The sequence below is a fragment of the Molossus molossus genome, unplaced genomic scaffold (genome assembly GCF_014108415.1).
Source record: "Molossus molossus isolate mMolMol1 unplaced genomic scaffold, mMolMol1.p scaffold_m16_p_16, whole genome shotgun sequence".
NCBI classification, from domain to species: Eukaryota; Metazoa; Chordata; class Mammalia; order Chiroptera; family Molossidae; genus Molossus; species Molossus molossus.
The window spans coordinates 67,665,664-67,954,021 of NW_023425351.1; the positions used below are offsets into that span (position 1 = coordinate 67,665,664).

The 288,358-nt window shown below is 47.4% G+C and overlaps 1 protein-coding gene across 2 annotated transcripts; it reads right to left on the reverse strand.

The window, feature by feature from the left end:
• Window positions 1-10,716: 10,716 nt before the first annotated feature.
• Window positions 10,717-169,641, reverse strand: ADCY8 (adenylate cyclase 8). Of its 2 annotated transcripts, XM_036263950.1 has the most exons (18): window positions 166,663-169,641; window positions 140,490-140,639; window positions 116,956-117,086; window positions 110,257-110,368; window positions 105,466-105,593; window positions 94,725-94,883; window positions 89,400-89,670; window positions 72,132-72,329; window positions 58,956-59,056; window positions 54,049-54,250; window positions 51,734-51,823; window positions 44,842-45,014; window positions 36,868-36,946; window positions 30,359-30,517; window positions 20,180-20,326; window positions 15,634-15,726; window positions 14,124-14,238; window positions 10,717-11,290 (listed from the first exon to the last, which is right to left on the reverse strand). In XM_036263950.1, exons 1-18 carry the CDS (start codon window positions 167,620-167,622, stop codon window positions 10,806-10,808), a joined length of 3,753 nt encoding a protein of 1,250 aa, XP_036119843.1. In that variant the 5' UTR covers window positions 167,623-169,641; the 3' UTR covers window positions 10,717-10,805. The 2 variants fall into 2 exon arrangements, with proteins under 2 accessions (XP_036119843.1, XP_036119844.1); XM_036263951.1 differs by lacking the exons at window positions 51,734-51,823; window positions 54,049-54,250; window positions 58,956-59,056 and having other exon boundaries at window positions 10,806-11,290; window positions 166,663-167,622.
• Window positions 169,642-288,358: the final 118,717 nt, after the last annotated feature.

A 288,358-nucleotide genomic window follows, 5' to 3' on the forward strand; every position in this document is an offset into this window, starting at 1 on the left:
ATGCGGGCTCCACCCTCGTCACCCAGTTACCACCTAAGGGCTTTGTCTCCAGATGCCAAACCACTGGAGATTGAGGTCCCGACACATGAACTCTATAGGGCACAGATGTTCAGCTCATTCAGCACATTCAGGTCATGTGGTTGTTGGCTGAGGACAGTTCCTTGTGGTTGTGGGACTGAGGTCCCTGCCTTCCCGCTGGCTGTCAGCCTGGGGCTGACCTCAGGTCCTGGAGGCCACCACAGTCCCTTGCCTCTCACAGTGTGGCTCTCGGTTCCTCAAGGCCAGCAGGAAGCCTGTGGCTCCAGTCTGCAGAGATGGAGCCTCTCTGAACAAAATGTCTCCACAGCTGTGGCTGCCCCACCACCTTTGCCCGGTTCCACCTGTATTCAAGGAGGGGCGTATGCAAGGATCTAGTGAAATGGAGGTCACCTTACGGTGGATCCGCCACATGGATACGTGCTTAAGATTTTAATTTTTTCACAGGAAGGACGTTGTGTATTATATTTCAAAACAGAGTCTGTCGGTTGGGCTGGATTTCCAACGCCAGAGTTAACCCCCTTTCATTTCAGGGGGCCACGTCGCTATCAGGGTAGGTCACAGGTGAAGGGGCGCAGGACAGGTGAGAGCTGAGCTTGATGGGCCAGTGGAAGAGGATGGTGCTTTGGACAGTTTTCTCCCACACTGTCTGGGTTCCTGACCATCTGGGTTATTCACTGATACAAAACAAGCTTCCCTGCACAGCTCACGCCTGTGTGATTCAGCTCAGTAGCTCCTCTGGCTTCAGCAGGCTGGCCCGTCGGCCGGTCGCTAGGCAGCTCTGCTTCTGGAGGTTGGCTGGTGTCCCTCCACGTGGGCTCCCACCCCCAGCAGGTGCGCCTGGGCTTGTCCATACAACAGTCACAGCTCCCAAGGGAGAAGGAAGACGTGCTAGGGCTTTGGAGACCTGGCCCAGGACTGGTAGCAGCTTCCAGCCCATCCACTGGCCAAACGAGTCGCAAGGCTAGCTCAGACAGAGCGCGCCGAGCACGGAGCCCCTTCTCTGGACGGGAGGAGCTGCAAAGTGACGGCGGAACGTGCACTGATCCGCTGATAACTGGCAGCTACTTTTGGAGTTGACGCCAGTAGATAGGTGTGGTTGAGGCTGGCTGACTATAGGGAACCTGGGACAGGAAGGAAAGTTAGATAATTGAAAAAAAAATTTAAGGTTATGCAACGCCTCGTTCAATAAAGGTAAAACTGCTGTGTTCTTCTTCTACCATTTCTTCTGCATCCCTAGGGCCAATCTGGGAAGGGCCTGGGATGAAGAGGCAGGTTTCACCCACCTTACGGGAAGCCTGTGATAAGGAGACATTCAGACTCAGGGTCAGAGCACGGGTCATCAGGTAGGGTGACACTTGACGAGGTTGAAGGCTGGGTTTGTGTAAACACCAAGCAACCACCCTGTCGTTTGCCCTCTCTGGCTTGTAGCATTTTGCCGCGCTGGGGACACTATCTAAGGTTCCAATGTGATCCTGGATAATAATTCGGCAATGAATTGGAGAGACATTTCAGTTGTTTTAGAAGGTGTATTCAAGTTCTTAACACAGTGCCTGACCCATTGTAAGCTTTTAAAAATGATAGCCATTGTGTTGTTATTGCTATTTTTAGTTTAGCCTCAGTTCTGTCTATCGGATGTTTTGGGTTTTTATCCCTCTCCTCACCTAGATGCCCGGGAGCTGCTGTCAGTCAGGTGAGCGACCCCAGCTTGAGGAACCCTCTGGAAGGGGGCGGAACAGAGGTGGCGGAGTAAGAGGCAGTCTGTGTCCTTCCTAACAATGGCTCTCCTTGCAGATAGTTACAAATCACTGCCATTCTTTTGCATCCGGTGTTAATTATTCCAGGTAAAGGATGCTATAAATGAAATGTAAATGCTTAATTTAGAGTGCTTGGGTGTGTGTGTGTGTGGGGGGGTGTTCATTTTATCAGTCACTACTGAAAGAATTGAGAAGAGCAGAAGTTTTGATGTGAAAGGAGATGGCTAACTGAGAAGGGTTATGGCAGTTTTCTTTTAACACCCTTCCCTGTATTTAGAAATGGCCGGGCCCCTCCAGGTTTGGTGCACTCTGACATGAGGGAGGAATGAGGGTAGGTGACAAAGACAAACTTCGTGGTTACACGGACTGGTGCAGTACCTTCTAGTGGCCTGCCGCTTCCTCTTGACTCGCCTCCTATCCGTTCTCCATATGGTAGCCGGAGTGGTCCTTTAAAAATCAGATGTTGACACTTTCTCGTCCAAAGCAAATTTCTGTTAGATCGGGTGAAATCCCATTCTCCCCTTAGGCCTGCAGAGCATGGTCTGCTTGTATCTTCGGATGTGTCTCTTGTCTCCTCTTTGTTCACTCCGCTCCAGCCATGCTGGTCTCCTTGCAGCTTCTTTCCGCACCTGCTGTGCCCCCCTCAGTACTTTGTCAGCTAAGCTCGTTGTTGCCAGAACCAGCACGCACACTGGACCATCGTTCTTTAACCCGCCCTGCAGGATCAGGGGACATTAGAGTTGGAAGAGAGTATCGTGTCCAGTACTCCTACTTGTACAGATAAGAAAGTTGAGGCCCAAAGCAGTTAGTTGGTGGCCCAAATCTTATGAGTGAGTTGGTCAAGGAATTGGGATTAAAAATAGGACTCTGGCTTCATGTTGTCATGTACTTCCCATGGCATCAATGAAACGGACCTACCAGCTACTCTTCCTGGTCTCCTGGAATAGAAGCAAGACCAGTAGAGTAGCTGAGAGGAAGGGGCAACAGCGAACTTCCCCTGCCTGACACCTGCTCTTTTCACACCTGTGCACGACTTCATGGTTGAAGCATCGACGCTCCATGTTTTGGGCTCAAGCCTTGGGGCCATCTCAGAGTGACGGTGTGTTGGCATGTCCTAATTAAGACCCCCTGTTGGGAATCAAGAGAACATTATTAATAGCCTCAGCTATATTTTGGAATACTGGTTATAAACCAGCGATTTATCATTTGTACCCTTTGCTACTTCGTGACATTTGTATGAGGTGAGCACTGTGATGATCTCACTGACAAGTAAGAATCCGAGGCCCAAGGTCACCCAGAGGGTAAATATTGGAGCTGGGATGTATCACTGGTGTTTCACCAAGTCTTCAACATCACTACTCGTGCCCAGTCAGGAGCTGAAGGGAACCTGTAGGGAGAGGGGGGAGCAATCGTGGCCCCCAATTCCTCCTGTAAAATGGTCACACCAAACACACATGTAAAATAAACGTATGCCCCAGAAGCAGTGCGATGTTAGGGGACACATGACCTGCTCTGCCCTCTTTTGCTATCTTTCCTATTTTTGATGATGAAAATAATCGCGCACTTTTAAAAACACCTAAATGCGAAGTGCAGTAATTGATGCTCTGTTAGATTTTTAAAAACTGGGAGGAGCAGGCGCGGACGGAAGTCGGGCTGCAGAGTCGGCAGTGAGAGGGGGCAGCCGGCTCCTGCTGGAGGCATATCTGGGCAGGAAGGACACAGAAGTCAGTGCCTTAAGGGGACAGTGGCAACAGGGATGGAGAAAGGACAGACCTGAGATAGAGTTAGTAGGTAACAGGAGGGTCTGAGGAATTTGGAAATGAGGAGCTCCTGATCAGCCTGGTCTAGCTGCTGGCGAACACCTGGGGTGGAATGGGGGAAGTAGGAGCCCTTACCTTGGCCACAGAGACCCTTGAAGTGCAAGGACGTGGGGACAGGAGGACGCAGCCAGAGTGGGCCAGCACCTTAGAGAGCAGGAGGAAAGGTGAGTGCTAGGGAGTTGGGAGGCCTGAGGCTGTCTCAGTGCAAAAGGAGACTGGGGGTGGGGGGGGGCAGAATCAACCAGCTTCTGGCTAGCTCCTAGGTGTTCAATGAGTGTTGGCGGCGGAATGAAGAAAACATAATGGGCTAATTAGCTTTTGTGACTCCTATTTTGCAGATGATCAGAGATACTTTGTATTTTGCTAAAGGTCACACAGCCAGAAAAGAGCCAAGACTCACACTCGGGTCTCCAGGGTCCTGGCCCCAGGGTCTTCTCTGAAAGCACATCACTGCTCTCTTGGGCTTTGCCGTCTGGCCCGACTCTGAGCCAGCCTCCCGTCCTTCCGCCGGACTTCTGGGAAGGCAAGAGGGCGCTGTGCCGAGCAAGGAGTTCTCAGTTCAACTTTTCCCCTTGCAAGCTGTGTGTCTGGGCAATTACTTTCCCTTGTCATCTCCTCTGTCAAATGGGAATGATTCAGCCTTTACGTAGCTGCATCTGATGCAGCCAGCTGGAACGTAAGCTCCGTGAGGACAGGGGATTTTGTTCGCTTTGTCCACTGCTCTACATCCAGCACCAGGGCGCCGAACAGCGCCTGGTTACCTGGGAGTGAGCAACCTTTGTGGCCAGTAAGAAGCGACGTAGGTACCACACTTGGGCTGTTGTTCCCATACTCGACCACCAGATGGCAGCAGAGGAAAGCAGGTCCCAGTGACAGGACCTCCGGTTCTCAGGTCTTCTCCACACTGCTGGTCTCCCTGCCTCCCGAAATGGGGGCTCACTCTGCCCTCTGAGCTGCCCCGGCCTGGGGGCCCATAGGGACACTAATTACTATTCCTCTCTGAAGTGGCCTGCTGCTGCTCAGATGTGAAGGGTGCTCTGTGGCCCTGGTCTGGAGCTGTGGAAGCGGGGTCGAGGAGGGGCCTGGGATCTTGTGTCGAATTGGTGCCCCCACTGGGCACTGGGCATGGGGCGAGCAGTCGGGGGGTGTGCCCACAGGGATCATCACTATTTACATAGCCGCCAGTGAGCAGTCCCGACACTTTCGCCTCATTTTGAGACAGGTTGTTGTTTGACTGCTGGCTCCTTCAGGTTTCAGCCTAAGTATTTCTTCCTTAGCAATGACCTGCCCCCCACTTAACTGGCCCCCACTTTCTATCACACTTCATTGAAGCACTTGCAGTACCAGGAGTGTTCCGTCTTTATTTCCTGAGTTGCTCCGTGTGCCTGTGTTCCTCCGCCCCCGGGAACATCAGGGCAGGGGGGGCCGTGAGCCTCCTGGGGTCTCCAGCGGGAGCCGGCCGGCACCCAGGTTAGGGCTCGGGCAAGAACGGATGAAGGTGTGACCACTGTCCCCACCGTGCACCTATCACTGTCGCTGCTCATGACCCGCCGAGACTTTCCGACGATGCCGGGATCACACAGGTGTTAGGGGGTTTGGCTGTTGTTCTGCCCGCCGCAGGTCTGCAAGCCCAGTGAGGGGAGGAACAGGCCTGTCTCATCTGGCGCTGTCCCCAGCTCCTGGCAGAGAGTGCCTGGCATCCGAGCTGACCGATAAAGGTCTGGGGACTGAGTGGGACATGGAGATGGTAAGGCACACACTGTAAAAGTCAGGGTGCGACCAGCCTACGCTTCTCTTTCTGTCCATGGCTGTTTCCCCGCCCATGGCCGAGGGCTGGGAACCAGAAGATCCCACCACCCACCTTGGGAGCCCAGGAGGCAGGGCGTGGCTTTCTGCAGGGATCCCATGGAGGTGACTACCAGCCTTATAAAGGAGAGGGGCTGGTCCCTTTCTACCTCTGTGGGACTCTGAGGCTCAGAGAGATTAAATAAACACCCCGGGCATTGCAGCCCAGGAGAGGGGAGCAGCCTCTGACCCCGGGCATTGCAGCCCAGGAGAGGGGAGCAGCCTCTGACCCCGGGCATTGCAGCCCAGGAGAGGGGAGCAGGCTGTGACCCCGGGCATTGCAGCCCAGGAGAGGGGAGCAGCCTCTGACCCCGGGCATTGCAGCCCAGGAGAGGGGAGCAGCCTCTGACCCCGGGCATTGCAGCCCAGGAGAGGGGAGCAGCCTCTGACCCCGGGCATTGCAGCCCAGGAGAGGGGAGCAGCCTCTGACCCCGGGCATTGCAGCCCAGGAGAGGGGAGCAGCCTCTGACCCCGGGCATTGCAGCCCAGGAGAGGGGAGCAGCCTCTGACCCTGGGCATTGCAGCCCAGGAGAGGGGAGCAGCCTCTGACCCCGGGCATTGCAGCCCAGGAGAGGGGAGCAGCCTCTGACCCCGGGCATTGCAGCCCAGGAGAAGGAGCAGGCTTTGACCAGAGATGAAGGAGATAAACAGAAGAATTCAGCTCAGTGTCCTTTTTTGGTTCATTTTGCTGTGTCTCCCAACCTCCTTCAATCCTGTTCTCTGCAATTCGGCCTCCAGGGATGATTCCCATTGTCCTGTCTCGCAGGCATCTTCATCATGACCCCGGCACCCCCGTAACTGGCAGCGGCACGGTGCTGGAAGTAGCCTTTTCCGGCTGCCGCTGTCTCGTGTTCTGTGCCCGTCATGAGTGCCCCGCCAGCGCCCACTCCCCGCCGTCCTTGGGACTCGGGCTCTGCCCAGGCTGCCCTGTTCCCTGCTGGCCCTCCGCCCTCCGCCTCGCCAGAAGCCCGGCCGCAGGTGAGAGCCCGGCCCCTTCCCACACGGTGGATCTGAAGCTAGTGGCGATTCTCTGCCACTTCTGGAGCTGTGCCAGGCCCCACGCTGCTGTCAGCCGCCTCCCTGCCCAGCCCCCACCGCCGCAGATGAGGAACAGACTGAAACGAGGTGAGCAGAGAGAGACTAATGAGCAGGAGAAAGACCGGAATCCGAGACCGAGGCTTGTGCTCCGTGGGGCTGTGGGATCCGTAAGCCACAGAGCTGAACCCCTGAGCGAAGCAGCGGAGCGGACTCAGGCCTGGGGCGGGGAGTGGGGTGTGGCCCCCCCCCTTGCCCAGGGCAAGAAAGAGTTTGGGATCCACCTGTCATTGGAACCACTGGAAGACTGTAGTGCGTGGTGCAGGGCCCTCTGCCCCTCCTCCCTGTCCTTAGCTCTCCAGTCCCCACGGTCAGGCTGAGGACAGTCACCGGGCAGTGACCGCTTGTTGGCAGAGTCGCCAGACCACAGTGCAGTGGCCAGTCTCTGCTCCTGCCTTAGACTTCCTGTTCCTGTCTATGCCGCAGAACTGGTAAACTGAGTCAGGACCCTCCCTGCCCTGCATCCAAGTTGAGACCTCACTGTATGTGGGGAAAAGAGGGGCCAGAGCTGGGGTGCTGGTGGTCAGATGTCGACTTGGCCTTGGTTTTCCGATATGCAACACGGATGATCTTTAAGCTTTTTCCAGCCTTAGCGCTCTGTTTTGGATGGAGCTTTTCAAACGTGTATTTTTATTAATTTTTGGCGCCTCAGCGGGCTGGACAACTGGGATAACGATCTCTGTCCCTGGGGGTGGACCTGGAGCCCATCTGAATCACGTTAGGAAGTGGACTTTGCAACTGTAAACCCCAAGACCTTGGTTCTCACGGCCGGTATTGTTGGGACACTGTCAGGATAGGGGTCCAGTGTTAGGAAAAGACCATATTTGAAATTATTTCCGAACAGAGACTGATGGCAACCAAGTTCTGCGTCTGCTCCCCTATTTACACAGCCCGCTGGTGGGCATCTGCGGAGACTTGCAACCTTTCTGTAATGAAGGTCCCTCACCCCATCACAGGGCCAGACCCCGATGTTCAAGGGCAGGACTCACCAACCAGGCCACCTGTGTCCACTCCCGGGACACTGCATCCTGGTGGTAAGAGCTGACCGCGAGAGCCGCTCCCGCCCCCTGCCCCCCCCCCCCCCCCGCCCCCTGGGCCCCGCCCCCTGGGCCCCGCCCCCGCATCCAGCTGTGAGGCGCAGGTGGTAACCGTGCTCCCCTCCAGCTGGGCTGGGCGTGCACACAGGGTCCCTTAGGCAGGAAAGAAGCTGTGGAGGGGGGGGCGGGTTCGGAACTCGAGGGGACCTGCCTGCCTTGATGGGGTGGAGGGTTGGAGGCAGCAGCTCCTCACACCAGCCCGAGGACGAATGCCCCAGATGCCCTGGTCCGCTCTCTCAGAGGGGCTGTGCCTGTCTCGAGGGACGGTGCCTTCCCTGTGCAGGGGGACAAGGGTGGGGGACGCCCAGGCTCAGGACCCAGAAGACACCAGGTCCGCAATCCAGAGCTGTTGACCAAGCCTCTCAGTGAGGCCTGACCCACGTAGACGAAGCCTCTCATCCTTGTTTCTTGTTCTTTTTCTCTATTCTGGGCACTGGTCCCCGCGGGTTTACACTGGACATTTCTGAGGTCAAACCCCAATCTCACAGGCCGAGTTCAGAGGGCAAGGGTGAGGTGGGAGCCCCGGCTGGGCACGGGGGAGCCATGCTGCTTAGCAGTCAGCCGCAGGCCAGCGTCCGGTCCTAGGCATGGGAAGGCAGCCCCGGGAATGATGAGGCGGCTGGCCTGGAGGGCAGGGACCGGGCGTGGGGCTGGGCTCCAGGAGTGGGGGCCACGGCTGCCTTGGCGGGCTCCTGATGACCCGATGGAAGCCCTCGGCACCACTGCCCCAGCACCTCCATCTGCTGCACCCCAAGGCTCGGGTCCTGAGTCAGCGTGGGTTCTGGGTGACGCCTCAGAGAGCGGCCCCACCTTCACCCCCGAATGGTGGCCCCACGGGCCTGGGATTGGCCCTCCTCCCTCAGTTTCTGCCCAGCTGTCTTGCTTAGGACCACACTCTGCTTCGAGTCCAGGGATTTGTCCTGAGTCCCCGCTCAGGGGTCAGGGACAGTGTCTGTCGCTGGGGCTGGGTCCAGCCCAGCAGGGTTTCCCTGCTCACCGGAGCCGCCCCGGACCCTCCAGATGCGCCTTCCATGCTGGACTACACCAGAGCTGCACGAGCCACGGCCATTTGCTCTGTCTTCTGGACCCTGTGCCTTCCCAGGCTGGCTGCCTTGCCACGGCCCGGCTCTTCGCTGGGGAAGCTGCTGAGTCCCCGACCTGCCTGAGGCAGCTGCCGCCTGTCCTGTGTCCCGTCTCCACAGGCTGCATTGCATCGCGGGCCAACGTCTTCCTCAGGCTGGACTGAGTGGCCTGGGCTCCTGCCCAGCCTGGGACCCTCTGAGTCTGCGGGGAGCACCCCTGGCCTTGGTGGAGGGGTTTGCAGCTTCGGGGCTGTCCAGACGTGTCCCCTCACAGTCCATCGGGACCCAGTGCCTTTCGTTCCCCCCTGCGTCATTCCCAAACATGGCCCAGGTTCAAAGTCCACCCAAACCTCAGTCCCGTCTGTGCTTTATGCTCTTGAGAGAAGACAGTTTCTCTCCCACCCTTGGTGTGTGTGTGTGTGGGGGGTGTTCTCACCTGAGTTGGTATCTCAGCAGGTGTTTCTATTATGGATCCACTACCTGGAGCTAAGTATCCAAGGATTTAAAGATTGATTGAGATTCTTACTTCTTTTTCCATTTCTTAAACCGTGTACATTCCTCCAACACAGAACGTGCCAGAAGGACCTGGAGTTGGCAGACGGGGCCCGGACAGGTGCTGGTTCCTGGGAAGAGACTGAGCTTCTCGTTACCTCTCAGTTCCTCTCGCGAACAGACACGTCCGCTCCCAGCCTCCCTCGCAGTGAGGTGGGCCAGGGGCCGCGCTGTCGGGCAGAGCAACGATGTCTGTGACGTCCAGGCTGGTGCCCAGGGCCTTCTGAGTGAACCTCCTTTCTGTCCCTCCCTTCTCGTAGCTGGCTGGGCCCAGACGAGCAAGCAGGGGCTGCAGGTCTAAGTGGGAGGAGGTCACGTCTCGACGTCATTGCATGGAAGGCCCCTGCCAGGCACCCAGCTGGGCGTGGAAGAGGGGGAGCTCCCGCTGTGTTTAGCCACCAAGGGAGGGAGGTGTTTGTGAGAGTGGGCAGCCTTCAGTGACCAGCGTAGTTCTGATCCCGTATGACTCTGGGAAAACCCTTCCATTTTCTGAGCTTCCTCATCTGCATGAAACTTTCGGGTCGTCTTTGTGGTCACTTGGGATGTCGTCTTCCCAGGAAACGGGGTGCTTGCCCACAACCGCTTCCTACCCACTGCCTTCCTTTAAAAAATAATTTTTTTTTTCCTTTTAGAGAGAGAGGAAGGGAGAGGGAGAGAGAGAAACATCGATGAGAGAGAACATCAACTGGCCGCCTCCTGCACGCCCCCCACTGGGGAGCAGGCCCACAACCTGGGCATGTGCCCGGACCGAACTGGCGGCCTCTTGGCACAGGGTCGACGCTCAACCACTGAGCCGCACCGTCCAGGTGCCACTGCCTTTCTAACTGCTCCTCCGACAGGTCAAGTGGGCTGGTCCCACTGCAGGGCCTTTGCACTTGCCGCCCTTCTGTTTGGGCCACTTCCTGCCTGGTCCTGTGAGTTGCTTTCTCGTCTAGGGCCTTCCCAGGTGACTCCCACTGTCCTCCTTATGTTCCCTACTGCATCTGCGCCTGCCTGAAAGGAGAATGTTTGTGTACTGGCTCGCAGGACTATTCTCCTCTATACCCCCGTCCTGAACACCTGCTCCCCGAGGACAAGACTTCCGCCAGGACTGTCGGAGCCCAGGGGAGCACCGGAGCACTGCAGGCGCCCGGCGCACCCTGGCTGAACGACAGACACGGTGGGACGTGCGGTCGTTGCATCGAGCTTGGCACTGGGCTTGGTGCATGACAGGCGCTCGGGGCAGGGCAATTATTTGTGATCCCCTGGTATCGAGTCTCTGCCCACCTGTCCTACTTTTCACGCTCGGTTGTGACCCTCTCAGGATCAGGGGCTGGTTTTATTTTGGCCTCTCAAGGGACCCACCGAGAGGTGATCCATGCGTGCTCCTGACCCAGCACAAGCTCAAATCGTGTCTTCGATCGAGGGCATCCAAAGACCAATGAAACCATCCTTGTTCTAAAAAAAATTAAACATTTTTATTAGTATATTTATTTTATATATAAAAGAAATACAAAAAAAAGAAACACAAAGAAAATGCTTTTATGGCAAATCGGACTTGGTGCCCTCGGCTTGGGTGCCAGGCTCTGACCCGCCGGGTGTCAACAGAGTCCGCCGGTTGTAGTGGCCCTTGATGATGCCTGTGTTGTTGTTCTCGTTGAGCAGCTGCTTCTGCCTTTGCCGGTTGAGGGACTGCACGAGGCCCAGCACGACAGCGGCCAAGGAGTACTGCCCCGGCAGCCTTCTCGGGGGCAAGATGAAGGGGTTGGGCTGGACTCTTCCCAGCAGAAAGTACGTTTTGATTTTCCCTTCCTGTTCACTGATGCCCTTCACGTAGATCTCCCCGCGGTAGTCAAAGGCAAAGCCCTGGTCCTTCAGGATGAGATAGGTCTCCTCTGGGACTTGGATCCGGCCGCTGACCCCCGTGCTGTCCATTCGGCTGGCCAGGTTCACGGTTTTGCCCCAGATGTCGTACTGTGGTTTCTTAGCGCCGATGACGCCGGCTACCACCGAGCCGTGGCTGATGCCTGTGAAGGAACCAAAGGAGCAAGAGATGAGAGAGGGGGACAGCCGCGAGGTGGCTGCACCCTGCCCGGGGTGGCGAGCATCAGGGTGTGATTTCTGCGGATAAATTCCAGGGGCCTGATCCTGCCTCCATCACTCATCAGATGTGTGACCTGGGTCACTTATTTAACCGATTTGGACCTCACTTTTTTTTTTTTTTTAATCTGTAAAGTGAAAATAATAAAAGGAAGATGAAATGAGATGATATAAGCTAAGCCACTGGCAACACCTGACAGCCAGTGGGTGCTCAAGAGGAAAGAATTCATATTGTCACATGGATGCTGATTTATCTCAGCCCACGGGACACTGAGGTCTCCCCCTGCCTCTGCTGTTAGTACTGAGAGCTTGGGCCGCCTCTTCCCTCTCTGGTGTAGTTCAGGTCCCGGGCATCATTCCCTTGGGCCACGGGGCAGCCTCCCAGCGGGCCTCCCTGTCTGCCCCCTCCACCTCCTGCAAGTCATCCACACTGCTGCCGGAGCAGGAGGGACACCGATGCCCATCTGACCACGTCACCACCCACATGACCCGGCCGTGGCTCCTCCGCCTTCGGGATAGCGCCGCGCTCCTGGCGTCAGGCTGGGGCTCAGACCTGGCTGTAGCCTCCGCACTCGGCTCTGATTCATACTGAAGTGCGAGTCCCCTGCCTGCCGGCCACGCCCTGTGCCTTCGTCCCCGCCTCTCTCTCTGCTTAATTCCTCCCAGCCCCGCAGTTGAATTGGCGGATGCTTTCTAAGACAGCTCCAACGGCCTCCTTCAGGAAGGAACTCCTCTTCCAGAAATGACAGCACGTCACTAAACAAGGTGGTGGGCGGTATGTCTCCTTCAAATGCAACTTCTCATCCACTCTGCAAATGTCTGCCTGGGCACCTGCTGTGCCCAGGGCCGGCCGGACACTGGGGATCTGAGGGGACAGAAGAAGCCAGCCCTGCCCTCCGGGCTTACCTTCCATGGGGAGAGACGGGAAAGAATAAAAATGTAACGTATCAGTGGACGTTCAAGTCTCTCAGGGAAAAACAATCGGGCAAAAGGGACAGAGAAATACGGGGTGGGTGGCATTTTGGAGAAGGGTGGTTGGGAACAGCCTCTGAGCTGAGATCTGAAGAATGTGACAGCACAGGCCATGTGCTGGGTTCGAGCACTCTCAGCAGAGTGAAGAGAAGCCCCCCCACACACACACACCCTGCAAACACGTACGCATTATAAGGTGCAGTCGGCTGTGGGGTTTGGAAGCAGACCTTGCGGAGTGCACGGGATCACGGGGACAGTGAGCTCTTCAGAAATGTGCCCTTGCACGGCCAACCCGCTGGCTTCTGTGACCACCATGGCGCAGGCGCAGGCGCCGCTCTCACACCAGGGTCACCCCCGGGAAACCCACACTCAGAGAGCGGGTCCCAGCGGGCCCACAGCTCACACTGAATTGCCCCATCTGGTCGGGGAAATAGTTGTCCGACCCCTGAACGGTGCCAGCAGATTCATACATCACACCAGGGTTGGCCCTGACCCCAGCCGCAGTCCGGAGTTCATGCAGACGACCCTTTGTTCAGGGCTCGAGTTCTGTTCTGTTTTCCTGCTCAGATTCGGTCACCAGTGATTTCAGAAAGGACACGCGAAGTCAATGGGAGATGTTGGAACAAGCCCTGAATATCCCACCCATAGATCAAAAACATAAAATATTCTTTTAGTACCACGAACAAAGGCACGTGACAGTCCTCAGATCTGACGAGTCAGATGTTGGCATTTCTTGACCTTTGTTTCTTGAAAGCTGCTAACGGGAGAACCAGATACAGTCAAATGGCACAGCATCCAGAGGGGTCTAACAGGGCTGCGGCAGAGACGGCTTTAGATTGTGCCCTGGCGTGGCTGCTGTGGCTCAGTGGATGGAGCATGTCCCATGGACCAAGAGGTCCCGGTTCGATTCCCGGTCAGGGCACATGTCCAGGTTGCGGGCTTGATCCCCAGTGGGGGGCGTGCAGGAGGCGGCCGATCCATGTTTCTCTCTCATATTGATGTTTCGCTCTCTCTCTAAAAACCAATAGAAACATTAAAAAAAAAAAAATAGATTGCACCCTAGCTGCCAGAATGTCACTGGTCTCAGAAATCCGGAGCTTCTACCAGGGCGACTGCTGGCTGTGTGATCTTCAGTTAGTCACCCCTTCTCTGGGCTGAGTTTACGCACCTGTGACATGAGAATGCGGACTCCAGCAGGGGCTTCCTAGCGCTGTAGGAGGCCCTCAAGGCTCAGCAGAGATGCCCACGGAGTCGGCACGTTATACAAACGACAAGGGCATTATTCACACCGTGTGACTCGCTCTGGTGCCCTTTGCACAAGGCGTCTCGGAACGGAGGAAGGGCCAGCTGTGGCCGAGGGAGGTGCTCTGCGGCTCTGTGCCTGGCCCTGTCCGACTCCCTGCTTTTCACTGTCCGGAAGGACTGGGTGGATACCCTGCTTGTCTGCTCGGGTGACACGGAGTCGGGAGGAAAGACTGGTGAGCGAGCTACCCCTCGGGCAGGGCCTGCGTGGGAGGGTGGTGGACGAGGAGGTGGCTGTGGTCGAGGGCTCGCTTTGCGTCTCTGCACACGGGCCAGTGTCCTTCCCTGGCCTCCAGCTTCTTCTGTGAGAGCAGCCAGAGAGGCCTGGGCTAACCCTGTCCCTGTCCTTGGCGAAGTCACAGTAAGCCTGCTGCGTTTTGCAGGAAAAAGCTCCCCTGGCTCCATCCCCAGGGCGAGGAGGGCCTGATGGTACAAGGCCAGGCGGCTCCCAGGGGTCCCAGGTCGCCACCACCTGCTGCTACTCACCAATCCGGAGTTCGAAGTTGTTGAAGGAATGCTTGTTGATCTCCTGGATGCTTTCCGTCAGGGCGAGCGAGAAGTCGGCCAGGGCGCACAGATGTCCCCACTTGTCCTCGCATTGCTGTAGCAAACGGGAGAGGGGCTCACTCTCTGCAGCAAACGTGAACGTTTCAGGAGCGGGGGCCCGCTCTAGGTCCTAAGCCCACCCGCAGCCCCTTAGGGAAATAACCAGGTGTGTGGCTCCAGGTGCGCTCAGCCCGCAGTGTCCGGAAACACGGGGCCAGGGCTTTGCTAGGAGAGTAAGGTCTGTGTGTGGTCCTCACGGTCCTTTCCCACACTGACACCTGTCCGTTCAGGTCCCACCCTGACACCTGTCCGTTCAGGTCCCACCCTGACACCTGTCCGTTCAGGTCCCACCCTGACACCTGTCCGTTCAGGTCCCACCCTGACACCTGTCCGTTCAGGTCCCACCCTGACACTTGTCTGTTCAGGGTCCTGAATTCCTGACCATGCTCACTGTTGTGTGTGTGTGTGTGTGTATGCGTACACACATGCGTGTGTGTGTGCATTATGTGTAGTGTGTGTACACATGCTCCTCTGTACACATGTGTCGTGTTTCCAATCCAGGAAGCCCGAGGCTTCCAAGCAGGCCCAGGGAGGGAGCAGGCAGCAAATGTCTCAGGCCTGGCGGCCCATCCCTGGCATGACTGCTCAGCTCTGCCATCGGAGCTGGAAAGGAGCCGTCGGCAAAGTGCGAATAGTGAGTGTGACTGTTCCCATACAATACGATGGACAGAAGCAGGTGGCTGGCCAGACCTGGCCCACAGGCTGTCCTTGGTGGGCCCCCTACGGAGCGCCAGGCACAGGTACCCGGTTCCTAGCATGAGTTTCTTGCCAGACAGTTGCCCTTATCCTAGTCCTAGGTTTCTTAGATGGAAAGGAAAAAGGAGGGGCGAGAAGAAGGAATGAGGATTTCTTCTCCCCAGTAACTTAGACTCATATCCATGTGACCATAATCGAGGACCTACTAGGGCAAGGCATGCGTGGGCATGACATTATCGTGGGTGATTCGTCCACTAACCCCGGAAGGTAGACATTAGTGTTTCTGCTTAACCTGAGTGCCTGGTGCACAGACCACACTCAAAAGAGCAGGAGCTATTATTATTATTATTATTATTACTCCATATTACTGTGGAGGAGAAAACAGGCTAGGATCAGGGGTTTAGTAACAGCCACAACTAAATCATAATCACACTTCTTGGCCCTGATTTTGTTCATCACGTGGACAGTGATGTTCAGAATGAAGCCGAGAGGGTTCTCGATCATAAAGGCGCATCGGTCCCTCCAGTAGACTCTACTTAGCTCGGGGGCATCACACAACCGAACACCAGTTCGTCAGATTTTCTCCCTAACAGTCTCCAAGCCTCCTGGCAACGGGGGCCTCACCACCTCCCGCAATGGGACAACAATGACGCCCCTGCCGTCGGTTGTGGCTGAGGCCAAAGGGTTCCTTTACCTGCTTTTCAGGTGACAGGCCCGAGACAGCCATGTAGGTGCTGCCAATGGTCTTGATCTTTTCAATGTCTTGGAAGCGGTCTTCACCGAGCAGCTGAAACAGACCCGGCAGCGGTGTTAGTGCTGGTGTGTAACCCCCAGCAGCCTGGGTTCCTGAATACAGCCCCCGGTTCACGGGAAAGATGCCCTCCGACCAGCTCAGCACCCTTCAGGCAGTTACGTTTCTCTCTGAAAACCATGCGTTCAGAGTCAACATACATTTCCTGAGCACCTGCCAGAGGCCAGGACGGGTGTGACCAGATATTCTCTTTTTTTTGGGGGGGGGGGGGTACGTGCGTGCCCCTAGCCGCTAGGACCCAGCGGGAACTGAACCCGGGACTCTCTGGTCCGCAGGCTGATGCTCCAACCACTGAGCCGAACCGGCCAGGGCGTGACCAGATATTCTTTCAGGATAGGCCTGTGTCTATGAATCTTCGCAATAGACAAAGCAACCTTATTAATTTAAAGAAGAAATCACCAATGTTCCGCAATCCATCAACACATCTCTTTGGCTTTATTTTGAACATGTATTAGGAATCCTTCTCTACCAGCTCCCTGGCCTCTGCCACTGTTAGCGTCTACATCGTTACTTTATTGCCATAACTTACCAGCCCCTATCCTTACCCCACATGCCCAACATGGAAGCTGTGTGTGTGTGTGTGTGTGTGTGTGTGTGTGTGGCCAGATTCACAGCTGAGGTAGCCTTTGGTCATTACTTCTGTTTCTTGCGCTAAAGAGAAGCCGCTGTTCTGTGCTCTGCGGAGTCTGCCGAGTGCGCCCAGGGCAGGAAGTAGCTGGAGCAGCCTGCTTGTCCTCAGCCTGAGATCATGTCTGACAGGTGCCCTCAGACACCTCCAAGCAGAGTTAGTCTCTGAGCACCCCTTTGGCTGTTAATATTCAGCTCAGAGACCTGGCATGCCCTCGGCCGCCCCCTCCCACCTCCTTACAACTGCGTTTCCCCAGCCTCCGTGGGGAGGAGACCCTCCCCTCCTCTCTTCTCTTCCGGACTACCTGGCCGAGGGCCAATTTCAGGCGCAGGCAAAGCTGCCTCCTCCTCTAGAGATTAGGAGGCAGCAAGAGTCTTCATTATTTCATTCAATGTCCACGCAGCGAATTTATCTACTATACAGCTCAAGGCGTCTGCGGGCACAATAGCTTCCTAATCGCCCCTTTATTGATTCATTAGTCTGCCTGGAGCTGGGAGATGGGAGAGGACTCTCCAGCCTTCACTGGGCGGGGGCTTGGGGCGCGGACCCGGCACTGCTGCAAACCCAGCCTTGCAGCCTGTGCTCCGTGCAGTGTCCTGCTTTCCGGAGCCGCGGGTTCCTGCAGTAACTGTGACAGCAAGACAGTGTCGCTGTGCTGGAGCCTAGCCAGGGCAGAATCGAGAGGGCCACGCTTGGCCCAAGGAAAGAAGGCATGTCTGGGTAACCCAGGAGAGCGGACAGTGCTTGGGGTGGCAAGACAGGGGTGTCTTTTCCTTATTGAGGACGTTTTCTTCCCTCTTCCTCCTCCTCTGCCCTTTCTCTTCGACTTCCTCCCCGCCCCTCCTCCAAAGCCTCTGTCCTAGAGATGACAGCCTTCTGGACCAATCCCCTTCTCTTAGCCACCAACTTCCCTCTGCAAGCGCCCATCTCTGCCACTAGGGGCGCTGTCCCCTGTCTCCGTTTTTTGGAAGACTCCAGGGTGGTTACAGTTTGGGGCACCGAGATGTGCATTTAGTTTAAATGTATTTATTACAATTTTAAACCATGGCAGTGAGCACCTTCAGGAGACGGGGTGCTGTAGAGTTTAAAATAAAACAGCGCCTCATGTTTCAACCTTCATTCAGACGATGGTTAATGGAGATACTTTTATTTCTTCTGTTTGAGAGTAGGTTTTGGACTGTACTAGTCCATCACCACCTTACTGTCTGCCACCTGGTTTCTGGCTCCCAATATGTAATTAACCAATAAAGCATCTCTTATGTTCCAGGCACAGTGCTAGGCCCTGGGGCCGGCAGGACCCGTGAGAGTATAGTTTCTATCTTCACGAGCTGATGGCCTGGCCTGGATGATGGGAATAAAGGTGCTATTCCCACGAAATCACCCTCCACTCCCCGCATTAAATGCCGCTTAAGTGGGAAACAGCGCCACACCACAGCTAGAAAGCAAAGCAGGCGGACCTGGGTTTGAATCCTGGCAGTACCATGTTCGTGGTGTGTGACCCTGGACATTCCTGGTGCTTCTGAGACTGTTCCTCACTTATAAAATGAAGGCTAATGATTCCTGTCCTGTGGGTTTGGTGTGACGGATAAATAACAACTAAATGTGGTCATAGTGGAAATGGCAACATGTGGTGGACACCTATAGAGATCAATACGCTGGGTCTCTGCCCCAGAATGCTGTGGTTAGTGGGGGAGGAGAATCTGTACACTGAAGGGTTTCAGGCTCTATGATGGAAGGTGTTTTTGGAGTATAATTTTTCACTGAAAAATGAGAGACTAGCCCTGGCTGGTTTGGCTCAGCAGTTAGAGCGTGAGCCCACGGACCAAAGAGTCATGGTTCGATTCTGGCCAAGGGCCCATCCCTCGGTTGCGGCTCATCCCTGGCCCTGGTTGGGGTCGTGTGGGAGGCAACCAGTCGATGTGTCTCTCCCACATCATGTTTCTCTCTTTCTCTCCCCCCACCCCTCCCACTCTATTTAGAGATAAATGGAAAAAAAAAATATATCCTCGGGTGAGGATTTAAAAAAAACACACACAAAACAAAACAACAACAAAAATGAGTGGCTACATGTACCTGACTGGGGAGGGGGGTTGGGGGAGAGGTCACAAGTAGAGATGCTGTTTGAACTGACTGTTAAGTGACTACCAGGTCTTCCACGGGCTCTGGAGGCGAGGGCGGGAGGATGGTGTGGTGAGGGAGGAGTCACTTCTGGGCAGAAAGGGCGGCGTGTGGAGTAGCGAGGTGGGCTCGGTGGCTTGTAAGTAGCTAGACGGCGCTGGGCGGCAGGCTGCGGGCATGTAGTGGGAGGTAAGGCCGGAGAGGGTACAGGGACAGCAAGGGCAAAGCCTCAGGTGACCTGAGGGATTGGCAAAGGGGAGCCACTGAAAGTTTGGGCTTTCAAAGGGATGTGATGAACTATTTCTGTTTTAGCTCTGGCTGGTTTGGCTCAGCGGTTAGAACATCGGCCTGCGAACCAGAGAGTCCTGGATTCGGTTCCCGCGAAGGGCATGAACCTCGGTTGCAGTTTGTCCCTGGTCCCGATTGGGGTCATGTGGGTGGCAGGCACTCGATGTGTCTCTCTCAACACCGATGTTTCTCTCTCTCTCTTCCTCCCTCTTTCCCTCCCACTCTATCTGAAGATAAATGCAAAAGTGTCCTCAGGTGAGGATACAAAGAAAAAGAAAAACAGTCCTGCTTTGGTTCGTTGCTGATGGTGGAGTGCAGGAGGGATGGCAGTCAGGAACTGACTGTGGCCGTCCAGGTGAGAAATGATATGGCCCAAAGCAAGGCTAAGAAGAAGGACGTCGCACGACTCAGTAGCCAGATGGAGTGTGGGGACTGAGAGAGGACGTGGTCCAGGTGATCCAAGAGGGGCTGTTGGTGCTCCGCCCAGACCTGCTTCCTGGGGCCACCGGCAGAACGCCATGTGGGCTGGCTGCTGACCGCGCATGGCCGTGCGCTTTCTCCGAGGATTGCCCAGGCAGCGGAAGCCCCCTTGCTGGAAATGTGAGGGTAATGCACCCCAGGGGGCAGCCACAGCCAATGGCTCATCAACACCGGGGTACAGAAGCCCAGCCCCCTTGTCTCAATGGGAAGCAACTCCGTGGTCCCACGGGGTCAGGCTGAGGCTAGACGGTAGTTGCACGTGCATCTTTGCGTGGCTACTTCCCCAGCATTTCCCCAGGTAATCATTTACTCCCCTCCTCAGGCTTCGGCGAATCAGCGGGCACCGGGGCCCTTCTTCAAGTTGCGGGGTGGGAAGGAGAAGGCCCACTCTTGCCCAAGTCTGTTAATGTAAATAAACTGCAGCCCGGGTTCACCTCCCCCCTACCCTGCGCCAATGTTCTGTGTTCTTTGGGCTCATGGATGCTGGAAGAAGACAGTACTGTCTAGAGTGTAGAGTATATTTACCCTTGTGTCCAGGTCTTTGACCAAATACTAGTGGATGGCGTTATCTCTGGCACTTTGAGCAGATGGAGAAATGTCCCCATCAGTGCCCAGTGTCTGCGAGGCTAGGGCCTGAGTAGTAGGCCTCCAACCAAGTCTTGGTTTTGCCATTTGCTGGCTGGGGGACATTGGGTGAAGTTACCTAGGCTCTGAAGTCATGTTCTTGATCCCCCCAAGGGAGAAACCACAGCATTTATCTCATGTGATCATTGTGATCATCAGATTCGACAATACATGTTTGTGTTTCTAACGCAGCCTGGAATTCTGTAAGTGGGAAAAATGGCCACTGCTACATAATGCCGTGACCACAGCGACGGCCAGTTGTGCCTGGAAATGTCCGCGGCTTCGGCTTACCTCGTCGAAGTCGGCAATGATCTCGTTCAGCAGGCGCAGGCACTCCACTCCTTGGTTATTCATTTCGGTCTGGGAGTAGAAGTCCGCGAACCCCGGGATGGAGGCGAACATCACCCCAACGGCGTCATAGGACTGAGAATACAGCTCCTGAGCAGAGGGACACAGAGGGAGCCAGAAACAGTCGTCAGAGGGAGGCTCTGCAGGGATGCTCCCTCTGCAGGGATGCTCCCTGAGCAAACACACCCCTGCACCCGAGCACCGGTACCCACCGAGAGGACACTGCCGTAACCACAGTGCCATCACCGTGGGAACTGGGACCATTGACGTTCAAGGTCTCCAGCCTCAGAGTCCTCAGGGCCCATCCCTTTGTCCTCCGCCTCCTTTTCTGTTGTCCTCAAGGCCACGCCCTCACCGTGCTTCTTAACGTCACCCTCACTGATTCCTCCAGTAGGTGACCTTGCCTCTTCATTGAGAAGCATGAGGCTCTCGGTGTCCCAGTCCTCATACATTTGTCCACGTTCATGTTCATTTCAGTCTCTTCCGCTTCAACTCCAGAGGATGCACTTTGCCTTCTGCTGAAGGTCAACACTTGTACCTGACCTCTTGACCCCCTTCTAATCCCTCCCCCACAGTGATCCTTTTCCTTCTTATTTCTTTTTCCTCTCCTCCTCCTCCTCCTCCTCCTCCTCCTCCTCCTCCTCCTCCCCCTCCCCCTCCCCCTCCCCCTCCCCCTCCTCCTCCTCCAAGTGTCTCCTAGAAGAAAAAGTCTGGTGTGCCCTGCATCCTGAAGGCACTAGTGACTACCAACCATCTTTCTCCACCTTTGTCCAAATTTCTCAAACTAGTTTTCTCCCCAGCCTGGTCCCTCTCTGTCAATGTCCATTCACACGTCGGGTTGAGATGAAATGACTGGAGCAGGGCAGACTGCCGGGCAAAGTGGAAGAATCACCACGCAAGTATCAGCACACATCTTCCTGAGGCCTGTGCAACTAGCTGGGGTAGTGACCTCCTCAAAGGTCTCTTCTATGCTTTAGTAACACTGCCTCTGTTTTTCTTGTGTCCGGCCCCTTCCGTGATATTTTTCTTTCGTGCTCATCTGCCACCTTAAATATTGGTGACTGCTACGTTCTGTTCTTGACTCACGGCATGGCTCAATGTTGCACCCCCATCTGGGCCACCGTGCCCCTCCTAGCCTTTCACCAACATTCACGTGTGAGAGTCTAAATCCTCGGCCCCAAGTCCGTTCCTTCGGGCTTCAAACCTCTGTGTCTCGTGCTGGGTTGCCCCCGCTCCTCCCAGAGCCAGAGCCTTAGCCTTGTGTCCCCAAATGCATCTTCTTCCACCTGAACCTGCTCCTCCTCCTCCATCCTCCAGCTGAGCCTGTGGCACCCACACTGCCGAGTCACCGAAGTTACAGACGCTGAGTCATCCTTGACTCCTTCCCCGTCAGGTCCAGATTCAGTAAATTGCCACATCCTGCTGGGGTCCTTTTTGTTTCCCCAATTTTTTTTTTCTAACCCTCCCACCATGCTTTCTTCAGGTCCTTCCCATTTTCCCCCTTTACCGGTAATAGTTCCCTGACTTCAGTCTTGCCTACCCAGGGGCACGTTCCACATGGCAGCCAAGGTGATCTTTTAAAGATACAGGATTGACCCTACTTCTCCCGTTCCCCACGCCGCCAGGAGGAAGCTCAAACGCAGTGGCGTGACAGATATTCATGTATTCTTGCCCTTGTCTCCACCTCTCCTCAGCCTCACTGCCCGCAACTTAGTCTCCGTGTCGTGTCGGACCTTGTGTTCCAAAAGAGCGAATCCTTTGTACTTTTGTGAGCGCATCGTAGCAGATGCTGTAGCTGCAGGCCTTGTCACTCAAGGGCGAGCCCTTGCGTTTCTCTGCATGGAGTTTCTTTCTGGCCACAAGAGGGCACTCTGTTTACGGAAGCAGTGGGCTGAACCCTCCAGGAAATTAATGCTCCCACCCACAAGAGGAGCTGTCAATCAGTGACGGATAAGATCTGGCTGTAGTCTTAGCTCCTTCACCTCTTGGGTCAGATAACTTTGAGGTAATGTTTTCGACACCATTGTCCCAAATTCCCCAGTGGGATTAAGCTCCAGTCACCCACAGAAGTAACTCGTCTGATAATGCTCTCTTGCCTACCTGGGTTTCCTGGACCACCTCTGAGCAAATTGCTTGTACTCGAACCCTGGTCACAGGTATGCTTCTGGAAGAAGCCAGACGAAGACATATACTCTTCAGCTTCATGCTGTAATGTTTTTATTCTTACCGTCTGTCCCTTGATGGGGCCTAGCCTTCCTTCCTGCAGGCATCTTCCCTAAGCAGGCTAACCCTTGTTTGCTGTCTTCGGTAACCACGGAGATAGCATGTCTCTCAGCCAGGCCCTGTGCTGCGGCCGCACCCTGAGCGCACCCTAAGGCTCTACACCGCAGCCCTCGCCGCCTGTCCTAGCACCAAACGTCTGTCTCTTCCCGTCCGCGTGGACTCTTGTAGGGCGAGGGCTCCAGGCCGTTCATCTCAGTACATTCAGATCACCCAGCTGGTGTTTTGGGGGTGCCTGTGGTGTAGTGCATGCCCCACGCAGGATCTGGGGCAAGGCGGATGCTCACGTCAGTCTGTTGAGTTACTAGCCTTTGTAGGAAACATTAAGGCTCACAGGTGCTTCCATGCGAATTCAGCGACTTAGTCCTTGCAACAGTCCTGTGAAACAGGTACGACTATTACCCCCACTTTACAGAAGAGGAACATGAGGCAGAGGAGTAGGTCACTGTCTGGGCTCACACAGTTTTCGGAGGTTAGAAGACCCCCAGGGCCTTCCCGTCTGCTCATCTAGGCTCGCCTTCTCGGCCTTTCGTGCATCCGTCTCAGAAAGATGTTCCCGAGTCTTGATACGTTGGTCTTGAGCTGTGAAGTGTGGGGGAACCTGAACGGATGCCTTCGCCAGCCCTCGTCCAAAGGAGCATGGGCAGCTGCCGACCGGCTGGACTGGGCTTGGTCGGGGGTGAGGCACACTGATTGCAGCCCAGGGGCAGTTTGAGGGAGGGGGGGCCTCTCACCTAGGCCTTGAACCAAGGGGTTGATACCACGGGGGAACGCGACTCTGCTTCATGAGTCAGAGGACCTGCATAAGCAACTCACAGAACTGTATCCTCCGAATGGCGATGATCTGGAGGGCAAAACCTCTATTGCCTTTTGTATTAGTTTTCTCAGGCTGTGTAACGAGGTGCCACAGACCGGGGGCTTTAAACAACAGAAACTCATTTTCTCATAATTCCCGAGACTGGAGGTGGGAGACCGATGTCGGCAGCGTTGGCTCCGAGGCCTGTCTCCTGGGCTGGTGGATGGTCTTCTCCCTGCGCCCTCACAGGGTTTTCTTCTGTGTGTGTCTGTGTCCTGACCTCCTCTTCTCACAAGGACCCCAGTCACATTGGATTAGGACCTGCCCTAGCGGCCTCATTTTAACTCAGTTACCTCTTTAAAGACCCTTTCTCCAAATCCAGTTGCATTCAGAAGTACTGGGGTTAGAACTTCCAACTATGATTTGCGGGGACACAATTCAGCCTACAGCTCCTGTATTTCTATTTTCTGTTTAAAATAGGGGAAAAAGGAGAAAACCTTACCCAGCCCTCTGAAACCCTTTCCATAATTACTGAGGTACCCAAGGCCCCTCCCACTTCCTTTCTGCCTGGTGACATAAAGGCCTCTGGCTGAAGAATGGCTGGTCACCGGGGTTCATAACAATCACCTGTCTGCTCGAGTGTTCTGATGAGCCCTGGCAAGCCGCGCTCCCCTAGGGCCACGGCTCTCGGCTCTCTTGGTCCTAGGAACGGCTTTAGCCACTGTCCCTTTGGGCCTGGGGTGGTGACAGCTTCCTGAGACCGCTGACCTCAGAGGCTTCAACCCCCTCTTTATCACTGTTGCCTCCTTTAGGGACCCAACAGGAAAGAGGTGGACACATTCACATGAAGGCAGTTCAAGGAAGGTTCACTTAGAAAGGGCTTCATTAGGGAGACGGGGACAGCGGGGGGAGGACACCGGAGAAACCCCTGGGGAACCAGGGCCGCAGCAACAGCTGCCATCCTGGCCTGTGAGGCCCGAGAGGAGCCCACGTGGGTGGGTTGTGTTGACCCTGGAGGCAGCACAGCAACGGCCTTGAGCGGAGCTGTCACTTTCTGAGGAGGGACAGGGACTGCCTCGGAGGATCCTGAGAAAGAGGGCCGAAGGAATAAATATCCTGACCTCGTTCTCATTCCCTTCCCTCTGATCTATCCAGCATCCCCCATTGATGACTCTCAACTGGGTGCCACAGGGTGTGCGGGTCCATTGATGCAGCCCAGGCAAATCAGGCCCCGACTCCCCAGCACCCAGGGAGAAGGGGGCGGGGGGTTGGAGGGGCACCCGGAGGACCTCCAGCCACCTGCCTCCACCGTCAGAGATAGCCCGTCATTCAACTGGCTCCAATCAACTGCTTCCAATGTGCCATCTGTTCCTTGCTATTTGGGGCTCAAAGAAGATAAAAATACTGTGAACTAGGGAGGGAGCAATAAATATAGGAAAGCTATTATTGTCTTATTGTCATCCTTCTCTGGCTGGATGTACAGGTTTGGGCTCTGCAGAGGATTTGGAGCATGCACACCCCCCCCCCCCCATGCCAACATAAAGACTTTGGTTTCCTCTTCGCTTGGAGAACTATAACTGTTCCTTCCCCTGCCCAGGCCTGCCTGACGCCACATTCTGTGTTTCTTACATGAAGTTAAGCCCTCTCTCTGCAGGGAGAAGCAAGGTCTGAGACCTGTTGACCTTATTAGCATCCTTTCATGATATTCAAGTCTCTCCTCAAATGTCACCTCCCTGGAGAGTTTCCACAACTCCCCAATGTCAATGCCACCCCTTTTCAGTACTGACTCCCTTATTTGGCTTCTCCTACTCTCATAGAACTTATTAACGGGCACTATGTTGTATAGTTATTCAGTTTAATGTCTGCCTTCCCATGAAAACACATGCTTCATGTCAGCAAGGATTCTGTCTTCTCTGTTCACTGAACACCAGCATCTAGAACAATGCTTAACACATGGTTGGTCCTCAGCAAATATCTGCTTAACAAATGAGCAAATGAATGGGTGGGGGTGGGGCTGTGAATGGGAAGGAGCAGAAAAAGTAATGACAGCTCACATTTATAAAAAATAACTACAGCTAACAATCTCTGTGCTCTGAGAATGTGCCAAACGCTTTATACCTAGTAACTCATGTAAATATTGTAACAGTCGGATACAGTAGAGAAGTTTGGTTACTTTGTGGATGAGGAAGATGAGGTCCAGAGAGCTTCATCACTTGCCCATAGTCACAGAGCAAATGAAAGGAGGAGTCAGGATTGAACCCAGGGCATCAGGTTTCGGAGTGCACTGTATGGCCTTTCTGTACTGAACCCGCCAGGTACCCAGCTGCATGGGCACCATGTGTGTGCTAACGCAGTTTAGTTCTCACACCAGTTCAGCAGGGGTGGTATTATTTCCTCATGAACTGGGTAAGGAAATGGACTCAGAGAGGTTGGGTAAGCTGCCTGGGTCACAAGCTAGTTAGTTAGTGGCAGAGATGGAATGTGTGGACGGACTGTTCAGCACCAGAGACAGCTGCCCTCACTAAGGGCCCTCCAGCTGCTCTTAGTGACCCCATGCTGAGCGAGCGGTTTCCAGGGACTCGGCGACAGGCTGCCTGGCACTGATGCCCCAGCCCAGCTGGGCTTGTCTGCAGGAGAGCCCCTGCCCAGAGGTGGTGAGAGCTATTCTAAGCCAGAAGCCCAGCAGAATAGTAGAAGCTGCCAGCACCCTTGTGGGGGAGACACAGCTGGATCAGCCTTGGACAGCATGTTCCAGAAGGGGAGGCTCTGTCCACCACCCTGTGTTTGGATGGGTTGAGTCACTGCTTGCCACTGCTCCCCTTTTTTGCTCGTTTGTGCCCTAATAACAGGGTTGAGGATAAAAAGCACAACATTTGGCTTTGAAGTCCAGCTCACTACTCACTAGCTTTGTGACCTTGGGCAAGTTCCTTAACTTCTCTGAGCCTCAGTTTCTTCATCTATAAAATTGGGATAATCATTCTTTCTTCTGTGAGCACTGCTGTGACCCTGTGATAGCGGGGACCCAAACTCACAGATGTCCCCCAATCAGATTTCCAGGAGTTTGCATCATAGTTCAGCTCAGTGGCAAGAGGAGAAGCTAAAAATGCCTCTTACAGTAACGGAGCATGAAATTGGGAGTTTTTGCAGGTTCCAGCCATCCTGCCTCTGCCCCTGTCGCCGCTGCTCATATGACACTACTCTGTCTTCTGCCTGTCTTTCTCCTATACAGGTACATGCACACACAGACACACACCAACACCCAATTCTTCCACATGTACATTCATGTTTACATGCACGTATCTCAAATTCTTCTAAATACTGCAGAGTATAAGCCCCCGCCACACACACATACACGTACACACATACATCCTCATCTCGCCACATTCCCAGGGCCGGCGTGGGGAGCGGCATGGTCAGGGGGCAGTGTGGCCCAGACGGAAAAAATCCAAGGGACTGGATTTGAGTCCGGCTTTGCTGAAATAAAGCCAAGTATGCCCTGGACCTCTCTGAGCCCCCGTCTCTTCATCCGTAGCATGGGCTTGACAAAGCTCCTCTTCAGGTTGTGAACAAAACGAAAGGTCATGTTCCTCAATGGCCTGTCTCCGTACCTGGCACAACGTAGGTGCTCAGTAAAGGGGACTTCATCCTAGGGTGAAAATTCTCTAGGCAAGGTAAAAACTTTCTGGTTGAATGTGATCTTTTAAAATATTTTTAAAGCTTCAAATAAGCATGATAAGACATTTCATGGAACATGTCTTACACAGGCTTTAAGGCTGAACCTGCCATTTGTTTTGCTCAGTAGGGGTTTGGCCTGGAGACAGGTGATGACCTGGAGTCTCAGCATCCTTGGTTTGCTCCCGTCCTTCGGGTGAGGCCGGGGTGCTCCTGCTCCTCCCCACTGGTCCCAGATCCCTGTCGTGTGCTGTGTTGATGGAACAGCAGCTGTCCTCCCCGTTGTCCTCGGGTTTTTCTCGGAGGGCTCCTGCGTTCCATCCGCTCCTGGTGGTTGTGGTCGGCGCGTACCTACATTCTCTCTGCTTTCTTGGCTTTGTCAAGCTCTTGCAACAAAGCCCCTGACCCGAGGGAGCCTTGGAGAAACCTGGTCGGAGCCTAATTCCAGAGAACTTCATCCGCTGAGGATGGTGGGCAGTGCCTTGATCTGCCAGACCCTGCAGGGCCCGAGTTCAAGAGCTGACTGTTCAAGCAGCTCTTGAACTCGGGCCCTTCATCTGCTGGTCACTCATCTGCTTGGCTTCTTTCCATGGTCTTCCTGTGGCAGCCTGGATAGGAAAGGGACCCCGTAGGTCTCACCTAGTTCTCTCCTAAGGCAAGGGACACAAACCCAGATGTCTTTATGTAACATAAGTGGCGGATACAGGTGGATACATTGGAGAGCCTGTTCCATGACTCGAGGCATCCAATCCACAAATTAAAACAAATGAGCAAACCAACCAGCTAACCAGCCAACCAGCCACTGAGTGGTTCCCCCTGACCACACCTGCCCTTGTTAGTCACTGACGAGCAGGTGACCTGTGCCTGCCCATCGGAGCACCGATCACAACAGGAAGTGCCCTCGTGTGTTTCTGTGCTTGGTTGTTATCTCTGCCCCCGTTTGAATGTAAGCTGGGTGATGGGAAGTACTTGTCTGTTCACCAGGTGTGTCCTGGGACCTTGTATGGTTCTATTATGATGCCTATTGCACAGCCCCTGCCATGTAAATATTTGCTGTTACTCAGGTCCCTGGAAAAGGGACTCTGCTTCGCTCAAAGTTGCCCTTCTGTGGCCAAAGGCTGAGGGTTGCAACCTGGCCAGGCATCTGTCCACCAGTCAGCTGTACACAGCTAAGCATCCCTTCAAGACTGACTCCACATCACCATATTGGTTCCTGCCCATCGGTAGGGCACAGTGGTCTCTTCCTGACCTGGCCCCTGCCTGCTTCTGCAGCTGGGTCCCGGCACCCCAGCTTCCTCACTGTGTCCTGGCCACACGGTGCAGCCAGCTCACACCAAGCGTCCTCTGCCCTCTGTGCTTCAGCACACCATCCTCTCTGCTTGGAATGCAGGTGCCCGGTGCCCAGGTGCCAACGCATAGCAGGTGCGAATCCATGTCTTCCTGAGGACTGTGGAACAAATGGTTATCTCCTCATTCATCAGTCAGAGTGCAATTGGGGACCTTCCAGAAAGCTTTCTCTGATCTTTTTACTTTTATCCTATGGAGGAGCTGAGCTATTTCCTCCGAGATTCTGTCTCATCTGCGAGATGGAGTAAAAGAGCAGCCGTTCCGGGTCACTGTGAGAATTAAATGAGCGCATGCCTGCCGAGTGACTGGCCCGGGGGGCATTTGCCGGGATGGAAGTGCCTTCTCCTCCCTCAAGACAGCCGGTCCACTGCCACCAAAATCTACTTCGGGAAAAGAGATGATTAGCTGACAGTTTCCATAGTTCCCATTGGCTGGAGGGTCTCAGAACGTCACTCGGCCAATTTCCAACATGCTTCCCTCCGTGGCCCACTTCTGACCTGGCTCGTTGAGTCCACGGACCCACGAGGCTCTTCCCGCAACCCGGCAGCTGTCCACAGCTGTTCCCAATACCACAGGGGCTGCCGAGTAAACCCTACAGACTACTGAGGAGCCGCGGGCCTTCTCTTCCAACAATTAAGTCCGTCACATGACAAGGCAGCCCCAGTGGCTGCGTGACTGATGCTGCTTCAGCCCGTGTCCTTCAAGCCTGGGTCCTTCATCAGACTGCCCCCCCCACTCCCGGGGTTTCCCAAGGAGTTACCCTGTGCCTCCAGCTGGGAACTCTGTGACTTCTGACAAGTTACTGGACCTCTCTGAGTCTCACTGAATCCATTTGTAAGGTGAGGAAAGATATTACATCAGTCAGGACCCCTGTCCCTACCCACATCGGACTGTGCTCTAGGCATGTGGCTGCTTATTTACTGCGGTGCCCAGGCTGGTGCCTGATCAGAACAGAGGCCAAGGCACGTGGTTCTCTGAGATGCTCACTGCTAAGCAAGGCTCAGAGAAGGAAAACAGTACAGGTGGCTGGATGCAGTTCTCTGAGCGACCCTTCAGGCATAATATAATAACAAAAACCATTGGACGTAATAAAGGCATTTGTGAGTACCAACTACATGGTAGGCACTGTGCTAGGAAACTATCTATATACACACACATATCTATGTATAAACAATATGTATTTTTATTATAACATTGAGTTATTTTTAAAATTGTGATCAAGTACATATAACATAACTGACCACCTTAGCCATTTTTAGATACATTTCAACGGTACTAGGTACATTCACATGACAACCGTCCATCCCCAGAACTCTTCATCCTGCGAAACTGGATCCATCCCCATTAAACACTGACTCCCCTTACCGTCTGTCCCCCAGCCCCTGGCCACCACCATTCTACTTCCTGCCTCTGTGAATCTGACTCCTAGATACCCAGGGAAGTGGAGCCACACGGTACTTGTCCTTCTGTGACTGGCTCACCTCACTGAGCAGCTTCAGGAGTCCCCATGTTGTAGCATGTGTCAGAATTTCCTTGTGAAGGCTGCCTAATATTCCATGTGTATTACACATTTTGTTTATACATTTCATCAAACCAGCTGGACACTGGTCTGCTTCCACCTTTAGGCTATGGTGAATACTACTACTACGAATATGGGTATATGAATATCTTTTTAAAACTGTGTTTAAAATTCTTTTAAATTATATATATGCATTCTTGGAAATTGTACGTCCGTAATTTAAAATATGTGCACTCACTATATAAATCTTTGCAATTCCAATGTGGTCTTGCAATGGATGTCTTAGTATGTCCATCTTACAGAGGTGGGGCGTGAGGCTGCAGAGACTGCGTGCAAGTGTCACAGTGCTGGGCAGTCTGGGTGGCCTGGCACCATGTGGTAGACATGGTCTCCGTTGTCACATGCTCACAGGAGGACAGTGGAATTCTCCCAGAGCTTGGGATCCATGTGTCCAACTCACCCCAGCCACTGCCACCCCTTCTCCCCGCCCAGACGAGCCCGGGCTCACCTCGTTGTCTCGGTCCTTCTCCAGGAAGTGGCGGGCCACGTGGCTGGGTAAGATGTTCCGCAGCATGTTCTCATTGTGCTCCCGCAGCTCCTTCATCTCGTTGATTTCCTCTTTGGCCTGAACGCGCCACAGGAAGTCCAGGCGGGCTGTGTACTCCAGCTGCAGTGCAGGGGGAGGGGGGGGGGGAAGGAGACACGAGCAGAAAGACTCTGGGTACAGGCTTCAGGCTCGTGCGGCCGGCGAGGAAGCTGCTCAGGAACCCTTCACGAACCAGACAGAGCCCCATCTGAACATTTTGGGAGGCATTTTGCCTGATAGCAGGAGATCAGAGGATTGGATTTCAGAGGATTGGATTGTTCATCCCCTTGCTAGCACTATGGCACCTGTAATTTTACAATTGTTTGTGTGATTATTTTATCACGGTCAAATTTTCTACTAGTTTGCAGGTGCAGAGTAGGGGTCCTTTCCCCTGCTCAACATTACATCCTTACCATGTAGCCACCTGCTTGGCACAGGGCAGGTGATCAATCAATATTTATTGATGCAACAAAGAAGTTATAATAATCAAACCCGCTAACACTCAGATGGTGCTTATTATTATTCCAGGAATTGTTCTAAGAAATATACATATCTTTGCTCCTTTCATTTATATAAAAATTCTGATAGGGCCCTGGCCAGTTGCTCAGTGGTTAGAGCGTTGGCCTGCAGTCCAGAGAGACCTGGGTTCGGTTCCCGCTAAGGGCACGTACCTTGGTTGCAGTTTGTCCCCGGCCCTGGTTGGTCGTGAGGGTGGCAGCCACTTGATGTGTCTCTTTCACGTCGATATTTCTCTCTCTCTCTCTCTCTCTCTCTCTTCCTCTCTCTCCCTCCCACTCTGTCTGAACAAAAAATGGAAAAATGTCCTCGGGTGAGGATAAAAAAAAAAACAAAAAATGCTGATAGGCATTATTATGATCGATCCTTATTTTACAGATGAGAAAATGAACAAACATGGCCAACGTCACACACTAGTTAGTGGGGAAGCCAGGATTTGGGCGTAACTCCGGAGTCCAGCTCCGGAGTCTGAGCTCGTGATCACTAGGTGACAAAGAAAAATGACTGAGCTCATAATGGCAGGGTTGTGCTTTTAGTTGTGAGACAAATACGGCTTAGCACCCTGGTCCCACTTCCCACACTGTGACCTGGGCTTCATCTCTGAAGGTAGGAGGAACACAGTGACCACGCAAGACTGGGATAGGAACCACACAGGAAGTCAGAGATAAGCATGGGGCACATAGTAGGTCCTCAATACACATTCGCTCCCTCTTGGCCTGGCTCCCCTGTGTGGCGCGTGGGCAGCTTCCTTTCTGAAGAATCTCACCTATTCCCAGAGCTGTGGGGATGTCATTCTTTCCAAGTCTTTAACTGTTGAAATGAACAGTGTGCCCCTCCGGGAAGCACATGGTTGGATGCTCGATTCAAGGGTTTAAAACCTCCAGCCCTCTCCTTTCCTTCGTCTTATGTGAACGTCTCAGTGGGTCGCAGATGTGCGAAAAGACAGAGACAGCAGGTTCTGTCTTCAGTGGGACCAGGAATAGCAAAAGCTGGAAACAACTCAAGTGTTCATTCTATTGGCTGAACGAACTAGTGTTTGCAGCTATAAAAAGAAACGAGGACTATGTCTCTGTACTTTGAAGGGCTGTCCCTGAGCTGGAGAAAAGCATGTATAGTAGGCTACCATTGATATATAAAGCACAATGATTTGATGACACATTCATAGAGGGGAACACTCGGAGGATGACAAGAGCTCAAAGGTAATCTTCAGCCCTGGCCAGTGTGCTGTAGACGGGCGTGGTCTGCGTCCCAAAGGTTCCTGGGTCGGATTCTGGTCAGGGCACATGCCTGGGTTGCGGGCTTGATCCCTGGTGGGGGGTGTGCAGGAGGCAGCCAGCCGATGCTCTGCTCTCACGTTGATGTTTCTCTCTCTCCCTCTGCCTTCCTCTCTCTCTAAAAATAAATTTAAAACATCTTTAAAAAACAAACAAACAAAGAATATTAAAACTGTGTATAGCCATCCTGCTGTAGATGGTAGTGTTCGTGTTGTTACTCTTAGACTGTTGTTTGGGAATGTAGGCCAAAACAGATGAGTGTGTGTCGGTGTCACCGAGAACCGGGATTTGGGAGGAGGGAGGAAGGATAATGATATAAGGTTGATGAGGTTAAGTGAAAAGCATATAGTCCTGGCTATGAAGAGAAGCCCAAACTCCTAATGTGTGTGGACATTGCCCAGCTCTGCCCGCTGAAGTTAAGTCCGAGAATCAACAAGAACTCCCTGTGTCCAGACTGGGATCTCAGCGTACCAATTTCTACCCAAACCACCTTATGCCCTTTGCAGAAAAGGCTGAAATTTAGGGAAGAAAATGTGCTAGCCTGGAACAGCTTTACATAGCAGACAGCAAGGAGATTACTAGGATGTACTGGGGTTAAATGGGAAGACTGAGAAGCCAATTGCCCAACTCCTCACAGACAGAGGCACTCGACTCGGGGCATCTGACTCCAGCGGTGGCTCTTAACCCCTTCGCTCTGTATCCACGACCTCATGCAGCTGTTGTCCAACTCTTGGCAGGTCACTACTGTCCTTTTCATTTTATAAGTAAAAAAAGAAAATAAATGAAGAATGAGCTTGAGTCTCTCAACGTCCCCGCTCATCCAGTGGCGTTACTGGGACTCACGCCTAAGAATATGTGGTTCCGAGACCGGGGCTCTTTCTAAGCGGCACGATCCCAGTGCCTACCTTTGTCAGACCCAGGAGTCAGTGAGTGACTGATGATGTGACCTCAACAATCTGTCCCCAGGTGTGGCTTCCTCTGCCATAAACAGAGATGCCGAGCAAAGCCCAAACCTCAGGTCTGCAAGGGAAGGGGCACGAGGCGGGAGGTGCCTTGTCTGCTCTCCTGTCCGACGTTCAGAACATCCCCCTGCCTGGGGAGGAGGGTGTTGGGCATATTCCTCCACACATGTGTCAAGTGAAATCTCCCAGCTCGTCAGTTATTATGTAACCGCCTCCGTCACTCGGGAGAGGCATAGTTACAGTGCTCCCGCCGGGAGGCGTCCGAGTGCCAGGCGCCAATGGGCGGTCCTGACAAACAGAGGGGGCCTCGGAGTCACCCAGGGGAACCGTGGAAGCAGGTGGCAAACCCAGGACTGGACAGGCTTGATCAGGAAGAACAGGACGGGACAGACGCTATGAATAGATGACACCTGCCCTGACGTCATTCTGCAGGAGCCTCTCCTAACAGGGGCAGCACGTGGTGGGAAGAGAATAGACCCCTTTCTGTCTGGCTTTCCTTCCTGGCTTTGTAACCTCCCGTGACCTGAGTCTCTGCTCCTTCCTTGGGACCAGATGGCTAACAATGCTTTCCCTGCTTGTTTTCAAAGTAAACTATGAAAACTCCCATTTTCGAGCTTGTACTCTGTGCAAAGTACTAGGATAAGTGTGTTAGAGTTACAGTCTCTTGGTACTGCAACAACCCCACAGGACCTGTTATTATCATACCCATTGTGCAAGTTCAGTAAATTACTGGAAGTCTACTAGGTGGCAGGGTTGGGTCTGAGCATTGTCTCCACTCCAAACCTGTACCCAAAACTGCTGCAGTTATGGGGTGTGATCGTGGAACTTCAAAGTCTTCTGAATGTTAAAAATAAAAAAGTAAGATATCGGATGTCATTTACATACTCAGACCCTCACTGCACTTCTATACTCTTACTTTATACACACTCTTTATTTATTTTATTTAATTTATTATTATTATTTTTAATCTTCACCCAAGGATACTTTTCCATTTATCTTCAGATAGAGTGGGAGGGAGAAGTGAGAAAGTGAGAGAGACACGTCGATTGGTTGCCTCCCACATGACCCCAACCAGGGCTGGGAACCAAACCGCAACCGAGGTACGTGCCCTTGACCAGAATCGAACCCACAACTCATTGGTCCGCAGGCCGATGCTCTAATCGCTGAGCCAAACCAGCCAGAGCTCTTTTTTTTACATTTTAAATTATTATTATTTTTTGTTAATCCTCACCCAAGGGTATTTTTCCATTGATTTCTTTAGAGAGAGTAGAAGGGAGGGAGGGAGAGGGAGAGAGAGAAACATCAATGTGAGAGAGACACATCGATTAGTTCCCTATTGCATGACCCTGGCTGGGGCTGGGGAGCTAACCTGCAACCCAGGTATGTGCCCTTGACTGGAATTGAGCCCATGACCCTTCGGTCCATGGGCCGACACTCTAACCACTGAGCCAAACCAGCCAGGGCAATACACACTCCTAAGGTGAGTAGGTGACCTGCTCTCCCAGGACGGTAGAGGATGGAATAGGTTCAGTAGGAGTGTTAGACACGTGCTGAGGCAGGGGCGTGGCGGGGCGTGGCGGGACGGGGCGTGGCGTGCAGCCATTCCTCAGGGGACAGGACACAGGGACATCTTCCTCATTGTGGGGCGAGGCCCTTCCCTTTGAACTCCACCTCCCTCAACTTTCTCTAAGGATTTCGCACTTGTCGGTTGAAGCCTGGCTGCTGGAATGTGCGTATGTTCTTCTCAGAATTGCCTCATCTGACCGTGTCTTCGTGGCCCTCCAATGGGTTGTCATTGGCATGTCAGCCTCAGGAGCTGTCCCCTGTAACTGGAAGCCATTGAGACGTGCAAGACGTGACCCCGGCTCGCACAGAGTCGAGAGACCTAAATAGAGGAATGCGGGGAGTGGCTCCACTTGGACACTCGGCTTATTGTTTCACCATCAATTCAGCTAAAGTTGAAAAACAAGTCAGCGCTGTGGCTGTGCGGCAGGATTGCCAGCCCTGGGGCACTGTGTTGCTATGAGACGCATGCTCTCCGGTCCTCTTCACTTAGAGTGGAAGGGCCCTGGCTGGTTTGGCTCAGTGGTTAGAGCGTCAACTCGCGGACCAGAGAGACCCGGGTTCGGTTCCTGCTAAGGGCACATGCCTCGGTTGCAGTTCGTCCCCGGCCCTGGTTGGGGTTGTGTGGGTGGCAACCAGTTGATGTGTCCCTTTCACATTGACGTTTCTCTCCCCCCCACCCCAATTCTATCTGAAGATAAATGCAAAAATGTCCTCGGGTGAGGATTTAAAAAAAAAGGGGGGGGGGCTTGGGAGACAGGGCTGGGTTTGAGATCGAGTTCTCTCACTTCCTAGCTGAGCAACCTTACTTTCTCCTTCTGTAAAACAGGGTTGATAATGACTACCACTCCGGGCTGTGGACGTTTGACTGAATGAGATACTAGAGGTCACGTGCCAGGCACTTAGCAGGAACTTGATACATATGAACTCTTTCCCCCTTGTCTTCGCTTGCCAAGTTCTATGTTACTCTTTTCTCCCCTGTGCCTACATTTTACCGTCCCCTTTATTAAAAATAATTTATTTATGCATCTCTAGGTTCTTGGGGTTTGGGGCTGTTTCATCCCTGGTTTCTCAGGGTTCATTACCTCCCCGTTTCCATGGTGACTTCTCAGTGATCTGTTTCTATTTCTGCTCTGGCTATTTTGTTTTTCTCCTTTTCTAGTTACTTTTTTTGAAGTGTGCACAGACCAAAGAAAGGTGGACAGGGACCAGGACGAAGCTGTGGAGCCAGCAGTGTCTGGTTTTGCCGGGAAAGTCCCCCCAAGGGGACGGACATTGCCGAATTCATGGTCTAAATTCACATGGAGATGTCCTACTGGGGACAGCGGGTGACACCTCTGGGGTGAAGCCTGGTATGATGTTCCTCCAACTCCTGAAGTCCTTGGACAGCCTGATCCACACATAGCACCCCCCTGTGGCATTATTTGGGGTCTGCTCTCCCCCAGGAGATGGGAACTTTGGGGCCAGGGATGGGGTTTTGTACCATGCCATCCACAGTGCCCACCCAGATCCTGGCATCCATATAGTGGGTGCTTTATCTGCTCACGGCACATCAGTCACGAAACGCTTCCTGTACTCACGTAAGGCAGTGATCAAAACGCTGCACTCAAAAACGAAGAAAAGATTCTTCAAAACAGCCCCGCTTAGGTGTTCCTCCCGCATTTTAGAAATGAGGCAACTGAGGTTCAGGGAGGTAGGCAACTTGCCCAAGGCCACAAGCTGCTGAGAGGCAGAGGTGGGATTAGAACCCTGGCTCTGCTGATCCTGACACCTGAATGTTTACACACACAACTTTGATAGCAACCATTTCATCCAGGCCACAGAACTGGGAGAGATCTGTTTCCCTCAAGCAGAAGTCGAAAGCTCTGTGTTGTGTTTTTTTTAAGGACAGTGGTCTCTTTGAAAGAGCTAAACCTAAAGGGAGTCAAAACCACATTGTTTACCAAGTCTTCTCCAGCTTAGTTCTTTGTCCTGTAGTCTGTGTTAGGAATTGATTCGTTAAGAATCACAACTTGCTGCGAGCAGCTAACAGTCAGTTGCTGCAAACAAGAGGCAGTTTTATGGTGATGGAAGATGCCAGGCAACCAAAGGTAGTCAGAGCAAAAGGTCCCATTACCTGCTGTCCATGGTAGAACACAGCAAGGAGGAACATGGCCATCAGCAGCAGCGATGCCTCCTTGGTCCCCAGGAAATCTCTGTTGGAAGAAGAAATGCAAATGGCAACCACGGAGGGACTTGAAGTACACTTGATAGGAAAAAGGTTCAGACAGGAGAGGGATAGAAAGAAAGAAGCAGTTGTTTTCTGAGCTCCCACTAGGTGCTAGGGCCAGCTCCGGGAGTTTTCACGTAGGCTAATTCAGAAATCAGTTGACCCCAAGGGCATGCGGTCACCTAGGTCATACCTGGTGGACGATTCTAGAGTCTAGCATTAGACAGTGCACTCACATTAATAATGAAGTGTTCTCTCAAAGATGCCGAGAACATTTTGATGGTTGTTGGAGGGGGGCTGGGGGGCTGGGTGAAAAAGGTAACGGGATTTAGAAGTACAGTGATACCTTGGTTCTCGAACATAATTCGTTCCAGGAGGACGGTCGAGAACCAAATTGTTCGAGAACCGAAGCCATGAAACCCAATAGGAAATAATGGAAACTGGATTAATTCGTTCCAAGCCCCAGAAAATGCCTATTTACTGGCCTAATTTGTATATAATATGTAGAAAAACATAAGTCTCAACAAGAAATAAAAGTGTACAGTATGTCTAAGGGTTAAATTCAGTGTAAAGCGTGACTCTCTCCACAAAGCGTGACTCTCTGCACTCACACTGGTGACGCAAGCAAGGCGCGCTGGGCCGAATGAACGCCATTCGGCTCAACTCGGCTCATCTCGGAAGTTCGAGTTCCAAATATTTGTTCGGATTCCAAGACAAAAGTTTCTCGAATCTCCTGGTCGAATACCGATTTGGTCGAAATCCGAGGCGTTCGAGAACCGAGGTATCACTGTACAAACTGGTAGTTACAGAATAGTCATGGGGATGTAAACCACAGCATAGAGAATATAGTCAATAATACTTTAATAATTATGTATGGTGCCAGATGGGTTTGGGAAATATTGGGGGGGGTCACTTTGTAAAGCACATGATTGTCTAACCCCTATGCTGTACACCTGAAACTGATACAAAATAATATTGGGAAAAAATGTACTTGCAGGACACTCTTTCTAGATTTCAAAGAGCTCTTATACTTTCTTGTCATAAAACTTCATGTGAAGACAGGGATTCCCCTCTTTTTTTCTTAAAAGTTACCCTGTTTGAGAGACAGATTGAATGCTTGCTCTGTGCCAGGCCCTGTTCTAAGTGCTGTAAGATTCACACTTACATTTTATATCAATTCAGTCAACTGGACGCTGTTTTGATTCCATCAATTTTGAATTCTTACATCAAGTCTATGAGTAGGACACTGTTGTTACCCAGATTCCAATTCTTGTATCTTTCAATGATTCCAACAAAGGCTCAGTCCCATTGGGTCATCTTGTGCTGGAGTGAACCCCCAACACTCCCCTCTGGGGGTGCAGGCTGCTGACCCGACCTGTCCTGGGCTCTCTAGAACCCCAAACTGGAGGGCAGCCTGCAGTGGCCAGTGTATATTTAAATGCTGATGTGATTTTCAGCCATCAACTTCAGAAGAAGGCCAGGGAATCCCTTGTTTGATTCTAAATGCTTCCTCTTTCATTCTGGTGCCGTATGAAGCCTTTCTCAGGACACCTGGGCCAGGAGGCAGAGAGTTTGGTGGAAGCAATGTCAGGCTTTGAATGTGAGCACAGGTGTCTCATGGAAATAAACAGTTCCCCCTGACAGGCTTCCACAGGCTGAAGAAGACCAAAACCAAAACCCAAATAACAATGCTCTAGACTAGACAAGTCATTTCTGTGGATGTTGTGACTTGCTTCCCATCACCTCCTGTTTTATCCCTCAGGTGTCTCTACATCAGGCAATTACCCCTCATCCATTCACCAAGTGCTTGAGCCAAAACCACAACCAAAACTAGAAGTCAAGCATCACCACTGTTATCCCGATCCATCCACTCTTCCACCAAAATAGATGCTCACTTCTCTCCATCTCTACCTCTACCACCTGGGTTCAGTTACCATGGTTCCCAATAGCCCCTTAATGTTACTGTCTACAGTCTATTTTTTAATATGGCTGCCAGAGTTGTTTTTTTAATCCTCACTCGAGGGTATTTTCCATTCATCTTCAGATAGAGTAGGAGGGAGGGAGAGAAGGAGGGAGGGAGAGAAGGAGGGAGGGAGGGAGGGAAGGAGGGAGGGAGGGAGAAAGAGAGAGAGAAGGAGAGAGAGAGAGAGAAACATCAATGTGAGAGAGACACATCGACTGGTTGCCTCCTGCATGACCCTAACCAGGGCTGGGGATGAACCACAACTGAGGCATGTGCCCTTGGACAGAATCAAACCCATGACTCATTGGTCCGTGGGCCAATGCTCTACTGCTGAGCCAAACCAGCCAGGGCTAGAGTATTTTTTATGACTAAGGCTAGATCATGTTACTCCCTTGTTTTATTGCCTCCCAGTCACAAGCACACAAAAACTCAGAACGCACTCAAAGTAATTTAACTCTAGTATGGCTTAAGGATGCAATGGAGCCATCACAGATGAGACGCCGTGTTTAGAGGGAGGAGTAGCGAGCGTTCATATGGCTGCCCCCCGGGCAGTCTCCAGCTTTTCCTTATATGTTCTTGCTGGAGACTAGCTGGAGTAGCAGGGGGCTCAGGGAAATGGGGGTATGAGTCCAGCTTCTAAGACCAGCTTCTTGCCAAGCTTTATGCTTATACAGGGCCCAGTTAAGTTCTCCAGGTAGAATGTGGACTTAGGAATGGAAATATGCTTTCTCTTGGGGAGGTATTCAGATTTATGAATTTCTAGTTCCATCTGTTTTTTATCCTGGAGATCAGATGCTAATAATAGATGATACTCCTTATTGTGTTTCTTTTCTATAGCCCCAGCAAAGGACATAATTATTGAGCATTTACTGTGTGCCAGGCACATGCTGGGATACAGAAATGAAGAAGGCACATTGTCTTTGCCCTCAAAGGAGTCTATTTAAAAAAAAGAGAATCAAATAGACAGATAATTTTGTAACCACATACTCCATAGTAGGGATACATCCTTGTTGCCATGGGAATGAAGAGAATGTAGCTTGGGTTGGATGTTCAGGGAAGACTCAAAAGCTTAGTCTTAAAGGATGGCAAGTCTTGGGACGTAAAGGTGGGGTGGGCTGTTATAGGTATGGGACATATCTTACTTATCTAGTGGTTCACACGCCTCTAGAGTAGGGACGATAAGTAAATGTCACATGAAGTTTGAGGCCACAGGCAGTGAGCAGGCAAAAATGCTCAGCTCTGTTGGAGCTGTCCACAACAATCAGTGCTGAAACAAAGAGTGTTGGACTCTGAGCCCCATACTGTCATCCAGCATTTTAGGACCAGGATTCATTCATACACTCACTCATTCACTCACTCATTTATTCATGCATTCACTCACAGTCACTACAGTGCTTATTTTGTGTGTGTGTGTGTGGGGGGGGTAGACATATTTTAGTACCACCCTTTTCTCTGTGTTACTTAATTTGCTGGCCCCTGAGGTTTGGGGACTCCTGAAAAATGATAATGACAGAGCAGACCCAGGTTCCACTCTCAGCTCTGTTACTGTTACCAGCTGTTTGACCTTGGACAAGCTGCTCTCTACCTCTGAGCTTCCGTTCATTGCCCATTGTGGAAGACTCTAATAGCATTTACCTCCGTAATTGGAGGATTAAATGAGCATATCTTGATAATGTGCTTGGTATGGTGCATGGCCCACATTTTCCTCTCTCCACCCCACAGAGCTCCCAGCTCATAATCTTTCTCCTGATGGTGGTGCTTTAAGAAATATAGCTGGATCACATGGGAAGTGTCATTTGTTTAGCTACTGCTGAATGTGGCCCGAACTCTTGCTCTGACAGGCTCTTCAAATACCCTTCTTTTTGTGATACAGATGCTTTTTTAAAGCCCAGAAATTTAGCACTTAAAATGTACTTCCAAGAGGAAACATAAATACCTCTTAAATCATTCTGAAAGCAGTGGTCGAGAAGAGAGAGAGAGAGAGAGAGAGAGAGAGAGAGAGAGAGAGAGAGAGATGACTAAGTCAAATTGAGAAGAAAAGTAAAAGAAAATTATGAATGGTCTTCGAGTCTTTCTCAAAGATGTATTTCAGGTGAAAAAAATATGGCCTAAGTAGACTGAAGAATATGCAGAGTAAGTCTGCCCAGTCAAGGAACATCCAGAAAGAATTGTGATTTGAATTAAGAAGAAATTGGGGTGTTTTTTGTTTTGTTTTGTTGTTGTTGATGTTATTATTGTTTTGGTAGCTTATGGTTATTTAGAAAACTTCCAAAGGGAGCCAAATGGCTAAAAGATAAACAAAATTATAATACTTTGCTTGATATTGGGTGGCAGAGACTAAAACAAAGAAAATTTTGAATTAATTTATTTGTATTAATAAAATAATTGAATTAATACTGCCATCTCCCTATATTAATAGAAAAAAAAAGTAATGAAGTGAAAACACATGTAGGATAATGTAATTTTCAGGGCTATCACAATCTTTGAAGATATTCTTATCAGATAGCTCATAAAAATTAGTATTTAACTTGAGTGTTACTCACTATAGAAATACTTATGCTAATTGTAGTGAGTTTGGAAGTTAATGAAAATTCACAAATAGAAAAATAAAAGTTGTCCTTAAGCCTACCACCCAGAGAAAACAATGGTTAATATTTTGGGGTCAATTACATGTCATTTTACCCTTGTTTCAACAATATGTTTATGTTTACAAATTTGGGATTGTATGGTTTATACTGGAATAATGTCATGCAACCAACTACTTTATAATGTGAGTTCAATGGACACATTTTATTCTGTACTAAGTGAACCATACATGCTATAATATTCCGCAAGCCGTTAGTTTTCATAGGGAGAAGACCAGGCCCAGAGAGAAGTTGCTTTTTCAAGGTCACACAGCTGATCTGTGTCCAAGCCAGGATGAAAACTCACATTTCAGGCCCCAAGTTCAGGGGTTTAGCCACCGTGCACCTGATGCCAAATGTTTAGTCCAGCTATTATTTCCCATTCTCCCTCCCCCAAGAAACCTAAAGAAAACCAGCCAATTTGAATGTATTTTTTATTCTGTGGCCATGCTAATGACGGCATTTGCTAAGTGTCGATTAGCTGCCATACTTTCTTTAACAACAATATTGCCTGCTAGAATTGCCATATCAACAATGAAGATACTATTAACCTTACTGTAGTAAAGAAAAAAAACAAGAAAGAAACTGAGCCACTGATGTTGAATGACACGCTCCAGCCCACAGCTCTGTGAGTGGTGAAGGCTGGCTGTCCATCAAGATCTCCTGATGCTCCTACAGTGGCTATCATGCCCTCCTACATGCACTTGTTTGCTCCTAAGCGCCTTGAAGGTGGAAATAATGTCTCACTCATCTGTGAATCTGTAGGGCCTAGTATGCAACATTGTGACACTTAAGTCCAAAAGCAAATTGTACTTACAGGATGGGGAACGCATGGTACACATGGTTTATGGGCATTGGCGAGCAAAAATCGAAGGGGTTGCAGATAGACAACAGTTAGCTTACTATGAGTCCGTGGTGAAATGTGATTCCTAATGAGCTAATATTTCTGTCAGTCACTCATTCATTCCATGTTTCATTCAACAAATATTTCATTGAACACCTGCTGCCAGACTTTCTACTAAGTGCCAAGACCATGAGGAATGGCCCTTGCTCTCAAAACCTCTTATCCCAATGAAAGAAGACATGAAAATTAATGTTTATAACACAGAGAAGCGAGGGTAATGAAACACAATTTACAAGTGGGCATTTGAGAATGAGGAATAATCAAAGAGCGCTTCCCTGAGGTCTTGTCCTTGAGTTGACCTTGAGAATGATGGGCTGGAAATCGTCAGGGAGATGGACCTATCAGGCAGAAGTATGTGCAGACGCTCGTTTGGGTTTTCATGACTAGAATACAGGCTACACATGGTGATAAGACTGGAGGAGTCCCTGGGGGTCAGACTGGGAAGAGCTCTGAAGTCCTTGATAAACAGGTTGAACTTTTAATTCTTTGAGGCAATGGGAAGCCATTTAGGGTTTTAAAAAGGATAATGAGTTGACCAGATGGCTTTAAGAGAGCGGCTTGAGAGTGGAGGCTGGGAGACCAGTTAGGCAGGAGCAGTCCAGAGATGAGAATAGGGTCTTTCTAGAACAGCAGCATTTGTGGTATATAGGGGGCGTGGCTAATAATAATTGTTAGTATTAATTAAGTACTTAGTCTATGCCAGGCCTGTGCTAAGTTTGATCTCATTTGATCTATTATATATTCCTACAATTCAAGAATACTATCCCCACCTTACAGAAGAGAAAAGCAGGGCTTAGAGAGGTTATGTCACTTTAATGAATTTGTTCAAGGTCACACAGCTGGGTGATGGCTGGGATTTGAACCCAGGTGGTTTAACTCCTAAACTTGTACTTGGAAGCATCATGATATAGTGCTTCCCTGCAGGGGATGCTGAGGAAGGTGAATCTCTAGGGACATATGAGATTATTGAGGTTGAGGGTGTCTCACCTGTTTTGGGCTCAATGTCATCCACTGAGCCAGGGGGGTTCTGGAGGGGGACTCATGAATAGATAGGGCGACACCAGTCTAAAATCTTTGGGACCATCTCGGAGATGCAGCCAGCCTGCCCTGTGCAAGGTTCTCTGTACTTGCCCAGGTACTTGGCCCCCAGGAACGACCAGTGGAAATGCTCCTGAATCCATGTGCGCTCCTGCAGTGATATTGAAATCCCCAACAGCAAGAGCAGCCCCTGACCATTGACCTGCGGATTCTTATGCAGCGAGAGACAAGGCTAAATCAGCGCTTCCGTTCCTTATTAATTTAACTCTGCTCATAGCAAAGTGTGAGTCAATAACAGACTAACCAGTGATTGACCCTGAGTCAGGAAGAAGCACTTGAACGTCGGCAGCAGTGTGCTTGGGATTACGCTGCCTTTCACGACCCTGCTTAGCGATTTAACTGCAAGCTTTTCCTCAAGACCTCACAACAGAAGCAGAACCGCGCTTCTCCTGTGAAGGAGGGAGGGATGGGAATGAGCAGTGTCGATCACCTATATGCCAGGCACACCGGAGCCTCATCGCCCCGCACCCGAGGCCGATCGCCACGTGCTCAGTATCTGGCTCCCGCCACCTGCAGCTCAGAGGAAACTCCACAATGCAGGTGTGACGTCTGGTTTCCCCTGGGGCTGTCATCAGAAGGTTCATCCAGAGGGTGAACTGTGACTAATGGAAGAAGGGAGAAGGAGGCAGCGAATCCCTCTCCTCTGTGTGAGATCCTTTTCCCCGGCTCACTACCTATTCAACTGACCAAATGAATGGATCTTGCAAGGCGTCACCTGACTCTCTTCACAGCTACGTGGCCAGCCTACTATGGCAGGAGGTCCGTGGCCAGCCTACTATGGCAGGAGGTCGTGTCTGCCTCCCCTACCTTTCTTCACTGACCTTTCCTCGCTCTGCTGCCCTGGGGTTGCATTTGGACTCTAGGCTCATCTCAGGCTCTGCTCTCTAAGGAATCTGGGCTAAGACATTATTCCTTTTCTTGTATTATTCCACACTTCAAAAGTAATAAAACGCAAAGGTCATAGTAGGTGCTCAGTGAACAGTGCCCACTAGTATCGACATTGCTACAGCCAAATTGTAATCACACCCTGTAAGTCTTGGGTCGGTTAAAGGAGAAGGAGTCCTAAATTATTGGGATTAGAGGAGACCTGAGCCGTGATTCGGTCCGAACTTGAAGTCAGTGATTATTCAGTAATGAATGTAAATGATAAAACTGAGAACTAGAGATTTTGCCTGGACTGGGGAGTTAGCGCCTGCGTTGAGAAATACACGGATCTTCCGTCGGTCCCGGGTTTCCGTGCCCGCCCCCGCTCCCCACTGCAGCCGAGCCCTGTCCGAGGGCGGTGGACTTACTGTCCACTGTGGTTCAGCTTGTCGTAGCGCAGGAAGAGGCCTGCGTAGATGGTCTCGGTGAGCAGGGCGTAGACGGCCGTCATAATGAGCAGCACAGCCAGCTTCAGCACCGAGTTCAGTCGGAGGAACACCGCACAGGTCACCATGGCCAACACCCCCGTGAAGACGAAGTACTGGAAACAGAGAATTCAGGTGGTCAGATTCAGCGGGAATGTGGGGGTTCACGCTCCCACTCACGGGTGCCAGTAGGTCTCCCCATCCGGATGGTCGTGAGCATCTCCCTCTGGAGGTCTCAGCCATCCTCAGTCCATCAGGTCCCAAAGTGAATACATCATGTCCTTACCACCTCCCCAGACCTCTGTGCCCTATTGGGGGAGGGGGGGTCACACCATTCCTCAAGCCGGAAACCTCGTCTCATCTCGAATGCCTTCGCCTCGCCCACATTCCACAGCCAGGTCGTCCTCAGCGGGAGCCTGCGTCCACCCTGGACCGCAGCCGGCCAGCTCTCTCCTCCCGCCTGCTTCCCTTCTCGTTCTCTCCTACAGTCATGGGGCGGTGCTCTGGCAGCTCTGCCCGATTCTTCCCCCCGCCCCGAGTACAGATGATCCTCCCACCCAGTATTTCTAACACAGATCCGATCATGTCACCCCTCAACTCGCAGTCCTGTTATTGCTCCCCGTTCCTTCACATTATGTCTCCTTTCTGGAGAGCGAAGCTCTGAAGACTATCATGTAGCGACGTCTCCCACTTTCCAAACCCCAGTGTATATTCCAGCCTCGTTGCCGGCCAGCCAGTCCCCGTGCCTCAGTGCTGGGCACCCCCGGAGAGCGATGCTCAAATCTCATCCATGGGGCTAAGCCTTACTCCTCCAACAAACTCAGGTGTCCTCTCTGAGACTTTCATGTGTATCTCCAGCTGCTTCTGGACACAGCCCCATCCTGCACAGCACCCTCAGAGCCCCGCATGGCACAGATCACCCTGCATCAGAAACAGCTGTTCGAACGGCCAGTTTGAACCGCTGAAGGGCTGGGTCACGCCAATGGCTCCCATGTATTGGTCTGCCCAGCCAGCTTTCGGCCTTCTGCAGAAAGTGCCTCGGTCTATTTCCCTTACAGAATACCCTAGCATAGCATTCTGGATGGCAGGTTTGGATTCTGACTATTCAGTGGGAAAAAAGAATCCAACTTGTATTACCAAAGACTCATTTGGTGGCAGTACTTTGCTCTTTGTACACATTTTCTCTTACAATTTTCAAAATAATTGGTCAAGAGGAGAATCATAATTTCTATTCTACAGGTGAAGAAACCGAAGCTCATAGAGCTTAAGTAAATTGTTTAAGTTCTCTTAGCTAGAAAGGGACACCAAGAACACCTGGATAGAACCTGTCCTTGCAAATGTGACTCTGGTAGGTATACTGGGCTTGACCACTTCTAAAATCCATTCCAGGCTTGGACACGGCTCTTTGTAACAACAGTCTTTTCTCTCCTACTACGCAGAGAGGCAGTTTCTGTATGGGCAAAGGAGGTGGGTAAGAATTTCCAGGAGCTCCCTGAGAAATGACTGAACACGTGTTTATTGATTTCTTAAAGCAAACAGACTCATTCATGTATACTTGCAAGAAATATTGACATCAACAAATACAGATCGCACCCTGGCTGAGTTCCAGGTGAGGGCAAAGACCTGTGCCTTCAGGGTGCACAGGATAGACGCAGAAATGAATGACTGTCCCTGCCTTCAGAAGTCCCATGCCTGGGATGTCCTTTATTCTTGTCTCTTCCTTTCCCAGTCAATTAAATTATGTCCTATCGCAAATGGAATGATACGCTTTCCTCAATTCTCCTTTAAGATCTTGCCTTGGCAATATTTGTAGGCAACTCATTTTGGTGCCTTTGGGCAGGAAGTGGTGGGTGAAGTGAGCAGGTGATGAGTTCATTCTCGAGTTTATTGTTTCATCCGGAGAAACCTCTAAGACCTTCCGTTTTCCACATGGAGGAAAGAGGAACAGGTCCGAGGGCTTCTGTTCTGCTCATGGCTTTGTCAGTTTCAGTCGTGAGTCACTTATTAGGTCAAGAGCCATAGAAGTGGCCATGCCCTTAAGCAAAAAGTTATTAAATTTTAAAAATGTAGTAAGTATTTCTGGAGTGCCCGCTGTCATCAAGGCAGGGTGGTAGGCACCGGGAACTCAGAGGTGAGCAGGAGATGGCCCGGGCCTCGTGGGTGAGGCAGGCAGGAAATGCCCACAGCAATGCACCGGCGACAATGTGAGCTCATGTGATGGGAACACAGAGGCAGGGGCAGACGTGAGAATTAAAGTGATGAGAGAAATAAATGAAAACTAAACGTCTATGGGGTATGGTCCTCCATGAATACCTATATGCTTCATCTTATTTAATTCTTAAAATGACCCGAGGACAGATGCTAGGGGTAATTAATTATTGCACTCTACTGAAGCAAGGCCCTTCTGATTATCCTTCCTAATGCCTCTGGATTATGATGTTTTTCAGTCTGGCTGGTGGGGAAAAAAAACAGTTTCCAGCACTGTGTGAGCGCCAGGCACGAATCCTCTCCATCGGCTCGTCTTCCAGCACCAGGGGGCTCCGCACCTGCTCTGGTGGGACCCTCGGCAGGTCTCTGGGTTCCTCTCCGTGCAGCTCTCTTCACTCAGCCCTGCAAACCGAGCCGCCTGGTCTCCCCAGACTCTCAGCTGTGCCTTCTCAAATCAGGGAGTCCACGGGGTTCCAGCGGGGTGCCCCCAGCCCGAGCCACGGCCTGAAAACTCCTGTAGGCCAGCCAGTCCCGGGGCTTGCTCTACCGCTTCTGGTTTTCCGGGATCACTGACCTTCACTGCCTGACACCGCGTCTTCAAAACGATTGCTGCATACATGTGGTTTGTGTGCTTTTAGTCATTTTGGGTGGGAAGGTAAATCATTTCTCTGCTTCTTCCTTGGAAATATGCCTTTTTTATTTGTTTTTTATCCTCACCCAAGGACATTTTTGCATTTATCTTCAGATAGAGTGGGAAGGAGAGAGAGAGAAACAAACATCGATGTGAGAGAGACACATCGAATGGTTGCCACCCACATGACCCCAACCGGGGCCGGGGACAACTGCAACCAAGGTACGTGTCCTTAGCGGGAACCGAACCCGGGACTCTCTGGTCCGCAGGCCGACGCTCTAACTGCTGAGCCAAACCAGCCAGGGTGGAAATATGCTTTTTGAAAAAGAAAAATAACTAAACACACACTGTGGGCTCTGTCCCTGGAATAATCTTGAATACCTATACAGTGTTGTAATCTGAAAGAAAATTACACATTTGGAGGTCTGGGAAGAATGTTCTAGTGAGATAAATACGTTACAGGAAGGACAGAGTGTGAGCACTGAGATGCTCCCAGAGGGTGCGTGAAACGGCAGGAAGGGTCCGAGGGACTGGCCCTCCGCAGGATTCATTTTCACAAGGGAAGCTTGAAGGCTGGGCAGGGCCTGAAAACACGGAGAAGTAGGAGAAAGCGGCGGGGTGCGGAGACAGGCAATCACCCCACGGGAAGCAGCCTGGGGACCTTCACAGCCGTAGACGACTCCGAGTGCGCCGGCAGCACGGCTGGCTGCTCGTCCAAACCTGCCCGAGCTCTGACCAGGGGCCTGGATTCCAGAATCGTCTTCCTGCCAAGCGCCCGAGAACCGCGCTCAGGTGTCTGAGTTACCGACAGTGTGGGTTTGTGCGTGTGATCTGCAATCATTGTGCAAACCTGTGTCTCTCCCCCCAGCCCCACCCAGGCTACTGCTGGAATCACGATGGAATATGCTTCCTTCAGGGTCCTTCCCTTCCCTTCGCTCGTTCTTTCGGTAATTGCTAAGCTCCGGTTCTGAACTAAATTCTCCTTTAACCACATATGGTAACGACCGCTTCCGTTCATATCCCATCCTCTGGTCTAATGACATGCCTTTGAACTGAATGCCGTTTCTCATGGGGTGAGGTCAGAGGTCAGAGACACAGACGAGGAAGCCGATGCTCAGAGAGGTGAAGCCGTCTGCTCGGGGACACGTGTGAGGGATGGGAAGGGTGCGCAGATCAAGCCTTTTAGAAGGTCTGGGTGTCCGATTCCTTCCAGTTGGCTGAACGAATCCTCAGGGAGGGAACCACAAACACAGGATGGCAACTGGTGGGGCAAACTGGGTTGTCATGGTAGCCGGTGACGGACACAGTCCAGCTCCCCATCTTTTAGACCAGTGGGATCCCTGCCCCAGAGGGCAGGTCAGGAGCTGGCATCAGTATAGGGTCTAAAAGAGCCAGACCGTAAACACCTTTGGCTGAGTGGGCCACGCCATCTCTGCAGTAACGACTGAGCTCAGCCGTTGTAGTATAAAAGCAGCCGTAGGAAACTGGTAAGAACTGGGTGCGACCGTGCCCCGATAAAATTTTAGTTATGAAACAGGTGGCTGGCAGAGTTGGGCCCGTGGGCACGGTTTGCTGACCCCTGAACAAGATGATCCCTTGGTTGTGGAGGGGCAATAGAAAACCCTGGTTCATTTCTCTCATCTCCCTTTCTAGCACTCTCTTCGGTGAGTGCTTCACAGTGCACGTGGTGTTAGCGCACTGGCCCAGGCACGCGACTTAGCGTATACTGGCCTGCAGGCCCCACCGCTGTGTACGAGAAAGCACACAGCACAGCGGACGTTTAATGAGCTGATACTGGGCCAGGGGCCGCTCTCAACACTTCATGTGCGTGAATTCGCTTCATCCTCACAGCCCCCCCGCGGACGGTGCCACTTTCACCCTTCAGGTGACAGACGAGGAAGCGGAGACGCAGAGATGGAGCTGTGACCGGAGACCTTACCCGCCCTGAGGGCCGTAGTCCTGAGTCCAGAGTTCAGGTGGGGGCCCAGGCCAGACAGTCGACTGAGAATACACCGAGGCCCAGATTCAGTAGTTCATGAGCATCCACTTCACGTGAGATGTCATGTTACAAACTCCGCCTTCGCTAGCTCACCTGGGCAGTCACCCCGAGAACGTGAGGTTCCTTACCTCCGTGACAGCCACGGGGAGAAGGTATTATTTCCCCCATTGTACGGGTGAGGAAGCTGAGGTTCAGAGAGAATAAGAATCATTCCAGATTCTGCTGCTGGCAGTGAAGGGGCGCATTCAGCTCTTGCCTGGCTCTAAATATCTGACTCTTGGCCCACTTACTGCCTCTGGGTCCTTCCTCATGCCCTCCACACCAGTTCTCAGGGAGCTGGTGTCCCACAGAGTCCACGACACTGGAGCTCACTCATTACTTGCTGGGAGAGCCCGTGGCCTGTCCCATGCAGCCCTGGACTTCCTTAAGGGCCACTTCTTCCCTAGGGACTGAGCCTGGTTCAGACACACGGGCCCACGAATAAGCCAGATACCGTTTGCGCTGCAGTACCAAGTCTTGATACAGAAGTAGGAAGAGAAGGATGGAAAGAAGGAAGGAGGAAAAGGAGTGAGGAAGGAGGAGGCAGGCAGCAGTGGCTCTGGGCATGTTACTTTCTGAGCCTTCGTTTCGTTATCTGTGAAGGGCAGATGGTCACAGCCCGCACCCCAGACATCCTGAGGACCTCATGATGTGATGCATGTCAAGTAGAATGATGCTCTACGCACGGGGTGGGGGGGGGTGAGGCTTTCTCTCCTTTCCAGACATTTCTCACACCAACTCTGGGCCTAGGTCCTCCACCCTCTCTCTGTCGGAGAGGGTCTCAGAGAACAAGAGCCCACTCAGCGTCCTCAGGGAATAGCCTTGGTGGGGGTCTGCTGGGATGTCCCAGCTGTCCTCCCTCCCCACCAGCACTCTGTCCCGATGTGCAAAGGTCTGGACCCTGACTAGTCCTTTGCCCAGCCCCGTAGGCTGACCCTGAGGGCCAGGGCCAGACCAGTGGCTCTGTTGCCAAGAGAGGGTCAGACTTACATGACAACGGTAGGTGTCCTCTTGGGGCACATCTGACCCTGTAGTGTTCCACCCACTGTCCACACCACTTCGACTGAAGTTCAGTTATTTCCTGCTTTTGTGAGTCACTAGCCTCCTTCGTTCTTAATCCTTCCTTCCTTCCTTCCTTCCTTCCTTCCTTCCTTCCTTCCTTCCTTCCTTCCTTCCTTCCTCCCTCCCTTCCTTCTTCCTTCCTTCCTCCCTCCCTTCCTTCTTCCTTCCATCCTCCCTCCCTTCCTTCTTCCTCCCCTCCTTTCTGTTTTTCCCCTTTCCTCCCTTCCTTCCTCCCTTCCCCCCTTCTTGTTTTTCCTCCCTCCCTCACTTCCTTTCTTTTTCCCTCCCTTCCTCTGCTCCTTCCTTTTTTCTTCCTTCCCTCCCTTTCTCCTTTTCTTCCTTCCCTTTTCCTCCCCCTCCCTCCTTTCCTTCCTTCCTTTCTGACTTCCTCCCTCCCTCCCTTCTTCCTTCCTTCCTACCTTTCCCCTACCTTCTCTGCTCCTTTCCTTCTGTCTCCCATCCTTCCACCCCTCCGTCCTTCTTCCTTCCCAGCTTCCCTGTGCTTGCAGCCATCACCCTCTGAGCAGTAACTGCGCTCTGCCCTCTGCTGGTGACAAGGGCACATCTGCTTTGGGATCTAGGAGGAGCTGGTGGGAATGACGGGAGGAGAATGGAGAGGGGACGGTGAAGAGAGAAGACGTGGAGGGAGGAAGAGGCAGAAAGAAGTGGGGAAGGTCAGCAGTGGGAAAGGCAGAGGAGGGAGCAGGGAAGAGAGGGGGAAGCGGAAGAAACAAGGAGAGCAGGAGAGGGGAGGAGGAGGGGAGGAGGAGGGCGGAGGAGGGGAGGAGGAGGGGGGAGGAGAGCGAAGGAAAGGGGCCTCCCGTGCCTCTGAGGCCCGTCCGGGAGGAGCTGTCGAGGCCCCAGCCTGCCAAGGGAGCTTGTGAATAAATAAATACCTCTGGGTAGGAGCAGATATCTGTAAACACAGCTGAGGAATTGAAAGTCAGGTTCTTCAAGGGTATCGACTTGTCAAAATCACACCACAGCTGCGGATTAAAAAAAAAAAAGAACAACAACAAAAAAACACAGGAACAACAAAGTCAGTGTGCAGCTGGAGAGGAGCGTGCTGTCAGCTGGGCTGGGGCGAGCGGGCGCCGGTGCCAGGGGCTCGGCTGGGCTGCAATGGGCGCTCCCCTCCTCCAGAGGGAGGGCTGGCTGGGCTGCAGTGGGCGCTCCCCTCCTCCAGAGGGAGGGCTGGCTGGGCTGCAGTGGGCGCTCCCCTCCTCCAGAGGGAGGGCTGGCTGGGCTGCAGTGGGTGCTCCCCTCCTCCAGAGGGAGGGCTGGCTGGGCTGCAGTGGGTGCTTCCCTCCTCCAGAGGGAGGGCTGGCTGGGCTGCAGTGGGCGCTCCCCTCCTCCAGAGGGAGGGCTGGCTGGGCTGGCAGTGGGTGCTCCCCTCCTCCGGAGGGAGGGCTGGCCAGGAAAAGCTCTGGGAGCCAGGGAGAGGCCGGTGGAAACTACTCCGCTGGTGCCACCACACAGGAGCCCAGGAGTGCCCTCGGGCTCGGAAGAGAGCAGGGATGGCAGAGGAGAGGGCCGAGTGTGTACGCAGCCTGTGTCCACCCGCCGCAGGGAGGATTTGAGGGACCCGAGGGGGCACTGGGGTGGCGGGCGATTCTCAGCCCAGAAAGTGCCGCAGGGGATTTCTGTGGTGCTCAGGAAAGAACAGCTCATTGGCTGAAGGCCTCCTCTGTGCCAGACACTTCATACGAAAGAAAAACAAAACGCAAAAAACCCCTCACAGTCACCTTGTGATGTCGCTACTGTTTTTATCCCCATTTTACAACTGAAGAATAGGAAACTCTGAGAAGTAAAGTAACTTGTCCAGGGTCACGGAGCTGATAGGAGCTGAGATTTGAACGCAGGTCTATCTGACTCCAGCGCCTCTGAGCCCCCTCCCCCCCCACCGTGGTACAGCTGCCCGAGGTAACCCCGCCTTGGAGTCGCTGGGCTCCCTGCCAAATCCCACACCCCAGAGATCTCCGACTGTCCTGGCAAGATCCTGGCTACCACCCTGAGCGCTGTGATCAAGGGTCCCATGTACTGCCATGTTCAGGTGCCGCCATCTCTAAAACATGCATCTGATGACAAGTCTAATTCGACTATGATTTCCCTTTTTTTTTTTATCCCATAAAGTCCTTTACTTCAAGGCCTACAGCAGAGCTTGAGCAACACAGACTCTAAGTAATTACTGGGCCAGTTTGCACGATCGGTTTCACGTAGTGTGATCCTGCAGCAAAAACTGACACTGTGGGCCCCTGAGCGCGTGGAGACCCTCCTTCAGACCCAGGGGGCACAGTGATGGTTTCGGTCACCAGGCGAGGCCTCCACTAGCCCCTCTCCATGTGCCAAGTTCAAAATGTGGGGACAGATAAACCACTCCTACCCTCCACTAGGTCCCTAGGTCCTGAGTAAACACACAGACAGCGCCTACGGCTACTATGTTACCATTCCAGAGAGAGAATGACGTCATTGAAACATGGATCACCCGATTCAAAACCACGATAAATATGGCAGTTGGAGAGTCATCGCAGTTCGATGTGTCACATCCAATAGTAACTTTTAGAAAGTCACGGGCAAGATGCTCAACCTTCCTGAAAAGCGGTTTCCTCGCCCATTACATGGGAACAGCAATACCTACCTGTGGCCCGTGGCGATGCTCAGTAAGTGATCGCTACTTATTTCCGTTCCGCCCACTCCCATTCCCGGGGGTGCAATTTAGCAGATGAGAATGAGCAGGAGTCATGGAGTCAGACAGACCTTATTAGCAAGTTATTTCATGTCTCTGAGCCTCAGTTTCCTCAGCCATAAAGTGGGGATAGTGAGACTTACCTCACGGGGTTTATGTGAGGACTAAATAGGAAAAATGCGCACGGCCCCCCCTCCAGTGCGTGGCACACAGCAGGTGGGGGCTGAGTGAATGGCAGCTTTGAGTTACCATGGCAACGGATGTGGCAGGGCTGGACCATGAGGGACTTTGGAGCTCCTTTGCAGCCAATAACCCTTCCCACTGGGAAAAACAGTCTGCCACCGGTAAAATGCCCAGTTCTGACAGTAGCCACATTTTGTGCCCTGTCCCTAAGCTTGGGGCTGGAGCAGGCACATGAAGGTCCCTGGTACCCAGGAAGTCAATGCACGAAGCTGCAGCTCCACAAACTCTGGGCTCCCGAGAGCACCCTGGAGGCCAGAGGGCGGGCGGGCTTGGAATGCTTACGATATTGAGGATGGCGCCCAGGAAGTTAATCAGGATGGACGCGAAGATGATGACGTTCCGGGCCAAGTAGGTCTCGTTGATCCAACAGCAAGTTTTCCGGAGCACGAGGGGCAGACACTTGTAATCCTCAGCCGTGGTGATGAGGACCAGGGCCGAGTGCAGCATGATCAGGATGGAGAACTGGATGGCCATGGGCATAGCCCTGCAGAGAGACACAGAGTGTTGGGTCATGGGGCTTCCGTCCTCTGACTCCCCACTGGCTGGGCGATGCTGTCAGTCACGTCCCTACCCCTTGGTTCTAATCATTCCTCTGAACCCCTATTTGTTTAAGAAAAGGGCTCTCGCAGGAGGTATTTTTTTGTTGCACCCATTCCTGGAGTATTCTCCTGATTGGGAAGCTTGGCCGCGAACATCAGCTATTTGGCTTGCTGTATCGCTCCTGCCCAATTGAGCCACCTTTGCCGTTCAGCTTTTTCTCTCGGCCAACCACCACCAGCAGCAGAACACTGGAATGTTCTCAAAACTCTGGGTGTGGGAGGGACCCCCACGCTGTTTCCCCTTTGGGTGGGTTTTATGAAACATGTTCCCTCATGGTCTGCTCCGATGCCAGCCACCAAGCCTGGGACCCGTTCCAAGCTGCCCAGCTCGGGGAGCAGTCACCACGGTGTGCGTGGAGTGTACCATGTGCCGTTTGGGATGTGGGTGGGGGTGCCCTTGCCCAAGGCCCATCACTCCCAACTGTACTGTACATCTTGGGCCTCAAGCTCCCACCGAAGCTCTTGCCACGGTAACTCCTGTCTAGTGGCTATGTCTGCTGGGGGTCGGGCTGCTTCTGGTGACTCAGTTGACCTAAAACTCCATCTCTGGAGGGGCCGTTGACTGCTTCTTCTCCTGAGCAAAGGTAATTTAGGAAATGTGGTCAGAATGGCGGGACAGGGACAGTACATGGCCTTGTGACAGCCAGGGCAGGGAAGACCTTCAGAAGGAGGGAGTCACCAAGCCTCCAGCTCCCTCTGCCCGGGCAAGCATCAGGAAGGCCAGGAAGCGACTCCCCCCAACCCCCGCCCAGTCTTCACTGTTGCAGGTTTTAGTATTTTCTTTCCTTTGTGAATACTGGTACCGTTGTGATTTTATGGATCGCCTTGGCAGGAAATCTCTGCAGGAGTTCTAGAGAACAGAAGGTCTGTGCAGCAGTGGGTTCCCAGAGGGCTCTGGGCTGATAGGAAGGTTCCCCCAAACAGGCTGGTCACATGCCATTATTCCTGGGCCGCAGGGGAGACAAAGGAAGGAGAATACAGGTGGATCGCTGTCAGGCTGTCCCAGGAGAGAAGGGGCCGATGCCAAGGCTGTTGCGTCTCAATGATGGGAGGCAGCCACGGGGAATATAAACATCTTGTTTTAAGTGAGGCAGAGCCGACCGGGCAAAGGCAGTTAGAAAGCTGCCCGGTTCTGTGGCCCCCGCTGCCGTGCAGGTGGAGTCTCCGTGGCGTACAGGACCTAGAGCGGCTGCCTCTCCCTCTCTCTCATCTGTCTGCCCGTGGGCAACAGTCGGGCACACGCCCTCAGTGCTACGCTCCGTCTACCTCTGCTCCCCACGGGACGCTGGTGCTCGCGCTCCGGGGAGTGGCCTGCTCGGCCTCCAAGGTGCAGCTTCTCTCTGGATCCTTCCATGACACCTGGCGCAGGGCTGAGAACATGGGAATGCTCGATGAATACTCACTGACTTAGCTCCGAGTGGGGAGAGAAGAGTATTCTTCCCCTCACCAGCCTTCGAGGGGAGGAGAATTCCCACCCACGCTCCCGGCCGCTCTGTCCAGCCCTTGCTGCCTCCTGTTCTCAGGAAGGACACGGTCGCTGTTAGATGTCAGTGTTTGTGCGAAATTCAGATGCTTGTCCTCTCTTCCTCCTAGACCCCCGGACGGGCGGGAAGCCACAGCCTTGACCTTCGCTGTGGGAAGGAGCCTGGCCAGCTCTTCTCATTGGCACCCGGGGCTGCAGTGAGACCCCACACTGGAGTTGAACGGTAGCTGGGGAGCCAGGCAGAGACCCCAGAGATTCAACAAACGCCACGTGCTCTCTGATCACAGCCACACCCTGCTCCAGTGTTCCCCATTGATGCTTAAGCACAGCATTGTCTCGGAACTTTATAAAACAGATGCTTTGCTGCCCAGGTAGCTATTGTGCTTTTGCATGTACTTTTGGTGGGGTGCCAGGGTGTACTGGAGGGCTGTGTGGGGGCATTTGCACACACAGCCACCTGAGTGAGTCCCTAACAGAGCTGGGGTGATCAGCACTTCCTTCTGGGTCTGCTGAGAAGAGGACAGGGAGGGGCAATGGACTGAAGGCTTGTGTCCCCCAAATCTGTATGTTGAATCCCTCTGCCCAGTGTGATGGTGTTCAGAGTTGAGGTCTCTGGGAGGTGATTAGGTCATGAGGGTGGGGCCCGCATGAACAGGGTTAGTGCCCAGAGAGCCCCCTTGTCCCTCCTGCCATGTGAAGAGCATGCAAATACCGTGTATGAACCAGGAAGAGGGACCTCACCCGGCACTGCATGAGCCAATGCCTTGACCTCGGACTTCCAGCCTCCAGGACGGGGAGAATAAACGTCTAGTCTATAAGCTCCTTGGTCTATGGTATTTTTTTAATAGCAGCCTGAACCGACTAAGACAGGTGGCGAAAGGCGGCATTTGGTCCCGCAGCGAGAGCAGAGCCTTGGGCAAGGTCACTCACTTCTCCGAGTAGCACTTTTTAATGAGCAAACCTGGGATTTTTACGCTCACCTCTTCAAGACGTCCAAGTGACAAAGCAGTGGGATGCTTAGCACACGATAAGAACTAAAGACGCGTTCCTCTCTTTCTCTATTCGTGGTGACATGCAGGAAACCAAAGGCGTCCTGGGGACCTCTGGGGAGAGGGTTGGTTACAAGCCAGCCACGGGCAGTGCTGTGTCCCTGCGGAAGCCCCGCTGCAGCTCCGCAGCGCCCACTGGTCTCTGCTCGTCAGCTTGTGACGCCAGCCTGTGACGTGTGTCTAATTATAGAGCTCCCCAGGCGGCCAGAGCTCCGAATTTGCTTTTGCATTGTTGGTGCACATAAGAGGCAAGGAAGCCTTTCATTTCTGAAATCGAGTCTGAAACAGGGCTTTGCCAACAGCTCCATCCAAATCCCTCTGGACACCGTGTTCTACTGATGTTCTGCAGTCTGTCTTGAAACAGGGTCTGGATTGGTAGCACGAGCTGATGTTTGCTGGGGAGGCAGGATCAGTGGGGTGAGTGGACGTCCTACCGCCATGGGAAGCAGAGACTCAGATCGTGCTGATCGGCGACATCCATGCCACCCTTTAATCTGCGAAGAGCCGAGGAGGCCAACAGTGCCCTTGACCCTGTGAGCAGCCCCGAGAGGAAGGTGCTCTTCGCTACTTCAGCAGGTGAGCTCTGCGGCTCAGAACTGATCAAAATGGATATGGCTGGTTTCATTCCGACGCCAAACCTGGGAAGCTGGCACGGTTATTCCCATTTTATAGCTGAGAAAACCGAGTCTCCAGAGAAGTCAAGAGCACACATTCAGCTAGTAAGATGCACAGAAAATAAGACCCAGCGCCCCTCCCTGTCTCTCTCATCACTATCGATGCAGCCTTAGATACATTATCATAATTACAAAAGGTATTTTCTGGTCCTTCCTCAGTTTACCCTCTGGGAGAGGGACATCCTTGCATGTGGAACGAGCCGAGCCAGCACCAGCGGTCCGTGCCGGGGTCCCTTCCTTTCCTCTGGGGGCGGGGAGTTGGCTGCGGTCATCTGAGCAGGCTGCCTCATCTGCTAGCACGTCCGTGGCAGGAGAGAGGGGGTGAAGGGCACCTACCACCGGTTCGGGGCCAGGAATCAATCAGAAGCAGCGTGAGTTCCGGAGAGGAAACGCAGCCACGATGAAGGAAGTTGAATGTGTTTGGGGCAAAGGGGCACCCGATTCCTACAACACGTGGACGGTCTGGCCAGAGCTCTGACTTTCTCCACGGTCGGGCTTTTCTCTCCTCTGAGCCGGTGGGGTTGGGGTACTGGCTGGGATTTCAGGTACCGGCTTCAGCTTACACCTCGGAGTCAGAGGCTCCGTCTGGCCTACTGCTGGGGGCCTCTGGGTCTGTTCCCCCTGAAACCAGGAGTCAGGCGTCCAGGCTGGCTCGTTCCACCTGGAAAGGGCACCCGGGGAATGCCATGTCCTCTCCTGAGGGGCACAGTGGCCCCTCCCGTCCCAAGGCCGAAGCCAGACCCTCACCCCATCCCGGGCTCCTCTCCTCTCTCATCGCCCACACTCAGTTGGTCCTGGCAACTGCCAACTCTGCCTCCGAAATACCCAGCTAATCCCTCCTCCCCAGTCCGCTTTGCCCCACTCTGTCCTCGCTGTTAGCTCTTGCCTGCAGCTTTGCGATTGCCTCCTAATTGGTCTTCCTGACCCAGACCTCACCACTCCTGTCATATCCCACGTCCAGTGGGAGCCTTCTAAGCACAAACCTGATCACTTCTCTGATGAATGTCTCACTAGTCACCTCTTTGTTTTGGTACATCTCTTCCCACCAGTCCCGGTTCCTCATGACGACGCACAGACCTCAGAGGGGCAGCTGTCAGGGGAGCGGGGAGCGGAGATCGAGGCTGTCGCATCCCAGGGAGGCCTACTTTGATTTGGGTTCTTGTGTTCGTTACTATTGGGAGAAAGGGCTCCTGCCTTGGCAGAATAATGAGATTATTACACAGGGTAAGACCACCGGCATAGACACTGATACTGTCACACGTTTCGGTGTGGATCCTGGAGCCCTTGTTTTAAATCCTGACCCCTGCTGAGGTCAGCTGGCTGGCTCCAGGTGGGGGACCATAGCTCGCAAAGATTTCACCTGATAACGTCCTTTCGAATTTACCTTGAAGAAGGAAGCAGACTTTGAATTGCCGTGATAAACAGGAGAACGATAAATGCACAGACCAAGTTTGACTTGAACACTTCGTCCCTCATTTGAGAATACTGCAATTAAAAGAAGGAGAATAAATTACTTCCAGCACAGCTGGGCACGTGCAAGAGTTCAGTTTTACCAATGTTCGGAGTTGAGGGGAAACAGCAAGAAGAGACAAAGCAAATAAAGTTTCTTTTGTTTGCTTTCTTCATTAAGAGGAATCCGTAGTTACGGAACCGGAACCGTAACTGCAGATTCCAACCCTCCCCCCGATCTCTGAGTGAGAGCCCAGGACTAAATACAATTCCCTTCACAGTCGGGACACATGGGGCAGGGACCCGGCATGAGCTCAGCCCTTTCTGCTCCCGCCGAACTAACTCCATTTTGACAAAACAGAAGAGCACACACCCATATATTTAGCAAATCAAATTCACATTGACTGTCTTCATGAGTAAACTTAAGTCATTTAAGGATCTTGCTCGAGGTCTTGTCCAGAGGGGGACACAGGGAAATGTTTGACCAGAGAGCCTTCCTGCCTCCCTTTCCATGAAACTATTGAGAAATAAATTCATGGACTCTTCGAACAGAAAGTAGCCTAAGAGAACTCCAGCAAAGACTGCCTTTTCTTGTTTTTCAATTGTTTGAACCTCCTTATCTTTTTTTTTTTTTCAATAGTAGCTTTGTAGTTTATTGGTTTGCTTATAAAAATAACAATTTTTTCCAGATTGCAAAATAATCATAGAATGACAGTGTTGGACAATATAGAGAAGCACACACACAAAATGTACTTATAATCTCAATGCCCCAGAAATAGCACTTGTTAAATTACCATTTTGGTTTATAATCTGTCCTTTTTTTCTTTGCTTTTCTTTTTTGTGGAATCGAGGATTAGTTTAAAATTTTTAAAAATTAACTTACATTTAAATTGAACAAGGGCGGCCCTTTCATTTCACACGAGAGAAACCAAGACCGACGGACCAATAAGCGTGATGCCCTCTGCCGTCTACTCGAACAGCCCTGGGGACTGGCGGTCACTTTATTTTGATTATCCAGAGTGCTCAGTAATTTCATTACCCAGCCTTAAAAGCTTCCGGAAGGTCAGCACTGAATGTGTACTCGCCTTAGTCCTGCCTGGTTTCCCGAATCGTCTTGGAGTCATTAAACTGAGGAATAATCCAACTCATTGAAAAGGTGGAAAGGATTTTTAAAACTGAAAAAGACGTTAAAATTAGCCTAAACTAAGCTTCTCCTTTTACCTTCATGCCAGCGAGGTCTAGTGACTTGCCACAGGTCACACAGCACACAGATCATTTTTAGCAGGGGCGCGGGGGAGCCGAGGGAGGGGACAGAAAGTGAAGCTTTATTATTATTATTATTTTTTTATCCTCACTGGACATTTTTCCATTTTTTTGTTCAGGTAGAGTGGGAGGGAGAGAGAGGAACAGAGAGAGAGAGAAAAACATCGATATGAAAGGAACACATCGAGTGGCTGCCTGCCACCCACACAACCGACCAGGGCCGGGGACAAACTGCAACCGAGGTACGCGCCCGTAGTGGGAACCGAACCCGGGTCTCTCCAGACCGCAGGCCGACGCTCTAACCGCTGAGCCAAACCGGCCAGGGCAGCAAGTGAAGCTTTAGAACTGGCTAGTCCCTGATTTGAATTTCCCAGAGTCCCTTTATGAAGGAAGCCAGTAAACAGCTCTCACAATGCCTCAGTTTCTCTGTCCTCAACACCAAGAGAGGGTAAAGGTCGTCAGTGAGAAACTAAAAGGAGTCCCACCTCTTGTTGGTGTGGTGGTCACAGTCCGCAGTCGGCGATTTTTAGTCTCTCGCCTACTGCTTGGTGTGGGCTGGGTTTTAGGGTGCACTTGGCGAAGACTCGGGGAAGGGCAGTGGTCTGTGGCTGGTGACCCCATGGAGAAGCTCAGTGCCGCTCAGGGGTGCACTCCGGTGGCAGGGCCGTGCCTGTCCTACTCTCCTGTCCTGAGGCCCCTGTCCTCGTTCCGACAACCTGCTCGGGATCTGGAGGCAGCCGGCAGCCGCTCGGAAGAGTCACTGGGAGCCGCCCTCACTGCGGACACCACCCTAGACAAGCCACGATACTGCGGAAAGTCCTAGGGCCCGACGCCAGCTTGGAAAGAAATGTTAGCCGCAAAGCCGGTCCCGTGAAGAAAGGGTGTGTCTGGATCCCTCTCAACAACCAACCGCACACGACGGACTTCTTCTCTGTTGGCTGACTGATTGATTTCGAACCCGCCTGGCTATAGAGATCTGATAATGATATTTTTAAAACAACAGTAATATTTTTTTTTTGAGTGTACTTAATTCCTCTCTTCCACCTTTCTTCATCTTCACCGTCATCATCATAGTCACTGTCGTCGTCAGGAACTCATCATTACTGGCATGGTCACAGCGGCCTGGACTTTAATGGACCCGCCTTCAGGAGTTCTTTCCGTAACATCCTTGATATCTCCTCAGATGCTGGCTGCCTGTGTCCAGGTGACCTTCTCTGCTTTGTTGGAGGAGCAGGGTTCTTTGCTCTGAGCCGGGGCAGGACATTCCAGGGGTTTGAACACCCTCAACTTGAACACTCCCAGTGCCGGGGAGCTCACTTCTTTGCAAATATTCCTTCAATGCTTGGCCCGTTCTCTGGGTGAAAAGGTCCTTTCCTATAGATCCCAAGCCTGAGTCTCTGACTCCTTTCCTGAATATTTCCTACTGATGACTTTAAAAATGTTACATAATCATCATTCGTCCAGCCTACAGTTGCATATGATCTTTTTTACATTTTCTTCCAATGGCAAGCTGGGTGGAGACCAAGCGGGAACACTCACTTTGCCTCCAGACCTTCCACCGTCGGTGTTTCGCTGGGAGCCAGCACCCTGGCAGCAGTACCTGCGACAGCTGTCAATGGGGCTGACACCAATGAAAAGGGCTTGGCACTTGGAATCAATTACAAGGGCTTCCTTTGAGAACGTAGAATTGAATTAGTATTGTTTTTCAATCGATAGGGTTTTGGTTGATTCAGGAAATGGCCAAAATCTTATGTAACAAGTTGGAGTGATAATGACTACTAATTAGGGAATTTAACCTCTGTTCTGTTGGTAAGTTCATGCACTTTGCACCTACTCCACTATGCTACATGCTTTACACGAATGATGTCATTTAGTTATGACAACACTTTGGGGAGAGCCTATTTATCATATCCTCATTTTGCAGAAAATGAAATTGAAGATTAGAATGATTGAGTAACTCAAGCAGGACTTTACAGATTTTAAGTAGGGAATCCAAAACCTTTGACCCCCCCCCCCAGCATAAGGCCTCATTGGCTGCTCCACCTGCCGCATCCTTGCTACTTTCAAAAAAAGGTCATCTTCTTCGTTGGTCCACAGTAGTATGTCTTGGTATATTTCAATGATGTGGCTTATGATACAAAGAAAAAAGTTTCCTACTTGATTTGATCAGGTTGAGAATAGGAAGCGAGACAGAAAAAACTTGTGTTCCATTCTGGTCATGGGTGAGGATGTCGCCTTGATGCTTTCGGGAGGCATCTCCAGAAGTGAAGTCAGAGCCATGCGGGTCTGCCACAAGGAAGCCTGGAACACAGGTCTGAGCGCACAAAGGAGAGCCATTCTGGATTCTTCATCCGGGAGGGATGGACAGGAAGGCCAGCTGGCAGAAGTGATGGACAGATCCTCTATGTTTCTGTGTCTAAGACAGGTCTGGAAAATCTTCTTAGGCGTGTGGGAGGAAAGTCACCATACACGCCTAGGTTCTCCCCTTTGACTATGAGACAAAGGGTACTAAATTCTTTACAAGATGTAAGAATGCTTCTAACCCAAGCAGTTATCTAGTTAGTGGCCCAAACTACAACCACATTTTGTCCAAGTGTGCATGTTGTGATTACAAAATTTTATAGGTGCAGTGGATTGTATTTGTTGCCTTAGTCTTACTCTTCTTTTTCTTTTTTTTTTTTTTTATCCTCACCTGAGGACATTTTTTTCCATTTTTTGTTCAGATAGAGTAGGAGGGAGAGATAGGAAGAGAGAGAGAGAGAAACATCAATGTGAAAGGGACACATCGAGTGGCTGCCACCCGCACAACCAACCAGGGCCGGAGACAAACTGCAACCAAGGTACATGCCCTTAGCGGGAATCGAACCCGGGTCTCTCTGGACCACAGGCTGATGCTCCAACCGCTGAGCCAAACCAGCCAGGGCAGTGTTACTCTTCTTAATGCCAATTTTACACAGTAAATCTCTCAGAAATGAGCCATTAACTCCTGCCTGCACATTTCCAGTGATGGGGGAAATCAACCCTTCACTTGAGAACCCATTTCATCTTTGAATAAACCTAGTTTGCAGAGAGATAATTGCCTAGCATATCTTTCATTAGTATAAATTAATATGTTTGTTAAATTAAAGAAGGATCTCAGCTGGGACAATCTGCTCATTTTTCATGAGTGAATGAGGGAATTTGACTTCCTTCTATCATGAATTCACGCATCACGTAGCGCGGCAATGGCTAGAGCGTCCTTCAATTAGACCGATTGGGTAAAATGCATAATTGCAATAAAAGTTTGAGGGACTAATTTTCAATGATTTCCTATTCTGAAGTAGATCGTCTTCCCTGGCATGGTGTCTAGTGTCTAGCAAGTCATCACCAGGAGCAGTTCTGAGTGACGGGTATGTCTGAGAAAGTCTCTCGTTGGTGTATTTCTTTCCAAGTAACCTGACTTTCATACACACGTGGATTTCCTAGGTTTAGTAAACTCACAAAGAAACATGCTAACGTGTACATGATGGAGACCTTCAGCAGTGTGAGGAAAGAACACACTAACATGTGTACGTGATGGAGACCTTGAGCACTGTGAGGAAAGAACACGCTAACATGTGTACGTGACGGAGACCTTCAGCAGTGTGAGGAAAGAGCACGCTAACATGTGTACATGATGGAGACCTTGAGCACTGTGAGGAAAGAACACGCTAACATGTGTACGTGACGGAGACCTTGAGCAGTGTGAGGAAAGAACACGCTAACATGTGTACGTGACGGAGACCTTCAGCAGTGTGAGGAAAGAACACGCTAACATGTGTACGTGATGGAGACCTTCAGCAGTGTGAGGAAAGAGCACGCTAACATGTGTACATGATGGAGACCTTGAGCACTGTGAGGAAAGAACACGCTAACATGTGTACGTGACGGAGACCTTCAGCAGTGTGAGGAAAGAACATGTTAACATGTGTACGTGACGGAGACCTTGAGCACTGTGAGGAAAGAACACGCTAACATGTGTACGTGACGGAGACCTTGAGCACTGTGAGGAAAGAACACGCTAACATGTGTACGTGTCGGAGACCTTCAGCAGTGTGAGGAAAGAACATGTTAACATGTGTACGTGATGGAGACCTTGAGCACTGTGAGGAAAGAACACGCTAACATGTGTACGTGACGGAGACCTTCAGCAGTGTGAGGAAAGAACATGTTAACATGTGTACGTGACGGAGACCTTGAGCACTGTGAGGAAAGAACATGTTAACATGTGTACGTGACGGAGACCTTCAGCAGTGTGAGGAAAGAACACGCTAACATGTGTACGTGACGGAGACCTTGAGCACTGTGAGGAAAGAACACGCTAACATGTGTACGTGACGGAGACCTTCAGCAGTGTGAGGAAAGAACATGTTAACATGTGTACGTGATGGAGACCTTCAGCAGTGTGAGGAAAGAACATGTTAACATGTGTACGTGATGGAGACCTTCAGCAGTGTGAGGAAAGAACATGTTAACATGTGTACGTGACGGAGACCTTGAGCACTGTGAGGAAAGAACACGCTAACATGTGTACGTGACGGAGACCTTGAGCACTGTGAGGAAAGAACACGCTAACATGTGTACGTGACGGAGACCTTGAGCACTGTGAGGAAAGAACACGCTAACATGTGTACGTGACGGAGACCTTCAGCAGTGTGAGGAAAGAACACGCTAACATGTGTACGTGACGGAGACCTTCAGCAGTGTGAGGAAAGAACATGTTAACATGTGTACGTGACGGAGACCTTCAGCAGTGTGAGGAAAGAACACGCTAACATGTGTACATGATGGAGACCTTGAGCAGTGTGAGGAAAGAACATGTTAACATGTGTACGTGACGGAGACCTTGAGCACTGTGAGGAAAGAACACGCTAACATGTGTACGTGACGGAGACCTTGAGCACTGTGAGGAAAGAACATGCTAACATGTGTACGTGATGGAGACCTTGAGCACTGTGAGGAAAGAACACGCTAACATGTGTACATGATGGAGACCTTCAGCAGTGTGAGGAAAGAACACGCTAACATGTGTATATGATGGAGACCTTGAGCACTGTGAGGCTGGCAGGATATCACCCCTGGGACAAAAAGACCCTAATGGCAATACATTCCTCATGCTATGCTCTTCCTCGGGCATGGGTGGTGGCGGTAGTGTGTGTGTGTGTGTGTGTGTGTGTGTGTGTGTGTGTGTGTTGGGGCAGGGGTGACGGTTGACTGACATACAAGAGTTCCAAGCAGAGCTTTATAAAGCTTGCGACCCACCATTCTTCCGGCCCCTCCACCCCCCAAGTCTCCCTCCTTAGGAGGAGAAACTCTTCCCTTGACTGGTCCGGTCCCCGAGCCGTGGTGAGGCCGTGGCAGTGACAGCTATTCTTTGCCTAGAAGTTCTGGTGTAGATATTGGTGATGTCTACACACAAACCAGTAAGGTTGCTTCAAGGACTGCACCGTGAGTGACCTTTGGGTCGAAATCTTCATAATTCCATCAGTCTGCTCTACACTACTGTAGAGACCGGTACTTCTGACTCCGAAAATGCTGGCTTTGTGGGACTGGAGCCAGCTAACTGGTCTGACAGAGACTTCAGTGAAATGGCCCTTAATGTCTTTATCTACCTAGAGGGAAGTAGAAATAGCAGTAACTTTGCAAGAAAATATTAAAAATAAACAGCAGTCTAACAAAAACCCACTGTTTGAATAAGGAAGGGATGGCTTGTTTTCCCCTAAGTCTCTTGAAATCTGTCCTTCCTACCAGAAGGGGGTGTCCTTGCTAGAGCAGTCAAAATGCAGCAGTAATGCAAGCTTGCAACAGAATGACTTCTTTAAAAATATGCTCAAAAAATTGATCAGATAGTGTCTGATTCAAAAAATGAGAGGGAACACCCAAGACCATTGGGTTCATGCTCCGTGTTCCTACCTCCCTACATCTAAGTAGGGAGTGGAGTGTTTCAACAAATTCTAATGTCTCCAAGAAGAAAAACATGCGTTTTGTTTCTCATTACCTAATTCCAGAGTGCAACATCGTAATCCTTCGGACAGAATGAGTCCATCGGAAAGAAAAGGGAAGGGATCCTTCTTCATCCATTCATTTGCCTCCTCTGCTCTGCCAAATCCTTCCTTACTCTCTTCCACTCATTGTAACTCCAACAGGAGTTGGTGGGAAGAAGAAGGATACATTTCAGCGTTTGTGATGCATTTTTCTTAAAATCTGTTAAGCCTTCACTTAACTGCGTTTCTTTATAAAGGACAGAAAAAATTGAGAGACATCCTAAATGGAGATAAGAACCAGTTGGACTCAACTCAAATGTTATCTGAAGGCTCACTTGTGTGACAACGCCTTGTTTTAATGTGGCCACTGATAGGGAAAAAAAAAAAAAGGAACATGAAATAAATCTTTTGAAAATACTCAGCACCGAACCTGGTTCAGAGCAAGCACGATCTATGGGCCACAGTGTGCATTTGGTTAGTACACACCTTTGTGTACTTGTGTGTCTATGAGAGTTGAGGCCCTGGAACCCTGGACCTAGGACACACCACGACTGTTCCCACCCACCACTTCTAATGAAGTTGCTTTTCAAAAGAAGCTCTGGAAGTGTGAGATTTATTTTAAGCGGAGGTGCAGCCTTACCCAGATTTGGACTGGCATAGGATTAATCAGAAGGAACGGGAGAAAGAACTACTGCATTTACTTAAACATCGATTACGTGAGTGATCGTGTCGTCTAATTTTTGCCTCGTTCTGAGGTGGCCACACGGTTTTTGCAGACTCAGCTGAATAAAGTCACTTCAAATAAGAGTTTGTAGCGTATGAAGCTCTCTTAAAGCACTGAAGGTTTGGGGTTGTTTTCAGGTAATCATAATTGCCTCCCTCATCCTAAGCATCATTCAGAGCCTTGTCCTAGAAGAGAAACAAGAACCAGAGACTGAGAAACGTCACCTTCTTGTAAGTCTTCTGGGGTTCAGTTCTTCCCTATATAAAGAGTACTCATGGATCAATAGGACAGAGGGGAGCACAGTGAAAGAGGCCGGTGAAGACAGATGTGCAGGTCACAAAGGAGACGTAGAAACATAAAACGCGTACAGAGGCCTCAGCCTCAGTCACACCGTCAGAAAGCGGCAGGAAGGGGCTGCTCGTCTGTTACCCACCTGCCACACCCTTTAGGGCACTTTCAGAATGGACACCCAGTATTCAAACAGGTGCTTCTCTAACTCCCATTTTTAGGACTTGATCCGAAGAAAACAATTAAGCATGGGTGTCTGATTTCAATATGACAGTGGCCATCACCATCACCAATTAGTTTATAATTGATAATAGTGAAACACCAAGGGGCAAAGGCCAAAAAATGGTTCTAAACAGTGCAGTGGAATATGAGGCAGTCACAAAGTAATTTCTCTGTAATTCCAAAGTGTTTCTTTGTAACTTAATCACCTGGGGAAAGCTCAAGCAAAGAATGCCTGCGCTATGGTGCGGAGCCCTGGTACAAAATGGTCCTATTTAATAAAACCAGTTACAGAGCTGTGTGGGGAAGCCCACTCGTGCAAGACTAACATGACTGCAGAGGGGTGAGAGTGGGCAGCTGCCCTCGGCTTCTTGCCTCATGTGCGGGGTGTGAGCTTTCGTTAGTGCAAATGCCGTCTTTTTTAATAAGAAAGAAGTCATATGTAAGAAAAGAAACAGTCTAACATGATCATCGGTGTTTGACAAACATGTCTTGTTTCCTGCCTCTCTTTACCCTAGTTCTAGTTTTTCTTTGCCCCTGAGGTCTGTGCACTCCCTTGGGAATGTTCAGCGTGAGACTGAAGGAGGGCAGATGATTCTTCAGTGAAGCCTGGGAGGACCTGGAGGGGACCTGTGATGGCTGGGTTAGGCCCCTGACCCCATCCAGGGGTCCACCCAGAACGTCCTCATGGAGTTGCTGGGACATGAAGATTTTGAGAACCACTCATTCTAACCTGGCTGAGGACCAAGCTTTGTTCACAGGACTTGTCGCCCACACTGGGTGATTTTTTCGCATGGAAGGAGATGCTCCTAAGAGTGATACTGAGCAAATGGGTGTAAACCAGGTCTGTCTCAGGCAGGCAGGGCATGTGGTCACCATGGTTGCAGGGAATTCACAGGCTCCAAGCAGGGGCTGCTGAGAGACACGGAGCTGTCCACCTCTCCCAGGTCCAGATGCGGGAACCGGGGCCAGAGCGGAGAAATGTGCTGCCCACTGTGGCCAAGCCACCTGCAGCCCGGGCATGCTTTTCTGAAGCTTCATTCCAAGATTCCTGTATGTGTGTGTGTGTGTGTGTGTGTGTGTGTGTGTGCGTGTACCTGTTTGTGTCTGTATGCATGCATCTGTTTATGTGTGTGTCTGTGTATATGAATGTGTGTATATGTGTTTGGGTATGGATGTGTATGTATATGTGTTTGTATGTGTGTATGTGTATATGTACATGTTTGTGTGTATGTGTTTATGTGTATGCATGTGTATATGTATGTGTGTAACTGCCTGTGTGTATGTATGTGTTTGTGTGTCTGTGTGTCTGTGCCTGTGTGTGTCTGTGTGTGACTTTGAAATGACACAGCAGAGAGCACGTGGAACTTCCTACTCTTCTCTCCTGAAAGACACTAGGAGTCAGACCAGAACTGGCCCGCCTTTGGCTCTCAGTTCTCACGAAAGCAGTGTGCGGAGACCAGCCCAGGGGCAAGGCAGTCCACGAATGCTCTCCCTGACCCGGGTCTCCATGCGTCCCCGGGCACTGATGCAGCACAGGAGGCGTACAAAGTCCTGTCGCGTGATGCTGCTGACAGGTGTGCCCGTTGTCATAAGCAGACGTGACCAGGGAAGGTCTGAAGGACAACTCGCTAACGAAGGTGGAGAGGTGAACAGGTTCCCTTAGTTACGTGTCCTTTTATCGTGGAAACAGAGTAGAGCATTTCCTTCTCCGCAAACTTTCCCAGGGTAAGGTCATGTCCATGTCCACTTTGCCTTTTGGAAAACATGCTTTTAAGGTACAAACTTGTTTCCCCAAAAGCTGGGCAGGCAGTGGCTAAAGGTTTTGGTGTCACAAATACTGTGTATATTTAAACAATTCTAAGATATTTAGTCCCCTACCCACCCTTACATTTTACGTCTTTAAAATCAGATTGCATCTTACTATATTAACAGAATCATAAAGTCTGAGTTCTTCCAGGCAGGTCTGTGATTCTTCTGCTGGTCACCAGGGGGCACTGGCAACCAGGGACGGCTTCAAATTTGAATTCTTGCCTGAGGGTTGTTTTTTAAGAACACATTCAGAGGTAAACTTGGGGAGCAAGTCTATATGGATTGCTTTTTGGACTTTATCTTCTTGGAGAGTTTTGCTGTTTTTTTGTGTGTGTGTCTAACCAATACTAGGGTATAGGAATGTGGATTTCCTCACTCTCCTTGTGTGCTGGGCGGGTGTTTTCTCCCTGTTCATCCTTATCCTGGAGGTGTAGGCCCAGTTCACTGGGAGTGTCGGGGTCCTCTTAAACACCCCCACACTGGGTGGTCTTCTTTCTTAGTGCCATATAGAAAGTGGGACAGCTCGGAGGGGATGGAGCTTAGAGCCAATGAACTGTGGCAGCCGGACTTGGAGATGTGACCCCTGCCTCACCTCTAGAGGCTCATTTTCTCTTTTGCAAGCGGGATAGTCATGTTTTCTGAGGGTGCAGTAAACCGACACCTGTAAACGCCAGGCCCCTGGCAGGTGCACGCTGGATGCCGCTCCAGGTCTGGAATCCTGTGGCTCCGAAGGCCCAGGGCCCTTCCCCGTCTCTCCCTCCAGCCCCTGCTCTGTGCTTCGCACCCCATCCAAGGTCAAAGAGGAGGGGCTGAAGGTTCCAGGACTGTCTTCTTACACAGGCCTGGGAGGGCCCCGGGCTCGGCGGAGAGGTAGCCGGTGAACAGACCTGACTCTGGCTTTGGGGGTATCTGCGGGCCCAGAGCACAGCCCTGTACAGAGTTCAAATCTGAGTAGGCCACGTGGTCATTTCTGTCTATTTCATTAAGTAGCATATGAGGCTCATAGTAACATCTACTCTATACTCTTCATTGTGAGTCTATTTGTGCAAACGGCTTGGCGAGTACATGGCATTTGGTAAACACTCCGTGTTTGTTGCTTATTCTGTTTTCCAGCAGTAATGCAGCTCCTACAGAGAGTCCCTGAGCAAGCGTCAATGAGGGGTGTCTGTGTGACACGGGGGGATGAACATTCTCCCCTGTGCTCCATCGCCCTCCCCGGGGACCCCGTGCAGTGCAGAGCACGTGCTGAATGGCGCAGGCTGGACCATGGGGGGGGAATCCTGCCCTTTGCTTCTCCTGGGAGGACCTCCCCTGGCCTCAGAATGGACCCTGTGCCTCCCCAGGTCCATTCCTGCTCCGACACCAGGTCCTGCAGATGAGATGTGGACACTATTGAATAACATTTTTTAAAAAACATTAGCCATTCTGTTTGCAGGCATCAGGTCATTAGTGAACCGAGTACATCTCTAACAAGAGCGAATGGCAGGGATTTGTGCAGCTCTGGACACTGGCATTCACAAGGGCTAATTGGGAAGAGTCTTTGCGAGACACGCTGCTCTCCCTCGCTCTCTCGGTGCGGAGAAAACACATTCAGTTTGGACTTCAGGACCCCAGACCACCTGGTGCTTGGCGAAGGGGTCAGAGGGGAGGTCGAGGGAAGCGCAATGTTTTTTCTCCTTTTGTTTTGTTGGCACATAGACACAATACATTTCCAATTGTGACCTGCAGGTGAGGGTGTTAATTTTGGAGTCTGCAACCTTTAGGTGGCCATCAGACACTCGCCGGGAATGGTGCCCGTGCACAGGAGTGCGGGTTCCCCACACGGAGGAATGCAGAATCTCCCGGGAAGCTGGGCGGCTCACAACAGATTGGGCACTGGAGCTTTGCGGAGTATCAGAGCAAACTCCTGGAATTTGCTAGCAAATTCCCTGCTGTTCTTGCCGGAGGTTCCTGCAGACACCAGTGCCTCCTGTGCTCAGTCCAGCGAGGTTTGTCTGCTCCCATCAGTGCAAAGGAGCAGCCCAGTTAAGTAGGGACAGCACCCATCTCCCCACAGCACCTTACAGTTTAGAGCTGGGGAGAAAAAGGAGCATCGGAAAAAGAGATCATCCATTTGGCGAGGGCTGCCATTTTGGGACACTTCACCTAATCAAGACATTGCTTGGAGCTTTCCATGATAACCTGTGCAGGAGGCACATTCATTATTCTCCTTGTACTACTCAGGCTCAGAGGGGCTACTACACTTTTCAAAGGTCACACAGCAAAGAAGTAGCAGAGGTGGAATTCAAACCCAACTCTGAATCCACAACCCATCTTCCTTCTAGTATGTCTATCTCAGGAGGCCCGCAGACAACTGGGAAAAGGGGAGAATACATGTCTCCTACAATGTAAGAAAGGCAGTGTTTCTCACTAATGCTTACGTGAAGTTACTGGGTGCCTTCATACATTATGCTACAGGAGTTGCAACTGATGGGAATTAACCTAGAAGCAAAAGCAAGTGAGTGCGAACGTCACTGGAGTTAATGTCACAGTCACTGGGGAAAAGGGCTCCTTGTTCTTTCTCTTATCTTGTCCTTCAAGAGCCATGCGGAGGCTCTCTTTATCTAAATGGCATCTCCTTTTATGGCCTTCAGTCTACTCATGGGTTTTCAAACAGAAAAAGAAAAGACAGAACCAAACCAAACACACACGCCACAAACACACCAGCCACACCGCAGCCCTGGGCTCTCTCTCTGGTCCCACAGTGAACATTTACGACAATTGACTTCAGAAAAAAAGAGCCGCCATAGAGACCCAGCTCTACCTTGTGCTCCAGGCTGGAGTCTTTAAACATCAGTGAGAATGGCTTGATATGCTCTCTTCTCAATTTATCGCCACTCCGCAAGTCGATGGTATGTTCTATTCGCTTGTTAATTTCCTCAGGCCCAGACTGGACATGCAAAGCTTGTGCAAGATGGTTTGGAAGTAGATTTATTGAATTTCTTGTTAGGGCAGCCAGAGTCTAGGGGGAAAGCACATGCAAACACAATAAACCTGCGAGTCCCCTTCGGATTAAAAAGAAATGCAATGTTTTTAAATTAAGGTTGCATCGCAAACAGTCATAGCATTCCATGCGGTTGTATTCAGTGAGACCTACAGAAGTCGGTATGTTAGCATTTGGTGTAGGGAAACACGACCTGGCAGGTTAGCACATCCTCTGTGTAGGTGCACTGAATTCCTTTGCTTCGGGTGTTTGGGAGAGCTGTAGGCTTGGAAATGTTAATCAAGACCGTTTCTCTAACCAGGCACGTTTCTGGTGTGAGAGAAAGAACCGATACAAGTCACAGAAAGTAAAACGTATCTGAAAAGCCCACCGAAATGATCATCTCCAACCAAGTAGATTCCACATTCTCGTGTGGTCTTTCCTCTAATGGTGGTGGAGAGACATGGCTTGCATTTTTTTTTTTTTTTAAGCATTCCTCATGAACAGACAGCCAAATGTGCCGAGCGAGATCTTGATAAAGATTGTTAGACTTTTAGGCATCACAAATGTTTTTTCCCCGTAGTCCATTATATATCTATATTTGCATATAGATATATGTGTTTAATTTCTTTTAGGCAAAAAAAAAAAATGCAAGTAGCTGCAGCCTCTCCAGTTCACAGGGTTAAACAGCAGGGGGTGTGAAGAGGCACCCCCCCCCCCCCCCCCCCCCCGTGGTTGGTCCCTGGGCATGGCTACATGGATGCAGAGAGAGCATTAGCTTGTGAAGACACGCCAGGTGTGGCAGGGAGGCTCCTGTGTCTAGGTGATTAATTCAGTGCTGGCAACAAGACCAATGGACCGGATCTAGCCAAATGCAATGCTCGCTTACAGCTCCAAGGTAAGGCAACTTCTTTGACAAAAAGGGGAGGACTGGAGCTGAAGGCATAGGAACAAGGATGCTCATCTCTGCCCCCAGAGGTAGCCTTGGGGAGAGGCTGAGGATGCGGTGCATCTGTGGAGGGGCCGTGAGAACTCCCAGCCTCAGCCATACATACTCATCGCACCTGCTTTACTCCGCCAGCCCCGCGGCGTGGCCATGCGCAGACCACAGGCTAGACTGAGATAAGGCGATGGGGCTATTGAATGGCAGCCTGTGAGAGCTGACAGCACCTTGGAGGCCCTCGTGCCTGGACCCTTCCTACATCTGTGAGCCTCCAGGAGACAAGAGTCATCAGCTCATCTGCAGCCGGGTCAGATCCACTGACTTCAGAGCCGGAGTCAGAGGCTCTGACCTCATGGAGCCTTCTAGCCCGTTCCCTCAGGAGTCTTCCTATGGTACTGCAGGACTCTTCATTTTAACCTTCATGGAGACAGTCAATGTCACCTAGGTTGCACGTCTCTAAAGAATGTCACAGCAGGGCTTCATCTCTGGCAGAACTGACTGGACCCCTCTTCTCTAGCCCCAGGATGGGGTGGCCTGTGCCTCCATGAGAGAGGAGAGCGTATGTTCTCAGGACACCGGGGCAGTGAACTTCAGCTCCGAGTACCACAAAGGAAAAGATAGTTGTTAGTGGGGGAGGTAGGGCAGGAGGCGAGGTGAGGAGAAGGGCTGGAGCTGAGAGAAGGGAGCAGGGACCAATGTTCCAGAAAACAGAACAGCGGGATCCATGCAGGGCCAGAGGGCTTGAGCCCCTGGGATTACATGCATTAGAACAGCACCTCAGAAGGCAAAGGAGATGACTGTCCACCACTCTGTGCACCTCCCATTGGCTTCTTGGGTGGAAATCCGTTATAAATAGTTTAGAAAATGACACGATGTACTTCTCTGTCTTGGAGAGGAGGTGGAAAAGATGCTTAGCTGCCTTTGGGCATACATTCTGGCTTAGAGATGCCAAGATGCACCCCTGGCAACTGCTTGGAGCTGGGGTTTAACAGCTGGAGATACATCAGCTAGTGATCTGCACATAGTTAGGCATTTCTGTCTCTCTCTGCAATTCTTATTTTCTTACAGTTTTCCTTCTTTGAACTGAACTGAGCCGACTATGCAGTCTACCAGTCCCTCATGCCTTCGGCTGCTCTCGGACCTTTGAGTTTCACAGAGAAGGGGAGTTAAACAAAAACAAAAACAACTAAAACATTTTTGGGACTTATTTATATAAATTACAGCAGCAGCAATTCTCACAACTACAGCTCTCTCATATGACTACCATTTCATATAAGAAAGGTTTTGTTTGTTTGTTTTTCAACAAGAATGGTGTAATCTCAGAACAAAAGATGGGCCCCTGACATTGGATGCATTTGATTGAATGAATAACTCATTCAATGAGCTTGGTCCTCATGTTTCTCATCTTGATGGGCATTGGTCAAATGTCACCAGGGACGGACACTGGTCTGTAGGGGGTGCTTTGCGAAGCTAGGAGTAAGCGTCGCTTTCTGGGGGCCTGTGGCACTGACCTCTTTTGTAAGGCAGAGGCCAAGACAGTCTCTCCCTTCTGTTCCTCTGCCCCTCACAAAATTCTGTTGTCTGTCTGTGTGGCTCTTTCAAACAAGAGGACCATCTGTTTCTTTCACCTTTGCCACCAGGTTATGGTTAAGAGCTGAGAAGGAACACTTGCATCAACACGTCAATGATGCTGAGGTGGAGAATTCTCGTCTGAGCAATTATTTTTATTCTTTGCAATTATAGCCCGAGACATTTTTGCACTGAGCGCTCAGTGAGCCCTTTTCTGATCATTTGTTTTCTCAATTACACACGACAGTTATGCTTTCTGTTTGACCAGCAATCTCTTGTATCTCATACCTTTGGGATATATATGTATGCTCAAGGGAAGACCAACCTCGACTCAAAGAAGGCAAGCAAACTGGAATCAGGAAGGGTAACCGTATGCTTTCATTTACCCACCAATGCACCGGTGCAAAGCATGCATAGCTCTGGAGGTGACCTTGGTTTGAGATTAGCTGTGCTCCCCTCCTCCACTGGTAACGGCCACTAAGATTTGACCACGCATTTACCTTCAGTGGAATAACGCTGCTAACACCAAAATCCACAGACTTACAGCTTCACGGTGACTCACTTGGAAGCAGTATTGGAAAAATGTGTAGCCTTATTTGCCTAGAGTTATACTGCAAGGAGCTATTTTTGATACATTATGGCTTTCTCTTTTTCAGATATACAACACCACAGTGAGCAAGCTGGGATCATGTAAAAATTAGCGTAAGCTTTCAAATGATTCCAATCATAAATTGACCTCCAAAAGGTTGAGTGTCCTTTCATATCAGCAACTTAAAGCAATTGGTCAGAGAATTGGAAAAACAAATGGCCGAAATGGAAGGAAATGGGAAATGCCATGAGAATAACTGAATTATATATAATTGAATACATATATGTGAATATATGTTTCAAGGTATAATCGAAGTATATATTGTACTTATTTACAATAATAAATATGCACATTTATTTATGTACTCTACCTGGTGTTTTCAGATAGTTGGGAGGTCAGATTGGTCAACACTGGGACATAACAAAATTTGCAGCTGAGCTGGCCTCTCATATGAGTCTCTTCCCAGAAAGACATCGCTGCCCCGAGACTGATCCTATTGGAGATCTGTGCCTTCCTCAGATGTTTCAGGAATTACCTTTTCACCCACAGATGCTCAAGACAGACTAATGCCCAAATGAGAACCAGAGTCCTCTCTGAACCCACATTTCTGAACATAGAGCCTTGCATGAGAGTATAGGGGTTCTCATGAAAATTATAATCAGAGGTCCTGGGTAGGGTATCTTTCATAAACGTCATTGGAATGGGGTAGGGAAAGTCATGAACCCTCTTAGGCTTATCATTTGGTTTATGACCAGAAGACTTTTCTTTGGGTATTGTTTCCATCTTTGCACACTGAAACCTATTTTCCTACAGGTCCTATCACTTCAGGGATGGCCAACACCTTTGGTATTCCTTAATCAGTTTGTATCAGCAAATAAATTCTTCCCAGTAAGATTTTAGGCTGAAGGTGCCCTCTCTAGAACTATCTAGTCTTGTTGAGTCACAATATACTTTAATAATTCTAGATCACACATATCAATCTCAAAATACCCTCTAAAGCATTTCTATAGAGATCATAAATCAACTGACATAATTTTAGTGCTGAGGTCTGGAGATGTCACCACTCTATTTCATCACTAGATCCTCCTAAATAATTCTTTTCCCAAAACTGTGTTCCAAGGAACACAAGAATGAAGGGATACTTGTTTACAAAATGGTTCTGTGGCCCGACCAGTTTTGCAAATGTGGATTCATTATTTGTTTACTGCCATGTCTCTTCACCGCTCTCCTTGAAAGAAGAGACTTTGTCTTTTTTGTTAATTTCTTTGTCCTCGGTGTGGATGCCAATGCCTGACACTAAGTAGCCACTCTGTATGTGAACGAAAAAGTTCTTGTATCCTTTCACCGGAGTCTCACAGTAACATTACTGAAATAAAGACACCGGTAAGTTCTACAGAAAGAAGACTTTAAACTCTGCGTCTTCCAATCTTTTATGACCACGAAACCCTTTTGACTCTAATAACCTCTGTGTGTTCCATGGAAGGCAGTTTGGGAAACAGTGCTCTAGCGCTCCCCTGCCTTTGTTCAGCACTTCTACCCGGTGGTCTTGTTTCTGATCCTGAACAAGATCTATTTACCTTTCTCCATGTGGCCCCCTCCTGGTGTCCAGAATTTTCTTCCTTAGGTTCATGGCTTTGATTTCCCCAATTGCTCCACAGGTGACATGGTTTCTACACATGGCACAATGTTTTCTAGTCTGTCGGTCCCGAGTGTGCTACTGTGCAGAATAAGACCCAGTGCAAATGGCATCTGACTTTGTGCTGGAGCCCAGGACCTGCCACCGTGTGATCTATAAACACCATTCTATGCCGTGCATTGGAACATGGAGCGTCTGGCTGCACGTGGACTGTGGAAGTCAGCAGTGAGAGGGCTTCATCTTTTAGATCCCCTGGGATGGGAATATGGCCGTGTTGAGATGTAGCTCTAGGTAGCTGTGACTGAGGTCGGACGGTGAGGACCAGCTCGTTGCTGACTTGGGGAAGACCTAGACTGGATGCCGGGTCCAGCAGCTTCAAGGCCTGGCTGTGAGGTTTCCATGTCTTGCGCTGAGATAGGCTGTCCTTCCCAAAGACTCCTTGTCGTCTAGTCTCAGGCTGAGTCTGCATGCAGGAGCTAAGGGCCAGTGGCTTCCTCATCCCACCCCTGGACCACCCTTCCATCGCCTGCCTTGCGGGCCTCTGAGGCTCCATTTCAGACTTGCCCCAGGCAGGGTTTGGGTTGTGACGCAGGCAGGGACTTGACCTTTCACTTCCTGCCCCACTTCCTGCTCTACCATCACAGGCAAACACGGGCAGCAATTGCCAGGAACAACAGCGTGCCTGAGTAGGGCACCCGGGTGTACACGAGAGCTGCTTTCTTCTCTACTGTGTGTTAAAACCCCAATCCAACCCCAGAAGAGAAGGCTCCTCCTCTTTTTTTGAAGAAAGTTCTATTTGTGTTCTTTTACAGAAAGCTCAGTTGTTGAGCAAGCTCTGAGGTGGTGTCATGTCCAGTGGTCTGCATTCAGGGCCGCAGGGAGAATACTGTTGTGTTGGAAGGAGGCACAGCTAGTTTTTTCTCAAATCGAGAGGTGGGAAGTCGAAATTTCCCTGGATGTGAGAGCTAATGTTTTTTGGGTAAGAAGGCTCTAAGTGGCATTTGGGTAAACCCTGAGTTGGGGGACCCTTGGGGAAATACCACATGGGGCTTCCCAGAACCTGCCACATAACTTCTTGTAGGAATGGAGGTGCTAGTGAATTCAGCCCATCTCTGACTGTCCCGACTTTCCATCTCTGTACTGAGAGACAATGAGACAGCACATTCAAATGACATGTCTGATGGTGTTTAGTTAGGGCTCCTTCTTAGTTTCTCTTTTCTTTCTTTTGGATATTTATGTCACCATAATCTGCTCTCCAAACAAAGCAAAAGAATGTTTAATGAGACCTCACAGAGGCCAGTCTGTGGGGTACCGGTATGGGAAGAGGTTTAAGCAGTTTTCATAATAAGCTCATAGCTTCTGCTCTGGGAAACAAAATAACGAGGGTCAGAATGTCCACTGTTGGCTGAAATAATAGACCGGACATTCCTGCCGGCGGATTCCAGCAGCCTCCGTAGCCTGGCTCCCAGTCTTCAGCCATGAGCGCTGAGTGTCAGTCTGGGGCCCGGGCCTCTTGCACCATCACCGCTTCCCACCTTTAGGCAGAACTGGAGGGGTTTGCAAATGTCTGGATGTCACATTTGATAGGGAGTAAAGGATGCACGAAATCTCTTGGTTGGCCTTTGTCACTTTGTGTCCTGAAGTTTTCATCTGTTTACAGTTAAGAGAGTAAAACAACGATAGGGAAGTGCCCCTAGTTCTGGTAGATCCCACAATAAGTGTTTATTAGTTTGCTACTCATTTGAATCCCACCACCTCACTCTTGACCCTTCGACTAATACTGAGAGGCTGGATCATTACGACAAGTTTCTTCATTGGGATTTAGGTCTCAGAGGTGCTAGGCTGTCTTCCCAGTGTGCTTCTCTGACATCAAAGGCCTTTGTCCTTGCTTCTGTTCATCGTTCTGCTGGCTCCTGCCTTTGGACACTGGTTTTGGTTCTCTGTGGATGAGGTGTGGGCCAATGGTCAGTTACAGCTGAACTTCCAGACCAACCGCGATGCTAGGTGTTGGGGCGGAGCTCTAGGGATAAGAGACTCAGAGCCCATAGAAGGAATCTCCAAGGTTTAAGATGTTGTCCCCAAGCTCTGGCCCAAGGACCTCAGGTTAACCCAGGACAAGTGGTGCCTGTCCCACCTGAGAAGCTTGTCTGGCTCGTTCGACGGATCCTGTCGCTAATTCAGGATTCCTCACTCTGATAGCATCCCCTGAGCTCCCCGGGAAGATGCTAATCTCAGACTGAGACTGTGATTGTGCCTGAGTCATTATACACCTGGGCCATTTTTAATCAAAAAGAGTTGTTAAACTTCTGCACAGTTGGCCAAAACAGAACTTGGCACATCCATTGAAATGTGGCCACTTTCAAGCCACGTGACTTGAGGCAAGCTGCCAACTGAATTTTTAGCCTTCAAAATATCCCAGAACAGATACGCACACTCCAGCACTGACCTCATCTCAGGGTCAAGGTGTAAGGAGAGAGGGGGAGGGGTGAACCCAGGGATGGAGGCAGGATGCCTGCCCTGGACATGGCTCATGAGCTGGGGACAAAGAAGCTGACATATCACTGGTTTGTTCATTGGGCCGCTGGAGAGGTGGGAATCCAAGCACTTTTGGCACTGAAATGGCTGGGCTAAAACGTCATTGGCTGTGGCTGGGGAGGTGACCACTGTCCCATGGACCAAATGACCTCAGGTTGACCATCTGAATTCTTTCAGCTCATATATATCAGGACCTACGCTACTTCATTTTCTTGTGAACATCAAAGACGTAGGTTTTCCAGAAATGTCAATGCCAAGGGGAAAATGAATGTGTGAGCTTGTGTGTTTTTTGTTTGTGTGTTTTCCTAACAGAAATCTGGGGAAAATGGACATATAAGAATTTCATCTGAAGTAGCTCTTTACCTTTACGGTTATGAAATAAGTAACGTAAGTCCTCACTGAAGTCACCGATAGGTTTTTGGAACTGCAGCAAGACAGCATATAAAAAAACCAGTTTTACTAAAGGCTAATTAATATAAACAAGAGTTCAGCTCTGTCCAGCATCTCATCACATTGTAGCACAATGACAGGATTCGAGGACCTGCCCTAGTATGTTGTGAGCTGCTGATACATTGCTCATGCTTGTTGTTTTAAGGCTGTAGGTCTGAGTTTTCTCAGACTCCTATTACACAATTTGCTAGTTGAATTTAGTTATTGATGCTTTCCTTAATTTTGTTCTAGTGAGCTACAAATTACTGATCTTCAAGAATCCAGCCTCTCTTACTTGTCCCCAGTTATGACAGGACAAAATGAAGAGGGGTGGGGGGTTACTCAGATTAGAGCCGAACCCTTACATCTTTGGAACTTGGAGGCTTCCACTCCCTCTTATCCTAACCTTTCTGCCCCAACTTGTCTATTGCAATTGTCTCATTAACTTAGCTTTTCTGGGCTCTTAGGATCCCCAGAGTCTGCATCTGAGTTTACCACCCAAGAGCAGTCTTGTGTTCGAGTGCTCCCAAGATATGCCATCCTGAGTGGGTGCTGCCACCTACGGTGCACACAGAGCCCTTCTCACCGTGCAGGGTGGGGGGAGAGAGAGAACATTGATGTGAGAGGGACACATCGTTTGGTTGTCTCCCGCACAACCCCGACCAGGGCTGAGGATTGAACCTGCAACCCAGGCACGTGCCCTTGGCCAGGAATCAAACCTGTGACCCTTCAGTCCGCGGGCCCACGCTCTTAACCACTGAGCCAAACCGGCCGGGGCGTGAAGAGGCTCTTCAGGCCTCGAAAGGTGACGTAAAAGTCATAGAGTGGGAAGGACGTGACCGCATCTAGAGGTTCATAACCTAGAGTTCACAGCAGTAGCTTGGAAAACTTGAGCTATGGGAAGGCCTTCCAGAAAGTTCCATCAAAACGCAAGTAAGGACCACTGTACTAGCCCTTTGACCCTAGGTGAGGTAAAAATAAGTACGTACACAGACAGTCAAAGAGGAGGCTGGCCAGGCCAACAGAAATGTCCAGTGCCTTTGCTCTGGGCTGGAATGAAACCCCCCGAGTGACACCCTCACGTCCCTGTGCAGAGCAAGGGCAAAGGTCGGTCACGACGCATGCACCAAACCACTTTTAAAAAGCTGGGCTACCCATGCCCTCACACCACATGCGGTTTTGTTTGCGTAGAGAAACCTTTCTACGAACTGCACCAGGTCAAAACAATACAAGGCATTCTTGGTGGGGAAAAGACAGGAACATCCTGCTGTAGCCAAACAAAGACGTTTTATAATGAAGAAGCTTAGCCGAGTTGTTGGCAACACTGGCACCAAGAGCCATAAAACAAATCCAGCTCTTTTATTTTTTCAGACCTAAGAAATAAAGTCAGAAAACATCCAGTTATTTTGCTCTTCCTCTTCCTACCTCTCTGCACATGTTTGAAATAGCACACGGTCGCTGTTTCCTGACTCCCCGAAGCGGCCAAGCCCTGGCTGGTGTAGAAAAGCTCCTGACTGGCGCCAGGTGGCAGTGGGCAGGCGCATGTCGTGCACCTGCCAACCTGAACGCACACCCTGCAGCGGTTCCACACGCGCCACACGCTCGTGTCTAGTTTCATTTCGAACCCCTTCGCCTACCCCGGGACTCCAGTGAAGGAAACAATGGTTCCTCCAGGTCAACAGGTCAAATTGCCTGTTTAATCCACTCAATGATCCCAGGAAGGCTCCTAAGGCCACTTGCCTTTCTGAAGACGGGGGAAACCAAGCCCCCTTAAGCCTCCCCCTGGCTGAACACAGCAGCCTCTTCTGAGCCGGGCGTGGGGCAGCCTAGGGCGCCGCTGTCAGGAAAAGCCAAGTCCTGGAAGCGTGCAGACTCACCTCAGGGACATGGCCAACCTCTTCGTGTTCTCTAGCCCAAAGCCTGCAAGATGTCCCATCCAGTGACCGTCAGAACCGTATCTGCTGTTCAAACGGTTTAAAAGCAATTGCCTACGGAGAACCATTTGCCTGTGGCTTCCTGCAGACTAAGGCTCAATACGGACCCTGAGGTCGCAGGATCTGCACCCTCGGAAAACACACCTTCTTCAACACCAACACCCCATATTTGGGGCGTTTTTAGGAATTTTGGGTCAGAGTTCTCCGTGGGAAAAGAGAAACCCATGTGTGGGGTTCGAGCAGTAGAAAGCAGGCTGAGATAGGGCCCGGCTCTCCCTCCTCCACCTGGGGTCTCGTGCCCCGATCCTCAGCCCCAACTCCCTGCTTGTCTTCAGATCCCAGATTAACAGTCACTTTCTTGGGGTGGGCGGTCTTTCCCGATTCCCTGGATCAGTTTCTGCCCTCTACTACATGCTCCTGCTGACACTGGTCCTGTTGACCCACTGGTGATGCCACCGCACTGTGCCCTCCCTGACGCGTGCCTGCCCCTTCCCGTCTCTATCCCCGACCCCTGGCACAGGGTCCGCAGATTGTAGTTACTCAATAAGTACTTGACGAATGAATGGCAGAATGAATGAGGGGACGAACGGAAAGAACATCATGGGGGGACTGACTTGCCCAGGTTGAATGACAGAAGTAAAACAAGTTGGAATGTCGGGGTTCTTTTCCTCGAGGGCATAGGCGCAAGAAAGGGGCCAGCGCTCAGTTTGCCCCCACCCGTGAGGGGCAGAAACAGAAGGATAGAAGCCAAACCGCAGGGATCAGTACTGCGCAACAGAAGAACATCGTGGTCATGGCGAGAACGGGACCCTGGAGGAAGGCGGAGTGTGATGAAGGTTGTCATGGTGCCTGAGTGCCGATCTGCATATAATCAAACGCGGTTCTCCAGATTGCGGAGAGAGAGGGTCCACTGCACCCACTCTCTTCTCCCCTTTCACTCTTGTTGCTGAATTTGATATCACTATTTTCAGACAGTTCACCAGGGTAAGAGTTAGGCTGACCGCTGTCCTACGCTAGGGTAGCTGCAAAGAGCAGGCATTGCATGTTTCCTGGTGAATGATTTGTTCTCCGGGCTTTGGAAGGCGGGATTCGGAAGGGGAGTCACTGAGCAGTGTAGCCACTGACTCCCAGCATGTGTCTGAGGCTGAGAAATGGAATGGGACAAGGTCAGAGCTGAACGGAAGTGCTGGGGCCATCCAGCTCAGTTCTGCCATTGTGCAGGTAAGGACACAGGCCCGGAGGACCGCTACGGTTGCCCAAGGCCGTGGAGTCGTAAGTGGAGAAATCAGGGCTAGAAGTCAGTTACCTTGAATTCTCTTTCAGGCCCTTTCCAAATCTTGGTCCTGCAGAAATTTGCCCCAAGGTCACAAGACTCAGCTGGTGGGACTCACCAGCTCACTGTGAGGAACCTGGATCGCTCAGCGACAGGTAGACACGAGGGGTTTGATCAGCGAGGTGGGCAGATGAGAATTCTTCCCTTTCTTCCAGTGGATACAGAACACGGGATCTAAGGCATGTCCAGCTTGGACTGATGAAGATACAGAAACCCGCGTATGTCCTTACAGCCTGCTTCCCAGCCCAGCTGGCTCCCTCCCCCTGCGCTTCCTTTCCTTCTGATCTCAACACTCTCCGGTCCGAGTGGGAGCCAAACCGATAGCTATCGACTTGTTTTATGCCTACGCAGATGTGAGAGACTGCTCAGCTTGGCGCTTTTCCACGCAGACAGTCATCCCCTCCGCACACGGTTGCGATGCTACCTGGGATGGTAGAACTGGCTGGAGGACACTCTGGTCATTTTCGGGAGCTTTCTCAGAAAATTACTCCATACCCCTGGTGAGCAACTGCCTGGTCCACAGAAAGTGAATACACACTGCGTGCGTGCGCACACACGCACACACACATACCCTGCACACACATACCCCCTATAAATAAGGTAGAAGATGGAAATCTGGCCTCTCTTTATCTTCAGGCCACAAAGGGGAGACAGGGTGGCCCGATGGAAAGTGTCTGGGGTCAGACATATCTGGGTTCTAATTCCAGCTCTGTTAGTGATGAGCTACGTGTCCACCAGGGAACTGGCCTCGATGAATCAGAGTCCTCTCGCTTGTGAAGCAGGCTCATCCCACTATACGGCTGGTATGAAAATCAAATGGAGAGGATGTGAGCCATGCACCCACCATGGTCCCTGGCCCCGAACTCTCTGCTTCTGTTAACGGTGGTGACGCTGTGGACACTCATCCAGCCTCACGGCAAAGCAGTACCTTTGCTTCCTGTTTTGTTGTGTGGAGACAGAAACTGCAGCTACGTTTTCAGTATTGACGGTGCACATGTTAACTCTGTGATAACGGTAACGACCGAGGAGAGTCTACTTTGTAGAAACGACGAACACACACAACAGAGTACCGGATGAGTGCTTTTCCCCAGGCAGTTTTTCTAAAGGGCCTGGGGGAGCCATGGAAGAATGCCTGATTCTGACGCCATGATAAAAGTGAAAGTGACGGATGGGATGGTGGCCAGGATTTCACAGGATATGAGGGAGACCCTAGGCTCCGAAAGCGATTCACTCCTACAAGGGTAGCTGCATGCTCTTGGCATATCACTTGTCATAAAAATCGCGTCGAAAGGATTACGGTCCTCACCCAGTGCATTTCATAGCGACGGAAAACTTTACCCTTTGCATCTGCTCGTGAATCCCAAGTCTAAGATGCGGTTTGTCCACTCTGGCCCTACCGTCTGCTCTCCACAAGTCAGCCACAGCGATCGCTTTAAACAAATCTAAATCAGATCCTGTCTCTGCCCTGCGGGAAACCTTTCTATCACTTCCCTTAGAATGAAATCCCAAGTCCCCCGGGCTGGCAGGATCAAGCTCGCGTTCCTTTAATTTCAACTCTTACTCCTTTCTTCCCTCTCACTATGCTGTATGTAGCCATTTCCACCTTCCCCATCTCATGCCACACAGAAACTAATTTCTAAAACTCTGCGGCACACCAAAAAAAGATATATTTTGCCAATCTGACAAAAAAAAAAAAAAAAAGGGAAAGGTATAATTTTGATTCATTCACACCAGACGGCTATTGTTGGGTTGGCTGTTGTCATTTTTTCTATTTGACAATCTAAGGGAAAAGAGGTCAGTGACCCTGACTAAATAGTCAGGTTTTGCGTGTTTCAAGAATTCTTGCGGCTCACCAGTTGGAAATTGCTGCTCTAGCCAGTCAGGACATTTTGCTCTTCTAACATGTGAAGCTTTTTCCTACCGCAGGGCCTTTGTTCTAGCTGTTTCCTGTCTAAGATGCCCTTCTCCCGGTTATTTACATGTAGGGTCCTTTCAGCACTCAAATCAAACCTTCGAAGCCCCTGATGGCGATAATTCTATCTGCCCCCTATTTGTATATCTCTCTCTGTTTCCTTCATAGCACTTTCTCGTTTGGGTTAATGGTCCGCATTCCCCAATCCATGACAATGTAAGGCCCTGGAGGACAGGGACCAAGTCTGTCTTCTCATTACTGGACCCCCAGCGGTTAGAATACTGAGTTCCTGTTAACAAGCCCACGCTGGATTGTGGTTGTAACATGCAACCAGAGGGAACCGTGCTCGTTACTACAAAGACCCTCTTCTCAAGTCTTCATTTTCATCCCTAAATTTACCTTTATTCTGAGATTCAGTGACCACGTTGCTGCTTCTTCCAATAAGCTAGACTGGAAATTTCTGGATATCCTCCCCGACACGTCCAGTTTTTCACTTTTGGTTGACTTCCGCTACCTACTTCTGCATTCGTACCTTACAGTGGTCCACCTGTGACCGCACACTTCCCGACTCCTAGTTTTCTTACCCTCCCTCCCTCGGAGGCTCAGAGCATGGGCAGCCTCACCAGTAACTGAGCCAATCGGTGGGCAGAACACCTGGCACATCAGCATTCAGGATGCAGCGTGAGTGCTGAGGGCTTCCAAGAGCAACCTGGATACCGGACGCAGACTGGGTTGAACCAGCAATTTTAACTAAAATGGACACAGATAAGGGACAGAGGAGTTGCATGACATGAAAACCAAGGAAGAATCTTCCAGCACAGACAAGGAAGACTCACCTAAGGGACAAGAAAGAATTCTTAGTGCAGCAATTGCTCCCCCAAACCATCGACAGACTCCGTAGGTGGACAGCAGGGGGAGGAAGGAATGGAGTTGAGGTTTGACTTGGAAATCCAGAGCCCTGTTTTATCAACTATGACAATCTGGCTTCTGATTTACCACCTCGTCAAATCTGCCTCTCACCAACTGATGTGCTGCTTCTCATTCCAGTCGGCAGTTTTCAGTCCTCCTCTTCCTGGGCCTCTGGGCTGCACTGGGCGTGGTTGGTCATTCCCTCCATCTCAAAATGCTCTCTCTCTGCCTCGGGCTCCCAAGACACCACCTTCCCTAATTCTCGTCTCATCACTTCACTGCCTCTTTGTCTCTGTCCCGGGATCACTACTCTCTTTCACCTCCCCTCGGGTGTCCCTCAAGGTCTATCCTGGGCCACCTTATAGCTTTCTTTAACATGTTCCCTACTGTGGTCTCCTTCACGTCCGTGGCTTCAACTGGCACTCAGATTCCGATGTCTCCAGACTCGCATCCTGGCGCAGTTCTTTCATGCCTGAGGTTCAGAAGCGAGCGTTCAGTTGCCTTCTGGTTATAGCTCCACCGAGACCGCTCCCAGGCATCTCAAGCTCAACATGCCCCAGACTGAATTCCCACCCAATCTCCTTCCATGCCAATATTGCTCATTTCAGTGGGCAGTTCCACCGCCACCCAGTCACCTACGCAACACACCTAGAGGTTGAATTTGCCTCGTTCCTGCCTGCTACCACCCACATCTATCATTTCATTCATTCACCCAACAAACTGTCACCAAGCCGTTACCTGCCAGGTATTATTCCAACTGTGGGCTCAACAGTGGTAAGTGAAACAGATATAATTCCTGTCCTCATGTAACATATAAACTACTGGGTGATTTTACCTCTAAAGCACTTCTCTCCTCTGTCCCTCCTTTTATGACTGCTGGTAGTTGGCATGTAAAAGATGCTCAATCAATCTTTATTGAATGAATGAATGAATGAATGAACGAGAATGCAGCCATCTGAACATCTGCTATGCATATAGCACAGATTATAGCAGAGCATACCAGCACCATTAAAAATATTCCTAAGCACACATTATGAATCAGTGGAAACCAAAGCATTTGGCCAGTTCAGCTGGAAACCCCCGCGGAAGCATTAGTGTGTTTGATGTGCGGTATGCAGACACTCAGATGGTCTGGGCTCTCCGAGGAGCTGACGGGTGTTCTGCCGAGCACGGGCTCAGCCACACCAGTCTCCATCTCCTCCAGCACACGTATGTCTCCAACTTGCACAGATGGCCCCCCTGACTTCTAGTGCAGACTCTGAGAGCTTATGACCATTTTAATTGACCCATTTTCTAAGTCTTATTTGTGCCAGTTATTTATGAATATCAGGACACAACCACTGCCTCTTCAGTCCGAAGACATCAAAATGAATTGAGACAATTCGTGCTGAAGGTGGCATGGTGGGGTGCATCCAAATGAAACCCAGGCACCATAAGAAATACATGGTGTGGTTACTGACGAACAATGACACATTTCCTTATAACTATTGGATGATATCAGCAAGTAATTTTAGGAAATCAGCAAAGATGCATTTCAGATATTCCTGTACAATTTTACCGGATCCATTCATCACAGAACAAAACCAAGCATCTCCACCTCTCTCTTCTTGGTTCTCAATTATTAGTAGCGAGGTGAGGTTCACCTGTGATTCGAACAATTAGGAAGTATCCCCATTTCCACAATCAGCTTAAATGGGAAGAGTTTTTCAAATGGAAAGGTCAAAGAGAAAAACAAATACACAAAAAAGACACTTAAGGAATGTTGTGCAGAGTTCCTGAGGTATTTCGGTGAGGCATGCATCTCCTCTCTAAATAACCAGCATCCAGGCTCAAGCTAACAATAGCAGAGGGAGCGGAGAGGAGAGGGTACTGTCAGCTGGACATGCACCCACTCCAGGAAGCACATATAAGTTCCTTGTCTTATGTAACAGCAAATTGCACCATGCACATCAATTCAGGGATGGAAAGAAGTTGGCATTAAAATCAGTGATGACTTGGGTGGGCATAACAATTCTGGGGAAAATCAAACACTCACAAAAGAAGAGTAAGGCCTAAGGGTAGACTCTTGCAAGGCATGCGGACTGGGTTCGACCTGCGTCTTCCCCGGTGGAGTGTGGCCCATGCCCTGCTCCTTAGCTCCTTCGCACAGAACTGAACAGAGCCAGAGGGGAACCTGGCCTTCTGCATCCATCTGCCAGATGCAGAAGACTTGCAGCTTTTTAACCTTCTCCTTTTTGAATGTCTTTAAGCAGACAGATTTTTCTCATGTACAAGTTAACAAGAAAAGTTCAGGCCCATGGATTGAAACAACCCATACAGATCTTCAGAGAGCGCCTGACACGCGATTCGGCTGATTTAATTCACAGGACTCTCAGCTTTGGCTTGGTTCAGGAGCACGTCAGAAATTGTTTATAAGTCTCATATATACTGGCTTTTTCTTGTTTGTTTCTTTCAAAGAGGATGGTGGAATAATACCATTTGACTCACATGAATTCAAGCATGTGGGCTTGGTTTAGATGATGACAGGGAAAACCCATCCTAGAGCAGGTGATTCTGCCCATGCTCTGAACAAGCACTGTGGGGACCGGAGCATCTCCGAATCCTCTTTGGTTCCCTGCCTTGGTCAGGCTCAGTTCTCTAGTGCCTCTTGGAGTCTGAGCATCTCGTTGGATTTACTGAAATCCTGATAATTGAAGAAATAATTTAAAAATAATTTGAAGATGGGTGATTTACATACACCCTTACGTACTGGCTTTGTTAGCTCCAGCCCTCCTATGAGAAGCAAATTCATGATAAATAGGTATAGAAGTATGAGGGCAGCTTTGAAATTTCACGCTGCCCATGAATGCACTGACCCTCACCTTGGGGGTGCTGCTTCTACATCCCCCAAATCAACAGTGTCCTCCTGACTTTGAATTTCAGACGGCAGCTGGTAACTCCTAGCCTGCCAGTTACCTAAAGAATGGCCTGATCATCTACTCATCTACTCCTGTTGCTGGTTTAACACCACCCGCTTTCTCTTTTTAAAAAAATTATAATTCAGCTTCCCATGACATTTTGTTGTTGTTGTTGTTGTTGAGTAAGCTCAAAAATAAAACATAAAAGGAGTGGGTGTTGGGAACACTCTAGTATTTCTGGCATTTCCTGACATTGCACACAAAGGTTAATTCTGTCCCGAGGAGATACATTTGATCATTTGCAATTATGTTGCTCAGCAGAGAAAAAGGTTAAAGGTGAATCGGTTTTCTCTGAGGCGTCTCTGGTGGGAGATGCATTTGAGCATGCATTTGGCTAACCAGAAGAAGGAAGCCAGGACTTACGTTCTGTTTCCCCACTATGTTGTCAAAGGGCAGTTCGGGGCTCCAGGACCCTTCCGTGAACGTTGCCCCACTGTTCCTCCTGTCTGAGGAGCTCACTGACTCCTTGACAATGTCTTCGGGCAAGGACAGCAGACTCTCCTCAGGCTGCTTAATTAAGTAGGTCTCTATATTATGCTTCCTCAGGAATTCGTTCCTCTCCTTCCCGTGGCCCTCTTCCACGTTATAGTCGCCGTTGAGGCAGTCGAGCGTGGCTTTGGAAATGTGAATCCTCCTGGGTACACAAAGCACAGGTCATTACACATTCCTGACGTGGTCGCAAAGGCCATGGTTGGTGTTTGTCCTCTGCAAAGCCCGCATCTGGGTGCGGCAAGGACACATCCTCAGGGAAAATGTGTGTTCCCCTGAAACCCAGAAAGAATAAAAGAATAGAAGTGCACACATAAATCAATGAGCAGGGCGTGGCTGACTTCGCCTCAAGGGACCCTGCAGCCTCTGATAAAACATAGTCCTGCTGAGCCACTCTTTACTTACTTTGGCTTTTCATACGACTGTCAGCCTGATCTCAGCAACTGTTAAGAATCGGTGATTTTTACCCAAAACAAACAAACAAACAAACAAACAAACAAACAAACAAACAATCTATTTAAAAAATGGGCACAGGACCTGAATAGATACTCCAAAAAGGACATACAGATGTCCAATAGACATATGAAGAGATGCTTAGCATTACTAATCATCAGAGAAATGCAAAAACCACAATGAGATTATCACCTCACACCTGTCAGATGGCTATCATCCATAAATCAACAAGCGAGTGTTGGTGAGGGTGTGGAGAAACAGGAACTCTCAATGCAGTCCTGGGTGTGTGTGTGTGTGTGTGTGTGTGTGTGTGCAGATTAGTGCAGCCACTGTGGAAAGCAATATGGAGGTTCCTCAAAAACTTAAAAATGGAACTGCTTTATGACCCAGCAATTCCACTTCTGGGAATTTATCTGAAGAAACCCGAAACACTAATTCAAAAGAATATATACGCCCCTATGTTTATTGCAGTGCTATTTACAAGATTTGGAAACAGTCCAAGTGCCCATCAGTATAAAAAAGTTGTGGTACATTTACACAATAGAATACTACTTGGCTGTAAAAAAAAAAAAGGGAAATCTTACCCTTTTCGACAGCCTGGTTGGACCTGGAGAATATTATGCTAAGTGAAATAAGCCAGTCAGAGAAAGCCAATACCATCAATTTCACATATGTGAAATACAATGAACAAAATGAACTAACAAACAAAATAGATACAAACTCATAGATAGCAGGCTGCCAGCGGCTGGTTGGCAGGGGGAGTTGGTTGGAGAGATTGAACAAAAAAGTAAAGAGAAAAAACCATGGATACAGAAAAATATCAACCACAAAGTATCAGTGATTTTTTTTTTTTTTCAGTGCTGTTGATTATATTGGGAAAACAAGTTCTATAAATGTTTTTTAACCCAGTGGTAATTATTGTCTAAAATCATTATGCAATGACGACAGTTCTCTTCGTGTCTTGCCTCATTTCTTCAACTCCTCTAAAATCTCCTTAAGAGCAAAGACAGATCTTACAAGTCCACAGAGCTCCATGGAGGGTCTTTTGGGAAAACCATTATAAGATGCAATTTCCCCTGTTCTCGAAAGGAGCAGAGAAGGAAGCCCTGACCCCCTGCAGGCTGGCAGCTGGCCGGGCTCACTCACAAGGTGTGTGACTCATTCCTGCACAGTCATCAGCCACTGCAGTTCATGATTCAGGTTTCTTTTTTAGCAAAACAGCAGATGACATCAAGGGCCGTGGGGATCAGACTTGAATCGTGGAAATTGCACATGGTAAATTATTCTGGGAAAGAGTTTTTTGTACTGTCTAACTCAACCAGACGGCTCACTGTGCTGTGTGTGGTGAGGGTCGACTAGCACGGTGCTTATGAGCATGGGTTCTTGGCCAGATTGCAGGGATCGAAACCCTGGCTCTACCACTGACTTGCTAGCTGATAGATCTTGAGCAAGTTACCTTTCTGAGTCCATTTTCTCGTCCATAAAAATAGGAGAACAATGGTACCCACTTCTTTGGGTCATTGTAAGGGTTGATTAGACAGAAAAGGACAAGAGCTATATGGTTTCACTCATGTGTGAGATATTGAACAGAAAGTAACAAATGAACAAAAACACAAATTCATAGACACAACAGCATGATGGTTACCAGAGAGGAACTGGGGTGGGAGGAGGATGGTGATGGAGGGAGACTAGACTTTGGGTGTTGAGCACACAATGCAACATCCAGATGATGTAAAGTATAGAATTGTACACTCGAAATTTATATAATATTATTAACCAATGCCACCCCAATAAAATTAATTTTTTTAAAAAAGAGTTCATTGGTGTACATTAGTCAAAATAATGCATGCTACACTGTCTATATGATAAAAACAAATGCTTAAATTATTAGGAGCATGCTAAGAAATGTCACTGAGACCGCATGTTCTTTATTCCCCAAGGTCTATGGGACACAGACTGAGTTCTGAACAGGGTCTCTAAGGCCTCCACTCCCTGGGCCCTGTCACCTCAAAGCTCATTTTCCGACATTCCTCCAAAATATTACCCTCTCCTCTCTCCAGCAAATCAAGTAATTGGTATTTCTTCAAATTCAAGGCTCTGTTTTATGCCTTTCTTTTTGCTTGGAAGGCTCACCCCACATCGTCAACGTGACAGATTCCTTGTCCCTGAGGCAGCTCGACACGTTTTCTTTAGGCCAGCTTTAGTGTTTCTTGGAATGAATGAATAAAGAATAAGGTATGTGCTTAATATTTTGCTTGGCTTTTATGATTCTAGAAACAATACCCACTGAATCAATGCCTTTTTTTGAGTGGCATTTCCAAATGCATGTACTTTTAGCCCTATTTGTACTTCCTTCTTACCCTTCTTACCCATTCTGCTCAATTCCTGCCCTTAGAGAGAATAATTCACTGCCAAGGACATAAAAAAACAAAAAACAAAAAACCCAGAAACCACCGATGATGCATTTCTGATCATGTAGGGCACGTTCTCCACACCTTCCAAATTAGCATCTGTGCAAATAGTCACTGATCGAGGGGGGAATAACAGAAACAAAAACATGTCAAGACGTTTTGTGCTCTTTTCCAAAACGTGCTGAATAAGCACGAAATATTCTCAGGATGAATTTTGCCCATCGGTACCATTTCCATAGTGTTGCCCTAGGGTCACAGAAAGGTCATTTGACCTCCTATGAAATGAATATCCCAGACTTCTCTGATTAGCCACAGAGCTAGGGGCTAGAAGCTTGTCTTTTTCTCTCAGGTGCAGTGAAACACCTAGAAGGGTTTTGTAAAGTCTGATGGCCGATCTTCCTTTAAAATAATTATGTGAAATGCCAACCCGCATTTGGTATTTTCCCTGGATCCTACATTTTAGTACCTTGCATCAGTGTGCATGTAGGGGAAATAATATTTGCATACACTAAATCAATGGTATGCTTCCCATAGTGAAAGACATCCTCACCTTTGCTCATTACTAATTTATTCTGCTGAAGTTCTGATCAACTTACACTTACATGTTTTGATAGCAACTGTGTTTCAGAGGTTTCTTCTGTCATGGCTACTAGCTTGGGCTTTGGACTAAGGAACGTGCAGATGAGTCTGGTGATTACATTTCTCTACGGAATGAGTTAGGCAGTGTTCTCATATATTGAGTGTCAGGGACACCTGATATTTTCTGATACTTTTAAATGCCAAGATGTAATAATAATAATAGTCGTGACAGTAAATAAGGTCTAACAACTTGGCAACACCTAAGTTTGCATAAATGTCATCTTGTAGCCAAAGCTGTTACGTCATGACTGGCTCCATGGACCATCCCATATCATTTCCCTTCTTCCAGCAACTCTAGCTGATAGGCATCCCCCACCCCCCTCATTTTGCTGATGATAAAACTGGACTAGAGACAGTGAGCAAGTAGCGGCCCAGAGTCATGTGACTGAAGAGGTCACAAGCAGTGCCGGATGGAGGCAAGGACTTCCGTGTCAAGGTCCCTCTAAGACCCTATGTCTGCATCACATGGAACTACTGCCAACACAACCACAATTAATATTTACTGGGCACAGGCCAAGGACTTTATATGCATTTTTCTCATTTAACGAAAGCTCAAGAACAGTGGTCCTCAAAGTGCGGTACCAAGGCCAATAGCATCAGCATTACTCGGGCATTTTTTGGAAAGACATCGCCTTTGTCAGAAACTGTGAGGGTGGGGTCCAGCCACCTAAGGTTTACCGAACCCGCCAGGTGATCCAGATTCCCGCTGAAGCGGAGCATCACGGATCTAGGAACCAAGGCTCAGAGAGGTTGAAGAATTTGTGTGAGGCTACATGGCTGGTGTCTGTGGCAGGCAAAGGATTTGGATTCAATTCTGCCTGACAGTCCGGGGTCCAGACTGTCAACCACTATGCTGTGGAGTTCTGTGCCTCCCTTTCCCCATCCCCCACTTCCTTTCCTTCTTCCCATGTGACAAGCATCATGCCAGGCTCTTGGGGACACATTGAGGGCCTGGGAATTTATGATAAAAAATAGAACTGAGCCCTGGCCGGTTTGGCTCAGCGGATAGAGCGTCGGCCTGCGGTCCGGAGAGACCCAGGTTTGGTTCCCGCTAAGAGCACGTACCTCGGCTGCAGTTTGTCCCCGGCCCCGGTTGGGGTCATGTGGGTGGCGACCACTCGATGTGTCTCTCTCACATCGATGCTTCTCTTTCTCTCTTCCTCCCTCTCTCCCTCCTGCTCTATCTGAAGATAAATGCAAAAATGTCCTCAGGTGAGGGTAAAAAAACCCAGAACTAATAAATTAACAGTGGGAGGCAGTGATGTGTCCTGAGGCACTTGTCAGCTGTGTTTACGTAACATTTAATTTCTCTGAGCCCCAGTTTCCTCATTAAGACCAGGAAGCTACTATTTACTATATGAGGTGTTGTAGGATCAGATGATGTGAGGTACTAATGATATTTCACAGACTGGCTAATACATAGTAGGTACGTAATGCATGTTTAGAACTGGGGGCTAACTCTCTTACTGAAAAGTAAGCTGCGTTCATTCATATATAAATATTGATTGATAGGAATGGGAAACAACCCGATAGTTAAAAAAGCAGAAAAATATAAACCCTAACAATCTCAGACCACGCACAGAGGATTCTACCTTCTCCCCAGTAAGCTTCCTCGATCCATGTCCCTGAGCTCTGCCCACGGGAACCCCTCTCCCAAAGCGAGCCGGCGTTGAGACGAGGCCGTGCTCTGGCTTACCCCGGGATCCCTCCAGATTCAAGTTTGTTCGCGATGTCCACGTCCCAAGACCAGACGTCAAACTGCCACTTCCGCAGGCCCAGCACGCCGCACAACACCGAGCCCGAGTGGATTCCGATTCGCATGTCAACGTCATGCTTCGTCCTCGACCGCACGTACCTGTTGACATAGGTGAACGGACAGACAACACCCATCAGGCCGCGGCGGCCCCCATCTGTCCCACTCTGGAAGTTCCGCTCCTGCCCACGTGTGTGCCACCTAGACATTCAATCGTTATCTTACTTCGACATGCTTAAGAGAATTGTCAGAATTAAAGATGATTCATCTATTTTAATTTGACCCCCTCCCCCCAAAAAACCCACACCAAGTATTCCCTATTTGCTTTCTTTTCTGTGCTAAAAGGTTGCCATTCATATTCTCTCTAGCAAATATTTTGGGAGAAAAAAATCTTGCTTCCCTTGTTTAAAGATGACAGTGTTAGAAGGCAGAAGTAATTGCTTTCCCCACGAAACTGGTGCTCTGGAGAGAGAATTCTGCAAATGGGAGTTTGGAAGTGTTTCCTCTCTTTGGGACTAGGTTGTCACACATGAGATACGTCATCCACCAAAATTCTCAGAGCTGCACATTTACGAATGTGTTTTCAGATCTTCCAAATGAAATGCTTTGTGGGGTTGTACCCATTTGTTAAAAATAGTAAAAGGTATTTATTGTCTTCTAGTGAGCTTGTAAGAAAAACGCAGAGATACCAGAGGGAAAAAATTATGACAAGCCTCATATGGAACTTGGGTATAACTGACTTAGAAACAGTCAAGGATCCAAGGGTTTCCCTTGTCTTCATAAAATATATATTTAGATCTGACACCCATTAGAGACAGGTATAGAAATAAACTGAATTTGGAACCTGACCTTTGTATTATTGTATCACAAACTATTAAGATTCTTAAAGATGGATCAATTATTTTCAAAATAATTGGCTCTCACTAACCAAGACTAAGACCAGAAAGACTTCAGTACAGTCATTGAATTAAAATATTTAACGTGATTATTTATTTCATCATTATTCTTTAAAGTCCACTTTGCATGTATGTTTTATAGTATATGCTTTTAAATGTGTGAATATAATAGAATAGATAATACATACAGTTTATAAATTATTATAATAATAATTATAATCATTTTAGATAAAGAAGGGGGATCAAACTATTTAGAAACCATTGGCTCATAGGGTAAAGTGGAAAATTCCTGGTGTGGAACACAAAACCTTCCAGATCTGTCCTGGGCCTCAATTATGAGTCTCATTTCTCATGGCCCATTAGACTCCCGCCATCCACAGCAACTCAGTTGTTGCCTGAACGCTGTTTCTTCTCTCCCCATGATGCTCCCTCAGTCTGGATGTCCATCTCCTCATTTAATCGAAGTCTCAAGTCCTGCCTTTCCCAGTGTTCCTGTTGCGCCCACGTGAACAATACCCGAGGTGCTATAGTGTAGCCGTCTGGCTTCCATACTGGATTCTGAGCTAGCTGAGGAAAGAGACTGTCCATGGCTCAGGGTTATGTGCCTCTCTTAACAACGCAGTGTCTGGAACTTGGCCAATGCTCAATGAATGTTCACAGGAAGGAAGGAAGGAAGGAAGGAAGGAAGGAAGGAAGGAAGGAAGGAAGGAAGGAAGGAAGGAAGGAAGGGTGGATGGTATAGTTAAGCTCTTTGATAAAGCGTATGAGCTCCTGGAAGGCAGTATTCTGAGTAATTCTTGTGCCTCTCACAGCCGGAAGGATCGTGTCTCACCTATAGCTGGGCTTGAAAACACAACTCCCCTTCTTGGGAAAGATGAATGAATGATTCCATGTGCAAAACTGGGCCTCTGCATGCTCTGTCCCTAACAAGTTGTAGGATCACACAAAGTTACTGAAACAAAAAGGTTGAAGTCAGTTGAGAACATAAAAATATCGAAGTAAGTAGGTATTAGGAAGGCGGCTGCAGAGATGAGAAGGGTTGCTTATAGTTAAAGACCAAGACGATTCTCGTCCCTGGTGAAGAGTCTGGCTTCCGGGTCATGGTTTCGACTTTAACTTGTGAGTTAAAAACTATGCAGTTCCCTTCATCCCACTGATGATGAAAGCAGGAAAGGCCATTTGAGAAAATTTAACAAAGCAAGAGGAGAAATAGCATCCAGCCCTCGAGAGGAACATTTCAGTCTCTGTGAGGCAGGAGGTCATTGGAGAGGTCACCCGTGCTGTCCGCCAGCTACATTTGTGCTACAATATCCCACATGGCAGGATTGCACTTTCTTGTTCTTTTTGGCCAATGAAATGTGAGCAGCAGTGATATGGGTCGCTTCTGAGTGGAAGCTTTAAAAGCCTGACCAACTACACTCCTTGTTTTTCTTTTCTTTCTTCTGTGTCCACCATAAGTCAATGACTTTGGCGATGGAGACTTCTTCACCAGGGTTCTTAAATGAGGACAGTGTAGGGTGGTGCCCTGCCATTCCCCCCACCCTCCCATACTGGAGAGGAAATGAGAGTGAAAAACCAATCTTTGCTGTTTTAAAGCACTGAGATTGGGGGGGATGTTTGTTACTTCAGCATCACCAGGACTATCCTGACTGTTACAACCACGAGTCTCAATCCATATTCTTCTCACCACAGGTGAGTCACTAGAGTGTAGAGATTAATAAGGACTCCTGTGCCAGACTACCTGAGTTTATATTTTGCTCCTCCATTTACTAGCTGTTCAACCTATAAAATGGGAATAATAGCACTGTCATATTGGGTGAATAAACATACATGGAGAGTTGCGAATAATGTCTGGCACATACTCAGCACTACTTGCTTGCTTTTCATATGTGAAGGCACTGCAGCCCAGGAAGGTACAGGATGGTATTGTGGCCACATAACTCACCAACAGGATTCTGGGACTCACCTAGGGCTGTTGTGTTTTTAAACCTCACGCTCTTTGCAACATAATGTGTGATCCTTGGCAAACAGCTTAATGTAACCTTGGGTTTCAATGGTTGTAAATAAAGCTCTAGCTGATTGATCACTTACAGAGCCTTTGTGAGTCCCAGAGGAGATAATGGATGTTAAAGTACTTTGCTGACTAATTTCGCGAGGTAGTTAACATGACGCAGGGGACGCACTGGAACATCCTATGAAAAGACACTTACATTTTTCTCTTCTGCAAAAGAGAAACCGTACGAAGAACACAAAGTTTCTTTCTGGCACTGTTCTCTTTCTTCTCGTTAGGTCTGGGATTTGACTTAAAGATGGAAATGAAACTGTGTAAAAGTAATGAATAATTCACAGGCATTGATCTTCAGAAAGCCTGCCCAGTGGTTACACAGAACCACAAACACACACCGCGTGTTTCGGATCCTCCAGGGGGACCTCTGAACATTTCTTCAAGTGAAAATGGAGAGAATTCTACTAAATTATAAAGCGTCTTCAATTCTTCCCAAGCAGAGCCCAGGGATGTCCGCTGTGCCTCCTCCGCCACAGGAAAGAGGAAACGACCCCAGATACCTGCATGGTAAGTGTCCACACCTCCTTCTCCTCCGCGGCTCTGCGCTTCTGGAGGGCAGCCTAGCACCGTGCTTAGCACAGAGGTGCGGTCAGTGCTCTGAGCACTCAGTGATTAAGGACGTGCCTCAAAGACTTGCTAGCTGTATAGCCCTGTGTTGTCCCAAGCAAGCTGCTTCCAAGGGCCCCAGGGGAACCACAAGGTGCCTCTGGACCTGCCAGCAGGAGGGTGGGGTGGGGTGACCCTCCACATCGTCCCCCTTCAAATAAAGCAGCTTCGTCCTCCTGTTTTTCATGTTGGGTTTCTAAGATTTCTTTTAAATAAGGAACCCCAATAACACTATTTTTTGCAACTCTATATCAAGCTGGGAGCCACTCCTGCACAAGTTAACCAGCAAAAGATTGAAGATGTTACTCCTTTTCATTGAACTATTAAAGAGGAATGCTTGGTCGATGGTCAAAGATACAGAACCTTAGAATTTCCGTCTCAATGTAAGCTCCTGAAGTCATTCTTCAGCCAAGCAACCCATCTGCGGAAGGTGCTGGAGGAATAGCAGGGGGGATAATGGAGCAGCCACCGTTAGTCTGCAGATTAGACTCGCTCCACTGTGAAATACCTGGACGAATAGGGGGCAGACTTAGCACGTAGGACTGTGGGGTGCAGAACACCCCCCTCCTCAGCTTTGGGGGCAGGGACCAGAGTTCCAAGGCTGGATACCACTCGCCGGTTGTGGGAGCTGCAGCAAATGACACAGGCTCTCAGTGCCGGGCACTGTCACCGTCGCCAAGGGGCAGGCCCTGCGTTACCGCAGGCCTCGTGTGAAGTTGGGTTTCTCCACTCACTAGCTGCGGGCACGGGGCAGGCTGCATCATCAGTGTCCAAGCCCCAGTTTTCTCAGGGGTGATGGGAGTGAGCACCAGTCCTGGGCAGAGTTGTTAGGATGGTTTATAAACCCAGGTATATAAAGTACTTTACCTGAACACACAAAAACAGGAGCTACTACTGACTTCTGTTAGCAATACCGACTTATCATTACACAGGTTGAATCAGACCAAAAAACGATGAATTAGATCCGTCTACCCTTCTTGCTGGAACTGTGCTTGCGTTTGCTGGAGTTACATCTAAATAGCTTCCACCAGCCCACTTACTACACCACTGGCAGTTCCCAGACAGAAACTGGTTCAAAAGGATGAACTGGTTTACAGTGTAGTAAGACCTGACTGATCGGCCCCTGGCTACCTGGGAGAAACAGGGCCCCTGGACATTCCACAGGAAAGGACACGCGAGGCGTTGGTGACGCAGCTGACTGTGTTAATGTCACCTTTACGACGCCAGTGTATGGTTACCAGCACTGCTTTAAGAACGGGGAAACTGAACCCAAAAAAGTTCCATTCTCTGGGGCACACACAGGTGGAGTGGCTGGGGTTTCGCCCGAGGTGTGTGGGCCTACACCCACACTCTTACATGGCTTCTTTTTCAAAAGAAGGGGCACATGGGCCAATGGAGTTTGATCTGGCTCAGCCCAAACGGTGGATGACACAGTCTCTACCAATGAATCCCCCAGTCAGCAGACTTCTATCAAGCTCCATTCTGTAGATGCCAGAGTTCACTAACGGGCACCTCCTGGGTCACTAGCCGTAGCGCTGGGGCTGCCAGTGCAGCCGCCTTGGCTTCCAACTTGACCTTCAGCGGCAACCTATTCTGTAGCCTCTGCTGGACTTCGGTGTCAGTCTGCCTTCTGAAACGTGGGCCCCTTGCGCCTTAAAAATCTGGAAGCCACCAGGTCGTATCCTGGCATGGAAGTTCAGGTTTCCCGAAAAGCTTCATGTTCACGTGCACAGTGATTTTATCAGCATTATTAATGTCCATTTTACAGATGAGGGAACTGAGGCTCAAAGAGAATGAACATATGTCTGCTGCCTCTTCTGTGTCAGGCCTTTTATCTTCATTATCTCATCTCATCCTCACAACCACCCTATACTATAGATACACTTCATTCATTCATTCACTCATTCATTCATTCACTCATTCATTCATTCACTCATTCATTCGCTCGCTCACTCACAAACGTCTCTGGAAGACCTCTGCAGACAGAAGTAGTGAATCAAACAGACAAATCAGAAAACCAGTTCCTGTATTCATGCAGCTCCCGTGGGGATGGTTTGTCCCCACATGCAGCTAAGGAAGCTAGACAGAGAGAGGTTGTCACCTGCTCAAGGTCAGTGAATACCGGGCCCAGGCTGCGTGCTCCATGGACACTTCGCTGGCGGCACGCCCTGCAGCGGTGCTCCCGTTTTGGGGGTGGACACACAGGGGACTAATGTAGATTCCTGCTCAACATCGTGTGACCTAGTGAGGGAAAGTGAAAGGCCCGCCACCACCCCTTTCCCTCCACAGGCTTTAGGACCTTCCTGCTTCCTGTGAAACCAGATGTTTTATAGAACAGAGGTTGCCCTCAACGACGTGTGTGTGTGTGTGTTCCACAGTGCAGAGGTTGCCCTCAACGACGTGTGTGTGTGTGTGTTCCACGGTGCAGAGGTTGCCCTCAATGACGTGTGTGTGTGTGTTCCACAGTGCAGAGGTTGCCCTCAACGACGTGTGTGTGTGTGTGTGTTCCACAGTGCAGAGGTTGCCCTCAATGACGTGTGTGTGTGTGTGTTCCACAGTGCAGAGGTTGCCCTCGATGACGTGTGTGTGTGTGTGTGTTCCACGGTGCAAAGGTTGCCCTCAATGACGTGTGTGTGTGTTCCACAGTGCAGAGGTTGCCCTCAATGACGTGTGTGTGTGTGTGTGTGTGTGTTCCACTGTGCAGAGGTTGCCCTCAATGACGTGTGTGTGTGTGTGTGTATGTGTGTATGTTCCACTGTGCAGAGGTTGCCCTCAATGACGTGTGTGTGTGTGTGTGTTCCACAGTGGATACTTCTTTAAACTCACAAACATTTGCTTGTGCTGTTCAATATGAATGTAAAGCATGATGCTCCATCGTCACCATTTGCCCGTTTTGTAGTATGCCAACACTGATGTAACCATTTCCCTGCCTCTGGACCTCTGCTACTTACAAGCTGGGCAGCAGAAGTCGCTGATCTCATCAGAACTCAGGTTGCCGCTCTGAACCCTGGGGGAAGCACTAGTGGTGTCCTCACGGGGTTGTTGTCAGAATCAGGTGGGGTGGGTCAGGAAGACCACTTAGCACAGTGTCTGCCTGGTCCAAGGCGAACATTCCGTCAATAGAAGCTTTATAAGTTATTATTACCAGATAGATTCAATCTTCACTATCACACATAATTTGGAGGGGGTGGGGTGGAGAATCGTTCTCCATGGACTGAAGACTGCTGCGCTTGCTGAGCGTTTAAGAGCAATGTGGTCTTCTGGTCGCTGTAGATGATGACATTTCAGAACAAGGTGAGAACAGAGGCTTGAGCAGAGAGAGCAGCAAGTGAGGGAGGGGCGGGAGGCAGGCAGCAGGGAGAGCAAGAGGAAGCAGAGCAGAGGAAGGAAAGACGGATGCGAGTCTGGGAGTTCCCGCCTCCGCGGGGGAAGCAAACTAACTCCGGTGTTCGGGTCCCTGTCCCGCCATGGGGATGAAGGCCTCTGCTCCAGCTAAGCAGGTGGGGACAGGCCAGCTCCCTCTTGGTGTCCTGGTGCCATTCCATGACTCCAGCAACCGCGCTGAGCAGAGCGGCTCCGCGGTTCTCATTCAGATCCATCGAGGATGGATTTGAAGATCTTTAATAAAGACACTGCCTCTCACAGATACTGCCACCGTGGATGTAGTGTCCTCCCCGGCATCGAGCCTCCCCAAACCACACCCAGGGGACGCTTCCACCCTACCGAACGGAACTATTACGAGAGCCTGTTTTAATTAATTTAATTTTATGAACAGGCATGTGTGAGCCAGTATTCAAGGCTTTGTGAGAAATAAAGTTACATGCAATTACTTTTTTTGTCATTTGTCTAGCTAATATCATGTTTCTAAAATCAAATGTGTGTGTGTGTTTTTTTAATGGAATAAATTTAATCTGAGGCTTGACTCGGGCTCATTAGCTTGTTATTCTCAGACGTTTGCTGATTTTTCTGTTCTCGGTATTGGTTCTGCTAGTTCCTGAGGGATGTGTGTGAGACCCCCGGAGCTACACACTGATCCCTCGGGTACCAGTGTCCGAGTTCAGGCATCAGCGCAATGAGTGGCTCTCCATCCGAAGGACGCGAAAGACAGAGACGGGGACACGGTCTTCCTCCCGCTGGAGCCTCTGCTGGTCTTGACTCTCACTCACATCTGACACTTCCCTGGTGCCGGGACCCTGTCCCCGCTTGTCTGCGGTTGACAGGGAATCTCTGTCACGTATTTGGACTGAGATGTGATTAAGGGGCCAAGGTCACTTTGAGTTGATCTGCCTTTTGTGCAAGAGTTGTAACGTCGCCCAAACAAGGAAATGACCGCAGCCGCCCAGATCCAGAGAGAGCCAACGAGGTGCCATCTCTCGGTCAAAGCACCATCCTCTTCAGCCGTCCTGCATCCTGGAGCTGCTGCTGGGTCTCTAACCCTGAAAAATGCCAGGAAGAGGGGCAGGGACAGCCCCTGAAGGGGAGGGGACAGTACCCCCACAGGGATCCATCTCTGTGACAAATGTGCAAAGTGGCCATCTAGTCTGGGGAGACCAGTCAATACACAGTGTATGACGCTGACATTACATCACAACATGGACGATATCAGGCCGCACGTGGTTCCAGACTGGACGGCTCCTGTGGAGTGTTCCGGCCAGAAATAAGTGCCTTTGGGGCTGAGTGAAAACTGGCGTCCCATGCAAGTGATAGTTGGTTACGATTATTAAGTGTTTGGTAGAGCGATGTAACTGGGCTTCTTTCCCACACACATTCAGGTGCGAATACTGTCTGCCAGGCATTCCTGAGGGCACACCGCTCGACAGGACGAGTGGACACTCTAGAAGTCAGAGCCAACTGCGACCAAGGCTCCCCGAAATACAGAGCTCTTGTTCATGCCTCTGCTCCGTGCTGTGCTGTTAATGGGGAGGAGGAGTGCTGCACCTCAACTCACCCACAGTATAATCGAGGTGATGTCTCAGTGTTAATAGACTCTGACTCATGCGGCTTAAAAAATATCCTACTGAATTGTCTTATTCTAAAGGAGTAGCAGCAACACTTAATCGAACGAGAGAAAGCCCTGGGTCATTTCAACTTCTCCAAATCTCACTCCTCACTGTCCCTCTTCAGGACTTCAGAAAGAAGACCACAGATTGGATCAAAGGGTCAGGAGGAATGTGGTCCTCCCCAGAAAGACAAATGACAATGCTCTAATTATCTTAAAGGACTCTGACAATCAGTGTTCATTTCTCTCACGATGCCGTCTCTACAGAGTTACCTTTTGCTTAAGCTGGTCTACTGATGGATGGACAGATTTGTTGGCTGGTCTACTGATGGGTGGACAGATTTGTTGGCTGGTCTGCTGATGGGTGGACAGATTTGTTGGCTGGTCTACTGATGGGTGGACAGATTTGTTGGCTGGTCTACTGATGGATGGACAGAATAAGGTTCGTGCACCTAATTAGTTTCAGAGCTGGTACAAGATACCAGGAACACTGTTTCCCTTGAAATCAGTCAAGATGTTAGCATAATTCAACCAAGTTTTCAGGGCAAAACTCTCAAGTGTCCAAATTAATAGCAAAAAGACACCTGCAGCCTCTTCCAGCTACCAAAGGCTGATCAAAGGGAACTCTGGTTGGAAATTATGGGCTCCTCTCCCCGTGGTCCCTGGAGGGTGGAATTTCCACATTTCCACAGAAGGGGCCACAGCAGAGTGGGCATTTCTTTCTCTTTCTCCACCTGCCTGCTTGATTGTAAGACAAAGGTTGGCTTTTCATCATACCTCTCATGGCAAAGCACCACACTGCCTGGATCGGGCCCTGGTCATGGGTTGGTTCCAAAGGTGGGGCCCTGAGGGCCTGCTAGGGTGGTCGATCTGCCCTCCAGGAGGGTGGTTTCGGGCTCAGTCTTGAAATGACCAGTGAAACATCAATGGAGCAGGAGCATATGGAGGGAAAGGGCTCCATGTCCTCTTCATTAGGGGCTATACAACCATTCCCGATGTCTACAGACCTCTGTTTGGAACCTGAATAAAGTCAAGGATCTGTCAGCAAGAAGAAGGGATCAGGAACAGGGTTTGGCTTCTACCAAGGTCTTGAAAGGGAGGTTCCAGTTCCTTAGATTCTCTCACGGGGAGAGCCTTCTTGTCCGTGTCTGGTAAGAATCTTCTTCCCCTATAAGATGCAAGCATGAGCCACAGAGAAGGTTTCTGACCATGTATCCTCTTTTTAGTGTCTTTGCTGTGGTTGTGGGAGGATGATGTGATGCTTGGTGGCTCTACAATAATTTTGGAACCATGAGGGGAGCCCTGACAACACTGAGCTTCTGTCCCAAAGCCACAGCAGTCTAGTCCTTGACCTCAGTAACTCCTCCCCTCTTGATTAAGCCTCAGTTTGTCAAATACACTGACCAAAGCCTAAAGAGCCTGTTGTACATTCATGAAGCCGACCCTGGGGGTAGTCCTTTAATGATTTCCTATTGGCCTTAGGATAAAGTGCAACCCCTTAACGGCAGAGAAGGTCTTGTAGTCCCTGGCTGCTCTGAGCCTGCAGGCCATCGGTCACCACCCTTTCCTCCCCAGGTTTCATGTCCCAGTTTCTGCCCATGTCTGTCTTGTCTTCCAAGCTCTCATCCACCTCCAGGATCTGCCTATTATCCACTCACTTTTCAGGAAACAGCTCAGACATCTCTGCTCTGGAAAGCATTCTCCAGCACCCTGGATTGAACTAGCTGGTCCTTCTTTATTCTTCACAAGTATCCTGGATTTGATTCATCACAGAACCTATTGTACCACCTTGACATTGCCTTTGTGTTCATCTCCCTCGCTGCCCCATAACCCCCTGAAGACAAGCATTACGCTTCATCTTGTTCCTTGCTGTATCTCTACAAGGACATGGGTCATGCAAATGTGTTGCACCAATAATTGAAAGTGAGGTATAACTGGAACATAATGAAGCTGCTTGGTTCATCCGGGAGAACGAAGGGGTATGAAGTGATCATGAAGTAAGCCAGAGGGCTTCACCTTTCAACACACACGCGATTTACCACAAAGAACGGCTGGGGTGTTTGTCGTTCCCGTCATGCGCATCGAAGGCCTGGCGCTGTGAAGGAGAACCCGAATTACCTGATGGTTTTGATCATGCTGAGACCCATTTCAACGCAGCAGTGGGCGTGGTCCTGGCGGGGCTCGGGGAGTCCGGAAACGCAGTAGTAGCAGTCCCCCAGGATTTTGATGCGGAGACAGTGATGCTCCTGGAAGGATCAGGATGGGAGAGGAAGGGACTGAGTCAGCAGAGGGCTCAGTGCCTCAGAAAGGCTTGGGGAAGAGGAAAGCAAGGTCAGGTGGTCTGCACCTTGGGGTCAGGAGCACCTACCTTTGCAGCACACTCCTGTTATCTTCCTAAGGAATTTGGGGGTTCCCTAAATAAGGGTGGAAGGACTCAGAGGCGGAGTGGAGTATGGAACAACACTGGACATTGAGCTGCTCAGACACAGGAGCGTGGCTTCCTGATCTGAACACCCATCAGGTGGACGGGCCTGGCGAAGAGCAGGCATCCCCCTGCTCGTCCTGTGCTCCCCTAGGAACCCCGCCCCGGCGCTGTCTTTCTTCTCAGGCCGTGCCTTTGGATTCGTGGTTTTAAGCAGTCTCGAGCTCAACAACACCCATATATATAGGGTATAGTCCTGGACCAAAGCAGAGGTTAGAGGCACTCACCGCCCACCTCCCCACAGTCAAGAATCCACGTATAGCTTTTGCCCCTCCAGAACTTAACTACCTGCAGTCTTCCCTTGGTAACTGCAGGTGGTTGGTTCCGAGATCCCCCCGAGAGACCAGAATGCTCAAGTCCCTTTTGAACCCCTCAGGCTCGCTCATCCGCATTCTTTCATGTGCACAATGTATGGAAGCCCGTCTTCTTATCTGTCCATTTCCGGGCTCATCTTCTCATCAGTTCCTGGGAGCTGTCAGGTGACTTGACAGTAATAGCCAAGCAACTTCTTTTTTTATGAGAAACTGCTTTCTAAAGTTCAGATGAAGGAAGCCAGGTTGCTTTGAAAAAAGATAGTGAAGAAGAAAAATAAAGTAGGGTGAAGGTCTCCTTGAAAATTTTGAGTTAGTCTTCATATAATCTTTTTCCTTCCATCTCGATGGCTTCAACATAATAAAAATCTTGGAATGCCAGAGAATTTATAAAACCATTTATGTGGATAAAACGTAGGAGATATATGTGCCAAATTATCAAAGATGGTTATATCGTTGGGCACGGATGTACGTTTCCTGTCTTGTCTATATCTTTGATGTTTGAATTTTACAAAGTGAACAAGCATGGCTTTCGTAATCAGAAAAAAAAAATCAATAAAAAATAAAAAGAGGGAAGATTCTCAGAACAAAAACATTAGTGCCATTAATGCACTCAAAATAGTTCTGTTAGAAAACACGACCATTTTATAGCCTTTTATGTAACGGTGATTACAGAAATAACACATGAATATATTGTCCTAGCAAAGATGAAACTGGTAAGTCCCCTTGGGCAGCCCCTCCCCCTCAGGCACACAGCACCTGGGAACTGGTCTGTCTCTCCTCAGAGACCATGCTTCCACATGTACACTCACATGATCACATATATGACCAGTTTCCATGCTCTTTAGGCATAAACTTATTATACCATGTCTATAGATCTGATACATGCTTCTTTTTCATGTAACAACCTATTGAGAAATTCTTTCGATGTCAGTGCAGAAATAGCTCTCTCCTTGTTTTTCATCTGTTGATTAGCTCTCCATTGTGTTGGATTTGTTCTTTACAACAATTTCGGTTCCTCTGGTTTTTGTCAGTAATTTTTAAAAAGGTCTCAGCTGCAATGAGGTCAGTTGTAGAACAAGAAAAATGTTCTTCATTTTACAGTTTTAAAGCCTTCATAGCAATGCGCACCGTCTTCATTCTGAATTTTGATGGGGAGGGACAAGTAGGAACTACTTTTAAAAAAAGATCAAAGCCCTGGCTGGTTTAGCTCTGCGGTTAGAGTGTCGGCCTGCGGTCCAGAGAGACTCGGGTTCGGTTCCCGCTAAAGGCACCTACCTCGGTTGCAGTTTGTCCCTGGCCCTGGTTGGCTATGCAGGTGGCAGCCACTTGATGTGTCCCTTTCACGTCAATGTTTCTCTCTCTCTCTCTGTTCCTCTCTCTCCCTCCCACTCTACCTGAACAACAACAACAACAAAAAGATCAAAGACCAAGAGCCCCTGAGGTTTGTCAAAGGTACTGTCGAAGGTCACAGTGCTCTCTTCCGAGCATCTAACCACGAGGGCACTGAGCACCTCAGTCACACTAAGAGGATCTTTAACAGAGGACTTAGACGTTTCCCCTGAATTTGAATCCTGCGGCGAATAAACAGGCATAGTGTGTGACATGTCCATGGGAGGTGGGTTCTCTCTGACGTGCAACATAATGAAAATCGAAAGCAAAGGTTCATGGCAAGGAGAGAGAGAGATCATTATAAAGGCACAGAGTTTGGGTGCTGAAAGATGCTCCAAGGGACGAGGCCAACCCTTTGTGTACAGAAGCAGAGGCCGTGACTCCGGGAAGTGACTGACTGAGGGCAAAGACGTTGACAGCGGGCTTGTCTTTCTCCTCCTCCAGACTTGGAGCTCCCTGAGGGCATGGGCTGGTTTTGCCTTCCCGGAGTCTTGCACGTTATCCGGCATGTGGTAGGCAGTCAATAAATGTTGGTTGAACAACTTGTATCAATATACTTAGCAACCGTACCCCTGAGTCGTGGAGTTTACTGTGATGCTAAAAATTAACCTTGGTCACATTTGTCAGTTCTCACTGGAGGGTCGTTGTTGTTCATCTTCACGTATCTGAGCAGAAATACTCAAAGCCGTGATACGAAGAAGAATAGCTGTGTGTAACTGGCACCGGACACCAATGATGCAACAATCAAAAGCAATGGTATACGTTCTTCCCAATGTCCCAGCCCTTTAGGTAAACCCAACTCTTGTACTAGGAGAAGACCTCAGTCTCCCCCTCCTCATCTGCCCAGGTTTGTGCTGTGTTTAGTAGTTGTCCAGTAGAGGCAGGTTCTTGCCTGTCTGTCTAGCACATCATCACTTCCCCTTCAAGCAATGCTAAATCTCTTCCGGTTTCTCCACACATACTGAGTAGTTAGCATCTTTATTCTTCTTCTTCTCCCATCTGACCTTCTCTGTCTTCTTCACCTTGCTAATTGATATATAACTTATATACAATAAAAGTTACCCTTTGATACATGTGAAGCGTTATGCTCACATATAGAATATCCACACCACCCCCCAAGCACTGCACCCCATGCTTCCGTGTGGCCAATCCACTCCCTCCACCTGGCAACCACTTCTCTCTTCTGTCCCTGTAATTTTGTTTCTTCTAGAATGGCTCATGTGTGGAATCATACTCTGTCTAGCCTTTAGCGTCTGGCTTCTTTTCTCATTTTATTTTATTTTTTATTAAATTGATTAGGGTGGCACTGTTAATAAAATTATATAGGTTCCAGGGGCATAATTCTATACCACATCCGCTGATATTGTATTGGCTTCTTTCACTTGGCATCTTGCATTTGAGAGTCAGTGGTGTTGTTGCATGTATCAGAGGCTTATTCCTTTTTATTGCTGAACAGTAGTATTCCCTTATGTTCGTTTTCTCATTAAAAATTGTTTTTCCTTTATTGATTTTAGAGAGGGAGGAAGGGAGAGGGGGCGAGAGATAGAAACATCAATGAGAGAACATCGATTGGCCGCCTCCTGCACGACCCCCACTGGGGATCAGGCCCACAACCTGGGCATGTGCCCTGACCAGGAATCAAACCGGCGACCTCTTGGTGCATGGGTCAATGCTCAACCACTGAGCCACAACGGCTGGACTGTTTTCTCATTTTTAAGACGCAGCCTAAGAGTCACATTCTCCTGGCAGTCTCCTCTGATCCAAGGGTTCTGTGTTGCCTTTGCCATCCCGTGTCACCAAGACGCACTCATCACATTGTGTGTTGCTCACCTTTTTATGGAGCCCTGACTGGACTTCACTCTAGGAAGGGAGGGTGTGTGCTCCAGTCAGCCCCGTGCGCCCAAACACAGCCCACGCACAACCCCCGCAGGTGCTCAGCTCTGCGTACGCGTGGGTCTCTGCTGGAGGGACGCAGCCATCAAAGAGGACATTTCCGTGTCTGAAAATGAGCTCCCACTTGACGTGGCCTCACGGAACTCTCACAACAGCCCGCGGGGCTGGCAGTGATGTGCACCCTTTACAAAGAAGAAAATCGAGGCATGCCTGTTTGAACCCAGCACCCGCTCGAAAATGCACTGTCACAGTGATATTCCTCCGTGACTCCGGTGGCTTTGGGACTTGGAATCTGTGTTTCAATAGCAGACAGTCCTCTCTTTTCACCTGTTTTCTATTTTAGCTCTGATCAAGCCAACTGAAAATGAAGGTCGTGTCTTGTTGGCTGAAAGAGACGGAGCTCTTAGGTTAGGTCAGACAGAATGGTGGCCCAGTAGATGAACGGTTTTCACGAACAGACCAATTATTCCAGATGGCCCGGGCTGGCCAGGCAGCCTTCGCCGCATGAACTCGGAGGCTGCAGCTGGATGGCACCTGGCCACGTCAGGGGCATAATGATGCGAGAGGGGAAGCAGATCAAAAGGACTTTGGTTTAATTGTCACTCAACCAGCTGTCTCTCAATTGGGAAGATGAATCTGTCAAACCTCCCATCCAAGACCTGTCAATAACAAACACGGATCCCCAGTATGTGTGAGGGTCAGGGGTCCACGCCCGGGGACAGGATGCAGAATGGTAATGACATTGGCGGTGAAGGCTGAGTCCTCTTCCCTAATTCCAAATGCAGTCCCTCACTCCCGCCGAAGACGAGCAGGGAATTAAATTCAACTCACATGGGCCAGTCGATCGAATCTGGCAAAAAGCTCGTTGAGCATCCTGACCAGCTCCTGAGCAGACAAGGTCGTGGAGAGGTTGGTAAATCCTTTAACATCTGCAAAAAGAATACTAGACGACAGGGAAAGGATGGGGTGGGGAGAAAGCGCATTAATATTTTACGCCCTCCTGGGACACCCACCAACTCCACCCAAAGAAATCGACCGTGGTCGGAGACTTTTGCCCTCCTGCCATGGGAGTCAGGAGGGACGTCTCAGGGTTTAACAAACATCCCAGCAGAGACAGTGCACCCGGGAGTTCAGGAAGGACAAGGGGGCAACGGAAGCCCTTCTCCCTGTGCAAAGCCGTGCAGTGTGGGCAAGGCAGACACATTCCAAAGGAAAATTTGTCACCAAGAACAGATCGATGTGTTGGGAAAAGCCAAACTGAGCTTTATGAATTATTTCTATATTTGCACAATGAACAGCAACGCAGATGCCATGAACACAGGGCAAAATCAACACAGGGGAAAAAAGAACACAAAACCTCATTATCTCCAGCCCAGTGGCATGTACTCTACCCCAAACTGCAGACAAATAGAGGGAGGCTTTTTTTTTTTTTTTTCCAAAAATTATGGAACTAGTAAGTAAACCTGGGAGACTTCAGGCAGAAGAGTTAATTACTTAAAACTTTCCAATTTACTAAGCATTTCAGTGAGGTGAGGTTTTAGGCTATGGGTATGATTTGAGAGCAGGGAAGAAAGGGAAGGGGCAGTCCTTGAAACCCTTCTAAAAGCAAGGCGCTGCGTGGGCACCATCTTTGTTAATCCGTCCAGGTACCCAGGAGAGGAGGCATTACTGTCTCCTTTGTGAAGATGAACAAACTGAGGCTCAGAGAGGCAAGGAGACTTGCCCAACATCCTACTGGTAGCATGTGGCAGAGTTGGGACTGTCCACTGCAATGATATGGTTGCATGGGGGTGGGGAGTGGAGGAGGGGAGACAGGTTACAGAGATGGAAAAAAATATAACCGTTACCTGGATTATGATATTTGCAGCTAAAATCGTTCCTAACTGTGGACACAAGCCTGAAACAGTAGTAGGAGCAATACTAACAATTACTGTGGACTTGAACTTGATCTAAGAGTTCTGCTATATTAACTCATTTACTCCTCAGTCTGTGGGGGAGGGCCTATTAGGATCATCTCCATTTTACAGGTTAAAAAAACTGAGGCCTGAGTACTTGCCCACAGACATGAAATCTAGGATGTGAGCCAGGCAGCCTGGCTCTGGGGTCTATCCTCTTTATCACTACAGTACCTTTGAAGCTGCAAATGCAAGGGCCTTCTAGTCCAACGCACTCACTTTGTATACCCATTCATCCAGAACTATTAGCATCCATCTGTCTATGGCAAAAATGGTTCATTCATTCACTCATCATTCATTCTACAGCTAATTAACTGAACGACTACTATGTGCCAGGCACCGGAGATACAGCAGTGAGCAGGAAGTACCATCATAGCCCTTATGGGGCATGCAGCCTATGGGAAGGAGAAATGGATCCCCTTATGGGGCATGCAGCCTATGGGAAGGAGAAATGGATCCCCTTATGGGGCATGCAGCCTATGGGAAGGAGAAATGGATCCCCTTATGGGGCATGCAGCCTATGGGAAGGAGAAATGGATCCCCTTATGGGGCATGCAGCCTATGGGAAGGAGAAATGAATCCCCTGAGAAGAAAGGTCACAAAAGTTTCGCACGTGCTCAGTGTTGCAATATCATCAAATTTCTTGTGGTCTTTTGAAGACACCAATACCTTACGCACCTGCAACTGCACGATGGACCAGTTCCCTGGCTTAGCTTTCCCTCCTGTTGCTACCTATTAAAATCCTCTTGTTTGGCTCAGCGGTTAGAGCGATGGCCTGCGGTCTGGAGAGACCCAGGTTCAGTTCCCGCTAAGGGCACGTACCTCAGTTGCAGTTTGTCCCTGGCCCTGGTTGGTTGTGCGGGTGGCAGCCACTCGATGTGTCCCTTTCACGTTGATGTTTCTCTCTCTCTCTCTCTCCCTCCCACTCTATCTGAACAAAAAATGGAAAAATGTCCTCGGGTGAGGATTAAAAAATAAATAAATAAATAAATAAATAAATAAAATCCTCTTGTCCTTCAAGATTCCATCATGTGTTAAGACTCATGACGTGTTTCCTGAGGTGAATCAACAGAAGTGACCGGAATCAAGACCTGCTTCCTCGGAGTGGGGTCATGGCCACCAATGGCATCTCCTAGAAGCTGCTAGAAATGCAGAATCCCAGGCCCCACCCCGGACCCGCTGCTTCAGCATCAGACTTCACAAGCGCCCCAGGTGATCCTTGTGCAGATTCAAGTCAGAGGGGCACTGGTCTAAGTCACACTCATGCAATAAGAGTTTGCTGAATGAAAGACAAGACACAGAAACCAGGGCCCTGGTTCTCATGGCATTGCCCATTCTGCTATCCCCAGGTGCTGGGCTCAGGGTTGGGTCTTTTGATTCTAAGTATAAACGTGTAATATAAACGTGTAAACTTCCAAGAGATTCATCTTGGAGTATACTGAAGGGACCACATTAATTTCCAACTCTAATTTGGTTATATAAGTTGTTTATTTGGCTAAAAATAAGTGATGTTACCTAACAGTCACTCTGTAAATAGAGTCTTCAAGGAGGCTCTAGCAGTATCCACTAGAATCATTAGGAACATGAGCCCTGTGTAGATTCTTCTTCCTAACTGTGTGTTCTCGGGAAAGTTATTTAATCTCTCTGAGCTTCCATTTTCGCGATGATAAAGCAAAGATCATTAAAGCTACTCTGCAGGGCTACGGTAAGAAGGCAACTTATACATCACACCACGGTCCTCGGCAAGTAGAGGGCACACGGCCTCTGTGGAAAGTGCTGGGAATCAGAGTTCCATAGATGGCCACACAGGCCCCGAAGGCGACAAGTGTTCTGGGCTCATTCAGTTTCCTTCTGCTTGTACATGAAACGCGAGTCTGCAGGGTGAATGTGGTGCGTGAACATGCTGGCAGGCCGGGCTGGAAATATACAGCCAGTCGAAAGTGGGTGGGCTGGGAATGTGCAAATTCGCGTGGATGGGTTGGGGCAGGAGGAGAGAGGGAAGAGAGGCCTGATGGAGAATCTGGCTGTCCACCAAGGCCATGCCTCCCTGGCACTAGCCAAGACCGCCGAGCCGGGGACTCTGGGCCCTTCTCGTAACTAGGTGGGGTCACATGATCAGGTCTCCTCACTGGCATCTGAGCAGGGGGATCCTTGTCATTTCTGGGCCGAGGTGGTAAAGAAAGGGCTGGGCCATTTCTTCTCTCTCCCCTCCAGGAGCTGAATGCCAAGAACTCTGAGGCCCCGGGGATGGTACAGCTATACCATTTGGAGGGCTTTGTTTCTGAATCACCCACCTACCAGGGATATTTAACAGTGGACTGTTGTGTGACTAGAGTCTATTGAGTCTAATGATTGAACCTGGGTGGTTCTTTGTTCGAGCAGACAGCATGACCCTATCTAATACAAGTGTCCTGAACACATGGGGGAAATAGGAAAGGGAAACAGAATTCGACAGATGAGACTGGAAGCCCGAACGGCTTCCGGTGAAAAGCCCAGGGGCCAGGGTTCTAGAGACAGACACCTCAGCCGCGGACAGAATGAAATCAACATGGAGAATGAAATCAACTCGCGTCCATATGCTTTGACAGTTCTGACAGCTCGGTTTGGGGCTGGGAAACTAACACCCGCCAACGTCTTGTAGGGGCTCTGGCTCACAGAAGACGTTCCAAATGAGAACCCTGGTCCGCAGGGTCCCTGTCCACCGGGCACACGGATGTCCCCCGCCTGGTGCCCCCTGTACATCCCGCACTGACAGGAGACGATGAGGATATGAAGTGTCATTAAGAGTCAGACATCACAGCGGACTGTTTTGGGGGGAAGGTCACAGAACAACACAGCGACTGAAAAGCAACAGGGGGAAAGAATGAACCGGGTGGGGTGCCATGAAGAGAGTGGCAGGACTGGAAAGGATTTCAGAAATGCTCCCTGCTCCACAGTGGGCGTGCTCCGGGGGCTGGGGAACGGGGCGTAGCAGCCGGTCTGACTTTGTTCTCAGACACAGGCCAAGGACCCTCCTCCTCTCTGCTTTTTCCATCTCGGGTCTTATTTTAGCACCCAGCAGCCTTGCAGTGGGCTGCGGAGGCCCGGGTGAGTTCATCTGCCCAGTGCCAGTGGGGGCTGATCCTAGGAAGCGCTGGAGGGCCCGGTGCAGGGTGGGGTCTCCACAGATTCCTGTCCCCGTAGAGCCGGCCCCTTGGCCGCCAGCCGAGGCCACTGAGAGATGGACGGCGGCAAACTCCATTTTAACTTAGTGTGTTGTAAACTTCCAGAAAGGGTCTCAGGGTATCCGACCTCAGTTCCATGGTTTAAATAAATGGGCGGGTGGAGGGGGAGGAAGCAGCCACCGTCTGGAATGCAGGGAGCACAGAAAACGGGTTAGTGCAGAGAGGGAGCCGAGCACGTTGTTCCTGAATGTAAGGGTCCCAGGTACGTGGGTGTGGGAGCTGGCTTGTGCATTTCCTCCATTTCTCTCTTAATTAAGGGTAGTTTTTTCCCCACCTTTCTCCACGGTGACAGGCACTCTCCTGATTTGTCATATATTGATACCTTTTCCTCTTTTTATGTTAACATGTAATACAAATATTTTATATCTAGCTCTAGATGTAGAGGCCACTGTTCTGCCTTCACCTGGCTGACTCAGTTTTAACTAAGGCAGATAAGAAGCATCTCTTTCGGAGGTTTCTCTACGCACCCGCACCCTCTACCCCCGCCCCAGGGCTTCCTCTTTCTGTGATCTCTCAGACCCCTTGCTTACTTTATAATAGAACCCACACTCTGTTATAATTAAAGCTACTGCCCGGAACCTGTTGTTCTAGAATTGGTGTTGATGAGTTCCCATGATCCGGGGTGTATCTTTCACCATAATCCCCATCTGACAGGAGGCTCTGCAACCTCAAGCATTGGAAGCCTCGTAGCTCAGCTCTTGAATGAAACCCAGAGAACCCCCTGCCCCAATTCCCCTGCTACGGGGTTTTGTTAGAATCACGCTCTCTGCTGGGCCTGCTTCCAAACCAGGTGTAGGCCAGCCAGGGGTGCTGGTAGGCAGGACATGTCGCTCTTCCCTTCTCTCCTGCAAAGTTGGGAAGCCAGGAACTAAGAGGCTGCGTCGGCTTGTTCAGAGCTACTCATCGTGTGGACGTTCTCCCTGTGTCTGGGGAATTTCTGCCCTGTGGTATTTGGTGGGGGTGGGGGGTGGGGGCGATACAGTGCTACTTGTGCAAGCTGAGAATGTCAGCTATTTGCTTTCTAGTCACTTCTTGCCAGTGACTGGGCTCAGCCAACTGGCCACATCAGTCCCAAGCTTTAACTTGAGATGCAGAGGCAGAGAGGCAGAGGGAGCAGAGAGCGAACTCCCTCTCTGAATTCAGCTGCGTTCAGATCCTGGGCAGCTGGAGGGACTGCAGATGTGACGGCTGTGTGGGGACAGGGTTGGCAGCACAAGCAACGCCTTCTTCAGACACCGTGGACGCCGGGTCCTCACTGGCCTACTGCTCTGCTATGATCTTGGCTGTGCTTCTGGCTTTATTCCAGCTTATTCCTGAGACTGCCTCTCTGTCCCTCCCCAATTATTCTGGAGCCGCTGTGTAGCCATTCAGGGCATTTCTTTTAAATCAGCCAGGGTTGGGTTCTTTTTTGGTGGCCACTAGAAACCTTGCCTGAAACAATGTTCAATATGTCTAATGCGCTCCTATATGCTTACCCCTGTCCTGTGCTTTCTATAGATCTGTACTCACAGCAAGATGGCTATAAAAATGCCCATTTTATGGAAAAAGATCCTGAGATTCAGGTCTGGACATTTCCCAAGGTCACACCTAAGGGAGAGGTAGAATTGGGATTCAAAACTCTGCCTCACTAAGGAGCCCACCCTCTGAATTTCAGTACACATCATGTTGTCCAGTGTAGTACTGGGCACAGAGAGGGTGCTGGTGGGTGAATGGATGGATGGATGGCTGCACGGATGAGTGATTGGATGAATAGATGGATAGATGATGGACGGATGGATAAAGGATGGATGGATAGATTGATGAGTGGGTGGACGGGTGATTGGATGGATGAATGGTTGGATATATGGATGGATAGATAGATAGATGGGTGGATGGGTGGGTTGGTGGGTGAGTGGATGGATGAATGAATGGGTAGTTGGCCAAAAATATGTTTTCATAAAGAAAAAAAAAAAAACTGTAGTCCTTTTTTGTGTTGTTTTAGACACTTAGGAGGAATATAGGAGGAGACCTATGTGATCACCCCTGAGGTTTCCAGATTGCATTCTGGGATTAGTTTTCCAATCACAGTGAAAAGGGGTCTGGCTTTCCCACTCAAAATGCAAAGGCAGGTAAGCCGACTGCAGGGAGCCAAGCAGTAAGGCGACATGCAAATATGATTGCATTCCTCTGACACTCTCTTGAGCCTCAATCCGGAAATGCAGAACTCTGATGAATTAATTAATGAATTAATCACTAACGAAAAGCGGCTCTGTCATTCAGGCAGGCAGAAGTCACGCAGCGAGATGGGAGCCGCCAGGAGCACACGGACCACACGGACCACGCGGAGGAGGGGTGGGTGCTGCGTCTCTCACCTGACATTCTCATAGCGATGGATGTAGATCCGATGGAACTGGTGCTGCAGGTGCTCATCCTCCACGTTGGTCATGTCATTAATCATTTCCAGGACGACAAATCGGGGGAGCACAGACAGCACGAGCCGCTCCTGCAATGAAGCAGTGAAGAGGGACAGTCTTGTTAGGCTCACCACTGGGTCCCAGAGGGGTGGGTGGACACTGTAGAAGCCATCGGGCTCTTGGCTGAATTTCCTGAGGCAGTGTTCATTTCATCCCATTCTATGCACATGACAAATATCTAGACTGCTCATTATTTTGCAGGCACCATGCTGGGTGTTGAGTGTCCGGTGGTGGACCAAATGGGCAGACGTCCTACCATTGCAAAGCTTGCATTTTAATAGGGGACACAGACGTTAAATATTACACATTTACAACATGTGACAGGTGCCATGCCAGAACAGGTCGTGATCACAGAGGATGGTGGTTGATGACAACTGACACCTACAAGTTTGGATGAGCCAGCCAGGTGCGGCGCAAGGAGAAGAGAGCTCCAGGAGAAGGAAACAGCAAGTGCAAATGTCCTGCGGCAAACAAAGAGCAATGGTGTGGCTGGAGGGTGGAAAGAGGGTGTGGTGCCAAGCGGGGTGGAAGGAGGTGGAGAGACCTCGCAGGCCTAGGTAAGGTCTATAGCATGTAATTCCATCCACAACTGGAAGCCACTAAATGACACGAAGCAGAGGGGGGACAAACATATGTACATTTGAAAAGACCATTCTGGCTGTGGTTTGGAGAATGAATTGTGGGGAGGAAGCCAAGGGCAGAGGCAGAGAGGCCCTTTGGGTACACGCCTGCAGTGGCCAGGTGACAGGCTGATGTGGGATCATGTCTAAGGCGTTGGTACCCCCGGAGATGGCAGGAGAGAAAAGGCAGGACCGTGGTGACGGCTGGATCAGGAGCTCGGCTGATGGGGAGAGCGTGCCACATTTATTGAAACGGGGAACCTATCTATGAGAGAAACCAGGCTTGGAGGCACCAGCTCATCCTCAGGAGGAGAGGAACTGAGACGCACACAGCCCGACAGGACAGCGCTCTTCACTGTGACCGACACTGCAGAGAAAAACGACTGCCTAACCCCCAACACGGACCACATCCTAGAAAGACTTGGTGTTGTGGAAACCAGGCAAGAATCTGCCTTATTTGCTGTATCCTTTGCTCTAGGGTGGAACTGAGTTTAAGACAGGTGCATTCTAGTCATCATAGTTGGTCCCGCCTTCGTAGTTCTGTAGGGATTTGAAGCATTTTCAGCATCCATTCCTTCCTCCGTCCTCACAAAGCCCTGAAAATATGCAGGCACAAGTCATCTTCATGTGACGGACAGACTGAGTCCGGGGGAGGTTCAGCAGGAGCTGAACAGTTACCAGGGGGCAGTGCCAGGATGTCTTTCTTTACCTCCTCCTCCGGGATGGGATTCGTGGTGGGAGGGGAGAAGCCTGGGCTTTAAGTCTGATGGAAGTTGGGATTCTGCCTCAGCACTTACCGGCAACGTGGCGGCAGGGGAGCCGTGTCATCTCTGTGTCTTAGGTCCCTAGTTTGGCAAAGGACCATGGTCTCAGCCACTTCACAGGGCTGCTGTGAGAATTCAGTGGCATACAACACAGGGGTGGGCACCAGCAGGTGTCCAGTTGCAATACAACGAAATAGCACAGTACTTCATAAATAATCACTCCAGAATAAACCCTGTTTCGCTTACTCACCCCTGAAAACCTACTGGTGCTGCCCAATTCCCTCCCCTCCAGGAACGGGCTTTCTTTTTTTTTTTTTTATCCTCACCCGAGGATATTTTTCCATTTTTTGTACAGATAGAGTGGGAGGGAGAGAGAGGAAGGGAGAGAGAGAGAGAAACATCGACGTGAAGGGACACATCGAGTGGCTGCCACCCGCACGACCAATCAGGGCCGGGGACAAACTGCAACCGAGATACATGCCCTTAGCGGGAACCGAACCCAGGTCTCTCCGGACCGCAGGCCGACGCTCTAACCGCTGAGCCAAACTGGCCAGGGCAGGAACGGGCTTTCTTAATGAAGAGCCCACGGCGCTTCCTGTGATGAGGCTGCTTGCAAATGCCTCGGCATCCTGTCCACACCCTTTGGTCATTAGCGCTGTCAGTCACCTTGCCAGGGGCCTGTGGCCCTGTTCACGCAGTCCCTGCAGGTACCATTCCGGCTCCGAGGGGCACTCGGTGCCTGGAAACAGCGGGTGCTCACTAAATATTTCCGAAACAAACCCGCGGACACGAGGAAGGCACAGACTGTGTCCAGCTTAGGGGTGCATCCCTCCAGGCGCCAGCAGGGTCCTGGGACAGGGTAACGCTTGGTTAAATACAGTTTTAAGTGGCAATGCATCTTCAGTCCTCCAGCAGGACATGCATGCTTTTACGGGAGGCTTTTTAAATAAAATTTGAAGAGCGAAACTCGCCAGCTCCAGGCTTGCCAGCCTCCAGCCAGTCCTGCTACTACCTGGCAACTGCCCCAGTTCCTCCGTTTGCAAAGCATTGGGAGTTTGCCTGGAGTCTGCTCATAAAAGCCCATTGGCGACACTTTTGTTTCCCTCAGATTTGTTGACTGCTTGAGAAACGTCATTTAAATGCCCTGAAAACACAATTTAAAGAAAGTGGGAAAGTGTTCCCCTCCATACAATTCCCCACCCCTGCTGAGGCACAATAGATGTTTTCCAGCTTTGGAGATCAGAAGTATCACAATCTCTCCCGGAGCCAGACTGGGGCCCCGCGTGGCCTTTGAGCTCCATTCTGCACATCTTTTCCTGCCTGGGTTTCCACCCATTTGCATGAAAAGGGACCCGGGTTGATTCAAAGTGCAGAGTGGTTCCCCTCTGGACTTACACCTCATCTCACAGGATGGCTCTATTCCTGTCCTCAGAATGGCCTCAGGCTACAGTACACCCTGGGGGAGCCAAGGTGAAAGCTTTGAGAGAATCGGGATCTTTATTTTATGCAAATGACTGCGATGGGGCAGAGACAGGGAGCAGGCAGCCCCCCTGCAGGCAGCTCCTCTGGGCTTGCTCTGGGCTTATTCACAGCAGGACCTCTGAGTGGTGTGAGGAAGAACTGGCCACTCCCAGGCTCTTGCAGACTGAGAGGCCTCTCATGAACCTCTCTCTGCCCTGACCGTCCAGGCAGGGGTGAGGGACTTATTCCAGGGTTGCAGACAACGGCTGGTTTTAATTGACCACCCACTGTGCAGACACCACGTGCTCTGCATCCAGGATCTCGTCAAAACCTCAGGTTCTCACAGGAGGGAGGAAGGGACTGTCTGCAGCCCATGTTGCACATGAGGGTACTGAGGTTCAAAGAGCAGCCCAAGTCATGCACTTAGTAAGTGCGCGGTGGAGAATCGAGTCCCTGTTCATTTTCCTCTGGAACATGGATCATAATCCGTCCGTTTTATTTATTTACGTCCCATGGCAGGGGGTGGGTGCTGGGTGACAGGTGCAGCGCTGGGCGTGGAGAATCAGCGGGGAACAGACACCGACGCGGTCTTGCCTCTGCAGAGCTGGTGTTCTAGAGGTGAGAAATAGACTGGTGGGGACTAAGGGGACCTGGGGGCTGCATTAGCTGGACAGTCAATGAAGGACTCCTCAAGGTGACTTGAGCTAGCACCTGAATGGCAGAAGTGGCCAGTCCATTCATTCATTCAACAGATTTTACTGAGAGTCTATGGACAAGCATGCTAGATGATATGGACATAGGAGTAAACAAGGCAGATACGAAGGCTTCCGGGCTCTGTCTCTATCAGAGACGACAGCCATGGTATCAGAGAGGTCCAGTGAAGGTGGCAGGCAGGAGCCCGACAGGCATAGGACAGTAAGTCAGGAGCAAGCCCTTACTGGAAATGTGGAGGGCAGCCCAGTGAAAGGGATGGCTGTTCTATCAGAGCAGATGAGGTCCTGCGAACCTTGCTAGAACTGTCAAGAGAAAGGAGAAGCCAGGCTTGTGCGTGGTTTAACATCAAGACTCGGCAAGACAGAGATCAAGAGTCAAAACTTGGACCTGTGGAGACTGAACATCGGGTAGTTAGTCTCAGAAATAAGACCTGTGCTCATCCCTTTCGGGCTTTGCAGCTACTCAGACGAGCCACGCATTCCTTTGATCATGCTGGACCTGTGCCTGGGCTGCCTTCCTACCCGGCCTGCCGACATGACACCACCTCCGTGAAGCCCCACATGAATCCTCCTACGCCATGTAGATCTGCCTCCTCTGCCCTGATCGGAACCTGCACCCACCTTTGGACCAGCTCCTGTCCCACCGGAGCGCTGCAGAAACACTCCTGGCTGACCACCCAGCCAGCTCCGGACTACCTGTCACTGGGCCCACTGTTCCCAGTGCCTCTGCCCGTCTCATCAGCAGAGCAGCCACAGCACGGCTGAAGGTCCCCATCCAGTACAAAGCTCTCGAAATGCCAACAGCTTCTATGCCATCGGCAGCCCCTAGCTGACCAGGAGTCACGGAGCTTGTGCAGAACCCAGTCATGCCAATTTTATCTTTTAGTGCACTCGCTCAACTTAATCGGATATTAGATAAAAATATTATATAAACAGGAATGAGAGATCCATTGCATGAAAATAGAACGGAATGCTTTGGGAAGGACAGCCATACTGAATAACTAAAACACTGCCACCAAATTAGATGTGGGCAGGGCAGTAAAAATCTGTGGGATACATCATAAAAATCAGAAGTCACTCCGATCATTTTGCAAGTACTTCTAAATTCTTGCTCCGTTTTAAGGAACTAGAAATCTTGGCTGACGCACTATTAGCTACGGTCCCCGTAAGAAACGATAGATCTATGCTTAAGAAACGCTTTGGCCTTATTTTAAAAGAGCAGATAATGATGATTTTATGCGTATGTTACAAATACAATGTTTAAATATAATGATGTCTGTAGCCCGTGACATGGAGTGTCATTTAAAGGATGAGGCCCAAAATTCAGGTTTCGGGGACTTTTATCCTTCTTCTTATCTTTTCAAGGAGTTAAGCTTTTTTTCTCAGGTCTCTTCGTTTAGTGAGTTCCCGGATAGATCAGATTTGAAGTCTAGAGACAAAGCTGCTTCCTTTCTCTTGTCTGCTCCGTCATTGCTGAGTGCCTACTGTGTGCCAGGAGACCCCAGCGCACAGGGACACCAAGGCCAAGCCTCCTTCCCAGACCACAGCTCGGACCCTGTAGCTTAGCTGCGTGGACTTAGGCAAGGTGCTGAGTTCTTCAAGCCTGTGTCCTCATTTGCAGAAGGATAACGGGAGCTCCCTTATGGGTTATTGTCAGGACCCAGTGACATCTGTTTTGTCACCAAGCTTAGCATCAGTGTCTACCATGGGTGTGCGGGGAAGAAGCGGGGTGTGGTATGTTCCAGGTGCAGGCCATAAGGGGGTCCCCAGCCTGTAGAGAACTTAAAATGATAATAAAAGGACTAACATTGTTTGCCTTTTACTCTCACCCTTCACTGGTAGTTTTGAGCAACGTCAGTGATAAATACTCCTCGCTGGCTTTAGTCGGGTCCAGGCGTACAGCTCGTCCCCTCCCCACCTCAGCTCTTTGCGTGGGGAATGAGCCAGGACGTGGCGATGCCCACCTCTGCCACCCGTCCCACCCCACGGAGCTCAGCTCCCCATGGCACCGCCACTCGAGGGCCTCGTCTGATAAACCAACAACGCTAGCACTAAGAAATAAAAAGGAAGGCCTCTTTTTTCCCCCTTTGGTGATAAAATGCTAAACCAGAGGCAGCATGACACTCGGATGAACGCTAAGCTCTCCTGAAGGAAACGAGTCAAATGTGAGGCACAGAGAACACGTCTGCTGAGCCCAGAAGACACGCGGCAGGCAGGCTGCTAAGCAGACCCTCTTGAAAAGTCTCTGGAAGCACTTCTTATGGTTTGAGGATTCCGGTCTTTTTAGATTGCTCAAAGGACTCTCCCTCGCGTCTCCTCCTCAGACACAGAAAACACGATGACGCGTTGTGCCGTTTTCAGGAGACCTGGGTCCGAGGTCGGAAATGGCGAGGGGAAGAAGTGAAGCCGAGTCCTTTCGGCATCTGCTCACTCATGTCTGATCCCAGGCAGGTGCCTTTACCTCCCTCAGCCACGGAAGAGGCAGACGTTGGTCCTCGCCCTGCCTGCCGCGGAGGGCTGCTGAGCTGGGACATTGCGGCGGCACCGTGCGGGGCCTTCAGGAGTCAGGGGTTTGCCAGACAGCGCCAGGGCAGAACCCTCCGGCCTCGGCCGACGTGCAGGGCTGGAGAGCAGATGGCCCGTCTGGACGAGCTCACTGCGGTGAAGGTTCTCCGTGAAGGGGGGTCAGTCAGACTTGAGAATGCCACTGACAACCGTTTGGAATGACCCTTGAGGACGAATGACAAGGCGCGTGGTCATCAGCCTATGTTACAGATGAGTATGTGGGCTCAGAAGTGACAATGTTTGCCCGAGAGACCCACAACAGTAAGTGGCAAGATCAGACTCGGAAACTCGGTGAATTGGCACCAAAGCCAGGCCCCGTTTGGGAAGTCTTGATGATCCCGGCACGCCGAACCCTTTCAGGGCCGCCCCTCTGCCCATAACAGAGGGGGGCGCTGTCCGTCAGGGGCCATTCATTTATGCGGTTCACTGTCCTTCGATGGGTTCGCCAGCCCTCCACGACCCACGCTTTCTAGTCAAAAGCGACAGCTACCGTCTCGGGGGATGGACAGACATCGCTCCGGGGGTACCTCCCCGTGGGGGCCTGGATTCTAAAGAATCAGAATTACTCACAAGCCAAAAACTCCAGCTGGAAGGACTAGAGAGCACTGAGCCCCAGGGGAATGGGCACAGGAGGAGGGTGGTGGGCACGGCCGACCCGCACTCGGTGCCCTTCCCTCCACGTTTAATGCAGCAGCGTTTTCAAACCCGGGCCTTGTGACACATTCGAGGGCCTGAAATCCAATGTGGTGGCGCTCACAGCACTGAGACGTGAAATGAATAAAAATCAGAGAACCTCGGAATCCAGTCCTACGGCGGGAAGCAGTGCCTCACGTGGTTCTCTAGGCTTTACGTGTACGCCTCGTGTCCATGTAGCAGGAGCTTCTCGCTGGGAACCCCAGTGCGAAAGGTAAAAGGCCACAGCTACCCCTTTCTGAACTAAGAAGCCAGGAGGCGATGGCCGCGCCCCCCCAACCCCGCGCTCCGGCCCTGGTCTGAGCTCCCACAGTCAGATGCGCGGCGCCGGCCAGACATAGAACGTGGGGCAGCCAGAGGCTGGTTCTGAGCTACTTCTGCTTTTTGTTGCCAGCATCACGGTTATGGAGACACTGGGTTTTTAAACAGCAGCCTTCCGAGCTCCAGCCACACGGCTGTGGTCGTCCAGAAGGTGCCCATGTCCGAGGACCTAGGAGGCGGCACAGCTCTGGAGAGAAGGGCTGTGGCAGAGGCGGTTTCCCGGCCCCACCCTTCACCGCCACCGAGAATCTGGTCCACTGGGGCTACCAGAGGGGCACTGAGGTCTCGGCAGAGGATTTAACCCACCTCCCAGGCCCTGGACAAGACGAGTCCTCTGTCTCATCGAGGCCGGGGTGAGGGGATCAGGAAGGCCTTCTGTAATTTCATCAACACTCAGAAACCCTTCCTACAAGTCACCAGGGCCGGGAAATCTGCACGCCCTGGCCGTCCTTCTGCCTACGTATTTACAAGTGTCACATCTCTCTCCTAGTCCGTGACGCACCAGCAGAGCATGGATGTTCGGTTCTACCTGACTCTTCAATTCGATTTCCTTCAATAAACATTAAGCGTGCGGAGCTCTGCGGGTGTTCGGGTGCTGATGAAGATCCAGCCCTGAACACCTGGCCTGTGGGGAATACAAACACAGGTGCATCCCAGGAGCTGCATTCAGTAAGCTCTGTCATAGAAGCAAGACCCGGGCACTTTGGGGGCACTAGCAGTGACATGGGGAGAGGGGGAAGTGGGCCGGGGGTGTTTGTCCCTCAGTCACACCACAGCATTGACTTTGAGTAGGTTTCATGGTGATTCAATGAGGTAGGTTGGATTGTTCCAGTTTAACAGATGAGAAAACCGAGGCACCTCGAGTTGCAGCCTTCGCCCAAGTTTATATGGTGGCGATGCGCAAGCCGGGGTTCAAAACCAGGTCTGTTGGAGTCTGCTGCCCACACAGCCAGTAAGCTGCCTGCCAGCCCAGTAGGCATTTTCTCAGAAATAAATGTCCCAGTGAAATTCTCACATGAGAATAATCAGAAGTCACAGACAGACTTGCCTTTGGACCGTTCCGAGCTGCATTGCCCTGAAGTCTGATGAATTCTTTTCACACCGTGGGAACTGCAAGACCTGTTACAATAATTGTCATCGGTGATGAGGGAAATGAGCAACATTATAAAAGCTACCAATTAGTCCTTCGATATGCTAAAAAGAAGGGCACGTATTTTTCACAATTACAAATCCCGATGTGGAAAAGACCTTTACGGTGTACATGTTTTCGTTATTGTTTTTGTTCTTCCCCAAGAATATTTGGACAGATTAAACACACACACACACACACACACACACACACATTTTCAAACTGTCATCCATGTCTGCAAACAGGTGACCACTCGGGTATTTACAAGGTGAAGGTCCTGAGGGGGGCAGGGCAGGTTTTGTGGTTCTGAGACTTATATAAGTTGGAGGGCTCCTTCCTCTTTCAGAAAAACCTTGCACATCATAACTGTGCACTTGCTAGGGCCCTTGGAAGGCCTTGCTGGGAGGGGCCCCGGAGCTTAAACTCCAAGCGCTTCACCCTAAGTCTGCTTCTGAGCAGGACCCGGTCATCATTATTGTCAACGTGGGATGGTGCCCATGCCTCGGAGGACACCTGACCTGTGGCTGCCTGTGGACAGATAAAACAAATGATTGCCTGTTTCAAGTATTAACACAGCCTATTTCCATAGCTCACCTGATTATAAGTATGCCCCAATGCACATTTTAGAATGCTAGTCTGATATCTTTTAAAAAATTATAAATGTGTTTTATATTCATCCACTGACATTTTTAAAACATTGAATTTATGCCCTGGCCGGTTTGGCTCAGTGGTTGGAGCATCGGCCTGAGGACCAGAGACTCCCAGGTTCAGTTTCTGCTAGGGGCATGTACCAAAAAAAACCCCCACAAAAACACAAAACATTGCATTTATGTTTTAGCTTGATATGGAGCAGAGCTTTTCACATTTATTCAAGAGCATCTTATTTGAATAGCAATTAGAATAGCTCTAATTTGGAGGTGGAAAGATTGATTGAAATTTAAATAATGCCCTTGCTTGCAGCACTATCAGGATTGAATATGCTCCTCAAACACAACATTTAAGAATAATAATAACTTACATTTGTCTTGTGTGTGCCATTAAGAATTACCTTAGTGTGTTCTAGCCCATTTAATGGCCAATAGTTTGGGGACAGCAGGAGGGGGTGGGAGCCAGGAGGAGGGAGTCAATGGAGGAGGAAAGGGGAGACAGCTATAATACCTGCAACAATAAAGATGAAAAAGGGAAAAGAATGAAATATAGGCCCCAAACCAAGGCACTTACATTTCAAAAAAAAAAAAAGACTCCCGGGAGGTAGAAATTAGTAAGATGATTTTACAGGCGAAGAATCTGAGTCTCAGAGAAGTAATTTGTTCAAAGCTAACTTATGCATTCATGTAGGACACCAAGCCACACCTCCTGCGTCTCAGAAAACATGACTAGACCCAGCCAGAGCTCCCCAAAGCAAACCAGGTCAGCGGAGGAGGCCACAGCAGAGGCGAGGTGGCTGTTGGCCCCTTCGCTGCCCAACCTGCACAAACTGCCGGAGAAATCACGCAGTCAGGTGTGGCACGTGGTCCCTGAGGCCCCCTCCTCCCAGCCTATCAAAACAATGGCTAATGAGTTGAATCATCACTTTTCACGCCAGTATTTAATTATGTCAATTTTCTGCCTGTGAGAAGAACAATCATCAAACACTTCTCATTTGCATTTGAAAAGCAGAAAATCACATAATCAGTATGGCTTACCAGGAAAATACATGCACTACTCACTCATTCATTAGTTCTCTCTTTTATTATTTCCACCGACAAACACCAGCTACCCCTTCCAACATAAGGTGTAATTCAATTGCCTTTGCTTTCCTCATCTGTTCATACTCCAGGCACCTAATTTGTTTCTCCCAGTATGTATTTAACCTCAACTCAGCGTCTGGTAAGCTGAGCATTTTTCTTCTGCGGAAGTTGTTAGTTCATGATCACAGCAAATGTCTAAGAAAGAGCAGCAATGATATTGGCAATCCTACTGCAGGTCTTACTGGGCACTTACTGTGTGCTGAGCTCTGTACATGAATCATGTTGTTTAGGTCTCACAACAATTCATGAGGTCAATATGCTTATTACTGATAACTCACAGAAGTAGAAACGGAGACACAGGGAGGTTAGGGAGTTGTCCCAAGGACACAGAGCAAGTGGTACTACACATAAGCCCAGGCATCGGAATCCATAGTGAGTTCTATGCTCCGGCCTCTGCTGTGGTGGCTGATTTAGGGTTCATCCTTTTCTGGGCTACAATGGGTCTCCTGGGGCTGGTCATGTCCCAGTCTCTCCCACGCCTTTGTGTAACCTGTGGTGGATTATCATCCGCTACCCATTCATACATCTGATAAACCTCTTTAGCCAACGAGCCTGTGCTAAGGAACGAGCCGGCGGCAGGCCCGGTACGCCGCATTAGGCAGCACTGGGCTAAGTTTCGCTTCTGGCGTCCCTGTGAGTGCAGCCTCGTCGGCCGAGACACTGAAAAATGACTGTAATAAAATATTAACAGCGTTATGATAGAAGCCAGAGCGCCACGGTCTCCTGCATGTTCCACAGCGAGTCCAGGGCAATGGATGTGAGATGTGCTCGGAACGGCCGGAGAGCCAGGAGGTGCGCCGATGGAACATTTACATCGTGGCGATTCGGAGACAGAAGAGGAGGTTCCCACAGAGCTACCTGCAGGCTCTCTGGACAATGGGGACGAAGAAAGAGGAGTTAACGGACCCTCTGTCGTAGATGAGAACCTCGGCAAAACAGCATCCCACTGACTAAGGAGGGACGGGAAATTCTTCAGTATTTGTCAACAATACTCTCATGTTCGGGGAAGAGACCTTGTGGGAAAAGCTCCTTAATTCATTCATCATTTTATCCACTTCCTAGCATATTAGTGAATGTCTCATACCATGTTAGATATTATGGGGGGAAACATGGAGCCCTCTTTTGATCAAGAAAGTACAGTGCAGTGGAGAAATACGACACCCCACTTATAACTCTAAGATGTGAAGGGTCAGCTTGCCAAACTCTAGTTTATGATGGAAAAAAAAATCTCATTTTTATTTCTGTCCCCTAAGTCAGGGCTTGCTCTATATTACATAATGTAGTAATCTGACTGAATAGTGATAATACAGCTGTTATTATTAAAGTCATGAAGAGGGCTCTGAGAAAAAAAATCAGCTAATGCGGAATTGTGATGGATTTTGATGACTTAGCTCAGTGCTAAATAAGGAATGGACATCAGCCAAGGGTCCTGGATAGCTCCTGGATCCAGCTGTGCCTGAAGCCTGTTAAGAAAGGAACTCAGTATGTCCAAACCTGGTTTGGGAGGAGGAGTAGACACCTTGGAAATGATCTTTGAGAGTTGTTACTGGTTTCCTGCACTTGGTGGGCAGGTAAGCACAAAGCTGGAGTCTTTAGTAGAGTTGGGAGGGGCCAGGAGAACATAAAAATCCCCTGTGAGAAAGCAACGGGAATTTCCTGGAGACTCTACACTGCCCTTGGCCCAACCCAACTCTCCAAGCTTCTGGTGGCTGCCAACAGTCCTCAGTGTTCCTTGGCTTGTCGATCTCTCCAAGCTCAACTCCAGCTGGAGTTGGGGCTCTCTGCTCCACTCTGCCCCTTTCTTCACATGGCGCTTGCCTTGTGTGTATGTCTCTGCTTCTCCTTGCCTTGTGAGCAGAGTTCTCAGCATGACTCAACTCTGCAGGCTCTGATTGCTAATCAAGAGTAGTTTCAATGTTTTTAAAAGATCAATTTGGATTCTACTGATTTTTCATAAATAATTGTTTAAATGGCACTGCATCACAGTAGACCTCCAAGTAACTGATCCATAGCTCGTCCTCATGATGGAGGCTCCAGCATGCTAAAACCTCGTAGCTAGCTGGCCCCCGAGTATTCCACCCCGCTGTCTGCTCCATCAGTTAGGTAGTAGTCCTAGCTTCACCAGGAGGCGCTAGTGTTTGTTTTCTAATCTGTTTGTATTCGTTGTATTTCTACTGCAATAACCAAATGCAGTCGAGTATGGTGTAAGCAACACAATATGAGTGTAAAAAGAAAGCAAGCTTTTGTTTCTGTGAAAAGTAAGCGCAACACGGTGTAGATGCTCAGATTCCTTCCAAAAGGATTGCTTTCCAGGTACACGTGAGCAAGACATTTGCAAAAGATTAGAAACAAATAGCAGATAATTCTAGAATGGTTCTGTGTTCAGATGGTTCTAAAAGTATTTTTTTTCTTACTCTTACTCTTTATTTTGAGTGTGGTTTATGCAAAATAGAGAATACAGAATTCCTGCCAATAGACCCATACTCAAGTCAAGCTGAAATAAGCTATTTTAGGCATGGATCACTTAAAAAAAAGTAATTTATTTTCCACCTGTCCTATTTACTACCACTTTTGAACGGGCTTTCAACTACATCCAGGCCACAGAGCACGGCTTCCCCTTAGCATTTTACAGTCGGCTGTGTTAGGTTTACAGTGCCAGTTTCTTTGGTCAACATTCCTTGGACAGATTTATGATATAAAAGGGCCCCCTGGGGCTCCTTGGTTGCTCCTCAGCTTCTCCAGGCTGGAGCAAAGGTGTTGAGGGCAGTGATGTTGATTGATTTCTTCTATCTAAACTGCCTCTGGAAATGTTAATTGTATGCAAATGAGCACAGGGTGATAGCCTCTCCTTGAATCAGGGTGCAATTAGCACTGCTCAGGCTGCCATATTTGAATAACACAAGAAGCACGAAGAAAACCTGTAGCTACTAGAAACAGAATGTGTTCTGCTGTAAAACTCGAGACACGGCCCAGGTGGTTCAGAAGTTCACGGATCCCCAGTGCCCATCTTGATTGCTTGATTTCCTCAGAGCTACTCGGAGATTACAGAGGTTGTCATTTTTTAAATAAATTTCATGTTTATTCGTTTACTTTTTTATTGTTGACAATAGTACCGATGTCCCCTACACAGGAGGTTATCATTTTGATGAAAGATCCGAAGTTCAGAGAGTTTAAGTGACACCCCCAAGGTCACCCAGGCATCGAGTTAGCAATGCAACCCAGGTTTGTTCTTCTTCAAAGCTTTCTCTCCTTCCACCGTGCAGATAGTGGGCAGGGAAAACTGTGGAGAACCAGGCAGCCAGACGGACCGAAAGAGTTGGCAGTCCACCCACAAGGGGTGAACACAGTCCAGTGTGTGAAGTCGGCTGCTACGGGGGTCACAGGCCATTAACTCTGCTCACTGCTCTCGATCTTATCGCAATCGGAGGGAATTCCAGCGCCAACCGCATGCTGGGCACAGTGAGGAAGACCCGGGGTAGTGAAACATTTCTGAGTGCCAAGGGGAAGGAACGAGCTCTGGACTAGCAGCGTCGGGGAGGGTTTCTGGAGGAGGGACAGCTGAGCATCGGACTGGGGCGTTGGTGAGATGTTTGCAGAAATAGCCCTAACATTTGTAGAGTTCTTGACAGTTGAGATAACACTTTTTTCAGGCATTATGGTATTTGTCTCTCAGAACACCCCCATGGGTGAGGACAAGAATTATCATTTCTAATTGAGAGATGAGGAAACTCATGTCCAAAGTGGTTCAACACATGGCTGAGAGTCACACCAGCAAGTTGGGAATTGAAATGGGACGAGCACCTCGGGCTGCACCCCAAATACTGCCATTTTCATGAGTAATCAACATATACCCAATATGTAAAAAGGAGATATTTTGCATTCCCTTTTTTTTGGATTGTCTTCAAAATCTGGTGTGTGTTTTATACTCAATTTAGACTAAGCACATTCCCAACTCCTAGTCTTTCTGATCTACTAAACTGCTTCAGAAACACAATGGAGAGATGGGAGCAGGGCCTCTCATACAATTAGAACGACAGGAGCATGTAATTCAGGTCCTAACAGGCCACAATCAGTGCCTCAAAAGGGATAATAGAAGAGAGCTTAATGAAGAGTTAAGAAACCCAACAATGGCTGGTAGAGCACCCAGAGGCTAGGAAGAGTAGATCTACGAACACCCCTGGAATCTGGCAATCCTGTAGCTACAGATGAGGGCTACCTGGTCGATGCTATGCCTCCGGTAGGAGCATGCAGCCACTGCCATTGCCCAGCTTGGCAGGCTAGGAGATGGTGAGATAAATCCATTGACCTCTTTGCCCTTCCATCCAGTGCCGCCCTTGGCCAAACCCAAGCAGAAGGTAGAGGTAATGACCTGTTGACGTATGCGTGGAATTTAGTCTCCTGCAGCACAGAGAAAGGCAGAGAAGAGTAGAGACTGGATCTGGAGGGCCAGCAGGGAGAACCAGCAGAAAAGTCAAAGGCACGGAAGTGTGGGGCCTGTTGGCTGGTCTGGGCGAAGTGTTGGAGCACAGGATTGGAGGGAGCTAGTGACATGACTAAAAAAAGTCGGGCTGGAGCCGGGCAGTGGAAGGGCTACCGGGCAGCACGATGCAATTGGCTTGTATTCTATGATCAGTGGCCACCTGTGGAAGGCTTTAAGGGAGGTCTTATATAATAAAAACTGGGCACCAAAGAGATGGTCCTGACCGGCGTTACACTCTGTTGGGGTGAGATTTGAATGAGCTACATGCCTCACCTCTCAAACCCACTGAGAAATAGCTACAGGAGGCATACAAGTGTCAAGACCAGCCGCTTCACTACTGGCAAAGAGAGGGGACTGTGGCTGTGGACGTGGGCTTCCTGGGCCTTCTTTCTGTACCAGCTACTGCTATCCAGCCGGAGAGGGCGGCCGGGCCACTGTGGGGCTCCCTGGAGGACAGGGCCCGTGTTCTTACCCCACAAAAAGGCTAGAGGGCAATGAACACATCACCCAGGAATTCACTCCCTGTGCGAGAGAGAGATGAGAACAGATGGAGAGAAAGGGGGCTCATGCTCTGTACATTCCCAGGAGCGTCGATAGTTCTAGAAAGTCTCCTATTTCATAAAGAAAATGGGAAAAAAGCAAATTACAGCTTCTCTCCCCAGAAGGATTTTAGGGTTGAATCCAGGTGGTTCGAGCAGTTCACACTAGTGAGAAACTGGTTAGCAGCACTCAGAAAGCTATTTCATGGGAGGCTTAAACAGTGTTAGAGAAAGAAAGACAGGGACGGTCCGTACACAGTGGAGATAGCATCAACAGGAGGTGGATGCGTCAGGTACAAGGAGTATCGTATTGAAAGGAAGTGTGTTTCAGGGGACCAAGCGGATCATGAACTGGCTGAACCAGTGATACCAGTGAGACATGCAGGTGCAGCTGACCAGCAGGAAGCTGATGTCGGGCATCAGAGCTCAGAAAAGAACATGGTGTTAGAGATAGTGACATGGGAACAACCCAGAAGCAAAGGTTGAGTCATGATCAATCACCAAGAGACAAGAGCCAAAAATGGTTATTTAATGGCTATTTAAATTTAAATTAATTGAGATAAAAAATCAATTCCTCAATCACACTAACCACATTTCATGGGCTGCTCCATAGTTGCCATGTGGTGGGTGGCTTTTGGATGACACAGAGGTAGAATTTTCCCGTCATATTTTACTTTTTCTTTTTTATCCTCACCCAAGGACATTTTTCCATTTTTTTGTTCAGATAGATTGGGAGGGAGAGAGAGGAAGAGAGAGAGAGAGAAACATCGACGTGAAAGGGACACATCGAGTGGCCGCCACCCGCATGACCCAACCAGGGCCGGGGACAAACTGCAACCGAGGTACGTGCCCTTAGCGGAAACTGAACCCGGGTCTCTCTGGACCGCAGGCCGACGCTCTAACCGCTGAGCCAAACTGGCCAGGGCCATATTTTACTTTTATTCCCCCGAATACCTGAAATGGCCAGGGCCATATTTTACTTTTATTCCCCCAAATACCTGAAAGAAATGAAAGCAAAACTATGGGAAGTAATGAAATGAAGCTATGCGAGAAATAAACATAGCGGCAGAGATGTTTGTAGGAATATTGATGACCAAGATGATACCTCTAGGGGAGACTTATTTTTTAAAAAACTTGCTTAGGCAGAATTCTACCTAGACTGAAGTCGTTTATGTAAAGGAATAGTAGAAGGTGAAGTCAGACTGGTAGATGGAGGAAGTTCAACAAAGTTGTTAACAGACAAGAAGAGATTGGACTCCTGGTTTTGGAGGACAAGGACCCCAGAAATCAGATCCCAAGAGGAGAGTATTTCCCAAATCTATTCATTCACATTTTTTTTTTTTTTTTGACCGAAAGAATATTTGGATAGCACAATGACAGCACTCATTGTATAGCCATGGTCTCTGCTTTTTCTCCCAGCCTGGGTTTCTCCCCTTCTGGGCACACAATTATTGTGAAGAATGTGAATGAAATATATCCAACCTTCAAAGAGTTTAAGGTGTAGAAGGAAAAGTACAGAGCACACCAGAAGGTTGAAAGAGATAATTGCATGAAGCAATATACGTATGAAACCCTCCTGGAGGTCACAGCAGGGGGCGCAGAGAGGGTCTGTGCAGAAGTGACATTTGAGCTGAGCTTTGAAGAGTGGATAAGGTTTAGGGGATGAAAGGGGTGAAAAACATAACCAACGACATGAGTGTAATGGCTGATAAGGATGTTTAGGACACTGAGAAATCCCAGTATAAACTAGAGAAGAGTTCCATAAATTATATTTATAATAGTCCTGGAAGGTTTTGCTCAGTGGTTAGAGCGTCGACCCACAGTCCAGAGAGACCCGGGTTTGGTTCCCGCTAAGGGCACGTACCTCGGTTGCAGTTTGTTCCCAGCCCCGGTTGGGGTCGTGTGGGTGGCAGCCAGTCGATGTGTCTCTCTCACACTGATGTTTCTCTCTCTCTCTTCCTCCTTCTCTCCCTCCCATTCTATCTGAGGATGAATGCAAAAATGTCCTTGGATGAGGATAAAAAAAATAAAATAAAAAAATATACATATTTATAATGGATAATGAAGAAAGAACATGTCGGTTGGTACATGGGTGGTCTCCAATGTTAGGGAGAAAAGCAGAAAACTGTCTTTTTTTTTTTTTTTATCCTCACCCGAGGACACTTTTCCATTTTTTGTACAGATAGAGTGGGAGGGAGAGAGAGGAAGAGAGAGAGAGAGAGAAACATCGACGTGAAGGGACACATCAAGTGGCTGCCACTCGCACGACCAACCAGGGCCGGGGACAAACTGCAACCGAAGTACGTGCCCTTAGCGGACACTGAACCCGGGTCTCTCCGGACCGCAGGCCGACGCTTTAACCGCTGAGCCAAACTGGCCAGGGCCAGAAAACTGTCTTGAAGGTATGAGCTCAAGAGGTGTTTGGAATATGAGGGCACTTATTGACATGGAACAAAAGAACACATTTTCTGAGATTCTGCCACTTTCAGATCAACAATGAATTGACTCTTCCTGGAAGGAAGGGAGGAAGGGAGGAAGGGGGGAAGGCAGGAAGGCAGGAAGGCAGGAAGGCAGGAAGGCAGGAAGGCAGGAAGGAAGGAAGGGAAGGAAGGAAGGAAGGAAAAGGCTGTGCCTTACTAGCAGTTAACAATTATCTGTAGCATTAAAAACAACTTCCTAGATGTTATAGGGCACTAATATGAATCACACCAAAGAACTCAGACCTCTGTAGGAAATCCAACTTTCTCATCCAGTCTATTGTCCGAACCACTAACCTACATCGATATTGTCCAACAAAGATGTTAAAGTTAAACAGAATTGCTTTAACACGGCAAAAACATCTGCTACATTTAATAATACGTCTTCCTGCTGTTACGACATATGGCATCATCAGAAACTTTATTCCAGTGCTACTGGAGCTTCTGAGACACTCCGAAATGCCGCGATTCCCATAAGTAGGTTTAGGCAACTCTCAAAGCTAAAAGGAAAACAATTAATTCATTTAAATATTTAAAATAAATATGGGCCATTTGGATCGTTTGGGAGGAGCAGTGGAATTACAAACACCACAATAATTAGCATCGAACTCCCCGAAGAGAAATGTTCTGAGATGTGGCTTCCAGATGGAAAAGTCCCCCAGCAGGTCTGCGTAAGGCAGGCACTCAGCCTGGCTCAGTCTCTGCTGAATTGGATCCGAGTCCTCCCTCCACCGAGTTTCTGGTGGGGGTCACAATGGCACACATCTCTTTACCCTCACACAAGAGAATTGTCTCAACATGACCCTCCTGTAGGTAGAAGTGAAGCCAGGAACCAAAGTTTGGATTCAATAAAACCCAGTTAGAGAAACACCAATCAGAAGATTTTACAGGCCAGCCACTGTGCTGAATAAATACCAGGGTATCAGATAAATTACACAGAAGGACCTGCCTTTTAAGTAATCCTTATTGGCCAGGAAAGCGAGAAATGCAGACTAGTAAATGTTCTAAATGGTTTTATAATAGAGTTAACTTAGAGCCATTCTGGGAGCACGAGAAAAGTGTTTCAGCTGGACCTGGGGAGAGCCAGGCCTCACGGAGGAAGAGATGCTGGAGTAGACCTTAGGAGGGAGGTGGGTTTTTCGGCTGAGTGAACCACACAGCACAGGGTAGTGAAATAGCTGTTCAGAAGCTGACGGTCTTGTGAGTGGCAAGGTGGTGAAGAAGTGTCTGGGAGAGAGGACAGGCTAGATCCTGGAGGGCCTGTTGGGTCATGCATGGGCTTTGGATTTTATCTTGGAGGGAATGGGGCCACTGAAGGGTTTTCCTGAAGAGGAGTGACATCAATGCCATGGTCATCACAACCTCCTCTCTGAGCACATCCTCTGCCTTGGGCTAAGAACTGTTCATCCTTAACCTTTCCTTCTCACCACTTGGAGAAAGGAGTAATCATCGTGTGCATGTCACACCTACAGAAGCAAGGTCTCCAGGGGAATATTTTGCCCCTGTTTCTACAGCCAGGAAGAACAGGAGGCAGGATTGGAATCCAGATCTTCTAGACAGCGAAGATTTTGCTTTTAACCCCTACAATGTCCTGATTCTGAACCAGACTGGGCTTTTGGGATGGAGACCCCCTTGGAGGAAGAAAAGCTGGGGAATGAGACCAGACAAGACATGTTTAATGTGCTCTGTGCCCCATATAATTGGTGATAAGATTGTTAAAAAGAAAAGAACAAAGTCCTTGCCTCTCTGAAGGAACAGTATGTGCTCAGCTTCTTGAGGCCAATCCCCTCGATTAAAGATGTCAACCTTTGGGACCCTCAGTAGTTTCTGCCTGGCTCTCGGTCAGCTACTATGGGAGGGGAAAGAGATGCTGTAAGTAGAGAGCCACCTTCCAGGAGCTTTGTTAAAAGCCTACTCTAGAAGGACACGGAGTAAAACGTTTAACATTTGCTGGGCTCCCCCATCTACTTGCTATTGCCCTTAAGAACCATGCGCGCAGCCTCGGGTTAGCCAAGGACAATCCCTGCCGCTCAGGGCCTCAACCATGCGCCGAACAAGAGGGGCCATGGCTCATGGCCGCGCATCCTCTGATGACGGCTTGGCAGTTTTTATTCGGGAAAACAGTTAGTAACCACTATTGAATATCGACAGTCTCGGTCTCTTCATAACTGTATATTCCACCCTGGTTTCAGGCCCTGCTGGGTGGGTGATGTAGAATGAGCTATGGGTCCCTCTTAGGGGCTCACAGTTTACCCTCACAGACAGGCATGCGGTGGTTGAGACCCAGGGTGGCATGCCATCATAGAGATCTGGAACAGATTTTCTTCACTTTGGTACGTGCAGTATGTTGAACGATGCCTGGCAGTTTGCGCTAATAAATACGTGTATTTTTCAGTGACTGGAAAAGTGTGGTGGTACGCCACTGAAGGAAGGACACGAGTGTGCTAGAGGCTACCCCCGGTGTTGTGCTGCATCACATCATATACATCGAACATCAGTATCGTTGCTAACTCTTTCCTCCTCTTCCAATAACTGAAGTTCTACCCAACCTCCAGGCCTAATCCAGAGCAGAGACTGAGCCTTACTTGACTCTGTAGCTACTCCAACATAAATGGATGGATGGATGGATAGATGGATGGATGGACGGACAGACGGATGGACAAGTGATATCTGGGAGGGCTCATAATTGCCCCAACAAACTACGTTCTCCCTTCCTTGGGATGTTTTTATGCGCTGTTTGACCTTTATGCGGAACTCTTCACTTCTCTATGAGCTAAATCCTATTCATTTATCAACTCAGGCCTCGTTCCTTCTAGGTGAGCTTCTGTCCACCTCCAGTTTAGGTCTGACCCATACATCGTTCCCATTGGTTTCTGCATGGTCACCCATCTCTTTCTCTGTCTAGTAAACTCTGTCAGACCAGGAACCAATTGCTAGTGACCATTATATCCCCAACGCCCGACAAAGCTCACAGCTCACAACAGACCCTCAATAAATCAATTAATTCATGCTTGAACATAGTAAGTCATTTAAATATCTCCTTTGTAGCCTATCCTGAGATCAAGCCAGTGCTTGGAAAACTGCACAAAACTTGGGACAGTGTCTCCTTCACACAGTATAGAATTTATAACAGTGATATTGCTATAATTAGATTTAATAAGAGGTAAATGGGTTTGATTCCCAGTCGGGGTGTGTATGGGAGGCAACCGATCGATGTTTCTCTCTCACACCAATGTTTCTCACTTGCTCATACACTCTCTCTCTCTCCCCACTTTCTCTCTCTAAAATCAATCATAATAATAATGATAATATTAAACATTATGCACAATCTTGCTAATGGCAACTCTCCACTAAGCTGCAAGAACCCCACGCACAGTATTTCTAACAAGGAGCTTCTTCACGAGGGTATTCTCATCTCCACGCTACAGGTGGAGAAAACTGAGACGCAGAGCTTGCTCAAGCTCGCCAAGGTGGTAAGCAACTAAGCAAAGATTTTAAATCCTGGGGAGTCTGGTTTGAAAAACGTCTCTGCCCATCCCCACTGAGGAGATTCTCAGGGATCGTGGGAACCTGAGGCAGAGATCAAGTGTCAGTGGAAAGTAACTTCAGCGCTGAATGACCCTGAGCCAACTATCTTAGACGCTACTGCTGGGGGAAGCGGGGCGGCCAGTATACCAGAAATACTCTATCCTCATCATGAACGCAGGACGTGAACAAACCTACAGCACAATTCACTTCAGCCTCAGAACGAGGAACCTTGAATCTTGCACCCAATGAAAACTTCTCTTATAATGAGGCTGACATATTTTGTATTGCTTTATACACATTATCTCATTTGAGGCAAACACAGTGTTGGAAAGAGAGACAGCGCCGCATTTCTGGGTGAGGGACCGAGGGCTGAAAGTCCAGTGGCTTCGGTGGCCCCAGTAAGAGGTCACATAGCTGTGACCTGAACTCAGTGAGCTTTTCACTGTGTTCCAGTTGACACTTGTCCTCACTTCTGTATATTATTTTCTTGCCCTTTTCACCAACTTAAAAACACCAAAGATTAGAGAGGACAGGAGAAGGTCCTTGTACCATGGTAGATTTCTACATCAGTCACTGTAAGACACTCCCCTGAAGGGTGGGAAGGGAAGCCTTATGGGTATAAGAAGGCAGTCACTTTCGGTGTCTCCAATATTTTACAAACATTAAATAAAAGACTGAGTTGCCCAGACAACTCACCCACAATCGCAGTTCTGGTTGCGACAGAGCACGAAGCAGAGTTGAATAAATTATTAATACGGCCACAGTCTCTGAACTGGCAGAGGTCCCCTGGAAAGGTGTCCGTCTGGCAACTGTTCTGTTGTGCAGAGGAACACAACAGAGAGTCCCCGGAGACACTCGTGTTTGGTGGTCAAGGTGATTTCTTTCCCTCAGAGTCATTTCTCTAAATCACAGGGTCATTCAGGGCAACTACAATACATCTGTTACGAGGCCCCGTAATGGTTTTAGACATTAACTGAGACGTTCCCTAGGTCTGAACCCTGAGAAGTCCCGGCAGGAGCTGGCGATTCCATCATTTCCTCCGTGCGCCCGACGGTAACGTACGGCAGTGGGCACGGAGCCTTGGCAGGCTGCACCTGGCCCGTCCACCTCACCCATCGGCACACAGGCCTGGCCTCCCTCCTTCAAAGATCCATGTTTTGCTCAAATCCAGATGAAGAAAATGTGGCATTTTTTGCACCGACTTTATAATTTCTCAAACAATTATTGCATAAGGCTTAAAATAAGTGTGTCTCCGTAGACTACTTAACAAAGAAGAGCCTAGTATGGTTGAATATATCCACGGAGCACAGACTCCCAAGGATGCAGAAACACAGTACGTGTAAAATACGTTGATTCTATAATCAATTTTCAACACAGTCCTCTTGGAAAATTGCTTTCAGGGGTGCACGCATGCACACGTTTTTCACAGATGACTAATTTTAATAGGGGAAAATCTTTATTCTTTGAAAGCTAATTTTATTTTGGTGAAACATATAATTTGAGACTAATGCTATTTTTACAATTTTTGTAACATCCCCCCGAGGAACTCCTTTATTTTAACCTCTTCAGACTAGAACCTGTGGTTCCTACCCTCACGAACCTGCTCCCTTCCTGCACCCCCTTGTCCTGGGATCTGTTAGGTTCCATAAATTTTATATGTTCAGTCACCTCTTCTGAAAATCAGGAGGAGGTTTTAGGAACCACATATGTATAGAATTCTCCTATGAGCTTCCTATAATGTGAATTGCTATGAAGCAAGCAATTTTATTCGAAACAGCACTTTACAGTTTCACAAAAGGAGGGTCAAAGATGAGAATTTTAATGGTTCTCAGAGACCATCGCCTTGTTCACAGACATAGATGTCAGTCAAAAGCATCAGGAAATCACTCTGAGACTAGAATCATTTTATGTCTTGTGGGCAACAATTATTCGAGTGTGGAGAATCTACCATCACTGTTTTATTTTATTTTATCTTTTAGTTTATTTATTTTTGTATATGTTTTGTATTGATTTTAGAGAGAGAGGAAGGGAGAGGGATAGATAGAAACATCCATGAGAGAAACATCAACATCATGAGCCGCCTCCTGCATGCCCCCTGCTGGGGATCAAGCCCACAACCCAGGCATGTGCCCTGACCAGGAATCAAACCAGAGACCTCTTGGTACATGAAACGATGCTCAACCACTGAGCCCCACTGGCTGGGCTACCGTAATTCTGTTCGACTCTGGAATCCCATGAGACAGACTTTGAAAGAACACCTGCAAGTCCAGATGTGTCTGGGCAGAAGTGCTGCCCCATGTCATCCAGAAGCGGGCTAGGGGATAGCAGGACGCCCCGCCTTCCCCATGGTACCTGTCTCTGGTTTTCCGTCTCCAGACGCAGCCGGGCCTCCACACACCTCCGCGTCTCCAGGAAGGCCTGGCGCTGGGCGCGGTCTGACAGGTAACTGATGAAGATGCCGGCCGTGTTCATGCACATGAAGAGCACTGCCTGGGCCACCACCTGAAACAGAATCGCAAGCGGCCTGGTCAGCTGGTTCCGAGAAGAGCTGTGTGGGGGCAAGAGAATAAATAAATCAATGTTTCCAAGGTGAATCTTTAAGGTAAAAATCCAAATGCGTAGGAGCAGGTTCACAGAACCACATTCTTCATTCAGATCTTGGCAGATGTCACCCCCCAGAGGGACCTCCCTTGAAGCGTCTCCCTCCCCGAGTCTGGATTTGAACCCAGACTGAAAATTCGAAGCAAGGCGGGGCTTCTTCTCTCCTCCTGGCTCAACCTCACCTCGCCCTGGCTGATGGTTTGGGCCTTTTGAAGGGCTGGGAACCAGGTGAGAGGGAGGGGCAGAGACTACTAAGAAGCAGAAAGGTATTCATTGCGTTTGACCTTGGTGCTCTCGGGTCTTCTTAGTGAGCATCCAAGTCCGAATGTTCTCAACTCAAGAAAAGATGTCAAATGTCTCTGCTGCTTTACATTTCCAGTGCCATCAACCAGCTCCTAGGCACCAAAATCTCCTGGCTGAACTCTTAACCCCAAAGCCTACGCTCCTGGTGAGCTGTGGTGTGTTGGCACAAGCCATTCCTACAGCTGGAGAAATGTGCCTGTGTTCAGGCCTCTCTGCTTTCAGACTTAGGTCTGTCTTCACCGGGTCCACACTTGAGCATTAGGGGCTGCACGCTGGGCAAAGGGAGGGGAGCCTGAACATTGGAGAATGAGGAAATATAGGGAGGCTGTGATACTCTCTGCCACCCCTTGGGGGCGCTCAGGTCCTGTGGGGTCCTGGCAAAGTCAGGTGAGTGATGCAGCCACCCACCAAAGGCCTTTGCACCTGCCTGGTGCTGAAGCTTCTGTAACCAGAGACCTGGGTTTGCATCCCTCAGCTCCACCATTTACCAGGCATCTGACCTTAGGCAAGTCTCTTTATGCCTTCTTGAGCCTCAACTTTCTCATCTGAACAATGGCAATCAACCTTGGCCTCACAGAAGTAATGTACATGTATTTACATCCATATATTTATATAGCATACGTGTGAATATATATGAACGTGCCTAGCGGGTAACTGATACCCAATAATTGTTGGATATATATTTTACTATAAGGCCATTTCCCCCTAAATACTAGTCTATGGTATAATATGTATCTTCTGTTTCTTTCGTAAATGATGCATTACAGATTTCTTCCTCCAGGTGACAAAACAGTCTAGAGGACCATGGAGTATTAAAATCTTTTGTATTTATGTTAGTTTACAAAGAGTGTTTATGTCCACTATTTACTATGCAGGGAACAGTGGAGGGGATTTGGGAGCCAACTCTGAACTCAGACAGAATGGCCTCAAGTCCCATCTCTGACATGTCCCTGCAGGGTGGCCAAGGCAGGCCGCCCCCCTCCTGAAGAGGTGGATACTGAAGAGTTTGTTGGGTGACCTCTGTAGATCTCCACAGTCTAGCCCAGTGACTGGCGATCTGGGCGCCCATCAGTGCCACTTACTTGTCATGTGAACTTGGCCCAGTTCATTGTCTGGCCCTCAGATTTCCCCCCTGCAAGACAGAAACACTTTCCCAAATCGCTGTTGGAGAATCGAGGAAAGCAGTCATCGAAAGGCCTGCATCGCTGTCCCTGCTCACGAGGTACTGACCGCGTGTGGTCCTGGTCATCGCCACCGCTTGCGTGGTCTCTCGGGCCACAACAGTGACTCACTGAGCGTCCGAGCAGGGAGACAACACGGTCAGGCTTAAGCTCCGCGATCTCTTGTGACGCGGCAGGAGGCGGAGCTGAGACGGGGAACCGGCTCTGGAGGACCCGGTGACAAGGGGATGAGAGCGAAGGGAGGGTCCGCGGGAGCAGTGGAGCCCGGGAGGAACACAAAGCACGGCCTTGGCCCTGGCAGGGCTGCGGGCTCGCCCCACAGCTGGCGCCCGTGACCGCCTTCCTGCCTGCCCTTTATAAATAGTACATGCCAACTGGAGAGAGGAGTTATAAATAGCACGCGAGGAAGTTGATCAACTGGCAGAGCCATCCAGTGGAGTACGCGTCCGTGGAAATGGAAGAAACAGGAAGACAAGGACGTGCCATGTGGAACCCAGCTGGCAAGGCCATGACCGGTGAGCCCGAGCGATGGAAAACCTCCATCAAATCCCGCGTTCGTCGGTGGTCCCTGAGAAGGGACGAGTAACCAGAGGAGAAGGCGGATCTCCGCAAGGTAACAAGGAGAGGATTTTGAAAACCAGAGTTAAAAGAACAAGAGAACAGGGATATAAAGTTTTTAATAAATGGGCTGGAAGCAGCTCTGACATTAAGGAGGAAGGAAAAAAAAATGTTAAAGGCTAAAAATAGGAAGGCCTGGAGGTGAGGAAAAAAAATAAAATGATTAAACCCTTTAAAAGTAGGCAAGGTAAAAAATGATGGAGTTAATTTTTTTTTTTTTTAATATGAGAAAATGGAACAGGTGGCGGCACAAACTCGAAAGATAAACTATGTTAATGCAAAGCAGCTTAAGGGCGTCAACACTTATTTTTATTCCACTGCATTCAGAGAGACAGACAACACAGTTACCCGAATCCTTCCAAGCGTGCTTTCCAGCCTGCAGTGGCTGCTGCTTAGAACCTGCCCCGTCTCCCTGCAAAGGGGCCTGGTAACCCCACCGCCTACTAGACCCGCGCTTTGTCCTTTAACCTTTGCACACGCTGTTTCAGGGACAATCCCACAGCTACTCTGCTTGGTCTTACTAGCTCCATTTCACAGAAAAGAAAAGTAAGCCTCCCAGAGGTTAGGTCCTCACCCAAGGTCACCAAGCTAGTGCGTGGTATTAAGGTGGTCCTCTGTCCTGGTTTGCCTGGGACACAGACCTTTATTTTCAAACTTGGACCATGCCAGCAAAAGAAGGAAGAGTTTTCTGATGCTTACATTTAGTTAATATGCATTTGGATTAATTACAAGTTGGGGTGGGAGAGAGAGGAGGGAGAGAGAGAGAGCGAGAAGGGGCGGAGGAGGAGGGAACGCACTCGAAGCTCCTGGCGATGCTGCCCCCTCGCGAACGCCCAACCTCCAGGGATGAGGCGAACAGCAGTCTGTGCCAGGCTCGTGGCCCAGGAGTTTGCCCCCTGCACTGGCCTGGCTGCACCGTGAGACTAAGTTACATCTTCACACACCCACGGCCTCAAACACAAGCCAACGGCGTCACCTGCAGCTCGCCACCCTGTGGGAAACCTTGGCTGTGCTGGGTTATTGAGACAGGCTACATCCATTTATTGACTTTTTTTTTGGCATTTAAATATTTTTGTAGGTATAATTTTTGACTCAGTTGTTAGCTTTAAAGCCTGACCCCGGCGTGAATTGTGATTCCAACAGAGTGTGGGTTTCACGCCAATAGCAGCGTGTCCCACTGTGGTGCGTTGCACAGGAAATGCAGCCGAGAGCCATAGACGCGGATGTTGGAAAAGCCACGGACTCGGCACACAGCCCTGGTCGTGCCGTTAGCAGGGCCGGTGCCAGGTCCAGGACTGTTGACTGAAAAGCTGCACGAGTGTCCCAGCAGCGGCAGCGGCGGGGGAGAATCGGGAGTCTTTCCGAGAAGCCTCCCGCGCAGCCCGGGCGTTCTGCGGCGCTGTGTCAGAAATGAAGCCACCAGTATTCACAGGCAGGCGAATCAGATGTGTTTTGAAGACCAAAGTGGACACTGATTCAATTCCCTTCCCTCTTTATCTCGGGCCTGTCAGGCATCTAAAGGGCATTCTGGATGTGGCGAGAAGGAAGTCGGGAGTCTCCTCGGAGGCTCCAGTGAATTGCTGCCCTGCTGGAGGAACCCGGGCCTGGCGGCTGGCGGGTGGCTGGTGAGACCGCCACCTTCGCCGCGTGGTCGTCCTGGCGGGGGTCAGGGGAGAGGTGGGGGTCTGGGTTAGCTACCTTTCAGAGTGCTTCTGCTTCTGGGCTTAGCTTTAAAAATCTAAAAATGGAAATGAGAGTCTGAGCCTGCAGCAGTTTTGCTCTGCTTTTGGGGACAGCTGTGTAGGGGAGCCTGGCTTAGGGTAGGGCCAAGCTGTAGGCCGCTCCGGTCGCGTTGTGTTGTGTCAGCCCAAGGGGCACCCTTGGCGGCAGAGGGGGTGTGGGAACAGACTGCAGGGTCCAGTGGTGGCATCACTTACCCCACTCCCAGTCCTGCAGGTGATGCTCTCCAAGAATGGGGCGCCCCCCTCCGGAATTCAGGGCCCACTTTCAATCAAAGGCCTGCATATAGTCCTGCGTCCCTGGCAGGTGGAATGCGGGAGTCTGGGAAACAAGGAAGAGGGGTGGCTACTTCTGATGAGCCACTTGGGGAGCCTGATTACAGAGCCGGAAACCCAGATCCTGCAGCTTCAGTTCCAGCTTCTCACAGGCTGAGCACCTCCAACAGGTGACACAGCAAGGGTCCCGTTAACTGCACAGTACAGCATGCTGGGCACCTCATGCCAAGGGATGCTAGACAAAAAGAGTTCCCTCCAGGTAGGGTCATACCTGGCCTGTGAAAGGCATGGTAACCCAAGGCTGAGACCCCTGCAAGGTTAGACTGTGGATCATGCCATCAGGACAACCACCAAGACCAGCAGAGGTGCTGGCCGAGAGCGAGGGGAATCTGGAAGAGAAGAGGAGGAAGACAGTGTATACCAGTCGGGGCCCAGGACGAGTTGCAGCGGTGGGGACTTTAATTTCTCCCTTCTCAGTGTCCCCAAGGAAGAGAGGCACACCAGGATGGTGGAAGAACCACTCTGGAGAACCTGGGTGAGGTCGATCCCAGCGGTCAAGGGGTGGACTGTGGTGGATCCTGTGCTGATCAGAAGTATAGTGAATATTCTCCTAGGACTGCTGCTGGTAGGCAGCCCTCGGCTCTCAGCCTCCTCCGAGGAGCTGAAAGAGGCTTCTCATTCAAGATCATAGAAGGTCATGATCTGCATGGAAGTATAAATGCTTGCAACTCCAACTCAGGTATCACACGATGTTCATCCCTGTTGCAGAACTCCCCATGGAACTGACATGTCTCTGTTGAAATTGCATCACAGCTCAACTTGTCCCTTTGTCTATTTCCACTTTTCCCCCCTTCCATGGGTGCTGATCCCCACAGAATCTCCCAATAAGCTTTCTACACACCAATCTCCCTCTCAGAGGCTGCTCCTCAGGGGACCCGACCTGAAACAACCAGAAAGCACTTACCGCCTTCCCAATGTAGTCAGCCTCCAGTATGTCTTGAATGAATACATTTATTGAATGAATGATTTAATGAATGAGTTTAATTAGTTTGTATCACCCAGACCCTTAGATGGATGATGATGATGATGACTATCTCATAGGTAGTTTCCTCTTTTCTTCCTTCATTTTGTAAATATTTACTGAGCCCCAAATAAGATGTAGGCACTGCTTTAGATTTGAGTGGTAAACAAGACAACTAAGTTCCCTTCCCTGTGGGGCATCTGGGGGGGATCTTAATTTAGATCAAGCAGTGCAAAAAAAAAAAAACATCTCTGGGATGAAATACTTAAATGAAACCTGAAGAAGGAGGAAGAGTTGACCACGAAAGGAGGCAGGCAACAATTCTCCCAACCGGGGTGACCCTGCAGCATGTACAACAGGAGCGGGCCCCTTGTCTAAGCTCTACTGTTGTTTCACCCTGGTGCTCTTGGGTTGAACCACTTCTAGATCACAGTACAAATCACAGAAAATGATGTTTTACCTATATATCTCTGCCCTGAGACACCTTTCTTCCAGTGATTTGCACAGATCAGAAGCACCTTTTCCTCGCCAGCCTCCCCCACCATCTGCTCCTTCTTGCTCCATAGCAGATGGTGGTATCAATAAGGTGGGGCAGCAGTTCCTAAGGAAGTTTTTGGTGTGAGCATGAAGGGGGTGGCCCCACAATGCCATGGTTACTATGGCAATTTCCATTGGGTCATTGAGTTTGAAGAAACATTTTGATTCATCATTAGTTACTGAGCTGAAAATAGCACCTTTCTCAAGAGCTTGTTTTTTCTTAAAATGCATCTGTTCAGGGTTGACTAAGTACGGTAGGCACCAAAAATTGCAGCATTTTCCCAAGTCACGGACGTCTAAATCCTGACTCTTCCAAGGAAACCCATAATATCTTCTACTTCACTTTACAAAAGGAGGTGTTTATTGTTACAAAGGAATACTACATTGACCTAAGAAAAATGGAAAAGAAAAAAGAGTTCCTTAGATCCAAAATGGGTAGCCTAGTTCAGAGAGAAGGTGACTTTACATGGAATAACTTTATAAAGTTCCTCAACTGTACTCTTTTCAGGGTGGGGGTGGGGGGGAGAGAGTTGTCTCCCAGTATTCCTTTCTCTGATGAGGACAGAGAATAGAGTGGTTTAAAATGACAGTTTATCTATAGACAAACACTGGTCAACAGCTGTAGTAAGGAGTAAACATAAGCTAATCTGCTAAGGGTTTAGTTTACCCTTGCTTTTCTAGGTATATTCATTTCATGTTTGAATGAAGTAAAGTGTTCTTCTGAAATGTAAGTACATGGTGGTTATGAGTGAGCACAATATGTTTCGGTCTACAACACTGAGTTATATATACTCTGTGCCACATTAGGTAGTAAAAATATAACGGAAGCCAGGAACATGTCTCCAGCCCATGGTGACTCATGCCTAATACCATCCTGTGCACAATTTTTTTCATAAATATGCTTATTCTAGATTTGAATCCTACTTCACCAATATTAAACAGCAGCACAATTAAACTTCCAGGATGTCCGTGGGACAAGAGACAGTCCCAAATGAAAAAGCCCCACCATGATGCTTGGTATGCTCACCTAGTCGAGAAAAGGTCTGTTTCTGGGATTTTTTTTTTTTCCTAACTCATCACAATTAACTTCATTCCACATCATGCTTAAGGGAATGTTATTCTCAGGAAGATGTTTAGGATTAAAATAATTTTAAAAACCTGGAAAGCTCCGCCTTATCTACTTGTGGGTAGATGAGCTACGTCACCTCTCTAAGCCTCACAGTCCTCATCTGTGAAATGGGCACAGTAACTGTATCTGCATCATAGGCTGTTGTCAGAGAGGTAATCACATGGCACCCTTGGCATCTGATGAGCACTCAATGCAGGAGCTGTTACCATCAACAGCCATTTCTTTCTCCTTCTCACCTGGACTGTACGTTCCTTCAATGAGGGATCATGTGTCATACTGAATCCTTTTAGACTTCATAGCTATTGTGGCAATGCCATTGTTTTGCCAACTGGGGCACTTTTGAGGATGAAAAGGAAACAGGCATAAGTCTGGAGTGTCCAGGACACACCATGATGTATGGGCATCCTACCCGTGGCACATACTGCTGGGTGACGCACAGGCCACTTGTGTGTCTTCAAACTCTATTCCCGGGCAGGTGCTTCCTAAAGAGCAGTCACTTCAAACCAGTGCGTGCACAGCTCTAGGCTCTGAGGATGTGTCAGTGGATGAAACAGACTAAATCCCGCCAGCGCCCTACAGGGACACAGACAATAAACATAAAAGTAAAAAATGATGGCATTCCCTGTGCATCAGTGAAAAGTGTTATGGAGAAAAAGAAAGCTGATTAAGAGAGGAAAGGGATGAGAGCAGTAGGCAGCGCTTCCTTAAGATGGGGTCAGGGAAGGTAACTCTGATACGTTGATATTTGAGCAGAAACCACCAAAAGGCGAGCCAACCGTGCAGCAGATATCCGAAGAAATAATGGAAAGTATATATTCCATTATCAACAAACATTCACAGCAATTGCCCTGATGAAGTAAAAGGTAAAAATAAATGGATGATGGATAAGATATGAGCTAATCAACTTTACAGGGACTTTAAAATAGGCCTAAATATGACTTCAGATATACCTATTGTCTTCTCTGTACTCTTGGCTATTTGATCTTTAAACAATTCGTAACATACAGCTTTATCTTGCCATTACAAAACTAATAGTTAAATTAATTATTTTTCTCCAAGGTGCCTGGTGCTTTATAAAAACTGTTTATTCCTTACAATAACAGGTCAGTGTGGGGGTGAAGACACCCACTTCTCAGGTGAGAAACACGAGGCTTAAGAGGTGAGAAAACTTGTCTCCGCACATAGCCAGGTCATGGGGGCTGGGCCTGAAATACGGATCCCTGTCTGCTGACTGCAAGTACACGGCCTCTTTTCCAAAACCTCTGCTTTTAATCCCAACACCTAGATAAGAAGCCTATGTTTGTCTGAGAAGGAGAACAGACATCATGACCCAGTTACTGATGCAAATCCATTCCTTCATTCATCATTCAACAAATATACCTGAGTGCCTACGACATGCCAGACACGGACCTCCACTCCAGCAATGCCTTTGTGAGAAATGGACACACTTTCCCATTTTCTGTGCGCCAGTCTTGCTGGTGGTATAACTAAGCTCATTATCTGGAGTAGTAGGAGGTAAAAGTGATTTTTTAAAAAATAGAGCCATGTAAAGGGAAGAGGAATGTGGAGAGGTCAGTGATGCCATGGGGGAGAGAGGTCACACATTTAAATAAGAATTTCAGAGTAGATGCTCTCCCTGGGAAGGTGGCTTCCCAGCCAGAACTCGGAGGAAGGATGGATCGTGTGGATCTCTGGGTAAAGGACATTCCAGGTGGAGGCGATGGCCAGTGGCAAGGCCAGGAGGGGGCGCCCAAGGAGTCCTGAGAGAGAGGGGGCTGGGGCACAGTGAGCCGTGCAGGAGGCGTGGGGCCAGGGCGAGGAAGGCAGGAGGCCAGCAGCGGGGCTTGTGGGCCACATGAGGGACACCGGCTTGACGCAAAGGGGAGTCATGCCTGGTCTGGAGCAGAGGGGGCCTGACTTGCTGATCTACATTCAGCTCAGAAGTTATCCCCTCGAGAGCCACTGGCAGACAGACACAGAATGGCATGCAGGCTGCCTCCTGACCCCTAACGTGCTTTAGCCCTAAGAGTGCCTCTCCCGCCCCATCCGGGCCACTGAAGGCAGGACTCTGGCTTGGGTTTGAAGGGGCCTTTGGTGGCTTTGAGCATCTCTTCAAACTCTAGAGAGTGAGGCGAGGACCGGAGGCATTCAGATGGGGGTTCCTTGCTCCCACCCTGAGTCTGTGGACAGTTGCCTTGGCTTTTGAATTTACACCAGAAAAGACTGTCTGCATAACTACCCTTTGGATCTGGGAAGAGAAATGCTGGGAAGACAGGGAGCAGGTGCTGGGTGGGCTGAAGAAGAGCTGCCCCTCGCTTGGGTGTGGGGGCAGCCACCAGGGGGCGCTGCTTTCACTGGGAAAACTGCAAGGAGTCTGACCCCACTTTCCACCAGGGGCAGGTGCAGGATCCAATTAGCGATCATAGCCTGATAATAGGTCATCCATGTCCTTTGCTCATTGGGGTTTTAGAAGAGGTGACAGAGAAGTTTGTCGTGTAAGAGGAAAAAATCTCATTAGGAAGTGAACAGCTCAGGATTGTAGACTGCTCAGTGTTTGGAGGGTAAGGGACCTTCAGGTCCCAACTCCCAGGTCGGATAAGCAGCAAGGCCAGTGATTTGCACTCTGTAACGAAGTTACTGTACCACCTGGTACTGCGGCTACCAGAAAACTAAACACATAAATTGCATTATAAATGCCAAGCATTTTTCTCATACATGTGCTTCGAGTGGATTGTTTGGGGTAAGTGTTGGTTCAAGGGAAAGAAGTGGGCTTTGAAATACTTGTTCTTTTTCAACATTCAATCAAAATTGTGACTCAATGGAGTTCCAATATTGTCTCCATTCGTTATTACTTTTTTAAAGGTCAAGAGAACACTCAAAGAAAGAGAAGTTGTTATTTTCCTTGCGGTAAAATACACTGTCTTGAAGAAATGATGTTTGTATTAAACATATTATTTTACTCCCCTGACCAGTTTGGCTCAGCGGTTAGAGTCCCGGCCCACGGACCAATGAATCGCGGGTTCGATTCTGGTCAAGGGCACGTACCTCCCTTTCAGTTCACTCCCGGCCCTGGTAGGGGTCGTATAGGAGGCAACCAGTTGATGTGTCCCTCTCATGTCAATGTTTCTCTCCCCCACCCCTCCCTCCCACTCTATCTGAAGATAAATGGAAAAATCTCCTCAGGTGAGGATTTAAAAAACAAAACAAAACATACCATTTCAGCTTTCCAGCAGATGGCTTAAATATCGGTTAAAATAGCACGGGCATCCATTTTCATCCATCAGGTTATTACTACTGCTTTGGCTTCAGCCTATTGCCATTTTTTTTCATTTGGGCCACTCCATCCCCCAGTAGCTCTGTTAATTCATTCACTAATTACTCAGGGAGCACTACGGATGTGCCAGGCACCATCCTTAGGGGCTGGAGACAGGGCAGTAAATGAGAGAACGGAGGTCTCCGCCTTCACGAAGTTTCCACCACAAGCTGCATAATAACAGATACTACTTAGGCGCTAGGCACTGTTCCAAGACTTCACTGAATCATCTTGGCTAATACACTACCCTTATAAATGGGGGCTATAACTGTCCCCATTTTACAGATGAGGGAACTGAGGCTCACGGAGGTTAAGTGTCTTGTCAGGTCACGAGCTAGTAAGAGGTGGCATCAGGGTCCAATCCCAAACCCTCTGGCCCCAGAACATCTGTTCTCACTCATTTTGCCAAAACACCGTCTTCTCTTGGGGAAGAAATATATGAATGTACATTTCCTGAAGGCTGAAATACAGCGAAGGGCAGGCATGTGGGCATCTGAATTCCCAGTTCTCCTTCTACCTCCATGGTGAAGTCTTCCTCAATGTCTCCAGTCAGAATTAACGACACTTTCCTTCTAGCTCAAAAAGCTACAGAAATAGCAGAGACTCTTGGAGAAAGGGGATGATGGTGGTGATGCCAATGATGGTGATGTTGATGTTAAGGAAAACGGCGATCTGGGTGTCCTAGGCAGAGGTGGCTTTTTGCAACACACAAACACGACAGCTCCTGTCACGCCAACAGCAAGCGTTTTCTACAAGTAGAACTGTCACATAAAAGGCAGAGCCATTTGGGATGGAGTGAGTTCCCCATCCTTGGGATATTCAAACAAAATTTGGATAAAAATTTGATAGAAAATAGATAGATCCATACCCCTCTTTCTTATGCTGTTCATTATTCCTCCCAGACCCATTCCCAAAATTGAATAGACAAAGAAATGACAGTAGGAGTCTAAAATCCTACTCATTGCCTGGCCGGTGTGGCTCAGTGGTTGAGCATCGACCATGCACCAAGAGGTCGCCAGTTTGATTCCCCATCAGGACACATGCACAAGCTGTGGGCCTGATCCCCAGTGGGGTGCATTCAGGAGGCAGCCAATCGATGTTCTCTCTCATCGATGTTTCTCTCCCTCCCTCCCTCCCTCTCCCTTCTTCTCTAAAATCATTGAAGAAAAAATATTTTTTTTAAATCCTACTCATTAGGATATATATATATATATATATCTAACTACTTTCTATATTATATCCATCTTCTATTTTCCACCTATTTATCTACCATTTATCTATCTGTCTTTCTATTTATCTATCTTTCTATCTATCCAATTTAATATTTGTGTCAACTTCCTCTTTATGAAGTCAACAGAGCCTTAGATTTATTTGATAACTCAGTCTTATCAATATCCATTATAAGAAATAAGCAGTAAGATAAGAGTGACTATATTTAATAAACTTGGTGTTTGCCTCTTTAATGATACCATCTATTTAAAGACTGTGAAAGCCATGAGTATTTTCACCAGAACAGAAGAAAAGCGCACACTGGCAGGATGATTTTAGGTAGGGTTACTGGAGTTACAACTGGCAGATCCATTAGGCCATCTTCTCTGGTACGATTCCCGCTCAGCTTCTGGTGCTGCAGTTTTTAGCCTCATCCAGGATTGGAGCCAGAGAGAAATAGGCCAGAAGTCTGGTAGAAGCAGTAATCTGAACCCTGGGCCAAGGCAAGTTTATCTCACCTTCTTGGGCATTAAAATTCTATTGTTATACATCCTCCAGAGCCTCCAGAGCTACCATCCGGCCCTGAATACCAGCTCTGGGCAATTCATTCCCTCTCCACCCGCCCCTCCCCCTGCCCGCCTCCCCTCCCCCTGCCCGCCTCCCCTCCTTCCCTCTCTCCACCATAAATAAGTATTTATCGAACATGGGCGGCCGAGATTACCCTGGTGAGCAAGCAAAGCAGACCCATTTCCTATTTTCATTGCACTTATTGTCAGGTAGGAAAGATGAGGAACTAACACACACACACACACACACACACACACACACACACAGAGGTATATGCTTTCTAAGAAAAGTACAGGGAATTTATTTAAAAAAAATTTTTTCCTTTGTTGATTTTAGAGAGAGAGGAAGGGACAGGGAGAGATAGAAACATTGATGAGAGAGAACATCAACTGGCCACCTCCTGCATGCCCCCCACTGGGGATCGGGCCCACAACTTGGGCATGTGCCCTGACGGGGCATCGAACTGGTGACCTCTTGGTGCATGGGTTGACTGACGCTCAACCACTGAGCCACACCGGCTGCGCCAATTTAAAAATGTGATTAAGTTGTAACCTAAGAGAGGGTGGAGGAAGCCTCCCTGAGAAAGTGTCCTTGAACTGAGGCTGAGGGAACAGCAACTCGGGCAACGAAGGAAGGGACACTCAGACAGCTCAGAGGCAGGAAAAGGCAGGGGTCTTTCAAGGAACTGAATGAAGGTCATTGTGACCGAGGTCAGATCTAGAAGGTGGGTCCCAGGAGGGAGTTCTGCCTTTATCTTAAGAGCAGTGTTACTACTGATGTTTTCTGGTGGGTCTAAGCCCTCATCGTAAGGAAACACTTCCCCAGGGGCACTGTGGACAGTGGATTCGAAAGGGTCGCAAGCAGATGCAGGGAGGTTGCTGTGACTCAGATGAGCAACAGTGTCTCCTGCACCAAAGCGGAAGGAGCAGAAACAAACGTGGAGAGAGGTGAGGGTATTCAGGAGGGAGGCACGTGCGGCGGGCACTTGCAAAAAGACTGGCCATGGGGACTGAGACGTGAGTGATGCGTGTGGGCTTTCTGGCAACTTCCAGGATGGAAGAGAGATGCCTGGATTCGCTGAGCTCGAGATCCAGGAGGAGGTCACATTTAGGGGGACCTGCTTGATGTCAGTGTCCAGCATTCCCTTCTGGGATTTAGGAGGTTTCTTGACCTTTCCTCCTTTTTTAAGTTCAATTATTCTACATCTAACCCATTATTTATAACGTCAAGAGTCACAGCATCGTAAGCTTCAAATTAGAAGGGATTTTAAAAATCTTTCAGTTCAACCCCTTCCCCTTTGCCCCAAATCCCTCACGAGGGCATCTGGCTTCTGCTGAGCATCTCCAGGGATGATTGTTTAATCCCACAAGGTGCGGTGCCATTTCAAAGAGTTATAAATAGGAAGTTGTCTGTTCCTTCCTTTGGGAAATAGTCCCACGAATCTTCTCCAGCCATAATGACTGCCTGGCATTTATTCTAGGGCTATAAATTATACATCAGATGACACAACATCTGATCGCCTTTCTGGTCCCTGAATCTCAAGTATGGAGAAAAAACAAAACACAAAACGAAAATGGCTCTGTTTGCCATAGACGATTAGATCATTAAGTATAAGGGAAGAGTTGCAATGCTATCTCAGGGAGCAATGTTAATTTATTGGGCGATACGCCATGCATACATTGTGCAGCCCGTATTGATTGGAAATTACATTTGGGTGTTGGTAATGGAGAACTAAAATAGCAGTGGATTAAACAAACTTGGAGTCTATTTTATGTCGCATAAAAATTGTCTAGGGATGAGCGGTCTAGGGCTAACATGGTGACTTCATAGTGTTCTCGGTGTCCTAGGATTCTTATTTCTAAGTGGCCCGCCATCTGACTGTGTGGCTTTCACGCGCAAGGTCTGCTCGTGGTCCAAGGTGGCTGTGGCCATCACACCTGCTCATCAGGCAGGCAGACAGCGAGACGGGGGGCAGGCCTCGCAAATGAATCAGCCGGAAAAAAAATAAATGTATTAACTAGATTTGAAAATGATCTTTCCAACCTTTTTTTACATCCAAATTACCTTGAACCAAGGTCTTTTTTTGCACGATGTCAAATGAAAATTTGCTTCCGCCCTTCACAAATTAGGAAGGACTTTGCGTGTGGCCACCCGTAGGGTGATGTATCTTCATTTAGTGCAAAATGGTTTCTCTTCCTTAAAAGAATGTTCTAGATACGTGAGCAAAGGGCTGCTCCGTAAGGACTGATGTATTTGTACGCGAACACGGCGGCGATGCGTAGCTTGCACGGGAGTAGCATCCTCCCATCCTGGGGCAGTTTCTGCTCCTAATGCTCAATGATCATTATTTCTGGAAACGGTGGGGCCCTCCCATTTCACGTACCATTCGGGCAGTCACCTGCGGACTGCTGTCCTGGGCCTGGCAGACTTCCATCCTGATGGCAGAGCGAGGCAGCCCGCTCCTGGGGGACCACCTCAGACCCATTCGTGTCTCAGGAATAATCCTGCTACTGCCCAGGGCCTCGTTCCTGCGATTGGTTCAAAACTCTCTCCTATTCCTCAACGGCTTTCATATTTACAAAGGGTTGCATTCTGACAGCATATTGTCATAGAGGACATGACTAATGTACAGCAGGCTTTAGTGAGTTCCTCAAGGCCACAGTGTCTGTTTCCTGGAGTCTGCAGACAACGAAGAGGAAACCACCAAGCCAGCCACCCAGTTGGGGTTCCCCGGGCCACGTGGGTGCCCGGCTCCATCACTTCTGGGCAACGCCCACAGAAAATGGCCTGTTGATCACAGCTGGCACGCACATGAGAAGAAGCCAGCTAGGCAATTCTCACAAGTGCCACCCAGTCACAATGAAATATTCCAAAGAAACAACTGTCTGTCAATCAAGTATCTCAGTCACCACTCCCTTCCCAACAAATCGACGGACTGAAACGGCACCCGCTTTTACAGCTCGCGGTGTCCGATGTAATTAAACCACCGGGAGAAATTAAATATTAAATACCACCTAATAAGTAATTCTCCCAGCATTTGCTACATCATTACTCCTATTTCTCTTCCCTTCCAGAGGTCACAGACCTCAGCAAGCTATGTTTGCTGTGAGATCTGCCATTGGCGATGTTAGGAGGTAAATAAACCGGCAAAGACACAAGTCCCCACGTTCAGAGTCAGGACAACTCAGGGGAATAGAAGTCGACAGCTGAGGAACCTCAGAAATGACTTCACAGCCACAGGCTCTTAGAGCCGCGAGGAACTCATTTCGAGGCCACCACAGGTGGAGCGGTCTGTCCAAAGTTGCAGAGCATTGGACGTAAAACCCGAGGCCAGTCTTTTCGAGGACGATGAGGCGCTCTTTGCAATGCACTGCGCCGCCCCCAGCTCCACGGGGCAATAACAGACCGCAAGGATCACCACCACCGGGGACACTAATTTCATTTTCTTCTTCTTCATTACTTGTAACGCACGGCTTCTGAAACTAGCAGAGTTAATTGAGGTAAAGTGGCCTTCAAAGACCATCGGATTGAGGGGCAGCTCTGAAATGACAGATGTGGTTGAGGACCCTTTACTAGCCCTACGACCCGAGGAAAAGGACGAAACTGCTCTGAGCTCAGGGTCGCCGCTCTAACAAGGGGGGGAGCGATGTTGACGCGGAGGTGAGAGTTCACGCATTCGCTCCCCAAGCCTGCTCGTCCTACGAGCATCTCCTGTGACGTGCCCACGTCTAGCCCAGGAGTGTTCAAAAGGACAGTGCCCGGCCTCCAAGAGCACATGGGTTAGTAATAGAGACACATAAGGACACCATAACTCCAATCTGACCTGACAATCCCCTTCAGGTCCCAGTGAAGAAACCTATGCTCATCTCAGTTCAAGCCAGGTTCTTCCTTTTAAATATAAACCAGGGTCAGGACTAAGGCGAAGCAAGCGAGGTGCCCGGGGCGCAGTTTCAAGAATCACTTCCTCTCAAGGTCGTAGGGGATCAGGGCTCCATGTCACTTGGCTTCAAAGCACTGAATTCCATTTGTATCTTTTTCGTGAAGAGAGAAGCAGGACTCTATTCATTTGACATTGACTGTCTGGGGCTACGAACCTGTTCTTAAATGAGCTGCCCACCACCAATAGGCTAGCGGGGCTCATCCAAGTTTGGGGGATGGGGTTGACTTTGAATTTAGAAGAAAACAAATTTGTTCTTATTGATTTTGATTGTGTTTCTTTCTTCCTTTTTTTTTTTTTTTTAAATTTCTTAGAGCCATTTTCAGGAGCCTTAACGATTTCAAAGTCTTTAAGGACCATAATAATACTGTCAGCTTTCTCTAAATTTCTGCAGAACGCGTTCAGGTAAGCAGACTCAGGATTCTGTTTCTTGAACTGACTGTAGAAAAATGAACTAGGTGGAATAATGATTCACACAACTGGGAATAGGAGACGTATAACCTTTTATTTTGACTTCACGAAGTCTGCTTGGGTTAATGCACTGGGTTCCCATATCCAAAGCCAAGCTTTATTTTGCTTTTAGGCAGTCTACCGATGAACTGGTCCTGTTAGGACACAAACTGGTCTTCACGTGACAGGTTTGGGGCTGTGGGGAATGGTGGACGAAGCCATTATCCAGGTACTGTGCTCAGCAAAGCCGGTGGGTTTTGTTCAGTGTCTTCCTCTCGGGAGTGAGGCAGACCAGCCAGGCTGGGCTGCAGATCAGCAGTCAGGTAGGAGGCGGGGACATCGCTTGCCCACAGCTGTACCTATGTGTAGCCAGAGTCAACATCCACTGGAGACCAGAAGGGGGCACCACTGAGAGGTCAGGTCAAAGAAGCAACCTGTGGTATACCACAAAGCAAAGAAGGCCCGAGGGAGGGGTTGGTGTCGGGGTTCAGAGCCAGAGAGCTGTCGAACCGAGAAGGAAGCTAACGAGAGGGCAAGACCTGAGTTAGGACCTGGACTCTATTTTGGATGGATAGGCTGGGTCTATTTAAAATCGTCAACAATGGACGAACACCTATGAATATCTATTTTTCCTTTTCTTCTTCTACTGGTTTTCTACTTAAATAATCTGGATAACCACTTGGGTTCATGTGATCTGCTACAAGCTCTCTAACACATCGGTAGCAAAAATTCAGCTGGTCGCTTTAAGCTCACATCACTTCGTGGGGTAACTTCTGGTGCGCTTCTGCCTACATTGACCGCAGGAACTGACTCCTGCTCTTTCACTGGGTTTTCTTTCCCTGTTGATGACTGCGCGTGTTGGGGTTGGTCGAGGGGGAAGGAGACGGTCACGTGACATTCATTCATTCCATTCATTTAAAAGTCCGGCATTCAGAGTTCCCCATGTGCCAGGTGCTATGCCAGGTTGTAGGGACACAGAGGCAAAAACCCTTGACCTTCAAGGGGCTCGTAGCCTGGTGGGCACATGGCAGCATGGAGCGGTGTGCCAAGGAGAGGGACTTCAGTCGTGCCTAAGCACCGAGTCCGCCCACCCTTGTGTGAGGATGGGTGAGCTGGGGCTCCAAGGCAAGCTGGGCCATTTACAGTTGGGTCACTGTGAACACAGAGAGACGGGGACCAGCCGGACCTCCCTCACGCCCCGTCTTCCGGTCCTCAGGGTTGGGGTGCGTTCGGTTTGTCATCAGGTGATGGGTAAATTGGTATCTTCGCCCTTCCTGGAGTTCCTTTACACTCCTCACTAGGAAGGAAGGTCCACACTCATCTACACCTTCTAGAGTCCGATCTTTCCTACAAAACTCCACGCAGCTTTGCTGGTTCGTGCATTAGAGAGCTGTACTGAATGCAGCCAGACTTGCCTTGACATAAACTGTCACTCAACACTGTTCCGCACCTGTTCTAAGAGCCAGGTACACACCTGCCGCCTTGCCACCGGAGTCACGAACTCCCTCCCAGACCCGTTCAGCATCAGCCTCATCACAGCCACAGCCTTTGCCTGTGTAGCGCGCAGAACCCGGAGCCCGACAGGCACTCAACAAATATTTGTCGGATGATTTACGTTCTCAACCTCATCCTCCCCTTCTTCCTAATGCAATCCCGAGTTTTTGTGGGGCCGCGAAATCTGATCTATTTTGCCATCCTCTCTTGCTGATGGAGTGGACCTGTGTCATAATTCTGGTCCCCAACATGTAAGCGGACATTGTTGGGCAGGGATTCCAGAGGAGCTCCTGAAAGGGCAGCTGACTCAGTGGCAAATGCCTTTCGCCCACCTTGGCCTCTTGTCCTTTGCCCTCTCCATCTTCCTACCTGCGAAGTGGCCACGGTGGCCTGGAGATGCAGCCAGTGGCTTTCAGCTGACCTTCGGACAAGACCTCCTGGTACGGACTCTCCTTTCGGCCACCCCTTGTGGATTGCGGTACTGCTTCCCCGGGAAGGCCCCGGGTCAGGGAGCTCATCACTTCCAAAAGCAGCCCTGTGGGCAGGTCTGTTTGTTACCACGCCTCAGCTTTAGGTGAACCCAAATCTCCGGTGCTATAGCGGCCACACGTTGGTCTTTGTTCTGTCCTAGAGGACACAGCAAACGACCAGCCTATCTTTATCATGGCAGCATCCCCCAAATATTGAGACACCCACCATATCTCGTCTACATCCCTTCCACCCCCGGGCCTCTCGGTGTTCGCCCTGTTTTGTGGTCCCGTTCTGTTAAACGTCCTACGCTGTGCTTCTTCTCCCCGTGTCTGGGCTAGAGAAATGCGTGCGTGTTGCTCCTGTAATCCCTGTTCCTCGGCCGTCCCTCTTTCCCAAGCGATCCTGTGCACTCAGCACGTGATCACACCCGGAAGGAGAAAATATTCCGCAACGGTTTACTCCGGTCAACTGGAACACCGGCTGACACGGGCTAAGGATGTGCTGTTTACAAAATGGTCCAAAAAATAGTTCCTGTGGACACTGCCTGCCGGTCAGCACTCCATACAGAGACGGCAGTTTTAACAAGTCACTCTCTTTTTTTTTTTTTTGGAAAAACCCAAAATGTTAATATGATTTCATTTCACCTCCAGCTCCATGTCTTTACCATGAATAATTTTATCATTTCCCGACTTGGGAGCCTTTGGGGCCTTGAACAAAGAATTTAGGCCAAAAAATTCAGGAAGTGGGATGGAAGGAATGAAAACCCCGGAAACTGATGAACGTGCAAGGTGTTGGACACGTTCAGCACATCTTCTAGGTGAATGAAATGCAAACATCACATGACAGACACGTCCAATCAGAGTCCGATGCAGGGCTATGGAAGGAGCAAGGCACTGCAGGTTCATCTGACAGCACACTGAGTGATGACCCCGGTTCCCTGCTTGAGAAGGCGGCTACATAGTTTCATTTACTGGTAGAACAGTGTTTATTCCCACCAGGACGCAGCCAGGCCTCCCTGGGAACGTCTGGCACCTCAGGGGTTAATTAATCTACTCTGTATTCTTCCTCTCCCCTGCAGGGCTGACTGTGAAAAATCTTGCAGCGAGAAAAGCTGGCTTCCCAAGTACTGCTTAAGTGACCTGACTTCTTAAAATAGTCCTTCATAAACAAAACTCACATGATATCATTTGAGTGTGTAAATCCAATTACGTTTCCCGGGGAAACAGCGGCTCGGCTGCGGCCCACTGGGCAGTGCTTCCAACCCCGAGAAAACGCCGGGAAGGAATTATTTACAGAACCCATTCTCTTGCAAACTGAGATTCCAATGGATAGATCACAGAAATTCACCAGCCTCCGGTTTCCGTTACCTTGAATTCCAGCCCAGACAAAGCAAAGAACACGCTTCCAGATCAATACGTCAAGGGAACGGAGAGGCTGTCCAGCTACCTAGGCTGGACCTACTGGTCTCCCAGGGAATCAATATTGTGCCCGTTTGTGGGTGAGAGGAAAGGTTTGAGATGAATGCTGTGTGTCTTCTGTTCTGAAAATAAACACATGTAGGACCCACTGAAATAGATGCGCGCGTGAAATGAATAAATTAGCATCCTGAGAAATATTTAGACAACAGTGAAATGTCACACCAGCATGATTGTAGTAGTGTCCTTTGATTACACGTTGCCAGCAGCACTGAATTGGGGATAGACTTGAAAAAATAAAAAATAAAAGATCTTTCCTTTTGAGGCTTGGTTTCACTTGTTTTTGTTGAGCTCTTAAAAGGCCATCAATCATCAAGGTGTAAGTATGACTAATGCATTGTCCTACTTAACCATGACGCTGCAGCAGCTGCTCCTGAAGTCCTCCCAGACTCCCGAGTTCCAATCTAATGATGCTCTGACCCCCCTGACACCAGTCAGACGACATGACCAGATAGGAAGGAAAACGCATTCATAACTCAGCCTTGCAAAGCACGCACCCTACAATCATTTTACAACTCTCTCTAAATCAGGCGTCAAGTCTGTTTGCATCTTCAGGGCAAAGGTGTCTGCATCCAGGATGACTGGATTTAACTGGTCATTTGAGAAGTCATTAAAAATATGCTGTGCAGAGCCTACTCTCTATCCAACCCCGCCCCAAAGAGGAGGAATAAAAGGGAAGGAAAGGAAGGAAAAGACGAACCAGAAAGGCCAGTCTCTGGCATTCTTCACAAACAAGAGAGACTATTCCCACTTCTTGGTATTCAAAGGAATCTCTTGAGAATGATGACACAAACTGCTTTTGAAAGTCATTTTCTCAGACACGCTGGGACAAGCTGATTGTTTCTGAAGCCTGTGTGAACTGGCTACGGCAAGATGCACAGGGATGAGATCTGGGGTTTTGAAAGGCGAGCACACCGTAACTAGTGAGGTGCACTCGCTTAACGGATATTCGCATGTTTTGAAGTGTCTACCTTCATATCAACTACCAAATTGGGATGATTTCAATCGCATGTCATGTGCTGTATGTTAAGCAGTCAGAGAATCTCCTTTATTCGGTCTGAGTTAGCAGACCTTCACAAAGAACATACGATAGATGCTGACGTCTAAATTTTACACATGGGGGAGAGATGCTGGTAATTCCACTATATTTACTTTATCTTTCCTGGGAAAGCAGTCCTTGATTTAAATGATCAGAAATGCATTTGAAAGCACACCCAAAGCCTGCTTCTCTCTTGACCCCCACCTGCTCATACCACAAACCACCACTGTACCTAGTATAAACAATGCATCCCACCCACCCCACCAAAGGATTCTTTTAAAGGCCAAATGATAAGCTAAAGGTCTCTGGCTATTAGTCAAGTTTAATGACCAGGATTTAATTAGCACGGCTCGGGTTCTAGCCTCCACTGTTTGATGGGATGTGTGCAAGGCAGGAAAGACAATGCAGCGTGGGAACTCACATCGGCCAGCAGGACCCGGAGCACTGACTGGCCCGGACTCGCACACCTGGCTGCCTTTGCTCGAAGGAGTGATCTTGGAGAAGTCACCTTGGCTCTGACCCGTGTCTACCTCGCCAAGCGGTTACAGAAGATTAACTGGCCACAAGCTCTAATGCTTTAGAACCCCCCAGAGGAAAGCAAAAGCTGCAATCTTTCTGGTTCCTATGGCTGCCTCTCAGTTTTCCAATAACCAAATGATTTTCACCATCTTATCACTAATGAGCTGAAGAATGAGTTTCAGATGTTAGGTAGCTCATAATATTGTCACCAGCAGTTAAAATAGAGGAAAATGCTCATGGTAGCAACAGTACTTAGAATGTAACTACCCCGCGAAAGAACCTAGCAAATATAACCTCATCAGTAATCTTTTACTTATACAGATAATGTTATTTTGTAATAAATTTCCGGGTTGGTACATGGCGGTCGCAGGATAAAGAATTGATTTAAGATGTGGGGAAAATCTGTGTCTGAGACTCCGGACCAAGGTACCAGTATCATTCGTTTCAATCATATACGTGGAGCTGACTTAACTTGAAACGGGTGAGGTATCACTGTAGCCCCGGTGTTACCTGTAGCGGAGCCTTGTCAGGGTGAACCTAGCGGGGCCCTTTGAACCTTCTGATGTTCCCTCAGTATTTCCAATGCCACTTGGGACCTAGAAAATACATGGGTGATCACATCTGCTCTTTGTTTGGATGGGAAGTCTATGCCTCCCGTGAACTTCTCTGTTCACTGAGTGGAGAACACATAAAGAGTCTCTCCGCGGATGGCCAGTAACCTCCCGCGTGGCCCCCGTTACGTTCTACCTTGTGTCCACCGGGGAAAGCGCGTGCCGATCTACATGAACACAGGACTCTGTCTCCTTCACACAGGGTGTCTGCAGAGGTCTGCAGCTTGGGGGTTACCCTGCCAAGCCACAGATATAATTCCCGCCGACAGGGAAAGAGAGGTGGGTTCCCATAGCTCGGACTAAGGAAGCCCATCCCTGGCTCATTGGTTCCTTTGGAAATGGCATTTTCAGTGAAGCGAAAGGCTGCTCAGGTGTTCTGACTGTGTCCTCGTTCTCGCGTGCTGCTTCTCGGTAATGCTAAGTTAAACGTGAGCCACCCTACGAATGGGAATCCGGACGAACGCAGAGAAGGGAAATACTGCCGTGTTTATGGCCTTCAGTTGACTGATGTGATCTGGCTGAGAACTCGGATGATGAGCTTGCTACGGAGAGCCTATTCCCAGCAACTCATTTTTCTCATGATTTCCCTTCGCATTTCCCATTAAATGTTCATTCATGTGCTGTGTGGAGTATGGCCCTCTCGAGTAGTGAGACAGGCACTCCTCATTCTTGAGCCATTTCAAATACTTCTGTGTTCAGAAGGACAACCCCTGGAAGGTTCCCAAGGAAAGATGGGCACCGGCGCTAGGATTTTGGTTCTGCTGTTGGCACCTGTTAGGGTCAGCATCTTTGAGACGCCCCTTTAAAGTTCCTAAGAATCAGGCATCTCTCCTCTGAAATGAAAATGAAGGATGATCCTATCTGTCTGTCATCAGTAGATGTGATCATGTACGCAAAGACACTTAGTTACATGTAAAATATTGTATGAAAGTAGATTAGTACTGTGCTTCGATTTCTCCAAAGGAATTTACATGTAAAACACTGCTTCACATAGATACAACATACATGTGCGTGTAGAAAGGTTTCACCGACACATCAGGGGACTTGGATATTTTATAATATCGTCTATGCAATGACTCGTCTTGTTTCCTCGGTGGCTGTTTGTTGGGTGCCTGCTCTGTGCCTGGCATTTTTCTAGGTGCTGAGGATAAAGTACTAAATATGACAGACAAGCCTTTGCCCGTACGTGGTGTTTACCTTCTGAGGGTGTGGGGGCAGGGGAAGAAATATGTACATATAAATGAGTAAGATCATTCAGAGAGCGGAGGTGCTCTGGAGAAGGTAAGACACACCACACACTAGGGAGTGAGTCTGAAATAATGAGAATGTATCAGTTATATGAAGACCTGGAAAACTGTCTTAGGCAGCAGGCACGAAGGCTAAGAAGTGGGAAGGAGTTTGAGATATCAGAAAAACAGAAAGTGGACAGTGTATTTGGAATCAGAAGAGGAGAAGAGAAGATAATTAGAGAAGCAGCAACCAGCTCACAGAAGCTAAAGGATTGCCATGGTGAGGAGTTAAAATGTTACTCTAGCTGTTATGTGAGGTCGTTAGCAGGTTTTAAGCGCACCTTGCACAGGGTGGGGCAAAAGTAGGTTTGCAGTTGTTCGTATGGAAAAGAATGCAGTGATTAATAAATAGTAATACAAGAATAAACTGTTTCATACTCACAGCTGTAAATCTACTTTTGCCCCAGCCTGTATTTAACCAAACAGGGAAAAACGAAGCAGTACCTATTAAAAAAATCACAGATTTTTTTTTTTTTCGAAATGATTTCACTTCATCCATCTTCATCCATTCCCTTTGCAGGATCTAAGCAAGAAGCTTGGACCTCTAGAGGGCGCCAAAGGAAAACGTTTTGTAGCCAAAGCCACAAAGGTTCCTTCAGCACCTACAGGGAAGGATAGCGCTCTGATTGTACAGAGTCAAGTAAAAAGGTGACTCAGCTTAGACATTGTAGTTCATCTACGATTCCTTTCCAAACAGAAAGTTGAATGAGCTTGGTTTGCAAGGACCAAGACCTTGGTTTTCGCAGTGAAGGGTTGTTTAGGATGAGGTGGGCGTGGGAAGACATGTGGGGGTTATTTTTAATCTTCTGCCATCTGGTAGTATTTGAGTTGAGCATAAAACAAATATGGAGCCACAATTTACTTTCTGGATTCATTTGGCATGAAAAGTATCTCTATACTTAGAAAATATCCCTCTTTTGCCACTTAGGATGTGTTATTCCAAATACTATGCCAAACCGATATGATGAAATCTTCTGGTAATGTGTCCCAAGGAAGGCTAGTGTAGGAAAAGCAGTAGGTTGTAAGAAATGGAGTTTTCTTCAAGTGATCAGATAACTATGCTATATTGTGAAAACAACTCATAGTGAAGAAAACAGACGGAAAGAGAACAGAATAAAGAAGAGGATACGAAGGGGAGAAGGGACGAGGTGGGAGAGCTGCTGATATTTAAGCACATAGTAACAAAGATGCAAAACAGAATAAGAAAACTGGGAAGAAAGTAAGAGATGAGTCTCAGATGAGATTCAGTTCAGGTACAAACAGGATTGAGAAACACAGTTAAAATAGGCTCCCCAATGGAATCCTTATCATATGTGGGCACTAAAGGTTCCTGGTAATTCTGATAAAACGTTCACTATTGTCTTTAACTGGGAAAAGTTCAGCAGGTCAGCCTCTAGTAACCAAGGCTCACATTGCCCCGTCAGGCCTGATGACCGTAGCCTTGTACTTTTAATACTCTTTTATCTACGTAGGGAGACTTCATAAAGCACCCTTAAAGCAACAAGCAGATAACCAACCTGAGCAAATGCAGACAGAGCCATCAGAGAAGAAAGAGAATCTCAGATCGACTGGAAGCCCAGAGAGTCAACGACGGGTCGAACACTCACAGGGTGCCAGTGCTCCCCAAATCATGAGCAATGTTCAGAGGTGTCCTACTCGCTTCCTCTAAGAACCATCTGACCACAAGGAAGAGGAGTTTTTAAGCTTCTGATACAGCAGAAGTGGCTGAGAACCTGAGGCCAGAGCAGGAACACACGGAGCGGCCAGCCTTCTGTGGGAAAACACTTCAGCTGACACGTCCCCTCATTGTCATTGAGAAGCCCCCGAATTTACTCTCCTGTCACCCGCCAGATATTTGGCAAAGGAAGTGCCAGGCCATTAATTATCTATTGATTCTAATGAATTTAAACAATAGAGTCACTGTCTACCTTCTCATTCACAGACAGTGGGAACCTTGTCCACCTGAACACATCCATATTTAATGGGGAAAGATGGGAAGAAAGGGGGAGAAAGGAGAAAGACACCTAAAGAGTCCGGTTCCACCTAAATATTTCAAACCATCTACATCAAAACGCCCCTTTCCAGCGAAGCAAAAACGCTTTGTTTGTCAATGACACCTGCCCCAGTCCCAGTCCCAATTTCCAAGAAGATCCCAGGCTTCTGTAGAAAAGATATCTTAGGTCCCCGAGGCAATAAAGAATTCCCAGCAAAAAGCGTGTCACAGGATGTCCGCAGTACTGGGTGAGATACCGTAGTAAGGTTCCAGCACCCACAATGAGTGTGTGTTTAGCAAACATTGATTCCTCCGAGTACTGAGGATTCGTGGCACAAAGGTACACAGAGAGACTCAGCTCTGAATCCCAGCGTCCCTTACAACTCCCTGCTGGGACTCTTGTGAGTATGTAAAGCTGTGAAGAAATGGGTCACCATCTCCCTTGGGTGCTTCTCCCATCTGGCTCCTGCTCCAGAGACTACTCACCCTGGCTGATGTCAGAGAGGAATTACTAACAGAATCAGAATATAAGGGGCAGAGTTGATAGAACCTCTAGAGGTCCTTCAGTTCCCATTCCTCTAAGAAGAGAGCAATGCCATCCACTAACCCGCAGAACCTCCCAGGTGCAAGGCCCTGTAGCCAGCTGGGGAGGGAACTCAAGTGAGTAGGCCACCTGCCTCTCAGAAGGCTATTTCTAAATAACCAGGGGAGTAGGGGGTGGGGGTGGGGAAGAGGAAGGCAGGCAAGCGTTACCTGGTTTATGGAAATGACCGCCAGTCTGGGAATGACCACTTGGAGGACCACCTGCAGCAGCGAGGTGGCCAGGCCGGCTAGGATGGCCCAGGTGAGCGGCAGCGGCAGCATGCTGTAGGTGGCAAAGAGCGTGAAGAGCACGTAGCCAATGCCATCGCCCAGGAGCCCATAGCCAAGGCCTGCTGCCAGGATCTGGGTGGTCATGGCCACCCAGGTGACCACACCGCTGTACTGCAGGTACGCATGCGAGGTGGTGTCCTTCCTAACAACCACCAGAGCGCAGATCACCACCTCGATGCCGGTGAAGAAGCCCAGCAGGATGCCCTTGAGGGGATCCATGGGGGCCGAGGCCAGGCTCAAGTGGAGAACCAAGAGGGTGAGTTTGGTCAGCACGTCCAGCACGTTCATCACCACCTCGGATTTGCGCCTCTGGCCCAGGAAGTAGCGCTGGTAGAGGCGCTCCAGATCCCGGGACTTGAAGGAGTTGCGCAGCGTGGGGAAAATGACCCCCCGGTAGCTGTAGCCCCCACTGAGGAAGAAGTCCGAGTTGCTCGGGGCGCAGTCCAGGTGCAAGAAGCCCAGGTCGCCCCCTCCCCCGCTGCCGCTGGCACTGCCACTCCCGCTGCGTTCCGGGAAGACTTTGGTGCCACCCGTGCTGTGCGCTCTCTCCCCAGGGCCCAGCGAGTAGAGGGGCAGCGCGGAGTCGCCGGACAGCTGCGACGCGTGGTGGTTGGGGCCGCCGCCTGCAGGGTCCGAGCCTTTGCCAGAGCCTCCGCTCCCGCCGCCGCCGCTCCCCCGGTGGCCGTGGATGAAGCGCTGCTCGGTGATGTGCCGCACCGCAGTCTGCCACAGCAGCCGCTGCGGTCGAGAGCCGCTCCCGCCGTCGCCGGCCGGGGGCGTCGGGTGAATGGTGTAGAGTTCCTCGCTGCCGCTAAGGCAGCGCACCTCGGAGAGCTCCATGACGCCCGCCGCAGGGAGGAGGCGCAGAACCCGAGGGAGGCGGCTGGGGGAGGGGGTCCCAACGACCCAAAGGCGGCTTGGTAGGACTTGGCGGTGAGCCCTTTTGTCCCTGGCCGTCCCGTTGAGAGTCCTGGGCTGGAGGCCCCTGCACGTCAGGTCATAGTGTGCCCCGGGGCAAAGGGCGCCTGGAAGATCGCCGCAGACCCTCGCGTCCTTGCGCGCCGCCCCCCGCCAACCCGCGCAGCTGGGGCGAGCGGCCGCGGCGGCTGTGTGTCCGCAGAAGCCGCGGCGCTCGGAGCCACGCAGCCCCCTTCCGGGGCTCAGGCTTCTTGGCTGATTCACGGCTCAGCGTCTTGGCGCAGCCTTTGCTCTCCAAGAGGTTCCTGGGCGCCGCGCTGCTGCCGCGCGCCGAGCGAGTGCTGGCTGCGGCACTGGGCTCCGGACGCCCACGACTCGGCGGCTGAGGGGGGCTGGCCTAGGGTGACCAGCGGCGGTGATGGGTGCGAAGTTAGCAGCTGGGGCTGGAACCGAGCCCTTCGGAGAACTCCATTGCGCCGGGATGGGGAGCCGGGGCGGAGCTCGGGGCGGGGGCAACGAAGGGGGAGGAGTGGGTGCCCCGCGGGCAGGTTGAAGAGGTGGTAGCCTCGAGCTAACAAGTCACCAAACAGTTAATTTGGAGGAGGGGGAGTGCCGAGGCTCCCTTCTGGGCTCAGCAGTTCTGGTGGTCTCCACTTCCTGAACGAGGGCTGGCCGCACAGCGCTGGCTCCGGCCCGACGCATCCCTCCGGGCAGGGGGAGGGCCTCAGGGTCCCAGTCGCTGCCACAAGACGAGGTCAGCCCTTCCAGCTGTGCTTCCGAGGAGTCGCAGCTCCCAGTGCTCATTCCCTTCACTTCGCTCTCTGGAGTCCATTTGGCCCGGAGCTGGGAGAAGCGGGAGGCGGGGGCCGGAAAAAGTGGGGAGGGCTCCAAAAGCAACAGCTCTGAGAACGAAAGGAAGCCATCGGTGAGGATCCAAGACAAGAACCGAAGCTAAGTGGGTGCGGCGGGTGTAGGATTTGGGCGAGAAGAGAGGCCCGAGGCCGCGGGGAAGCCGACGGAGACGCCTCGGGATCCAGGGCAGCGCCGCGTGCCGCCCCGGCGCTCTGAAGTGCGCTGCGGGCACCCGGCGACAGGGAGAAATTTGGAGACCTGTCAGATTGGTCAGGCACCCATGGCGACTTAAACCCGCCCTTGCGCCAAGCCACGCCCCCGGAACATGGGGACGGGGTGGGGGTGGCGGGACCTGGCACCCAGGTCTGGCCCGGACGCCCCAGGTCTTGAAGGCGGCCGCACGCGCAGAGCGGCGTGGGAGAGGACAGCTGCGGGCGCCCCCAGCCCTGCCCCCGCGCGCAGATCCCGCGCTCCAGCTGGCGGTGCGGGCGGGTTCCTCCGTTGTTCTTTTTTAGGCACTGGCTCCGGTCTTCCGCGGGTGCGCAGCCAGGACTCGTAGGCCGCTTTGCCCACAGACTTCGAGAGCCCAGCACGCGGAATTGAGGGTCTCCTTTCCGCCCTCCCCACGGGGGCTTTTGGTAAAGCCAACTTTCGGGCTAAAAAGCAAAATACCCCACGAAGCCGAAATTGTCGAGGCAGGCAGCTTCCTGTGGAGTCTCTTTACTACACCAATCCTGGGGGCTGGAGGGTGCGCCCCCAAGTGCCTAGCACACCAAGTTTCTCCTTGCGCACAGGAAGGGTCTAGGAGAAGGACATGGGGAAGGCATTTCCAGCCTCCCACTGGAGCCCCGCTTTCCTGCCCGCTGGGTTCAGGCGCTTGGATGCGGACAAAGCCCCTGGGATGCTTGGAGAGGACCAAGGCGCAGCGCGGTGGGCGCGTGGTGTCTGCATCCACGCCAGGCGGAGCCTGGGCTCCTGTGTCCAGTCCTCGGGGCGAGTGCGCCCGCCGCAGTCTCGAGCGCCGCCGAATGTGGCGGAGCCGCGGTGGCTGCCACCTCCACCGCCACCGCGACTGAGGCTGCAGCCGGTGGAGCCTGGGCCCCAGCACAGTCAGCTGATGGCCAATGACGTCAGGCCCTAGGCGCTTTTGCAGCTCCTGGTGGCGTCCCACGAAAGCCTACATGACCGCCTCCCCGCACCTTTGTCACTCTGGAGCCTGCGGTTTCCCTGCTGGGCGAAGAGAAACTCCCCGCCTCTGACTGCCCAGAGCAATAGTCCTCGATGGCCACCCTCCCCAACCACGTCGTACACTCTCTCCAGGGCTATTTGTGTCCACCGTACACTCTCTCCAGGGCTATTTGTGTCCACCGTGTCCCAGAAACGGGATTTAATTCTTTCCTTGTTAATTCCTCCTTTCCCACACACAGGGTTTCGGTTTACACTCAGAACTGGCCTTAACACAGACAATCCCAGAAGAGCGAAGAAGCCTCTAACATTTTCCCAGATCCGTAAACAGCAGATTTCTGGGATGAACACATCCTGGGATTGACTCCTTTGGGTCCAGTTTTTCAGAGGTGTATTCTATCACACCCCCCAAGAAAGGCAACACCATTAAATGTTCAATTTTAAATAGAAGGAAGGTCAACTCTATTTTTTAAACGAGTTTGTAGAGGAATTAATTTAACTGTCAAGATCTCCCAGAGTAGCTAGCCCATGCCGTGGGGCCAGAAGTTAGTGCCAAAGCACCCCCCGAGCCCCCCAAGTTTTGTAGTTATCTAGATGTTAATGAAATAATCCCAGGAAATGTATCCCTGAGAATGAAATGCTGCTTCTTTCTCCTTAAGTTCCTTGGACTCATCAGCCTCACCAGCTGTCCAGAAACCAGCTGGGACATGAGGGAGACCAGACAGGGCAGAGGGCTGGGTGGGAAGGGAGGCGGGTTCCTGCAGACCCTAAAACAAGATATGTGTGGAGCTGTGTTCTCTCTCCGTGGGCATAGCCCCAAGTCATCTGTGCTAATGGCCATATTAGTAAGCTTGGCAGTGGAAACACCTCTTTATTCTCTCAATTCTTTCTCCTGGGGAGCCTGAGAACTCAGCCTGAATAAATGAGGGGTTGAATGCAGTTGGAACTTTCCTATGAAAATCGTCCTTCTGGACATATCCCAGGATGATTTATTTATTCAGCAGCAAAAGAAGGTGTGCCAAGGACGGGGAGATTGGACCCAAGCAGATAAAATGAGTCAGGCTGGTGAATGAGCGGAGCATGCTACAGAAAAGAAACTCCAAGAATTTCATGAATCAGAGGTTGAAACTAATGTAACAAAGAGAAAACACTGCACCTGCTCTGAACTTTCCTTTGCTGGACAGGGGTTAGGATAAGTTGTTTTCCAGTAAGAGCACGGATGACACAAGTAGATTCAATGTTATTCTTCTTGTTGGGAAGACACAGTGCCATTCTGCCCCCAAATCATTCTGCTTTTATTTTATTATTATTATTATTATTTTTTAATCCTCACCTGAGGACATTTTTCCACCTTTTGTTCAGACAGAGTGGGAGGAAGAGAGAGAGAGAGAGAGAGAGAAACATTGACGTGAAAGGGACACATCGAGTGGCTGCCACCCGCACAGACCAGGGCCGGGGACAAACTGCAACCGAGGTGCGTGCCCTTAGCGGGAACCGAACCCGGGTCTCTCTGGACCGCAGGCTGAGCTCTATCCGCTGAGCCAAACCGGCCAGGGCTCATTCTGCTTTTAAATGACGGCATGAACTCAGCACCGATGTTGAGAGGCTTTTGGGAATATACAAACCACCAAAAGGTTATCGCTGAAAACAAGAGATGTCAGCACACAGCTCAGAGGCCACAATGGACCCCTCATGCTTTCGTTTATTCCTGCATTTATTATAGCTGGGACTCGAATCTGTTCCAGGGACAGGATTTTGCCATCTTAGTGTCTTTTTATACCCAGTCCCTTTCTCTTGGAATGTCCCTTCATTCCAAAGCCCTTTTCCATTTTCCTCCCTCAAAACACTACCCACCTCATCCTTCAAAGCCTGAGCGATACGGTCTCTGCAGGAAGCTTTTCCAGACATCCCCAGTGAGAACTGACTTTCTCCTCTGTTGTCCCGTAGTCTGTCCTGAGTGCTTCTAGAATGGCCCTTAGTACAGGGACTGGCTGTACCTATTTGTGTCTCACCCTCCCCGTGAATCTCTCCTTGAAGGGGACAACTGCTTTTCTTTGAGCTCTTGTCCCCCAGACTCTAGCAACGACAGTCAACGTAGAGATAATAAGATTAGTGCCACTTTATTGAGCATCTTTCCTTTAAGATCTTCACAAATTCCTCCTTTATTCATCCCAGCAATTCTCTGAGTTAGACCCTTCTCTACTTTTCATTATTCCTATTTCGCAGACTAGGATATTGAGGCTCCAGGTAACTAAGTAACTTGCCCAGGATCTGTGGTCAATAGAAGCATAATCCCATCAACTGAATTTGGATCCTATAGATCTAGCATTCCCAAAAGCTTAATAAAAACACTGTCACAAGCAGTTAACACATGCTGACCTAATTTAAATAGAACCGATAAAATTAAAATGTCAAATATATTTTGAGTTTCCAAATGCAAATTAAATAAGATACTTCTGAGATATGCAGGTTTTGAGAAGTCTGGTCGGAAACTGAATGGCAGATAACGAAGCAGAACTAATTCTTCTTTGAATGGAGGGTCTGTGTTTGCTCCGTTCAAGCCATAGTTACCATTCCTAGTCTGTGAAAAAGCAGGTTTTCACATATTGGATTTAACCAAAATAATTGATGGGGTCTACTTCTCCTCTTTCGGGTGGTGGTCAGTGGGGAAACATCCTTTTGCCTCATTGGAAAGTAACAGGCTTGTTTTGTGATGTTACTGAATACCATCGGCCACATTTATGGCAGATATGTTTAAGAAAATGAAATGTTTCCCCCAGGTGCATCTCTGACTTCCGAAGTCAACAATATTAATAGAGGAATTCAAATTTTCTAAGAGCCGTGCCCTTTGCAAAACACCAACAGAAACCCTGACACTCACTGAAGACGTATAAAATATTCACATGTCAAAGAAAAGATGGACTCAGTTCAGGAAGGGGACCTGAAACCAGAGAGATCCTATTTCCAAAGGGAAAGAGGGTGTTTGTGACCAGGCAGCTTCCAAGGCTGGAAATCCTTAAAGGAAAAGCAGATGAAATGTGCTAAGAGGGCAGGTCTTAAACCTTCTCCCCACACGTAGAGAAAACAGAGGATGATAACTACATGACGTGCTGGGTATGCTAATTAGCTGGATTGTGGCAACTAACTCACACTGTGTAAGTTTACCAAAACACCAAGTTGCACCTAACCCATGCACTTTAAATACATACAATTTTAATTTCGATGATGTCTCCATAAAGCTGAGTGGTGCGGGGCAGGATATGCCTGCCTCGCCAGCCCTCTGCATTTAGGAAATACCGAAAGCATTAACTGCTTTGACAGGACTCCAGGAAAAGTCAATGTCTAAAGTACATAGAGCTCATCCATGCAGAGTCTGTGAAGTCAAAACTTCGGACTCCCATTTCCCCTGGAATGCAGTGTGATGCACAATAGAAAAATAAAATAAAATGAAACGTCTCTTTTACTTCTATCTTGTGTTTCCTTTCCCTTGTAAAATGCAAGAGGAAAAAAAAAAAAAAAAAAACTTTGTATACATTTTGGATCTTCACAGGAACTAGTTTAAATTAGATTCTGGTGCCAGGAAGGAGAAGAGAGTCTCATCAGTGAGAAAACAATTCTGAGACAGAGTATTTATATACAGAATTCATCAGTCAGGCGAGTCACAGGAAGAAGTCGTCAAGGGAGATAGGGAAACACTGTGTTCTTAAATGATGCTTCCCTCATCTCCGGTTTAACTAGAGTATGAGCTTGCTGTGACTTCCCCCGTAAGCCTTCATTTACTGAAATCATAAAATGACAGGAATACACACACACACACACCACCCGTCAGAGAAACTATTAAGAAGCTACTAATAAGTAGAAGGGTTTTCCAGCTCGTTCATCATCGCACCAGATCTCCTTTTGGCCGTGATTTAAGATCTGTTCTTTAAAAATGTGACACACATATGAAGTCTTGGAAACAAATGATCAACCTCAGTGGGAAACAGAGCAGATCATTTTTCTCTATTCTTTCTCTCGCTCTCTTTAAATCTAATCAATTACTATTTCAATACCACAAAACTTTTTATTTTTTTAATGTATGTCACCCTATTACTGTTCGCTTCCCCTCGAGATTTTTAAAAATCTATTTAGAGTAGTTAGGCTAAAAATATAAATATCATTATCAATATCAATAATATGAGTGCATTTATATGAGTTTATATCGTGATATATATGGATGTCAGTTCATTAATTGAGAGTGCAAGAGGCATAAGTCTTCACCTTTCAAAAATCAGTGTATTTCTGTTTTCACCTAGTTGGTGAGACATTGAACTTAAATCCTTCCAGAGGCATTAATCTGTACCCTCCGAATCCCAGGTAGATGCATAGTTATGCAGTGCCCAGGTATGGGGGGGCATACACCTATGCACATGCATGATCTCTGATATTTGGCTATCCATTGGCAAATGGCACCCCTCTAGGTCTCCAGGTCCCCACTCCAGGTCACATGGGCAGTCAGTCTTGGTCATACTCACTGGGTCCCCTTGCACTCTGCATTGCTCCCTCTCCACCCATTCAGGAGAGTCTTCCTAGGCCTGCCTTTGGCCTCATGTGCTCGGTGTAGCACATTCGCCTTCCTGCTCCAGGGTGCTGGCCCCTCTCCAGGGATTGCTGGAAAGCCACTGTGGATGCAGTACTCTCTGTATGTCTCTCTGTCTCTGTGTTTCTCTCTCTCTCTCCCCCTTTGTCTCCTCTGCCCCAGTTTGGGAGTGTCTTTTTAGTCCAGTGACAGTCCTTGCTTTATGTTTCTTCCAAGCCCAGCTGACTGTCCCTGTGCCCTCCGTGTCCCTTTGCACCTTCTTACTCTTTGTAACTCTAAAACCTTTAAGTTCTCTTTGGAGATGATGGTGTTGTAAAAACAAAAGATGGAAAGATGACTTGCTTTCTGTTCCTCCTTTCTGGAAGTGGTTCATAGAAAGCTGGCGTGAAGGGAGGGGAAGTGGGGAGCACACTAAAGCAGATCCCATAAATTCATATCTCAGAATATGATCCACGGATGAAAGTGCATGAGATTCACTTCTCCCGGGCAGTGTTTTCTGCTCTGTTGGTTCCAACTGAGTTGCAGGTTGTTAAATCGACCTGGTGGGTCACAACCAGCATTTTAAGAGTCCGTTCATTCAAGAGAGTAAGGTAGACTCAGAAAGAAAAGTATGTCTGGCTATTCTATACAAAGGCATTCTTTAACAGCCAGACCCATCCTTTCTGAAGGACAGAAGAAAGTTTGATAAAAATTTCAGAAAAAGACCTTATCGAGTCCCCTTTCCACCCCCCCCCAACACTTGTTGTTTGATGACTTGTTGATGGCAGCCATTCTGACACGTGTGAGGTGATACCTCATAATTGTTTTAATTTGCATCTCTCTGATGATTAGTGATGTTGAGCATTTCTTCATATGTCTCTTGGCCATTTGTATGTCCTTTTTGGAGTGGTGTCTATTTAGGTTCTCTGCCCACTTTTTAATTGGGTTCCTTGTCTTCCTTTTGTTGAGTTGTATGAGCACTCTGTATATTTTGGTAAAGGGGACTCTAGTACACTGCTGGTGGGAATGCAGACTGGTGCAGCCACTATGGGAAACAATATGGTGTTACCTCAAAAAGTTAAAAATTGAACTGCCATTTGACCCAGTGATCCCACTTCTAGGAATATACCCCCCAAGAAGCCTGAAACACCAATCAGAAAGAATATACATACCCCTATGTTCATAGCAGCACTATTTACAATAGCTAAGATCTGGAAACAACCCAAGTGTTCATCAGTAGATGAGTGGATTAAAAAGCTGTGGTACATGTACACAATGGAATATTATGCAGCCGTAAGAAAGAAAGATCTCTTATCCTTTGAGATGACATGGAAGGACCTGGAGAGTATTATGCTAAGCGAAATAAGCCAAGCAGAGAAAGACAAATATCACATGATCTCACTTATTTGTGGAATATAATGAACTAAACAAACTGCTGAACAAAATTAACCCAGAGACACAGAGGTGGGGTACAGACTGACAAGCTTCAGAGGAGGGGGGTTGAGGGGAGAAGAGATAAACCACAGAACTTATATGCATGTATGCATGACCAATGAACACAGGCAACCAAGCTGGGGATGGGGTGGGGGTGAGGGGCGGAGGGTGTCCATGGGAGAAAAATGAGAAACATCTGTAACAAAAACAAATTAATAAATAAAAGACCTTATCAAACTCCTGATATAGCATTATCTGAAATTCACATGGTATTTCTTATTATCCAACTTGATATTTGAACTCTCATTACCCGGTCAGAACCTACTAGATCTGGATAACATGAGACAGACAGACAGACACACAAACACACACGCACACGCACATGCACACGCACCAGGTACTGGCACAATTTATGGTGGATTTCTTAATGCAGATTGCAATAGGAAAATATGTTTGGAAATGCCTGGTCTCATCCTGAGACCCTTACTTACTAGAATCATGAGCTATGTGTACCCGAAGCTATGGTTTAGGGAAAGGAGTTGATTTTGGAGTCAGCGAGGCTTATTCTTAGCTCTGGCTTCGCAAGGTGGTAGCTCTGTGACCTTGACCAAGTTACTTAAACTTTTCAACTTTCGTAATATGGGGGGAAACCCCTTTGCCAGGTTTTGTGAAGACTAAAGGTAATTCATATAAAGCACCCAGGATGGCGTATCACACAAAAATACCCCATCCGCTCCCCAAACGAGGCCTGCGAGCCACCGACAAGGGAGATCGCAACTCTCTGCTCCTCCTCTCTCCCCCACGGCAGTTGTTTTATTTCTGGCTCCATCCTCTCGCACCCAGATGCTTTCGGTAGATGGAACATGTCTCTCTGCTTGTAGTCTGTCTCCTTTCTCCAGCTGCTGAGATCGTTCTAAATTTAAAAATATGATCACGTCGCTCTTTTTTTAATCATGCAAAAAAAAAAAAAAAAAAAAGAGAGAGAGGAAAGGAGGTAGGGTAGAAAAAATAAATTGTAAGAGAGAGGCAGGAGGGACGGGAGGGGAGGAAGGGTAGCAAAGCTTATGAAAAGAACATGACAGGGAAGGAGAAGAGGAGGAGGAGGAGGAAGGTGACCGGCACTCAGTGTGAACCCAGCCGTCCACACACTTCATTGCATTGAATCGGCACAGCCACCTCGCATGGTGGGCGCCCTAACCCCCATGGTACAGATGAGGAAGCTGAGGCCTCTCAAGCTCTCACAGCGATTCTCGGGATGACTCAGAAACGGGACATGGTGTTCCGAGAGGCTTCAGATTCACGTGCTTACCACTGACTCCCAGGAGGAAAGACGCCCAGAGCTATGACAGAAAATGAGCGGGGACTGGAGGAGCCAGGACAGGGGAGGTCAGGGAGGGTGAACAAAGTAGCCGCAGTTACGATCAAAAGGGCCATCTGGTGCCCTTCGGTCGTCATGACAGCTGCGGTTACTCTCCCATGGCTGTGCACACAGTGGGTCAGATTGATCCATTAGACATGAGTGTGCCCCTTACAAACCCCAGGGGCATTGCCAACAGATAGTGTCCAGGCGCTGTGGCTTTGGAAGCCGGGAGGAGGCGTCACAAACACCGCTTGGTACTTGGCTTCTGTTCCGGGGGAGCCTTTTGCCTCTGAGAACGTGATGATTCTCCACGTGCCCAGAGCCTGGGACCCCACCAACTTGATCTGGGGTGGCTTGGAGTGAAGGGGGGCCCGTGTGTCTCTGGTTCTCATATTGACAAAGGACCACATATTGACCCTTTGACTTTATATCTCAGTGTGGTCGTCTATGAAAGCTTCTGTAACATCATCTGGTAGGATGTAGAAGGTGCCGGAATGAAAGCTTGAGGAATGAGGCGAGCAGCTTGAGGAGCGCCCAGGACAGTCGTGAGCACTCAGGACGGGGGCGATGCTCTCTCCGGGGCTCTCGATGGCGCCGGACACGGTAGTTTCCGGAACGTGTTGGACGGACTCTGAGCAGAAAGTTCCTCCGAAGAGCCACTTGGACGGTGTCGGGGCTGTGTTTCCCAGCTGGTGTCACCGGCATGTTCTTTTGCTACATTTCTGAGTGCGCTATTCGTTTGAGTCGACATTTCACAATGTTTAAAAATGCTCTTTCAGTAAGTGTAAAATTAAAAGTCTAAGTGAGAAAAAAGCATTCTTTAGAGTTTAATTAGCACCATTTTTTTTTCTTTCTTAGTGGTGCAGAAAATAATGGAGCGTCTTACAATGAGTGGTGTCTGACAGTCCAAGAAACGTGGTATATCGCGGCGATCATTAACCACCGGCTTTCTGCAGGAGGGGCTCTTAGAGACTCACACCCCGATATTTTCAGGTGTGAGGTGCAGAGAGGCTAAAGGGGCTTCCCACCAGGACCAGGACCCACATCTGTCTCTTCATTCACGAAGTCCTGGCGTTGGATCTGGCTTCAAATCCTGGTTCCCTCCCGGCAGTTCTGTGCCTTGGCCGTGTAACTTAACTTCCCTCGTGTCAATGTCCTCATTTGCAAATGGCAAATGATAACAATACAATAATACCTATTCCAAACAATATCTAAGAGGTATGGATGAACACTGTGATGTCTTTGTCACAGGTAAGCATTTATTATTTATTTTGTACTGTTATGAAGCTGCTGGTAGCATCTTGTCAGACTTTATCTTTTGGGGAAAACAAATTCCTCTTTCTTCTCTTTCCCCTTCCCCTCCCCCATCCTCTCCCCCTCCTTCTCTCTCTCTCTCATTAAGAAAAATAGAAGTACCTTCAGTCTGCAAAATAAAGCAAACTCTTACCTATTCTGGAGTGTCATGTGGATCTATGTCATAATGTCAAGTTAAATCTGGTCTGGCTGGGGAAAAATATGAGTTCCTCTGGGCAAAAGACCAAGTCTTGATGAAGGGAAGCTTGGTCCCAGGACCACTGCTGCAAGGTTGAGTGAGCAGGGGCTGTGGACTCAAGGAGGCTGTTGCTGGTATCATTGTCATCATGGCCCTAATGCTATTGATGAGTACAGTCGTAAAATGCAGATGCAGAAAAGCTAAGTGACTTGGCCAAGATCACTGTCTACGGGTGGAACTAGTAGGATTTTATTTTAGGTGGAGGTAATAAAGCTCCTATAAAGAAATGGCTCTGAATCCTACCTTTAAGGCAATATGAGTGCACAGACAGCGAATCCCTTTAACCCCAAACATTAGTGTTAGCACCAGCAAGCACAGGACTTTATGTCTCGTGACATTTCAAAATAGTTGTTGAATGTTGTGTGCATGCCCCCCCATGTGTATATGTGCATGTGCTCTGCTTGTGCACGTGTGTGAGTGCACACACAAGTCTTTTTTTTTTTTTTTCCTTCATCCCAATCGGCTTTGGAAATAGATTTAAAGAAATTCTAGCCAAATCAGAATCTGAGCACTTTATGGGAAATCAGAAAATGGGCCTTTGAGAATCTCCTCGCCAAATCCTTTTAGACACGCCAGAGGAAACAGCTGGCGGAGGTCAGAGAGCTGCAGATTCAGCCTGAACTGCACACCCCCCTGGACCTCCATTCATCAGTGTCCACTGCATTTGCTCAGCTGACTTACTCCGTCACCAAAATCTGCTGCAGTGATACTAGAGAGGAAGCTGCATCCCAGGTCAAGACCGCTGGGGCGCTGTGTTAGGGAGTTTACATTTCTTGGCTCCCCATAGGATGGTACTGAAAAGTATCCAATGGAGTGAAGGTCCCCCTCATTGCACTCCTATGGGGCAGGTATCACCCCTAAAGTACAGAGTCCAAAGAGGCCAACTGAGGTGTTTTGATTCCACCCAGCTAGTGAGCGACCAGCTGAGACTTGAGTACTGTTCTCCGAACTCTCCAGCTTCTCATTTCACTCTCCCCCTCGCCCAGGACCCTGTGGGCACAGTGGCATCTTCTCTAGGCCCTCCCAGGGCTTTCGGTGGTTCGGGCTTCTGTGCCCTCCTGCTTCCTGCCGGTCTCTGGTCCCCCAGGTCTCCGGATTACTATCTAGATTTTGCCATTTGTCTCCCCTAAAATGTTGTCTCTTGAGAGCCACCCTCTCAGGAGTGCCAGTTTCCCTCATCCCATTTATTCCCAATTATATTTTATTTTGTTCTTCATAACACGAGCTGCTATCTGAAAAATTTTACGTATACATATCCCGTTCTCCTTCAGAATATAAACTTCATGAAAACTGGGCTGTTGTCTGTCTTATCTACCAGTCTGTCCTTTGACTGTCTAATTCATGGTAGATGCCTAACACATGTTCCTGGAAAAGGGCGTGATCCAAGGGCAGCCTGGGAGGACAGCCCTTGCCCTGTGCTGAAGGTTTCGGGCGAAGCTGCCATGAACCAAGGACACAGATTTTCTGCTGATGTTACCCATGATGAAAACCCCTCAGTTCTTCTATGTCACCAGCATTAGCACTGAGAACGTCCAGCAAAGAAGTCCTTTTCTAAAAACAAGAGCAAAACAAATAAACATAAGAAAAAAACTGCCCCAAAATAATCAAGCAAGATGATGCATTTAGCAAAGATCCTTTGAATAGATCAAATATCTGCTGAGCACTGGACCAATGCCAAACATTCCTGGGATGCAAAGATAAATACACCATATCCCTGCCCACATTACCTAACACTTGCATCTCTTTATGTCATTATTCTACTTTCTTGACTTTCAGTGATAATCTGAGTGACATTTTATATCTGGAAAGACACACAGTTCCTGAGTAAAATAGTGCTAACCAGTTGAGCAATACAAAGAAATAAAGATGAAATGCCAGAAGTTTAGAGTTATGTGGCCACATGTATACTTTCAGTGCGTGTCTTCGGTTTATAGCTGGGTAACCAAATCACAGGTTTTCAGTGACACGTCGAAGGCCACCTGAAAGATAACTGAGAATTTTAGTTCTCCTGATTCATATTTTTTAGTATTTCCTGGGCAGAAAATTTTACGAAGGAAATAGAGGAGGTTTCTGTCCTTCAAAGAATTGTTGAACTGCTTTTAAGGGACATTACCAGTCAGATCTGTAATGAATCCTGACGTCCACATGATGACTGCTCCACCACACACGAGCCACCAGCTGAATGTGCTGCCCGCCTGCTGCCCGATGAGAGCTGGGGGGAACAGCCTTCGTGTTCACCAACCTGTCTCCGAGGTGCTACTGGCACGCAACTGCCGTTGTTTCCAACCTGCGTACATCACGCCACGTTGACTCGTGTTCACCTTCAGATTCGAGAGCTCAGTTTTGTCCTCGCTAGTTAACAGGACTATGGAAGACAGAGCTGCATTCCGCCGCGTCACAGAGAAGATACTCACGGAAGTGGCACAGCTCATTCATTTGCACCATCAGCATCTGCCTGGGAACGCCAGCCACCTGCTGTCCTAACACTGGGGTTGCCAGTCGCTCATGTCCGCACGCTCTTGCCTTCCTCTTACTGAGGGCGGAAGAGGCTCTTTAACTAGAATCTCCCAGAATATGGTTGGAAAGGAATGGATTACTGGGTCCTTTTTGTCATAATGACCTCTGTCAGTGCCAGGATCCTGTGACCATTGGCTTCACAGACTCATGGGAGCTTTTGGGCAAAGGGTAGGGGGCTGATGATGGAGGTCAAGTCAGGGCACTGCAGGTGGCGACCAAAATGAGCAACACCCAGTTCTTCCTGTTCTCCCGTTTCATGAGAAACGGGGCCAGGGGAGCCCGAGGCTTGGAGCACTTTTCTGAACTTTGCGGATAGACGATGAGAGGTTGGAGGAGAGGTTCATGTTCCATGTGCCCGTTGGGTGGGAGTGGTTAGGAGGCGGCTTCTGCCAGGTCTGGACGCCTCAGCTCCAAGCGCCAGCCTGCGTCTCTGCTTCACAAGTATCGGTTCTCTGTTCTGTGTGCTGCTGACATGCTCCCTTAAGGAGAGTTCTCTCGTAGTATCTCACTGGAGAGGAGACGCACCTTAACAACTCATGCGTGTTCTCAGACGACAACCCTTGCTTTGTTTTGAATTGTTCCATTGGAAAACATTTGATTACACGTGAAATCCATTCATTTATTGCAAGAAACATCTTCAGTACTTTTGTCAGGAAAGAAGAGAAAGATCTTATTGCTTCTGTAAATTTAATTTCAGCTGTTGCAAATTTTGAATGGTTGTAAAATGGTTTTGTGTTTTATTATCACCTCGTAGAAAGACAGCTTTTAGTTGTGGTGACTATTAAAACTTTGAAAAGCGCCTCATTAAAAATTATTAATCAGAAATTGTGTGTGGCCAATTCAAGCATAAAATCCACTGGAAAAGCAAAGTTATCATCAAGAAGCAATTCAAGTTGTCTGTTAGAATTTTGATGGGATTTTATTTGCATGTTTCACACAAGATGAATATTTAATCTTTCACAATACTTTCTATTTTATTTTTACTATCATAATTATATTTTATAAGAAAATTTAATGTACTTTTCTGTACAACCAGCATTTAAGTATCATATTTCCTGTTTCAGTAAAAAAAAAAAAAAGTCTCATACTACACTGCACTCAATAGTTCTTTTACAGTTTCCTATTGTAGTAATAATACTGGTCACTTGTGCCCTGGTGGGTTTGGCTCAGCGGTAGAGTGTGGGCCCGCGGACCGATGAGTCGCGAGTTGTGAGTTCGATTCTGGTCAAGGGTATGTACCTCGGTTGTGGTTTGTCCCCGGCCTTAGTCGAGGTCACGTGGAAGGCAGCCAGTCAATGTGTCCCTCTCATATTGATGTTTCTCTCTGTGTCCCTCTCTCTCCCTCCCACGCTATCTGAAGATTAATGAAAAAATATCCTCAAGGCAGGATTAAAATATATATATATACTGGTCATTTGTTATAAGTGATCTACAGATTATTTGAAAAAAAAACTTACTGGCTTTCATTGGCCTGGTGAATAAGGGCGGATTGTGTTGCGTCTTTGTAAACACGAGGGAAAGGAAACAGTGAGCTAAAGAGTTTTGCCTACGAAGTCATACGACCCTTTCCCTTTCCTCTCTAACTAGTTTGCTTCATGCGACACCCTGGAGATCCACCGCGCTGTCGCAGACGGCAGCACGCCATCCTTCCTGTGGCTGAGTGGTCTTCCGTGGCATCCGTGCGCCGCATCTTCCTCCATCGCCCACCCAAGGCCACTTCGGTTGTGTCCATGTCCTGACTACTGTGAATATGCTGCCCTGGACATAGGGTTGTACATCTTTATGAATAAATGTTCCCAATTTGAGGCGGGGGGGGATACCCAGAAGAGGGATCGCTGGGTCATATGGCAGCTCTATTCTTCGTTTTTTGAGGAGGCTCCAGACTGTTTTCCATAGTGGCTGTACCAGTGCACCTTCCCACCGGCAGGGGAGGAGGGCCCGTTTCTCCGCAGCCTCCCTGGCACTTGTCCTGTCTCGTCCTGTTCATAACAGCCATCCATTCCACCAGGTGTGAGGTGGTGTCTCACGGAGGGCTTGATCCGCGGTCCCCTCACAGCTAGTGACGCTGAGCATCTTTCCTTGTATCTGCTGGCCATTTGTCTGCCTTCTTGGGAAAAGTTCTGTTCAGGCATTCCTGCTGATGGATTGCTAAATATTCGGAGAAGAAATGAGAGAGCAATCCTTCGCCTGCAGATGCGCCTGGCGCTTGAGTAGTGGGTCCCTGGCTTCTAGAAAAGAGAGCGCCACCTGGGGTCAGAACAAGGTAAGACCTGCAGAGTATTATGCTCAGCGAAACAAGTCACGCAGGGAAAGACAAATGTCACGTGATCTCACTTATTTGTGAAATATAATGAACGAAACAAACTGATGAACAAAATAGGCCCAGAGACATAGAAGTAGGGTACAGACTGACAATCCTCAGAAGAGGGGGGACGGAAGAGATAAACCACAGAACTTATACGCATGTATGCGTAACCGATGGACATGGACATGGACATGGACAACAAAGCTGGGGACAGAGGTGGGGGCATGGGGAGGAGGGTGTCAATGGGGGAAAAAGGAGAAACATCTGTAACAAAAATAAATTAATTTAAAAAAGAAGAAGAAAGGTAATCCCCTGAGAAAGTGTGAAGTGATGTACTCAGAACAAACATAATTCAAACCACAGGTGACCCCCAGTTTTCAGGATGTGTGTGAGAAAGTGTGAAACTGGGGTTGTTACAACATGCAGCTCTGTCTCACCCGTTCCTGTGAGGTGTCTTGTCATCATCAGTCATATCTCAAGTCTTTCTACACCTCTGTCACTTCCTCAGTCCGAGCGACAGTAGCTTTCCAATTGGTGTCCCTGTACCCTTTCTCTCTTGTGTTTGTTCTTTTCTTCACTGTCAGCATGATCTGTTGGCAATACCAACCTGGTCAACAACTTAACGCACACAACTGCTGAACCCCTCGGGGAGCTCCCGTTGGCTAAGACAGAACCCCCAGTATGCACTCCGGGCCTCCCTGAAGCCAGATTCTGCCCCTCTTCACCTGGCCCCAACCAGCACCTCGTATCCTATGCACCCGCTCCTCACAGCCAGTGGGCCGCTGCCCAGCCACTGCCCCTCTGTCTGTCTTCCTTCTCTTCCCTCTTGTCCCTCTGCCAGTCCCATTCATTCTTAACATGTCTCCTTCTTTGTTACACCCTCAGAGAATCTCTCCCCGAGCCCCTGATTTACTGAACGAACCCTATCACAGGCTCTGAGAAGTTGGCATAACTTTTTCTTGGTAGTGCTTTTCGTATTTGCTGTTTTTCATTTGTTTGGCAGTTATGTCTGTTTTTCCTGCCAGGCTAGGTCTTTTTCTTTGGCTCACCTTCGTGGCTCCAGGGCTCAGCATTGAGCAGGGTAAATGCCGCGTACACTTCAGCTGCTGTTTATCATTAATTTTTTAGTGGATCCTGTCTATATACTCGGTGTTTCCAGTCATTTATTCGCCCTTTTCCCGACGGTGGCTCCTGCCACTTCCACCACCGTGAAGACGGACTGCTGTCTCCATCCCGGGGAACAGAGCCGGCCCAGCATGGCCTGGGCGTGAGGCTGCCAGAGCCGAGGGGCTGGTGGGAGGAGCCGGGCAGCAGAGCCAAGCACCCGGTGGAGTTGACCGCCACAGGGCAAACTGGGACCCGGAGAGTCAGGGGACGGAAGGAGCTGGGAGGTGAAATCTCACCTTCTTTCTGAACCCCCTCCAGCTTCTCCAGGGGCATCTGTGACCAATCAACCCTTCCCTTTGTTCTCACCCGAATCTTGACCAGTCTCGGACTGGTTTTCCCTGCTCCCCCCTCTCTCTTCCCTTGGTCTTCCCCTTGAGCCCACCTCACCCCTCATCCAGATTAGCAGTTAGGGTTGGCCTCCGCACTCTGTCTCGGAAGTCCAGGCGTACCCCCAATTACTTTCACATCATACGCGTCTCCAGGGCCATCCGTCTAAGCAGTCATGAGACCTCAGTCCTGCATCCATTAGATAGGTATTTATCGAGGTCATAGCAGGGGACAGGTTTCGTTTGGGCCTCACGGGTACAAAAATGCCAGAACGTTCTTCCTGAGCTTTAGGGGGTCCCTTTCAAATGGGAGAAAGGGAAGAAGACCTGTAAACAAACTATCAGGAGATCGTAGGAAGTGTTCGATAAGGAAGTACCCATCCAGCTTCGGAAGAGAAGGGTGCTGAGAGAGGGGGAGGGGGGAAGGCTCTCCAGGCGGAGGGAGGAACAGGGAAAATCATGATATGTCTCGGGAAACCGCAAGAATTTATTAGGACGAAATGAAGCTGGGAAGGACTTTGGGGTCAAGCCACGAAGACATGTTCACTTTGCACTGTGGTCTGGCAACCACATTTCTGAGAAACACGAGGAGAGGGAAACAGCCGAATGAAGCAAAGGTGATGGTGGAGGGACCTGGTATCAGCAAATTGCTTATTTATTCCCTGCTTTGTTCTGTGGAAGGATTTCAGGCCCTTTGAGCTGCCTTAGTTCAGAAATAGGAAGAACGAGAGGTGATGTAATCATAAGTCATGGCTTTGGGGATGAGGCAGGGCACCCAGAGGTCGCCTGTCCCCCGACTCTCAGTCAACCCAGAGCTGGCAGGGTTGATGGACGCCTCGAGCGGATTTATTTTTGGTGCCACCTTCCGTTCTAGGTCAGAATTCTTTTTAAGAATAACCAGGATAGGGGATGCCTATATTTTATGTATGAACTAAAATTTGCTGATGCCAAATAAAAAGATCACACCTTGCCTCTCCAACTCGGTGTCATTGTTTAAACTTTTATACAGAATGAGTGTGCTGTGTGGTCACACAGAATGACACAGTTGAGCTGCCGACGCACTTCATCTGCACCCTCCCTGGGCTGGTTGTTTATTTTCCACCTTTGGTTAAGCATAGGAACTTGGATACCTCAGGGGTTGCCGACATGAGCAACACCAGCACCGGAAGTGACCTCAAATGATTCCAGATGGTCCTCAACTTTCACAATCCATGCATGTAGCTGGGTCAGCCTGCACCCAGGGAGTTCTTTGGATCAACTTCCATATCTTTTCTTTCTTTTTTTTTTTGTGGTATGTGCCCCTAGAGAGAACCAAACCCCAGACTCTCTAGTCCGCAGGCCGACGCTCACCCGCTGAGCCAAACTGGCCGGGGCTCAACTTCCATTTCATTAATGGACAATAAAGTGCCCATCTGACACTCGTGTGAACATCAGTAGAAACTCAACAGTAGTAACAGCCATTGTTGCGAACCTGGAACAGCAAATAACTTGGGGGAACATATATTTTGTCCTTGACAAGTGGATGGTGCTGATAAAAGCAGATTGATGTCCACCTGGGTGTATTATTATTTTAAAGTTCTTGAAGACAGTGCACCCTCTTGTGGCCATCCCCCACCACCCTGCCCTGGGTGCTACCAGGGTGCACTCAGATTCTGGAGCTAAGTGACAAGGTGAAAATCCTGTTTCCTCCACTCCTGTAATTTTTGGAAACTTGACTAAGCCCATGATACCCCGGTTTCCTCACCTGAAAAATGCAGATACAGCCGCAGCTACCTCGTAGCACTGTTCTGAAGGCTGCGTAAGTTGACGTAGAAAGTGCTTACAGGAGTGCCCAGGGCATAATAAGCACTTAATACAATTTAGCTTTTTTCTCATCTGGTTCAAGAGGGTAAAGTAAAACCCTGGAGGCACATGAGCTGCTAGCAGAGAGAGGATTGCAACCCAGGTCTGCAGATTTTAACTCGGTTCCCTGACGTCCTAACCGTATTGATGAATGTGATCCTAGAGACAAAAGGAACAGCTGATAATCTGCTTTATAAAGTATTTGAGACGTGATCTTTTCAGAGTGATTCTTGGCATACTTGTTGGGTGGGGTAAAGCGGTTAACATGCACGCAATAACGCAAACTGAAAAAACAACCCACGTGTCACGTCTGTGAACAGCCATGGGTGGAGAGCCCCCCACGCTGAACTTGTGTTCCTAAGTTGTGAACCTTCACATCCTCAATGGTGATTGTAGAGCTGTCGGTCTGAGGTGTGAGAGTTGGCAGGATCTGGTCCCCGCTAAGCTCCTCTCTCACGTCTCTTTGTGAATGGTTCCTAATTTAACGGGACTGCTCATTTCATTGGAAATTCCATTGCACAGTCAGCACTGTTTTTCCCATTTTATTCCTATTTTTATCCCCAGCTTTATTTATTCTCACTGCGGTCGCCTACCCTGCTGATTTTTAATGGTAGCCCCAAATACTTTCAAGCGAAACCGTTCCTACGGCGCTTGGGAGACTGAGGAAAACCACTCGCCTTCTGTGCCTCTGAACTTCATAGTTGTTTTGGATGTTGTCCATGTGACAGGAGCTGACAACGATGGGCCAGTAGTTTCTGCCTTCGAGGGGCTCAAAGCGCAGGTACTGGGCTGGCGGAGACACGCATCGAACACCCCCAATGTAACCTGACACGTGTTCCAGTCAAAGTGAGCTCACACATTGATGGAGTACTCGGCGCTCGGCGGACTCTGCTGGGGAGAGCCAGGAGATGGACTCCTGACACAGTGACATCTGAACAGGGCTGGAAGGTGAGGTCAGACTGTTTATAATGAAGATGTTGACTGGGAACACTGCAGGCTGTTCTGTGTGCTTGAAAGCTGACAGGCAACGTTGGCTTTGTCAGAGTAGAGGACTCCTGTGTCCCCTGGGGCAGCAGCAGAGATGGCATGCTGAACGCCAGGGACAAGGCCAGTCTAGAGAGTCCGTCCAGAAAGCCATGTGTAAGGGGCATCACATAACATGGTACTCAAGGTGGATGGACCACAGGCGGTGAGGCTTGGTGGCGGCTGGAAATCAGGCTGGGAGGTCAGTTCAAGGTTATGGAGGAAGGACCTTGTATAATGAACCTTATATTCCTTATGCAGTTAGACAGCCTGGTGGCTTTTTTGTTGTTGTTTTTGTTGTTGTTGTTGTTGTTGTAGGGAATGAACATAGATCCATTGGGTTGATTGTGGAGGATAAATTGGAGGGAAAAGTCAAAAAGAAAAACAGTAGTTGAGCAGGGATTTCAGTAATCTAGGTGAAAGGTGATCCTTGCACATGGGCTGTGCTGAAAAGCAGCAGTCTGAGTCTCTGCCTCCCAGGGCTTGCTGTGTATTTCGCGAGGGCACGAAGCACACTGACCATCCCAGTAGTAGCACTTTAAACTGGCACAGAGCTTTAAGAGAAGAGGTGCAACATCTAAGCAATATTTACTGGGATCCTACCCGTGGCTGAGTGTCGGATACGGTTGACCTCAGTTCGGCTTTGCCCTCCGATAGGCTAGTGCGGCACACAGGGCGTACCAACCCCTGTGCTGCAGAGGAACACCAAGACTGGGAGTGTGCGGACCCTCGAGTCCCTGCTGCCAGGAAGGGACGGGATCCGTGCCGAGCCGGACCTCACACTCCTCTGCAGGTGTTCATACAGGACACTGGGACAGTGTCGAACAGTGTGCTGAATGCACAGTGGACAGGCAGCACGTACTAAAGGATTTCAGAGGCAGGAGGAAGACAGACAGAGAGTCAGCAGGGATGTGTTTTTGGTGGCGGTGGCCCTTGGCTTGAGCCTGGAGGCTGCAGGCTGAGGCTGAACTCCAAAGAACAGAGGAGCCAAGGCAGAAGGCCCAGTGGTAAGGAAGCACAGGTGTTCATTTCTCCCCATAATTCTTGGGATGACATAACCCTGACTTTCATTTGTTAATTAAATATGTGTTTCATGCCCGGCCGGTGTGGCTCAGTAGTTAAGTGTCGATTCATACACCAAGAGGTCACTGGTTTGATTCCCGGTCAGGGCACATGCCCGGGGCGTGGGCCCGATCCCCAGTCGGGGGCCTGCGGGAGGCGGCCAGTCAATATTCTCTCTCATCGATCTTTCTGTCTCTTTCTCCCTCTCCCTTCCTCTCTTTCTAAAATCAATACAGAAAAAATATATCTTTTAAAAATGTACTTCATTTTGATGATTGTATCTTTTGCTGTGCAGAAGCTTTTGAGTTTGATGTAGTCCCATGTGTTCATTTTCTCCTTTGTTTCTGTTGCCTTAGGGGATGTATCAGTGAAAATTCTGTTGCGTATGATGTCTGAAATTTTGTTGCCTACATTTTCTTCTACGATTTTTATGGATTCATGAGTCACATTTAAGTCTTTTATCTATTTTGAGTTTATTTTTGTGTATGGTATAAGTTGAAGAGTTTCATTTTTTTTTTGCATGTAGCTGTCCAATTTTCCCAACACCATTTATTAAAGAGGCTGTCTTTACTCCACTGTATGCTCTTGCCACCTTTGTCAAATATTAATTGAGCATATTGCCTTGGGTCCATTTCTGAGTTCTCTGTTCTGTTCCACTGGTCTATATATCTGTTCTTGTACCAGTACCAGGCTGTTTTGATTACAGTGGCTTTGTAGTATAACCTGAAATCTGGTAATGTGATCCCTCCTACTTTGTTCTTCTTTTTCAAAATTGCTGTGGCTATTCAAGGTCTTTTTTGGTTCCATATGAACTTTTGAAGTATTTGTTCTAGTTCTGTGAAGTATGTCATTGGTATTTTGATGGGGATTGCATTGAATCTATAGATTGCTTTGGGTAGTATGGACATTTTAATGATGTTAATTCTTCCAATCCATGAACAAGGTATATGCTTCCACTATTTTATATCTTCCTCTATTTCTTTTTCAATAACCTGTAATTTTCTGTGAATAGGTCTTTTACTTCTTTGGTTAAGTTTATTCCTAGGTATCTTAATTTTTTTGCCATGAAGGTAAATGGGATTGTTTTTTTAGTTTCTCTTTCTGTGAGTTCATCATTGGTGTATAAGAATGCCATAGATTTCTTGACGTTAATTTTGTATCCTGCTACTTTGCCAAATTCATTTATTGAGTCTAGTAAATTTTTGATGGAGTCTTTGGGGTTTTCTATGTATAGTATCATGTCATCTGTGAATAATGACTGTTTCACTTCCTCCTTTCCAATTTGGATTCATAATTGCCAATGATATATCAGATAAGGGGTTAATTTCCAATATATAGAGAGTGCTCATACAACTCAACAAAAGGAAGACAAAGAACCCAGTTTAAAAATGGGCAGAGGAACTAAATAGACACCTCTCCAAACAGGACATACAAATGGCTAAGAGACATATGAAGAAAAACTCAACATCATTAATCATCAGAGAGATGCAAATGAAAACAACAATGAGGTACCACCTCACACCTGTCAGAATGGCCGCCATCAACAAATCATCAAACAACAAGTGTTGACAAGGGTGTGGAGAAAAGGGGACTCTAGTACACTGCTGGTGGGAATGCAGACTGGTGCAGCCACTATGGAAAACAATATGGTGTTACCTCAAAAAATTAAAAATTGAACTTCCATTTGACCCAGTGATCCCACTTCTAGGAATATACCTTAAGAAGCCTGAAACACCAATCAGAAAGAATATATGTATCCCCATGTCCGTAGCAGCACTATTTATAATAGCTAAGATCTGGAAACAGCCCAAATGTCCATCAGTAGACGAATGGATAAAAAAGCAGTGGTACACATATACAATGGAGTACTATGCAGCTGTAGGAAAGAAAGATCTCTTATCCTTTGAGATGACATAAAGGGACCTGGAAAATATCATCCTATGCGAAACGAGTCAAACAGAGAAAGACAAGTATCATATGATCTCACTTATTTGTGGAATATAATGAACATAACAGTCTGAGGAATCGGGTAGTCCCAGAGACGTGGAAGTGGGGTACAGACTGACAATCCCCAGAAGAGGGGGTGGTGGGGGAGAGATAAACCACAGAACTTGTACACATGTGTGCATGAACAATGGACATGGACAACAAAGCTGGGGACAGGGCAGGGAGGGACAGGGAAGGGGGAATCAGTGGGGGAAAAAGGAGAAACATCTGTAACAAAAATAAATTAATTAATTAAATAAAAAAAAATGTATTTCCCCATCTGTTCCAGGAGCTAGGAACAGGAGACACCCACAGGCATGAGGCCAGAGCTTGTCTTAGGAAAGAGGCATCTGCTAGGGTTGACGGGGTGTGGGCCCCCGGGCCACTGGACCGAGGCTTGAAGTCTGATTCCACCACTTAGTAGTGGGGTGGCTTTGGGGGGTTCACTGGACCTCTCCCATCCTCAGTTTCCCCATCTGTAGAGCTGAGTTCATAGTATGAACACACTGTGGGTTGCTATAAAAATAAGAGTTAGCATATTCATGTGCTTTGCACAACTCAGAGCACAGAGCAGGTGCTCAATGGATGGTATTAAGATTGTTATTGTTTGGGGTTTCTCAGTCTAGTAGGGGCGTGTGGAAAGGAACGATGTGTGGGAACCAACCTCCAGAAATCAGTGGTGGGAGAACAGGTCTTGATTGCGTGGGGAGCTCCTGGAAGCCCACGTGGTGGTGCCGCAGGGCCTGGCAGTCATCCGCAGAGACTCACACCCACTCACAGTCGAGGACGCAAGGCACAGAGAGGGGAACTTCTTGTCCATGTTCTGTTCCTCCAGCTATTGACAAGAGAGACTATCGCTGTTAAGTTAAAAAAACAAAACAAAAACAAAAAACAAACCAGACTTAGATGATGGGAAGGCAAATGGCAGGTGATTTTTTTTTTTTTTTCTCATTCTTTCTTATGAATTTTTATTTATTTTTTTGTTACAGATATTTTACCTTTTTACCCCATTGGCACCTCCCACCCCACCTCCCCTCCACCCTGTCCCCGGCTTAGTTGTCCATGTCCATTGGTCATGCATACATGCATATAAGTTCTGTGGTTTATCTCTTCCCACCCCCCCACTCCCCATCCCCTCTTCTGAGGAATGTCAGTCTGTGCCCTACTTCCATGTGTCTGGGTCTACTGTATTCCTCAGACTGTTATGTTCATTATATTCCGTATATAAGTGAGATCATGTGGTATTTGTCTTTTTCTGCTTGGCTTCTTTCGCTTAGGATAATACTTTCCAGGTCCCTCAATGTCGTCTCAAAGGATAAGAGATCTTTCTTTCCTACAGCTGCATAGTACTCCATTGTGTATACGTACCACTGCTTTTTTATCCATTCGTCTACTGGTGGACACTCGGGCTGTTTCCAGATCTTAGCTATTGTAAATAGTGCTGCTATGAACATGGGTGTACATATATTCTTCCTGATTGGTGTTTCAGGCTTCTTAGGGTATATTCCCAGCAGTGGGATCACTGGGTCAAATGGAAGTTCAATTTTTAATTCTTTGAGGTAGCACCATATTGTTTTCCATAGCGGCTGCACCAGTCTGCATTCCCACCAGCAGTGTATTAGAGTCCCCTTTTCTCCACACCCTTGTCAACACTTGTTGTTTGATGATTTGTTGATGGCGGCCATTCTGACAGGTGTGAGGTGATATCTCATTGTTGTTTTAATTTGCATCTCTCTGATGATTAGTGATGTTGAGCATTTCTTCATATGTCTCTTGGCCATTTGTATGTCCTGTTTGGAGAGGTGTCTATTTAGTTCCTCTGCCCATTTTTTAATTGGGTTCTTTGTCTTCCTTTTGTGGAGTTGTATGAGCACTCTATATATATTGGAAATTAACCCCTTATCTGATACATCATTGGCAATGATGTTCTCCCATACAGTGGGTTGCCTTTCCATTTTGATGATTGTTTCTTTTGCTGTGCAGAAGCTTTTGAATTTGATGTAGTCCCACGTGTTCATTTTCTCCTTTATTTCTGTTGCCTTAGGTGATGTATCAGTGAAAATTCTGCTCTGTATGATGTCCGAAATTTTGTTGCCTACATTTTCTTCTACGATTTTTATGGATTCACGGGTCACATTTAAGTCTTTTATCCATTTTGAGTTTATTTTTGTGTATGGTGTAAGTTGATGGTCTAGTTTCATTTTTTTGCATGTAGCTGTCTAATGTTCCCAACACCATTTATTAAAGAGGCTGTCTTTACTCCACTGTATGCTCTTGCCACCTTTGTCAAATATTAATTGAGCGTATTGCCTTGGGTCCATTTCTGGGTTTTCAGTTCTGTTCCACTGGTCTATATGCCTGTTCTTGTGCCAGTACCAGGCTGTTTTGGTTACAGTCACTTTGTAGTATAACCTGATATCTGGTATTGTGATCCCACCTACTTTGTTCTTCTTTTTCAAGATTGCTGTGGCTATTCAAGGTCTTTTTTGGTTCCATATGAACTTTTGAAGTATTTGTTCTAGTTCTATGAAATATGTCGTTGGTATTTTGATGGGGATTGCATTGAATCTATAGATTGCTTTGGGTAGTATGGACATTTTAATGATGTTAATTCTTCCAACCCATGAACAGGGTATGTGCTTCCACTTTTTTTATATCTTCCTCTATTTCTTTTTTCAATGACCTGTAGTTTTCTGCAAATAGGTCCTTTACTTCTTTGGTTAAGTTTATTCCGAGGTATCGTAATTTTTTTGGAGCGATGGTAAATGGGATTGTTTTTTCAGTTTCTCTTTCTGTGAGTTCATCATTGATGTACAAGAATGCCGTCGATTTCTTGACGTTAATTTTGTATCCTGCTACTTTGCCAAATTCATTTATTAAGTCTAATAGATTTTTGATGGAGTCTTTAGGGTTTTCTATGTACAATATCATGTCATCTGCAAATAATGACAGTTTTACTTCCTCCTTTCCAATTTGGATCCCTTTTATTTTTTCTTCATGTCTGATTGCTGTGGCTAAGACTTCCAGTACAATGTTAAATAAGAGTGGTGAAAGTGGACATCCCTGTCTTGTTCCTGTTCTTAATGGAAATGTTTTTAGTTTCTGTCCATTGAGTATGATGTTGGCTGTAGGTCTTTCATATATGGCCTTTATTATGTTGAGAAATGATCCCTCTATTCCTACATTGCTGAGTGTTTTTATCAGAAATGGATGCTGGATTTTGTCGAATGCTTTTTCAGCATCTATTGATATGATCATGTGGTTTTTATTCTTCATTTTGTTTATGTGGTGTATCATGTTTATTGATTTGCAAATATTATACCAGCCTTGCATCCCTGGAATGAATCCCACTTGGTCATGGTGAATAATTTTTGGATGTATTTCTGGATCCGATTTGTTCAGGATTTTGGCGTCTATGTTCATCAGGGATATTGGCCTGTAGTTTTCTTTCTTCGTAGTGTCTTTTTCTGGTTTTGGAATTAGAATTATGCTGGCCTCATAGAACGTGTTTGGAAGTCTTCCTTCTTCTTGAATTTTTTGAAATAGTTTGAGGAGAATGGGTGTTAGTTCTTTTTTGAATGTTCGGTAAAACTCCCCTGTGAAACCATCTGGGCCTGGGCTTTTGTTTGCTGGGAGAGTCTTTTTTACCTCTTCAGTTTCCTTAGTTGTTATAGGTCTGTTCAAGTTTTCTATCTCTTCCGGGAATAGTTTTGGGAGACTGTGCGTTTCTAGAAATTTGTCCATTTTGCTTAGATTGTAGAATTTGTTGCCATATGGTTGTTCATAGTAGTTGTTAACGATCTTTTGTATTTCCGTGGTGTTGGTTGTTACTTCTCCTCTTTCATTTCTGATTTTCTGTATTTGGGTTCTCTCTCTTTGTTTCTTGGTGAGTCTAGCTAAGGGTCCATCAATCTTGTTTATCTTTTCGAAAAACCAGCTCTTTGTTTCATTGATCCTTTGAATTGTTTTTTTGGTCTCTATGTCATTTATTTCTGCTCTGATCTTTATTATTTCCTTCCTTCTACTTGCTCTGGGGTTTTCTTTTTGTTTGCTTTCTAATTCTTTAAGTTGTGAGGTTAGACAGTCAATTAGAAATTTTTCTTGTTTTTTGAGGTAAGCCTGTAGTGCTATGAACTTCCCTCTCAGAACTGCTTTCGCTGCATCCCATAGATTTTGTGTTGTGTGTTCATTTTCATTGGTTTCCAGGAAGTTTTTAATTTCTTCCTTGATCTCCTCGGTGACCCATTCATTGTTTAATAACATGCTATTTAGCCTCCATGTGTTGAAATGTCTTTGCATGTTCTTGTTGCAATTGATTTCTAGTTTCATGCCATTGTGATCTGAGAAGATGCTTGATATGATTTCAATCTTCTTGAACTTGTAGAGATTTAGTTTGTGTCCTATCATGTGGTCTATCTTTGAGAATGTCCCATGTGCACTTGAGAAGAATGTGTATTCTGTAGTTTTGGGGTGTAATTCTCTATAGATATCTATTAAATCCATTTGGTCTAGTGCTTCATTTAGAGTCTCTGTTTCCTTGCTAATTTTTTGCCTAGAGGATCTATCCAGTGCTGTCAACGGGGTGTTGAAGTCCCCTGCTATGATTGTATTGTTGTCTATTTCTCCTTGGAAGTCCTCCAGAAGATTTTTAATATATTCTGGTGCTCCTATATTGGGTGCATATATGTTTATCAAGGTTATATCTTCCTGTTGGATAGATCCTTTCAATATTATGTAGTGGCCGTCTTTGTCTCTAGTTATGGTCTTCATTTTGAAATCTATTTTATCAGATATGAGAATTGCTACCCCAGCTTTTTTTTGCTTTCCATTTGCTTGGAAAATTTTTTCCATCCCTTCACTTTCAACCTATGTGAGTCTTTTGTTGAGAGGTGGGTCTCTTGTAAACAACATATAGATGAGTCATGCTTTCTTATCCAATCAGCTACTCTGTGTCTCTTTATGGGAGCATTCAATCCATTTACGTTTAAGGTGATTATTGATATGTACTTATTTATTGCCATTTTTGTTTAGTGTGGTTCTATTTTTCTTCCCATTTCTACTGCTAATTACAGCAGTCCTTTTAACATTTCTTGCAGTGCTGGTTTGGTGCTAATGTATTCCCTTAGCCTTTTTTTGTCTGGGAAGCTCTTTATTTGATCTTCTATTTTGAATGATAGCCTTGCTGGGTAGAGTCGTCTTGGATTCAGATTCTTGTTTTTCATGACTTTGATTACTTCATGCCATTCTCTTCTGGCCTGTAGTGTTTCTTGTGAGAAGTCAGCTGAGAGCCTTATGGGGTTCCCTTTGTAGGTAACCTGTTGCTTATCTCTTGCTGCTTTTAGGATTCTCTCTTTGTCTTTAATTTGTGGCATTTTAATTACTATGTGTCTTGGTGTGGGCCTGTTTGGGTTCTTCTTACTTGGGACTCTCTGTGCTTCTTGAACTTGAATGCCTTCTTCCTTCACCAAATTAGGGAAGTTTTCTCTCACTATTTTTTTGAATATATTCTCTATCCCTTGCTCCTTTTCTTCTTCTTCGGGGACTCCTATGATGCGAATATTATTACGTTTCCAGTTGTCCCATCCCTTGCTCCTTTTCTTCTTCTTCGGGGACTCCTATGATGCGAATATTATTACGTTTCCAGTTGTCCCATAGTTCTCTTAAGCTGTCTTCCTGTTTTTTAATAGTTTTTTCCTTTTGTTTTTCTGATTGGTTGATTTTTTCTACCCTGTCTTCTAATTCACTGATCCGGTCCTCAGCTTCCCCTACTCTGCTTTTTTAAACCTTCCAATGTGTTTTTCATTTCGGATATGTCATTTTTTATCTCTTCTTGTTGGTTTTTAATTTCCAATTGGCTTGTTTTCAGTGTCTCTATGTCCTTACTCATGCTGTTCAGCTTCCTCAAGATCATGGCTCTGAATTCTAGCTCTGTTAACATGCCTAATTGCTCCACATTGATCTCATCTTCGGTGGAGGTGTCTTGCTCTTTCATTTGGCTTCTGTTTTTGTGTTTCACCATTTTGGCTATCACTGTGGGCTTTGGAGCCTGTCAAGTTCTCCCTGTGGGTGTTGGTGTTCTGCTGTTTGTGGCTCCCTCTCCTGTGTTTAGATGAGCGAGGGAGGACCCACGTTGAACACCACTGTCAAGTCTTACTTTCCTGGTTAAAGTTGCCAGCCCAGGAAACGTACTGTTATCCTCTAGCTTTTTGCCTGGAGGCTAGCAGTCTAGGTTACTTGATGAGTTTTGGGTTGTCAGTTGATTGAAAAACTCCCTCTGGTGCTCAGCCAAGGGGCTTTCAAGAGGGTGAGGCAGATGCTGGTTGTTAGTGAGCCTCAATTAACACTACAATGGCCCACAGGGTGGGGTTGGATCTCCGAGGGAGGGGCTGCTGCCTCTCCTCAGAGCCCTGGGAAGGAGCAATCCTGGGTGGCAGCAACTCAGCCAAAGCTCTGGGCGCCCTCCAAACCCCGAGTGTCCTGTCACAGCTCCAGTCCAGTCCGCCCTCCCTCCGCCGGAGCCCAAGGTGAGTGGCTGTGGCTGTTTCAGCCTCTGTCCCGGCTGCGCTGTGGAGCCGCCTGGGAGTGTGACCCGAGGGCCCTGCTCCCAGCTGAGGCCGCTGCCGAGCTGCCGACCCTGTGCTCCCAGCCCCGTGGCGCCTTCGCAAGCCTACCGGGATGGAGTCAGTGTCCCTCGTTGTATGGTCCTCCAAGCTGCTTTTCTGTTGGTTTTTCCCGTCGATTTGTCTGTGTTATAGTTGTAATTCCAGTTTGGTTCTGGGAGACGGTCTGTGCAGCTCCGTTCACTCCGCCGCCATTCTTCGGTTCCTCATCGGCAGGTGATTTGTGAATGGAGGCAGAGACAGGGCAGTCTGGAGCACATCAGCTGTGTTTCTTAGAGATTAAAAAACAGTGACTCGCCCTGGCCGGTTTGGCTCAGCAGTTAGAGCGTCAGCCTGTGGGCCAGAGAGACCCAGGTTTGGTTCCCGCTAAGGGCACGTACCTCAGTTGCAGTTTGTCCCTGGCCCTGGTTGGTCATGCGGGTGGCAGCCACTCGATGTGTCCCTTTCACGTCAATGTTTCTCTCTCCCTCTCTCCCTCCCACTCCATCTGAACAAAAAATGGAAAAAAGTGTCCTCGGGTGAGGATTAAAAAAAAAAAAAGAAAAGCAGTGACTCGGCCCTGTTTGGGTATTGGCATTGGTTAGAGCATTCGTCCCAATAAGTCAAGGTTGCCGGTTCGATCCTGGGTCAGGGCACTTGCAAAAATCAACCAGTGAATGCATAAATAACTGGAACAACAAATTTCTCTCTCTCTCCCTCCCTCCCTCTCTTACTGTCTCTCTAAAATCAATCCAATCAATCGATTAAAAAAAAAAAAATACTGACTTTATGCCCAGGTCACACAACCCCAAAAGAGAGAAATGTTAACACTTACATATCCTTTAAGGTGACTGCAGGAGTGGGGACAGAAAGAGAAAACAGGGTTCTCGGGGCAGCCCCATTGAGACTCGAGGTTCATTCTTGGTCTACCTGTTCTCTGCAGATGTCCCTGGGATGCTTTGGCCCCTCCAGGAAGCAAACTGAACTAGGGTACCACGGCCAACCAGAAGCTCCAAACACCATGGTAGAAATCAGGCCTGTCCCAGAAATCATACACAGAACCAGAACCATGCAGGCAGAAAAAAAGTTTAAAAAGGTATTTTATTCTTAATGCTGTTTTGAAAAAACAAAAACAAGAACAAAAACAAAAAAAACCTGGCCCTTTAAACGCCAATTTTGAGAGCGAAGAGAGTCCTGAGGTCGTGCATATCCCTTTCACCCTGGCATCTAAGATCCTGCTCCTAAAAGACAGAACAGGCCCACTGCCTCTGTCCACACCCCGGTTTTACTCTGTGCGGGCAGAGGGCCCGGTGGAGACCACCCTGGGCACACGGATGGCTAGAAGTTCAGCATCACGGTGAGTTCCCCTGCCCAGGCCTGACCAAGCGCAGCAGACCTTGTGCGGTTGGAGAAGTAGACCCGCCACGGGAGGTTCACAAAGGGGCCGGAGGAGAGTGTGTGCTTTGTGGGACCAGGACAGCGGAACTTAGAGAACCCCCAGAGAGAGGAGCCCCACTTTATCATGTCCGTGGGTCAAACCGGTTCCTGGAGCCCCCCAGCCACGTGCGACGGCTCCGTCACTCTGGTACCGGTGATCGAAACTACTCTTCCTTCTTTAGTTTATTGCTCCAGTAAGAAATCAACCTTTGCTGTGTCAGGTCTCCGAGAGTTGGAGTTCTCCTCACGGCAGCACAGTCGGACGGTGCTCTGGCGTGGAGGAGGCTGGCAGCCAATGCCAAGGCACTGCTCTTGACCTCTGACCTTAGACTCCAGGGAGAGGAGCCGCACTTTGACCCCGTACGTCCTTTCTGAGACGTGGCTTTCTTTGTTCAGATTCCTGGTTCCTGAATGGAAAACATTTTGGATCTGAAAAACCACAAAGTTTGCTTTAAGTGATGCGTCATGGTTCTTTGCTTTTTTCCAATAATACTGTTTTTATGTTTAAAATATATTTCAGCACAGTTTATGACCATCGGTGGCTTTCATTCCCTCCTTGGGATCATGTAAGGATCTTAGAATTCTCTAACTGTTCCAATGAGCTATCATTCATCTTACATGTTTCTTTTGAATGTCAGTTTCCTTTTGTTTTTATGCTCCAGAATTGATCAAAATCACTGTTTTCTAGTTAATGTATATTGTTGTCATTTACCCACAAGTTTCTCCCCTTGTAAGCTCGCGATTCTCCTGTGCGTCTTTCTGGGCTTAGTTTCCTTCTTCAGGAAGTACAGCCTTTCGGTTTCGGTTTTGTTTTGTTTTTCCAGTGCGGGGAGTCACTTAGGAGTCACCTCTCTGAAATATATATATTTTTATCCTCACCTGAGGACATTTCTGCATTTATCTTCAGACTGAGTGGGAGAGAGAGAGGGAGGAAGAGAGAGAGAGAAACATTGACATGAGAGAGACACATCGAGTGGCTGCCACCCACATGACCCCAACCAGGGCCGGGGACGAACTGCAACCAAGGTACGTGCCCTTAGCGGGAACCGAACCCGGGACTCTCTGGTCTGTGACCCGATGCTCTAATCTCCAAGCCAAACTGGCCAGGGCTGAAATCTTGTCTTATAGTGTCGTTATTACACTTTCATTCTTGTCAAAGCTGACAATGATCTCTCCTAAAAGAAACAACAACTAAAACAACAACTAACCCCACAGACGCAGACAGCACTATGGTGATTTTCAGAGGGACGGCAGGGAGAGGGGAGACAGGAGAGGGCAAAGGGGGGATAAAGGGTGACGGAAGGAGACTTGACTTTGGATGGTCAACACATAATACAATATACAGACAATGTATTATAGAACTGTGCACTTGAAACCGATATCACTTGATTAACCAATGCCACCCCAATAAATCCAATAAAAAATTTTAAAATACAGAAAAAGGAAGAGGATGTCTGTGGGAAAAAAGGAGAAACATCTGTAACAAAAATAAATTAATAAAAAATAACTGGGGAGCCCTGGCCAGTTTGGCTCAGCGGTTAGAGCGTCGGCCTGCGGTCCGGAGAGACCCGGGTTCGGTTCCCGCTAAGGGCATGTACCTCGGTTGCAGTTTGTCCCCGGCCCTGGTTGGTCGTGCGGGTGGCAGCCATTCGATGTGTCCCTTCACATCGATGTTTCTCTCTCTCTCTCCCTTCCTCTCTCTCCCTCCCACTCTATCTGTACAAAAAATGGAAAAATATCCTCGGGTGAGGATAAAAAATAATAATAATAATAACTGGGGGAAAAAAAAACTTGGATGACATAAGTTTATTGTTTATTGGTTATTAATGTTTCTGTTACAGAAGCTCCGGCTGATCTGATGTATATTTTTTCTTAGCTAATCTTTCATCTCCCTGATTGCTTGACAGACCTTTTTATCTTTGCGTTTTTCCTTATCTTTGCATTTTTCATGAAGATGTCTAGATTTGGATGTACTTTTGTTTACCCTAGACATAATTCATTGTTATGTCTAGTGTGAATATTCATGCTTTTCTACACGAAAACCTTCTGGAAAACCTTCAGCCGTTATCACGTGTCTCCTCTCCCCATTCTATCTGCTCTCTCCTCATGGAGTTCCTCAGTCACATGCTGGAAAGTCACAATCTATCCGGTTCCTGTCATCTTCTTTCTCTGCATTATGGGTATTTTCCTCAGATTTATGTTTCATTACCCAGTTAGCTCTAAAGAATCAGTTGTGTTTAATTTGCTAACTTGTCCATCGAGCTCAATTTTAAGGCTGTTTTATTCATTTATAGAAGTTCTATGTGTCTGTTCTTTCTTTTTTATGTTTCCAATTTCTTCTTTTATGTCTGCAATCACTCAACACCTACTTAGTTTATAGTCTCAATATTACGTTTTTATTATTGGAAATACTTGGTGTTCTAAGCCAATTCGTTCTGTCTTCTGACATCGCTCGTGGTTTGTTGCCTGTTCTATGAAGAAGAAATGCAGTAAAGGGTTAAGAATGCACTCTGGGGCCAGAACACATGGGTTTGAGTCTCAATTTGCTCTTCGTTAGCTGAATGATCTTGAACTCGTTACATGAACTCATTATGCCTTACTTTCCTCAAATATATAATGAGCGTATTAATAGAACTTATCTTTTTGAGATACTACGTACTACTTTTAGATTTAAAATAACCAGAATGAGCCTGGCATATAAGAATTGCTCAAAATGTTCTGTTTTAATTATCATCATCATCACATCACGCCCATTATCACCATCATCATCAATTTAGTGTGTGAACTCATGTTCAGTAGGACTCTACTTTCTGAAACCCATGAGTCCTGGTGTGGTAGGTGTTCCCTACGTGATTGTTTTCTATTATTTTTTTTCTCAGGCTGAGAGAGATGTTTTGTCTGAATTGACGTTATATTTTAATTTATAGGGCTTTGTGTTTCTAGTCCATTGGACAAAATAAATTGAACCCCCAAACCTGAGGATCAGCAGACTCATATTAGGATTTAAAGAGACCCAATAAGTAGTAACAGTAAATAGAAATAGTAAATACATTAGAAAGGCTTACCATGCAGTCATAAATGCAGAAGGCCTCTATAAAACGTAGAGTAGCCCTGGCCGGTTTGGCTCAGCGGTTAGAGCGTCGGCCTGCGGTCCTGAGAGACCCGGGTTCGGTTCCCGCTAAGGGCGCGTACCTCGGTTGCAGTTTGTCCCCGGCCCTGGTCGGGTGGCAGTTGTGCGGGTGGCAGCCACTCGATGTGTTCCTTTCATATCGATGTTTCTCTCTCTCTCTCTGTTCCTCTCTCTCCCTCCCACTCTACCTGAACAAAAAAATGGAAAAATGTCCTCGGGTGAGGATAAAAAATAAATAAATAAATAAAACGTAGAGTATGAACAAGCCCAGGGACATACATGCTTTCTGTGGCTTGGCAGATCCCCAAAAGTAGGAAGGAAAATGCTGAAATAAAACATGCCCAATTCATTTCCCCAACTCCCAGTTGGATAAGATGCTCCCCCTCACGTGGAAAGGCGGAGGATCAGGAGACAGTTGAGTTAGACTAAAGGAAGCTCCTCTCCATAGAAACATGAAACCGTGGGAAAGAAGTTTTCCCTACGATGTCATGACCGACCCCGCCCACAGCCCATCCTCAATTCGTCTGGATTCCAGGACAATGAGTGTGTGTGTGTACGCGTTCGCGTGTTGTATTGTGTTGTGTGTGGCTACCTAGGCTAATGGGTGGCTTTTCCAAGTCTATACACTTATTTCGAGTATAACATTTCCAAGGTCTGTACTTTGCAAGGGTCTCCTTGTCGACGTTTTACCTTCGCACCCAAGCCCTAGGATCTGCCTAAGAATGGATGTCAAATTCTAGTGGAGGGTTGACTTGTGGAGCAATTGCACGTCTTCCCTTTTGTGAAAACTCAGCTGCACATGGAAAGGAACATTTGTGCCCTGTCGCTAGCGTTTTCAGGCATTGTGAAGCAGTCGTGCAGACGATCGGTGCTGCCCTGGTCCCAGAAGTGAAGACCACAGTGACGCGCTCTGCACAGAGACGCCGCCTGCTCCGGGCACCTTCTTGACTGTGCCTTTTGCTTGCTGTTCTCTATTTTTTCTTGCCTGCTGGTCTCTCTACCTACCTCTCTTCCTGTGCTTCACTCCCTTCCTATCATCCGTGTGTCTCCCCAACCTCGCCTGCTTGGATTTTTCCCCTCTGTTGGCTTCATCCTCTCACTTTTTATGATCTTGTTAACAGATATTTGTTATTTTATTTCCAGAGTATAGCTCAGTCTTGGGCACAGAGTAAGAATTCATTGAATATTTATTGAATAAAAGAATACATGTCCCCCTTTATGGACAAGGCAATTTGCTGCTTTGGATCCAAGTTGAACGTCTAGCACCTGTTAGAAAACACACCCACTGTCACACGGCTCCAGTTAGTATCACTTCCACCAGTGTGACGACTACATCAGCTGCTTAAATGTATTTAACATTTATTCTCATCCAGGGATTTCTCCACAAAATTCTAGTGTAGGAATTCATAAAATCCTCATAATCATCTTGGAGGAGAGATACTATCATTACTGCCCTCTTACTAATGATAAAATTAACTAACTTGTTTTAATGAGAAGCTAAATAACTTGTTGCTCAATTGTGGACAGTTTTATCCCCTCTTGAGGGGCATTTGGTAATATGTGAGGATATTTTTGGTTTTGACAACAGGTTCAGAAGAAGCTATTGGCCTCTCCTGGGTAGAACTCAGGGATATTGCTAAGCATCTTACATTGGACAGGACATCCATTCATAATAAAGAATTATCTGGTCTCAAATGTCAACAGTGCAGAAGTTGAGAAACGGTCAGTCTAAATAAAGTATATAGGCTTTCATTACTTTGAATTTTACGTGCATTTTATTTTGCATATCTCTATATTTTTGTAAATAACATTTATCTGCATCATTTAAAACTAATCTGTTGCCCTGGCCAGTTTGGCTCAGCGGTTAGAGCGTCGGCCTGCGGTCCTGAGAGACCCGGGTTCGGTTCCCGCTATGGGCACGTGCCTCGGTTGCAGTTTGTCCCCGGCCCTGGTTGGTCGTGCGGGTGGCAGCCACTCGATGTATCCCTTTCACATCGATGTTTCTCTCTCTCTCTCTTCCTCTCTCTCCCTCCCGTTCTATCTGAACAAAAAATGGAAAAATGTCCTCGGGTGAGGATAAAAAAAAACAAAAAAAAACTAATCTGTCATTTTCTGTCTTTTAATGGGTGAGTTTGTTCAACTTATATTTTTTGTAGTTATTGATAGAATTGGGCCTGTATCTACCATATTAACTTATTATTGCAGTCTGCTACTTTAATCCTATGTTTCCATCAAAATTTGACATCTAGACCATAAATTATCCTTAACATCTTTGTGGAAGTGATTGAATGGTGAGAAGATAATAATTGGGAATGAAGGCTCTCCTTTTTGGCCCTGGATATCAAATTAGGTGATTGGATTAGATAATTTAAAAATTCTAATTATAAAGTAAATATTTACTTTTTTTTTTTTTTGTAGCAGAGACATTACTACTGCTCACTGAATGTCAGTGTGCCTTGTCCCTCACACACACAAATTTTACATGTTCTTACACATAAACCATATGGTTCCTTTTGGTCAATGGACTTGGAGAGTCACTTCCTGACTGAAGAGTGTGTGTGCCATCCAACATCTCTCTCCGTTTCTTCCATGAATAAAAATAAGGTTCCTCTTGAGATGATCACCTCTTCATCAGTGTGGGTTTCTAGTCACTCTGTTGATCAGAGGCTCTGGGTGACACTGTGGGGACAATACACTGTTTTATGTTAAGCCACTGGGGTTTTGGGAGGTGTTGTTGCAGCACAGTCTCCATCATACCTTCTCGGTGGGACAGTTCGCAGAGGGAGGTCTGAGCCAGGAATTGGAAGGGAAGGGATGGTCGATACAGAGAGAGATGAGAGACTTTTTTATACCTTCTTTGTGTTCCTACCTCATTTAGTTGTTACCTCCAGTATAACGTGGCCCTGTTGAACTGTAGTGTATATTTTTACACAGTGCTTGTCTCCACCAGACTGTGAGATCTGTGGTCAGGATTTCGTGTCAGGATGACGCCTTATTCTTCCTACTATCCACAGACTGAGCTGGTGTAGGTTCATGGATGTTGAACAACATAATGAACATGTAAGTATATGAAAGCAATAGACACAGGACCCTACACACAATCAGATGTTCAGAAAATGCTTGGTCGAGTGAAAATAGCTGAATACATAAAAGAATGAATAAGGCCATTTTACACCAGGAAAAAGAGGGGGAAGATACAAGAGTCATGAACAGAACCCTAAGGGGGGGGGTGTCTGAGACAATCTCTGTGTATTTAATGATGTACGTGATGCATCCAGTAGCATGAAACTTGCTGGGACACAGTAAGAAAGGTGACAAGAAACCACCTGAGACCCCTGCTAGTCTTGCCCTTGGTGATGGGGGGAGGAATAAAATTTCTGGGGACTTGCTCACAGGGCAAGTGGCAGCATATATTAGAAAAGAAGCTGTTTCCAAACTCTTTGTATGTCTAGGGCTTAAGGAAAGCTGTCAACTCAACAGGGGAGGATTGGGGTAGGGAAGGAGGATCATGATCTTGGAGCTGATACTAACCGAGGAGCTGTCCCTAGTCTGGCTTGGAGTCTGGGAGGTGGCTGTGCCCAGGACCTAGGGTAGTAGCCTGGATAGAGGGCTGAGTCTGGCTACTGTCTGCGGACCCTACTTTGAGGCAGATTCGTCTTAGCAACTGGGAGCACTTACCATGTGGCTGTAGGTGCTCCCTACCCCAGCTTCCCAAGTGAGTCAAGGATCCCGCCTGGTTGCTGTGCATCTACTCTGAGATGGCTGCAGGAAATGACTCCCTCCAGCACTCACCTTGACGTTGGACTCGCTGGAGTACTGGTGAGGGATGGAGGTGGGAGAGCTGGAGTGCTCAAGCAGTGCATCCTGGGAGCAGAAAGGGCGTTGCATTTGACCCCTGAGCCGTGAGGGATATGGGCTGGGGAAATGCGCTCTGGTTATAATAATTACAGAACCTCACATTTATTAGACATTTCTGGATGCCTGGGGGTTCCAATAAAAACTTTTCATAAAAGCAGCCCTGGCTGGTTTGGCTCAGCGGTTGGAGCATCAGCCTGCGGACCAGAGAGTCCCTGGCTCGGTTCCCGCGAAGGGCATGTACCAAACAAACAAACAAACAAACAAACAAAAAACTTTTTCATAAAAGCAAGACTCCTAAATTTAGATCCAGCAGTGACACTTTGTGAAAATCAGTGAACTTTTTTTCAGGTCTCAGCTTCCCCATCTCAGAAATGGGGATAATAATTCCACAACTTCACGGAGCTGCTGTGAGTTCAATGAGATGGTGCAAGTAAAGGGCTTAGGACGACCTGGGAGAGCTGGTCCTCGGTCAGTGTTACTGCTCCTCTTGCCTTCATTCAATCCCCACAACCCAGTGGGGCCACTGTTATCCTCACTCTTCCCCGCGCAGAAGCTGAGCCGACGTTTATGAAGCTGGGAGGTGATGAGGTTGGATAGGAATCTGCCTGTCTGATGCTGGAACCTGGATTCTGAGCGACTATGGGGTTAAATAGCATCCTCTCAAAATTCATAGGATCTCAGTGGAAACAACCAAAATATCCAAGATAAAGAAAATGTGGTATGTCCATACAATGGACTACATTCCAGTCTTCAAAAAGAAGAAAATTCTGCAGTATGTGACAACATGGGTAAACCGTGAGGACCATAGCTAAAATAAATCTGCCATAGAAAGATAAATGCTGCATGATTTCACTTATAAGGGTGTCTAAAATAGTCAAATCCACAGGACCAAAGAGCAGAACGGTGGTTGCCAGAGGCCGGGGGGAGAGGAGAGCAGAATTGTGGTTGCCAGGGGCCGGGGGGAGGAGAGGAAAGTGGGGTTACTAATCTATGGGCATGAAATTTCGGTGAAACGACACGAATGAGCCTAAGCAATGCATACAACAGTGTACTCCCAGTCAACAGTAATATATTGCACACTTAAGATTTTATTAAGCAGGTAGATCTCATGTGTTAAGTGTTCTTTCCACAATAAAATAAAATGAGATAAAAATCCTGGAACCTCAGAATGTGACCTTATTTGGAAACAAGTCCTTTGCAGATGTAGTTAGTTAAAATGAGATCATGCTGGATTAGGGTGGGTTCTACATCCCCATGCGTGTGTGTCCTTATAACAAGAAGAATAGACACTGAGGTATGCACGCAGAGGAGGCCACAGATAGATGGCAGATATTGGAGTGATGCGTCAACAAGCCAAAGACTACCAAGGATGGCTGCAACCACCCAAAACTAAGAAGGGTTTGCCTAGAGCCTTCAGGGGAAGAACAGCCCCGTGAACACCTCAGCTTGGACTTGGCCTCCAGAATTGTGAGACACTAAATGTCTGTTATCTTAAGCTAATGCATTTGTGGCCCTGTGGCACGCCTGCCCTAGGGATTTCACACAGCCATTGTGCACCATGCTTGACCGCTGACCGTGGGCCAGCCCTGCCCTCTGCATGCAGCTCCTTTTGGGGTGAGGAGGGTGCAGATTATCTGTGAAGCCTTTTCTGGGCCTGACTGGCAAGGTTTTTTTTTTTGTTTTTTGGTACATGCCCCTAGTGGGAACCGAACCCGGGATTCTCTGGTCCACAGGCCAATGCTCCAACCGCTAAGTCAAACCGGCCAGGGCGAGGTTATTTTTAACTTTAGCTTTTGAAGCTCATCATGAGGGACTTTCTCACTTTCGGTAGGAATCAGACTTTATACCCCAACATGCAGGTTTATGATAAAAATGGAAAAATTGTAGAAAGGGCTCTTGAAGATGTCTTAAGGATAAAAGAAGCCTTCGATGATAATGGACCCTAGGCAAAAATCCATCACCATCACCATCATCACCATCACCACCATCATCACCATCATCACCATCACCACCATCATCATCACCACCATCACCACCATCATCACCATCATCACCATCACCACCATCATCATCACCACCACCATCATCATCACTATCACCACCATCATCATCATCACCATCACCACCATCACCACCATCATCATCATCATCACCATCACCACCACCACCACCACCATCACCACCACCACCACCATCATCATCATCATCATCAAAAGAATTCCAAACAGTATTGTGCCAAGTACTATACCAAGCACGGGAAGTGCGTTATCACATCGAGTCCTCACCATATGCTCTGAGGTAGCCACTATCTTCCTCACCATCCAGGGGAGAGCCCTGCAGCTCAGAGTATAAGCAGCACATCACACAGGGTGAAGCACAGCTGGGCCTCGGCTGCCATCTCCGGCCCCTAAATGTCAGCCCTGGTGGGCGGAGCTTCCAGGGATGCTTCTGTGAAAGAAAACTGGCTGGAAACAGCTAAAACCTCATTTGCATCTGATAGTGTCCCTTACATCAGATGGAAATCACACCATGCTCTCTGAGTCCTGTGCACTTGGAATGGCTGGAACTAAGTAAAATCAGATGGATTTTTCAGCTTGGGAAGCTACAAAAGCAAAGCAAAGAAAACAATAGAACAAGAATAGAGGTTAGCTGGGAATCAGAGGTCAGAAATTCTGTTTGCATATTCCATTAAAAAATAATTTATTGATCCCTGGCCGGTTTGGCTCAGCGGTTAGAGTGTTGGCCTGCAGTCCAGAGAGACCTGGGTTCGGTTCCTGCTAAGGGCATGGACCACTGTTGCAGTTTGTCCCTGGCCCTGGTTGGGTCATGTGGGTGGCAGCCACTCGATGTGTCCCTTTCACATTGATGTTTCTCTCTCTCTTTTTCTTCCTCTCTCTCCCTCACACTCTATCTGAATAAAAATGAAAAAAAATAAAAAATAAAATAATAATAATTTATTGAGCCCAGCCTGTGTGGTTGAGCACCAACCCATGTACCAAGAGGTCACCAATTCGATTCCAGTCAGGGCACATGCCCAGGTTATGGGCCAAATCCCCAGTGGGGGTCATGCAGGAGGTGTCCAATCGATGTTCTCTCTGATCAATGTTTCCATCTCTCTCTCCCTCTTCCTTCCTCTCTCTCTCAAATGAATAAAGAAAAAAAATTTTTTTAAATTTATTAAAATGATGTCAGAGAGGGTTACTGTGGCTCAATGTAGACAACATTTTTTACAGATAAATGAACAATACACAACATTTTAAAACTAAGAGGGAAGTTACAATTTAGTGAATCCCCGACTCTAATGTATGTATATTTTCACATTAATTAAAACTGGTAAAGTAGATATCAAATACCTCTATTTTATAGATGAGAATAATGGAACTCAGAGATATTATGTGACCTGCCTGAGCTCACAAAATGCTCCTCTTTCTGACTCTGAATGAAGCTTATCATTAATGTTCCAGAAATCATTTTAAGGGTTTAGCATAGATTGACTCATTTAATCCTCACAGCAACCCTAAGAGGTAGGTTCTATTACTGTTCCCATTTTAAAATGGAGGCATGTCCTAGGTCACCTTGTGACAGAATTGGGGTTGGAATCCAGGTGCCCTGGTTCCTTTGCTCTCTGACCTCTTTTGCACTCAAACAGCAATTGTAGCAATAATAGTAGCAAAAATAATGTGCGACCCCGTTAAGAAACGTTTGTAAGTCAGAAGTTTTTCTACTAAATTATAAGGATGTGACTTGTTTGACTAATGAAAGTTCAGAATGTATATTTACATATGCATGGACACAATGCATATATAATTAAATAATTTTATTAAAAATAATATAGGCCGTTGAAGGCACTATTGAAATATAGAGATCATTTGCATAAAATAGACATATTTAAGCATAAAGAGGAAACAGTAAAAATGAGACAAAATGCAAAGAAGAAAGGAGAACTCATTGTGCTAAGTAATTTACATACTGACTGCAAGTTTCTTTGAATGGAACATAGAAATGTATGTAAATTGAGCTGCCTATTTAAGAAAGAGATATGCAAATGTATGTCCACAGAAATCTGCTACCCTTCATTTTGAAGTAGAATAACAAGATGCTTAATTTTTACTCAAATGATTTTTCTTCTTTCCAGAATGTTCCCTCAGGGAACTCAAGATCCAAATTCTTGCATATGTAGCATTTAAGTCATGTCTTCATTCATATGTCCATTGTACATGGACTCCAAGCCAGGCAATTGGACAGGATGCTAGAGTTACAAAGGTGAATAAGACACAGAAGGACGGTCCTCAAGAAGCTCAGAGTCTAAAGGGGACAAAACTTGCACATAGATCTCACTTTGCACCATTGGGATACACGCTCTCGTTGGGATACATATGTCATTGAATTCACTTGTAATAAAATGGGGGTGGTAGGTCTGAGAGGGCTGAGAGATACTCTGTCGATACATCTTGTATCCCCAGTTCTCGAGACTATCAGCACCCTACTCGGTCAACTCTCCCACTTTTTCTTTGAGTTCCCTTCTCTTACTGCCTCTAGTCCATCTTTTCTAAGTCTCCAGCTTGGGTTCAGCACCAAGTAGCTCTGATTGTCTTCCGTCCCCACCAAGTGGTTGGGAGGGAGGTGAGATTTTCGCAGTTCCTTCTAGGTGTGTCCCTCTGTGGTTCTGTACTGCGCTTGACGCAACCTGGGCTGCAGGAATACAACTGACAGAACAAAGGGAGGGGAAAGGAACTCATTTCTCTTGTAAGATTGATTACCGTGCAACAAGCGTGGGCTTTGGGAGGGCACACACAAATCAAAATTCCATTTAGTCCCGTCTTAGTTATGTGATTGTGGGTAAGTCACAACCACTTTGGAACAAACCAGAGGGAATACTGCCTACTTTGAGGGCTTTTGAGGAGGAATGAATGAAACCAATAAGCAAAGCACATTTTTATTTCCACCCCAGCACTTTCTCTCAAACTCCAGGCTCACAGATCCAACTGACTACTTGACATCTCTCCTTGAACATCTAAGACTAATCTCAAAACATGCTTAAAACCGACCCCCCCACCCCCAAAAGCCGTTCCACACACATCCTCACCGAAATCAGTTGATGACCACTCTATCCGTCTTGTTGCTCAGGCCAGAAAATTGGAGTCACCATTGACTCCTCTTTCACACGTCATGTCTGATGCACAAGAAAACCTTCTGGTGTCTTTTTTCGACTTAAAGCTGGAATCCAACCATTCTCACTAACTCCGCTGCTACCACCATGGCCCAAGCCACTGCAGCCCCAGACCTGGTTACTGCCATAACCTCCACACAAGTCTCCTCAATTGTACGCGGGCCCCCAGACGATTTGTTCTCGGCACAGAAGACAACGTGCTCCTTCAAAATCATAAAGTAGATCGTGTCACTTCTCAGAACCCTACAATGGCTCTCCGTTTTACTCAGATTAAAGCCAAAACCTTTACCGTGTCCTCACTTCCTCTCTGGTCTCGGCTCTCCACTCCCTCCTGGCCCCTGCTCCCTCCCAGCTAGCCGTCCAGCCTCCCTCCCTCCTCGGCTATCCCAGACACGCTGCCTCCGCACGCTCTGTTCCCTCTTCTCCATGTGGCCTCATGGCTCACTGTCCACCTTTCCAAGGCTTTGCTCAGATGTCGCCTTCTCAATGAAACCTAATGTGACCCCCAGATTCAATGCAATTCCCTCCCCAGTGCTCACCCTCCCCCCACCCTGCTTTATTTGTTCTTTTTAGGTAACACCTGCCTCTTTCTAACAAACTAGAAGATGTACTGATGTGTTGTGTTTGGAGGTAACTCTATGTTTCTCTTGCATAATGGGAGCTCCTCTTAGGGCCGGTGTCTTTATCTGCCTTGCACATGGACACGCCTAAGTCTGAGTCTCACAAACACAGTAGGAGCTCGACAGATATTTGTCAAGTGAGAGCCCTTGGCCTAAAGCAAGCGCCCAGTTGTAATTTGTTTTCTGTCTGCTGCCTCTACTGTAGTGGAAAACTACATCTGGCGAGAACATAAATACGTTCCAGCGATGTAACATACAACGGATGATTCGTCAACACTGCTGTGCGCTAGATAGGAAGTTGTTAAAAGGGGAGGTCCAGGGAGTTCTCTCTTTTTAAATTTTTATTTATTTGTTCATTTATTTTTAGAGAGAGAAGAAAGGAGAGGGAGATAGAAACATCGATGAGAGAGAACATCGATTGGCTGCCTCAGGCATGGTCCCTACTGGGGATCGGGCCCACAATCTGGGCATGTGGCCTGACCGGGAATCAAACCAGTGACCTCTTGGTACATGGGTCGATGCTCAGCCACTGAGCCACACCGGCTGGGCGGAGTTCTCTTTTTATTGTACTTATGTGAGATGATGGATTTTAACTAAACCTATTGTGATAATCATTTCACAATCTATGTAAGTCAAAGCATCATGCTGTGTACCTTATGCATATCCAGCGATGTAAGGCAGTTACTTCTCAATAAACCAGGAGAGAAAAGTGAAAAGTTACAGAATGTTTGTTAGGAACCCAAAAGGAAATGACCACCAGCATCTCTGCTCCTCGTTCTTGCTGGGACAGGTACCCTGTTCCGTCTGGGAGAGTGTCCGTGCCCCTGGGGGACACTTTCCACCTGGAGAGATGGCCGTTGTTCTTGGAGTGGGTTCCCCTCTCTTTTGGGGGTGAATGCCAGGTTTCCCCCTCCTCATGCAGATGCCACTTCCCACCGTGTCTCGTGAACAGAGGCAGGAGCTCCTCACCAGGAGAACGCTGATCCTCTTCTAAGCAGATAAAGTTGGAGTATGTTTCCACAGAATGTTAAGACCTCTGGTTTTCCCAGTGCAGAACTAGCGTGCGTGCAACAACCAGGGGAGGTGTCGGCCCCTTGGTCCCTGGAGCCCAGACAAGGTGTGTCTTCCTGGACTCACAGATGCTGCAGCAGCCCCTCCACCCCTCCTTTTTGCCTCCCACGGGCTGTTTGGTGACTCTGTCTTATGTCCCCAAAGGGCAGCAGGGAGCAGAGGCTGGAGCAGGAAGTTCAGGTTCAGCCAAAGAGGACAGGAGGAGCACCAACCTTCGGTGTGTCCTGCGAGTGTCCCAGCACACACTGCATTTCAGACCTCGTCTCATTCCACGTCACCAGCCCATCTTTTAGCTGGGCTGTGATTGATTGACGTCCCACTATGAGCAGGCCCCGTCCAATGGCTTCCACATCTATTTTCCCAATGAGCCCTCACAGCAAAGCCTTGAAGTATGGATCTTCACTTTACAAATAAGGAAATGAATGTTTTTCGAGATTAAGGTCAAGAAGTGGCAGAGCTGATTTTGGACGTCTTGCTTTTATTATCTCCAGCTCCAAAACCCCGCCTCGTTTTCCAGAGGACAGAGATGCAGTTAAAGAATGCGGGTGACTCCGTGAACTCCTTGCAGACCGCTGGGCGACCCAAATATATCTTCTGCAAATGGATAGTTTCCTCTTTGCCTAGAAAATGTAGCCATAGGTCATCCTTTACAAAAATTGTTTTTTGATTTTTTTTTTATTGTAAAGTGGCTCTTACTGTGAAACCTATTTGAAATCATTCGGACAGCACACAGAAGCTGCAAAAGGCCCTAAAAATGATTGGAATCCCATTACTCCTAATGGCCAGTGGTTATCCCGTGGGCGTTCATCCTCCAGGCCCCTATTTTTGCTATATAAATGCATACACACGGCTACGGTGCTGCAGCGCACACTCTTGGACTAACCTGCTCATTTCACTTACCAGTTGCTCACAGTGGTTTCCTGTATCACTGTTTCTCCCTTCATCATCAGTTTAATAGCAACCTGATAGTCCACCGTGCTGACCTGCTCTGAATTCTTCACTGGTCTTGCATTTTGAAATATTTCTTTCCCATTGTTCTTTGCCTGGCACTTCGAAGGCTGAAAGAATTAAGGATTAAGGTACCGAATTTCTTACACTTCTGAACTTTAAAAGCAGAAAACAGGATCTGACATATCCTTAATTACTTCTTTAGAAATGGGATTTTGGGGTCAAAAGACAGTTTGGAGGGGTTTCATGCACATTACTGTCATACTACCTTCCAAAAAGATGTACCTTCCTTTCTCATCAATATTCTATACAAGTGGCTGCCCTGCCTTTCTCTACTGCTGTGATGATTTCCTTTAAAAACAAGTCAAAACAAAACAAACCAATAAGAAAGCAACCTCGGACAGACAACAGTATAGTCATTACCAGAGGGACCTGGGGGTGGGGAGGCAGGAGAGGGTAAAAGGGGGATACTTGACTTAGGATGGTGAACACACAAGTCAATGTACAAATGATGCATTATAGAACTGGACACCTCAAACCTATGATTTTATTAACCAGTGTCACCCTCAGTGATGTCAATAAAAAAACAAACCCAGAATATTCACCATCGTAAAGAGGAAGTTATTCCTAATTAAGTTAAAGGCATGTTGATATTGAGTAGCGTGGGGCTTAGGGGAAACTCTGACTTCTCCCATCACTTCACTTGATCTCCATGGAACTTGGAAAAGAATGCCACATCTTCTATTTTTTTTTTTTTTATCCTCACCCGAGGACATTTTGCCATTTTTTTAAAATTCAGATAGAGTGGGAGGGAGAGAGAGGAAGAGAGAGAGAGAGAGAAACATCGATGTGAAAGGGACACATCAAGTGGCTGCCACCCGCACGACCAACCAGGGCCGGGGACAAACTGCAACCGAGGTACATGCCCTTAGCGGGAACCGAACCCAGGTCTCTCTGTACCGCAGGCCAACGCTCCAACCGCTGAGCCAAACCGGCCAGGGCCACATCTTCTATTTTTATTCTATGGTCAAAACTTCTCATCAAGACTCATCCCCTCTTCACATCCTGAGTGAGGTTTGATCTCCATCCTCAATTAGGTGACACCATGCTGTCTAGCTGAAAACTTTTTGGGGGGGCCTCAGTATGGGCTTCCAGACCCATTTGGACAGTACAATAACTGTTAGATCAGTTTAAAAGAAGAGGTAAAATAATCTCTAAATATATGAACTATGCCAGCAAATTCTCAGAACCAGCTCTAGTGTGTCTATTTTTAAAAATCAGTTTCTGCACCTAGCACTTTGATGTTATTTTCTAAATTCCTTTTGCTATTGTCAGAATCAATGTGGAGCAAAGACACCCGTTGGCTGAGCTCCAGGTTGCTTCCAGGAGTGCCTGCCTGGTACTCAGCACAGCAGGGCAGGGAGCGTGCTCTTAGGATCTGAGGGGTGCAAGGGAACCCGAATGTCACCTGGTCCATCTTTCTTCCAGCTTTGCACCCGAGAACAAAGTCTATGCCTTCCGCGCCCTCTGACAAGCAGTTCAGCAATAATGGTTGTATTTATGCAGCTGCAAACGCCCTCTATGCACATTTCACGTGTTCTCACATAATGACCTGAAGGGGTAGACCAGTTATCATTCTCATTTTGCAAATAAGGGAAAGGAGACACAGAGAGATTCATTATCTAGACTATGTCCGAACAGCTACCAAGTGGCAGAGCCCAGATGCAAACTCAAGGAGCTGCATTCCAGAGCCCACAGCCCAACCACTTCGCTCTTGCCCTCGTGGTGGGAAGTAGCTGTGCCTTGATCCAGGCAGGCAGACTCAACTTGAATCCCAGCTCTGTATTCCTTCATCTGCTCCCCGTGCTGCGTGTGCTCTAGAGGATACTGGCTGGAATCACTTCATTCCAGGAGTGATTCCCCCACACCCAAACTACTTTGGGAACGTTTCTCAACCTCTCTGGAGCCTCATTTTTCTTATCTGCATAATGGAAACCATAATAGTCACAGCGTGACTTAGCTGTGAATTTGCAGTGAGAACCTAGAAAAATGCCTGAAAGAGAGATGGCTAGCAAGTTTTAGACTTCTACTCCTGCCCCTGCCCTGCCCCCCTGCCGTCGTCGTTGTCGTCTTCTTCTTCTTCTTCTTATTCTCCTTCTTCTTCTCCTCCTCATCCTCCTCCTCCTCCTCCTCCTCCTCCTCCTCCTCCTCCTCCTCCTCCTCCTTCTTTTGTTATAAGAGACAAAACCTCAAAAATCCTGGGGCTCAACTCCATCTCTTTGCTAAACATGCTTAACTCTATTATCTTTCATAATAACAAATGCCTAACATTGCATCCATTTTACATAAATCATTCTGGTCTGTTACCACATATAGTTCTCACTGCAATTCTCTGAGAGGGACAGTGATGTTTATTGTCATCTCCATTCTGTGGAGGAGGACACGGAGGCTCAGGAAGACCAGGGGACGCGTCCGAGGATATAGCAACTCAACATGATTAAATCCATGTCTTGAACACAGGAGATCTGACCCCAGCAGAACTCTTTCCACCACAGCGTTCTTCCTTCCACTTCTCACGTAACCTATTTTCCACACTTTCTCTGACTACTCGGACTTCTTTCTTTGGGTCACAGTTTTGGTCAACGACTTCTTGGAGGTAGCTAGCACTGAGCACAGCATTTCGGAGGGGCCCTGCTCAGCAGCACACATCTTAGTCCATTCATTTTGTGGCTCCTGGGAAGATGGGTTTAAGTCTGAGCTCCATCCCTGATGTGGTGTGTGACATTGGTCACATTGCTCTATTTCTCTAGTCTTTGGTTTCTCCACTTGAAAGAGAGAGGATTGTACAATACCTTCTACATGATTGGCTTCCAATAAATCTTTCTTTCTTTCTTGAATGAATGAATGCATGAATAAATAGATGGTTTGTTAATTCCTTATACCTCTGAACTTGACAATCAGACATTCAATAATTAGGAGAGTTCTATCAACATGATTACTTAATTTCTCTATTAACAGTCTAAATTAAGCCAATTCTGTTTGGCAGTGAAATATTCTTTCTCCTTGGCTTTGTGTTTTCTTGCAGAAATTGCTCCATTACAGGGGTATCCTGGCCTCTCTTTCCATCTCCATCCTCAGGGGGAAAAGAGCAACTTAATTGAATGGTGGATTGCTCAGTCCATCCTGACTCTTCTTTGGGCATATTTCTGCCTGTAAAGAGAAAGCATCTGGTCCACTCTCTCTCTATTCTGTACCAATTTGAGCGGGGCAGGCTTCATATGTCCAAGGAGAGGAACAGTGATTTGGAGGTAAGTTCAGTTCAGAGAGGAGTAGCAAGCCCATTGGCTATGCACAGAAACCATGTCGATAAATATACCTTTTATCAGTAATGAAGCTGACATTTTGATCTCGGTCTCGCCAATCCTGAGTCCCTGTCTCATTTGCTCTGTAACAGAAATGAATGAGGCATTACTTATTGACTACAAAAATCCTGTCACTTGCTGAAAACAGATCATTTTAAACCACAGATAAGAAACGATATTTGGGGGCAAAATGAAAGGTTGTTGAGAGAGAGGATTTGTTGGCCAGGGACACGATTTGGGATGAAGCCCTGGATATTGGTGTCCACGAGGGATTTTGACTAGTTTGCATTGACTTGCGTACCATGGGGCTGGTTTTGGTTTTATGGTTGTGCAGTTGACCTGTGGGCTTTTTCTAGCAACAAGTGGCAGTTATTATATAATTAAAGATAAACTTGAGCCCTGACTAGTTTGGATCAGTGGTTAGAGTGTCGGACCACAGACCGGAGAGTCCCAGGTTTGGTTCCCATTAAGGGCATATAACTCGATTGCAGTTTGTCCCCGCCCCGGTTGGGGTCATGTGGGTGGCAACCACTTGTTGTGTCTCTCTCACATCAGTGTTTCTCTCTCTTGCCCCCTCTCTCCCTCCCGCTCTTTCTGAAGATAAATGCAAAAAAAAGGTCCTCTGGTGAGGATAAGAAAAAAAAAGGATAAACTTGAGAATATGCTAGCCATTTAGATCTTCATTTTGGTCTGCTGTAACTTGACCTTGACTACATAGGTCAGACTTGTACTTGCATTTCAGGAGAGCCTGAAGCAGATCTTAGAATCCTTTGGTCTTGATAAATGCACATAGTTTATGACCTCTTTAAACTGCAAAGGCAGCTCCTCTTGGACTGCAGAGCCTTTATGCATAAAACTCTCACTCTAAAATGTTGTTGCCAGGTCTAGGTAGGCAGACTAAACTTCCCTGAAATTCTTCTTGCTACACTAAGGAGCAGAGAAGGGACCTGGAGCTCCTGACCTCTCATACACATGGGCTTGTCTATGGGTTCTTGAGAGCAACTCTGTACTATGTGATATTAAACTGGCCGGAGGTATGTTCATTTGGAGGCTCTGCCTATGCCTTTAGTTTCCCAAGACAAAAACTATTTCTTAACCCACAGAAATGGTGGTAGATTTTATTAGGAAACAGGCAAAAAAATAAAATAAAATAAAAAGGAGATCCTTTTTGCAAAGAAGAATAGTTATTTTCTCTGAGAGAATTATTAAAAATCCAGAGGTTAAGAAGGCAATTCAAAAGATTGCCTGTGACTGGAATATTTAGCATCTAGGAATCATTTTATTTAGAAATTCAAGGAGGAAATAGGATACCCCAACTTGTATGGGTGATCTCACTATCTCAACAAGAGTCATGGAAACAGTGAAAATCAAGTTCGAGAAAATGGTGTTAAAGCAGGAAAATATCTCTTTCGGAAAAATGTTGACATTTTAGAGAAATAGTCAGGCAGATGTGGAAGAAACATGAGATTTTTCTTCTTCTCTTTTATTGAATTTATTGGGGTGACATTGGTTAATAAGATTGAAAAATGAGATATTAAGGGCCATGAGAAGCAGTGTAAAGGTAAGAGTAGCAACACCAGGTGTAATAGCTCTGAAGGAGGCCATTAGGAAAGAAGGCATTTTGGTTGTTATTAGATAGAAAAATGTGCCAGGTCGAGGTGGAACCGTGACAGGAAAGAGGCAAGGGACAGACAGCTGGCTGGAATGAATGTGCCCAGACGCTGAGAATCACTGACAGGTGACTGAACCCACATCAGGAAATAGCCCCTGGAAACTGAGAGAGAGACATGTAAGTGACTCAGAAAATTTTGACAAATGAGAGATCAATAGAATATAGACAAAAGAACTGGATCAACGGGGACACGGATGTTAGAGGTGGGCTTCCGCTATTGCCTGAGTGATTAGAAAACAAGGTTGGTGTATTTCCAGATGTAGGGTTCTAAGGCCATCATCCAGAGACAACTTCCCGTACATAAGTGACTGGATTTATCACATGATAATACTGACAACGATGAACTAACGTCCACAGAAGGGTAACATTAATAATATCTTCAGAATCCTTTTTGTTGTGTAATGCTACAGAATCGGCATGGTGGCATAATCCAGAGTTCCAAGGATTAGGGTAGATATATTGGGACTAGTTTTGGATTCGCCTCGCCAAAACACATATTAAAGGAAATCTAGGCTGAATACTGGTAGGTTAAGTCCAGCCTGGGCTTGGCGTAGTCCGATGAGAGACTGTCTCCTCAGTATGGGGATTTAACTCAGAAACTGATAACGGACAAGATTCATTGGCATTCTAGAGGCTTTTGGCAGACCCTGAAATTATTAATTTCATATCTCTCATCACAGGAAACCATATGAGATAATATTGAGAAGGTGGTGCTGGAGGAATACATATTTTGGCCGGAAAGCAAAGAGAAAAATTTCAAAGGAAAGAAGGAAGGAATTCAATTCCAGCAAATAGAACTTTTCCATTTGTTAGAGAGGAACGGGGCCAAGTACAAAGCAGAGAGTTAGCAACTGAACTGAGCATTTTTGTGAGGCTTAGCAGAACAACAGAGAGAGAAGAAACATCGAAGGCACAGTTCACTACTGCAGAAGAGGAGGTAGCAGAAAACAGTGCAACTCCAGACCAGGGTGGTTTACCGTGAGCAATGGGTGTTCTGAGGGCTTATGGAAGAGGGAGCGGGCCTTTCTAGGTTCCCAGAACAAACATTCCTGAAGCATCAGGAGCAGTCTCGGTTCTGGAATACACTGGGGGTGGCCATTTCACAGAAACAGATATTTGGATAAGGAGAAATCCGGGAGGCACATTTTGAAGACCTAAGCAAGACACAGTAACCACCATCTCCGAAATGAAAACACAGGCTCACAAAGATCATGTGAATTGTGTAGGCTGTGATGCTGATGTTGTCTGGGGTGCAAAAATCATTGCGTTCAACATGAATGATGGAGAGAATTAGGAGGTTCTGAATGAAGGGAGCTTCCACCAGTGGGTATTTCTATACTTGAAGTGGAAGACGGGAGTTTCATAAATGCAGCCCTTTAAACAATGAAATAATATGATTTGGTGGGGTTTTTTCCTCCCCCTAGATATGGAAAGTGTGCCATTAGTACTTAATGGAAGATTTCCCCTAAATGAATTTTAGCGAAACAGACTTAGACAGACTGCACAGTATGCTCATGAACCAGATGCCCGTGATTTTCAGTCTTGCTATCCCTGCGTCAATTATTGGATTTTACCTGAATTAAGTGACCCAGGGACTGAAGATTTGTGCATTTAAATTTTCTAGGTGTGTTGTAGGTGCCAACATAACATGTTTATCCTTATTAATTCTGTGGATTTTTTAGAAAGGGGAGTTCACGAGATATTTTGAATTAGACCTATACACCAGAAGTACGCTCTTCACAGTCAGCAAGTCCAGGTTGTTGCTCCCAAGGGGTCGCCTACCTTCCCAGGCATCAGGACCCTCCTGGGTGAGGTTACGAAGAACACAAAACTGGAAGTCATTTCAATTTACTTAGGTTTTACTTAATTGAGATTTTGAACTTTACCTTAAAATGCTTACTGCGTTGTTTTAGAAGTTAATTTCTTTGGACTTTAACATGCAAGGGTACTTGATCTTTGAACTTTGGCCTCTTCCTGAGACGATGGTGGGAGAAATCTCTAGGTTTGCAACATTGTAGAACTGGAGAATCATTAGGTTGCCATCTGATCTCATCCCAGAACCTTTGGTGAGCTTTTTTAGACAACGTGACTGGATATACTCTGATAGAATAGGGGATACATTTTTCAGTTTTAGGTACAACAGGGCCGTGGAGTTAATTCAACTAATTTTTGTCTGACCCATACTAGAAGCAAAAAATATAGAGCTAATCAGTAGGATACCCTCAGATATACTGGTTATTATAGAAGGAGTGGTTTCATGAAGCAGGAAGCAAGAATGACTTGGTAGATTGCTGATCTTCTCTTACAATGGGTTGACTATGCCCTTGGTTGATGATTAAAAGCTCCATGAATTGAGATTATTTTTAAAATCTTGAAATGCGAGAGAAGGGAACTCCTCTCTTGTTTTCTACGAAAGGGTCCCCATTAGAAAAATATTTTCTGGCCTCTTGCCCCACCTCTTGCGAGTCCCCTTCTTTACCCCAACCCGAAGAGGATTGGCCTGTTTGATTGACGAGTTTGGGTAGAGGCACTCGGCATGAATGGCTTATCTTACTCTGGTTTTCCTCTTGGCATCTGCCTACCTTTAAGGGGCAGCAGTCTGACCTCTTTTACTAAGTGGTCACCTTGAGGAAGTCGATGCCACTCCTGCGACAGAAGTCTGTGGTTTTAGGAGCTGCCTTCTTTTCAGAGGATTGTCATGGAAGCCCACTGGGCTACGCATCCTCAGACGCAGATTGAGTCACGGTGCGTGGATGACCTTCAGGCCTCACCTGGTTCTAAGTTGGCTTCAATGCACTGACTGAAGCCCAGTGGGGATAAAAATACTAAAGAAGCGGGGCTTCGGGGGCCAAATCTGGCTGTGCCACCGACATGCTGGGTGATGGTGGGAAGATCCCACCCGTGCCCTGGGCCCGAGTTGTCTCGGCTGTACAGTGACGGGCAGGACAAGATGGTCTCCAAGGTTTCTTCTAGCTTAGATGGACTATGGTGTTTCACGGAGAACACTGAGGGGTGGGGTCAGATTTGTAGGCTGACCTGCATCTTGATCAGTTGCCTTTGAAAGTCACTGCCATCGTTGTTATCGTGTACTTTTGCTGGATTTTGAAATTGGGTGCCATATATGGGACTAACTAATGACTGCTATTAGGGTCAGCCTAGCTGTAGCGGGTGACGATAAAAATAGAACAGAGCCTTTTCAGAGCCTTTTTTGGTTTAGATGCTTCTGATAATAAGATTCTGATAATGCAGACTTTTTTTTTTTTTTAGAACACTGCCAAAACCTCCAAGGGAGTTTTGTTTGCATTTGGCTGGATTTAAAAAGTATGTTGACAAGTTTAAATTTTCTCTTTCCCTTAAGAATTATTTTAGAGCTGATACTCCTGCCTCCAACCCTCGAGATTTTGTGTTTTTCTCTCTGGTTTTCTCTTTCGGCGACGCTCTGTCTCTTAGAGTCATTCTTTGTCTCTCACTTGAATCCCATTCATATTTCCAAACCCCATAGCACCTGGCACCTTGGCCATCAGCTTTGTAATTTAGCGGGAAGTGAGGTGAGGGACGCGGAAGAGAATTCAGTGCTAAGTGAATCTGGGGCCTCTGTATGCAATTTTGAAATATTGTGCAAATTTGGAAGGTAGGAAATAAAAGCAAGGATTTTTATTTCTCTTTTTTGCACCTAATTTTTCTATGGAATGCACTTCCTCACGGTCACCTACTCAGTGATATGAGAAGAAACATGAATGGATCTCATTGAGAGTGTGAATGGTCTGTGGGGAACTAGGGCCTCAACTTCTTCTATATTCGGCCAGTGGCTGTCAAATTTCAGGGTTCATCATAATCACCCCTTGAAGGACTTGATATAACACTGATTTCTGACCCCCTTACAGTTTCTGATTTCCCAGGTCCGGGGTGAAGTCTAAGACTTTGCACTTGTAGCAGGTTCTCAGTGGAGTGGTAGGGCCACATTTTAAGAACTATTGTTCTAGGTGGTCTCCTGTGAAACAGCATCCAGTCAGGGTCCGATGTAAGAAGACGATGAGAGGGTAAAGGGATGGACAAAGAAAGGGTAGGAAGGGTCATTTCCAGGGCTTCCTGCCCTTCTCTCTGGATCCAGGTACAGGGCAAGAGGAAGCATTGTGAATCTCTCTCTCCCACGTGAGGAGGGCGAAGCATCTTTCCTGGATCCCGGTTTAGGGTGTATTTTTGGACAAGCACAAGCATTCTGGGAGGTGAAGAGCTGCTTACGCCCCTGGGACCTCTGTTGCTGAGGTTAGCATAGAGAACAGCTTGAGGGCCATGCAGACCCTTGTTTGAACTGCAGTCCTTGTGATGACCTTGGATGTGTCTCCCGATTTCCTTGCTACGTGTATGCAACGAGGGTGAAAAGAGGTGGGGTGATGGTCGTCCTAGCCGTTCCATAAAATGCCGGTGGAGTTTCATTTCGGGGAGATGACAATGTTTTGGAACTAGACAGAGGTGACAGTTGCACAGTATTGTGACTATACTGTCACAGAACTGTACACTTTGAACAAGTGTATCCATTACGAGTGCCCACCTCACAGAAAACCTGATACTGTTTGTGCATCTGTTGCCCCCCCCCGCCCCCCACCCCCCACCCCCCACCCCCCCCGCCCCCCCCACCCCCCACCCCCACCCCCACCCCTGCCCAGTCTTGTTCAACCACATCCTTAGTGCTCACTTGGTGCTTCTGAACTTGAAGCATAAACATACTCCCACCACCATGGAGAATAACATTGTATCCATTCTTATTCCTGGTTGCTTGCGCTAGGGCCTGTGATAGAACGTACAGTTAAGACTTAAATCATGATAAAAATATGCCCAAGACGGCACACGACTTTCCACTACTTATGTTTTTGGGATTTAGCTCCAGAGGGAGGGAGAGAAAAGAGCTGAGTGATTATTGAGCAGATATTATGTCCTGGATTTTTTTTTTTAACTTATCTTTATGGTTGAAGTATTACAGATGTTCCTCCTTTTGACCCCCTCCTCCCCGCTCTTGCCCCCCTCCTGCCTTCCCCACACTGTTGTCTGTGTCCATTGGTTATGCATATATGCATATAAGTCCTTTGGTTTATTTCTTCCCCTCCCCCTTCCCCCCTTCCCCTTGAGGTTTGTCAGTCTAGCAACCAATTTGTACCTCTTAATCCCTTCACCTTTTTCACCCATTCCCCCAAACCCCCTCCCATCTGGCAACCAACACAATGTTCTCTGTATCTATGAGAATGTTTCTGATCTGCCTGGCCATTTTGTTTGTAGATTCCGTTGCCGATAGATATGTATTCATTGCCATTTTGTTTGTTCATATTTTTTATCTTCTTTTTCTTCAAGAAGACCCTTCAGCATTTCATATAATAATGGCTTGGTGGTGATAAACTCCTTTAGCTTTTTTTTTTTTGTCTGGGAAGCTCTTCATATGCCCATCGATTTGTCTGGGATGTTTTTACAGATGCCATTTCATGTCATCCCCCCAGCAACCCTGAGTGATAGATAATCGAACCCCCCTTTTGGGGTGAAGTCAGCGAGGGTTCAGAGAGATGAAGAAGTCCACTGAGGGCTCCGAAGCCAACCCATTGCGATGCAGGGGAGACCCACACCTCCCAGCACGATGTTATGTTCTCTGGGCGTGGGCTGGTACGATCTGGGGTACGAGGCTGGACGATGAGGGACTTCACAAGGGCACAGGTTTTGGAGAGGAGACGTGCTCTCAGCGGTCATCCTGAGCAGCAGGAGGAAAGCACGAGAGGAGGAGAGAGCGAGGGCTCTGGTGACGGAAAGCAGGGCAGTCTCTGGGAAGTGGGGACCTTTCCAGGGCAGAGCGAAGGGGACACACAGAAACCAGGTCCCAGAGGCACTCGAATGGCCCTAGTGTGACAATACCCCATGCCAGTCTCTCCTGGGCTCCTGCGCTGTCTTTAGTAACCAATTCTGATTTCTGGAGCCGGCTCACCAGGCCAGCCACCATCCGGCACCTGACCAGCCCCCACAGTCTCTCTGCACCTCACTCTTCTTACCCCAGCTCTCCAGAGTGGACCAGCTTCCCTTCTGCTCTGGGGAGGTGCCAGGCTCTGTGCATATTCTGTCCCCTCTCTTTGGGGCCTTCTGCTCTGCTTTCCCTCCCTCCCCTCTCTCCACTACACTCTTGTCCTGTCTTTTTGGCCTATCGATAACCTTTGAAGTCCCATCGGGTCCCCGCCAAAACGTGCCTTCTTCAGAGCCTCTCCCGGCCCTCCCGTCTGGACTGCTCCCACCATCCCCGGGACAGCACACCTGCCGTCACCTGTCTCAGGTCTGTTCACCTCTCGAGTCTGCGAGGCCCCCGCAGGCTGCAGCTCACTGTGCCTTCGCTGTCCCCCACTCTATCCCAAGCTCCAACAGAGGACTCAGGATAAAGCAGATGATGAATAGTTTATTCACTTTAAAATTTACTGAACAGGTGAATAAAGGAAGGTGTTGGTTGAAGACACAGATCTCACTCCTTATATTTCCTTCCATATGAAGGGATTTTTGTTTTTTTATCATAGTGACATTCCAGCCCCGTCCTTCCCCTTCTACACTCCTCCGTGGGAAGAAGAGTGGCGGGTTAGTGTGGGGTAGGGAGGACACGCATACGCAGCTCAGCCGCCACCCCGGGCGTACCTGCCCCCAGCACACGGGACCGTCTGCTCCTCCCCCTCTGCCTGTCCCCGGGGCAGGCCGTGTCAGAAGACCCGTGGCCGGTGTTTAGAACGAGGAAGGCCTAGCAAAGGCCTGCCGTCCACCTTGGCCGCTTCCTCCAGCTACTCGTTATCACCGAGCAGCTCTCCGGTCCTCTCTCTGCCTCACTCCTTGTCTAATGTTTTAACAGCTTCGGCACACGAGCGGAGGGACCGGTTCATTTCTTAGGCCCTTCCAGTCCCAACAGGAGGCATGAGGTATTTATTTCTTACAGGGAGCATGGATTTTTTTAACAGTTAGAAGCAGTGCCATCGTTCACGGAGAACCTTTGAAAAATACTGCGCAGGAAACGAATCTGGTTGGACCCAGCAATCTGGCAGACATTTGTCAGCTCCTGCCCAGGACTAAGGGCCGCACTTGACACTGTGGAGAAGACGGAGATGAACAAGAGCTGCCCCAGGCCTCTGAGAGCTCACAGTCTATCAGTGAGGGCAGGCGCGTACAGAAATAACATTCAAAAGCAGACTCTGATAAGAGCCATCGTAGGGGAAGAAACAATAGACTGTGGAGTTTGGGGGAGGGAGAACCTAATTTAAAGTAAGGGTATTGGAGGCTTGTCGGGGAAAGAGGACTTTGACCTGGGCTGTTGGAATGTGTCTAATGTGGGTGGGATTAACCCGGGGGCAAGAGTGGGGATCAGAGGGACCTGGGACCCTAATCCCCGGCACTGAACCAGAACAGACCATGGAATATGGTCGTCAGGAGTTACATCCACATTAAAGGTGCGGGAGTGAGAAATGCCCACGAAAGGAGCTCTTAGCAATTGAAAGGTCACCGGGTTGCATGGGGTGAATTGACCGGCAAATTGCATTACCTGGTTGAAGAGCTGATTGCCTTTTCAAGCTCTGTGAGGCTGTTTCTTTGGTAACGCTGTCTCACTCTCCTGTCTCTCCGCCTGGACCAGGACAGAGTATTTTACTGGTGGCCCCAGACGTCTGGTCCATGAGTAGATTTTCCTCTGAATAATTTATCTCAGTAGGAGGTAGTTCCTCAGAGAAGTAATTTCTGTGTATGTGAGTGTGTCCTCCACACTATTGAGACGGGGAAGAGGTAACTCTCTGGTTCACCGTCACCCATGACCCCTGTCACATGTGCTAAGGTATGAGAGAGACCACGCAGGGGACCTAGAAAACGACCAGAATCACCCTCAACCCACGAGGTGCAGGTCCCCAGCAGGCCCCGTGTCCTGGACTGCTAGCTTATCGTACCTGTCCTGGTGGCCTTGGTTGAGTTTTACCAACTTAACACCTAATCTCTCTTACTTCTCACAGTAAATTTTCTGGTGGTCATTTCTTCTCTCTGGCCACAGGGGTTACTTCAGGGATAGCAACAGAGCCTAAGCCGCTTCACGGAGGAGCCATCCTAAACTTGGCAGGACTCCTGGGGAAGAGCCCCTCTCTTCTCTGGGGGTGCTACGCCGGGGGGCTGGGGGCTTAGGGCTTGCTCACACAAGGAGGAAACTGCCCCGAGAGTCAGAGTGGAAAGCAGAATTAAACTATGGAGGGAGAAAGATGTCAAAGGGCCGTGTGTGCACACCTATGTCCACCCCATGTGAAGCCACAATTATTTATGGATTTTTAAGCGACATGAGCTCATTCTTTCCTTGTATGGCTCAAGGTGGTCGAGTTAGGTCTCTATAGATTGTAACAGAAAGGGTAGCAATGAACTCAGCCAGAGGGCACCCCACATCCCAAACATCTCTTTACCTTCTGATACGCGCCTCTTCCTTCATTTCATAACCCACTTTCATCTTTAGATTTGATGCCATGATGCCCTTACTTGGCTACTTTCTTAACTTCCTCTCCATAGAAACAGTGACCCTGGGCACTGCTTCTTGCTCTAGGTCCTAGGAACCAAGGTGAAGGCCGAAAGTGGGGTTGGATTGGCCAGTGCGCTTCTGCGTGGAGTCAAGGAACCTAACGCTATTAACCAGCATCCAGGCTCTAAGAGGAGCCATACTTAACTGAACTTATGTAGGCACAGAACATACTACAAGCTTACAGAAGCATCAGACCCGAGGCCCCACGTAGCCCAGGCCCTGGGGCAAGAACCAGAGAGACAAGGGCAGGTCATCCAGGGTGATGAGTCTGAGGATGAAGCCGCAGGGCGGGGTCTGTTTAGGGGCGGAAACTAGAGTGACTCCGGAGAATGTTCTGGGAAGATTTCCCAAGATTAGCCTGGAATGGCACCTCAGAGTCCATTTGTGTAGGGCTTTGAAAACCACACTGAAGAGTTTGGAGTTTATAGTAAAAGAAATGAAACTTCATGCCTATAGTTCTGGAGGAAGTGTGGGGGACACGTGACAAGAAACCCATGAGAAGGCTCCCATTCTGCTGCCAGGCGACCAGCTCCCAGCCCGGATGACTGGCAGGGACATGGCCACAAACCCGCGGGGCAGGCTGGTTTGCAAAGTGATAGGAGGAGACTTGGAGTTTGGTTTTAAACACACTGCTGACTGGCAATTTTACGCAGACGTGATCTCATGTCACCAGCTATTTTTTCGTAATTGAGTATGAAAGTAAAACAATCTACATAAACTTCAGTATACTTTATTTAGACATAGTAAATGTAAATGAAACTTTGTACATATCTGCTGCATATTATATTGTATACATATTATATATTTTAGCAATTTTTTTTGGTGTGGTGTACTGTAGCAACCACCCACGGGTAATGGTACGCAACACGTTTTGCAGATACATCTGGTTTCGCTGCTCTTTCCTTTTGAAACACACACCTTACACGTTCTAGTTGGATTTCGTTTTATACCAGTGACTGTTTTTTCTAAAACGTGGTCTTTTAGTTTCCCCAAAAGCCTAGGAGGTGAATCAATGTAAGGAGCTCTTTTAGAAGGACCAGAAGTGTTAGGTTCTGAGCTGCAGTCATCTGAACCAGCAGACGTCCATGCCCTAGCTACGTCACGTAGAAATATATATATATATTTTTTTATCCTCACCCGGGGACATTTTTCCATTTTTTGTTCAGGTAGAGTGGGAGGGAGAGAGAGGAACAGAGAGAGAGAGAGAAACATCGACGTGAAAGGGACACATCGAGTGGCTGCCACCCGCACGACCAACCAGGGCCGGGGACAAACTGCAACCGAGGTACGTGCCCTTAGCGGGAACCGAACCCGGGTCTCTCAGGACCGCAGGCCGACGCTCTAACCGCTGAGCCAAACCGGCCAGGGCCGCGTAGAAATATTTTGTATCTTATTTTCTTTTGTCAATTGTAATTACAGTAAATTTTGAATGCATTGAATAAAACACCACCCTGAGTTTCAAAAATTGAAATAGCTAATGCAAGTGCAAACGCGAGTTACCTTGTGATCGGTCAGCGGTGTGTTCAAAGGTGTGGAGACTCACCTGCCAGATGAGAAACAGTGACTTGGAGATCCAGTGAGCGAGCGGAGCTGACGATTTGGAGCCAGGGGCCATTCCCTTGGAAAAACAAAGTGAGGCCACCAGTCTGACTGCTTTTCTTAAACAGAGAAGTGCCCAGAAGATCTGCCTCTTGATTCTTTCACTTGCGTTACGGAAGGAGACCTGTAATCCATCATCTAATGGACGGCACAGAAACGTCAGAAAAGACGCGGTGATTTAGGAGGACACAGAGAAGCCTGGAACAGGATCCAGTTGGCTGCGTGTAATGGTTCCCTTTCGGGACAATATCCAGACCCTTGTTCCAGCTCATTGTGACGGAAAGGCTGCTCTCTTCCAGAAGACCACACACGCTTGTGCTTTCCACCCCACTGGGGAAATACTAATCAAACACGGCAACTACCATCCCGAAAACATCCCTCACATTTGAATCCTTATCCGCAGAAAGCCTCGCCGCAGGGAACCGTGGCTGACGGATCGGATGGGGTCTGCGAGGGGCGCACAGGTCACCGACGGACGGCAGGGGACGGCAGGCAGCGAGGCTGGAGAAGGGCTGCCCAGGGTTGTCCATCACAAACCTCTCCCTCCGGTTTGTCCCCCTTCTCCATCCGCCATTAATCTCTGACAGTGTCTCCTCTCCGACGTCTCTCAGAGCGGTTCGTCAACCCGTATTTATTATGCACCCGCTGTTTGCCATGTTATACCGAGCCATCGAGAGAGAAGAAACGGTTTTCCCTCCAGGCCGCTCAGAGACAGACAGGAGAACAGACAAAACACAGCTCACTTGCTGGTGCCCACAGGAAGCCAGGGTGGGGTTAAAGGTAGGGCTGGAGACACCCTTTCAATCTCGTTGACAGAGAAGACTTCTCCCAGGAAGTGATATTTCATATGTGATGGGCAATATGACATAAAATACAAGTAGGAATGTTCCAGTCGAAGAGACGCGGGGGAAGGGCACTCCAGGTGGGGGTAACATTGAACAGTGTTACTTTGTTCAACTAATTCAGCCCAGGAAAACGTCTCCCACTCCTAGGCATGCTACCAGGCACCAGGGATGCGGAAATAAATGAAACCTGCACAAATAAGCCGGTGTTACTTTTAGAAAACGTGTTCTATGCCCCCAAGATAGTGGTCTTGCACATTTTTCTTTGTCTGTCTTGGATCCAGTTTCTATTGACACTTAAAAAAAAGGATTATTTTAAGTTCTGAGGTGGCAAAACTCAGCTTCTTGATAGTAGGAACAGACCATATCACAATGAGGTCACTGTTTTGTCGGGTCCTTTATTTGTATTTGTGAGAACTCAGTGTTTTCTTTCTAGGGAATTAATGACCCTCTCTCCCGGGCGGTGGGGCCAAGCTGGGGGGCGGTGGTACCTCCGGATGCCCAGAGCCGTTAGAAGTCCTGCTGCCCAGCTGCCTGGGGAGATGTGGTTCCGGCGCTGTCACATGTAATCGTGTCTTGGTCCCGATGAAGCGGCGTTTGAAATGACAACGTCTGCCCTCTGCCCCACGTGGCAGATGTAAAAATAGACCCATTGCTGCAGGGAGGGTGATGAATGTCACCTTTCGGTTTCTCAGTTCCCACTTCTCTTTCCCGAACTCCCTTCCCCCCACTCTTCAGGCCTTCACCAAGATCCTGGGCTGTCTGGTGCCTTGTGCCACCACTGTCGTGGGTCCGCTCGTTCACTTCCAGTAGCCAGGCAGAGTGAGTTTGGGAGAGGAGAAGCCACGAGGAAGTAAAAATTCACCCCGCCATGCTCGGGCTCCTCCAGGGGTCTTAGCCAACAGCTGGGCTGAACTTGGAGCTGATCGACTAGTGGTCGTGACCTAGGGTAGACCCACGTCCCAGGCGACTCCGCGGCCATCCAGGGGGAATGTAAGCACCTCTTGTCCTTCCAACGTCAGCCTCACAATATCTGCTCACCTTGATCTTCCTCCGGTTGGTTCCATTTGCCTCCCGGTCTTGGAGGCCTTATTTCTCTCAACCCAACCTCTAATCTGCTTCCAGGCCCTGTGGATTCTTTCTTCGTCATCTTTCACCTAGCCAACCCTGCTTTCTCGTTCCCACACCCTCTTCCCAGCTCGGCCATCTGTTACCTCCCACCAAGGTCAAGCTGCCCATCGGCCTCCAGACGCTGTGGCTCAGCCCGCACTTCCCATGGCCTCCCAGGGCTCCTGTTCACAGCGTTGCCTTTCCTGCTAAAATAGCCTGTGGCTGCTCATAAAGGCCTGATCGTCAGGAGGGAATTTGGAACTTTTCACCTCTTCCCCCCGACTGCTTTCCACGCACCCAGGCTTCGGATTCCACATGCCGTGGTGGCTTCTTCTGTGCCAGAGGACAGTTCTCTCTACCCAAAGCCATTCATTCACCCGGTTGCCTCCAACCTGCCTTTACTGTGCCCTGGGAACCAGCCCTAAGGCCCTGCCAGACCCCGTGCCCTCAGTATTGAGAAGGGCCTCCCCCCTCATCAGTCTGGCAGAATCTCCCCAGTTGCATGTGTCACATGTCATTGTCTTAAACCTTCTACCAGGACACTGATGCCACCGGCGTTTCTCTCGGTCCAGGTGCAGTTTCTAACACTTAAAAGGACAAACTAGCTTGAAACTGGGGATTCAACAGAGGTCTCAGTGACAACCACTTCAGCAGGCGAGAGGAAATCAGCTCCATCTTATTCGGCATCAGGACGTCTGCCAGGAGCAAACCACATCTCCAACCCACTTCCAACTCCCAGGGCCCTGGGTTCTGGTTTTCCCAGATGGTCATTCAGGGGGAATCGGAATAATAAAAAACAAGAATAGTCTTTAAGAGGAAAATATAGGGGGAAAGATCGTGTGAAAAGATGGAAACTAAGCAATCCCTGCTGAATTACTTATTGAGCGACAATTATGTGCAAGGTGCCTAATACATATTATCTAATGAAATCTTCATAATGACCCCACAGAGCACATAATTTTGTGTCCTTCTGGTGGACAAAGAAACTAAGGTACAAAACATAACCAAATGCATTCAGATTTATGAATAAAGAGGCTGAAACAAAAACTAGATTTATGTAATTCCCACATTAGTATTATTTTCAACGCCACCTCCCAGACCACCAGTGATAGCCCTGTTCCATCCTTCATTCAACAGATACACCAAACGTGTATTTATTGAGTACCCCTACCGTCAGCAGATCATGTGTGAGGGACCAGCCACTCCATGTGAAGAAGGCGTCCTGAAGGCGAACCTTCTCACAACGTAATAGTAGGACAAAGGGCTGGCCACGCCACTGGAAGACAGCAGGCAATTATTTTGACAAGGGAAACACAGAGCATGTCATCTATAAGTGAAGGTTTTTGGAAGAAATAGCATCAAAGCTGATACTGAAAGATGAGTACAAGCAAGGAAAACCAATGACGCGCAGTGAAGTTCCCAAGGAGAAAGACCAGCAGAGCGCAGACCGTGGGGTAAATGGAGCACGGGAGGTGACTGTCGTTGGAGGGCAGTGCTCAAGGAGGAAGTGGGGCAGCGGGGAGGCGTGGTGGAAACTGAGGCTGCGCTTTGTAAGCCCCGTCGAAGGTTTGTCCCTTCTCCTGAGGACCACGGAGAGGTTCTGAGGGCTTTGAAATCAGGTCATGTCACGATTAGAAACTTCACTCTGGGATGGAAAGGAATCCAGTTTGAAACGTGGGGACCAGTATGAAGGCTGGGCTAGTCACTCAAACAGATGCTGATATACTCTGGAGTAGGGTTGCCACAGGCACAAGTGGAAAGACTTGAGTTTTAGGAGGTTGACTTGGTGACAATCAATGACTGAATCAATGGCCTCAGGCATCACCTGACACAGAACCCAGTAAGATGCTGCCTTTCGCCTGTGGTGACGCTTCTGGGCCAGATCTCTAGATCTCTGTGTGCAACAATCACACACACACACACACACACACACACACACCATCTTCTGTGAGACTTTCAGAACTAACTCCAACCTGCCGCATCCTCCTGACCTACCTCAGCCCTTGCAGAAGTCCAGGCCTTGCCTCCCATCCATTACTCCCTGCTCTTGTTATTTGGTATCACATCTTACTTTGTTTTTAGTGCCAGTTAATGGTTCTGCTCCCCCCACCCCCCGACTTTTTGACTATAGCCAAGTGGTTCTGGGTTTGGAAGGACAGCCCTCCATGTTGAAAGCATCCGTTGTCTGCATTATTGAAGGATTGCTGGAATATATCAAATTTATGGCTCCTGGAGAGAATTTTGGGAATAACCATGATGATAATCCCTCACCAAGATTTGGGTTAAATAGTTCTAAAAGAGAAGTAGTATTTACGGAGGTCCTACTGGTATGACTTTATTTCATTCAGTCTTTGCAGATACGGGATTTTTACACCTGTTACTGACTGCGGAATACTCCTCTGTCTAGGAAAGTCATATAATCCTTTCTTAAGCTTTAGATACAGTGACTTTGATTACTGCCTTCTACACTGCAGCCCCTTCAGCAAGCAGGAGTTTTAACTGGAGTTGCCCACAGGCCTTGCACGGCAAGGATGTCTCCCAGATGAACTTGACTTTATTATGAAGAGTATGAGAAGAGTATAATGGTGTAAGTGCATGCAGGTGTGTATTCTTGTCACAGACAGGCACGTAGGCTGCACTTACCTTCTGGTGAGAAGTGTAAGTCCAGCTCACATAGTGCCTGTAGATGAAGTCTGACGAGCACGAAAGTGAAATTGTCCATTTAACAGGCTACAGAATGTGTCAAAATAAGAATATCTGCAGGGAGAATTAGCTTCTTTAAAAGCTGAGCTGGATGTTAATGAAGTCAGAGAATATCAACATTACTAGTTCTACCACATCCTGTGGAGAGAGAGGGGTTTTGATTTATATCTTTTTTTCCTGCATTTTTCAACCATACCTGTGCTTGTCTTAAGCCTCTCCCTTCAAATATTTGCATTCAGAAATTAAAAATCAATCCAATGAGAACACACATAGTTTTTAATTTTCTGAGATCCCTCAGGCAGTGTTTGGAGCTGCGAGTGAGGTGTGGCTAGGAAACAGCTTTTAATTTGTTTTCAGAGCTTGAATTCTACTTATCTACTTCTGAGACACAGCAAAACCATTTGGCGATGCCTTACTTTTCTCTCTCTCCCTGGCCCTGTTCCTCCTTTGGCAAAGGTGTAGAACTCTAGAAGTTCAAAACTCGAGGGGAACTCGGAGATGGTCTTGCATAGTGTTTATATTAGAGAAAAGGAAGCTGAGGTCCAGAGTGGGGAAGTGACCTACCCAAGGTCACATAACTACAAAGTGGCAGAGCCTGAAATGGTCCAGATTTCTTAGTTCCAGTTCAGGATTATTCCCACATCAGGAACAAGACTCTGCCTCTGCAGCTGCCCTGCTTGGTGTGAATCCATGTCCTCGTACCCTGACCCCTACCTCCCCCTGCTCCCAGGACCACAGGAAGCCTGAAACCAGCTCCAGCCACACGAGGACCCCGAGATCCCCGGCTTCATGATCACACCTGACCAAGTCTCTTGACCTCTTTCTGCCTTAAGTGCTTTCCACCACGAGACTGTGTAGTGTTTTCTTCCCTTCTTCTCTTTACAGAGACAACATGTTCCCAGAATGCCACGGAAGGAAGCCTTTGATAGTGTTAGAGTTTAGTTCACTCCTGGGTGCTCCTGACATGCTTGGTAATGAACATGCATAACTGATGACAAGGATGTACACATATAGTCTAAAGCCATGTGGACCTAGTCTCCCGCCTCTCACAGGTGCACACAGTTTCTACCCCTTAGATGCACCTGGAGGTGCACGCGCTTCCTGCCCCTTAGACGCACCTGGAGGTGCACGCGCTTCCTGCCCCTTAGACACACCTGGAGGTGCACGCCTTCCTGTCCCTTAGACACACCTGGAGGTGCACGCACTTCCTATCCCTTAGACACACCCAGAGGTGCGTGCACTTTTTGTCTCTTAGACACACTTGGAGGTGCACGCACTTCCTGCCCCTTAGACACACCTGGAGGTGCACACACTTCCTGCCCCTTAGACACACTTAGAGGGGCAGTGTACTCAGACTGAGAGCAGGATTATGAACGACTTCCAGCAGGGTGATGACTGAGCTGAAATTCGCAGTTGAGTGTGAAGCAGACAATCCAGACAATACAAGAGACAATTCGTATCTCACCATTTACTTACCTGATGGATGTTAACCAAGTGCTTTAACCCCTTGGAGTCTCAGTTCTGTCATCGGTAGAATAGAGCCAGTAACTGCAGCTCCAGGAGTGTGGAGGGCGGATTGAATGACGCAGTCTTTGCAGAGTTTCCAACACACCCAGGGAAATCATCCTCAGTAGCGGGATTCTGCCCCTTAGGAGAACTGAAATCAGGACAGCTGTGCGGTTGAGGAATCAGTGTTTCCTAGAAAGACATGAAGGAGTGGGACACATCTTTGACTTCTGTCCATGAGCTGCATTGAGAGTGATTTTCATGGGTGACTTCCAGAAACTCAGACTCGATTTGATTTCGCAATGGGACCACTGTGACCATTCTAAGGCCTGAAGTCGAAATGTCCTGATGTCTGCTTTATCTGGTGCACACAAACCTTTCAGAGGGTAGACGGAGCCCAGATGTTCAGGGAACATTTACCGCTCGAGCTGCAGCGTACCCAGCTCTGATGAGACTGTTACCACCCAGCGTCCCTGAGCTCACCCCAGGACGGCAGAAGGTAATTATCGTTTCTGTGGGTGTTTGGAGAGCTCTGAAACATTCTTCATCACCAAAATATAAACGGGAGGTAATTGTCATTTTATCGCTCTAGTTCTTGATGGTTTCTTCCTCTCTTTTTATGGGATCCAAAAGGACAGTGGTGCACACCACATCTGGTTTGGGATTAGGACGCAACTGTGTCCTCCAGTTGTCTTATAAAAACCCTGGTTGCATTGTTTCCCAGACAGGGTGATACAGTGGCCAGCTCTTTTAAAGAAAAGTAAGTTTAAAATAAAAATGCACGCATGAGATCTTTTTATTTTTCCCCTTTCACTTTGGAGGGTGGGAAGGAAGGCGGAGAATAAAACAAAGCCATCTGGAAAAGTCCGCTGTGGATTTCAAGTCTCCCTCTCTGTCTGCATCCTCAAGCTGCTGTTCAGGGAGGGAAAGATTTAAGCATCGTTGAACTGCTTGGAGAGCCAATAACCGTGCTCTTAGCTTTCCCATGGACCAACCTTTGGTCTCGCCCACAGCAAGACGAATGAACCACCGATAGCTGGAGTGCCTGGTTATGTGTTAAAATAAAGAACTCTGGCCCTGGTCGGTGTGGCTCAGTTGGCTGAGTGTCATCCCATGCACCAGGAGGTCGCCGGTTTGATTCCTGGTCAGGGCACATGCCCCGGTTGTGGGCTTGATCCCCAGTAGGGGGCGTGCAGGAGGCAGCTGATTGATGTTTCTCTCCCCCTCTCTTCCTCGCGCGCTCTCTCTAAAACCTATAAAAACATATATATTTTTTTAAAAAATGAAGAGCTATGGTTCAAGTCCAGGTAGACTCTGCCTCAGAAGCCTTGGGAGTTCAGCCTGGGCATCCTTTTTTAAAAAGTGAGCTCATCAAAGTAATTTTTTTTCACACTGAAGTTTGGAAACCACTGGCATGAAATCCGTGCTAAAAACACAGAAGACACAACTGCTGGCTTCCCCACTAGTTGGACTAGAAGATAATTTGGCCCAGTTTGGAAAAGGAAACCCCCTCAAATTAACAATAATAAAAGATAAAGACATGTTTTGTAAAAACCTGCTCATCTTTAAACCTCCCTGTTTTTGTCTTTTGATTTTCATCTGTGTGGTGTTCTCCTCCCCTTCCCCCCGCCCCCCCCTTGGGATTACAAAATGTTCCAAATGTTTGCAGTGATTTTGAGCATTTCTCCCGAGATTCTGTCTCTGCCCAGCCCCAGGGACCAGGGGAGGTCAGAAGGGTGTTCCAGGGGGGCTTCCCGGGCAGGGACGCAGCTCTCTGTGCCCCTGGCCTTGGCCTCTGTGCTATCAAGCAGCTCCTGCCCAGCTTGGCTTGGCTGTTCCCACCCACGAAGCCCCCTTCCGTGTTCCCAGCTGGAACCCGGTCTCCCCTCGGCTGCCAAGCTCTTCATCGTGTGCTCTACTTATCCCTGGCTGCCTTGCAATGGGCTCAATCAAATGAAACGCATTTGTAGACTGCTCTTCAAAGCATTTCACACCACCAGCTCGTGCAGCCCAGGATGTGCCTCGCCGGGGCTCTCCTGGGCTTATCGGAAGGGCTGGCGCTCCCGAGGCTCAGCGACTTTCCCAGGCGAGAAAACGAGTGAGCGCTGGAGAAAGACTGTCTGCCCATCGCACTGGTTCCCATGTAAGTGTCGTGCCTCCTTCATCACCCTGCAGACTGCGACAGGGAAGCCACTGTGCGCCAGGGTCGTGCTGGGGCACACTGGATCCAAGGGTGTCATCAGGGCCGCTTCCGTAAGAAATGTACAGTCTGGCCCTGACCAGTTTGGCTCGGCGGTTAGAGCGTCGGCCTGCGGTGCAGAGAGAGCCGGGTTTGGTTCCCGCTAAGGGCATGTACCTCGGTTGCAGTTTGTCCCCGGCCCTGGTTGGTTGTGCGGGTGGCAGCCACTCGATGTGTTCCTTTCATGTCGATGTTTCTCTCTCTCTCTCTCTCTCCCCCTCCCACTCTATCTGAACAAAAAATGGAAAAATGTCCTCCGGAGAGGATAACAACAACAAAAAAGAAATGTACAGTCTTTTCGCGTTCAGAGATAACTATTTAAACAGATTTTTTAAATCCTCACCCAAGGACATTTTTGCATTTATCTTCAGATAGAGTGGGAGGGAGGGAGGGTGTAAGAGAGAAAGAGAAACATCAATGTGAGAGAGACACCACCCAACCGGGGCTGGGAACAAACTGCAACCGAGGTACGTGCCCTTAGAGGGAACCGAACCCGGGTCTCTCTGGTCCATGGGCCGATGCTCTAACCGCTGAGTCAAACCAGCCAGGGCTCAAAGATAACTTTAAACAACTTTGCTGTGGTCTGAATGCTTGTGACCCCTCCCAATTCATATGTTGAAACTCTTATTTGAAGTAGGATCCTTGCAGATGTCATTAGTTCAGTTAAGATGAGTCTGTGCTGGAATGGTGTGGCCTCCAAATCCAACCTGCCAGGTGTCCTGATTGAAAAGGAAGTTTGCTCACGTGTGAGATAGAATACAGCAGCAACAAGCACACAAAATATACAGACAAACTCATAGACATAGACAGCAGCGTGGTGGTTACCACAGGGGCGGAGGTGGGGAGCCTGCAGAGGGTGAAGGGGGTCAGACTGATGCTGCTGGAAGGAGACTAGACTTTGGGTGGTGAGCACACAATACAATATACAGATGATGTGGTGCAGAATTGCACACTTGAAACTTCTATAATGTATTCACCAAAGTCACCCCAACACATTTAATTAGATTAAAAAATTAATAGAATAAAATGTTTAAAAATGACCTTTGGATGCATTTACATATAAAGGGAAGGAAAAAGACAGTCATCCATGAGCCAAAGGGACGGGTCTGAGGGATCCTCCCCTCAGGATTCTCGGAAGAACCGACCCTGCTGACACTCGGGTTTTGACCTTCTAGCCTCCGATCTGCGAGAGGACAGATGTCCGTCTTCAAGGCCCCAGCATGTGGTACACGACGTGGCGACCCTGGCTCACAAATGCAGATGTCTTTTTGCCTATCTGGGGTACGCTTACAGTTTTAGGCTGTCTTTGAGCCAAGGCTCAGAAATATTAGAGGAGGACAAAGAGAAAAGTCGCCGGTTTGGTGTTATTTTCAGTTCTGCTCTCCTTCCCCAATCGACCTGCTCCCCTTTTTCAAAAAACATGCCTCGGACACCCAAGCTCTGCACTGTGTCCCGCTGCACAGCGGGACGGACGGGGCCGCGTGAGCTCACTCGGCCTTGACTCGAGCCCAGCCTGAGAGGTTGGGGGTTCGTGGCTTCCTCCCCTTGCCTAGATTTATGGGGTGGAGCTGAGGGAAAGGATTGTTTGTTGTTCCATCATCCCGTCCAGAGACGGAAACAGGGCGTTCTCGCTCTCCTTTCCTTCCTCGGAGACTCGCCCCTCTCCAGGCTGTTAGCATCTCTTTGGCTGCATTTTACATTTCTGAGTTCATTCTGCTCACCTTGCAGGCTTGAGGGCCTTTGGATGGCAGGCAATAAACATGAATTATCTCTCTCCACCTGCAATAATAAAGGGACGGGCCGCCGGTGAGTGGTAAGGCATCTCAGGAAACCTGCTCCTGATTTATCTGGTGTCATCCAAGTCGATTTTATAGACATTTATTGATCTTCCTTTTTTTTTTTTTATAACTTTACAAATGACACTAAAAGCATAAATCACACGTGTCGCTTTTCCTCAAGGAACACCCAGCAAGAGCCTTGATGCCCCCAATGTACAGAATAAGAGTCATTATACAAATGTGTGGATACTTGGGGGGGGGGATAAAAAAGCATTTTGTCAACATACAGTGTCATGCTGATGAAGGGTACTAATGTTTTATTTACCCTAAATGTGCCTTCTTGCAAAGCTTTAAGAGGAGGCTGGAAATAGGATTTGGGGTTTTGATGAATAACACTGATTTTCTCTCTCCAAATCCCTTCAGACTGTGTTCCCACCTCTCCTCAACCTAACACGTCAAGGCAAAACCATCCCGGCATTTTTAGTCTGAAATCATCCAGCAGTCTCCGCTGGCCCCTGGCCTTTCGGGGAACATCCCAGGCCTCATTAAGACTTCCAGGGAGAAGAAGTACCAGAAGGGCACCCAATGTCCCACCAACAGACACCCCGGGGCTTGTAAACTGGGAGAAGATGACATATTCAGATTTAAGAGGAAAGGTCAGGTACGACAGTGCCTGACCCCTTCCAGTGACGCGGAACTTGTCCTGGCTCCTGACGCTACCCTCAGTCTCCAGCATCTTTACCTTCCCTACCTGTCTACCTGTGAAAACAGGCCCCATTTATTCTACAAGTCATTTTGGAGGGTCTTCTCTGTGCTATGGCCGTGAACAGGACAGCAAAGGGTCATGTTTTCAAGAGGTTTGAATTCCAGTAGAAGGGGATGAAAAGAAGAAGGAAGAGAGGGTGGGGGAGGGAGGAGGAGAAGAAGAAAGGGAGGAGAAAGAGAGAGTGAGCAGCTAAGAGGATTACAATAGGGCGAGATAATAGAGACTAAGAGTTTCAGGAAAAGCTTCTCTGGGACCCATGGAGGTCAAGAGCAGGAGTGTTTTAAGGAAAAGAAACAGCCACTTCAAAGGCCCAGTGATGACCTTGGCACACTGAGGCATAGGCAGTGGGTCAGGGGCTGGAATGGACATGACAAGTGGTACAAGGTGAGGCCGCAGAGATGGCCATAAACCAGGCGACACAGGCTGTGCAAGCCAATGCGAGTGCCATAGGAGCCGCTGGTGGGTTTTGAGGAGGAACAAGCTCAGCTTTACTCTTAGACACGTTCCCTCTGTCAGCTAGTCACTCGGCTTCAGGGAGCTGTGGCACAGGCTAGGGGACAGCTTCAGTCCTGGGATGCTATGTGCCCAGACCCAAACCTACTACCGTGGAAGGAGGAATGACTGGGTAAGCTCCCAACTGCCGGGCTCCATCACAGAGTCAACACAAATCAAGAAGGAAGGCAACAAAGTTACTATTGTGCATATGTGAGCTCTCCAATGCCCAGGTTGAAACATTTGCCTATTTTTATTATTTAAAATGTTATATCTAGCTTACTTTTTTAAAAAAGCAAACTAGAAACCTCCAGTGATACTGTTCCATCCTAAGAGCCACTGCCTCTTGTATCACGGAACTTGAGTTTCGCTGTTGACATCATCTCTCCTCCTGGACTGTGTGTCCCATTCCTGCCAAATAGCCCTGCACACAACCTGCCACAAAGTATTTACTCAATCACATTTTTCTAATACAAGCATAGACAGCCTGGCTGGCTGGTTGGCTCAGTGGCTGAGCGTCGACACACACACCAAGAGGTCGCCGGTTCAATTCCCAGTCAGGACACATGCCAGGTTGTGGGCCTGATCCCTAGTGGGGGGCATGCAGGAGGTGCCAGTTGATATTCTCTCTCATCGATGTTTCCATCTTTCCCTCTCCCTTCCTCTCTCTCTAAATCAATAAAGAAAAACTATTAAAAAGCATGAACAAGGTGAATGAGAACAACCAAAGCATCGAGAGCAAGACACTGCTAAGAGTAAGGCGTTGGTTCATTTAGAATTTTCTAGACATTGTATGATATATATATATAGCATATATATATATATCAATATATATTGATATATATATCAATATATATCAATAGCCAAGATTCAGAAGCAAAACAAATGTTCGTCAACTAATGCATGGATAAATAAAATGTTACACGCATGCAATGGAATATTATTTGGGGATAAGAAGAGATAAGATGCTAACACTTACTTACAACATGGGTGAACTTGGAAAACATTATCCTAAGTGAAAGTAGCTAGTCACCAATGACCACATATTGAATGAATCCATTTTTAGGAAATGTCCAGAATAGGCCAATAGACAGAAAGCAGATTAGAGGTTTTTTTTGCAGTTGGTGGGGTGGGGGGATGTTGGGAGGAAATGGGGAGTGACTTTTAATGGGTAATATTTTTTCTTCAAATGAGATAGCATGTGGAAGTTCACAGAACCACACACAATAACTCTGTAAGGTAGATGCTATTGTCCCATTTTATAGATGAGAAGTTGAGGTTTAGAGAGATCTAGTTACCTGTCCAAGTTTGCTATGCTAGGAAAAAGTGATGGTCAGGTGTCATCAAAAGAACATTGACCTTGACACATTTTTCTAAGTCCTAAGTAGGTGAACTTGGATAAGTCCTTTTCTTTAGCTGAACGTTATCTTCCTCTTCTGGAAAATGAAAAGTAAGAACTTCGTGTGTTATCTCTATGATCAGCCAGGAGTCTGGGGCTTTAGGGTTTTTCTGTCCCACACAACTTGGCCTCTAGATGCCACGGCTGCTTTGAAAGATAAGGATTCTGCTTCCATCTGTTTGGAAAACTGCAACCTTGTGGTCTCCTTCACCCACACCTTTTCTTGCCTCATACTTCCACAGCTAAACTCACTGATCCTCCCTTTCACGAACGTTGAGACTGTACAAACACGGGCACCAGCATCTGAGAAAGAAAAGCCTTTAACACGTTTCAAACTGGGTACAGAGTAAAAAAAAACCAAAAAACCCATTTTTAAAACTGACCCCAAGGAACACCTTGGGAATAAAGCAATGGCAACAACTGGTCTGATTATACGTAAAGAAACACACACACACACACACCCCGTAGAGGATATGCCAACAGGGCTGAACCTCAGGCCAGATGAAAGAAAACAATAAATCAGGTAGTGTATTGTGAAGCTGATGGCCTTGATAAAAAGCAGCATTGTGACATTTATAAAAGGTTCTTTCATTTTCTTTTTATTACCTTGGGAGGAGAGGAGGAAATGTCCCTACTTCCTTTCTTTGGGAAAGGCGTTTGCACAATGGACCTCGGGGTGTGGAGGACAGCGATGCGGTGAACCTCAGGGGTCCACCTTTGCCTGCACCTGCTCTGGTCCCTGGGACTGGTCAAATCAGCTCTTCTTCAAGTGGCGTCAGGGAAAGGAGACCCCGTAGGGCAGAAGGTCAGATGGAGAAATCACAGGGCAAGACAGGAAAACAAAAATCACTGTTTTTACCTAGTTTGGTGGATTTTTAAAAATAATAGTCTTGTCTTAAATAAATACTTCTCAATTGGATATATGCCTTTTGTCAATTTCCAGAGTCCCAAAATAGTTGTTTCGGTTAGTTTTGTCCAGTTTTACTGTGGATTTTTGGAGCTAGGATTTGCTAAGATCTTTCCTCAGACACTTCAGAAGTAACATCAACATTGATCAGTAAAATGGAAAAAAATTGGGGAAGGAATAAAAATAAAAACATCCCCATGTGCTACCAAAATTTAAGAGAAGTTACTAAAGATGACATTAGCGTATTACTACCGTGGATAATTTGGAAAGAGGAAAATCTCAGTTTTGCAGTAGGGACACAGGGAAAATGAGTGCCTAGAAGGATGTCGCTATGCAGCCCGAAGAAAGGAGAAAGCCCAGCAAATCGAGCAGTTCGTGAATGATTTTAGGGTCTAAGCAAAGAAAGTGATTAACATGAAAGAAATGCCTGGCCAGGCAGCAGCACATTGATTTCTGAGACCCCTGGGTCCTTTCAGATCTGTTGATTGCTTTTATGCATCAGCAGTTTCTGATTAAGAAGGGATAAGTGATTCGAGACAAAACTGCACATCTAAAAAGCGTGGATGCTACTTTTGTCTATTTTCATCATGTTCCCTTCTCTGTGGCTCTGTGGTCATAAAGGTGGAAATGTGAGAGCGGAATCATGTGCAATGAGAAATCACCCTCAGAACAAATCGGTTATGAAATAGGAATGTATGAGGGAACATTGCAGAAACTGGTTTTTTGTCTTGCATAGTGGCTGAGGGGAAAGATTTCGAGTTGGCGAGATCCACGGATTCTTTCATTCATTCGGTAAATATTAGGCTCTTACCAAGAGTCCTTCGCTGCTGGGGATACAGCAGAGGCTAAAAGACAGAACTTCTGGTCTTCCTAGATTTGACATTCGCAAGGGCTGAGGCAGTCAATAATATAATATGCTAGAGGATATCAGTTTTATGGCCAAACATTAAATTGGATATGGGGGAGGGAGAATGGTGAAGAGAACGCAGTGTTCTTTTTAATTCTTTTTATTGATTTTAGAGAGAGAGGAAGGGAGAGGGAGAGAGATAGAACATCAATGAGAAAGAACATCAATTGGTTGTCTCCTACATGCCCCCCACTGGGGATTTGGCCCACAACCAGGGTATGTGCCCTGACTGGCAACCAAACTGGTGACCTCTTGTTGCATAGGCTGATGCTCAACCACTGAGCCACACTGGCTGGACTAGAACACAATTTTCAATAGAGTGGACATGGTTGACCTCACTGAATGATCATGTCCGGGCCAAGACCTGAAGGGAACAGAAAACATGCCATGTGAACCTGTGGGGAGAGGACATTCCACATGAAGGGAAAGGTTAGTGCAAAGGAGGAACATTATTTGACATGTTAAGTGACAGTAGGTAGTTGCCAGGCATAGAATGAACAGAGAAGAGTAGAGAAGGTGAGCAGAGCAATAACAGAAGGCAGGGCTTTGAAAGCTACCTCAAGGACTGGTGTGTACTGTACATAAAATGGAAAGCAACTGGACAGAGACGTAACCAGCTCTATCATTGACTCAAAAAACTTGGTTGTGAGCTCCGTGCATTGCTGTGAAAATGTTAGGACTTTAATCAGATTGAGCAATGACGTGGAATCATTCTGTTAGTCTTTTGTTCAGAGATTTTACTGCTGCTATTAAATCTACAGGGATCAAGACCTAGTTCATTAGCATGACTCAAGACTCCTCTCTACCAAAGGGGAATGTAAATTCTTTCCCGAAGAAGTAAAGGTTGTAGAAGGGTATTTGAACAGACAGTCAACTGATAAGTAAATTAAAGGTGATGCTTAATGCTTCTAGTCAACATGTATTCTTTTGAATATTTGATTTTGCTGACAGGTTATTTGCTATTCTTATATATCTGAAATATATATCTATAAAACCTGTCATTTCTTTGTATTTAACTATATGCCAGAAGCTTTTGTTTTTGGTTTTGGTTTTTTGTTTGTTTGTTTGTTTGATTGTTTGTTTTATTAATACATTTTTGTTACAGATGTTTCTCCTTTTCCCCCCATTAACATCCTCCTACCCATTTACCCCCTGCCCCATCCCCAGCTTTGTTGTCTATCATACATGCATATAAGTTCTGTAGTTTATCTCTTGCTCCCCCAACACCCGCTCCTTTGAGGTTTGTCAGTCTGTAACCCACCACCATGTCTCTGGGTCAATTTTGTTTATCAGTTTGCTTAGTTCATTATATTCCACAAACAAGTGAGATCATGTGATATTTGTCAGTTTCTGCTTGGCTTGTTTTGCTTAGCGTAATACTCTCCAGGTCCCTCCATGTCATCTCAAAGGATAAGAGATCTTTCTTTCTTACAGCTGCATAGTATTCCATTGTGTACATGTACCACCACTTTTTTATCCACTCATCTACTGATGGACAATTGGGTTGTTTCCAGATCTTAGCTGTTCTAAATAGTGCTGCTATGAACATAGGGATACATATATTCTTTCTGATTGGTGTTTCAGGTTTCTTAGGGTATATTCCTAGAAGTGGGATCACTGGGTCAAATGGCAGTTCAATTTTTAACTTTTTGAGGTAACATCATATTGTTTTCCATAGTGGCTGTACCAGACTGCATTCTCACCAACAGTGTACTAGAGTCCCCTTTTCTCCACACCCTCGCCAAAACTTGTTTGATGATTCATTGATGGCGGCCATTCTTACAGGTGTGAGGTGATACCTCATAGTTGTTTTAATTTACATCTCTCTGATGATTAGTGACATTGAGCATTTTTTCATATGTCTCTTGGCCATTTATATGTCCTGTTTGAAGAGGAGTCTATTTACGTCCTCTGCCCATTTTTTAATTGGGTTCTTTGTCTTCCTTTTGTTGAGTTGTATGACACTCTATATATTTTGGAAATTAACCCCTTATCTGATGCATCATTGGCAATTATGGTCTCCCGTATAGTGGGTTCCCTTTCCATTTTGATGGTTGTTGCTTTTGCTGTGCAGAAATTTTTAGTTTGATGTAATCCCATGTGTTCATTTTTTCCTTTATTTCTGTTGCCTTATGTGTTGTATCAGTGAAAATTCAGCTGTGTATAATGTCTGAAATTTTGTTGCCTGCATTTTGTTCTAGAATTTTTATGGATTCATAAGTTACATTTAAGTCTTTTATCCATTTTGAGTTTATTCTTGTGTATAGTGTAAGTTGGTGGTCTAGCTTCATTTTTTTGCAAGTAGCTGTCCAATTTTCCCAACACCATTTATTGAAGAGACTGTCTTGATTCCACTGTATGCTCTTGTCACCTTTGTTAAATATTAATTGAGCATATTGTCTTGGGTCAATTTCTGGGTTCTCTGTTTCATTGATCTATCTGCCTGTTCTTGTGCCAGTACCAGGCTGTTCTGATTACAGTGGCTTTGTAATATAACCTGAAATCTGGTAATGTGATCCCTCCTACTTTGTTCTTCTTTTTCAAGAGAGCTGTGGCTATTCGAGATCTTTTTTGGTTCCATATGAACTTTTGGAATGTTTGTTCTAGTTCTGTGAAATATGTCGTTGGTATTTTGATGGGGATTGCATTGAATCTATGGATTGCTTTGGGTAGTATGGACATTTTAATGATATTAATTCTTCCAATCCATGAACAGGGTATATGCTTCCACTATTTTATATCTTTTTCTATTTCTTTTTTCAGTGTCCTGTAGTTTTCCGTGAAGAGGTACTTTACTTCTTTGGTTAAGTTTATTCCTAGGCATCTTAATTCTTTTGCTGTGATGGTAAATGGGATTGTTTTTTTAATTTCTCTTTCTGTGAGTTCATCATCGGTATATAAAAATGCTGTTGATTTCTTGAAATTAATTTTGTATCTTGCTACTTTGCCAAATTTATTTATTAAGTCTAGTAGATTTTTGATGGAGTCTTTAGGGTTTTCTGTGTACAATATCATGTCATCTGCAAATAATGACAGTTTCACTGCCTCCTTTCCAATTTGGATCCCCTTTATTTTTTCTTCATGTCTAATGCTGTGGCTAAGACTTTCAGTACTATGTTAAATAAGAATGGCAAAAGTGGGCCTCCCTGTCTTATTTCTGTTCTTGAGGGGAATTCTTCTGGTTTTTGTCCATTGAGTATGATGTTGGCTGTAGGTTTTTCATATATGGCCTTTATTATGTCGAGATATGTCCCTCTATTCCCACACTGCTGAGCGTTTTTATCAGAAATGGGTGCTGGATTTTGTCAAATGCCTTTTCAGCATCTATTGATATGATCATATGGGTTTTTATCTTTCATTTTGTTTATGTGGTGTATCACATTTATTGATTTGCGAATATTGTACCATCCTTACATGCCCGGGATGAATCCCACTTAGTCATGATGAATAATTTTTTTGATGTATTGCTGGATCCGATTTGCTAATATTTTGTTAAAGATTTGGGCATCTGTGTTCATTAGGGATACTGGCCTATAGTTTTCTTTCTTTGTAGTCTTTTTATCCAGTTTTGGAATTATTTATGCTGGCCTCATAAAATGAGTTTGGAAGTGTTCAGTCTTCTTGGATTTTTGGAGTAGTTTGAGGAGAATGGGTATTATATCTTTTTTGAATGTTCGGTAAAACTCCCCCATGAAGCCATCTGGGCCTGGCCTTTGTTTGGTAAGAGTTTCTTAATTACATCTTCAATTTCCTTTGTTGTTATTGGTCTATTCAAGTTTTCTATCTCTTCCTGGTTCTGTTTTGGAAGGCTGTGTGTTTCTAGAAATTTGTCCATTTCTCCTAGATTGTCTAATTTGTTGGCGTATAATTGGTCATAGCATGTTTTGATGATCCTTTGTACTTCTGTGGTGTCAGTTGTTACGTCTCCTTTTTCATTTCTGATTTTGTTTATTTGGTTTCTTTCTTTTTGTTTCTTGGTGAGTCTGGCTAAAGGTCCATCAATCTTGTTTGTCTTTTCAAAGAACCAGCTTTTTATTTCATTGATTTTTTGAATTGTTTTTTTTAGTCTCTATATTATTTATTTCTGCTCTGACCCTTACTATTTCTTTCCTCCTACTAGCTCTGGGTTTTTCTTTTTGTTTACTTTCTAGTTCTTTAAGTTGTAGGGTTAGAAAGTCAATTAGGAAATTTTCTTGTTTCTTGAGGTAGACCTGTAGTGCTATGAACTTCCATCTCAGGACTGCTTTTGCTGTGTCCCATAGGTTTTGTGTTGTTTTGTGTTCGTCTTCATTGGTTTCCAGGAAGTTTTTCATTTCTTCCTTAATCTAGTTAGTAACCTATTTGTTCCTTAATAACATGCTATTTAGCCTCCAAGTGTTTGAATGTTTTTGTGTGTTTTTATTGAAATTGAGTTCTAGTTTCATGCCACTGTGATCTGAGAAGATGTTTGATATAATTTCAATTGTCTTGAATTTATAGAGACTTGCTTTGTGTCCTAACATGTGGTCTATCTTTGAGAATGATGCATGTGCATTTGAAAAGAATGTATATTCTGCAGCTTTGGGGTGAAATGTTCTATAAATATCAATGAAGTCCCACTGATCTAGTTCATCTTGTAAGGACTCTATGTCCTTATTAATTTTTTGCTAGAAGATCTATCCAGTGGTGTCAGTGGCGTGTTAAAGTCACTCACTATGATCATGTTGCTATTGATCTCTCCCTTGAAGTCCTCCAGAAGATTTTTAATATATTTTGGTGCTCCCGTATTTGGTGGCTATATATTTACCAGGGTTATATCCTCTTGTTGGATTGATCCTTTAAATATTATGTAGTGACCTTCTCTGTTTCTTATTATGACCCTTGTTTTGAAGTCTATCTTGTCAGATATAAGTATTGCTACATCAGCTTTTTTTCCATTTCCATTTGCTTGGAAAAATTTTTTCCATACCTTCACTTTCATCCTATGCGAGTTTTTTGTTGTGAGGCAGGTCTCTTGTAGACAGAATATATATGGGTTGTGTTTTCTTATCCAATCAGCTACCCTATCTGTTTTGATTGGAGCATTTAAGCCATTTACATTTAAGGTAATTATTGATAGATAGTTATTAGTTACCATTTTAGTTTTATGCCTGTGTTCCTCTCTCTCTTTCTTCTTCTTACAACAGTCTCTTCAGCATTTTTTGCAGTGCTGGTTTGGTGGTGGTAAATTTCTTTAGCTTTTTTTTTTTTTAATCTGTGTAGCTCTTTATTTCTCCTTCAATTTTGAATGATAGCCTTGCTGGATAAAATAGTCTTTGATTCAGACCCTTGCCTTGCATTACTTTGTACACTTCATGCCACTCCCTTCTGACCTGCAGCATTTCTATTTGAAAAATCAGATGACAGTCTAATGAGAGCTCCCTTTGAGGTAATTTTCTGTCTCTCTCTTGCTTCCTTTAAGATTCTTTCTTTGTCTTTAATATTTATCATTTTTATTATGATGTGTCTAGCTGTGGGTATTCTGGGGTTCATCTTGCTTGAGACTCCCTGTGTTTTCTGGACTTGTGTGACTTTTTCCTTCACCAGTTTAGGGAAGTTTTCTGTCATTATTTCTTCAAACAGGTTCTCTATTTCTTTCTCTGATTCTTCTCCTTTTGGTATCCCTATAATGCGAATGTTGTTCCGTTTTGTATTGTCCCATAGCTACCTTAAACTCTCCTCCTGCTTTAAAACATTTTTTTTTCCCATTTGCTGCTATATTTGGGTGATTTTCTCTACCTTGTCTTCTAAGTCACTGATTCAGTCTTCGGCTTCTTTTAATCTACTTTGAACCCTTCTAAGGTATTTTTCATAACAGCTATGTCATTCTTTATTTTCTCTTGATTTTTATGCATAGCTTCTACCTCTTTATACATAGCTTCTACCTATTTTTTTAAGCTGAAGTAGTTCCCAGTGAGCTCTTCATAATTCTTATTAAGTTGCTTGTAGTTCTCACCAAATTGTTTGAGCACCCTTAAAATTATTGCTTTGAATTCCTTATCTGACAAGTTGCTGTCTTCCATTTCCTGTAGTTCCTTTTCTGGTGATTCCTCTTTTTCTTTCCTTTGGTTGCTGTTTCTTTGTCTCCCCATTTTAGCCATCTGGTAGCTCTAGACCTGGTGAGGGATGTTTGGATGTGTAGGCAGCTCACTGTATATCAACTAAGGCTACTGTGCCTCCCAGACTGTTCTGTTGCATGTCGCCTCTTGATTGCTATTGATCCTGGAGGATTGACTAGTGGGGACTGGTATTGGTGTGTCCTGGTAGGTGCTGCTGCTGGATCACATGGGCCCTCTGGAGCTGTGTTCCCAGCTGGTCGCTGGTGCCACCTGTAGCTGCATAGCTCAGGCCCTGCTGGAGCCATGCTCCCTGCCCACACCTTGGGCAGCTGTGTTGCACAGGTCTCACTGGAACCCTGGCACCCCGTCGATCTTGTGGGCTGCTGGGTTGTACAGGCCCTGTTGGAGCCCCTGCTTCCTGCTGATCCTGTGGGGAACTGGATTGTACAGTCTCTTTTGGAGACCCAGCTCCACGCCTATCTTGTGGGCAACTGGGTCGCACAGGCCTCTCTGGTGCCCCAGCTCCCCACAGGCCCCACAGGCAACTGGATCTCACCAGTCCCTCTTTGGCCCCGGCTCCCCACCTCTCTGTGGGCAGCTGTGTTGCCCAGGACCCTGTGAAGCCCCAGGTTTCACCTCTGGTGGCTGGAGAATGCTGCTGCCCAGTGGGGCTCAGCTCCTGCTCAGCCTTTGCTGTAGTTTTTGAGAATGGGTCTCAGCTGCTGATCTGTGCTTCTGTTGCCTGGGGATGGATGTCTGCTCCCTAGTCTGTTGCTGGGGGTATATCTCGACTCTGATTGAGCTGCTACTGTGGGGGATGGTGCTGGGCTCCTGGCCTTTTGCGGCTTTTACAACCTGCACCTTGGCAGCTCCACTACTGTGCACTGGTCTGTGTTGACACAGGGTGTCCACTGGTCCGATGGTGCCAGGTGCACTGGTGGGCTCAGGTTGCTGGGCCCATACCACTCCCACTGCCTCCTCCCAGGGAAGACTCAGGATTTTCCAAAATGGTGAAACCTCCCCGCGGCGCAGGGAGAAACGCCCTGAAGAGCCTCTTACCTGGATAGCCGGCTGCTCCGTCCACAGCAAAGGAACCTTCTGCTCTGCGTCTCTGCACCGCTGGGGTTTGGTTGTCCACCTTCACGTCCACTCACACTCTCACACACTAGTTCACTCTCTCTCACACTCCACCTCTCTCCAGTCCTGCCTGCCACCATCTTTTTCAGTTGTCCCACTGCCAGAAGCTTTTGTATAGAAGCTAAGGCTACAATACAAAAGACATGATCACTTTCTTCAGCTTCCTCTCTACTATGGAAAATTTGAAGGGAGTGGGCAGAAATGACTAATGCACTAAGTAGACAGTGTTGAGTGTCCCCATGATAATTGCAAACAACTTTGGGAGATACGTAGGAAGAAGCAATTGCTTCTGGTCTAGTTGAGGGATGGATTAAAAAGTAAAGAAAAATTCATTAGTGGAGACAACTCCCCATTTTGGGAAAGAAGATTATATGTCACTAACTCATGATTTCTTGTCTCGTTTATTTACTATCTTAGCTATAGCAAGTATATGAAATTCCTATTTTATAGACGAGGAAATTGAGGCAGAGAGAGCTTACATGATGTCATGTAGCTAATTTGTGACTGAATTAGGATTCAAACCCATGTCTAAGCCAAGAATTTATGCTTTTTATGACTTTTCTTGAGGACTAAGGAGGAGGTAGGAATTAACAGGAGGAGCAAAGCAGGCTACGGGAATGGCCACCAGCAGGTCCTGGCACTCTGGGGGGTCCTTGGTCAGCACAGGTGCATTTTGAACACCCTCTGCCTCACCAGTTCCCGGAGTTGAACAGGTGGATTGCCAGCCAGGTGACAGTCGGATTGGAATGAGTCTACACTTACTAAAGATTTGAGACTCTTCATAGTACGTGCGTTCGGTCATGTACAGGGTGCTTAGAGCTCCAGCGAAGTGTGTGAGTGATGCAGATGTTCTGTAGAGGCCAGAGAGGAAAACGGGGTGCACATCCCTTCCGGCTGTATCTAGAGATTACTCTCTGGATTGCTATTTAAAGGCATGGGTGACCAAAAATAAAATGTACACCCGAGGACCTCTAGTCTGGTTTTTCTATCTGAAGCTTACTTTTCCCATTGCACACAGTAAAAAAAAGACTCATGAATGTGATATATGTATAAAATGAAATTAGTTCCGGGTAAAAATCAAATCTATAATCCAATAAATAAACCATGTTGCTGCATTATAAATATTTCATTAGGTATATAACTGTTCATTTTTGCTTATCATGCATATTTTATTGTATATAATTACTGATACATAAAATACTCTTGAAGACTTAACAAAGTGTCCAATGCTGCCAGTATCATAGCCTCACCAGGAATAGGACAGCTACAAATATAGGCTGATCTGAGTGTTAGTAACTGTCACAAAGTAATTACTGCTGGTGATTTTCTCAATGGGTAACAGCCCTTGGTAACATTCTAAAAATAACAAAATCTTTTGTCACTTTACATGGTAGTTGTATTCCTGGACAATTACCTTTATTTTATAACCGTGAAAAACATACACTGGGTAAGTGCAATAATTATAAGCAATTTATTAATGACCACACAGACCTTCAGATCATGTGGGATGTAAAAGAATTCTGTGTGTGAGGGACGGCCCCTGACAATGCAGAACATTTAGCATCCCCAGTGCCCGATACTGGTCATTACGGCCAATTCTTTGGGAACAAAGATGCATCCTCTATATTTTCAACATGTACTTTGGAGAGTGGTACTGCTGCCCTTGGGGACTGCTTGGCATCTGATGTCTCTGTGAACATAGAATCAAGCAGGTGAGAGCTGAAGGGGATCCAAAAGGAGGCAGAATCCTCCTTTGTTGAGCAAGTGTTTCCCAAGCATCAGTCATGTGTGCATCGCCTTCAGGGTGTTTGCTGGGTGTGCAAAGATGTCCAGGCATCCCGAGAAGACGAGGAAAAGAGTGGTGATAATGCTGAAGGTAATAACAACAGCATTTATTAAGTGCTTGCTATTTGTCAAGCAGTCTGCTTGTAGATTGTGCCTCACTGGATCCTCAGAACACCCAGGGAGACTGGGATTGCTGTTACCATTCTTATGAATGTCCAGTGTCTTGGCTAAGATCACATGGCTAATAAATGGAAGAACAGGATTCCACCGAATGCAGACAGACTTCAAAGCCTGTGCTCGTGATAAGCACATTGCATAGCAGCTTCTGAAAGACTGAGCGGAAATGAAAGGAAAAACCATATAAAGACTATTCTATAGTTCATGTTTAGTATGTGTAGTATAAAATACTATAGTATGTACAGTATAAAATACTTTTATAGTATACGATGATAAATTATAGTATGAATTATGGTATATAATGCATATGTAATATTTACAGTTTTGATATATTTGTATATAATATAAATACTACAGATTTATATCAGCCAATAATTTGAGTGTTAACCAATATTTATTAAGCATTTACCATCTGATAGGTAAATGCTTACCTATCAGCGGTTAGAGCGTCGGCCTATCACTATGGTGTCACATTTAATTTTGCCTCATTAGGTGTCACTGTACAGTTACTATAAATGATGAAATGTAGACTGAGCTAAATTGGATAGATTTTTGTTTGTATCTTTCCTCTGAGATCTTTGGGGCATGGCAGAGATTGTATTTGTATCAGGGATACCTGGTATCAAAGACAATGCTAAGTCAAAGTGCCGTATAGAACATGTCACTCATTAACGCTATCAATCGAAGTCCCCGAGAATAAATTTCATGTACCAAGTAGAGTGATTCAAGTATGATCCATCGAAGTGTCCCCTAAGGTAGAACTGAGGTAGAGTTGAACCTCAGCTGAGTCACAACTATGAGGCCTGGGACAAGTGGCCTTAACTCTTCGTGTGTCAGGGTTTCTCAGTCTTAAAATAAAGATGATAATCATCCCTATGAGTCAAGATTGTTTCATAGATTGATTATAACAATGCAAGAAAAATATTCAGCAAGTGTCTAGAATATTGTAAATGCTTACTAAGCATCAGTTAGCATTGCTTCACAATGGAGCATGCCACCAGCCTCCACAGTGCCCATCTCGAAGGCTGGGTTACTTCCTGTCTTGCTGTCATTAGCTCCTCTGTGTCAAAAAAAGGAAAATATTTGCCTCTTCCTAAAACATCACCATGTATCCATTCATTCATTTCAATGTGCCTGGTGATCCTCAAGGTACCAAGAATGAACAACAGCACATGTGATTGGCCCTCAAACGCCTTCCAGAAAGAACAGAGATAGGGAAGCATATGACATTATGAAAATTACTGCAATTCATGGGCTCCGAATGGCCATTTCCTACCCACCCTTCCGAAGGAGTAAGTGAAGATAGCACCTCCTATCTGAAGTCTTCCTGGATTTACCCATGAAAAAACGTTTCCATCCTCAGCTGTCACCATTATCTCGTTAACTCGGTACAACCACAATATCTAGAAATGTTTCAATATACATAAAGGGACGTTTGAGACCTAATGAGCCTTTTATTTGTTTGTTTTTACCACCCCCCACCAAATACCTTTTGTTTGTTTGTTTGTTTTTTTAGGACTCGAAGGCTTTGTGCAGGAGACACTCATGTTGGATAACAGATAAATAGACAGATGAAGAGAGGGAGGAAAGGAGGCAGGGAGAGAAGATGAAATGGAAGGAGGGTAGGATGGACGGAGACATAAAAATAGGAGGGAAGGAGGGAGTAAAGAAGGGAAGGATGGATCGATAGACAGATGGAAGAGTGGTCAGATGAATGCATAAATAACTGCAAGGGAAACACAGGGGAAGAAGACATACATTCTGATCGAGAGTGAGAGAGAGAAGACTTCATAGAATAAGGGATGTTCAAGTTATATGTAAAGGATGGTGAGATTTAAATACAAACACAGAAGTCTGTGCTAGTGGGAGGCTGGTGGAGGTAAGGGCGTTCTAGACAGAGGGAAACAGATGATGAAAACACAGAGATATGGAATGTAATAATGTACCAATTTGGACCTTCAAACCCTAGTGGGTCCTTACTAGGTGAGCTTGCCTGTCTTGCTAAAAGGCTTAACCATGACTGAGGACATTATTTTCTTCCTTTGCTAGGTACTAAGTACTTGATTAAAATTAAAAGCAGGCAGATAGCTGCAGTGGTATTTCCTGGGAGCCTAAATCATAGGGTTTTGGCATCTCTGAATTTAAAGGAAAATTGAAATCGCTTCAAAACTCATTTAGGCTGAAACTACTTTTAAAATTTCCAGAAGAACAATTGAAAACACAAATCTGTCTCCTACCAATGCTTAGGTTTGGGGACTCTTTCTGCCTTTATTCTGTCGAATGAGACAGAGCGAAATTAATTATACTACCTGACATGCCCTTATGTTACATTTGTAGAGTTCTCTCCCCAAAATGATCTCATTTGATCTTCACGAAAGCCCTGTAAGCTAAGCACCTCTCTTCACTCAGCAGCAAGCAAGCAGGCAGAGAATGATAAGGCAGACAAAAGGCAAAGGGAGTAAGTAATACGTACTAAAAATCTACTCTGTCTGACATTTCTGTCTGACATCACCATGATTATCATCATATAATTTCATCACCACTTCCGGAGGCAACTTGAATTGTGTCTACTCTGTAGAAAAGAACACTGAAGCCCAGAGAGGTTAATAAATGTGTCCAAGTTGGCCCAGCTCCAGCGCCAGATCTGAGCGTCCCCCACACATGCCCTTTCTCCCACGTCTCACTGCCACGATGTCAGAGTGGGCTCAGGGCTCAGACGGCCGGGCTTGAAGGCGGACTGCCCTTAGGACCCTGGGACTGGCTTAATGACCCGGACAGCCTGTCCTCAGGTTCTCCTCTCTGCAAATGGAGATTGCAGTGTTTACCTCTAGGAGTTGCTCTGCAGATGTCCTGTGACAATACGTGTAAGCACTCCCATAGTTCCTGGCACAGAGTCATCACTTGGTAAATGTCTACAGTTATCATGTGCGAACAGGCAATGTGTGTGTGTGCACATGTGTGTACATATACACACATGAATGTGACAGTACATCTGGTAATAATTTCCTGTTGGGAGATCATTCCCTCTCTGGCCATTCATTTTTTTCAGACAATCTATTTCCATTACCATTGTATCTGGCCACGTTTGCTCCTTAAAATCAAGTTTATAGTACTAATTTGGGTTAAAAAAAAAAAACATAGGCAAGCAGGTATAAGAGTCATATTATAATCTTGAAAGTACTGCTATTTATAAATTAATACTTTTAATGTTCATTAAAGCAATAGACTTTATTTTTCACCACTAACATAAGGTTGATAATTCTATTTATTCTAAAAACAATATGAGCCTTCTCCATCAATTCTGTAGTGTTTTCTGTAATTGACCATATAATTTCAGATTTATAATTGAGTGATATGTTCAGAGGGGAATTGGTTAGTTAACAGGATATTCTTCACCGATGAATTATTGACTTATTCCAGTAGTTTGCTTGTAAATGTTTAACAACCAGATCTTTTTGTAGTAGACACCCAAATTTGTAGTGACTACTGATTTCTGTGCTGGAAAAAAATCCCACCATACCCAATTTCAAGCTAATTGCTTCTAGCAGCCGACTTGCAAAATTCCTGAGCTGGTTCAAGTAAACCATTGGCTTTATGTGAAACTTTCTGATAGGTACTGGAGTAGACATGGGTAGTCAGCACCAAATTCATACCACATTGAACAAATTTTACTAACCTGTCCAGAAGAATCTCTCAACCTGCAATAGGAAAATCTAGATTTGTTCCCTGGCATTCTCCCTAAATAACAGTAAGATCTGTGGAAAACGGCACCATCTCAGGGTCAAAAGAATGTGGATTACAGGAGAATATATTGTGTGAAAATGTAGCCCAAGTGATAGGGTCTGAAATGATTGCATGTTAATATCCTACTGTACCTCAGCAACAGATATTGAAGGTTAGATGTAGCATTTCAGTGGACATTGGAGGACACCTCAGACAGGGAGCAGCTCTTTCTACTAAAAGGAGAAATCCTTATACCAGACCCTGCAGCTACAGACTTACAGAGCAAAAGCTCGAGGGCCATGTATTCAGAATGAAGCATTCGGATTAGAGACAATAATAACAACAATATAATGAATAGTGTTAATAATTATCTGGTGCTTATTGCATGTATGCAAATTGGTTACTTCAATTACCTCATGTCATCTTCAGACAATCCTTCTAAATGGCAATTAAAAGTTCCCTTATGAAGTTGTTCTCTAGCTTGATTTATTTTCTAGATTCAGTGGATTTTCAATAGGGAGATAAAACTCAATTTTGACGATGATTTTCAGAAGCCAAAGCGTTTGCTTGGAGGAGAGGGAGCCCCCACCCCCAACTCTGAATTGTTAACATTTCTCCCAGTGACTGGAATGCATGAACACATTAGAAGCAGTTTCTCCCAGGGTTTTCTGCCTTGTTTCTAAGACATCAGATGTTTGCAACAAAATGTGCATGTTCCTGGTTTTTTTCACCGACTCAGAGCTGATTGCTGAGGCTCCGATGAAGGAAGTGAACGCCCAACTTTCTGGCAAAACTAAGCCTTGCTATGGTCTATAGTTCTCTGATTTAAAGCACTGATATGTTCCATAGTTAAACCAAATTTACTTTAATTAGTATCTTAATTTGTCCATTCCCTCCCCCAGCCCAACCATCTCCCACACACCACCCAGATTTCAAGTTCAGCTCTTACTTTGTTACCCATCCATAAACATGTTAACTCCTTTAGTTGATAGAATAAAGCAGAAAAACCATCAAGTGCAAATAATTTCCACATTCAGACTCAAATTTCCCCTTCCAACCTTGTTTATCACAATACACAAACACATGTGTGCACATACATATAGACAGCAACTTACAGCAATGACGAGTTCCTAATCCTGCAACCCGTTCATTCCGAAGTCACGACTAACCATGGAGAGTGAGCTGCGTGTCACTAACCATCATTCTGTTGGGGCTGAGTCTCCAGCCACCCTTGGTGATTTCCTACCCCTTACCCGAGTTAGGGCTGGCTTTTCGTGCTGGGATGTGTGGTGAGCCAAGTACGTTGCATAAATCATTAGAATAAAAATAAGAATTACCAGCCCCATTAGATCTTTTCTCTGTGCCTATCATTCGATTCTTGCAAAACATTCTGAGGCAAATATAAATAACAGTGACTGGACGTCTTCATTTTTCAGACACAGTGACTGGTTACTGGAGAATTGAAGGAACTTGTCCCAGCTCACACCAACTGCAAAGGGCAGGGCTGACAACCCCCCTCGCCTGTGTGCCTCCACAAATAGCTGCCTTCCCCCATCCTCACGGTCACTCGGGAGTAAACAGCACAGCCAGCACTGTGCAAATCTGGACTATCTTATTTTACAGATTTCATTTTTTATTTTCTTTCTGTCTTACAAGACAGCTGTATAGGCAACAAATTGCCCAACCTACTTACGGAAATAAGTGGCCCACAAAGTTGAGGTCAAGTAGGCTGAACAGTGGATGAGAGGAGACCTGTCTGAGTCAGAGCTTGGCCATTTACTTCTCTGCAACATGGGAAAGTCACCGCAGAGGAACCTGTCTCCTGTCCTGCAGCAACGTCCAGCCTTGAGTCTTCATGACCTCTGTTCAAGAAGACTCTCCATTCAAGCATTAACAACACAAGCCAACTCTCACTGGGCATGTGCAATGTGCCAGGCTCGGTCATTAATCTGATATGCTTTGCATCAATTATCTCATTCTATTCTGCTAATGACCCTATGATGTCAATACAATCAGTGCCCCTGTCAATTGTACAGAAAGGAAAATCAAGGTTCAAAGGGGATGCTGACACTCGCGGTTAGTGAGTTGCAGGTCCAGGACATTTGCCTCCTAAAATTACCACCTGTACACTAAGTTCGTCCAAGGGTTGTGAAGATGGAATAAAGGGAACAAGAAGTGGAAGTGATCATAAATACTAAAATATTTTGTAAAATGTTGAGCACTCAACTGATGTTTGCTCCATGGTTGAATGAGTGGATTCTTTTCGCTAAACACAGCTGGGTTGGGGTGAAGTCAGGGGCAAGACTGGAATCTTGGTCTTGGGCTTACAGGCTCTGGAATCAGACACTCATGGACTGGAAGGTGGGCTCAGCCGTGTGTTACCCATGTCGTTTCCGTCCACCCTTCACTGCTCTGAGCCTCAGCTTCCCTGTAGGTGTGTCAGGGATTATACCATTTCCCTCACTGGTAGGAGGAAGGATTACATTAAACAAGGGAGACAGAGTGCCTGCGACGGGAGCTTAGTATGTGGGTTTGCTGTTTCTGTGTCCCATTGCACTGTGAAGGTGGTTTAATATGTCTCCAATTTCAGCTCCAAAGACGTGCCTAGAAATAAATTCAAATGAGAGCAAATAGTCATGTGAGGAGTCGGGAAAGTAAGAAGAAGTGGTTCGTGATATGTGGCAGAAGTCAAAGAAGACAGATTTCTAGTCTAAGAAGTTAAAAGGGACTATAAACCTACACTAGTAAGAAAATCTTTCATGCTGTGTTTCCCGGGAAATAAATATTCAATGGTTTTAATTGGCTATTTATTAAGTTGCTGTGGCTACTGGACCCTCACTGTGGGGCCTGTCCTTTTAACCGCCAACCTGTGTTATAAACTGACAATTTGTTTAGGAAAATTGAGATGAATAGTGACCTTTTAGAAGGGAAGTTTTCTAAAGCATGCATTCTTCCTTCAATCATGTACGTTTTCTTCACTTATCTTCAATCCTACCCTTTTTATAGTTCCTTAATGAGTGCCCCATAGGTCAGGATAAGCTAGGTTATGCTGCAGTGACCAATAAACCTTGAAAAATCAGTGGTATAAACAAACACTTGTTTACTTTCTGTATACATTCATATTCAATGCACACTGGTGAAGTGGGACTCTACTCCACAGAGCCATTCAAGGACCCAGGATCATGGAGATTCCTATCACTACGTTTGTCAATTCATTATGGCATAGAAAGAGAAGGCTCACTATTTTACACTTGCTTATCCTGGGAGAAGTATATGTCCCATCTACCCACATTCCATGGGCAGGAAATAGCCGTGTGGCCTTGCCTAGGGGCAAGGGGCTAGGAAGGCTAGTGTTCTACAGGTCAGAAAAGAAGGACTTAAGGCAGGATCTGAGGAACACATGGCATTGTCCAGGTGCCAGTTAACAATTGCGTGAATATGTGGGTGATTTAAGCAGTGATTACATTTCCCCCTTCATGGGTTGCAGAGCCTGTGTTTCATGAAACCCACTGATTCCCAGGTGCCTTCCCCCAGGATGTTGTGGTGCTCAGGATAAAGCTGTCGAATTCCAGCACTGAGTGTGTGTGTGGCATTTATCCAGTCTGTCAGCAAACACATGCAGACCTCCATCTATGAACCCGACTGCAGAGCTAGGCCTGGAGCACTGCACACAGGACAAGGACGTGCGCTATAGCCAGGGTGTGCCCACATGTGCTGAGCCTGCTAACAAGTCAAGTTCCTTGGAGGTGCCAAGGGACCTTCGGGTGGAGACGCTAATTAAAGATGTGGAGCTATTAGGGAGAACAACAGGAGGAAATTAGGGCCAGGGCTGTATACCTAGAAGCAGCCTCCAAAGAGGTTCTATTTTAAACATTGAAATTGTTCAGGACTGTGTGATATTGTAGGAAAAACTGCGTTGGAAGAGAAAGAGGCCAAAGACCAATTGAACTGTGCCGAGTACCAGGCCCTGTGTCAAGCATGGTCTGCACGTTGTACCACCGAATTACTTCCTGCTCGAATGGTGTTCATATTCCCATTTCACAAACAGGGAAACTGAGGTCCAGAGACATTAAAACTAAGGGCCCAGATCAGTTTATCAGCCAGAAACCCCATATTTAAACTCAGGTCTTGAGACTCATCTCCATGCCCATCACTGCCTCATGGGACAGGACTCAAAAGTGAGTTCATTGTCTCTGAGGAATTAAAGTAGAGGCCGAAGGATCTCATTAGAGGTGATGTAGAACCGGGGCAGCCTTGGATTGGGGTTTGCTTTAGAGAATCTTCAGTTTGCCATTAGGATCTAAGACTTTGAGTTTGTGGGATTGAGCCCCAGGGATCCCAACGTTCAGAGGGTGGGAGGAACAAGAGTCGTCTGTGACAAAGAAGCCACTGTGCTCAGTGAGGCCTGTCTCAGACCTCACTTGAGCCTGGTCGGATCCCAGAGAAAAGAACCCCTGAGAAATGCCATTGCTGAACCTCTCAGATTTGAAGCTCGAAATGTCCACTCACCCCCTAGTTTTCCGGTTCAATCTATTCAAGTGGAAATCTCTTGACAGGTGTAATTAAGGTCATTTCAAGAGCAAATAAATGCTTATTTACTTCAAAGTCGCTTGCTGTGTCATTTCCTTAGACATTCGCCAAGCTGGGTCCCTCCTCCAGCCTCCAAAGCTGCGTGCAGCCATCGGCAGATCAGAAGAGAAAGTCAGATGCTCCCGGGGCCATATTGGTCATCCTGGGCTCAGGGCCGCTGAGAGATGAGCACACACCCTCTCCATGTCCTGTAGCCCGTCCACTAATTGTATTAATTTAGGGGGGAAATAACATTGGTGGAAAGGTCAGGAGACCCCATCTCAGGTATTAGCTGGCCAAGTGGCTGTAGCTAAGTCACTTCCCTCATCCAGACCTCGGTTTCCTCATTTGTCACGCACCGGATAGGTTGTTAAATCGGGCGCTCACTAATTCTTTTCATGCCCTGTGCTGTCTGGAGGGCTGAGGCAGTGGTCCAGGGCTCTGTTTTTGTTTTATTTTTCCACGTGGGAAGGACAGTAGCTCATGCGGAAGGTCGCACGGTGCAGGGATTTCAGTGCATGGGAGACAACGATGTGGTGGCTTCCAGCTCTGTCACTTACTAGCTGTGCTGCCTTGGGCAGGCCTCTCTGGGATTCTGGCCCATTGTGGAAAACAGGCATCGTGTTGTCTACATCATGTGTTACGGTGAGAATTAAATGCTAAATACAGCCTCCAGCCCAGTGTTTGGCCAGGCACAGGACTCTTGTTAATATGCCCCCTTCTTCTCCTTCTTAAAACACTAGGAAACACGATGGTCCGTCAGCATCACCAGCAGTGGACCTTATGGGCCGGAAACTCATTCTGCCATGAAAACTGTCCAGCCACCCAGGCTGCTTAGGACAGTGATGGAAAGAGAAGCAATTCTGAGCACTGCCGGGGGAACATCCTTGTACTTTCCTATGTCCGACCAACTCTCATCTTTGCACTCACCACCAGACTTCCAGTAGGCCAGCTCAATGGAGATAGACAGCTCTGTTGCCCGCACCTGGTCTCTGAGATGTTCGGAAGGCTTCCTGCAGGAACTAGACTTGACACGGCTTTCCACGTGTAGGAGAATGAAAATCAATGAGCCCCGGTGTCAGAGGGCATGAGGCCACCATGTACCCCTGTAACAAGTACACCCAAGCAGAGGAGGGATTTCCTCCAACCTGACCTAGTGCGGAGGCTTCTGGGGACCCAGCTGGGAACCCCATGTCAGGAGTGCAGGAAATGTCTCTGCAGAAACATTTCTCAAGTTGGGGGCAGCAGAGGGACAGGATGACATACACATATGGCAGTCAGGAGGTCAGCCCTACACCCTCATTCCTGCTCCAGTTTGCTGGTCTATCATGTGCAATAAATGGAAAATGAAAGGTGAAATTGACTTCTGAATTAGTTATGGAGAATGGCGGGGGCTCAGCAAGTTAGCTGTTAAGGGCTAGAAATTAGTTCATCTTTTGTTGCTATTATTTTTTTGTTGGAACCTCATTGTACACTTACCTTCCTCCATTGCCATTGCCAACAAGCCTGGGGAATAGTGAGTATTTATGAAGTATCAAAACTTCTGCTAATATTTCAGTTGTATGAACTCATTTATCATCAGGGGATTAGAAATTGATGTTTGAGAAAAGATGAGAGGAAATAAAAGAATGAGTCATGTAGAAACACCAATCAGAAAGAATATATGTACCCCCATGTTCATAGCAGCACTATTTACAATAGCTAAGATCTGGAAACAACCCAAGTGTCCATCAGTAGATGAGTGGATAAAAAAGCTGTGGTACATATACACAATGGAGTACTATGCAGCTGTAAGAAAGAAAGATCTCTTATCCTTTGAGACGACATGGAGGGACCTAGAGAGTATTATCCTAAGCAAAACAAGCCAAGCAGAGAAAGACAAATACTATCACACGATTTCACTTATTTGTGGAATATAATGAACATAACAGTCTGAGGAAAGGGGTAGTCCCAGAGATGTGAAAGTGGGGTACAGACTGACAACCTTCAGAAGAGGGGGTGGGGGGTGAGTTAAACCACAGAACTTATATGCATGTATGCATGAACAATGGACATGAACAACAAAGCTGGGGACAGGGCGGGGAGGGTGGGGGAGGGGAGTATCCGTGGGGGGAAAAGGAGAAACATCTGTAACAAAAATAAATAAATTAATTTTAAAAAATGAGCCATGTAGGTATTAGGAGAAGAGAGTACCACACAGCCCTGGCTGGTTTGGCTCAGCGGTTAGAGCGTCGGCCTGCGGTCCTGAGAGACCCGGGTTCGGTTCCCGCTAAGGGCACGTACCTCGGTTGCAGTTTGTCCCCGGCCCTGGTCGGTTGTGCGGGTGGCAACCACTCGATGTGTCCCTTCACATCGATGTTTCTCTCTCTCTGTTCCTCTCTCTCCCTCCCACTCTACCTGAACAAAAAATGGAAAAATGTCCTCGGGTGAGGATTAAAAAAAAAAAAGAAATATAAGCTGCCTGCGGTCTGGAGAGTACCACACAGAGAGGGCAGTCAGTGCAAAGGCCCTGTGGTTAGGTGGGCCTAATATATTTGAGGATTTAGCAACCTGAACAAGAAGAATAGTAGCAAGATATGAGGCTGGACTGTGTTAGGTTTCATGAAAAATCAAAGCCAAGACTTATTTGGTATTCTGCTTCCCAGAAAGAATGGAATCTTCCTTTAGGTAGAATTAGAGTGATTTTGTTATTTTCTAGTTCTGTCAACATGTCTGAGTGATATCTTTCATTGAATTCAGTCTTCTCTATCTCAACATGACAGCTAAGTATCCAGAGAACAGAGGGAGGATTATAAAAATACAGAGACAGGCAGTAAGATATCATACTGTAAACCTTGATCGCACAATTGCTGGTAGCTACCCTCATAGTGATTCTCACCCTCATTTTATTACAGTATCAGTCCACTCCCTTTTGTTTCGCATGATAGACACCCAACTCAGACCGGCACAAACACAAGAACAATGGATTACAAATGGTCCTGGGACTGCATGAGATAGAATGTGCCTGCACCCTGGGAGCAGCCAGACCCAGAGACGTGAATACTGCGAAGAGCCTTGGTCAATTACCTTTCTGAATCTGATTTGTCTACTTTTAATCTCTCTTTTTAAACTAGGCGCCCTCCACCCTCATCCCTGATGCATTTTACTGGCTCACCACATGTCATACATGGCAAGTGACAGCTTCCCAACTTTTCATGTATTTCCCAAGGTCAGTGTTTCTAGTGGGACTCCCTCCTTTCAAGTGCAAAAATTCTAAGGCAGGGGCTCTTGGCCCAAGCCCTGGACCAGCCAACGGTATCAGAGCAAGAGCTCATGTACGTGAGCTGTGAGCATGTGAACAGAATAGGAAGGGACGCGACCGCAGGAGAAGCAGGCGAGGCAGAGATGTCCTAAGAAGGCAGGCTGCTAAGCAGAAAATTTGTCCACTATAATTGTCGTATTTATTATGTTTCTTAATCACCATTATTACATGTCTGACACATTTTCTACTGTTTGTAAATGTCTAGGTCCTTAGAAGGAACTCTATCACATCATTAATTCTATACAATCGGACACAGAACTATTGCGAGTTTTTTCAAGAGGTTGATGAATGTGCTTCTCCAAACAGGTCCTCATCCTCTCCCCATTAGACAGAGAGGAAACTCCACCTTCCCTCCACTCCTGCCATTTACTGTAGATTCTATTCTCCCTGTGTTATTCGTAAGATGGAAAGGAATAGCTGGTCACCATCTTTTGCATAATACTGGCTGATAGGATGGGAAACTGCTACTGCCAATCCCTTTGCCTGTCTTTAGGCTAAAAATAAGCTCAATTGCCTGAGCCTTGCCTCTGAGCCACACCACTGTCCTCTGGACCATTCCAGCTTCTCCTTTTCAGGCTCTGGGGTTCTCCGTTGGCCAGTGGCCACTGGCATTCAGCGCTTCCCTGAGGACAGTTCTACCCAAGAATATTGTAGGGAAGAAGTTGCATTCTAATGCGGGTGAGCTGTGGGGCCAAACGTCCCTGTGTGATTTTCCTAGCTGCTGTTAGTGGGACCCCAATGTGTACTGCATAGAACACACAGACGTGGATTCAAATCCTGCTTCTGTGGCTTATGGATCATGGGCAAACGATTCAGTTCTCTGCCTCATGTTCTCCCCCCCCCCCCTTTATTGGTTTTAGAGAGAGGAAGGGAGAAGGAGAGAGAGAGATAGAAACATAGATGAGCGAGAACATCAATTGGCAGCCTCCTGCATGCCCCCCACTAGGGATTTGGCCCACAACCTGGGCATGTGCCCTGACCAGGAATGGAACCAGTGACCTCTTGGTGCAGGGGTCAATGCTCAACCGCTGAGCCATAGCGGCTGAGCTCATCATCTTCTTCATCTGCACTGTGGAGATAGTACTAATGGTATTGAGAGAATTACATGGGATGATTCATGTAAAGTACTGAATGAAGGGCCAGATACATAAATTGCCTCATAAATCTTGGTTCTCTTCCTTTTCTCTTTGTCTGAATGGAGAAAGTAACAGGCGACAACAGTCAGATTAACAGGAAGAAAATTCAGGCTCTGATCCCAGGTCTGCAACTATGTAGGTGACCTTGGGAAAGTTTAATTATTGTATGACACTCACCTCTGAAAAAGAGAGCTGGAAATAAAGATGAAGTTGACCCCTAGGGTCATTAAAAACTCTAAAAATACAAAATCTTAAGACTACTAGTTTCCTTGTGCAGGTTGGTCATTTCTAAATAGTGTTTGCCATACACACATTTGCCATTAAAAACAACACTGAATATATTAGAATACTTTGAATTCACAGAGTAATCTTTTCTGTATCTTTAATTGTATTAAACATCTCCACCGAAAACAATCCTGAACCCTTAAGAGTTCTGATTGTTTCTTGTACCCCATTGAATGACAGAGCCAGAGAGTGAGCAAGGGATGGAAAAGATCAGAAGTCCGAGGTGGTTGTGTGTACTTCTGGAGGAGGGAGCTCAGAACTGAGCCCCAAGTGACCGGCAGTAATGAGGGAGGTCTTAGAGCCCTCGGGCAGGGCATCGCTGAGAGGCAGAGACACAGGGGTTAAAGACATGAGTTTGAAAGTGACACACAGCTGGCCTGGAATCCTATCTGTGCTACTTATAAAAGGAAGATAATAGCAAGTATCTGGAAGGGCTGTTGGCAGCATCAACTTAGGTAATATATGCAATAACTTATGCAAAGAATTGAACATATGTTAAGTGCTGGCTTGTGTTATAAACAGAATCTACCACAGAAGCTTGGCGGGGTGTACTAATAGGGCCTCGAGAGAGAGGCTGGGTGTCCCTCCCCCCCAGACAGTGTGGGTGTACCCTCGATGCACAACACTTTCTTTCATGGATGTTCCTGATCCCAGTGAACCAGGACATCTCTGGTATTGTTTGAGTACAGTTAACAAAACAAACAAACAAAACTGGACTATGTTTGCCTTTTAGGAGGAATTTTATTAGATGATTATTTTGGCAGCACAGTTGGTTCTTGGCTGATATATGTACGAGCACTCCACATTAACAATATTATTGAATGAGCTTGCTTTTCTCAAACATATGCCAATGAATGTAAGGGGCAGACAGCCTTGAAATCTGAGTTTAAGATTGTATCACAGACAATCTGTGAAGGAGCAAAAGCACATTAAGAAAATCAAACATTCATGAGATCAGCATATATAATTACATCAAAATTAAAAGCTTCCAAATGTGACCAAAAAATGCAAAACACTTAACTAAAATAATAAGATAAATGACAGGCTCAAGAAATTGTATTCAATAAAAAGTTGGAACTCTTCAAACTTAGCTTTTTTTTTTAAACAACTTTTATTGATTGATTGATTTTAGAGAGAGAGGGGAAGGAAGAGAAAGAGAGAAAGAGAGAAACATCGATTTGTTGTTCCACTCATTTATGCATTCATTGGTTGAATCTTGTATTCTTGTATGTTTGATATGCTTGTAAATATCAAACCCACAATCTTGGTTTATCGGGATGATGCTCTAACCATCCGAGCTACCTGGCAAGGGCTTCTGACTGACAATTTAAATAAACAAAACAAAGTACTAAGTGTCTGGTAGACACACATGGAAAGAACATAAATAGATGTATCTCAACTATTTATTATCAGTCCCCAAATAACTAGACTCAACGCTAATGGCAGGGGCGGGGGTGGGTGGATGAACGAAATAATCCATACATCGTAGACGGCATTTTAAATCAGTACAGTAGTTGAGGAAAACCATTTGGCAATTTGTTTCAGGAGTTACTTTCGGGACCTAAAGAAATGGTCTAGAAATGGGGGGGGGGGGGAAGACTGTGCATAAAAATATCCATTTCTAATAACAAATATTTAGAGGCAACATAAATCCTCAAACAATTGGCAGGCTATTCAATGGGATGTTATTCTCCCAGAAAGAATTAAAGGAGCAATTATTCACCTGAAAATAATATCAATGAGATCTAAGCAAACACACAGCACTAATGATTTGTTAGCTTCACATCAATTATCTTGGAGTTATTCAGTGGTCATGGTAATAGTATAACTTGTATATACATTAGATGCTTGAAGAGGACAGTCGGGAAAGGCAGACATTACTATCTTGGATCAGAAGAGTGTGTTTGGTGAACAAAAAGTATCTTCTTCATGAACTTTTCTGTGATTTCCCCCTTAGGAGATAAACCTTCCTCTGCCAACAGAGTACCAGGTGAAGAGTCACCATCCTGGCAGAGTCATTGACCTGAACAGCAGGAGAAGGCAGTGGTATTGCTAGACCAGAGAGGTAGGGAGAAGTAACTTCATCATAGCTTCTCTTCTTTCTGTCCAATCCTGCCTCCCACCTCTCTCGTAGGAACTGTTCCTGAGAGCACTCCCAACAGGCTATTTACATGCAAATCCCCGTAACAGATATTTTCCACAGAAGCAAGAGGAAAATAGTTGTTGATTATATATATTTTCAGCAAATAATCACCTCTTCCCCATTACTTTCTTAGAAGGAGTAGACACTCTAACCCCATTGACATTGGATCTGGCCAAGTGACTGGCTTTGGTTAATGGGCTATTTAATGAGCAAGACGTATGCAAAGGATTGAAGTGTGCTTATGTGTTTGGATGTTGCCTCTTTTCTCTGGTTTTCAAATCCAAGGAGAGTTAGAGACATGTGGAATAAACTGTGCCCAACGAGAACTTGCCACAAATCTAAGTCAAGTTTAGACCTGCCAAATCCCAGGCGATCTGCAGGTACAGAGCATGAAATAATAAGAACAAGGAAATAATGGTTGTAGTCCACTGAGTGTTGTGATGATCTGTTCAACAACATTATTGCATATATAGCTGACCCATGCCTCCATTATTTTCTCCTGTGTTGGATACTTCCTGAGCCCATCAGGTTGGGTAGAACAATGAGGATTTTAGACCATTTTACTGTGGTTCATGCAATGGAAGCTCTTCTTGATTTTTTCTTTTTCTTTTTGAGAGACTATGGTAAATATTTCCATTGCTTTTTAATTCTTTTGGATGCCAAACTGTGTTTCTTTTTAATAGAACACCATTCAGAAGAACAAGGACCACAAAGCACCTGTTCTATTGGGGGTCATATTTTCATCAGATCAAGAAACACCGTTAAGTTGCTTCTATGAGCAAGTCATAGTGCTAGGGACCATGAACAGAGAAAGAAAGAAAACATGAACCTTGTCAATTGGCTTGAGTCCTTTGAGGAAGATCAGCAGTAAACTGGCAGTTGTAGTGTATGTAACGGAGATAGTGGGAACAGAGAGGTTGCACAGTCGAGACCATGTGTAGGAGGGATGACTGTGGGTGTTGCTAGGGAAATGCCTATTACAGTGTGTGTTCAAGACATTAAACATGTCTGCCTTGCATTTACTTTATGGAAAGGGAGACATAATTCAGAGAGAGGTGGGGAGGCTGGAAGGAGAGTTATGGAGTTAACTTGTGACCAGAAAGTACACTCCACCAAAGGTAAAGTTTATTTAGTTCATTATCAGCTTGTTCCAACTGAGGTAATTAGTGTGAGTCTCTCACCCAAAGTGAGTCCACGATCCAGCAACAGAGAGGAACCAGCTGGGCAGGTTCATGAGGTTATACATCACAGCTCATATTAATAAGCCAGATGCCGAATCTTCAAAAGAACCATTTGGTCTTAGGCCTGCTTTCTCTCCTTTCCTCCAGGTGAAATGTTGTGCCTTGGGGAATAGACAGAGTGAACCCTCTGGTGCCTTTCAGAGATGATGCTCTATTCTTTCAAGCGTAGTTAGAGTTTGCTGGGGAAGAGTCACACTCTACAGCTTTGGATGGGAAAGAGCTTCATGCCAGGAGAATTGGGGAAATTAAGAAATCGGCTGAGCATCGCTGAGCGGGTGATGAGTGGAAGAATACTGAAGGTCCTCGGGGACCCAGTAATTAAACCAGGAGCAGATTCAAATGCTACTGAAAGAGATGTCAGCAGAAAGCAGTGACGTGCCTGCAGCCTCTGGGGGACCTGCTGAAGATTTCATAGGTAAGGGACGGGGCCAGAGCCGAGGAGATGAACTACTGTCGGGCATTCGTGGGAACCAAAACAGTGACTCAGGGCCTTCTCCACACAAGGAAGTGAAGCTAAAGATCAGCAAAGCCAAGTGGAGACCTTCTTTCACTAGAAGTTATTGGCGATGAGGAACAAATGAGGCCTAGGGGAAAACCCTCATGGTCTTTGCTGAACCTCTATTCCAGGAACAGTGAATGAACTTCAGGGTGGGGAGGTGTTGCATTTTTAAGTTTATAACACACTAGAACTACCGTTATGAACTTACCATCACTTGTTGAAGGTGAGGGTGGCGGTACCTAAGAACAAATTTGAAACAAAGGAAAATTAAAGCTGAGAAATTAAGTAAGACCAAAATCATCATTTGAGGTTCTAGGTCCCGCCATTCCTGAGACCACACTTCCTCCGACAGTGCTCACGGATACACATGTCTAACTTCTTTCATGCCACAAGCCTTTTGGGTTAGTTGACTTTCATTTGCAATCAGAAGAGTCCTGGGGCCTGATGTCAACTCGTGATTTTATGTAAGTATATATCCAAACATGTGTCTAATTAAAACAGCCTAGAAAAAGGCAGTCAGGAGTAATGAGCATGGCATTGCTTAGGTCTTGATTTCTAAATACCATCCTTCGACAAAGAGCCAGAGTCCCTGGGAAACGGCTGACTCCAGGTCTGAGACGGGGCGGTACAAGGCAACCCTATGACACTTGTGCCGGAAAGAAAGAAAGAACTCAAAGACCAGAGGACCACGTTCAGAGAACACAGAAACACGGAAGAGGCTCCCACTGGTAATTTTTGGAAATTTAAGCATCAAAAAATAATGACTAATAATTGTAGTCATCAAAATCTATAAAACAAAAAAAACCCATAAATCTGTAGTGATGAGGAAGAGAGGAGGAAAAAAAGGGGTAAAAACTCTTTTGTACAGAAAAACATCAGCTTAACTATGTAGAAGGAATTGCATAATTAGAAAAAATAATGGTCTTTTCTTTGACTGGGGCACTGATCAATGGAAGCAAAAACCATAAAATGAAAAGTTTTGGGGAAACCAGATATTCCATGATATCTGGAATATCAGCAGCCCTTAGATAAAATAGATGGAAGAAACAATAACCAAAGACAATATGTAAAACTTTGATAGAATATTGATTAATAAGGATGAAAAATCTACAGAAAGGTGCTGAAGACGATGAACATGGGCTATAGATGAAATTGTTAAATTGTTTGTGTGGTAAAGGCATAGTGGCCTTACAGAATAAAATATATATACACACACACACACACACACACACACACATATATATAAAATTAAAAACATATTTAAATATATATTTATAAATATGTTTTATATTTTATAAAACATATAAATATGTTTTATATATAAATAAATATGTTTTATATAAATATATAAATATGTTTTTATTGATTTTTTAGAGAGAGAGGGAGGGAGAGAGATAGAAACATCCATGTAAAAGAGAAACATTGATCAGCTGTCTCCTCTCTGCCCCCGACTGGGAATGGAGCCTGCAACCCAGCCATGTGCTCTGACTGGGAATTGAACCGGGACTTGAACCAGGACCTCTCTGTCAATGGGATGACGCTCAATCCACTGAGCCACACCAGCCGGACCAGAAGAATACATGTTATACTTAGCAGAGGTGTGCTGAAGTGTTTAGAAAGGAAAGGTCACAGTATCCACAGCTTACTTTCAGGTGGATCAGAGAAACATAAATAGATATGCTTATGTACATGAATAGAGAGAGAGAAAGAAACCATGAAGAAATCTTAACAGTTGTTGACAATTGTTAGAAGATACAAAAGTGTTCATTGTGCTAGTCCAGGGCTTGGCAATCTCTTTTTGTAAAAGGTAAATGCTACCTTTACAGGTGGTGCCCTTTGCAGAAGAGTGAGTAGAGTACATAATAGATACTTCCCACCTTGTGTGCCACAAGGTCTCTGTCTTAGCACCTCAAGCTGCCTGTAGCCCAAGCAGCCTTGGGGAACTCACGCAAGAATGGGAATGGCTGGATGTGGCCCTCAGGTAGAGCTTCCAATCCTTGTGCTGCTCTTCCTAACTTTGGATGTGGTTGAAAATTCTCAACATTTAAAATGAAGAGAGAAAGAGGAGTCCTGATACACAGCACCATGTTGTCCACCAAGGTGAGGTACAGTGTGCACAGTGGGACAGTGATGGGCCAGGTTGGAGGCAGGGAGCCCTATGGTCCTTGCTAGTGACCCAGAGCTTTGTGTGTGGGTAACAGAGCTGGTGAAAGCATTGTTCACCCTCCTTCGTGTGCTTGTGTTCAGACCTCACGCTCCAAATCAGATGCGTTTTCCCACACTTGCTCCTTTCTGATGTTCCTTGCCTTCTTTTTGTTATTGCTACTTCCTGTTTGCTTCCACATGCTTCTTATGTATAGTTAATAAGACTAGAAACCATCTAGACTTCCTCAAGTCTGCCTTTATTGATTTCCCTGGTTAGTGATCGTAAAACAGAAGGAAAGGTGTTGACTGTATGTAAACCGACTGCAGGAGATCACTTCATTCCTAAAGATCTTATTGCATTGTTCTCTCCTTTAGCAAGATTATCTGCTTCGACAGCTGAGGACACTGGGACTTTCTCCTGCCGGATATGAAGCACAAATAGACATGGAACTCTTAAGGGAGTTCATTGGTTTGGAAAAGAGCGCGCGCAGAGGTCCCAGGGAAATGGGCAGGAAGTGCTAAGATGCTGTCTCTTCAGGACCAATCAGTTGTTAGCTAGCATTTCATCCAAGGCAGCACCATAGAGAGAGGTTGGGGTTCTTGTTTTGTAAACCTGCCTTTTCCAGAGATCTCCATGGGCCTCTGCTCACACCTGCGCTTTCTCTGGAGCAGAGATCGTCTTTATCAGACAACTAGTCTGTTGGAAACAGCCAGTTGATCTCCTCTGGAAATCAGGCTGCAGATAAGCTATTGTTCTCTTTTGCTTTGCCAATCAAGTTATGCTTCTCTTTCAAGCGATTCACTCTTGGGATAGATGACATTTCTGACAACGTGGCTTTGACTGACATTACTGGCATTCGGCTGGGAACAGAAACCAGAGTTCTCATGGCTGAGCATCTTACCGTTCATTGACCTTGGCAAGTCCCTCCCCTTCCCTGAGCTGAGATTATTTTAATAAGATCAGGTGGGTAGAACAGATGACTTTCAGCTCACACCTTCTACAAATACAAGTCTGTTATTTTGGGTTTTGTGTTGTTTTCTAGTCATGATGCTAATTTCATGTATCTAAAATAGGAATCAGTTCCAGAGGAAGAAGCTGTTAATTCAATTGTGTCGTTTCACAGATAAGGAAAATAGTGACTAAAGTAAACACACATACACACACACACCCACACACACACACACCTAAAAACTTTGGTCATAATGCCTTCTGAGAATAAATATGTCAAAACTTGAGGATGAATTTTATTAAACTGCTGTCCGATGGCCATGCTCAACAGAGTGACAGGGAAGAAGGAAAACCAACATGATTTCTTATTTAATCTGTAGCACAGCTATCAACATTCTTACCCTAATGTAAAAAGTTTTGATGCCTTTTGCTGCGACTGACCCTTGCATGTTGCTTTTGTTGCTCCTTTGTTTGTCTCTCCTTCTGAACTTGCAGCTGATCAAGGGTGGGACTCTCTCAAGCCCGTTTTATCTCCAGTGCCTGCCACTACGCAGTGCTTGTGCCCAGTGCGTATCTGCCTAGTCAAATGAAACTGAATTAAATCATCTTCTTCAGCAAATCTTGGAGTTTGTCATTTGAAAATCAATAGACTCAGAAGTCCTACTAGAGTAGGAAGAGGTGCAGGTAGGATTCGATGCTAAATGTGCCTGATTCTAGCCTACCTTCATTTCGCTGAAACGTTCTCTCTCATAAGGTTGTTGTTGAGCACAGCCAAGTGAGTGAACTTGAGGGCTTGGACTGCACACAGAAAACCCCAGCTTTACACTCCTCCTCACCCGCACCGAGAAGCCCATCTCAAACAGGGACACCAGCAATACTACTGCGGTGTGATAACGTCATTCAGTGAGTTTAAGGCTTTGGTTGCCTTCATGCTAGTAACTTTGGGGCTCTCACAAGCAAATTATCCGACACTCATCCTTGAATTTCAACGAAACTTATTTCCCCCCCAGCAACATATGTTTCTTTTCTTTTAAGAGTTTAAATACCAAACACGATGAAGAAACAGATGGGGGATGACAGTCAGGAATAACGGGAAAGTAAGAAACGCACATCAGTGTGACACCAGCTCAGGGACAGCACTTCTGTCTTCCTCCAGCGCCCTCTCCAGGCTCACTGGGCTCCAGGTCGTCAGCCGGGAGGCTCAGCGTCACATGGGGGGGGGGGGGGGTTGTTGCATTCCAAAGTTGTCAACCTAAAGGAAAAGACCACTGATGGGAACAAGAGGTTCGGGATTCTGCCCAGCAACCCTCAAGTCACCTTTTAAAAAACTAGATGTGAGATCATTAGAAATACATATACAAGTGTCGTGAAGGCCAAGGGGGCGGGGAGCAGGGGTGGGCGGAGCTGGAAAAAGGGGGGTGGGGGAGGGGGAACACCTGCAATAATGTCAACATTAAACATTTTAATAAAAAATAAGGAAATAAGTAAAAAAATACATATACAATGTGTGAAAGTAAATTGCTTAGAACAAAAGAATGCGTTTTTCAAAGGAAAACATCGATGCGAAGATGTATGTGCCATTAGGCTCATTTGAGTGTTTCAAGCTGTCCTGTTGAAGTGAGGCGGAATGGAAAGTCCTCTATCATTCTGTAACAGGAACCTTCTACGATCCAACGATTCAGTTTCATACTGGATATATTGGTAGTCCAAATAATGGGAAACTTTTCTTTTTAGAAAAGTTGTTCTCAAGTTAAATGGGTTCACCATGTGGGGGTAGAGAGTTCGGCACCCAGACGTGCTCAGTGGTAAACTACATCATTACTTGGCAAACAGGTCAGAGAGGTAAATTCTACAAAACATCCAGTTGTTCTCCAAGTGTGGTTCATCGTTCACATATTTGAGAATCTCCTGAGGTGTTTGCTAAAAAGTAAGCATTAAAACCTTCAGTTTGGGAATGTGCATTTTAAATAATTTAACAGGGACATTCTGATTTCGTGTAAAATCTGACAACTCTTAGAAGAATTACATATGGTAATAATTAAGTCCCATTTTAGGCCACATTTTTCCTCTTATTTTGCATGTTTTTGTTTTTTTTTTTAAAGAATTCTGTTTGTTTGAAAGAAGTATAGTAAGGTATTACATCAACAAGATTTTCTGAGGTATGGGCGCAAGAAACAAACTCTGTTAAAAAGTATCACAGAATTAAAGAGAAGACTGTACAAAATACAACCTTTGGAGGCTGCGACCTGTCATCACTCTTGTGAACCTGAGCAACAGGATCTATCTCTAGAGAACACTGCTCCCAGGATAACTCAGTTCTAATTAATTTCAGATGACCAGAATTTTAAGAGAAAGCTTATCCAAATTGGAAAGAGAGAAGTAAAAACTATTTCTATTGACAGATGATGTGATCTAAGAATATGTGTCCTTTAACCGACGATTGGATAAAGATGTGACACACACACACACACACACACACACACACAATGGAATACTACTCAGTCATAAAAGAGATGAAATATTGCCATTTGTGACAACATGGCTAGATCTTGAGAGTATCATGCTAAGTGAAATAAGTCAAATGGAAAAGGACAAGAACAATATGATTATACTCAAATGTGGGATAAAAATAAGCAACAAACAAATGAACTCATAGACACAACAACAGTATGGTGGATCACAGACTTAAACTTCGAGTTAAAACTATAAAAGTCTTAGAATAAATCATTAAAGAAAAATCTTCATGACGTTAATTTGTCAGTGACTTCATACTGATGGCACGAAAAGCATAGGCAACAAAAGAAGAAAAATAAATTGAACCTCATTAGTATTAACCTTTATGCATCAAAGAACATTATCAAGACAGTAAAAAGACAATCTGCAGAATGGGAGGAAATACCTGTCTTTGTAAATCATATATCTGGAAAGAGTTAATATCCAGAATACATAAAGAATTCCTACCACTCAACAACAACAGAACCCCAAAACAATCTAGTTCAAAAATGGGCAAAACACTTGAATAGACATTCTCTAGGGAAGATATACAAATGGCCAGTATGAACATGAAAAGATACTTAACATCATTGGTCATTACGAAAATTAAAATTAAAATAAGGAGATATCAATTAGGATGGCTAATATAAAGAAACACAAAACAAAACAAAAACCCGGAAAGTGAAAAAAATGTAGCCAGCAAAATTTTGGACATCATACACAGCAGAATTTTCACTGATTCATCACGTAAGGCAACAGAAACAAAGGAAAAAATGAACACATGGGACTACATAAACTAAAAAGCTTCTGCACAGCAAAAGAAACAACCATCAAAATGGGAAGGGAACCCACTGTATGGGAGAGCATAATTGCCAATGATGCATCAGATAAGGAGTTAATTTCCAAAATATATAGAGTGTTCATACAACTCAACAAAAGGAAGACAAAGAACCCAATTAAAAAATGGACAGAGGACATAAATAGACTCCTCTCCAAACAGGACATACAAATGGCCAAGAGACATATGAAGAAATGTTCAACATCACTAATTATCAGAGACATGCAAATTAAAACAACTATGAGTTATCACCTTACACCTGTCAGAATGGTCACCATCAACAAATCATCAAACAACATGTGTTGACGAGGGTGTGAAAAAAAGAGGACTCTAGTACACTGCTGGTGGGAATGCAGACTGGTACAGCCACTATGGAAAACATTATGGTGTTACCTCAAAAAATTAAAAATTAAATTGCCATTTGACCCAGTGATTCCACTTCTAGGAATATACCCTAAGAAGCCTGAAACACCAATCAGAAAAAATATATGTGTCCCTGTGTTCATAGCAGCACTATTTACAATAGCTAAGATCTGGAAACAGCCCAAATGTCCATCAGTAGACTAGTAGGTAAAAAAGCCATGGTACATATATACACAATGGAGTACTATGCAGCTGTAAGAAAGAAAGATCTCTTATCCTTTGAGATGACATGGAGGGACCTGGAGAGTATTATCCTAAGCGAAAGAAGCCAAGCAGAGAAAGACAAATATCACATTATCTCACTTATTTGTGAAATATAATGAACATAACAGTCTGAGGAACAGGGTAGACCCAGAGATGTAGATGTAGGGTACATTCTGACAACCCTCAGAAGAGGGGGTGGTGGTGGGAAGAGATAAACTACAGAACTTATATGCATGTACGCGTAACTGATGGACATGGACAACAAAGCTGGGGATGGGGTGAGGAGGATGAGGAGGAGGGTGTCAATGGAGAAAAAAGGAAAAACATCTGTAACAAAAATAAATTAATTAAAAAGTAAAACCTGGGAAGTGTTGATAAGGATGGGACATTAGAATCCTGAAGTAAAATGGCACAATCACTCTGAAAAATAGTTTGGTGGTTCCTTAAAAAGTTAAATAAATAACTACCATAGGACTCAGCAATACATACATATATACCCAAAAGAATTAAGAGCAGAGACTCAAATAGGCATATGGACATCAGTGTTCATAGCACCATTATACACAAAAGCCAAAGGTGAAAAAATCCAAGTGCCCACCAACAAATGAATAGATAAACAAATTGTGGTATAGGCACACCATGGAATATTGTTCATCCATAAAAAGGAAAGGGATTTTGATATAGGCTACAACATGGATGCATTGTGCTAAATAAAATAAGCCAGACACAAAAGGCTCCGTACTTTATAACTCTGCTTATATGAGATACCTAGAATAGGCAAATGTGCAGAGACAAAAAGTAGAGAGAGGTTACCAAGGGCTGGGAGGAGGGAGGAATGTGGAATTATTGTTTAATGAGTTCAGAGTTTGAGTTCAAGATGATGAAACGTTTTGGGTATAACTTAATTGTATATCTACAAATGATAAAAATGATACATCTTATGTTATGTATATTTTAATCTAGCCTTGGAGTCTATGCCCACTCCTTGACTGGGGGCAGGGATCCAAAACGTGAGGATTAAGGTTAGAGAAACAAAGTCCAACCTGAACATTGACTCCACCCAGACTGCCACAATGAGCAATGACTGCTCCCCTCACCCCCACCCCACCCCCAAAAAACTCGGGAGGGAGCAGAGGAAGCTGAAGCAAATGTTTACTGTATTGGTATCTGACGGGAGATTAATTCTGTGTCCACAAACTGTTCACCTCTCAAGTTCACATTTGCATAACAAAAGAACCCTTCAGCTGGTGCTGGCAAATGTAACTTGTATCTGCTGCTCTAAAGACTTCATTCAATCCTGGCAATTTAATGCACACCTCAATTAAGTCACTCAGATCAAAGGCTTCTTATAGAGGGGATCAAAACCTGCTGCTCCCAAAAGGAGCAATTTATGAATAACTACACTTCAATTTGTTTGTTTGAAACAGATAATAACCAGTACATTTGACTGGGGGCAGGGATCCAAAAGGTGAGGATTAAGGTTAGGGAACAAAGTCCAACCTGAACATTGACTCACCCAGGCTGCCACAATGAGGAATGATTGCTCCACGCCTCTAATGTCTTATACATCACCCACTTCATTCATTTGTGTAATCCGTGTGGTCCATGTCGATATTTAAATGAAGAAACCCTGGGCTTATAGGGAGTTGGCAAACATGTGTGAGAAAGACTATGATGGCTTAATGGACTTTGATTCCAAGAGTAGTATGACCACGCTAGCTCCAGATACTTGATGGGGTGGGAAGATCCCTGGAGGGAAACCTGCATCTATCTTCCAAGCATCAGAGGAAGGGAGGAGGCAGGCAGAAGGATGTTCTGGGCCATCCCATGCAGCACCTGGAACGTCTTTCTAGATCTTCTCTTGGCTTTTTCTCTTGCTCATTTTCCTTATAGCACTATTACTACCTGATGCATATGTGTTTATTTATTTGTTGTCTGTTTCCTCCCCCAGAATGTGCCTAGACTTAGGGAAGGAGCTTTGCTTTGTCCACTGCCCTTCTCAGAGCACCCAATAGAGCATGGACACGTTTTACAGCACAGAGTAGGCAGACTGTAAATATTTGGTGAAAGAATACATGCAAATTCCTATTCTTAAAGGTCAACTTTCTTAATCTTCCTCCAACACCTATCTCCCTTATCCACAAAATAAAAAATGCATCTGAGTCAGAGATTTTCATATGGCAGGATCTACTGCCTTCTCCCATAGCAAGTAAGCAGATACTACGATACACGCATGGTTGTTCATTTGCTCGTCTTCCCACTGGATGCTCAGCTCTTCAAAAACAGGGACGGCGCACACTGTTCACTGAGCGCCCACCAAGAGGGAACGTAACAAATAGACAAGCTGGAATGTAACGTTTTTCTTCTCTTCCTGTCAGTGAAATGCAAGAAAGTACATTGGTTCTGATTTGGTTGGCCTAGTTATTTAAGCTTCTTGCTCCAAGCAGAGAATATCAAGATTAAAAGATCAAGGTTGAGATAAAGATGGATTGTAGACTGCTAAAAATATTCATTATTGTGTTTTGAACAGTGCCAGTATAGTAGGATCTAAATTAATCCTGGATTATAATATTTTATGATCAATCATATGAGAAATAAAACAAAGGGCATATTAAAAATTTTGATCTTTATAAACTAGCTCCCAAGGTTCAAGTAAGTTGAAGAATATCTGAATTTTAAAAAAATCCAAACATATTTAAAAATTATAATTTGAGAAAGCTATAAATTAAAAAAAGAATAATAAATATATATATTCATACGTATATACATATCACTATATACTTATGTGCGTCTATATCTTAATATTTTATGTATTCTTTAATTTTACATATGTCATTTTCTCCCATTTCATTGAATATTCTTTAAAATTGCAATTGCTATTTATTTTTTCAACATTTGAGTCATTCATGTATTCAATCCCTTATCATGGTGTATGTACAGACTGATAGATTGCAAAAAATGACCACAGATCTTCTTTCATCTCGGTCTTCCTGCAATGCAGCTTTGAAACTCCTCCTATAAAAAGGTGAAGTCCGCTTCATCAATGGTCTCTATGACTTGGTTTGACCAACAGAGTGTGGTGAAAGTGATTGTATTAATTCTGAGCCTGCATAGCCAGAGAACTTGCCAATTCCACTTCTCACCTTGGACCATGGGCAAGTCTGGTCTAACCTTCTGGTGATGGCTGTATGGGAACACATGAGAAACATGGGCCCTAATTACCCCAGCTGACAGCCAGCTAACATCTGAAGCTGAGCTGCCCAGCTAATGACAGTTAACCACGGGTGATTAAGCAAGCCCACCCAAACAGAGAAAAACAACCAGTTGAACCATGAACAATGTTGTGTAATTATCATTTATTTATGTGATTTGCATTTTGTTTTATTTAATTTTTCTAATGGGAGGAGGACTGTTTCTCTTGTTGTGGTAAATATATGTAATATAAAATTTTACCATTTGAATTGTAAAATTCATTAGCATTAAGTATATTCACAATGTTATGCAACATTCACAATAATTTCCAGAATTTTTCATCATCCCAAACAAAACCTCTATACCCATTGAGCAATAAGTCCCAATTCTCTCCTCCCCCTAACCATGGTAATCTCTTTTCTACTTTTTTGTCTACGAATTTGCCTATTCTAGATACTTCATGTAAGTGTAACCATACCATATTTGGCCATTTGTGTCTGTCTTATTTCAATTAGCATGTTTTCAAGATTCATCTATGTTGTAACATATTGGAACATGATAATATTTTTGGATGAATAATATTTGATAGTATATACATCAAATAATTTATTTATCCATTCATTTTTGATGGACACTTGGGTTGGTTCTACCTTTTGGCTCTTGTCAATACTACTACTGTGAACGTTGGTGTACAAGTATCTGATTGAGCGCCTGTGTTCAATTCTTTTGGGTATAGACATAAAAGTGGAATTTCTGAGTCAAATGGTAATTCTATGTATAACATTTTGATAAACTACCAAAATGTTTTCCATAGTGGCCACACCACTTGACAGTCTCACCAGCAACCTATAAAGATTCAACTTTCTCTACATCCTTGCCAACTGTGCGATTTTCATTTTTTATTGATAATAACTATCCTACAACTGTACAGTGGTATCTCATTGCAGTTTTCATTTGCATTTTCCTAGTGACTAATGACGTTGAGAATATTTTCATGTACTTATTAGTCATTTGTATATCTTCTTTGGAGAAATGTCTATTCAAGTCCTTTGCCCACATTTTAATTTGGTTATCCTTTTGTCATTGAGTTGCAGGAGTTCTTTATATATTCTGGATATTAATCTCATATCAGATATAAGATTGACAAATATTTTCTCCCATTCTGTAGGTTGTCTTTTCACTATCTTGATAGTGTCTATTGATGCTCAAAAAATTTTTTAATTTAATTTTGATGAAATTCAATTTATTTATTTATTGCCTGTAGTTTTGGTGTTGTATTTAAGAGACCATTGCCAAACCTAAGATCACGCGATGACTCCCCTACAGTTCCTTCTAAGGGTTTTAGCTTTGAATTTAGGTATATGACTTTTCCAAACTACTTTTGCAAAGTGTGTATTCCTTGTTGTGTGTGGTCAATGAAGTTTTTGTTCCATTATTTCTATAATCAGCCAGTGACCTGAAAAATATTTCCTTAACTGTCTAGTTCTAAAAAGGGCAAGAAAATAAGAAGGTGTCATTTCTCTTCAAATCACATGGCAGGTGCTACTGGAGGGTGCTGCTCCTGCCGAAAGGTCCAGAACAAGGCGAGCACCTGCACAGGCCCCTCAGGGTGCTGCCAGACCAACTTACTCCCAACCCTAAATGTTCGGAGAATAAGGTCTCACTGCCTGCAACTCCAAATATGAGCTGCTGTCCCCACAGCTGAGGAATCAGAGATGGTAGTTGGTGCTAGCTTGCCAATCACTCATAAAAGATCAGCAGGCTCTCCCTCCGTTGAACACTGTCCTGGTTGTGACAATGTCAGATCCGGTTCCAGGTTCAAATATAGTTGATTTCAATCACTCTCTTCAGCTCAATGGTTGACTGATGGGAGGACCACTTCCTTCATTGCATAGTAGACATTCTTGCTTCGTCATTGTATGAAATCATTCCCTCTCACTTTTAAAATCACACGTTTTATTTTCAGAAAATTGTTGATTCACGTTCTGTTGAAATAAATAATACAGATAAACTCCATGTATCCTTAACCTATTTTTCTTTCTGGAAAACTTTCCCTTTATGCCTACCTATGATACTAGGATTTTTTTCCCCTCAAGCTCATCTATTCTTGGAAAGTTTACAAACTCCTATCTGCCTATTGAAGTTCTGCTTCACATCCTAACTCAAGACAGAACTGTATTAAAATACTTCCACCTTCAACATTCATTAAAAAAAAAATCTATTTACACTGGTGTCTGTCAGTTCTGCAAAAATAATAACACTTACATGTAAACCTCTCTCATTAAACGATAAACCCAGAGAGAGACAATCACTTACTGCTAGTACCAATGTCGGATTTTGCACACAGCGGATTCTCAGCATGTGTTGGGTCAATGAAATGTGTCACTAAGTCATGATCGCTCCACCTGAATACCAGGTGTGTTGACATTTCCCTTCAGACCGGAGTGCCCGCATCTCCATAGAGGCTGCGCACTTCCAACTTTGCAAACGCTGTGCATAGCAGTGGGCCGTACAAGAACATTTACTAAGCAATCTGGGGCCTTAGAATATTCCATAATTCAAATTAATATTTTGATTAAAAGAAAAAAATGAAACACTGAGGAAAAGGAAAGAGAAAAAAATCACCAAAAAAGAACACTGAGCTCTATCTAGCAAGCAAATACCTTGCCTTTGCAGATATGTTTGCTGCAAAGAAAGACAATGCAACGGCATAGTGAGTCTTCAGAAGACGCTAGAAAAAAAAATAGGTATGCTGGGATGGCACAGGAACAGAAAAATGAGGCAGATAAATCATTGAAACGTCACACCGGTCCTCTTGTACTCTCCTTATCTGATGATCTGAGGTCAAGGGAACAGGGAGCAACGAAGGAAATGAGGTCTCCCCTAGTTCTCATTAAACGCTTGAGGAGTCTGCTGCTGAGCCCAGCACTTCTAGGGCGCAGGAAGAGGGGGGCGTGGCTACTCATTTCGACACCTTCCCTGTGCTGGAGGAAAGAAGGGAGAGCTCAGACTGACAATAGTGGACGAGGCCTCCAAAGCAGTACAGCCCGGTGGCACTTCCGAAAGGTAGCGCTATGAATAATTAAGCATCTCTGCAGGCAAGGCACCGGGAAGAAAGGAAAAAAGAGCTGTAAGCAACAGAACAGATGAACAGACAAAACAAAACGGAAACAGACCCACAGACATAGAAAACAAACTCATGGTTGCCTGAGTGGAAGAGGGTGGGGGGAAAGGTGAAAAAGGGGGAGGAAACAAAAGGTACAAATTTGTAGTAAAATAAATAAGCCACGGGGGTGTAAGGTACAGAGCAGGGAATCTAGTTAATACTGTAATAACTTTCTATGGTATCAGATGGTTGCTAAACGTTGTTAGGTGTATATAAATGTTGGAAAACTATGCTGTACATCTGGAACTAATACAATAGTCTATAATAACTATATTTCAATAAAAACATTCAACATATATATGTGTGTGTATATATATTCATCTGCTCATTTAAGGCTATTTAAAACTTGACTAGAATATAAAACCAGTCACACATACAGTTATGATTACGAAGATAATTATAGTGGGTTTCTTAATGGCACAGCGATGAACTGTTCTGAAAGCTAACTGGCTAGACAAACAGCGATGTGGCCTGGATAAAAGAGAAGGAACACTATTAAATAAGAGGAACTTCATTAGGTATTTTCCAGAAGAACACACATTATTGACCCCGATTTATTTTAAGTACCTGCTGTTAGAGGAAATTGAGATAATCATTGATAAAAGGGTGAATGATCCAATGAGTCTTTAAGAAAATAAAACTGGCAAATGTAAGCAGCATGTCTTTAAAAAGATGAATCCTGGGTGACTTCATGGTTCATGGCTTGGGTAACTGCGTGGTAATTCTTCTAGAAATCGGATCTCTGATCTTGGGCGTGTCTCCTTCCTTCTTTGAGTCTCAGTTTTTGCATTTGTAATATTAGAAAGATGAATGATCCTTAAAGTTTATTCCAACTCACTTTTTCTTTACTTCGAAATCATTTCTTTGTGTACTTTAAACATTTCTTTCAGCCTCCAGTGGCTTCCCTCATTCCACCTGCCCGTGTCCCTGGCGCTGAGTCTAGACACCTGCAGCCGTGTGCCCATGTGACGCTGGTATCAGCTAGGCACTGACCCCTTCCAGCGTGGTAGGTGGCACTGTGACATATCATTCATCTTGGCAACAGGAAATAATGAGTTGAGAGTGTTTTCATAATCAGACCCATTCGAAAGCAATTAAAGCCAAGTTAAGTGATAAGGCTTTGTATTACTTCTGTCAGGGTTGTGGGCAGGGAGTGAACAGCTCGTGTTCAGTTGCCATGAAGAATGAATAATTGGAGAGGAGCTGGTAATTGGAAATATGATATTTGGTCTGCCTGAGTTGGAATAAATGTGTCAGTGAGTAAACACAGACTGGAGAGTGTGGACAGGGGTCACTCAGCTGCCCCTCTGGGGGAACTCCCAGGCTGCAGACAATGAGGGGACATCCTACCACCTGCCGTGAGCGGTCTCCGGCATGTAGTGCCCATCATGGTAGGTGCCAACTCCCTGCTTACAGATAGGTGGCTGCCTTTTGTTGCCTGCATTATACATGCACCTCTTAATCCACAAATGCAGAACCTGAAGAGTTGCAGGTAGAGCTAAGTGTTTCTTCAAGATGTCCCCCAGGGATGCCCTCGCAGGCCTTTGCACGTAGCCGAAGGGGACCTGTACGTGGTGACTGAGACTGGAGCTCTGTGGTCGGACTGCCTGGCCTCCCTGGCCTCTCCGCTACCTACAAGATGCGCATGTGATTGACAGGTGACTTCACCTTTTCCTGTCTCAGCTGCCTGCATCATAAAATGGGGATAATGATTTAGGTTACTTATCCCTTATCTGATCACCTTCAGACCAGAAGTGTTTCAGATTTTAATTGCCTTTGGTAAGTTTGTAAGTTAATATGATACATACGGAATAGCTCATGTAACGTAACAAGTGGGGAGACGCAGCTGTAATGAAAAGCACTCTGTGATCAAAAGCACGCGTGTTTCCGCAGTAAAGCCATGTGACTATCCGCAACAGGTGATGGAAAGATAGATGGCAAATGGCCTCTCATCACTTTTAAATGCTAAACGAGTGAGTAGCAAGCACATTTCCTTGAAAATTGTTTTTCTGAGCTTGTAGGAGTCTCAAGTTGCACAGACAGGATTGCGGGTCTGTAATTCCTACTTCATAAGGGACCATAAGGTTACGTGAGATGCAGTGTAAACTCTTAATATGAAAGTTCTCACATCAAGAGATTTATTGAAAGAGCTCTTTATTACGGTGGTTGTTTTATTGTTATTATGGCCACGGGCTTAGCGAAGGGAGCGAACCTGTTCCAGGTCACAGAGCTTGTAGATGGCGAAGGAGAATTCACGTTACGTCTCGTGAACTCCGAAGCTCACCCTCTTCTCCCTACTCCTCACTGCTGGCCACCGGCCAACGTCTCACCTGGGAATGAAGTTCAAGTTAAAGCCTATAGGGTGAGGATTTAGCTTTGCCTGTTTTGGAAAACAGACGTCTGAATTGGATGTGTAGAATACTTTTAAACCAGGTAGTTTTATTGATTAATTTAATTCCAAAGACTGGATGCACACACGAAAAATCACATTACTACGTAGTACAATGGATGTGTAGAAACTAAGATGCCAAACACAATACTATGTGCACTCACTCCAAAGAAAATCAAATACTTGGTATGAGCATCACAAAACACGTACAGGGTCTCCATGCAGAAAAGTACAAAATGCTGGTGAAAGATATCAAAGGCGACTTAAATAAAGACATACTGTGTTCATGGATTGGAAACTATACATAGGCAAGCTGTCAGTTCTCCCAAAATATTTCTCTAAGTAAATGTAATTATAGACAAAGACATACATACTCTAAAAAATTATGTGGAAAAGCAGATACCTTAGAGCAGCTTAGACAATCTTGACCAAGAAGAATGGAGTGGGGAGGATCACTCTACTCAATATCAAGACCTACTATATGGCTACAGTAATCAAGACTGTGTGGGTTTTGGCAGAGGGATAAGCAAATGGGTCAATGGAAGAGAACAGAGAACCTAGAAATAGACAACTTATTTTTGAAATAGGTACAAAAGCAATTCAACGAAGGAAACGTGACCTTCTCTACAAAGGGTGCTGGAGCAATTGGGTACCCATAGACAAAAATGAAAAAAAAAAAAAATGAACCTAGATGTAAACCTTCTACCTTATACAAAAATGGACTCAAAATGTTCCACAGAATTGCCCTGGCCAGTTTTGCTCAGTGGTTAGAGTGTCAGCCTGAGGTCCAGAGAGTCCTGGGTTCGGTTCCCGCTAATGGCATATACTTCGGTTGCAGTTTGTCCCCGGCCCTGGTTGGGGTCGTGTGGGTGGCAGCCACTCGGTGTGTCTCTCTCACACTGATGTTTCTCTCTCTCTCTTTTCCCCCCTCGCTCCCTCCCGCTCTATCTGAAGATAAATGCAAAAATGTCCTCAGGTGAGGATAAAAAATATATATATACACCACAGAATTAAATGTAAAACATGAAATTATAAAACTTTTAGAGAAAAACATAAGTGGAAACTGGTCTCCATGACTAAGCAAAGAATTCTCAGAGTAGACATCAAAAGCAATGCCCATAAAAATAAAGATGGCAATAAATTTCTCATCAAAATTTAAAAAGCTTTGCTCAGCAATAGCTCCTATGATGGTAAAGGAAGCACAGGTTCACTCTGGGAAACGATGTTTGCAAATCATGCAGCCAGCTAAGGACTGGGTAAGAATGAATAAAGAATGATCGAACTCAACAAGAAAACATTCCAGTGAGCAAAGTGGGCAAGTGTTCTGAGAAAACATTTCACTGAAGTAGACGTATAGATAGCAAATCAGCACATGAAAACATGGTCAACATCATTAATCATGAAGAAAATGCAATTAAGATGAAATATCACTACGCACCTATTAGAATGGATAAAGTAAAAAACAGGGACGACCTGAAATGATGAAGATGTGGAGACACCGGGTCATTCATCCAGTGGGAATGTCAACTGTGTGGTCTACTGTGGAGAGTATTTTTGCAGGTTCTTCTAAAACTAAATATACAGCTACCATGCAACCCAAAGATTGAGCTCATGGGCGTTTATCTCCGAGAAACAAAAACTCATAATCACACAAAAACCTGTACATGTTACAAAGTAGTCATGGGATGTAACATACAGCACAGGGGATGTAGTCGATAATATTGCAATAACTGTGTATGGTGCCAGGTGGGTCCTGGAAATATCAGGGGAACCCTTTGTAAAGCCTGTGATTGTCTAACCACTGTACTATACACCTGCAACTAATACAAAACAATATTGAACATAAAGGAGATGAGATAAGACTTGACAAAGAGCCTAAGGCCAGACCATGGAGAGGCCCTGTGAGCCCTCAAGGTCATGGGCAGCCAACTTGGGCTTTGACAACAGGCAGACCCTTGACGGGTTCTGAAGGAGTCCACAGAAACGTCACTATGGCAAAAAATTATTTTGAGCAGAAGGCATTTGAGTTCCTGACATCCCTTACCTGCCTAAAAGTAGAGCCCCCCAAAAGGACTTGTCCTAAATCGTCTCCCCCAGAGCAACCAGGGAAGATCACTCTTATCCCTGGAGATAGGAGTCTCCACAGCACATGTACACAGACAATGTGTCACAAAGCTATCTACCATCGTTTCTCCTAAGTGCCCTCTGTCTTCCCAAAGTCACTTGCTTCCCCATAAGTACCCTTTCTCCTCCTCCCCTTCTTTTGTTAAGTCATTTGTTTTCCTGTGTCTTTCTCTGGCTCCCCTTCCCCATTTAGATATTATATAAGCCCCAAACTCTAACCACACCTTTGAGTCTTTTTCCCCCCTGTGAACTTCACACTGGTTGCATTTTGAATAATGGCTTTTTAGGAATTTAAGGAGGGAGTGGAATGCAAGTGATGACAATGGGGACAGGAAAAGTGGCTAAGAAGTGTGACCGCTTTATCTCTCTCCCTCCTGCACCCACTCATTCTCTTTCGGACAGGCCTATCCAGTCCCAGCCTAAAGAACCACCTGATCTCCCATCCCATCCATGGGTTCAGTTGGAGTTTATTTCGCCTCCATCTTTACTGGTGGGCATGGAACTCCCATCTGGCCAATCAGAGCATTACACCCTCTTGACCACAATGATTGTTTCAGGGATGGATCTAGGAGCCATTCAAAGTTCACGAGATGCAATGAGACTTCTACCAAGTCTGCTAAGTGAGGTAGGTGCTATTTCTATTGGGCTTAACCTAGGAGGATGTAGGCCTGGTGTTATAGGCAGCCTTCTTGTCACCATGTGGAGTCTGAAAATGAAGACAGCACAGATCAGAACAGGGCCAAGAGAGATAGGTGCCAGTGTCCAGTGCCTGGACCAAGCCATACCTGGGAACTTTTCAGGACGTTCATTCAGCTACTACATTTCAC

Excerpts from the sequence above, each read along its gene's own strand:
- ADCY8 (XM_036263950.1), bottom strand. The coding sequence starts at position 167,622 with ATGGAGCTCTCCGAGGTGCGCTGCCTTAGCGGCAGCGAGGAACTCTAC. Across the intron at positions 72,330-89,399 it reads ACATAGTGGGGAAACAGAAC|ACTCTGGCTGCCCTAACAAG; the intron begins GTAAGTCCTGGC and ends CTTTCCCCCTAG. Across the intron at positions 20,327-30,358 it reads AGAAGGACCGAGACAACGAG|GAGCTGTATTCTCAGTCCTA; the intron begins GTGAGCCCGGGC and ends CCCTCTGCTCAG.